We start from the raw sequence: 288,358 nt of genomic DNA on the forward strand, positions 1-288,358 counted from the left end.
GAAGGATGTCTTTTTAGATGCAAATGAACCTCTGTTGAAATATATATTTTGAAGACGAACATCACCGCTATTTAGCTACATAGCATAATCTCACTGCATGTTGAACATTGTTATTATTGTGTCCATGCCCAGTTAGATGACAATTATACTTAACTCACATCAATTAATGTGGTAAACTAAAATTACAGACAACCACAAATTACGACACTGATAAATTGACATCCAGCTTTCTCTTCTGGTCGCCGTTTTTCTGCAGCATTTTAATCCAACTTTGTATCGACCCATGTTGACAAAACAGTCCTGTGTAAAATGCTGTGGACAATAAACACGAAAGTAGGGAGCAGACAGGAAGGAATGAGACGGGGGGCTACAGGCTGCAGCCAAAAGTCTGGTGCAGAGCAGAGAGAAGTGGCCTATCAGAGAGCATGTAATAGAAGGCCCACATAAGTGTGTCTGTCACACTGACAACACAAATTGTCCCCTGTTAAACAAAAAAAAGGGAAAAACAGCATTTAGAGGCATCCAAAACTGCGCATAAGCTCACGCCCAACTGCACAAATCTTATGATTTGATCCTTCGGGATTGTTTCACACAAGTATAATCAACATTAAAAGTGGAAAATACTCAAAGGTCCTCTTAAAAGCTGAGTCATTTTGCTTTTTGTTTCTTTATTGTACGCAAAATGAACGAAAACGTGACTTTAAAACGGAGGAACAAACCGAACTGTCACTATGTTACACGTTGCCCATTAATAAATGATTGGATTTATAAAACGCATTGCCAGACACCCAAATCACTTTTCACTGAAACTATTACTTGTTCAATCTACATTCACACACTGCTGATGATCATTTATATTTGTGGCCACAGCTGTTATGGATTAGACTGGCTGCCAACTTGAACCAATGGCTCCAACCACCATCATACATTAATTCACATTTCTACACCAATTACGTATAATCATATGCCAACTAGAGATGTCCGATAACGGCTTTTTTGCCGATATCCGATATTCCGATATTGTCCAAGTTTTAATTACCAATTCCGATATCAACAGATACCGATACATACAGTCGTGGAATTAACATATTATTGTGCCTAATTTTGTGGTGATGCCCCGCTGGATGCATTAAACAATGTAACAAGGTTTTCCAAAATAAATCAACTCAAGTTATGGAAAAAAATGCCAACATGGCACTGCCATATTTATTATTGAAGTCACAAAGTTGTTGTTTTTTAACATGCCTCAAAACAGTAGCTTGGAATTTAGGACATGCTCTCCCTGAGAGAGCATGAGGAGGTTGAGGTGGGCGGGGTTGAGGTGGGGGGGTAGCGGGGAGTGTAAATTGTAGCGTCCCGGAAGAGTTAGTGCTTCAAGGGGTTCTGGGTATTTGTTCTGTTGTGTTACGGTGCGGATGTTCTCCCGAAATGTGTTTGTCATTCTTGTTTGGTGTGGGTTCACAGTGTGGCGCATATTTGTAACAGTGTTAAAGTTGTTTATACGGCCACCCTCAGTGTGACCTGTATGGCTGTTGACCAAGTATGCCTTGCAGTCACTTGTGTGTGTGAAAAGCCGTAGATATTATGTGACTGGGCCGGCACGCAAAAGCAGTGCCTTTAGGGTTAATTGGTGCTCTGTACTTCTGCCTACGTCCGTGTACACAGCGGCGTTTTAAAAAGTCATACATTTTACTTTTTGAAACCGATACGATAATTTCCGATATTACATTTTAAAGCATTTATCAGACATCTCTAATGCCAACCACTTGTTCACATTCATACGGCAAACACGTATTTAAGACTTAAACACCAGTGCTGGCTTCGCCAATCACCAACTCTCCAGTGACCGGAAGACCTTCCCGAGTCGCTGCCGCCCCAAGATGATAAATGGATGATACCTAGTCTGTTGACAAAGGTGCAACAAAGTCGTGTTTCGTGCTTTTGGCATCTTCATTCCTCCCGATGTGTACTGTAATGGGGCCTTCAGGTAAAGCCTTGATCACGTTCCAAGCCTCAAAGCGAGTCATATCATGAAGACTGGTACCCAGGACTTGCAACACTTCATCTCCACACTGAAGACCACTTTGCTCTGCTGCTCCACCTGACAAACAAACAAAACATGGGTTTGTGTATTCAGTCATACATTTTTAATCAAGAGTGGGTATTGAATTTGGTACTTAAACATATAGGTACCGAGAAAAATCCGTCAGTGTGACTAAGTACCAATTGCACGTGACGTCAGGGCCAGTTCGTGACTTGGGACTGACTCAAGCGCTTGGTGGGGAAACAAGCGCTCAAACAAACTGCATCTTGGTTTTGATTGATTGATTGATTGAAGCTTTTATTAGTAGATTGCACAGTACAGTACATATTCCGTACAATTGACCACTAAATGGTAACACCCGAATAAGTTTTTCAACTTGTTTAAGTCGGGGTCCACGTAAATCAATTCATGGTAATGTGTCAAAGTTCCACGCAAACAAAGCAAGCAATAAAAAACATTTTTAAAAGTGGAGCCTACTATACTGTTAGCTTTGTGCTCATTTACATTGGATATGCCGTATACATGCTACCAATTAGCATTAGTGATGTAACATTGCGATTTCAACACCTCCAAGTTTGGTAATCAGAACCACAATTTAGATGCAGGTTACAATCAAACAGCTGGTGTGTAATAAGTACAATACATACAGTATAAACACTTTGTAGAGCTCAACAAAACACAAGACTGGCAGTCTCGGTGTCATGGGCTCGGCCCGCCCACAGAGTAAGCTGTGCCTGTCTTGCCTGTCTTGTTGATGAGTTGGACAAATTCGAAATGTATCCAATCACAGCTCTTTAATGGCATACATTGAACAAGTGGTGGGAGTTAGTTATGAACGAGAGCCAATCAGATGCTTTTCCTTGCGAGATAAGGAAGTCACCGCCAAAACCAAAGTGTGTGGCTTTAACATGTACTATGTGTACGCCATGGAGATATTGAACAGGACACATGCCATTTTAACTGCTATGGTGCCATCAGCAGGCGAGTCAATGATAGTGACATAGACACTTGTAAGTTAAATCTATTATTTGCTGCTATCTGTGTTGCGCTAAAAACTGATTCTGAGTCAAAAATTGATTCCCGCCGCGAAAGCGGATATACCACGTTCTGGATTTGTCTGTCCACAACTGATTACTATATGTTAGACAAACACTCATATTTGTGGTTATCGTAAGGATACGTGTTTGAAATTGTCGTGTCCGAAAGATGACAAAAGTTGGCAATTTCTATGGTAATAATGAGATTGTAAAGGACTGTTATTGATCCGATGTTGTTGTGCTTAAACCTCTTGTCTGTAATAATAATAACAATATTAGCTGATTTTTTTAATGCACATAAAAAATATTACTCTTTGAATGTATTCATTGAAGAGAGTTACATTTATGATAAAGTACATACTGTACTGTTAACGTGTTGAAGTAGCTTTTTAAAAAGCTGAAATCAACCCCAAACGACATCTCACTGATTCAAAATAATATTTTGATATTGAAACATCTCGTCTGTGCATCTCCTAAGGTTATTCTAGTAATGTATGCACAAATAGACATGTCAATATCAAAATATCACTTTCTGGCAACCAAGAATATGTTGATTTTAATGAATACATCCAAACACTTTATTAATATTTATTATGTCCATGAACAAAAAACAGTTAATATTGTATGTAGCTTTTAAACAAGAAATACTTTTTAGCACATCAACATCGGATCTAAAACAGTTCTTTATGATTAATACCATAGAAATGGCCAACTCTTTGTTTTTTGGGAAAACGATAAAGGCCTAAATTTAATTTCAAACACATAGCCTTATGATAACCACAAATATCAAGTGTTTGTCTTACATGTAGTAATCAGTTTTGGACGGACACAGGCCAACATTAAAGTTTTAACGGGCGGCGTGGCGCAGTGGAAGAGTGGCCGTGCGCGACCCGAGGGTCCCTGGTTCAATCCCCACCTAGTACCAACCTCGTCATGTCCGTTGTGTCCTGAGCAAGACACTTCACCCTTGCTCCTGATGGGTGCTGGTTAGCGCCTTGCATGGCAGCTCCCTCCATCAGTGTGTGAATGTGTGTGTGAATGGGTAAATGTGGAAGTAGTGTCAAAGCGCTTTGAGTACCTTGAAGGTAGAAAAGCGCTATACAAGTACAACCCATTTATCATTTAACAAGTGCCAATTTTTGGCATCCCCTCTCCCCCAAATGCATTCAAAGTCTACTATGTAACACTTGCAAATGAGACTCAGAAGTGGAAGATAACAAGATATAACAACAGGACAGCACCATAATCATTATTAGCTCACTGTTAAATGTTACATTGAAAAAATGAAACATTATTAAACAATTAAAATGTGTTATTACATGAACACACACACACACAAGTATTAAACAATTAGTATGTTGAGTACCGATATCGATTCCCAGTACTGGGAATTGGTACCGTATCCGTTTAAATGTTTTAATTGTTACTACTGTATTAGTATATAACATTGACATCATCTCGGCACATTGTAACACCAATTGTCTCAAAATATATAAATATGATATTCATTATTATACACACTGATAGAAAGGACTGCACTGAAATATGGAGAGAAGGAACTGATCATTGACTAAATGATGTATTGAAGAAAACACAAGCATGAATTATATGGTTGTGACTTGGGTTTACGATAACATAGTAAGAAATATAAACTAATATATTGCTTCAACAGTTGGCCACTTTTCTCTGAGGTAGGTGGATGTCAACAACATGTATTGCACTGCACAACATAAATGACAAAGCCACACCTGTCATCTTCATAAAGTTCACCAATAGGAAGTAGAAATTAGCGCTGCAGAAACAAAAGCATGCTGAAAGGAGAAAATGTCTGCATGAATGAGCATCCGGCAAGCGCCATGAAGGCATAGGCAACACAGCATCAGGGAGATTCAAGGCACTTGGAGCAGTGAGTTAAATAAAAAAAAGTATTTATCATCAATGACATCCCAGAACTGGACACATATTGAAGGTGTCATCATCTTGACTACAAGGAAAATTAAAGATCCATCCATCCATCCATTTTCTACCGCTTGTCCCTTTCGGGTTCGCGGGGGGTGCTGGAGCCTATCTCAGCTGCATTTGGGCGGTAGGCGGGGTACACACTGGACAAGTCGCCACCTCATCACATTATGAGGGGCCGTTAGGGACATTATTCAGAATTACCTCTTACATACACTACTGAAATGCTCTCACATAAACAACTGAAATGTTTTTCTCTCACACACACTACTGAAATGCTCTCACATAAACAACTGAAACACTCTTATACACACTACTGAAACACTCTTATACACACTACTGAAATGCTCTCACATAAACAACTGAAACGTTTTTCTCTCACACACACTACTGAAACATTCTTATACACACTTGCCTGGTAATTCTGAATAATGTCCCTAACGGCCCCCCATATCACAGGGCAAACACAGATAGACAGACAACATTCACACTCACACACAACTCCCAAACAATCATGCAGTCTGACTCAGCACATTTGGTTATGGAGAGGCTCCAGCCACCCCCGCGACCCAGAGAGGGACAAGCGGTAGAAAATGGATGGATGGAAATAAACTTCAACATTGAGCATTACTTGGGCTAATTCAACAAACCAATATATATATGGATTGTCCACAAGCTTTTATGGATCTGGAATCGATTTGACCATCATTTAGCACTTAACATGTTCAAGGTATCGTGTCAATTTATGCTTCCAACGTTAAAGAGCTAAAATGTACAATATTATTTCCAATTATTTCATTACATATTATTTAAATATGCCTTAATCAGAAACGTCTCAAAGGGCTGATCTTTGTTGACAATTGTCTATACGGTGTTCTTTTGATTATTGCAAGGCACATGTGCAAAAAATGCACGCAGTTCCAGCATGCTAAAAAAGTAGGTTCCGGTGTAGATGCACTGCAGGCCTGCCTCTAAAATGCCAATAAAAAGTAGTACATGTCTGTTGCATGTTTCACAACATAGTAAAACTCCACAGTTAGGAGCATGATAACATGAATTATGAATTCCCCAAATCAGTTGATGCAACACAATCCAACATGGCCGTACCTTTAAAGATCCTGTTGATGACTAATGGTCTATCTCCATGGATTGAAGCCTTTCCTCCTTCCAAGGTAAAGCCAACTCCACCTGCTCCTTTCTCCAGCTCCACACTTTGTATTGTGCCTTTGTCCTTCTCTGCAACCAAACACATGATGCTGCTTATCTCCCAACCTTCTGAGGAACCTTGGCCCGCTGGTCCAGTAGTTCTCTCAATGGAGATTCAAGATAAACTGACGCACTTGCAGGGTTGGACTCATCACCGCTTCTGCCTTCCTCTTCTGTTCTCTTGCGAACCACCACCACGGCAAGCTTGAGCGTGCGTGCCTGACGCAGAGCTGCAGTAGCAGCAGCGTGCGTAACGCCACGCAACGCCTGGCCGTTTATGGACAACACCTCGTCTCCTTTGTGGATGGTGCCCTGCTGTGTGGCCAGTCCGCCTGGGAACACTTTGTGCACCTGAACAAAGAAGACACCAATATTTCAGCTTCTGATGACATGTCCACTTTGTTTTGATGACACATGAAATGACTTTGGCTCCCAAATAAACGTCTAAGATTGGAGTTATACTGGAGACTTCTTGCAACTCAACGCCAAGAAAACGGAAATGCTGATTATCAGTCCTGCTAGACACCGACATTTATTTAATAATACCACCTTAACATTTGACAATCAAACAATTACACAAGGTGACTCTGTAAAAAATCTGGGTATTATCTTCGACCCAACTCTCTCGTTTGAGTCACACATTAAGAGTGTTACTAAAACGGCCTTCTTTCATCTCCGTAATATCGCTAAAATTCGTTCCATTTTGTCCACCAGCGACGCTGAGATCATTATTCATGCGTTCGTTACGTCTCGTCTCGATTACTGTAACGTATTATTTTCGGGTCTCCCTATGTCTAGCATTAAAAGATTACAGTTGATACAAAATGCGGCTGCTAGACTTTTGACAAGAACAAGAAAGTTGTTGCCTATACTGGCTCACCTGCACTGGCTTCCTGTGCACTTAAGATGTGACTTTAAGCTTTTACTACTTACGTATAAAATACTACACGGTCTAGCTCCATCCTATCTTGCCGATTGTATTGTGCCATATGTCCCGGCAAGAAATCTGCGTTCAAAGAACTCCGGCTTATTAGTGATTCCCAGAGCCAAAAAAAAGTATGCGGGCTATAGAGCGTTTTCTATTCGGGCTCCAGTACTATGGAATGCCCTCCCGGTAACAGTTAGAGATGCTACCTCAGTAGAAGCATTTAATTCCCATCTTAAAACTCATTTGTATACTCTAGCCTTTAAATAGCCCCCCCTTTTTTTTAGACCAGTTGATCTGCCGTTTCTTTTCCTTTCTCCTCTGCTCCCCCCTCTCCCTTGTGGAGAGGGAGACACACATGGATGAAGTGCTGGCTGTCGCTCGCCTGTGCATCGGTTGGGGACATCTCTGCGCTGCTGACCTGTCTCGCTCGGGATGGTTTCCTGCTGGCCCCACTATGGACTGGACTCTCACAATATTATGTCAGACCCACAGAAGCATTATAGTCTAAAGGTGTTAAAGAATTAAATTCATCTCCGTCCCCACTTCATGTTAAATTTCAACTGTGAGTCCCAAAGGTTAGGCTTGTCTCATGTTTTTTTAATGTTAGGAAATACAAATCTTGAGAACCCACAAGATGAAGTTACATTTCACGCAATGTGTATAATGATGTAGAGTGTGTAAGATTAAAACTTACTCTGAGAGCTTTGCTCTCTAGATCAGAGCCTCCAGCAATGCTAAAGCCCAGCCCGGCTCCTTCTTCTTTATGCAGAATCACAACGTGGATGTCTTGCAGTTGCTGAGAAGAAAAGTCTTAATTTAGTCTTGAAGTCTTGTTTTATCTTGAAGTGTGAGATTTGGTAAATAGCAACATCCTAGCAGGCATAAGACATTAAAACAACGGTGAGAACTTGTTGAATTAGTACTTGACGTTGAGCAATTCAAACCAAACGTTGAAACAACATGCTTTTTGACGAGGTTTAATCAATGCTGGGTTCTTACGTTAATTTGACCATTGAATTTTGGTCATTTTCCAACCAATATTGTACAACACAAATACAACACTGAAACAACATGCTTTTTGACGACGTGTTTATTCAATGTCAAGTGGTGATGTTGATTTGACATTTGAAATGTGGTCATTTCCCAACCAACAACGTGGATCCAACATTAGACATCAACATTGTCTCAATTTACTAATACAACTATTTTGTAACAAATTCAGTCAGTTTTAAAGGACTTGTATGTATAATCAGAATGTTGTCAATGCCATGTGCCTGCTGGGATAATCTTATCAGTATGCAGACATCTGGTTGCTATCTGCTCTTCATCAAATAATAATTTTCCTTTGATAGCATTATTCTATTATTGTTTTTTCGAGTTATTCTTTAATTTTAGAATACATTTCTTTTGTTTCGCGATGATTCTCAAAATCCTCAATTTCAAAACACTGACTGTTTTAGCCAAACCTTCTTAACATTTTGACAATTCCTTTTGATATCCATATTCTTATTCCTACTTTTGTTGATCTATGGTTTTTCACTGTTTCCATTTTTCCATTTTGGTTGATATTTACAGTGCTTTAAAAAATCCATTTGTCGTCATGTCTTTCATAATGATTGTAAACGATAGGCAAAATTCCAAAAAAAAGTGCAGTTCCCCTGTAATTTAACTTTGTTAAAAGCTGTCCTACTTGCCAAGAAGTAATTATTTTCTTCCCTGGAGTTGAGGCCTGGAGTTGTTGCAGGGGGCCCAACCTTTCCGTTCTGTTCCTTATGTCATTGGTAATTATGGGTTAGTACATGGTGGGTCCCTTCCATTGTGCTTGGCCACAAGTCTTTGTCGTCAAGAGAATGACCCTTGATGTGCCACACATCTTTTTGTCCTGCCTTCAAAGCCATTGACTTGAAAAGTTCATCTGTCTTTTCTGCCATTTCAGTCTTTGTGCACTTCAGGTGTGACGTCCTTTGGGACTACTGGTGCCCTCTAACGGCCCATCTGCCGAGATAGTTTACCATAGTGTGCCAGTCGTGTGCACTACCGACTACTTGGAGGCGTACTGTAAGTGAGAGTTGAGCAGGTGTGGAGGACCAGTGCTCCTATCCACATCTATCTTGACGAAGATGTGCGGCATAACAGGTTTACAAAGGTACTACCCCTCACAAGATACACCATACACCAATATCACGTAGCCATGAAGCTACAAAGTATGTCTCCCTATTTGAAACGTCATCCCTGCAATAATATAAAGTAGCATTACACACAGCCTTTTTTTTTTTTTAAATGAACATGTATCATTACAAAGTGTCATTAGTATCACACTCTGCTGTGTTACAGCTTCAGAATATCTTTCTGTTTCTGGTGTTTACAGTTCTATTTAGCATCGTGTGTTTAATCTGGGTTATTTGTATACTTCTGTTTATATTATTAGGGGTGGACTCTTCTTAAACTGGGCAAAGCTACTGGAGGTGCAGCAGGTGATTCTCATCGGCGTCCTTCACCTGGGGCCTCATGTAACAAGCTTGCGTACGCACAAAAACTTGTCGTACGCCACTTTTCACAGCAAAGTTGAGCTGTATCAAGACTGACGTGGAAGTGTGCGCTGCCTCACGACCACCCCACAGCTGCCGTACGCACATTTCAAGATACACTTACAATTAGTGCACCAACCCAAAAAACCTCCCTCCCCCATTTACACTCAGTCCGTAAGCACACATGATTGTATTTTTTTATGACTATACCCATCTGATAGTTTAAACGTAGTTTAAAATATCTAGATAATGGGTTTCACTATGTAAAGCGCTTTGAGTCTCTAGAGAAAAGGTGCTATATAAATATATTTTTTACTTCACTTCCTAACGCATGTACAAGGGGCCGTGGTCTTGGTGGCCCTGGATTGCTGAATTATTGTTGTTTGCTGGTGTTTCATGGCCACATGTACTTCCCTCTGTGTTTCTGCTCCCTGTTTCAGCACCTTCCTGCCATGGCCATAGCATGACAAATCTACTGTTATTAGACTTTATTGCTTCATTGTGTTGCCATAGGATGTGGAAACTGTCTCCGCGATTAACTGTAGTTTTGGGTAAATCCTTCTGCATAATTACTCTTTGATCGAGGCAGGGTTCTTAGATAAGCTACGGATTTCATGTCCGGCGGCGAGTCTTACTGGGCCCTGCGTCCGAGTAGGTACATTGTAACGAAACCCAAAAGTTAGCTAGGCACTTCTTATTCCTCAGATGAGGCTAGGAGTTAGTGTAGTGACCTGTGCTTGTATTTTAGCATATGCCAGCTGGAAGTACAACAGAAATATACAGCGGACTAATACAAAGAATCTAGGAAAACATCGACCACGCATGGATATATCAGTTGAGGTAACAATAGGGCATATGCATATGTCACAACGTGGGGTGAATGTCAAACAGCTCCATGGTTTGAAACAAAATGTCCTTCACCTTTAGGAAACCCAAATACAATAAAGCAGGTACCACAGGCAAAGGGTTTCTTTGTATAATATGACCCTTAATAGTTAGTAAAAACATTATTACACAACACCACTGTTTTTACCTTTAGTGTGTTGTGGTCGAGAGCTCTAACTTCTCTGATCATCATCTGTATTTCCTGTGACGGGATGACCGAGATGACTGACTGAGCACCAGCAGAAGAAGAAAGTGCAACTTCTTGGCACCCTGTTTGTCCAAACTCAATGCTACATTCTCTGATTGTGGCCAAGCTGAAAAACATATGGTATGATAACACTTTGTGCAGAAGTTACACATTAGTATCTCTAGTAAAAACATCACATCAGCTACCACAAAACAGGAACTGGCTTTTTTTTTCACTTTCATTTCAGTCCCCACCTACTATTGAACAGAAACTAAACAGCACTTTGGTAAATATAGTTCATTTCCTGCTTAAACAACAACACAAATGAAAGTCGTACCTAACAGAAAACCCTGGGTCAGTGACATCTGAAACAGCATCACATGGCAGAGAGTCCATAATATCAGCGACAGTGGATCCTGGGAGATCTGGATTGGTGTTTCCATGGTCAGTGGAAATTGGTAGGGTGCGCATCAATGCTTGCGATACCTAGAGATAACAAGGTATTTAAAATGAATACTTTAACCTAAATATGTATGTGTATGTTCTGTTAAACCACTAATGTAACATGAGTTAACAGATGGTGTTCTTGTTATATTTTGTGGTTTAAAAAATTAAACTTTGAGCAATTTGCAAACAACCCCTTTAACTGGCTGTTGTACTGCTTGTATCTTATTTTATATGCTGGCCAATAAAATCTGATACTTGTGTTTTTGCTGAAATCAGAGTTATGGCAGCGGATGCGGACACCCTAATCATTTCCAGACAAATTGGCTTCTCTTGTTCTAATAATAAGTATCTCTAAAACTTGTTTTTGGATTATGGCTGCTAGATGGATTTATGTCTTTTGCACAAGTTCATGTGCAGAGGTTCCAAATGAAAAATCCAGTGTGGAGTGAAAATACTGTACCTGGTTACTAAAGGCAAGGATTTTACTAAAATTCTCTCCCCCTAGGTCTTGATACGAGGTACTGTCTGTTGGTAGATTGGTCAAGTTCAGGTCAAGTTCTCTTTGGTTTTCTGCTGCATTCTGTTCTGTTCTTTCTGGAGAACTTCTCCCTTCATTATGGCTGGATCCCACAGAGGTGAGGCTTGCAGTGGAGAAAGCTTTTTCCTCCGCAAACCCACTGAGTAAATTTGGTTCTACTTCTGCACCTTCTAGTTCTCTGGATGTTTGGATGGTCAAGGTGTGCTGCGCTGAAACTGAATTTGAACATTTCACCCCATGTTCTTGATCTGTACTAGCCTGACAAGACGGGGAGTCTGCAAGAGACTGGCTGGATTGAGGCTCTGTATTAGAAAACAATTTTTTTTCACTACTTTCAAGACTAGCAGAAGGTGGCACAGACGTCTGTGCACCTTCTATTCCCTTTTCAGACACAGATCGCTTAAGCATGTTGTCTGGATTGTAATTTTTGTTTTTTCCATACTTTCTGTCCCACTCTTGATCCATGAGTTGAAGGGAGTTGGACGAAACCACATGCCTCTTTTTTTCCTCTTTGTCTGTACTGTTTGAGAAGCTTTCAAATGAATGTATCTTGTCTTTGATGGACCGGTTGGCCACAAATGAGGCTGATCTGACATTAAAACTTCTATAGAATCCTCCAGCTTGCCTCGTCTTGACAGGTTCATCTTGCTTCTTCCGGTCCTGCTCATGGCGAATCTTTCTCAGGCTTTGCCGAAACCAAGCAGGTTTTGGTGCCACAGGAGGCCCCATCCTTAAAGCGCTGAGGATCTCCATTTTTTTCTCAGCAGTCATGTCTGTGGTGTGTTCTTCAGTACTCATGATGACAGGTGCGATGTGGACACTGACAGACTTTGTGCCGTCTGCAACGTGGTGAAGAAGCTGACGGTTGTGGTTGACTTCTTGCAGATCTTCAGGGGAAGTGTCTGAAAGGCGAACCCAGGGATCCTGAAGCTGTTGTTCAATGCGTTTCTGCCTCCTAAGAGCTTTTCTGTCGGATCCACCTGTACTCAATATAGAAGAATATAAGTGTGGTTATAGTGGTTATAGAATTTATTTTGAACATGCATACATTTACAAGAGCATATATTTCCATTGTATAACTACAGCATGTCCAAAAAGGAGTAGAAAAGTGCAGAGCTTAGGTTTGATTTATCATAAATATTCATTTTTATGTCTATTATTCCATATTATTCTTCAGTATTAGTCTCTGTCATACTAAACTGCTTCAAAAGCTTCCGTGTGTTACCATACAACAAAATCATTTACCAGCATGCCCTGGAAATGAAATCGATCCTACCTGTGCGGAGTTTGTCCTCAAAAGTGACGTTCTCTTTGCTGCTTTCTGATGTTCTTCTCATTTGTTCTCCTTCCTGGTTAACAAACAGGAAGTGTTTTTGTCACAAGAGGTTCAGTAACTTCCGCTGAAACACTCACCCACACAGCAAACACAAACACACAACATGCATGATGGATAGATGCAAACACATGCATAACCAGAAAAGACAAATTGTGTCAAAATTGCAAGTGAATGCTGAAGATCACAGGCTGAATTGAAATGATGTACGGAAAATGGGGATTTACGGAATGTGGTATTTTTTGTTAGGTAGTCTACATCTGTTTGTATTAAACTGATTTGAATGGGTTGAGAAATGTGGAAATTACGGGTGTCCTGATAAAACTTTTTCACTATTGAAACGATACCACAATTGAAGGGGACCTACTATGCAAAATCAATCTTTCTTACTTATTGGTACCTGTTTTTGTGCATTTCAAATCTGCATAGATCCCGAATATTTCAAAATAAACCATGGAGGCATGGCAGAGATATTTATAAAACAATATTGCCTTCCTTCATACTTCCACCAAACGATCCATTTGGAGTTTACCCCAATTTATGACATTTTTCCCAATTGTGACGTCAACGGATATCTCCATACATGGTAGCAATTTACCTGAAGATCTTTGTGTGAGTCCGCTACTGTAGTCAAACGCTGTTGTCAATAAGCTCCTTTTTCTCAATCCTTTTGTTGTGGGGCTGACTGACTCGTACATGCAAATGCATCCTACGGGGGTTGCCATTTCAAATAAAATCAGCGTATGATTCTGACTTACATCTGTCAGTAGACTTGGAAGCACGCAGTCGAAGTGGAGGAACATAAATAAGACCGCCCACAAAACGACGCCTCTTGTAGGGACGGTCAGAAAGCGTCTTGAAGATGGTCTCTAAAACATAATCTATGCAAAGTCTTGACCAAATAACCACCTTTACATGTTATATAGACCACAAGTGTTTTGAACAGAGAAAAAAAAATCATATTCAGAGCCATAACTAGGATTTGACAAATATTGAGGTCAACAATTGGTTGTCCAAGAGAAGCTTTAAAAGGCTGAAATCATTGAAGCACCATATAAATAATTAAAGCTTACATTGAGGTAGAACTATCACGTGTTGTATTATCTAACATCTTTGACAATCAGCATGATTTTGTAACAGTCCACTTTTTTTATTAATATGCTGAAGTGGTAGTGTTTTTATTGATAACTCTTTTAAACTTGACAAACAAATAAGCTCAGTGGTAAAAACTGCCTTATTCCAATTTAGACCTCTCCAGAAGGTCAAATCTTACCTGCCCATAAACCAGTTAGAAATAGTCGTGCATGCACTAATAACATCCCGCTTGGATTACTGAACTCTGGCATTGGCATCAATCAGTCTTCCACTAGCCGCTTACAACTGGTCCAAAACGCAGCTGCACACCTGCTCACAGTAACGAGGAAACATGAGCACATCACTCCCTGTACTGGTTTCTCTCCACTGGCTACCTGTTGTTTTTAGAAGTCATTGAAGATTTTATATTTTGTTTTTGAATTTATCCATGGGCTGGCTCCACCATACATATCTACCTACTTATTCTGCGCACCCCTGTCAGAGCGCTAAGGTCATCTGACCAGTGCTTTTTAGAATGCCCAAGGTTGAGACTGAAGACCAGAGGAGACAGGGCTTTTGCAGTAGCAGGCCCTAAACTTTGGAACGCTCTCCCTCTGAATCTCAAAACGGCAACATCTCTCGATAATTTTAAATCTTCTTTAAAAACTCACATACTTGCGCTGGCGTTTAACACAAGCTGAGCATTTTTATCTTTTTAACTGTGTTTTATAAATGGTAAATGGGTTATACTTGTATAGCGCTTTTCTACCTTCAAGGTACTCAAAGCGCTTTGACACTATTTCCACATTCACCCATTCACACCCACATTCACACACTGATGGCGGGAGCTGCCATGCAAGGCCCTAACCATGACCCATCAGGAGCAAGGGTGAAGTGTCTTGCTCAAGGACACAACTGACGTGACGAGGTTGGTAGAAGGTGGGGATTGAACCAGGAACCCTCAGGCTGCTACACTGCCACTCTCCCAACTGCGCCACGCCGTCCCAATTATAGATTGTTTTGTACTTATTGTGATTTCTATACATTTTTTACCTTTTTTTTTTTTTTTTACACAATTGTAATGTATTTTAACTGTGCTTTATATATATAATGTTTTCTGCTTATTGTGATTTTGATGATTATTTTTTTATATTTTACCTTTCTGTTTTAATCTGTACAGCACTTAGGGGCAGTAGTCTGTTTTAGAAATGTGCTATAAAATTAAATCTACCTTGACTTTGACCAAGTTTAGCGTATTAAACAATGTCTGGGGTGGTATGGCGTAGTGGGTAGAGCGGCCGTGCCAGAAACCGGATGGTTGCAGGTTCGCTCCCCGCCTCTTGACATCCAAATCGCTGCCGTAGTGTCCTTGGGCAGGACACTTCACCCTTGCCCCCAATGTCGCTCACACTGGTGAATGAATGATGAATGAATGATAGGGGGTGGTCGGAGGGGCTGTAGGCGCAAACTGGCAGCCTCGCTTCTGTCAGTCTACCCCAGGGCAGCTGTGGCTACACATGTAGCTTACCGCCACCACCAGGTGTGAATGAATGATGGGTTCCCACTTCTCTGTGAGCGCTTTGAGTATCTAATAATAGAAAAGCGCGATATAAAATCGAATCCATTATTATTATTATTATTAATGTTAACATCATTAAAACCAAACCAAAACTTTTACCGCAACCGGGATTCGTAGCCAAAACCTTCTACTCCGCAAAGCAAGTACTAATGACGCCGGCCACGGAGCCACCGGAAGTGCAGGTGAAACATTTCTGGTCATATTTTAGTCAGTAACAGAGCATGACCTGGCCAGGAATATGTTTGGGGTAAAATATGAAGCGCCTTGTTATTCAATAATTTACATTTGAATGCCCTTCTTCATGCAAAACGGGCCTCCACCCACTGATCGCAAAAGCCCTACGCAGAGCGCGTGTTTTGCATTTAGGGCGGGGCGACACTTGACTTACACGACAATGTTATTATACCGACAGTGTTTCACATCAATTTTATTCATGTGAAACTGGCATTAATTACGTCAGTATGACTTAATGTTAATATTATGTTGATAGCACATTTCTTATCGGATAATATTTAAAGTAAAAGTGGACTTCATTGAATTACGTTGTTTGAGTTTTAGCTGGCTGTGTATGACCAAAGATCATATATTAAGAGAGGGTGATCTACCGCATGTTGTACAGCGCACACGATGAAGATTTGCAGTCAGTTATATCACCTTTTTTTTGTCACTTTAAAAAAATACAGAGGACATGACCTCGGTGTCCTCAATGGTAGTTATGGTCATGATCATAATATGACCCCTTTTGAGCCTTTACTACGGTCTTATACCACTATTGATCCGATACCACGTCAGCAGGAATTACACCCACTTTTACTATTTTGTAGTGTGGAATGTTAGAAAATACTTGCTCAAGTGAAATTACTAAAACAGAGAACAACAGTAGGATTAAAAAACACTAACCTATTTATTAATAACCATCTGACTTATGATGTCTTTAAGTTGAGGTGGAGTGGCAATTGTTTTTTTGGCAACACCTAGTTCATCCATCTTCTTCCGCCTATCGGAGGTCAGGTCGCGGAGGCAGCAGCCTAAGCAGAGAAGCCCAGACTTCCCTCTCCCCAGCCACTTCGTCCAGCTCCTCCCGGGGGATCCCAAAGTGTTCCCAGAACAGCCAGGAGACATAGTCTCCCCAACGTGCCCTGGGTCTTCCTCGTGGCCTCCTACTGGTCGGACGTGCCCTAAACACCTCCCCAGAGAGGCATCTGGGGGGAATCCTGACCAGATGCCGGAAGCACCTCATCTGGCTCCTCTTGATGTGGAGGAGCAGTGGATTTACTTTAAACTCCTCCTGAGAGACAGATCTTCTCACCCTATCTCTAAGGGAGAGCCCCGCCATCAGAAGGAAGAAACTCATTTCGGCCGCTCGTACCCGTTATCTTGTAACCCAAAGTTCATGACCATAGGTAAGGATGGGAACGTAGATCGACCGGTAAATTGAGAGCTTTGCCTTCCGGCTCAGCTCCTTCTTCACCACGACGGATCGATACGGTGTCCGCATCACTGCAGATGCCACACCGATCCACTCTTCCCTCACTCGTGAACAAGAGTCCAAGGTACTTGAGCTCCTCCATTAAGTTAAGCTCATGACACAGTAAGTTGAAGGATGCGGACACATTTGTTGCTTGATACTTTATAATACACTTCTGCCTTGGAGACTTTGTATTTGTATGTAGTATGCAACTGTGATTATTTGATACTCGTTTATATTGACAAATGTGGTGTTTTAGACTGCAATATTGTTCAATTAGGAACACTACGTATGTCTAGCTTGTGAGCTTAGCTGTTGTGTAGCTGATAGCACCTGGTAGGCTATAGTCTAACCTGTTTATCTTTTGTAAATAACATCACTACAATACAAGAAAATACCAACCGTGTCTGCTTATTGTAGGACATTAAAGATGTTCACTGTCTGTCCAGTTTTGCTTTTCTGTGTGGGCACAGCTGTGTTTGACAGCCTTTTTTAAATTCTTATTCAATATAAGTAATAATTTCAAAAAACTATAGAAATGTTTTTAAATATATGTTCTGTTAGACTAGTAATGGTAACATAAGATAAGGCAGTGTTTTTCAACCACTGTGCCGCGGCACACTAGTGTACCGTGATATACTGTCTGGTGTGCCGTGAGAGATTATGTAATTTCACCTAATTGGGTTAAAAAATGTTTTTGCAAACCAGTAATTATAATCTGTAAATAATGTGCCGTTGTTGAGTGTTGGTGCTGTCGAGCTCGGCAGAGTAACTGTGTAATACTCTTCCATATCAGTAGGTGGCAGCAGGTAGCTAATTACTTTGTCGATGTCCGGAACATGGTTTTTCGTGATCACAATATGCAGATTACAGCGGGAGGCAGCGTGAAGGTAAAAAGGTATCTAATGCTTAAACCCAAAATAAACAAAAGGCAAGTGCCGCTAAGAAAAGGCATTGAAGCTTAGGGATGGCTATGCAAAAAGAAGCTAAAACTGAACTGGCTGCAAAGTAAACAAAAACAGAATGCTGGACGACAGCAAAGACTTACAGCATGTGGTGCAGCAGACGGCGTCCACAAAGTACATCTGTACTTGACATGACAATCAACAACACAATAGGAGCGCAAGACAAGAACTAAAACACTACACACAGAAAAACACCCAAAAACTCTGAATAAGTCACGGCGTGATGTGACAGGTCATGACAGTACACCTACTTTGAGACAAGAGCTATAGTGATGCTTGGTTATGGTTTGAATTCATATCCAACAATTGCGAGAACAACTTTTTACTGTCAATGTCGGCTGCTGAGTTTCATTTTTTAATGTTTTCTGCTGGTGGTGTGCCTCGGGATTTTTTCAATGAAAAAAAATTGTGCCTTGGCTCAGAAAAGGTTGAAAAACACTGAGATAAGGTAGTGTTCTTATTGTATTTTTTGGATCGAAAAATTTAACTTTGAGCATGTTGCAAACAGCCCCTTTAATGCTCTTCAACATTCACACAATTAAAATGACGTCATATAACATAAACAAATGAGTGAATAATCAATGAACTAATTAACACACAATGGATATGGAGGCTATTCAGTATATGGCAAAATATATGTACAGCAGAACATAACCATAAACAGCATGTCATGTATGAACGTGTTCATGTCATACTGTGCTAAACACCAACATAAACAAGTTCTGTATACTTTTAATTCCAGGTATGATGGAAACATCATTACTGAGAACCATAAAAGGATCATTAAATCCTTACTCCATTAAATGAGAGATATTAAGTCAAGTCATAACAGAGGCTTTATCATCCAGAACAACATTTGAGCTGCAGTATGGAACAGGAGTTGAGTCATTAAGTTGTTGTTCAATTAAATAAGCTCATTCACGAAGCTCAATTAACCATTCATATTAGAAATATGTTTTCAACTTGGATTAATCCAATTCTCCTCAAACAGTGGGGTAGAGGGGCGCGGTGCGATGCATGGGTGTGTGTGTGACCCCAGGGAACATGCTTTATCAGAATCATGCAGTATCATGCGTCAAACCTCGCTTTGAAAAGCTATGCACTACAAAATGTGCTCATTGTAGCCACTCATCATGCCTTCTCATTTGTTTTTACATTTTTGACATAGCCAGTTCAGAAATACAATTAAACACCTGTCAAAAGTCCCCCTCCCAAAACAAGTAACCTACAAAAATTATATATAAAATAAAAATTAAAAAAAGAAGCATGAATCAATCAAATAAGTACAGGCAAATATTGATATGAAGCCACAGACAACTGCACTCCTGAATGTCCCCAACACAGCTATATGTGCAGCAATACACAAAATCAGACAAGAGGCTCATCAACCATCCACCTTTTAATTACTTTTCAATCGGATTTAAATTTGAAATCAGTCACCGTGAGGAATGAGGAGCTCACAGTGCGGCAGTGCGCAGGGACCCCTACAAGTTGCAAACCCCTTACAACATAAATGTTAAGTTTATTATCATATACTCTATGGCCTCATTATACAATCAGATATAAATAATATCACTTTAAGGAATACAACATTCATTATTTTAGATGGATGATCATTTGTATAATTTTTTAAAATATTTTAAGTTGTTAATATTCAATCACTTTATAATGATACATAATAAAGTCCTAAAAACACATGAAACATAGGTGGTGGCCATTTAGTTCTACTACAACTTTTTTTTTTTTTTTTTTTAATTTTGCTGATTATTTGAGAATAATTTTCTGTATAAAATTTTGATAAATATACATGATATTGTTTCAAAACACAAATGACTAATAGATGGTGTCTAGTTGAGCATGTTATGGATTGTATTTTGGGGAAAAATATTTTACTGATTTTAGCACATTATTTTTCATAGACATGCACCTGGGGATAGGTTGATTGGCAACACTAAATTGGCACTAGTGTGTGAATGTCAGTGTGAATGTTGTCTGTCTATCTGTGTTGGCCCTGCGATGAGGTGGCGACTTGTCCAGGGTGTACCCTGCCTTTCGCCCGAATGCAACTGAGATAGGCTCCAGCACCCCCCGCGACTACAAAAGGGACAAGCAGTAGACAATGGATGGATGGATGGATTTTTCAAAATGTATTTTCAATAGCTTTGTCATCATACAATATACTGTACCAGCTTCAAAATACAGGACTTATAGATAGTGTCTAGTTATTCCTACTACAAATCTTATTTTTGTTTTTTTTCAATAACTTTTACTGATTTTTGAGAATGATTTCAAATATTTGATTTTCAATAGCTTTCAGACTATACAACATATCACAAAAATCTCAAGACTTATAGACATTGTCTACTACAAGTCTTATTTTGCGGAACATTTATTTTGATGATTTTTGGAATGTATTTAAAATTTTCAATTTTCGAAAGCTTTGAGACTGTACAATATATCTTCTCAAAAATCACATGATTTATAGACGGTGTCTTGTTCTTTCTACTGCAAGTATTATTTTGGGGAACAATTATTTTAATTTTCAATAGCTATAAGACTAATATTATAAAACATATCTCAAAAAAACACATAGATAATGTCTAGTTTTAATTTTTTTTTTTATAAATATTTAAAATGTTCAATAGCTTTAAGACTATAGAACACTTCATCTTAAAAATCACCCAACTTATAGATAGTGACTAGTTATTTCTACTACAAGTCTTATTGTGCAGAAAAGTTATATGACTGATTTAAAAAATATATTTTAAATGTTTAATTTTTAGTAGTTTTTAGACTATAGAACATGTCATCTCATAAATCACATGTTTATAGATTGTGTCATTTTTTTCTACTACAAGTTTTATTTTGCAGAAAAGTTATTTCAATGATTTTGAAGAATATTTAACATTATCAATAGCTCTGACACTATAAGACTATAAATCAATCAATCAATCAATCAAGGTTTACTTATATAGCCCTAAATCACGAGTGTCTCAAAAGGCTGCACAAGCCACAACGACATCCAAAGACTATCTCAAAAATCACATGACTTATAGCTAGTGTCTAGTTCGTTCTTATTTTGGGAAAAAATATTTTCGGGTGCTGGTTAGCGCCTTGCATGGCAGCTCCCGCCATCAGTGTGTGAATGTGTGTGTGAATGGGTGAATGTGGAAATACTGTCAAAAGCGTTTTGAGTACCTTGAAGGTAGAAAAGCGCTATACAAGTATAACCCATTTATCATTATCATTTAATGATTTTTGAGGAATATTTAGAATTTTCAATAACTTTAAGACTACAACATCCATCCATCCATCCATTTTCTACCGCTTATTCCCTTCGGGGTCGCAGGGGGCGCTGGAGCCTATCTCAGCTACAATCGGGCGGAAGGCAATGTACGCCATATCAACTCAAAAATCACAAGAAATATAGATAATGTCTAGTTCTTTCTACTACGAGTCTTATTATGTCGAAAAGTTATTTTAATAATTTTTGAGGAATGTTTACATTTTAAAATGTTCAATAGCTTAAAGTCTGTACATTATTTAAAAAATCACATGACTTATAGATAGTGTTTAGTTCTTTCTACCACAAGGCTTATTGTGCGGAAAAAATATTTTAATGATTTAAAAAATATATTAAACATTTTAAATTTTTAGTAGCTTTAAGACTATAGAACATATTATCTAAAAAAAAATTATTATACTTGTATATAAACAGTCTTATTTTGCAGAGAAGTTATTTTAATAATTTTTGAAGAAATTTCAAATTAAAAATGTTCAATGGCTTTAACACTGTACAGTATATATTTTCATAAATCACATAACTTGTTTATAGTGTCTAGTTCTTCATATTACACGTCTTATTTTGGGGGTAAATTATTTTAATGATTTTTGAGAAATATTTAAAATGTAACATTTTCAATAGCTTTAAGACTATACAACACATCATCTTGAAAAACACCTGACTTATAGAAAAGTGGCGAGTTCTTTTTACCGCAAATTCTATTTTATGGAAAAAGTTTTTAAATTATTTTTGAAAAATATATTTAAAAAAAAAATCTTAATAGCTTAAAGACTGTACAATATATCTTCTTAAAATCACATGACTTATAGATAGCACCAAGCTCTTTCTACTACAAGTTATATTTGGGAAACAAGTTATGTCACTGATTTTTGAGTAACATTTAACATTTTTAAATGTCAATACTTTAAGACTATAGAACATATCTCAAAAGTCACATGACTTATAGATAGTGTCAAGTTCTTTCTACTACAAGTCTCATTTTGGGAAAAAATATTTTAATGATTTTTTAAGAATGTTTAAAGATTTCAAATTACAATAGCTTTAAGAAAATAGAACATATCATCTCAAACAATACATGACTTATAGATGGTGCCAGGTTCTTTCTACTACAAGTCATACATTGAAAAAAAGTTATTTTGTTTAAAATGTCCAATATCTTTAAGAATATAGAACATATACTCTCAAAAATCACACGTATATATTTAAATTTTCAATAGCTTTAAGACTGTATAAACAACACATAATCTCAAAAAACATATCACTTATAGATAGTGCCTAGTCTTTCTACTACAAATCCTATTTCGGGAAAACAATTATTTTACTGATTTTTGAGGAATATTTAAAATGTTCAATAGCTTAAAGACTGTACAATAGATCTTCTCAAAAATCACATGACTTATAGATCACGCCTACCACTTTCTACAACAAGTACTATTTGGGACAAAAGTTATTGAACTGATTTTTTTAGGAAAAAATGTCAATTTTCAATAGTTTTAAGATATAGGACATATCATCTCAAAAATCACATGACATATAGATAGTGTCTAGTTCTTTCTACTACAAGTCTTATTTTGGGAAGAAAATATTTTATTGATTTTTGAAGATTATTCAAATATTTCAATGTTCAATAGCTTTAACACTATACAACATATAATCTCAAAAAATACATGACTTATATATAGTGCCAAGTCATTCTTCTACAAGTACAAAAGTTTTTTTTTATGATTTTTTAAAAATATTTAAAATTTTCAATTTCTTAGTAGCTTAAATACTGAAAAATATATCTTCTCAAAAATCACATGACTTAAAGATAGCACCTAACTCTTTCTAATACAAGTTCTATTTGGGAGAAAAGTTATTTTACTGATTTTAGAGGAATATTTAGAATTTTTAATTTTCAATAACCTAAAAACTGTACCTTCTCAAAAAACACATAACTTATATATAGTGCCTAGTTCTTTTTACTAAAAGTCTTATTTTGAGAAACAATTATTTTAATGATTTTTGAGGAATATTTAAAATTTTCAGTTTTCAATAATTTGAGACTACACAACATACCATCTCAAAAAACACACTCTAGTTCTTTCTACTAAAAGTCTTATTGTGCTGAAAAGTTATTTTATTGATTTTTGAGGAATATTGAAAATGTTTAATTTTCAATAACTTTAAGACTGAACAATTTATAGTCTCAAAAATCACATGACCTATAGATGGTGTCTAGTTATTTCGGTTTTATTTTGGGGGGAAATTATTTTAATATTATTTGAGGGCAATACAATATTTTAACATTTCTCAAAAATCCGTAAAATATTTTTTCCATACAATAAGTAGTCGGAAAAAAAAAGATACTATCTATAAGTCATGTGATTTTTGAGATGATATGTTCTATAGTCTTAAAGCTATTGAAAATTGAACATGTTAAATATTTAGAAAATATCAGTATACCTTCTACCCAACATGGACTTGTAGTAGAAAGATCTGTTTATAAGTCGTGTGATTTTTGAATAGATATATTTTAAATATTCCTCAAAAATAAATAAAATGTTTTAATCTAAAAATAAGACATGTAGTAGAAAGCACTAAACACTATCTAATAGTCATGTGATTTTTTTAGATGATACAGTATTTAGTAGAAAGCACTAAACACTATCTAATAGTCAGAGGTGGGACCAAGTCATTGTTTTGCAAGTCACAAGTAAGTCTCAAGTCTTTGCCCTCAAGTCCGAGTCAAGTCCCGAGTCAAGACAGGCAAGCCCCGAGTCAAGTCCAAAGTCAAGACTGGAAAGTCTCAAGTCAAGTCCTAAGTTCTGCATTTTGAGTTTCGAGTCCTTTCAAGTCCTTTTAACCACAGACTAATATATTAACACAGATTGTGTATGCTTTTCAAACGCTGTATTTATTTATTAAAACAAGTGCATTTTAAATTGCAGGAAAGAAAATTGTGCTGACATTGCACTTTATAATAGCACTAATAACCAGTCATTTTAAACATTAACTCATTCCTTTACAGAACAAACACATTAAAAAATAAAGTGCAAATGTACTTATTTGTACAAAAGTGTTAACATTGAAAAAACATGACATATACGTGAACATAACAAAAAAGTTGTACTTTTTATATGTCAGGGCCCTATGCTGCATTGCATTTGCAAAAGACCAAATTAGCCAAGAGTCTGTCAGTCATTTGTGCACGATGGGGGCGTAGTATTTATTTTACCTTTATTTTACTATTTTTGTCTTTTTTTAGGTGGCTAAAATACGCGGTGCTGCTGACCGCCGTCTAACGTTACGTGTGATATATTGACTAACGTAACCCTGCTTAAAAAAAATCACTGAACAAAAAGTATGAATAAGGTAGTGAACTGCAACAGATTCCCGTGTTTGCAATAACGTTATAACATTAGCAGTGAGTTTACAGCCTCACTGATTTAACTACACAGCAAATAAAAGTTACGTTACTTAGCCAATAAACGTTATCTTACATTCAAAACTTACCGTTCTTTGTGCAACTTCAAATGCCGGACGAAGTTGGAAGTTGTTGCCTCTCCATCAGTAATTTTCGAACCGCATGTGTTGCATACTGCAAACCGTTTTGTGTTGACCACCTCGTAATTTTTATACCCAAACGAAATTATTTTAGGTATCATTTTTTGTTCACTGGCGTGTGGTTTGGACATGTCTTCTTCGTTGGTTGTCCTGCAATTTGATTGGATGAATGCTGTGTGATGAAAACAAAGTAGATCTAATTTGATTGGCTGTTGTACTGAGCTCAGTACAACAGCTGGTGTGCTCTAGAGCACACCAGCTGACACACGCAACGCTGATAGACAAGTACACAATGAAAAATACGGAGCGCTCCCGAATAACTTTTTCATCTTTGGGTTTTGGGGAAAGTAGCAAGTCATGTCAAGTCATGTCAATTCAAAAGGCTCAAGTCCAAGTGAAGTCACAAGTCATTGATGTTAAAGTCTAAGTCGAGTTGCAAGTCTTTTTACATTTTGTCAAGTCGAGTCTAAAGTCATCAAATTCATGACTCGAGTCTGACTCGAGTCCAAGTCATGTGACTCGAGTCGACACCTCTGCTAATAGTCATGTGATTTTTGAGATAATACAGTATTTAAACAATCTTCAAAAATCATTGAAATATTCTCTTCGCACAATAAGACTTGTTTTAGAAAGAACTAGACACTATCTATAAGTCATGGATTTTTTGAGATTACATGTTCTATAAAGTTTAAAGCTATTGAAAATGGAAAATGTTAAACTTTTCTCAAAAATCAGTTCAATCATTTCTGCCCCAAATAGGACTTGTTGTAGAAAGAGCTAGGTGCTATCTTTAAGTCATGTGATTTTTGAGAAGATGAATTGTACAGTCTTCAAGCTTTTGAAAATTGAAAACTTTCAATATTTCTCAAAAATCCGTAAAGTAACTTTTCCCCCAAATAGGACTTGAAGTAGAAAGAACTAGGCACTATTTATAAGCCATGTCATGTTTGAGAATATAAAGTGTACAATCTTTAAGCTATAGAAAATTTTAAACATTCCTCAAATATAAATAAAATAAATGTTCCCTAGAATAGGACTGGTAGTAGAAAGAGCTGGATACTATTTATAAGTCATGTGATTTTTGAGATATGTTCTATAGTCCTAAAGCTTTTGAAAATACATTTGTTTTAAATATTTCTCAAAAATCAGTCAAATAAATTTCCCACAAAATAAGACTTGTAGTAGAAAGAACGAGGCACTATTGATACTTCTTGTGATGTTTGAGAATAAATATTGTGTAGTTTTTAAGCTATTTAAAAGTGTTAAATTTTAAATATTTTTCAAAAATAAGTAAAATAACTATTACCCCAAAGAGGACTTGAAATAGAAAGAGCTAGACGTTAGGTTGATTGGCAACACTAAATTGGCCCTGGTGTGTGAATGTGAGTGTGAATGTTGTCTGTCTATCTGTGTTGGCCCTGTGATGAGGTGGCGACTTGTCCAGGGTGTACCCCGCCTTCCGCTCGAGTGCAGACAAGCGGTAGAAAATAGATGGATTGATGAATCCATACAAATTCTAAGAATATCATCTCTTCCTAACACAGTCTTGCATTGTTAACTAACAGGATACATTGTACGTCTGAAATTATTACAGAGACTTGACAATGTATAATAATTTAGATTATAATTTGTTTATTATGTATTTTCTTGTCAGGGGTTGCTCTTTGTAGACGGTCTCTAATCTGAGCCTCAGCTGTTGAAAAATCACATGGACAGGTTTCCTGCCGGATCACAGATTGTATTGCTGAAAATGTTTTTTTGGGTTTTAGAGCTTATGAGCTTTTATCTCCGAATTTGCAGATCCCTTTCTAACTTTACCGCAGTCACCAAGGGTCCAGTGTACAGAGTCCAGCGTGGGCAAGTTTAAGGACTTCCTGCAATAATTGCGCGGTAAACTTAGTCAGACGGTGGCCCACACAGCCCTCAGGAAAGCCCACCACTCGGACATTATTCCACCTGGAGCGGCCCTCCAGATCATCACATTTTTTCGAGAGGAGATCCATGGTGGCAGTCAGCATGTTGACGCCAGCGCAGAGTTCGGTCAGCTCGTTAGCGTTAGCATTAGCAGCAAGCTCCAGGCTAGCAATTGCCTTGCCATAGTAGTGTGAGTGTGAATTATATTTATATAGCGCTTTTCTCTAATGACTCAAAGCGCTTTACATTGTGAAACCCAATATCTAAGTTACATTTTTAAACCAGTGTGGGTGGCACTGGGAGCAGGTGGGTAAAGTGTCTTGCCCTAGGACACAACGGCAGTGACTAGAATGGCAGAAACGGGGATCGAACCTGTACCCCTCAAGTTGCTGGGCACGGCCACTCTACCAACCAACTCTAGCAACCATAGTACGAGAGAATGATCTCGAATGGCTCCACTACAGCCCCTATTTCTCCTCTGACAACGGATTTAAGATTGTCGTTTATCTTCCGACTTATCCTACTCAGTGGCTTAGTGGTTAGAGTGTCCGCCCTGAGATCAGTAGGTTGTGAGTTCAAACCCTGGCCGAGTCATACCAAAGACAATAAAAATGGGACCCATTACCTCCCTGCTTGGCACTCAGCATCAAGGGTTGGAATTGGGGGTTAAATCACCAAAAATTATTGCCCGGGCGCGGCACCGCTGCTGCCCACTGCTCCCCTCACCTCCCAGGGGGTGAACAAGAGGATGGGTCAAATGCAGAGGACAAATTTCACCACACCTAGTGTGTGTGTGACAATCATTGGTACTTTAACTTTAACTTTAACTAATCAACCTACAAAGGGGAATTTGCAGGCACAATCCACAAAAAGCAGCTACACATGAGAGGTCAGTAAAAAGTATGGTACAGTTGACAGCTGGAGTCAGTATAAGTGCCAATAAATTATAAAAAAGGTCACATATCCACAGAGCCCCCGCTAAGCACGCCTTGCACCAACCACAACTCAATTTGATTAAAGAAAATGAACACAAATTGTTTTATTCATTTTTTTTGTAGGTCAGTGTTTTATATATTGTGCTCCTAAAATAATTCTTAATTGAGTTTAAACATTTGTATTCGTTTAGTATCAAATGGTTCAAGTTAGTCAAATAATTTTTTTAGTTTAGGATTTTTCTTTTTCTTTTCTGGCAAATTGATGCACTTGAAATAGTTTATGTTGCAGACTAAAAACACAATGTTAAAGTTATTTTTGTAAGTTGATCTATATTTATTTCTATTTTCCTTGTTTTAATATTTAATGTTAACAAGAAGACAATGTTATGCACAGGTGTACAGTTTTATAGACAAATGTTACTATTCATAGTAGGAGGAAGAGGGGGGGGCCGCACAACATCTTTTCTTCTTCCTCGGGGGGGCGTAACAGAAAATAATTGAGTTGCACTGGATTAATCTAACGGGAAGATTCAACCATTAAAAGGTGAAAGCAGGCAACATGCTTTTTTTTTTTTAAATGATCACCTACATCCCTTAAGGGAAACTTCATGATCTTTCTCACAGCTTGGCATAAGTTGCTGAAGATATGTATACACTGGAAAGAGAGCACTGTTAGATACTATTCTATCTCGAATATATAGAGACAAAGTACAGTATTCAAATTCATTAGGGAGTGTGAAGCATGACTTGTAACAGACAACAATAAATAAAAACAAATTATGTGGTAAACTAAGATACATGAAACATGTGAGCAACATAAGACCTGTTGGCACAACAGTATCACACCTGTCCAAATCTGACATCAAAACAAGTACATGGCTTATTAAAACAATCACATAACAGCAGTCATTTCCATTACATTACTGTTGTAATCCAATTTGATTTGGCCCACTTGCAATTAAAGTAATACAAATCTTGAAATAGCGGAACAGATTGCCAATGCACTAAATAGTAAACAACAGTGTGCAGCTGCAGTGTTTATGGCTCTAACAAAAGCATTTGACACAATTGATCTTAATATCTTAATCAACATATTAGAACGGTATGGCATCAGGGGGTTGGTCTTGAGCTGGGTTCGAAGGAACTTATCTAACAGGGAGCAAAACGTGAAGATAAGCGAACACACGTCTACAGCGCTAAATATATCTTGCAAAGTACCCCAAGGATCAATACTGGTACCAAAATTGTTCACTCTCTATATAAACGACATTTGTAAAGTTAACAAGGAGTTAAAGTTAGTACTATTTGGAGAATACATAAGTGTGTTTTGTTCAGGAGAGAACATACAGAAACTAATACAAATAATAACAGAAGAAATGAACAAATTAGAAAGATGGTTTGACAATAACAGACTGTGAATTTCAGTAAAATTACGTTTACACACCAAAGTGTATGACCGAGTTAAACATGCAAAGATGATTGAACGTTTATCGGACATTGGAACTGACAATAAAGATATTCAATAACAAATTGAAGTGAATTATATGTATATGGTACTTTTTCTCTCTAGAGTAGAATCAACGCACTTTACATTGTGAAACCCATTGTCTACATTTTTAAGATACATTTAAACCAGTAAGGGTGGCACTGGGAGCAAGGTGGGTAAAGTGTTTTGCCCAAGGACACAGCGGCAGCGACTGGTACCCTCAAGTTGCTGGCTTGGCCGCTCTACCATCTGGCCCACGCCACCCAAGATATATTAGGAAGAGACAGCTGCAGTGAGAACCGAGCATGGAATAACAACAGAATTTTAGATTAAAAAAGGAGTACAACAAAGCTGTTTTCTTTCACCTAATATTTTCAACCCATACGAAAAAATAATATTCAGAGAAATAAAAGATATGAAAGGAGTGAATATGGAGGGAACCCTCATTAATAATCTAAAATAAGATGATGATACAATTTTGATCACAGAAAACAATTCAGACCTACAAGACTTAGTAACAGCAATAAATGAGAACGGAAAAGCATACGGAATGCAAATAAACGTAAAAACAAAAGGAATGGTAGAACGCTGGCAAGTTCCAGATATGAATATTGTCAGAAGAATTGTATGTAAATTATCAAAAAAAATTCCGTTCTCTGAGTTCCCAGTGAACAGACGAAAGCTGTCTTTATTCCGCTGTGTACAATGGAAGGAGACGGGAGGGGTTATCTATTGTCATCCAAGACCTGCCCAAGCTCGATCCAGGACCAGTCCAAGGCCGAGGCATCTTTTTCTTTTGTGTTAATGTGACCAAAAACAAGGGCTATTTACATACCCCCATTCCTTAAGAAACAGCTGTTGTTATGTAAACAGGGACTATCCAAATAAAAGAGGAGACGTGAACCTTTTTCCGTTAGAGCGTGGGTGACACTGTAAGAGGTTACAGGTCGACACGTTTCTCCTCAAATTGAGCAAAATTGAATTCTGTCTGTTTATTTCATTGCTTCTTGTCTTGTTTAATAGATGTCATCGATGTTTGAACCTGACAAATATTAATATAGAAGGGAAACCAATACAACAAGTCAACAGCATGTTATATCTGGGCTATATGACAACCGAAGATGGAAAATGAGACAAAGAAATTACAAAAAGAATTGGAATTGCAAGATCAGTATTTGAACACATCAAAACATTTTAACTTCAAAAACATTAACATCCGTTTGAGACGATGCATTATGAACACTACTATGTGGTGCAGAGTCATGTACACTTGCAAAAGCAACAATGAACAGGTTAGAAGCATTTGAAATGTGGATTTACAGAAAAATGTTCCTAATTCCATGGACAGAACTCAAAACAAGTGATAAATTGAACATCAAGAGATTAATACTTGTCAAATATCAAGAGAAGAAAGTCAGCATACTTTGATCATATCGCTTTAGGAAACAACCTTCAGAGATCGCTACTAAAGGGAAAGTTGACCGGTAGAAGTGGGACAGGCAGACCGAGAGCAAAGTGGACTGACATAGACATAACATAACATAGAAAGACTGGACCCAACAGGAATATAATGAATGCATCCGAGTGGCTGAAGATTGCAAAATGTGGAGGCTTATGACTGCCGACCTGCTGATGATGATGATGATGATGAATTGTGATCAAGGAGCTGAATAGAGAATGTCACAGTGAGCCCCAAAAGATACGACCAAAACTTCCATTCTTACTCGCTAGCATTAGCTGATAACTAGATATCAACAAAACTTTGTTCTTCCAATCAAGGACAGTGCTGAGAAGAAGTGAATAATATTCATTGAATTAAAGAAATAAATCATCAAAAACATGACCGACTATTAATTGTTAGAAAAATAGCTAAACTTTGGACATAAAAATATGAAAAAACTTGTGATGGTTTGTCTGACGTAAAAGCAGCTCAAAAGAGAACCGTAGAAGTCCACTCTCCAATGCTGTACTTTATTTTTACATTACTGTATACAACCACTGTAGTTGAAAAATCATATGTTACTTACATTTACATGTTGTAAAGTTGTGCTGTTTTTTAGGGAGCTAAGCGTGTCAAAATTAAAATTCTATTTATTTCAAAGGAGAACATTGATTTGCTTTTAGGAATATTAAGAATTCCGTCACAAAACCAGATCAACTCATCCACCGAGGTACCAGTGTAGTTTACTACAAGGGGTAACAAAACTTTTCCCACAAAGGACGGCTTACAAGAAACACTGAAGGATGCGGTGCAGCCACTTTGATACAGTTTGTAGTTTAACCAAATGTTAGATACCGTTACGCTCCTACTACTGGCAATACAAAGTCTGTGCCCATGGCCATGTAAGTAAAATAATCAAGTGAATTTTCGAATAACATCAAAAATATAAAACAAATTTCAGTCGGCATGTCCTGATTTGCATTTTTTTGCGATCCAATTTTGAGTCCGGATCTGAAACTTTGACTATAAATTATATATAAAACCCAAAACCAGTGAATTTGGCACGTTTTGTAAATCGTAAATAAAAACAGAATACCATGATTTGCAAATCCTTTTTAACTTATATTCAATTGAATAAACTGCAAAGACAAGACATTTAACGTTCAAACTGAGAAACACTTTTTTTTTTTGCAAATAATCATTAACTTTGAATTTAATGGCAGCAACACATTGCAAACAAGTTGGCACAGGGGAATTTTTTACCACTGTGTTATATGGCCTTTCCTTTTAACAACACTCAGTAAACGTTTGGGAACTGAGGAGACCAATTATTGAAGCTTTTCAGGTGGAATTATTTCCCATTCTTGCTTGATGTACAGCTTAAGTTGTTCAACAGTCCGGGGTCTCCGTTGTAGTATTTTAGGCTTTATATTGCGCCACACATTTTCAATGGGAGACAGGTCTGGACTACAGGCAGGCCAGTCTAGTACCCGCACTCTTTCACTATGAAGCCACGCTGTTGTAACACGTGCAGAATGTGGCCAGGCATTGTCTTGCTGAAATAAGCAGGGGCGTCCATGATAACATTGCTTGGATGGCAACATATGTTGCTCCAAAACCTGTATGTACCTTTCAGCAATAATGGTGCCTTCACAGATGTGTAAGTTACCCATGCCTTGGGCACTAACACACCCATATCACCACAGATGCTGGCTTTTGAACAATAACAATCCGAATGGTTCTTTCCTTCTTTGGTCCGGAGGACACGACGTCCACAGTTTCCAAAAACTATTTAAAATGTGGACTCGTCAGACCATAGAACACTTTTCCACTTTGCATCGGTCCATCTTAGATGAGCTTGGACCCAGCGAAGCCGGCAGTGTTTATGGGTGTTGTTGATCAATGGCTTTCGCTTTGCATCGTAGAGTTTTAACTTGCACTTACAGATGTAGCGACAAACTGTAGTTACTGACAGTGGTTTTCTGAAGTGTTCCTGAGCCCATGTAGTGATATCCTTTACACACTGATGTCGATTTTTGATGCAGTACCGCCTGAGGGATCCAAGGTCATGGGCATTTAATGTTACGTGCAGTGATTTCTCCAGATTCTCAGAACCTTTTGATGATGTTACAGACCTTAGGTGGTAAAATCCCTAAATTCCTTGCAATAGCTCCTTGAGAAATGATGTTGTTAAACTGTTGGACAATTTGCACAATTTGTTCACAAAGTGGTGACCCTCGCCCCATCCTTGTTTATGAATGACTGAGCATTTCATGGAAGCTGCTTTTATACCCAATCATGTCACCCACCTGTTTCCAATTAGCCTGTTCACCTGTGGGATTTTCCAAATAAGTGTTTGATGAGCATTCCTCAACTTTCTCAGTCTTTTTTGTCACTTGTGCCAGCTTTTTTGAAACATGTTGCAGGCATCAAATTCCAAATGAGATAATATTTGCAAAAAATAAGAACGTTTTCCAGTTTGAACGTTAAGTATCTTGTCTTTGCAGTCTATTCAATTGAAAATAGGTTGAAAAGGATTTGCAAATAATTGTATTCTGTTTTTATTTACGATTTACACAACGTGACAATTTCACTGGTTTTGGGCTTTGAATCTTAATCATAAATAACACGTGTTTAAAAAGCTTATTTCATTCAATTCAGAATTTGTAACTTGTCACACACTGCCACACACTCTACACAGCTTTCACACACACTTACAAACACTTTAAAACATGTTATACACACTAAAACCGACATTAATTTAACTTGAAATGTCATTTGTTACTCAGATCTATATGTTCTCAACAATTCAACAGTAAAATATGCGATACACAGAGTAAGTGAGTCGCCATGTGGCGAGTAAACATTGTATAGTTGTAACTCAGATTACGTATTAGATTTGTGCTATTGAATGCAACATACAATTGTTGAGCAAAATAAAGTAGATTACAATAACACAATTACTAAACAAAACTCAACTAAACAAAATCCAAAACTACTATTGGATTACATTATATAATTTATCATATACTGTACATCAAACATTACAACAAATAAATAATTTGTGTTCTAGCCTCAAAGTTCTGTTGTATCCAAGGACATATTTCCTGATTTACAAAAAAAAAAAACCTCAGGAAATGCCAATTATCTTTTAATGATAAGAACAACAAATATATGGACCTAATCATTTCAGTATCGTTTGTATACCATACCATACCATACCAACTTTATTTATAAAGCCCTTTAAAAACAACCACAGTTGAAAAACAAAGGGCTGTACACCACAAAGAAATAGAGGCAAAGGACAGACTAAAAAATAAAATTTAAAACAGAAGTAAAATACACATTGAAAAAGCAAATACAAATTACCCTAAGAACAATTTGTTGGATAAAAAGCAGTTAAAAAGTTAAAAACAGTTTAAAAAGTTAAAAGTCAAAAACAGTTTAAAGTCTCATGCTGGGTTAAAAGCCAGTGAATAAAAATGGGTTTTAAGAACGGTCTTAAAAATAGCCAAAGAAGAGGCCTGTCTCACATGGAGAGGGAGATCGTTCCAGAGTTTGGGACCCGCAACAGAGAAGGCATATGTATACTGATATTATATATATATATATATATATATATATATATATACATATATATGTATATATATATATATATATATATATATATATATATATATATATATATATATATATATATATATATATATATATATATTGATAGTATCAATATTTGGATGGATCATCCGTACTTTACATTTAATGCTGTTAACATGACTTCTTGTGTCATCCTTGTCAGTCTAGTCCTGCAGTGAAAATAATACATGTAAAACATGTAGATTATTTTCCGCCATTAAGGCAAAGGATTAACAATAGAAGTTATGGCAAGACATCCTTCCCCCTCATTTCCGCACACCCTGCATGTGTGTAACACGGAAGTCAGAAATGTAATTGTGCCTAACCTGAGCATGCATCTCTTTTGAAGGACTCCTTCATGTGAGTACGACCGTTAGCCACGTATACACCAGCACACCCATGCAGTAAGTGCTAGGCTTGTTAGCTCATCAGTCGATCTCCGATCAGTTAAAAAAGCCAAACAACGGACATCCCTGGTTTTTAGTCTAATGTAAAAGTCATATGCAGTACCTGGCAGTTTATATTTAATGAGGTGTTCAATCCATCATCTTCACATGGGGACGGACTGGAACCACTGGAGTCTCCATTGTAACATTCTTCACCCGTCACATCTTGAGAGCAGAGGTAGCGATGTGGAGCAGCACACAGTCTGGAGATGGACTGTACACACACATTAGCACACTGTCAGAACCTTCAACTTTAAATTGAGAGTGAAGATGAACATACATCAGAATAAGATATTATATTGTCTTATGTTACTGACATGACAGCATGTTATTTCTCTCACTCCACGATCATGTTCAGAAGTTATTATCTGTTCTCTGTATCACGCATAGAGGAGCGATCACATAGATCAAATCCATCTCTTTATTTTGACTTTGTCGATTGGAATAAGCGGTAGAAAATGGATGGATGGATGGATGGATTATTTTGAATTATTTTTACTGCTTTATATCATGACATTTGTGGAACATAACAGTGGAGAGTGATTTCAATAGCTGTCTGTGCTGTGCATGTGCAGCCCAAATTTTACTTTGGGAGGAACAATTGCATACAAGCTGTAAACCAAGGAGAACTACTTTTAGACAGATAGACGGTCCAAGTGCTCTGGAAATTGCAGACATTTCAATTAATGAATGGATTAAAATTCTAATTGCATTCACAACATTTTTAGATAAGTAATGAACTGTGTCAGAATGTTTATTATTGTTGTTTTTTTTAAAGAAGAGCCAGGTTATACATTTGCATCCTATTTTCCCGCTAAATAAGGATTTAAACATTCCATCATGGTAAAATGAGGTACCATATTGTCCCTGAAGGCTTCATCCAGGGTCTGCTGACTCGACAGGCTGACAACAGGACAGTTAAAAGGAACACTGTAGTCCTCATCGGGATACACCGGCACGGACCGTCTGTTGTCAGACCGTGTCTCTGTAATGATGGACTGTAGAGGACAGGAAGTCACACACTTCAGTCAAACTTATCAACACACATGCGTACTCACCACTAGAACAGTGGTACTCACCACTAGAACAGTGGTCCCCAACCACCAGTCCGCGGACCGGTACGAGTCTGTGACACATTTGCTACTGGGCCACACAGAAACATTAAATAATTTATAAATGACCACATTTTTTCCGGCTTAACTTCCGCCTGTCCCACTACACACACCAATAAGCTTGTTCACAGATGTATAATAAAAATCCTAATAGGCAGTCACCGTTTGTTATTTTTGTTATATCATTGTTACATGGGAGAATGCACATTAATGAACATGTAAAATGTAAATGTGGCAGATTGTAGCCAAAGGCTAATTTCCATCTGCAGTCCCTGGCAGGTTGATGGTATATAAAACAAGGTCCATAAAAAGTTAGCTTAGGCAACGTTCCAAAAAAAGTGAAGTTCATTTTAAATCAAAAAAGCCACGCAGCATTCTCGCCCTGGACTTAAGTCTTTTACTAAATGCACACTTCGAGTGGAGCAACTCTTAAATGTGGGTATTCCCTGCAGTCCAATCTGGGTCTGACTGCAAATAAGCCTGCAATAAATGCAGTCCCTCAACAAGGTTAAACATTATATTGTACTTGAAGTTTGACTGCTGTGTACACCACACATAATACAATGATAAAATAGACTTGGAACAAACAACTCATGTAAAAACACACATTTTTACAATGGAGTTCAGGGTGTGCATCGTGCTGTAAACAAATTGCGAGCGCTGCAAGGAATTTGAACTACTTCAAAGAATATGGTCATGTTGACTTAAGTCTTTGCATCTTGCCGTTTCGTCATTTTATCTGTTGAGTGGATCATTTTCAGCCAATCCAGAGGGCACTTAAAGACACTGTCATGTGTGACGTGGGTTACAGTTCAATTGCTATTGCGTCATCCACTAGACACATTTAGAACATCAGTTTCTTTCATAAAAAAATTGCAGCTCATTTTTATACTTAGCAAACTCATTTTGCGGGCCGGATTAAATCTGTTCGTGGGCCATATCAGGCAGTACGTTTGACACCCTTGATCTACACAAACTAAATTGGAATAAGTGAAGTAGTTTCCTCTGACTCTGTGCATACATTGAAGTAGATGATGCCCTGTTGATAAGTTTACCCCATTACCAAGATATGAGCAGTACTTTTTACGGCAGCTGTTTTTTAATTTTGCTGTCATTACATTGTCCTTGTGGTTTGTGTGCTATTAATGTTTTTCTTGCTGACTGTGATCCCAAATCTCTTGACATTATTAAACAGATCCTCTCTACGAATTATGGGCTGCTTCATCACCTTTCTCTTAATTATCTAGGTACATTTTTTTATTGAGCTAAGGAGCTTGGGCGATGGACATGTTACCTTTTGGGTTTTTTTACAGTTATCAATTATTGCACCATAGTGCTTCTTTCTCACCAAACTTCTTGTTGATGCTCTTGTGTCTATTTCAGTCTTGTGCAGGTCCACATTCTTGTCCGGTAAGTCCTTTGACAGCTCTTTGGTCTTGCCCATGGGGGTGTAGTGGTATTTTATACACATAATTAGTTGAGATTAGGAGCACTTTCTAAAAGGAGAATTATACATTGCCTATCATTCACAATCTTTATGTAAACAAAAGACAAAATAAATGCAATCAATGGAGCCTAAGGGTGAACTTCAAAATCAACGGGACAAAATACTTATTTCTAACTAAAAAAAACCCACCTTGTGTAAAATATGTTTAACATTCATAAAGGGTGACCCAAGAAACAGAACACACAAATCTTTGAATCTGTTAATTTTACATATACATTCAGGGTATACAATAGGACTTTATGTATGAAATTAACAATAGTCTTCTCCGACCAAGAAATATACATTTTGCGTTAAGGCCTGTTTTTCCAACAAATCAAACAATGTAGTACAAGCAAATTTTGGGAGAAAGATTCGGTATTGCCATGCTCCATCAAAAATCAAAATTTCTGACTTGGTTAGCAGAACCTTTATTTGAAAATCCCAAAGAGTATTGTGTTTGAATAATTGACGGTTTTTCGTGACGTATGTAAGTTTTACTACCATGCCGCAGAGCCCATTTGGTACATACTTTGGAAAGAACATAACTTTCATGCAAAGCGACCGAGATAACTCGAAATTTTGGGGAATGATCAATTTAAGGTTGGCAAATGTCTTGAAATTTGCAGGATCTTTTAGGATGGGAGAGTGGCCGTCCCAGCTACTTGAGGGTTCCAGGTTAGATTGCAGCTTCCGCCATCCTCGTCACGGCCGTTGTGACCCTGATAGGTCGTGGTTAGCGCCTTGCATGGCAGCTTCCGCCATCAGTGTGTGAATGTGTGTGTGAATGTGATATATAATGTCAAGCGCTTTGGGTATCATTTCAGGAATAGTAAACCGCTATATAAATACAGAGCATTCACCTTTTATTGGGTTCTGTTTTTTTCCATGACCCTGTATTATCACCACCCTTTCCATCATTCTTTGGTGGCGTTACTTACGTTGGGTGTGTCCAGGGTATGGATGCGGGCTGGTGGGTTATGATGTGTGTTATGGGGGTTGCGGGTGGTGAGACAGCGGTTGTGAAAGTTGCTGTTGGTGTTATCACTGCAGGAGCGTGTCATGAACTTTTGAGCCCGACGGACAGTGATCTGACCAAAGCTTCTTTCCAAACAACGCTCGCATCTTGGCTGACTGTGAGAACATGACTCCATCCTTCGCAGACCTGTAATGGTTGGTGATGTTTACTAAGAAATGGCACGCTTCTAACTTTGAAAAAAACGTTTAAAAAATGAAAGCGGTGATTATTTACCATCGATACTCCATTGGCTCTTGTCCTTTTTCAGTTTGCTGTTTTCCACCGCTTGAGCTATAGCATCGTTCAGCTGATGTTCTGATACCTTTAAAATAAAGCATGTGGGGAGAGCAGGACTTAAAGACAACAATGCGTGCCCAGAACTTTGTGAGCAAATGTACAGTTGCAGTCAGAAGTACATTGAATATGGGCTCAAATGTTTTATTGATTTTTCGGACATTCATGATTTTATTGAACCATTATTTTTCCTAAATACATACATCTTAATTAACTTAATGTATGATTCTAAAAATAAGTGGTGCTGAAGATTACAAACTGTATTATAACTTGACACGGCCTAATCATTTTGCATGAGTGAATAATATTGGCAGCATAAATGTATTAGTTTGACGGCACACATTGGATAGATGGATACTAGTGATGGGCGAGTGAGGGGTCAAACGATACTAAAACATCAATACAATACGAAACACTTGGGACCTGATCTACCAAAGGTTTGTATGTTCTAAAAGACAAGTAAACTTGAGAGCACACGCAAAGCTGATCGACTAAATGTGTACACCAAGGATTGCGTCACTTCAGTGAGCAGAATAAGGGGTGCAATATATTTAGCGTTTCTGTCTTCATGAATATGCAGAATATATGCAGAATATATGCAGAATATATGCCGATCATCAGAATGCTCGCAATACTGGCAGAAGAAAATGCAAACATAGTTATTTAGCGCACGCAATGTGGTTCATCACGACTAAAACTCAACTGTGAGTGCTATTTTCCAGCTTTATTTAGCAAGTCTGAAAACACTGTGCAAACTAACACAATTACATGCATGGCTGTGAGAAAAGAGGCGATTGCTCAGCAGCTCCATCCTACGTATGCTTGTCAACGTATATGGACAGTCAAAAATTAAAATGTCAGACATATTGTATAATCACCAATATATATATATATATATATATATATATATATATATATATATATATATATATATATATATATATATATATATATATATATATATATTTTATTTTTGTATTTTTGTATTTTTTTATTTCATAGCTGCTGGCTGACATAAGGGGCTTATTAAAACAAATTGATGCATATTTGTGTATGCTGGTGTTTTTGTTTAATGATGTTCATTTTTATATTTACAATATATTAACACATATCTTATGTGAAAAAAAATCTTGCATAGTCTTTCCCATGAGCTTTGGCGTTAAAAAAAGAAGAAGAAAAAAGTGGTTTTCTAAGGTTTTTTAAGTATTGTACAAAACCTAAAACCAGTGAAGTTGGCACTTTGTGTAAATGGTAAATAAAAACAGAATACAATGTTTTGCAAATCCTTTTCAACCTATATTCAATTGAATAGACTGCAAAGACAAAATACTTAATGTTCAAACTGGTAAACTTTGTTATTTTTTGCAAATATTAGCTCATTTGGAATTTGATGCCTGCAACATGTTTCAAAAAAGCTGGCACAAGTGGCAAAAAAGACTGAGAAAGTTGAGGAATGCTCATCAAACACTTATTTGGAACATCCCACAGGTGAACATGCTAATTGAGAACAGGTGGGTGCCATGACTGGGTATAAAAGCAGCTACCATTAAATGCTCAGTCATTCACAAACAAGGATGGGGCGAGGGTCACAACTTTTTGAACAAATGCGTGAGAAAATTGTCAAACCGTTTAAGAACAACATTTCTTATCAAACTATTGAGACTTAAGCTGTACATCAAGCAAGAATGGGAAAGAATTCCACCTAAAAAGCTTCAAAAATTGGTCTCCTCAGTTTCCAAATGTTTACTGAGTGTTGTTAAAAGAAAAGGCCATGTAACACAGTGTGCCAACTTTTTTGCAATGTGTTGCTGCCATTAAATTTTAAGTTAAAGATTATTTGCAAAAAAAATAAAGTTTCTCAGTTTGAACATTAAATATCTTGTCTTTGCAGTCTATTCAATTGAATATAAGTTGAAAAGGATTTGCAAATCATTGTATTCTGTTTTTATTTACGAATTACACAACGTGCCACCTCACTGGTTTTGGGTTTTGTAGATGCACCACAGGTCTGCTTCTAAAAAAAGAAGTGGAACATGTTGGTTACTTGTTTAAAAACATAGCAAAACATTACAGGATGAGCAAGATAACATAAATATGCAGTAAATGATTGAGTGTCTCCATGGTGAAAGCCCCTTACAGTACATGCAAAAACCTTGAATAAATAAGGCGGTCTACACCACTTTTCAATTGCACACCTGCACTAATAAGAGAATGCAAAAAGCCCTGATCTGCGAGTTTCCTGTTGAGTCGTCACATTAATAAAGATTTATTTTATTGTCTTCTGCTATTTTTAATTTCTAAAACTTACGTAGATCACATGCAACACGCCCAGGAACGGTACACACAATTTTATATTTTGCACATGTTGTTTAGTGGGTGGTACTTGGATCTTAGTAGATCAGGCCCAAAGAGTGATACTGTGTCCCTCGATGCCTCAATGGGTGTGTCACTTTAAGAAAAAAAACATGTGACCGATACAACTGCTGTATCGTTTAACTGTGATGGGTCAAACTGTGTTTATCAGTGTAGGTCAACATTGGCAAATAAATGGAGAGGTTTGTGATGGGAATGAAAAGAAAAAAAGGACAATTTCACACAGATAAATAAAAAAAATATTATTGAGAACTATTATAGTTCTCAATTATAATTCACTTTAGGAGGGACTTGGCAATTTCTGTATATTCTGTATGTTTCCCGGGGAGTCATGACAGAAACAAAATGAGAAGTATGGCCTTAAATCAACAGGTGGCCTTCCCAAATCCTTGACCTCAATACCTGAGAACATTTGCGGACTAAGCTTAAAAGTCAGGTTAGTGCCAAGAAACCAAACAATTTAAGGGGTGGTTGGACTAGACAAAATATCGATAGTATTGATACCATGGTATCAGTATCAGATATATTTTATTATCGTACATTTTTCAGCCCCCCTTTATATTTATTTGACAAAATACCTGTTTATGTTAGTGTGCTGTTCATATTATATTGTTTAGATTGTTTTATTGGTATATCTGTCGACCAATTCTTGTTTTTAAAAAATACTGAAGGTGTAAAGATATACATTGTATAATTATTTCATACTCCAAAAAGGACGGTGTAAATAAATCAATCAGTGCCCAAATTTTGACTATTCCGTTCAAGATGAGTATACTGTACGTAACCTTCTGAGCACAACTGTTCGTTTATTAGCAACTATTAGTGCTGACTGATACAACTTCAGTGAAGATGATACATACTTTGGGGTCTGGGTGTCGACTGATAATAACATGGACTGGACCTGGACTGCATTGACTCAGGACTGTGTAGACATCATTTAGTGCCATGTTGTAAACCGCAGTGTCATTGAGCTCCATGATCTCATCCCCACACCTGGAAGTAAAAGGTCCACCCAAATGAAGAAATAAAATGTGTTAAGCTAAAGCATAAAAGGACATTTCCAGTCGAAAGATACAGTATAGTTGTGTTGGGTGCATGGTGTTATTCAAATATCAATATTATTATTATAGTGTAATCAAAATGATACTATATGTTCTCCGGTATTGACAAAATCACAGAATTATACAATGAATGTTACTACACTTTATACAAAATTTGCAGTGTTAACCATAAGGAATCGGTATTGAATTCAGTACGTTTATACTAAACCGTATTTCATCGGTACCACTCGGAACCGATTAAAAAAAAATCCAAAAGTACCCTATTTCAGTGCCTTTGTTACCTGTGACGTCACATCTGGTTGCAGACTAGGTACCGGCTCAAGCACTTGGCGGGGAAACATGCACTCAGAGCGGACTCAGCCAAACTGTCTCTTGGTAATGTTGCAATTTTCCATCCTAACAAATCAAGCGTGCCTGATAGAAAGACTCCACTTTTAAAAATGTGCTGGCTCAGTGCTAATTTATATTTGGATACATCATATACATGGTACCAATTAGCATTAGCAATTTTTCATGGCGATTTCAGCACTTCTAAATTTGGTAATTAGAACCACAACAAAGAAGCATGTTACAATCAAACAACTTGTGTATAATACGTGCAGTACTTGCAGTATGATAAGACTGGTACATTCAACTTAATGGCAAAGACTACTTCGGACTACGGCAACACAACGAAGCCTATATAATACTGCCATTTAACGTCCTAGAATTGCAACTGCATGCACAGTGTACTGTACAACGCTTGCAAAGGAGACTTATAAGCGTAAGAAAACAAGATCAACTGGACTAGGGATGTCCCGATCCGATATTTGGATCGGATCGGCCGCCGATATTTGCCAAAAAATAAGTATCGGCAAGGCATGGGAAAATGCCGATCCAGATCCAGTTTTAAAAAAAAAAGTCCGGTCCGTGTTTTCCAACGCACCGACTTTTCTGCTGCTCCCTAATTTCCGTTCATCATTTTCCAGCACACCTTCACATCCACAGGTCTGTGGATTCTCACGCAGTTGCTTTTAACTGCTGGCATTACACGACAAGCTCTTCTCATTCTTTCCTGTGTCTCCTTCTCACAGACAGCAAGCGCACCTTCTTACACACACCCTCCCCGAGCAGAGAGGTAGCAGCATGGCTAACGTTAGCTGTGATGCTAGCGCAGCCGCTAAGGTGCGCGCCTTTGCAATTGTGCACTGCTCAAGCGTCCTCTGCACACGGCAAATCTATGCCACGCACAAAATCAAATAAAAAAATAAGCGCATAACAATTTTCGACACACGGACACGACAGAGAAAACAGTTTTCGTCATCATTGTTCAAATATTGTAAGGTCTGTCGAGACGCTTATCTCCATTCGGTGCCACATGCCCACACCATCAAAATGCCAAGGCAAACATTTCCAGATCAACACCGTATGAAACATTTTTTTTTTTTAGTTGTGATTTCCTTCTCTGCATGAAAGTTTAAAAGTAGCATATATTAATGCAGTATGAAGAAGAATGTTTTAATGTAGACACATAGAATCATCATACTGCTGTGATTATATGCATCAAGTGTTCATTCAAGGCTAAGGCAAAATATCGAGATATATATCGTGTATCGTAATATGGCCTTAAAATATCGCAATATTAAAAAAAGGCCATATTGCCCAGCCCTAGTTCAATGATGCCATTTCTGTTTGTCATGTATAATTTTGTCTATTTTGTGTTTATCCTTGTATAAACAGGTCAGTTTCTTGTTACCAACCATTGTGTATTATTCAATCTCCCCTAATTCAGCTGGCTAGTTGTTATCAAGAGTACTAAAACCCTTTTCAACATGATTCTGACAACTAAGTAAGCTAAATAACTTTAAACTTTAATACATGCTCGGATAGGCCAGTATCGGTCAGTATCGGTATCAGATCGGAAGTGCAAAAACAATATCGGTATCGGATCGGAAGTGCAAAAACCTGGATCGGGACATCCCTAAACTGGACAAAACATTTATTGTTATCAGCTCAATGTTAAATGCTAACTTAAAGAAAACAATTTTACCAGTAAACAAATTAACATTTATTACCCCATGGACACTCACAAAAGTTCTAAAAATCGGTACCGTTGAGTACTGGTATTGATTCCCTGGTAATGGGAATTGGTACTGTATGGGTTCAAATGTGAAACCCATCCCTACTGTCTCACTGACTGTAAAGGGAATTTTCCCACATAATTAGTAAAACAACATTTTGTGTAGCTTGGTATTAATGTATTAAAATTCAGTTTGCTGATTATTTTTCAATGGCAAAATAACATTTTCTAACTGCTTAGTTTAGTACAACATGGTCATGTCTACATCCACACACCGTTAATAAGACCTTACCGGAGTCTGCCATCAATGTGTGCCACAGATCCAGGAGAGAGGGTGTGGATGAAAATTCCAGGACAGGCATCAGTGGACGGAACGCAGCACAGTCCAATACCCAGACCAACACCGGCCTCTAGGAAGGAGCAGTTCAAAACAGATGCATTGTTCCATACTGCTTACACCTTTCTCTAAAGGGGAACTGCACTTTCACAATCATTATGAAAGACATGACGACGAATGGATTTTTTTTAACGCAGTCTAAACATTAAATAACTTCGATCACAAGTCACCTTACAATGGAACCTATCGGAGTCGTTTAATTCTGCCTATAGAGCTCCTAAAAACACATCCAAATACATCCATTAGGGTTTTATATGCATGCTGTAAGTATATATGTAATATAGTAATAGCGCTTTTTGTGTCATCCTCGCCAGTTCCAGGTCCGAAACGGCTGTCAAAGTGTCCCAACTTGTCGGATAATATTCTCAGTCATCTATTTTTCAGTTGAGATGCATGATTTATGATCCAGAATAAACTTACCGGGAGCAAGGAAGCAAGGAAGCAGCAGACCACTCGATGACATAAGGATACAGGAAGTGATCACGGCGCCGCAAGAAATAGTTTGTCTGCGTTAGCACTTATAATAACAATATCACTAATACTTGGTTAATATTCAAATCACGACATGTAGATGGAGTATTGTTGGCGCTTTTTGAATGGTTATTTACCGGATTTTAAGCGCAGAATAGTGGAGCTCCCATTGGCCCCACTGTAAACCGACTTTTATTTATGTTTATTTAATATTTTGAATGCATTAAAAAAAATCCATGATTTCATGATTGTCAAAGATCGGCAAAATTGCAAAAAAAAATGCAGTTCCCCTTCTCTAACAACAAGGTATAACGTGCTGCAAATAATTTGACCTGTAACTTCAGATACCAGAATTTATTCTGGGTCCAATGTAATGTGATTCTAAATAATCGCAACAACCTGATGTGACTCAATAATAAAGGGCGGACATGAAGAAATAAGTCCTTGATCTCCTACAAACTAACAAGCACCGTGACCCCACAGGGTGGATATGTGTCCATGAAACACACAAATGATTCCTGATGTCTCCTGATCTCAACTAATTGTGTGTTTAGAATTACACCTGTCACATAAACACTCTCCTCAATCAAACCTCTACAACACCAAGGCAAGACCAAATAACTGTCAAAGATAAAGACCTGTGCAAGACAAAGTAATGGACTACACAATTATCAGCGAGAACTTTGTACATTTTTGGCAAGCACATTATACCTGCACATTGTCATCAAAATTTAGCACCGCATACTCCATCTGAACCCACCTCATTGTGATCAAACATTAAAACAAGGCTGACCTTTGTGCAGGATGATGTCCATCATTATGCGGTCTCTGGGTTTAGCAGGCTGCCCAGCAACACTCATTCTAGAGTTGTCGCAAGTTTTAGTCAAGTAGTCGTAGTCCCTCATGTCGGCACTGATCCCATCCATCCCTGTGGTGGAGCTGAGTGAGCGTGATCTGCACAGCTGAGTTACCTGAGCCTGGCCACACAAAGCTCCCACCCGCAGGGTAGTCCTCACCACCAGACTCAATACACCCTTTTTGATTTGCTGCAAAATGATAGTGTCTTTGTCAACTTGTCACAATCACATCAGTACTAGTGTCATTATGGATGGATGGTTGGAGGTTTACTGTTAGTTATTTCAACTGTCAGTAAACCGCAATGATTAATAAAGGAAAAATATCAAACTGTATGTAGCCTTACTTTGAACTTGTGGAGAGCTTCATTGTGACTCAAATCATGCAGTGACTCCCCATTGAGCTCCAGTATCTCATCCCCTACAGCACATACAATATGAAAAAAATACATGTGGGGATGGTTAGGAAGTCCATATGTTGAGATAGCATGCCTAAAGGTTTTGTAATATTGTCATTCCTCATACATCGCATGCATTTGTATCATCATAACAGTGTATGCTAATACAACATGATTGATTGGCTGGTGATGATGTAAGCTTATTTTGGCCCTCACCCTCTTGTAGCCGTGCATCAGCTGCTGCTGCCCCACCAGGGAAAATGGTCTTTACATAAATCCCCATTGGTCCATACATGCTGTCCCTCCCGCCGACGATGCTGAAACCCAGACCCTTAAAAAGCAGCACAATTGACACAACAGTGGAAGAGAAAGTCAAACACAAATACACGTAGACGCAGTAGATATTTAAAGAGTGAAAGAAAGCACATTTTTGGGTGTAAGAATAGATGAGAAAATTAACTGAAAATCTCATGTAAAAAATATGCAACACAAAGTGGCAAGAAATATTTCAATAATGAATAAAGCAAAATGTCACTCCATATTCTTTACCATATCTGAGTTATAGTGCAGAAATATGGGGAAACAACTACAAAAGTACACTTCATTCATTAACCGTGTTACAAAAAAGATCAATTAGAATAATACATTGGATATAGAGAACATACAAACCCTTTATTTATTGAATCAAATATATTGAAATTCAATGATTTGGTAAATTTGCAAACAGCTAAATTTATGTACAAAGCTAACTATAATCTTCTACCCAAGAATATACAACAGAAGAAAATATAACCTTAGAGAAACAACTAACTTAAAACATTTGTATGCACATACAACACTTAAGACCTTTAGCATATCAGTATTCGGAATTAAGTTATGGAATGGATTAAGCAAAGAAGTTAAACAATGTACAACTAATATGATCCAGTTAAAGAGGCTGTTCAAATTAAAAGTTGTTACAAAGTACAAGGAAGAAAAATCTTGAGAAATATCTTCATCATTATTGAAAACAAGATATTTGCCATCTCAGTATGTTTATCATGACTGACTTAATTATCTATTGCAAGAGCGCCCCCCGCGACCCCGAAGGGAATAAGCGGTAGAAAATGGATGGATGCGAAGAACTGCTGAACTAATCATTCACTGATGTCATTGAGTTACAAAAAATAGACAGTAAATGAACATAGGTATAACATAGGTATAAGTGCTCTGAAGTGGGAAAGGGGTAGGGTTAAATAAGCTTTGCTTCATCCTACTCCTTTTTGGACATGGTGTAAGGAGAAATTATATGAAAATATGTGATGTATCATATTATAAGTGTGTTCATGTTCGAAAAAAAACTAAACTCAATTCAACTACCATTACAACTTTGATAATAACATGAAAAACATGGGAAAGCCTGCACATTTGTTGTTTTTTCTCTCCAAAAATAAGCAAATTTTCCACAGAAAACACGTTTTCCACCTTCAGATGGTAATCATTCGTAAATATGGGATACAATTTGGGGTGAGAAAAAATGATACTATGAAAATATATCTCAATACTTTTCCAACAATATAGTATACATGTTTAAGCCCTAATATTGATTGAAAACAAAATTTGGTTCCGTTTCCTTTATTGCCCTGCCTTACTGAGCATCTAGTATCTGATTTTTGGTCACTTAGTACTTTCATCATTATTATTACACTGAGTCTATTTATTATTAGTTTGTAGATTGTTCTTCACAGCTTGGCCTGTTGCTTTTTGTTTGCACTGATGTCAAATAAATGCCTGTAGTAATGTAAATATTTCAAATAAATGTTTTGTTGTACAACACTTACAAGTCTCATTTCTCAATCAGAATACAAAACCTAACCAGACTATTGCAATTTGAGTCCAAAATATGATTGTTATTGCTATATTGTTGAGTTCAGTCAGTCTTTTGAGACTGAGAGTAACAGACCTGCCTTCCTAATGCTTAAAATCTTTCAGCAGACACCGCCTTGCGTATATTTTACATATGGGAGTGTATCCTACCTTGCCATGGCCCTTCATCAACACAATGTTACAGATCATAAAGGCCTGAGTGTTACTGCATGAATGGACCTGCTGCGCAGAGCTGAGAGAACGTGATGGGCGGCTATGCTGGAGACAAGATGAATGAAACACATTCCTCATCATTTAGTCATAGACTTTTAACAGTGTTTCAAAATAATAAGTAAAATGTTGCTTAAATTTTGGTTGGATTGCAAAATTGTCGCAGAGTAGCAGCAATTACCATTAGAGTTAACTTGTACTTCCTGGCAGCTGGTAAAGTAAGCAGGAACTCACATTGACATTTGTTAGCTTTAGTTTACCTGAAGTGAACTTTGTGCAAAATCAAGTTGTTGGGATTGGGACTTTCTATTCCCATAGAAACGACCACTCCTGTTCGGCTCATTGGCATACATCTCAGGGCTCTTCATGATGATGCTGTTCAGGTCCCCGATCCAGTAAGGACGAACACCTACATCAAAACCAAGCAACACCAGAAACATGCTGTCAAACTGACCCAATCTTAGAATTATTACCAAGAAAATATAACATCCAAAATACATCTTTGTATTTCTTCAATTTTCCATTTAAGTGATAGGAGCGTTATTATCTTCTGTCGTTGAAAGGGATCACAGATGAAACATGTGTAACAGAGGCCAGCCAGTGTGGCTGTGCCATGTTTACCTTAGTAAACCTCACTCCCTGACACCCTGCACACCAGGTTGACAGCTTTAGCAGGCTCGCACTCTCATTCAGGGGGATTCAAATTTGAGTCCTTGGCGGAACAGAAGCATGGGACAGTTTACACATGAGCATACTTTTGTTGATAATGACATAAGGACCTTCATAATTTCTTATACCTGGCATTATTCTTACAAACAATGTTTGTGTCAGTTTTTACTCCTATAGTTATTTATCTATTTATTCATTTATCTATATTATGTTGATTCATTTTATAGTAATTATATGTTTTATAGCATAGGGGTTAGTGCTGGTGCCTCACAATATGAGGGTCCTGGGTTCGATCAGCGGGCTCGAGCTCTTTTTGTGTGGAGTTTGCATGTTCTCCCCGTGACTGCTTGGGTTCCCTCCGGGTACTACGGCTTCCTCCCACCTCCAAAGACATGCACCTGGGGACATACTTGCCAACCCTCCCGATTTTCCCGGGAGACTCCCGAATTTCAGTGCCCCTCTCGAAAATCTCCCGGGGCAACCATTCTCCCGAATTTCTCCCGATTTCCACCCGGACAACAATATTGGGGGCGGGCCTTTACAACCTGTCGTCACGTCCGCTTTTCCTCCATACAAACGGCGTGCCGGCCCAGTCACATACTATATGCAGCTTTTACACACACATACGTGAATGCAATGCATACTTGATCAACAGCCATACAGGTCACACTGAGGGTGGCCGTATAAACAACTTTAACACTGTTAGAAATATGCGCCACACTGTGAACCCACACCAAACAAGAATGACAAACACATTTCGGGAGAACATCCGCACCATAATACAACATAAACACAATAGAACAAATACCCAGAACCCCTTGCAGCACTAACTCTTCCGGGACGCTACAATATACACCCCCCCCGCTACCACCAAACTCCGCCCACCTCAACCCCCCCTCTCCCATCTCCCGAATTCGGAGGTCTCAAGGTTGGCAAGTATGCCTGGGGATAGGTTGATTGGCAACACTAAATTGGCCCTAGTGTGTGAATGTGAGTGTGAATGTTGTCTATCTGCGATGAGGTGGCGACTTGTCCAGGGTGTACCCCGCCTTTCACCCATATGCTGCTGAGATAGGATCAATAAGCCACCGCCGCGAACCCGAGAGAGAAAAGGGGTAGAAAATGGATGGATGGATATGTTTTATATGCATATCTATATATACATATACATATACATATATAAATTCAAGTTCATACAGTACTTACTGTTCGAATTGGAGTGTGTCTTATTGCTGCTCATCTGTCCTGCTGGATACTGCTGGCATGTTTCTGTCTCCCAGCAAGTCTCTTCGTTTACCTCTGGAATTGGCAACTTCATACAGATACACAAACACACAGACTTACACATAGGATGTGAACATGAACAAACCTGGTGAATGGTAAATTAAAGCCCTTTGGTGACAATATGTGTACAGTAGTAAGACCTAGAGGTGGTTGTTAGCACTTGGGTAGCGATACTTGTAAGTAGGGTGCTTTGAGGTGGTCGTTAGTACTTTGGTAAAAATAGATGTAAGTGTAATACCCTTGAGCTGCTTTATTGGCCAAGTATGTTTAAAACACAATAATCAATAAATCATACAATAAATGCAACCGGCATTGTCTGTGTGTTTATTTTCTTTGTATCTCGCTTTCAGGGGGCAAGAGGGTTCACTCTGTACATCGATCTTAGCACCTGTGAGCATGTGTTTAATAGCAGAATTCAATCAACAGAGTGAACCCTCTTAGCAGTCATCCACTCTCTTTGTTTGGCTGGGCCTTTGCTTACAATAGAGTAGGGATGTAACAGAAAACGGTATAATGATAAACCACAGTAAAATTCTAGATGGTTAGTAATACAGTTAGAATTTTTAATTACAGAACAAACTTAATTTTGTCATGCATTTTAGGCAACACTGCTTACTTCCTGGAAACAGAAGCGCCACAGCATCGCACCGTTAGGCCATACTTGCCAACCCTCCCGGATTTTCCGGGAGATTCCCGAAATTCAGCGCCTCTCCCGAAAACCTCCCGGGACAAATTTTCTACCGAAAATCTCCCGAAATTCAGGCGGACCTGGAGGCCACGCCCCCTCCAGCTCCATGCGGACCTGGAGGGTCTGCATGGAGCAATGTTGTTGTAATATATTGAGTTGGAGGCAATAAACAGGCGAGGGGATGAAGTACGTCTCTTTACTGTAGACTTCAGAACAGACTCACACACTTGACGTCAGGTGCGCAACACCACGTAAATCGTTGGCCAACCAAAAAGTAACCCCAGTACGCTATAGCCAACATTCACCAGGAGATGGCAACAGACAAACATAGATCACTCCATTACATTCCTCCCCTTTTAGAATTGTAGAAATTACTCAAAAGAAATAAACAACCCAACCAAAAAATGCAGCAGCTCATTTAAAAAACTGTACTTAAGCCACATTCTTTTTTTTTTTTAGTACTGAACTCTTAACCCTCATTTGTAAAAAAATAACATGCTTATTATACAAACAGTATTTGTACATCTTTAACACAGATTTTTATACTGTCTTCAGAGATTCAGTTTTTTTGGTGGTACTCGAAACCTTTCTGGTACCTGCGGATCACTGGTGGGGTTTTTGTTGTGGGTGATCTGGGTTCTGATGATGGCAACTCAGCAGCCCTTGAATCTGGTTCAATGATGAGACTAGTTTGTGTCTGACTCACTGATGGTCCTGGTGATGGAACTGAAACAGCACTGTCCAGTTGTACTGATGGCACATTTTCTGTAACTGGTGGAGACTAGATAACTGGCAGTCTCTCCATGTTTTCTCGCCATGGTAACATGTGATCCACATGCACTGTGCGCTGTCTCTGTCCCTCTTGATAGATACATAGATTGATAGATACATAGATTGATATATATATATATATGTATATATATATATATATATATATATATATATATATATATATATATATATATATTTTATTTTTTTTTATTTATTTTTTTTATTATATATATATATGAAATACTTGACTTGGTGAATTCTAGCTGTAAATATACTCCTCCCCTCTTAGCCACGCCCCCAACCACGCCCCCGCCCCACCCCGACCACGCCCCCCCACCCCCCACCCCCCGAAATCGGAGGTCTCAAGGTTGGCAAGTATGTCTTATATATATATTTTTGAAATACTTGACTTGGTGAATTCTAGCTATAAATATACTCCTCCCCTCTTAACCACGCCCCAAACCACGCCTCCGCTCCCCCCGACCACGCCCTCCACCCCCCACCTCCCGAAATCGGAGGTCTCAAGATTGGCAAGTATGCGTTAGGCCCGAGAAAAATGGTGGCAACTACGCGGACTTTGCTCGAGAACTTTGCTCTGAAGATGTTCCTGCAGCAAACGATGTGTTGTTCGAGTTTGAGTTCAGTTCGAACATGCATGCATACAACCAGTGTTGGGTTAGTTACTGAAAACCAGTAACTAGTTACAGTTACTAGTTACTTTATTTCAAAAGTAACTCAGTTACTAACTCAGTTACTTACACCAAAAAGTAATGCGTTGCTGTGAAAAGTAACTATTTAGTTACTTCTTTTTTTCTTCTTTTTTTTTTTAAAGCTCCCATTAATGCCCTTTTTGCCTTCATTTCAGTACTGTTATTGCACTGGAGAATAATACAATCTGTTGATCAACTTGACATACATTTTTATTTTCCTTTTAACATAATGAATGAAAAACAGTGCAACATAAAAAGGCATTCCTCCTTTCTTTAAACTTGGACCAATGACCATTAATAAAAAACAAGTTTAAGTGCAACATAAGAAGAAACATCATCTTCCTTGAAACATAGGTAGTGAAATAAAGCCTGACATCTGGAGTGATGCTGCTGTCTTCCACACTTGGAGCCATGGCTTGTAGAATCCTTGTTTTCAGTGGCAGGATCATTGACACAGATGGTGAAGTTTCAGTGCTCAGTAGAGATGGAACACTTTTAAGCACCTGGAGGACCTCATCTGCCACTCTCACATCATCATCAGACAGGGTGACATTTGTCTTCAGGGTGTTGTGGGTCAATGCAGAGTATATAGATGCCTGCTGCTCCAACATATCATAAGTGGAGTTCCACCTCGTTGGGACATCATGTATGAGCAGGCAGCTTTAGCATTTCTTGCTTTGTCTTAAGCACATGAGCAGCTGTTGTGCTTGGGTGGAAGTAAGAAACCTTCCTGATCCTCCCAAAGAGGCGCTCCATCCTATTGACTGAGATTCCCTTCTGTGATGCCAAATTCACTACATGTGCAAAGCACCTATCTGTGGTCCCAGTCCTGCCTCATTCTCTGTAATTATTTGATTTTTGGCATTATCACGTGTGACTGGGATATCTTTATCTTCCAGTCCTCCACTGCTTGTGTCAGTACCTGCGCAAGGTGACTCTCGTAGAGGGGGCGTGTCTTCTCATCTCCCAGTCTGCTGTGATGAAGTGAGCGCTTATAGTTCCGCTGGACGTCCACCCGTCTGTCATGAGCGCAACAGATGATGCTCGGGATAGTTCATCCACAACTTTTTTCTTCTCCTGCTCATAAGGATCTGGCACAATCTTATTGCTGAAGTGGGTGCGTGACGGGATGTCGTAACGTGGTTCAAGCGTTCAGCATGTGTTTAAAACCCTCGTTTTGCACAACCGAGTCTGCACTTATAAACACACCGATTCAATGGCGGGGGCGTTCAAGCTCCTCCGTTACTCCGCTCGCCATGACCACGCTGTGTGTGGACTGAACGTGCCAACAACTTTTTTTTGTTTGTTTCATATATCAAACCGTGGATCACCTCCCCCCACACACACACACATAGACCGCGCCTCTTTTCTTCTCTCCGGCTTGTGACAGAGGAAGATTCAGAAGAACGACACCTCAGCGCTTCTGTTTCTAGCCGATACTACATCAAAAGTAACGTAAAATAACGCAGTAACGCATCATGTAGTAACGGTAACTAAATTACTGAATAAAAAAAAATAACGCGTTAGATTACTAGTTACCGCCGAAACTAACGGCGTTACAGTAACGCATTACTTTGTAACGCGTTAGTCCCAACACTGCATACAACATGGTACATCACAATTTTCAGTTTCTCTATTCAACATGTTCGAAAAGTAGTAGGAAGAAGCAGAGCTTATTTAATCCAACACCTTTTCCTTTACATAGCAGTTGCTAACACTTTTGCTCACTTCCTGCTCTCAATTTATTCACAATATACTCCATAAGTACAAACCCTGTTTCCATATGAGTTGGGAAATTGTGTTAGATGTAATTATAAACGGAATACAATGATTTTCAAATCATTTTCAACCCATATTCAGTTGAATATGCTACAAAGACAACATATTTGATGTACAAACTGATAAACATTTTTTTTTTTGCAAATAATCATTAACTTTAGAATTTGATTAGAGCAAAACGTAACAAAGAAGTTGGGAAAGGTGGCAATAAATACTGATAAAGTTGAGGAATGCTCATCAAACACTTATTTGGAACATCCCACAGGTGTGCAGGCTAATTGGGAACAGGTGGGTGCCATGATTGGGTATAAAAACAGCTTCCCAAAAAATGCTCAGTCTTTCACAAGAAAGGATGGGGCGAGGTACACCCCTTTGTCCACAACTGCGTGAGCAAATAGTCAAACAGTTTAAGAACAACGTTTCTCAAAGTGCAATTGCAAGAAATGTAGGGATTTCAACATCTACGGTCCATAATATCATCAAAAGGTTCAGAGAATCTGGAGAAATCACTCCACGTAAGCGACATGGCCGGAAACCAACATTGAATGATCGTGACTTTCGATCCCTCAGACGGCACTGTATCAAAAACCGACATCAATCTCTAAAGGATATCACCACATGGGCTCAGGAACACTTCAGAAAACCACTGTCACTAAATACAGTTTGTCGCTACATCTGTAAGTGCAAGTTAAAGCTCTACTATGCAAAGCGAAAGCCATTTATCAACAACATCCAGAAATGCCGCCGGCTTCTCTGGGCCCGAGGTCATCTAAGATGGACTGATGCAAAGTGGAAAAGTGTTCTGTGGTCTGACGAGTCCACATTTCAAATTGTTTTTGGAAATATTCGACATCGTGTCATCCGGACCAAAGGGGAAGCGAACCATCCAGACTGTTATCGACGCAAAGTTCAAAAACCAGCATCTGTGATGGTATGGGGGTGCATTAGTGCCCAAGGCATGGGTAACTTACACATCTGTGAAGGCACCATTAATCCTTTCTCATAAACGCCCCTGCTTATTTCAGCAAGACAATGCCAAGCCACATTCAGCACGTGTTACAACAGCGTGGCTTCGTAAAAAAAGAGTGCGGGTACTTTCCTGGCCCGCCTGCAGTCCAGACCTGTCTCCCATCGAAAATGTGTGGCGCATTATGAAGCGTAAAATACGACAGCGGAGACCCCGGACTGTTGAACGACTGACGCTCTACATAAAACAAGAATGGGAAAGAATTCCACTTTCAAAGCTTCAACAATTAGTTTCCTCAGTTCCCAATCGTTTATTGAGTGTTGTTAAAAGAAAAGGTGATGTAACACAGTGGTGAACATGCCCTTTCCCAATTACTTTGGTACGTGTTGCAGCCATGAAATTCTAAGTTAATTATTATTTGCAAAAAACAAATAAAGTTTATGAGTTTGAACATCAAATATCTTGTCTTTGTAGTGCATTCAATTGAATATGGGTTGAAAAGGATTTGCAAATCATTGTATTCCGTTTATATTTACATCTAACACAATTTCCCAACTCATATGGAAACGGGGTTTTAAAAATACATAAATAATTTGTGAAGTAAGTGGTGAGATAAATAAGATTATCTAGAAAATTAATGGATGGATGGAATAAATTCAGAATGTTTGTCATGATTCTTCTTTTTTGGACTTTGTAAACACTTTAAGTTTGAAAAGTTTCTTGAATTGGATCATATTAGTACATTGTTTGATTTCTTTGCTTAATCCATTTCATAATTTATTTCCACATACTGATATACTAAAGGTCTTAAGACCATTTGTATGTGCATACAAATGTTTTAAATAAATGTTTTCTCTAAGGTTATATTTCTCCTCTTTTGTTGAGAAGAATTGTTGTATATTCCTGGGTAGCAGAGTATAGTTTGCTTTGTGCATAATGTTTGCTGATTGCAAATTCACTATGTCGTGGAATTTCAGTATTTTCAATTCAATAAAGGGTTTGAATGTTTTCTATATCTAAAACCAGTGAAGTTGGCACGTTGTGTAAATGGTAAATAAAAACAGAATACAATGATTTGCAAATCCTTTTCAACCTATATTCAATTGAATAGACTGCAAAGACAAGATACTTAACGTTCGAACTGAAAAACGTTGTTATTTTTTGCAAATATTAGCTCCTGCCTGAAACATGTTTCAAAATAGCTGGCCCAAGTGGCAAAAAAGACTGAGGAAGTTGAGGAATGCTCACCAAACACTTATTTGAACAGGTTAATTGGGAGCAGGTGGGTGTCACAATTGGGTATAAAAGCAGCTTCCATGAAATGCTGAGTTATTCACAAACAAGGATGGGGCGAGGGTCACCACTTTGTGAACAATTGCGTGAGCAAATTTTTCAACAGTTTAAGAACAACATTTCTCAATGAGCTATGGCAAGGAATTTAGGGATTTCACCATTTACGGTGCGTAATATTATCAAAAGGTTCAGAGAATCTGGAGAAATCACTGCATGTAACATTGAATGCCCGTGACTTTGGATCCCTCAGGCGGTACTGCATCAAAAAGCGACATCGGTGTGTAAAGGATATCACCACATGGGCTCAGGAAAACTTCAGAAAACCACTGTCAGTAACTACAGTTGGTCGCTACATCTGTAAGTGCAAGCTAAAACTCTACTATGCAAAGCGAAAGCCATTGATCAAAAACACCCAGAAACGCAGCCGGCTTCGCTGGGCCCAATCTCATCTAAGATTGACTGATGCAAAGTGGAAAAGTGTTCTGTGGTCTGACGAGTCCACATTTCAATTTGTTTTTTGGAAACTGTGGACGTCGTGTCCTCCGGAACAAAGAGAAAAAGAACCATCCGGACTGTTCTAGGCGCAAACTTCAGTGCCCAAGGCATGGGTAACTTACACATCTGTGAAGGCACCATAAATGCTGAAAGGTACATACAGGTTTTGGAGCAACATATGTTGCAATCCAAGTTAAAGTTAAAGTACCAATGATTCTGAGATCGGTAGGTCGTGAGTTCAAACCCTGGCCGAGTCATACCAAAGACTATAAAAATGGGATCCATTACCTCCCTGCCTGGCACTCAGCATCAAGGGTTGGAATTGGGGGTTAAATCACCAAAAATGATTTCCGGGCACGGTCACTGCTGCTGCTCACGGCCCCCCTCACCTCCCAGGGGGTGAGGGGACGCCCCTGCTTATTTCAGCAAGACAATGCCAAGCCACGTGTTACAACAGCGTGGCTTCATGGTGAAAGACTGGCCTGCCTGTAGTCCAGACCTGTCTCCCACTGAAAATGTGTGGCGCATTATGAAGCCTAAAATACACCGTTGAACAACTTAAGCTCTCCTGAACAAAACGCTGTTGTATTATCCGCGAATAATACAAATTTTAAATATTTAGTAACTTTACAAATGTCATTTAAATAAAGATTGGACAATTTGTTTGGACGTGTGTTCACCTAGTGTGACGTATTGTTTCCTGTTGGTTAAGTAACTTCTAATCCAGTTTAAGACCAACCCTCTGATGCCATACCACCTTATTTCAGCTTAACAGTGCCTCTCAGTGGTCAAAAGTCTTCACACTTATCAAAAAACCTTTGTGTCCTCTCCCATTGACATGAAGTGACACAATTTGCGTATCAAGTCTATAGTTTGTTTACTGGGATGGTCACTCGTCCTTTATTTTACTGCTAACTTTGTCAGTATTCCAATAACATCAATACTAGCTAAAATGTTTAGTCATCTCATCGAATTGAACACAGGCTGTATTGTCAGTGAGACACACAGATTGTGTATTAGATCAGCGAGGTATCACTCCTGTTTGTTTTTTGTTAGCCAAAGTGTTGCACTGAACCACATGGTGTTGGAGAAAGAAGCTTGTTTATTAGACTTTACCTTCATCAGCCTACTTTGTGTTCATTATTGATATAAACAATTAAACATTGTTTTTTTTGTTTTTTATATTACGTGTGTTTCTTTTATTTCACAAATGTATTACTTTAAAAACCATTGATGTGAAATAGCATTTTGTTCATGTTTTATGATGTATAATTAACTCCTATACAACAAATTTCTGCTCAAGCGTTTAATAAATCTGAAGCGATACAGCATGTACATGCACATGTACGTGTAAATAACTTAAAGAGTTCCTCTCTCTATGAAGATATACAAATAGAGATAAAGGCATCATCCATCCATCCATCTTCTTCCGCTTATCCGAGGTCGGGTCGCGGGGGCAGCAGCCTAAGCAGGGAAGCCCAGACTTCCCTCTCCCCAGCCACTTCGTCCAGCTCTTCCTGTGGGACCCCGAGGCGTTCCCAGGCCAGCCGAGAGACATAGTCTTCCCAACGTGTCCTGGGTCTTCCCCGCGGCCTCCTACCGGTCGGACGTGCCCTAAACACCTCCCTAGGGAGGCGTTCGGGTGGCATCCTGACCAGATGCCCGAACCACCTCATCTGGCTCCTCTCGATGTGGAGGAGCAGCGGCTTTACTTTGAGCTCCTCCCGGATGGCAGAGCTTCTCACCCTATCTCTAAGGGAGAGCCCCGCCACCCGGCGGAGGAAACTCATTTCGGCCGCTTGTACCCGTGATCTTGTCCTTTCGGTCATAACCCAAAGCTCATGACCATAGGTGAGGATGGGAACGTAGATCGACCGGTAAATTTAGAGCTTTGCCTTCCGGCTCAGCTCCTTCTTCACCACAACGGATCGATACAGCGTCCGCATTACTGAAGACGCCGCACCGATCCGCCTGTCGATCTCACGATCCACTCTTCCCTCACTCGTGAACAAGACTCCGAGGTACTTGAACTCCTCCACTTGGGGCAAGATCTCCTCCCCAACCCGGAGATGGCACTCCACCCTTTTCCGGGCGAGAACCATGGACTCGGACTTGGAGGTGCTGATTTTCATCCCAGTCGCTTCACACTCAGCTGCGAACCGATCCAGTGAGAGCTGAAGATCCTGGCCAGATGAAGCCATCAGGACCACATCATCTGCAAAAAGCAGAGACCTAATCCTGCAGCCACCAAACCAGATCCCCTCAACGCCTTGACTGCGCCTAGAAATTCTGTCCATAAAAGTTATGAACAGAATCGGTGACAAAGGGCAGCCTTGGCGGAGTCCAACCCTCACTGGAAACGTGTCCGACTTACTACCGGCAATGCGGACCAAGCTCTGGCACTGATCATACAGGGAGCGGACTGCCACAATCAGACAGTCCGATACCCCGTACTCTCTGAGCACTCCCCACAGGACTTCCCGAGGGACACGGTCGAATGCCTTCTCCAAGTCCACAAAACACATGTAGACTGGTTGAGCAAACTCCCATGCACCCTCAAGGACCCTGCGGAGAGTATAGAGCTGGTCCACAGTTCCACGACCAGGACGAAAACCACACTGTTCCTCCTGAATCCGAGGTTCGACTATCTGGCGTAGCCTCCTCTCCAGTACACCTGAATAGACCTTACCGGGAAGGCTGAGGAGTGTGATCCCACGATAGTTAGAACACACCCTCCGGTTCCCCTTCTTAAAGAGAGGAACCACCACCCCGGTCTGCCAATCCAATGGCACCGCCCCCGATGTCCACGCGATGCTGCAGAGTCTTGTCAACCAAGACAGCCCCACAGCATCCAGAGCCTTAAGGAACTCCGGGCGGATCTCATCTACCCCCGGGGCCTTGCCACCGAGGAGCTTTTTAACTACCTCAGCAACCTCAGCCCCAGAAATAGGAGAACCCACCACAGACTCCCCAGGCACTGCTTCCTCATAGGAAGACGTGTTGGTGGGATTGAGGAGGTCTTCGAAGTATTCCCTCCACCGATCCACAACATCCGCAGTCGAGGTCAGCAGAACACCATCCTCGCCATACACGGTGTTGATAGTGCACTGCTTCCCCTTCCTGAGGCGGCGGATGGTGGTCCAGAATTGCTTCGAAGTCGTCCGGAAGTCGTTTTCCATGGCCTCACCGAACTCCTCCCATGTCCGAGTTTTTGCCTCTGCGACCGCTGAAGCCGCACACCGCTTGGCCTGTCGGTACTTGTCCGCTGCCTCAGGAGTCCTATGTGCCAAAAGAACCCGATAGGACTCCTTCTTCAGCTTGACGGCATCCCTCACCGCCGGTGTCCACCAACGGGTTCTAGGATTACCGCCACGACAAGCACCAACTACCTTGCGGCCACAGCTCCAATCAGCCGCCTCGACAATAGAGGCGCGGAACATGGTCCATTCGGACTCAATGTCCAGCACCTCCCTCGTGACATGTTCAAAGTTCTTCCGGAGGTGGGAATTGAAACTCTCTCTGACAGGAGACTCTGCCAGACGTTCCCAGCAAACCCTCACAATGCGTTTGGGCCTGCAAGGTCTGTCCGGCATCCTCCCCCACCATCGCAGCCAACTCACCACCAGGTGGTGATCGGTAGAAAGCTCCGCCCCTCTCTTCACCCGAGTGTCCAAAACATGAGGCCGCAAATCCGATGACACAACTACAAAGTCGATCATGGAACTGCGGCCTAGGGTGTCCTGGTGCCAAGTGCACATATGGACACCCTTATGTTTGAACATGGTGTTCGTTATGGACAATCTGTGACGGGCACAAAAGTCCAATAACATAACACCGCTCGGGTTCAGATCCGGGCAGCCATTCTTCCCAATCACGCCTCTCCAGGTTTCACTGTCGCTGCCAACATGAGCATTGAAGTCTCCCAGTAGAACGAGGGAATCACCCGGGGGAGCACTCTCAAGTACTCCCTCGAGTGAATCCAAAAAGGGTGGGTACTCTGAGCTGCGGTTTGGCGCGTAAGCGCAAACCACAGTCAGGACCCGTTCCCCCACCCGAAGGCGGAGGGAAGCTACCCTCTCGTCCACCGGGTTGAACTCCAACGTACAGGCTCTGAGCCGGGGGGCAACAAGAATTGCCACCCCAGCCCGTCGCCTCTCACTGCCGGCAACACCAGAGTGGAAGAGAGTCCAGCCCCTCTCGAGAGAACTGGTTCCAGAGCCCTTGCTGTGCGTCGAAGTGAGTCCGACTATATCTAGCCGGAACTTCTCCACCTCGCGCACTAGCTCAGGCTCCTTCCCCCCCAGCGAGGTGACGTTCCACGTCCCAAGAGCTAGCTTCTGTAGCCGAGGATCGGACCGCCAAGTGCCCTGCCCTCGGCTTCTGCCCAGCTCACATCGCACCCGACCTCTATGACCCCTGCTATGGGTGGTGAGCCCATTGGAGGGGGGACCCACGTTGCCTCTTCGGGCTGTGCCCGGCCGGGCCCCATGGGGACAGGCCCGGCCACCAGGCGCTCGCCATCGTGCCCCACCTCCGGGCCTGGCTCCAGAGGGGGGCCCCGGTGACCCGCGTCCGGGCAAGGGAAATCTGGGTTCCTTGCTTGTTTTCTTCATAGAGGTCTATATAAAGGCATCATGTAATGTGAAATAGCTGACACATTGATACTATTAATGAACGAAAATAAAAATATTTGTCTTTAAAAAATACAACGTGTATAGCCTTTTTTATTAGACATTACAAATTATATGATGGCGTCACATTCACACCCCACCCCAACATTGTTTTACATAACATAATAAAAAATTGTGATTAATAATCGTGATTTCAATATTGATAAAACTAATCCTAATTATTATTTTCCTATATGTAAGACTAGATCTCATACAAGAACACTATTTGTATCTATATGGACAAAACGTGCAGGTATGTCTAATGGTCATCAGGTGCCATCATGCACAATTTTCACATTTATTTTTGTTTGTTATTATTTTGTTTCTGCCATATTCCTTTGTTTATAATGCTTGTGTTGCTTTCATGTGCACATTCAATTTTCTACATACATACATTTGAAATGTGTTGTTTAAAAAAAATAAAATTTGGTTAGAAAATGTTAGTATAAATAGTTTTTGAAAATGTTCAGCACATTTACAAACCCCGTTTCCATATGAGTTGGGAAATTGTGTTAGATGTAAATATAAATAGAATACAATGATTTTCAAATCATTTTCAACCCATATTCAGTTGAATATGCCACAAAGACAACATATTTGATGTTCAAACTGATAAACATTTTTTTTTTTGCAAATAATCATTAACTTTAGAATTTGATGCCAGCAACACGTGACAAAGAAGTTGGGAAAGGTGGCAATAAATACCGATAAAGTTGAGGAATGCTCATCAAATACTTATTTGGAACATCCCACAAGTGAACGGGCAAATTGGGAACAGGTGGGTGCCATGATTGGGTATAAAAGTAGATTCCATGAAATGCTCAGTCATTCACAAACAAGGATGGAGCGAGGGTCACCACTTTGTCAACAAATGCGTGAGCAAATTGTTGAACAGTTTAAGAAAAACCTTTCTCAACCAGCTATTGCAAGGAATTTAGGGATTTCACCATCTACGGTCCGTAATATCATCAAAGGGTTCAGAGAATCTGGAGAAATATCTGCACGTAAGCAGCAAAGCCCGTGACCTTCGATCCCTCAGGCATCAACAAGCGACATCAGTGTGTAAAGGATATCACCACATGGGCTCAAGAACACTTCAGAAAACCACTGTCAGTAACTACAGTTGGTCGCTACATCTGTAAGTGCAAGTTAAAACTCTCCTATGCAAGGCGAAAACCGTTTATCAACAACACTCAGAAACGCCGTTGGCTTCGCTGGGCCTGAGCTCATCTAAGATGGACTGATACAAAGTGGAAAAGTGTTCTGTGGTCTGACGAGTCCACATTTCAAATTGTTTTTGGAAACTGTGGATGTCGTGTCCTCCGGACCAAAGAGGAAAAGAACCATCCGGATTGTTATAGGTGCAAAGTTGAAAAGCCAGCATCTGTGATGGTATGGGGGTGTATTAGTGCCCAAGACATGGGTAACTTACACATCTGTGAAGGCGCCATTAATGCTGAAAGGTACATACAGGTTTTGGAGCAACATATGTTGCCATCCAAGCAACGTTACCATGGACGCCCCTGCTTATTTCAGCAAGACAATGCCAAGCCACGTGTTACATCAACGTGGCTTCATAGTAAAAGAGTGCGGGTACTAGACTGGCCTGCCTGTAGTCCAGACCTGTCTCCCATTGAAAATGTGTGGCGCATTATGAATCCTAAAATACCACAAAGGAGACCCCCGGACTGTTGAACAACTTAAGCTGTACATCAAGCAAGAATGGGAAATAATTCCACCTGAGAAGCTTAAAAAATGTGTCTCCTCAGTTCCCAAACGTTTACTGAGTGTTATTAGAAGGAAAGGCCATGTAACACAGTGGTGAACATGCCCTTTTCCAACTACTTTGGCACGTGTTGCAGCCATGAAATTCTAAGTTAATTATTATTTGCAAAAAAAAAAAAAGTTTATGAGTTTGAACATCAAATATCTTGTCTTTGTAGTGCATTCAATTGAATATGGGTTGAAAAGGATTTGCAAATCATTGTATTCCGTTTATATTTACATCTAACACAATTTCCAAACTCATATGGAAACGGGGTTTGTAAAAAAACCGCAATAATGATTAAAGTTAAAGTTAAAGTACCAATGATTGTCACACACACTAGGTGTGGTGAAATTTGTCCTCTGCATTTGACCCATCCCCTTGTTCACCCCATGGGAGTGAGGGGAGCAACGGGCAGCAGCAGTGGGCAGCAGCAGTGGGCAGCAGCGGTGGCCACGCCCGGGAATAATTTTTGGTGATTTAACCATTTAACCATGATAATTTTGGTCACAATAACCGTGATAAGATGTTTTCATATTGTGACATCCTCTAAGATAAGAGCATCGATATTTGGCTTTGCAATCATATTTTTTTCTCTAGTTTGCGGTGTTTCTCACTAGTGACTAGCGATTAGCTAGTGAGAAGCAACACAATGTAGTGTAGAAGAAATTAGGAGGAAAAAAGATTATTGCAAAGCCAAATGTCTTGGTGTGGGAATATTTTGGCTTCAAACCAAATAAACAAGATGAGCCCATCAACACAGAAGAGCGGTACCAAAAAATCACAACAAAACAAAACAAACCCAGTTTTTCCATCTGGGGAAACAAACTGCACTTCAAGTTGTTCAATAATTATTTAAATGCAATTTTGTTTCTTGAGACCTAACAAGCCATTTTATTTAATGTTTTAGCTGTGTATGATTTTATAATAGATTTTGTTTTCTTAACAAAGACAAGGTCTAATTTACTGGTTTAAGTTGTGATTTTTGCAATTTTTGCTAACACAGACCGAGAGTCCATTTTATTTGTATTGTTTTATTTATTAGGTTAATAAGAAATTATTGACATTCCAACTACGACGGTAAAAAATAATGATGAAAATAAAACATTTGGTGTGTTTAAAAGGGTGTACTTGTTACGCTTGGGTGGCATGGTAATGCGCGGATCGTTTCCCCAAAATGCAGACAGAACTCCAGAGGCAGCATGCAAGTAGGAAGATGATTTATTTTCCATAAATCAGTCAAGAACACAAGAATAAACAGCGTGCCGATAGCACGGGAAGGTATGGCGAAGCTTAGCACAGGAACTAGAATCAAGAATCACAGGAATAACCAAACGTAACTTGTTGCATGAAGAAAACAAAAGAGCCAGACCACAAAAAAACACTTGGCCAGTTCCTTCATTAGGTCTTGTAGACATGTTGTCATGGGCCGAATGATAGGTGATATGTAAAATATGTTCAGTGCATGAGTGAGCAAAGTACAAAGTTGGTCCTGGAGGAACAGAGAGAGAAAGAGCCCTGCCTTTTCGAAGCAGAAAGGATGTTTTGATTGTGTAATATACTATTTACACGTTACTAATAATTTCCACATTTTATGAAACTCTACACTTGCTGTGACAACATTCTAATTAAAAAAGAATGGTCAATGTTTCACGCTGTTCATATTCCTCACAAGATTCAAACCACTTTGACATAAAAACATTCAGCTCACATTTGGGCTATCAGTTTTCCACATCCCAAAAATCCCCTCTCTTCTCAAAGTTCTATATTTTTTATTACACATGTTTTCAATCTTCGGATTTTCAACTACTTCCATATTTCTCAATTGTAGAATTTCATTTTTGACCTTCCAACAAATTGTTTTTCTGAAGTTCTACAGAGTCCTATTAAATCAGTTGCGTTTTTCCACAGATATTAACAAATGGTGAATGATGGCTTGCTATTGACACATTCCGAATAATGTCGACATTTTACGTAAATCTGCATTTTCAATGACAACTTTCCTATTGAAATTATTCTAATTTCTCAAACAATTCAGCTTATTTAAGACAATCTGGCCATCTATTTTTGATACCTAGTTTTCCTGGAATTTCACATTTTGTTGCTCAAAAGTTCCCAATGAATTGCATGTCATCAACCAATTTAAACCATTCGAGATAATAATTTTCAACATCGCCGAAATTCCCACTATTTTAATAAATCCGCATTTTCCAAACAGCATTTCACAGCAATGACATTTTCCCTATGCTAGACCCAATTAGTCTGACTTCCTATCATGCTATCTTCTGATAAACCTATTGGCCAAGTTGAAAAGTGGACTCAGGATTTTGTCTGTAATCCTGTCATAGACTATCTTGGTTGCTGAGGGAGAAAGGGAAGGGTAAGTAAACACTGCCACCATGAGGACAAGTCAAAATGTTTTGATGTTCTATTCCAAAATTGACATTCTAGTAAGATAAACCGTTTTTAGGGTAAAGGTGAACACAATTTTTACACATGTTGTGTTTAAAAGGATGTACTTGTTACGCTTGGTTGGCATGGTAACGTGGATCTTTTCCCCTTAATGCAGACGGAACTCCAGAGACAGCATGCAAGTAGGAAGATGATTAATTTTCCATAGATCAGTCAATAATAAAAGAATAAACAGCGTGCCAATAGCATGGGAAGCTATGGCGAAGCTTAGCTCAGGAACTAGAATCAAGAATCACAGGAATAACCAAACGTAACTTGTTGCATGAAGCAAACAAAACAGCCAAACTGAGTGTGGCAAAAGGCAGGAATAAATAGCTCTCTGATTAGTGCCTGAGAGCAGGTGAGCGTCCCGAACACTAATCAGAGGCATGTGAAAATAATCAGCACCCATGGCAACCAAGAAACACGAACCCAGGGGTGCTGAAACAGAACTAAGGGAGTCTTAAACTAAAACAAAAAATGATCCGGGCAACGGCTCACCACAGTCACACCCCCTTCCAGATGTCCCCAGAAAAAAGAAACTGAACAAGTTCAAAAGTCACGGGAGGGCGAACGGAGGACTTGGTGGTGGGTCGCCAGGCCAAGTGTCCCCGAATCCACCGGGGACGAGTCAGGGGGTGGCGGCGAATCAGGGGGCGGCGGCAAGTCAGGGGGCGGCGGCGAGTCAGGGGGCGGCGGCGAGTCGAACGCCGCTGCAGCGGGCGAGGCGGGTGACCACGAAACGGCCACATCTGTGGCCGTCGAGAAGGTAGACGCGAGTGGCGCCAGAACCTCAGCAGCCGACGAGTCCGATACCTAAGTCCTGGACGTCGCTGCTGTTGGCGCAAAGGGCGTCCATTAATTGGCCAGTGAGGGAGCCGTGTGCGGGCATCTGATGGCCGCTTGTGCGGCAGGCCAGCGGGAGGCAACAATGCAGAAGACAATGGCGGCGCTGTGGGACGGCCTGCCGCAGACGAGGATGATGTCGGTGTCGTGGGACGGCCTGCCAGAGACGAGGTCGATGGCGGCGCTGTGGGAGGGCCCGCCGGAGAAGAGGAAGATGGCGGCGCTGTGGGACGGCCCGCCGAAGACGAGGAAGATGGCGGCGCTGTGGGAGGAGCCGCCGAAGACGATGAGGAAGACATCGTTGTGGGAGGAGCCGCCAAAGATGAAGACGTCATCGTGGGGGAAGCCGCTAAAGACGAAGACGTCGTCGTGGGAGGCGCAGGCGGCTGGGCTGTAAGCGTGTCCGAAGCTTGAGGAGCAGGTGGCTGGGCTGGAAGCGTGTCCGGAGCTTGAACAGCAGGCAGAGGAGGCGGCTGGGCTGGAGGCGTGTGTCTGGAGCTTGAACAGCAGGCAAAGGAGGTCGCAGCACCGCAGGCAGAGGAGGTCGAAGAGGTCGCAGCACCGCAGGCAGAGGAGATCAAGGAGGTCGCAGCACCGCAGGCAGAGGAGGTCGTCGAGATGCAGGCAGAGGAGGTTGACAAGGTGCAGGCAGAGGAGGTCGCCAATGTGCAGGCAAAGGAGGTCGCACAGCAGGAAACGGAGAAGATGGCGGCGGCTACACAGCAGGAGACGAAGAGGATGGCAGCGTCTGCAGGCCCACTGCCGAGTGGGATTGTTCCTCCAACTCCAGCTCCCTCAGCACCTTCTGGAACCAATCCTCCATCCAAGCTGCGCTGTACTTCTCTGGAGGGTTCCTAGAAGATTGCTGCACTGAAGCTGCAAGTGAGGCCGGCGCTTGATCCGATGGCGCCCCTGCTGGTGAAAAGGCAGGCGGCACCTGAACACGAGGAAGCCGCACCGGGCGTAGCAAACCAGGCAGAGGAAGCAGGACAGACGGCGGAGGCCGAGCAAGAGGTAGCAGCCTGGCTGGACGCAGCTGTGTCTCCCCCGTTGCACAACTACCAGCCCTAGCCCCCCTCTCAGGAAGCTGATACCAGATGCTACTGGTGATAGCAGTAACTGACAAAAAGGGTGAGAGGCTAGGAGGTGGGTAGAATGTTCCTCCTTTCTAAATTGTCCATATAAAATCCCAACAGGGGATTGTCGCGGAGACAAGGAGGGAAAAGCCAGTGAGGTGAGCGGAGTTTGAGTCATTGGGGCGGAGCTTGAGTCCTGGACAGTGGGGACTAACGTGGTGATCTTGTCTGTAAAAAATGTTCTGGCAGTCCACTATAGTAAAATGAATGTCCTTAGCGGGAGGCTGACATAATGCTGCCTGATGTAATTAGAATGTTGTGGCAGAGTGACGAATCGGGTATCTAGCTGGCGAACAGCCCAAGCGGAGAAATGTTTGCCGAAATGATTAATGGGATTACCCAACATGGAAGGAGAGGAAGACCAAGCTTTTTGTGGCATGCTTCTATCCGGAGGAGGAGCTTGAGGGGTCGGCGCGTCCTGGCAGCGAGTTTGGATGGCCTCCGCATTCGCTGACGTGTCCAAGACGCTGATGCGACGATGTCCCCGGGCCAAACGGAGTCGACGGGGACCAACGAACCCCCAGGGCCCAACATCAGATTGTCATTCTTCTCGGGAGAATAGCGGAGCGTCTCCGCTTCCATCGCCTTAAGCGCCATCCACGTCTCTTTGTCCAACTCAGCCAGGCCGAGTGTGGAGAAAGGCAGGAATAAATAGCTCTCTGATTACTGACCGGGAGCAGGTGAGCGTCCGAACCCTAACCAGAGGCAGGTGAAAATAATCAGCACCCATGGCAACCAAGAAACACAAACCCAGGGGTGCTGAAACAGAACTAAGGGAGTCTTAAACTAAAACAAAACATGATCCGGGCAACAGACCATCACAGTACCAGCATTATTATTAGTATTATTAAATCAACATTACTTAAGAGCTTGAATTGGTTTCAAAGTAATGTTATAGCATAATATTGGTTATCTGTAATTATTTGTGGGACAGTATATCGTGTCAGCCCAGCCCTGGTTGTTAGCACTTTAGTAACATGTAAGTACAATACTTTTGAGGTGGTTAACACTTTGATTAATACCTTCATTTGTTAGCACATTTGATTTATGATACATGTAAGCAAGTTGTACATTGACAAATATATGTAGGTACCTTGAGGTGGTTGTTGTTGGCTGCAAGTTCTTCTTCTATATATGCAGACAAAGACAGTTGATCTGACGGGGAAATAAGGGATGAATGCTGCAGGCTTGTGCTCAGAGCTTGTGAATGAAGAGAGTCTTCACACTGTGAAATTGTCTGCAGTAAACATGGGAAAAATAAAAGACAAACAGTTCACGATGAACAAAGGCAATCAAAGGACCTGTGCCAAAATGAAAACAGCATTAGACAAAAACACTTGGCCAGTTCCTTTATTAGGTTTTGTAGACATGTTGTCATGGGCCGAATGAGATGTGATATGTAGAATATGTTGAGTGCATGAGTGAGTAAAGTACAAAGTTGGTCCTGGACGAACAGAGAGAGAATGTTAGCGAATGGCTCCAAATACAAAGAGCCCTGCCTTTTCAGGGCAGAAAGGATGTTTTGATTGTGTAATATACTATTTACACGTTACTAATAATTTAAACATTTTATGAAATTCTACACTTTCTGTGATGACATTCTCATTAAAAATGTATGGACAATGTTTTACAATGTTCACATTCCTCACAAGATTCAAAGAAAGTTTAACATAAAAACATTCAGCTCACAATCAGTTTTCCACATCCCAAAAATCCCCTCTCTTCTCAAAATTCTAAATTGTTCATGACACATGTTTTCAATTTTAGGATTTTCAACTACTTCCATATTTCTGAATTCTAGAATTTCATTTTTGAACTTCCAACAAATGTAGTTTTAAATGCTTCTTTTGAAGTTCTACAGTTTCCAATTAAATCAGTTGTGTTTTTCCACAGATATTAACAAATGGTGAATGATGGCTTGCTTTTCCAATTAATGTCGACATTTTACGTAAATCTTCATTTTCAATGACAACTTTCCTATTTAGATTATTCTAATTCCTCAAACAATTCAGCTTATTTAAGACAATCTGGCTATGTATTTTTGATATTAGTTTTTCTGGAATTTCACATTTGAATTGAACCCTAATGAATTGCATGTCATCAACCAATTTAAACCATTCGAGATAGTAATTTTCAACATCCCCGAAATTCCCAATGTTCTAGTAAATCCATATTTTCCAAACAACATTTCACAGCAATGACATTTTCCCTATGCTAGACCCATTTAGTCTGACTTCTTATCATGCTATCTTCTGATAAAACTATTGGCCAAGTTGAAAAGTGGACTCAGGATTTTGTCTGTAATCCTGGCAATGACATGTCATAGACTATCTTGGTTAGTGAGGGAGAAAAGTAAGGGTAAGTAAACACTGCCACCATGAGAACAAGTCAACTTTTTTTGATGTTCTATTCCAAAATTGACATTCTTGCAAGATAAACAGTTTTTAGGGCAAAGGTAAACACAAAAGTAGAAAATCCAACCTGGACACCAAAGATTTTTATACATGGCGGTGAAAAGAAACACTGCAAGAGTTATCCCTCCACCCCTTGGCATGACTAGGGTGGCTTGGGGTGCCATCCCACTCAAAGGTGGAATAAAGCATACAAACGTAGTAGGACAGCGCCCTGCGTGCACATATCCTGAAAGTGGTAGCAATGTGCTTAATCTAGTGATGTGCTGAGGCTTTGCGGCGTGTCGAGTAATGGAAGGGCCGTTTCCGGGGTGTTTCCGCGAGGAGCATATCAAGGCTTCATATACTGGAGGAGTCGGAAATGATGACGTGAGAAGCCTCGCTGCCCAGCCGTACTACGTGATATTTTCGGTACGCGGCTCAGATTTTGTCAGGAGATTCGATAACACATCAACTGCCAAAACTCCTTTGAAAATGTGGGCTTTTGAAAGTTGTGGTCTGTTTGGAATCGGGATATAGAATGAAAGTAGTTTTTTTTAAATTGCCAACAGATTAAGAGAATAACAGCTGATGTTACATTTGATTTCAAACTTGACTGAAGCCGTTTACCACTCTGTGACTTCTATGAATAACACAAAATTTAAACAAAACAATATCCATCCATCTTCTTCAGCTTAGCCGAAGTCGGTCCGCGCAGGCAGCAACTTAAGAAGGGAAGCCCAGACTTCCTTCTCCACAGCCACTTCGTCCAGCTCTTCCCGGTGTGATCCTGAGGCGTTCCCAGGCCAGCTCCAATGTGTCCTGAGTCTTCCCTGTGATCTTCTACCAGTTGGTAGGAAGCCCCCAAACACCTCCCTAGGGAGGTGTTTGGGGGAATTCTGACCAAATACCTGAAGCGACTCATCTGGTTCCTCTTAATGTGGAGGAGCAGCAGCTTTGAGCTCCTCCCGAATGACAAAGCTTCTCACCCTATCTCTAAGGGAGAGCCCCGCCACCTGACAGAGGAAACTCATTTTGGGCGCTTGTATCTGTGATCTTATCTTTTCGGTCATAACCCAAAGCTCATTAGGATAAGGATCTCAATTGAGAGCTTTGTCTTTCGGCTTAGCTCCTTTTTGGACCGATACCGTGTCCGCATCACTGCAAACGCTGCAAACATTGCAAACACTGCAAACACTGCCTGTTGATCTCATGAGCCACTGTTCCCTCGCTCATAAACAAGACCCAGAAGTACTTGAACTCCTTCACTTGGGGCACAGTCGCCTCCCCAACACGGGGATGGCACTTTTGCAGGTGAGATCCATTGACTCGGACTTGAAAGTACTGATTTGAATGCCAGTCGCTTCACACTCAGCTGCGAACTGATCCAGTGAGAGCTGAAGATCCTGGCCAGATGAAACCAGTAGGACCACATTATCTGTAGAGAACAGAGACCTAATCCTTCAGCCACCAAACAGGGTCCCCTCAACGCCCTGACTGAGCCTTGAAATTCTGTTTATAAAAGTTGTACACAGAATCGGTGACAAAGGGCATCCCTGGTGGAGTCCAACCCTCACTGAAAACGGGTTCGACTTACGAACGGTCCAATGCGGACCAAGCTCCGACACAGACCGCCACAATCAGGTGACCCAATACCCCATACTCTCTGACCACTCCCCACAGGACTTCCTAAGAGACACAGTCGAATACCTTCTGCAAGTCCACAATACACATGTAGACTGGCTGGGCAAACTCCCATGCACCCTCAAGGATCCTGCAGATAGAGTTGGTCCACAGTTCCACGACCAGGACGAAAACCACACTGCTCCACCTGAATCCGAGGTTCGACGGTCCGGCGTAGCCTCCTCACCAGTACACCTGAATAGATCTTACCGGGAAGGCAAATGAGTGTGAGTCCACGATAGTTGGACCACACCCTGTTTGCCATTCTTAAATAGAGGAACCACTACCCTGGTCTGCCAATCCAGAGGCACCGCCCCCGATGTCCACGCAATGCTGCAGAATTTTCTCAACCACGACAGCCCCACAGCTCATCCATCCCTGGGGCCCTGGTGCTTCTTAACTACCTCGGCAACCTCAGCCCCAGAAATAGGAGAGCCCATCAGAGAGTCCCCAGGCAATGCTTCCTCATCGGAAGACGTGTAGGTGGGATTGAGAAAGTCTTCGAAGTATTCCTTTGAAGGAAAACGTTATATATATGCTAAATTTGGTTGGCATAATCAGAATTCTTTGGAAGCGCAATGTCCACGCACTTGCATTTTATGTGACATGACGTGGGTTCGATTCTCGGCAACGGTATTATTTAAAGGGCTGTTTGCAACATTGCTGGTTGCTTAGAGGGCACCAACTTTCCAATGTATTTTACACAGTATATCCTGCCCTCTTACGGCGTCTCAGACAAAATGACAAAATTACGTATGTGTCAGGCTTGTCCCTGACAGTTTGGTTATGTTTTAGTTTTTCCTCTGTGTTTGTCTTTATTTCCTGTCAGCGCTTTTATTTTGGTTGTTTCCTGCTTGTCTCCCTGAGCGCTGTGTTCCCTCAGCTGTGGCTGATTGGCACCTGGCCACACCTGGTGTCAATCAGCCAGATGCTATTTAAACCTGCCTTGCCAGCCAGTCTGTGCTGGAGTATTGTCGCTGATACTTGTCGATGTCTTTGTTTGCGGTAAGCTGTTCCTGTTTGCTAGTTTCTAATTGCTACAGTTTGCTGTCTCCTAGCTCCTTGTTTCATGTTATCCTGTTAGCCGTTAGCTGTTTCCAGTTTTTCTATTTGCTGGTTCCTGTTTTCAGTTTGGCTATTCCTAGTTCCTGGTTTGTGTTTTACATTTATTTTGGACATTAAATTATGTTTTCTTGCACAATTTTTAAATTGTGTGGAAACATTCACTGTTTCTAGCAATATTAAAAACAATTAAATAAACTTACAGTTGAGTGTCTTTAAAGTGAAAATGTAAATATCCAATGTAACAAGTCTAAAACAATAATGTTCACTTTAGTGTCTTTGAACTTTAATTTTATGAGAAGCAGTGTCCTCTGCAGTGGACATTTTTCAGATCAGTTTGGAAAATGCAGTTTTCTCAGAAAAGTTCATTCACATTTTAACTTTTAATAATGTGAATATCTCACAAATTTTGCTTCGCTGGCTTCAAATATCTTTTCTGCGTGATGGTTTATCAAGTCGCTTTGGTGTGCAGTGTGGGTGCTCCCAGCTGGTGCTTTACCTCGGCGCAGTGGGCCTTGAGCCAGTTAGTTTTGGCTTGAAACGCTCGAGACAAACAAATGTCAGAAAAAATATATATATTCTTTCCTACGAACACACCTCTATCACATGCTTCCTTTTTGCCCCCTTTACGACGTTCCATGTTGCAGGTCCCGCGCTGCACAGAGGATTTTGGGAGATGTCATTTATTATTTTCAGACTCGCAGAAGCAAAAGTGCCAGAAGAAACTACGCTCGCCAAGTTTTCGTTAGATACCGTGTCATTTCATTATTGTGAAGATTTTGAAAACGCGATATTGTAGTATCGACAATACTGTTACATCCCTGATCCTTTGAACTGAGCATGCAACCAATGTTAATTTCTACGCTTTCTCAACATTTTAGCATGTCTAATTAAACTTTCACTTTCCTGTTCTTTCCTTTGTCACACTACCATCAGAAGAGTCAGCCTCACGCTTGGAAGACATCATGAAAGTAAAAAGTTCAATATAAAGAACAAAACTATATGTTCTTCCATCACTTGCATGTAAATTGTTCTGTATTTCTTTGTGTACAGTATTAATATTTTTTGGAATTGTGTAAGTAATCACTGAATGTCATTACAGGAGGACCGCCTGCATATCCAATCTGGTGTCAGCGTAGAGAAATGTCCCAACATCATGTCATCTGTGTACCTCGCTACAAGATGTGTATACGCTCCTCAATCCCTCCACTTCCATCCATGCACTGCTGGTAAGACACTGTCCGTTAAAAGGTGCCAGTTTGTCTGGACTCAGGAAGTTGGAACCTCTGAGTGAAAAAAGGAAAATAATGAAAGTGACTCAATATGGTTCAGCACAAGCATGTTGTATAAAGTACTAACAGAAGCTGTATGTTAAATATTTTCCAGTTATTTTCATGACAATTCTAATATTGTTGTAATTATTTTTTTTTTTTACAGTGGTGTAAGTGGTATGTTGGTTAATTAAAACAAAATATTTAAAGTTATTTATCACCTTTAGGGTGAAATATCTATCAGGTTATACCACTGGAAACCACAACAATAGACATACCACTGTATTCTTCAATACTGAGCATAATTATTTTTTTACACATCAAATATTTGTTGTAGCTCCTGTTTTAAGTCTTTTAGATTAATAATCTACATGATATGTGTATTATTAATGTAACAATATGTATACAGATTGCCCACCACAGTATTTAAGTATACAGGGTAACCCTAAAGCCTGCACAGTGCACACTGTCTAAAATACATTCATAATAAAAAAAAAAGTTTCATTTATTTATTACTAATTGATGCTTAATCAATAATATACAATTAAATGTATTTAATATATATATTTAAAAAATAATTACAATTAGATAACTAATCATTCAAAAACGTTGAAAATGTTATATACTGTGTATATATATATATATATATATATATATATATATATATATATATACATATATATATACACACTATACATAATACTAATACACGTTGAATAATACATTTATTTTTAAAGAGATAAACACTTACTTACATTTCATTACACATTTTTTACTGTATAATATCTGCATTTTTCCTTTGTGTCCAAACCTTAGGTACGCCCTGTGTAGTACTGTACTTACTATAAAAAAATATCCATACATCTCAAGTTGTATTTCTACAACAAAATGAAACAGAGGAATCTATTTTTCCAGCACACTCAATATAATACATATAGAATGAGTTGTATACCTGTAAACATCCGCGCCACTCATCCTTGGCTCCTCATGAGTTTTTTTGTCTTCTGTCTGGACGGCGTTATCCGACATTTGCGGTACACACACCTCCTCAGTCGGCCTTATGGTTACACACATCCTCCAAATACTACTCTCCTACAACAAATACAGAGGGGCAAAATGAACGACACTTTACTGTAAAAAAAATTAATAAATAACTTTGAGTATTAAAGAAGAAATACTAGAAAGGACAAGGAAAATCAACAAAGAGACACTTTTACAGGTGGGCATGGAGTAAAACTGTCAAGGCTGTCCTTCAAGGCAGGGATATGTGCTGAAATAAATGTCATGACCACAGCCTTCATTGTTTCTGAAATAGAGTCCAATGGAACAATCATGCCATTTCAAGTACTTCACCAAAAGCAGTACATCCCTCGCATTTAAACAAACATTTGATTATATATTTTTTATCTTTTCACTAAATGCATGACACTTTAGAACAATTTAGAGTAGTATGTGTACAGCTTGTATAACAGTGTATTTACTGGTCCCTCAAACTATGTCAACACAATAATACCTAAACTGTTGGCAGCAAAAGTGAGTACAACTTTAAGTGAAAATGGTACGCAAAGTGTGAATATTTAGTGTAGCTACCATTATTTTTCAACACTGCCTTAACAGTCTTGAGCATCGAGGTCATGAAAACTTTTCAGGTTGTTACTGAATCCCCCGGAAAATGCATAGCTCTTCAGAACACTGGCATCACCTGTGCAGACCACGTGACTCCCACAACCATGTCTTATTGTCGACAAGACACATTTGTCCTTGGACTTCCCACTTGGTTGCCACCACACATGTTTAAAACTATTGGAAGTGAATATGTTTATCCTGATCAAATCGAACCACATGAGGACATGTTTTCACTAATACATGTTCTTGGTCTGGTTGTCTTCACAAAACTGTTTGCAGTTCTCTGGTGCATCATCTGTAGAAGATAATATCCTTCCAATTTGATGCAGTTTGTAGCAAATGGTCTCATCTCCAACCCCGTCAACCTCTGCAGCAATGCTGTCAGCACATTGACATTGGTTTTGACTTTATTCGGACATAGAACAAAACACATACAGGTAAAAGCCAGTAAATTAGAATATTTTGAAAAACTTGATTTATTTCAGTAATTGCATTCAAAAGGTGTAACTTGTACATTATATTTATTCATTGCACACAGACTGATGCATTCAATTGTTTATTTCATTTAATTTTGATGATTTGAAGTGGCAACAAATGAAAATCCAAAATTCCGTGTGTCACAAAATTAGAATATTACTTAAGGCTAATACAAAAAAGGGATTTTTAGAAATGTTGGCCAACTGAAAAGTATGAAAATGAAAAATATGAGCATGTACAATACTCAATACTTGGTTGGAGCTCCTTTTGCCTCAATTACTGCGTTAATGCGGCGTGGCATGTAGTCGATGAGTTTCTGGCACTGCTCAGGTGTTAAGAGAGCCCAGGTTGCTCTGATAGTGGCCTTCAACTCTTCTGCGTTTTTGGGTCTGGCATTCTGCATCTTCCTTTTCACAATACCCCACAGATTTTCTATGGGGCTAAGGTCAGGGGAGTTGGCGGGCCAATTTAGAACAGAAATACCATGGTCCGTAAACCAGGCACGGGTAGATTTTGCGCTGTGTGCAGGCGCCAAGTCCTGTTGGAACTTGAAATCTCCATCTCCATAGAGCAGGTCAGCAGCAGGAAGCATGAAGTGCTCTAAAACTTGCTGGTAGACGGCTGCGTTGAACCTGGATCTCAGGAAACAGAGTGGACCGACACCAGCAGATGACATGGCACCCCAAACCATCACTGATGGTGGAAACTTTACACTAGACTTCAGGCAACGTGGATCCTGTGCCTCTCCTGTCTTCCTCCAGACTCTGGGACCTCGATTTCCAAAGGAAATGCAAAATTTGCTTTCGTCAGAAAACATGACTTTGGACCACTCAGCAGCAGTCCAGCTGGTGTCGGTCCACTCTGTTTCCTGAGATCCAGGGTCAACGCAGCCGTCTACCAGCAAGTTTTAGAGCACTTCATGCTTCCTGCTGCTGACCTGCTCTATGGAGATGGAGATTTCAAATTCCAACAGGACTTGGCGCCTGCACACAGCGCAAAATCTACCCGTGCCTGGTTTACGGACCATGGTATTTCTGTTCTAAATTGGCCCCCCAACTCCCCTGACTTTAGCCCCATAGAAAATCTGTGGGGTATTGTGAAAAGGAAGATGCAGAATGCCAGACCCAAAAACGCAGAAGAGTTGAAGGCCACTATCAGAGTAACCTGGGCTCTCATAACACCTGAGCAGTGCCAGAAACTCATCGACTCCATGCCAGGCCGCATTAACGCAGTAATTGAGGCAAAAGGAGCTCCAACCAAGTATTGAGTATTGTACATGCTCATATTTTTCATTTTCATACTTTTCAGTTGGCCAACATTTCTAAAAATCCCTTTTTTTGTATTAGCCTTAAGTAATATTCTAATTTTGTGACACACGGAATTTTGGATTTTCATTTGTTGCCACTTCAAATCATCAAAATTAAATGAAATAAACATTTGAATGCATCAGTCTGTGTGCAATGAATAAATATAATGTACAAGTTACACCTTTTGAATGCAATTACTGAAATAAATCAAGTTTTTCAAAATATTCTAATTTACTGGCTTTTACCTGTACACATCATCGCAATTTCAATTGAGTCTTAGAAGGAGTAGGCAGAAGCAGAAGCTTCTTCTCGATAATTACCATAAAGTTCTCACTCATTTACCCCACCCCCCATTTGTTCACTCACCCATCCTCCCGTTCATTCTCTAGTCAATATAAACAATGTTGTCTTAGGCCATGTCTACTCTAAGTCGTTTAACCCGTTAAACGAATAATTATTTAGCCTAGCCCCGTTTCAGCCACACTAAACCATCGTTTCAGGTCCCCCTCCTCGGACAAATTTTTACACGGGTTAATCTCTCAAACAGTTCCAAGATAAGAAAAAAAGAAAAAGATAATTACAATAACACTACTATCATATAACCCTCTGTGTTTCTTTACATCTCAATGATAGCATTTTTATAACATTTCTTACTCATATTGATATACTTTTCTAGGCCGCTCCACAATTTCACTCCACAGACAGAAATGCACATGCTACTTTTAAGAGTAGTATGAGCACTGGATTGTTTTTAAATTACAGTATGTTCCCTTCTTAATTCATACCTTCCATCTCTTTCCAAGAACAATTAATTTAAGTTACCAGGTAGTAATTTATTTTGTGCTTTAGAAACCATTTGTACAGTCTTAAATCTGACAAGATCCAGATATTGTAAAGTTTTAGACTTTAAAAATAGCTTATTGGTTTGGTCATTGTAACCCACTTCATGCACAATCCTTATTGCTCTCTTTTGTAATGTGTATATTGTCTGTAAGGTGCATTTGTAAGTGTCCCCCTGCACCTCAACACAATACATTAAATATGGCAACACCATATTTAACTTTAATTATTACATCATTAATCATCAATTTCACCTGTATGTTTATTTTACGGTTATCAGAATCAGAATCAGAAGTACTTTATTAATCCCCTAAGGGAAATTAAAGGAAATTATTATTATTATTTAAAAAAAATTATAATAATTATATATTTAGTTTTCTCCAAATTCAGTGACAAGTGTGTTTTTGTGAAACCATGATTTCAATTTACTGAGTTCTTTCATGACCACAAATCTTCACATGTCCACAGTGCATTTGTATCGTCTGCAAAAACAACAAGTTTGAATATTTTCACTGCTCTGCATTAGGGTTGCACGGTATATGCATTCTAACAAGGTGCCGCCGTTCTAACAAGGTACCCCGGTACTAATGAATTAAAAACAATACAAAACTGTCTATTTAAAATACCGGTAGTTTTTTTTCATCCACAGGCTGCCGTGCGGCAGTGACGTACAGAGCAGAGGCGCATGATGTAGAGTGTGTCAGCACGCACACACAGGGGCCGAGAGCACATACCAGAAAAAACAACATGGAGAGGAAGATTGGCAAAACACGGCTATCCTACTGGTCAATAAAAACGGTGTGTGGAGCGCAACATGGAGGTATTTGGGCTTCAAAGCTATCGATAAAGATGAGAGATTTAAAACATGCCTCACCAAAGGTGGAATGATTAAAGTGTTACAATATTTGCTTCAAACTTAGCTAAACAAATAAATAACAAGCAGTCAAATCGGTAGATAATATAGTTAACTAGCTCTCTTGTCGTGCACATATAGATACGTAGACTGGCACACAGCTGGTTGGTTTATTGCCAAATATTAGCGCTGCCCAAACCGCCCTCGCAGCGCAAACTAATGCAAGTGAAATGACTATTTTTTAACAAATACAATACAAAATACAAATTCAATTTGTGTTTTGTCTTTAAGAATGTGGTTTACCAGCTACATGTCTTATTTGTGTACTTTTAGCCTTAGTATTGATTTAAGTATTTACTAATGATTTTATTTCTCTTAAAGCCAGACCAAGACTGGCAAACATAAATTGTGAATAATTGAATGCAATGTCAATGACGCTTTTTATTCTATTCTAACCTATTCCCAGATTATGGCAGGATATATGTAATGTATACACTTGTAAATTGTTCTTTACATGCAATGAGAAAGGCCCAGTGTGTTTTATGCCTTTTAATTTAAATGTTAACCCTCTAAAATAGCGTTTTATGTGCAATAGGAAAAATGTTTAATGTCCATCCATCCATCCATTTTCTACCGCTTGTCTCTCTCTGGTCGCTGGGGTGCTGGAGCCTATCCCAGCTGCACTCGGGCAGAAGGCGCGGTGCACCCTGGACAAGTCGCCACCTCATCACCGGGCCAACACAGATAGGCAGACAACATTCACACTCACATTCACACACTATGGACAATTTAGTGATGCCTATCACCAGGTGCATGTCTTCGGACGTGGCAGGAAGCCGGAGTACCCGGAGGGAACCCATGCAGTCACGGGGAGAACATGCAAACTCCACACAGAAAGTGGAGTTTGATCGAACCCAGGACCTTCGTATTGTGAGGCACACTCACTAACCCCTGCTCTACCGTGCTGCCCATGTTTGATCATAAGATTTTGTGTTAAAATCAAGCCAATATGATTATTTTTTTGTGGTCCCCTTTATTTTGAAAAGTATCTATATTTTGGTACCGGTACCAAAATAATTGATTTCGGGACAACCCCACTCTTATTATATTATATAAAATACACAGTTTTGGTCTAACACTGACCGTAACGGGAGTCTTCAGGTAATGTTTAAATGATGTGATTCAGTTGTACAAATTACCGTCGGTCTTTGATGTAACTCTTTAACCACTCCAAAACACGCCCTCTCACACTGTACTCTTACATTTTCTTTTGTGGCATATCATGATCTAGTGCAAATGCAGCCCGCCGGTGTCTTAAGTCTGGCCCGTGAGACGTCACAAGTTAAATAAGTATTGAGGTGTATCTCGAGTTATATTTTAATTACCTGTCAGCTGCATATCTGGCGGCATCTTAAGGACAATATTAGTAAATTTGGTTAAAGACCATGAGTTTTGTTTTGAAGTCTCCTGAACACAGTATTAATTCATATGACCCAATCCAAATAACCTTTCCCATTCATGGTGCATGTAAACCATAACCAACACAGAGATATGGGGTGCCGAATGTAAAAATGCAGTCACATATTCTAGCAAATATATTTTTCATATTTAGCTCACTTTTCTCACATTTAAGTTTAAATTAAATATTGACTCTAAATATTAAATCCAAATACTCAATATATATATCAATCCTAAATCTAAATCTTATATTCAAATGAGAATTAAATCTTAGATCTAAATCTAAATCTAAATGTAAATGTTAAATCTAAACCTAAATGTTAAATCCAAATATTCAAAGAAATTGAATATGCATATGAAAGCAACACAAGCATTACAAACAAAGTATTATGGCAGAAACTAAATAATAACAAATAATAAAAAATACATGTGAAAATTGCGCAAGATAGCACATCCATCCATCCATTTTTTACCGCTTGTCCCTCTCGGGGTCGCAGGGGTAATGGAGCCTATCCCAGTTGCATTCGAGCGGAAGGCGGGGGTACACCCTGGACAACTCGCCACCTCAACACAGGGCCAACACAGATAGACAGACAACATTCACACTCACATTCACACACTAGGGTTAATTTAGTGTTGCCAATCAACCTATCCCCAGGTGCATGTCTTTGGAGGTGGGAGGAAGCCGGAGTACCCGGAGGGAACCCACGCAGTCACGGGGTCACGCAAACTCCATACAGAAAGACCCCGAGCCCGGGGATTGAACCCAGGACCTTCTTATTGTGAGGCACACACACTAACCCCTGTTTCACCGTGCAGGAAATAAGAGATAAACAAATTAAAACGTAAGACTTGCAAGATGGCACCTGATGGCCATAAGACGTAACTGCACAATTATAGCCAAAATAATGAGGATTATTACACAATTATTTTGATCAATGGGCCGCACGGTGGGAACAGTGGTTAGTGTGTGTGCCTCACAAGAAGAAGGTCCTGAGTTCGATCCCCGGGCTCGGGGTCTTTCCAAATGTGCATGTTCTCCCCGTGACTGCGTGGGTTCGCTCCGGGTACTCCGGCTTCCTCCCACCCCCCAAGACGTGCACCTGGGGATAGGTTGATTGGCAACAATAAATTGGCCCTGCGATGAGGTGACGACTTGTCCAGGGTGTACCCTGTCTTCCACCAGAGTGAAGCTAGGATAGGCTCCAGCCACCCCCGTAACCCAGGTAGGTAGAAAATAGAAGATGGATGGATTTTGATCAATACTGAAATCACGATTATCAATCATGATTATTCATTATGTTAGGTAAAACAGTGTTGGGGTGTGAACACGTCACCATCATGTAATTTTTAATGTCGAATAAAAGTCTACGGATAACGTTATAAATTTAAAGTCAAATATTTGTGTTTTTGGTCATTATTAGTATCAACTCATCACCTTTTTCTCATTACATGATGCCTATATCTCTATTTTTACCTTATGATAGAGAAAAGCATTTTTTTTAAAAACGTATTTACATTTTATGTTCTAAATGCATGTACATGCTATATTGGGACAGATCAATTAGGAGTTTGACCAGACACATGAATGGTTTTTAAAGTAATAATTTTGTGAAATGAAAAAGAAAAAAAAAACACAAATGTAAAAAAAAAAAAAACATGATGTTTGTTTTTTAATATCAATATTACACACAAAGCAGTTTGGCTAATGAAGATACAATTTAAAAAACTAGATTATTTCTACTCAGTGCAAACATTTGGCCTTAAAGAATGCACAGGAGTGACATAATACACAATCTTTGTGCCTCACTGACTCAGCCTGTTGACGCTTCACAACCTGATTTCAATTTGATGAGATGAAAAAAACCTTTTAACTGGTTTTATTGGAACACTGACAAAGTTAGCAGTAAAATACAGGACTAGTGACCTCACAGTAAACAACCGGCAAAACTTTATAAACAAGTTGTGACAACGTTCCCTGCACATCGCCTGCTGGTAACTCTCAGTCACAGCAGCTGAGTGAAGGACACTGTGTTGCACTATCAAAATGAGAGCAACACCAAATATTTTTCTGTGGGACAAATGCTTTATTCTCCAATAGTGTCCACACCTGTCACCATCTAATGACAGCAGTGCACGCCGAGACTCCACAGAAGTGAAGCGAGTGAAATGAAGTAAAACGAAGCAATAAGCTCTGTTTACTCAGAAAGAAAATCTCCGGAGATAGGTCAGTGCAGTTGCCGCCATGTTTTCGAAAGCCAAACGACGCCAGTGCACATGCGCCGGCGCTGCTGTGACTCTGTTTCCAGAAAGTGAGCAGTGTTCCCTAAAATGCATTAATAGGACGGTTTTTTTTGTAATTTAAAATTCAAGCGGTTTTACTAACCGTCTGAAATTGAACCGCGGTTTATCATTATATCGTTTACCGTTACCACGCTAGTTTGGTGATAACATTTTTAACGATAAGCGACTTTATTGGCATTAATTTGTCATTAATCATACATCATGATTTCTTCTTCTGCAGTAATAAAGATGTAGGAGCACTATGCACTGAGAGGCAGAGATGTGGGCTTGGCTTTGCGGCTATGAGGCCTCGGATTTAGATTTAACATTTATCGCTCACATTTAGATTGAGATTTACATTTAAGATTCAGATTTAAATTTAAGATTTACATTCCATCCATCCATCCATTTTCTACCGCTTGTCCCTTATGGGATGGCGGGGGGTGCTGGAGCCTGCATTCGGGCGGTAGGCGGGGTACACCCTGGACAAGTCGCCACCTCACCGCAGGGCCAACACAGATAGACAGACAACATTCACACTCACATTCACACACTAGGGCCAATTTAGTGTTGCCAATCAACCTATACCCAGGTGCGTGTCTTTGGAGGTGGGAGGAAGCCGGAGTACCCGGAGGGAACACACACAGTCACAGGGAGAACATGCAAATTCCACACAGAAAGATCCCGAGTAGAGATGTTCGATAATGGCTTTTTTGCCGATATCCGATATTGTCCAACTCTTAATTACCGTTTCCGATATCAACCGATACCGATATATACAGTCGTGGAATTAACACATTATTATGCTTAATTTTGTTGTGATGCCCCGCTGGATGCATTAAACAATGTAACAAGGTTTTCCAAAATAAATCAACTCAAGTTATGGAAAAAAATGCCAACATGGCACTGCCATATTTATTATTGAAGTCACAAAGTGCATTATTTTTTTTAACATGCCTCAAAACAGCAGCTTGGAATTTGGGACATGCTCTCCCTGAGAGAGCATGAGGAGGTTGAGGTGGGCGGGGTTGGGGGGGACGGGGTGCCGGGGGTGTATATTGTAGCGTCCCGGAAGAGTTAGTGCTGCAAGGGGTTCTGGGTATTTGTTCTGTTACAGTGCGGATGTTCTCCCGAAATGTGTTTGTCATTCTTGTTTGGTGTGGGTTCACAGTGTGGCGCATATTTGTAACAGTGTTGAAGTTGTTTATACGGCCACCCTCAGTGTGACCTGTATGGTTGTTGCATTCACTTGTGTGTGTGTAAAGCCGTAAATATTATGTGACTGGGCCGGCACGCAAAGGCAGTGCCTTTAATGTTTATTGGCTTTCTGTGCTTCTCCCTACGTGTGTACATAGCGGTGTTTTAAAAAGTCATAAATGTTACTTTTTGAAACCGATACCAATAATTTTGAAACCGACACCGATAATTTCCGATATTACATTTTAAAGCATTTATCGGCCGATAATATCGGACTGCCGATATTATCGGACATCCCTAATCCCGAGCCATTTAGATTTAACATTTAGATTCATATCTAACATACATGTATACATATTCAGACATAACATTTGGAGTCAACATTTATTTTAAACTTAAGTGTGATGAAAATGAGCGAAATGTGAGAAAAGGCTGTTAAATATGAGAATATATATCTGCATAACACACAACCTGTTCATAAACTTTGTGAACATTATAAAACATGTCCAAGCATATGTAATTTAAAACTACACCCATATAAATCCACTAAAATGTGTGATGGGTAATATGCAAAAGATGCTCTACACACTTTGCCATATTTGGCAGATTTTAACTGCTTGATATTTCTGATCGATTACAAAACTTTAGGGCAGGGCCGGATTTGCCTACAGGCGAACCAGGCGGCCGGCCGCCTATGGCGCCAAAATTTGGAGAGGGCACCAAAAATTACAGAATGTAAAAAAAACCTAATAATAATAATAATACGTAAATAAAAATGTTTGTATAATGCGCACTCTGTACACTTAATTAGAACATTTTCTTTAAAAAAGTAAATAATATAACCTGTGACGTGACATGCTGCTGAATTTTCAGAGTTTGTCACTGATCTAGTGACGCACGTAGATAATATAATTATAATGTGGGATTTTAACATTGAATACACCATCAGACCCTCTGTGCGTGGCACTCCAGACTATAATTGATAGCTGTGGTCTTACACAAATAATAAATGAACCCACGCATCGCAACAGGTTCACCACCTCCAAAGATATATATTACTCCCGTACACTAGAGTAATGTCCGATCATTACCTTAAAAAAATTTGAATTCTGACTCATTGTCAACAAGCTACTAATAACCACTGCTTTAGCAGCCGCAACATTAATGCTGTCACAACTATAATTCTTGCTGGCCTACTCCCTTCGGTAATGGCGCCCTTCCCAAATTATGTGGGCTCTATCTATAACATCACCACCTCTGTTGTGTTTTATCATTCTCCTGCCTTCTCCTTTATTGTGATGTCTGCATTTGTTCCTATGGTCTTTCTCTTCAGTTCATTCGTCCTCGGCGAGGAGCGGACCTTGAGGCACACCTGCAACTAATAACCTGTTAGTATTTAAGCTCGTCACTGACAGCTTGGCCTTGCCGGTTATTGTCTCCTGAACTCCTCACGTCTCATGCGCCCGCTTCGCCTCGCCAGTCCTGGTACGTTGGTCGCTCCTTAGTTCTGATATCCCTAACCTCTTTGTGTTTTCTTCCTAGCCTCCCTGAGGTAGAGAGGATATATTTTATTGGACTTTTTTTGCAGTGCTCAATGTGCCCTGGCCTATCCCCCTGGCGACCTCTGAGGAACCTGTTTTGGTCTGTGATACATGGTGTGTGCTTATGCCCCATCGCCGTTTGTTACCCCTTTTTTTACTAATTAAAATATTTCCTTTTTATAATTCAACCTTGCCTCCCATCTCCGCATCCTGGGGTCAACACCTTGACCGATACCCTAACAGCCTCAATAAAAACGATCCTAAATATTTGTTCAGTACAGTAGCATCGCTAATCCAACAAGGGACTTTATGAATTTCTTTAATAAAAAAATGTAACTCATTAGAAAGGAGATTAAAGACAATGCGTCCCAGCTACAACTGGATTCTATTAACACAGATATGAATGTATATACGATTGATATTGCCCTCCAAAATAGTTTCTCTCTTTTTGATGGAATTACATTAGAAGAACACCTGTGACTTGTAAATGGGACAAAACAAACAACATGTTTACTTGACCCACTTCCTGGAAAACTTATGAAGGAGCTGTTTGAAATATTAGGACCATCAGTGCTAAATATTATAAACATATCACTTTCTTCTGGCACTGTTTCCGTAGCATTCAAAAAAGCGGCTATTCATCCTCAGCTCAAAAGACCTAACCTCGATCCTGATTTCATAGTAAACTACCGGCCCTTAAACTACCGGTCCCACCTTCCCTTTATCTCGAAAATCCTCGAAAAAAATGTTGCACAGCAGTTAAATGAACACTTAGCGTCTAACAATCTCGGTGAACCCTTTCAGTCCGGTTTCAGGGCAAATCACTCTACTGAGAATGCCCTCGCAAAAATGACTAATAATCTATTGCTAACTATAGATGCTGATGCGTCATCCATGTTGCTGCTACTTGATCTTAGCACTGCTTTCGATACCGTCGATCATAACATTTTATTAGAGCGTATCAAAACACGTATTGGTATGTCAGACTTAGCCTTGTCTTGGTTTAACTCTTATCTTACTGACAGGATGCAGTGCGTCTGAGTATGTTAAGGTAACGTGTGGAGTTCCCCAGGGTTCAGTTCTTGGCCCTGCACTTTTCAGCATCTACATGCTACCGCTAGGTGATGTCATACGCAAATACGATGTTACCTTTCATTGTTATGCTGATGACACCCAACTTTACATGCCCCTAAAGCTGACCAACACGCCGGATTGTAGTCAGCTGGAGGCGTGTCTTAATAAAATTAAACAATGGATGTCCAGCAACTTTTTGCAACTCAACGCTAAGAAAACAGAAATGCTAATCATCGGTCCTGCTAGACACTGACACTCATAATAATAAAACCACCTTAACATTTGACAACCAAACAATTACACAAAGCAACTCGGTAAAGAATTTGGGTATTATCTTCGACCCAACTCTCTCGTTTGAGTCACACATCAAGAGTGTTACTAAAACAGCCTCTTTCATCTCCGTAATATCGCTAAAATGTGTTCCGCTTTGTCCACCAGCGATGCTGAGATCATTATTCATGCGTTCGTTATGTCTCGTCTCGATTACTGTAACGTATTATTTTCGGGCCTTCCTATGTCTAGCATTAAAGGATTACAGTTGGTACAAAATGCGGCTGCTAGACTTTTGACAAGGACAACAAAGTTTGATCATATTATGCCTATACTGGTGGTAAGTAGGGTTGTACGGTATACCGGTATTAGTATAGTACCGCGATACTAATGAGTCATATTCGGTACTATACCGCCTTTAAAAAGTACCGGTCTCCCACAACCGCCTCCCATTCGGGAAAATGGTTGCCCCGGGAGATTTTCGGTAGGGGCACTGAAATTCGGGAATCTCCCGGAAAAATCGGGAGGGTTGTCAAGTATGCAAGCATGGAGTACTTACAAGCAGACACAGTTTGTAGACAGAAAAGGGAGAACGGACACATTCTGGCTTAAAAACTAACAATAAAGGTGAAGCTATAACACTGAAACGCCCTCAGGAAGAGGTGCTTTAAGACATGGCTAGCTAGCTAGCGGCTAAAGTCCATTAGCAGTCGGCAGTGTTTTAGCTACATCTAAATCACTAATCCTCGCCTCCATGGCGACAAATAAAGTACGTTTCTTACAAGTATCATCCCTGCATGACGAGGAATAGCTAAACATGCTTCACTACACACCGTAGTTCACCGGCATCACAATGTAAACAAATGCCATTGGGGGATCTACACCTAACATCCACTGTAATGATACCAAGTACAGGAGCGTATCTAGTCGATATTACTATGATTACATCGATATTTTTTAGCATCACAAAATCTTCTTTTGTTTTAAAAAAATGTATATTATGTTTATAAACTCAGGAAATACGTGCCTGGAGAAAACTTTTCTCAAGGGGCGATGAGGGGTGATTCTTTATTTTTGAACTGATTGCTGTTACATCACAATCAACGCTTCGCTTTGTAGATGTGTGTGTTCGCGTGCCCATCCACATGACAGCGTATTAGTGATTACCCTCAAAAATACCCTCTTTACTTAGGTAGGAATTTAATATGCAGATTTAAATCACTGCGATCGCCGATTAGGTGTAAAACAGCTGTGTAATCGTGATTGCACAGGCACTTTCAATGAGACAGCACACAGTGTTGGAATAAAAAAATGACTTGAGATCTTTATTGTTCATGGAAAAGTACCAGTCTTGAAAGACACATCGAAAAATTACACTAATAGATCAATGATGCAAACCATTACAGTTTTCCCCAAGTTATTTTAGTTGATCCATTTTTAGTGATACTTTTTAATATTTTCCATGTTTTCTTTAGTATTTTTTTGAGTACTTTGTCATAATATTACTTCTTAAATGCTCTCATAATATTAGTTCATCTGCACTCATACATCTATTTTACTAACACGTTCTTTGCAGCAACGCTGTCAGCCCTCATACGCAGTGTTAGTATAACATTGTTACCAACGGCGTTATTTTTTCTAGTAACGAGTAATGCAATTAATTACTGTTCCCATCGTTGCAACGCCGTTGCCGTTACTGAGAATGTGAAATGGCGTGTCACTACAGTTTGGTTGAATGAAGTGCAAAGTGTCAGGTTTTGGCTCCAGTAGCGCCAAAACAAAAATGTTGTTCTATGTCGTAATATGTGAACAGTGAAGTGGGCACATTTTATTTTGATGCTACATGATGCGACCAGCAGTCGAGCCATCGAACGTGACATCAAAACAACTATAAGTTGACTATGTGTATTTGCTGCTTCTACCGCACTCATAAACAAATTATGACAAAGGCATGCATCGTAACTCCGTTTCACAACACACCTGCTTAGCCAGAGGCGTAGCATAAACATACTTTTTACGTTTCTCTGTGTAAATAAGTGAAGAATACAGAAACTTTGAGGCATGATGCAACTAACCTGATGATAAACTAGTGTAAGAAGAATGTTTTTGTATTATTTATAAGATTGCTGTAGTTTTCAGTTGTGTAAATATTAACTATTGTGCGTGAAGTCACAGTTAAATTATTGGCATAATTTAAGAATTATGCCAATAAGTTAGATAAACGTCGTGATGGTTGTTTAAAGGTTGAATGATAGCTGACAAAGTGCAGTTCACTTCTCCAGCTTGGAATTGGACACATACTGTTGCTAACGACCAAATTCAATGAAGAAGGCAGCAGTGTTACCTCTGTATTTGCATAGAAAAAAGTGCTGCAGCATGATGGAACAGGTGTTGCCCCCTTCACTTTTCTGAAAGCCCCCTCATATATGCCTGCCTAGAACAGGCCCTGTTGCTTAATCAAAATTAGCTTTAAAAAAGTCCCCAATATTTGTACTCAAATGCTATTTAATGTCAGAATGTCATCTAGGAGCGTTTTTAAAAGGTTTACTTACATACTTACTTACTTACTTACTTTTAATGTATGTCATTTATTAGACCAAAACTTGGTTACAGTTTTATCTAAAGTTCTTTCAGGCCGTATTTTGGCATACAAGTGCAGAGAGTTGCACAATAAAAGCCAAGGGCTCTTTGTGTCTTTTTACCTAAGTTTACATTTTTGGTACCGTAATGAGCTTTGTACATTCAATATTTAATGTTGTTACTTTAAGGAACATTTTTTTTATACATTTTTATTTTTAATGCATATCCTATGGCACAGTGTAATCTATTAAGTTCAGATAAATGTCAAATGTATGTATGTCGATTTCGAGCAGTTAATATAAACAGCTTTAACATTAAAGATGTTATCAAACGTAAAAGCGTATTAAATAACAATCTCAGTTACTTTGCTCAGTAATAAGTTACTCTTACAATGAAGTAACTGAGTTACCAACTCAATTGCTTTTTGGAAGAAGTAATTTGTAGCTTTAAATAATTACTTTTTTAAGGTAAGATGACCAACATGGCTCATATTACTTTTTTACTAACAAAACTTCTGCAGCGATGTTGACAGCACTCATACGTCCAGTTTACAACACAGTTTCATCTGCAGCAATGTTGGATGCACTCATACGTTTAGTTTACAAACACAACCTTTGAATCAATGCTGGCAACACTTATACATCAAATTTACGGATACAACCTCTGCAGCAATGCTGGCAGCATTCATAAGACTACAATACTAACCCAACCTCTTCAGCAATGCTGGCAGTACTCATACGTCTAGTATAAAAACACGATCTATGCAGTAATGCTGTCATCATTCATACGTCTAGTTTACAAGAACAATCTCTGTCGCAATGCTGGCAGCACTCATACGTAAAGTTTACAAACATAACCTCTCCATTAATGCTGGCAGCATTCAAACGTGTAGTTTACGAGCACAACCTCAACAGCAATGCTGGCAGCACTCATATGTTTAATTTACAAACAACTTCTGCAGCAATGCTGACAGCACTCATACGTCTAGTTTACAAACAAAACCTCTGGATATCACGCCAAAAACTACACAGTGTAATGGCAATTGCAATCACTGCAGTTTAACATGCTGTTCATCAGCTGATCTAGGCCACATGTGACCCACAGCTTGTTTTTTTATTGGTCTGTAGCTTTTTCCTAAAATACAATAAAATATTGCCTGTATCACAACTTTGCGAGAAATTAACAATTCAGGCCATGGTGAAAACAGAAAAACAAAAAAGATCTTATGAGAAAAAAAGTTAAATGTTGAATGTTATCTGACCAGATCAATCACACTTTAACAAAGAAACACAAAACTGAGATATAGTCTGTTAATGTATGCTATTAAACTTCAACTGTATTTGTTTCATTTTGTATCCCTTTAATTTAGGTAGCCAGGGACTGCAGATGCAAATTAGCTATTTAGCTATAATCTGGTACAGAACATATCTGTCTTTGATCTTAATGTTTCTGTGCATTGTCCCTTCAAATAAAGACTAAACTAATTCCCTATCGGTTTTGATTTCATTGCTCCTGTTCTTGTTTTTACATGTTGATGCTCTGCTTACATCCTGAATACAATCCACACTTGTAATTCTCCTCTTTCTATGCTCTGTCCCTCTCTAGCTTATCTTAAGCAATGGAGACAAAGGGACCACAACGTCTGTGTTCTGTTTGAGGTTTCTTTCCTATAGGAAGCTTCTCCTTGCTTATGAGTGGGTCAGTTAGTTTTCTTAATGTTTTAGTAGTAATTATGATTTGTCAGTGGCGTATTAGTTATTCATACCAAACTTAACATTATGTGTTGCAGTCAGTACTTGCTCCAGAATCTTGATTGTATATAAAGCAAGTGGGGACACAAACATGTTTTACAGAAGATTATAGGATTTGTGCTTATATTTTGCTCCTTGTATCAAATAAAAACACTTGCATCTGTACCTTGATGCTGAAAGTTCTCCGCAGTCTTGTTTTATTTTCACTGAAGGTTGTGGTCTGATGCAGCTGTTTGGTTGCCTCTGTCCCTCTAGTCTGCGGGGTTGATTGCCAAGTCCTCCAGTGTCCAATTTCTGCATTTCTGTGTCCGGTTTGATCCTCAGGGGACATGTCTGTCCTCCAGCCTAAATTCCATTTTCTCCTCTCCTCTGACACATCCCCAGCCTCCCTCGCTTCTGACCCAGGGCAGTCATCGTTTGTCTTAGAGTGACATAGAATTAAGGACCTTTGAAAAAGACAGAAAAGGCTGAGCGAGCAAAGTACAACAACAGAGAATAACTCAACTGGTTTTGATTTATTAGAGAATATAACACGATAGACCATTAACCTAAAAACTGACATATGGATGGTGAACAACCAGTTTTGTGCAGCTCTTCCTGTAAAACTCAAGTCTTCGTTGTTGCTGTTAGCCTACCTGGAGAGCATGGTGAGCTTCTTGGAGCACTGGTTAGGGCTGTCGTTTGGGTTATTGTTGGTCTTCTGCTGGTCCCTGCGCCTTCTCTCCATCCTTCGAGCAGCAGCTGTGCTGGCTTTCCTCCTCTGATGGGAGTATCTCTGAGGCATAGTTGTTTGTGTGTGCGCCAAGAGCTGGGGTACCAGTACACCCCTCCCTCCTGCTCCACAGCTTAATAGAGAGGGTCGCTCTTGAGGGCAATTAGAACATTCAGTTAGGACAGTCTGACAGCATCAGAGTCTTCTGACAATCTCTTGAGCCAATTGAAGAGACTGTATGATAAAAGCATTTTTTTTCTTCTGCTTTGGAAAAAAATGTTATCCTTGTGACTTACCACTTAATCACATATACACGTGCGAGCACACACGTACGCGCACACACACACACACACACACACACACACACAGACAACACCACGCACACACACACACACACACGCACAGACCTTGATTTACATTACTCTCACAAAGTAAAGCCAGCATATCGATGTATTTTTCTAGTATTTTCCCTAGTCAGTTTTACTTTGCACACAATCTTGACTGTGCAGATAATGGTTTTGACCATGGACACTTTTCCCCAATAATGGGCTGCTGTGACTAATGGCCTGCACTCTTCAACATCGCATTATGGGATGTTCATCAAATGCATTACACATGCTATTGTGGAGGCCTTTCACGTTCACCGTGAACACTTTGTAAACAACACGCACAAACCATTACGCTGAAACTCATGGGACATTGGCTCTGATACTCTTATATCACTGCTTCCTCCCTTTCAACAACCCCACAGTCAGGGACTGACTTGCTCACAAGGTTTGAGCAACAATAACAACACGTGACACATCCATGTGCCATCCAATCATCATCTATTTTCAGGGTCAGAGGGAGTTGCAGTCTATCCAAACTGACTGTGGGCAAAAGGCACAACTCCACTCTGAACTTGTCACCTTTCAATCAGAGAACCCCATCCCAGAGCGGGGACTGAACCCACACTGCCTGCAGACCATCAGTCACCACAGACAACCACTATTGTTCTATTTAAGATAATGTTCCTCTCAAATAATAGCCTCTGAAGTTCCTTGAATCACAAACTGGAGATCTGATGGGAGGGGTTTCAAGGATCCAAGAAGTTCTTTGGGGTTATTTTCTCCTGGTCGTGAGGGCAAACTGGTTTCATTTTATTGTATTAATTCTATTTTACCATGAAGAAACATTTTTTCATTGTTAGTCACTCCAGCTTCATCCAAGCCTCTTGTCAACCGAGCAGTCCCTTAACGCTCTGTTCTTGGCTCCACGTTTCTTTGTTTGGCTGTCAATAGTTGTAACCACCGCCGCCGTATAGGGGCAAATGGTGATGACAATTCTGAGGGCCCAAAATCAGCTGGGGTCCACATTGCCATGCACATAGGTAATGAATGGGGTAGAAGGGCCCACACTGATCTTCTTTTCAGGGAGCCGAGAATTCCTAGCAACTGCCGGGATTGGTGGTAACGTCTCGTCCACGCGTGTCTGACCACAAATCACCCCAAACACCGCTCTTGAGAACTGGTGTCATCCTTTTTCTTTGTGAGTGAGCACGTAACAACGAGTTGGCTCCCTGAACAAGAGCGCCTTGTCTATCTAACCGTGCAGTAGCTTTAACAGAGTGACCTAAAAGATACTAAACATGTATTTTCAGCTATTCTTCCATCTTACATGACCTTTTGACACCTAAGTTTTTAGTCATAGGCTCGTGTTGGGAAATGCTTGTAAATTCTAGGGTGATATTTTAGTAGCACACAAAGTAGTATCCACTATCTGGTATATAAAAAAAACGAGTTGGTGGGTTACATGTTTTCTTTTCTCCTTTTAAACTAGTGTAAAAACGCCTCGGGATGCTGGACGAAGCGGCTGGGGAAAGGGAAGTCTGGGCTTTCCTGCTTAGGCTGCTGCCCCCGTGACACGACCTCGAATAAGCAAAAGAAGATAGATGGATGAATGAACTAGTATAGACAAGTTTGTGTTGCCTGTGTATCAAAAGTACCCTACGACAATAATAATAATATTGCAAAATAAAGTGTTGGTTGATTGATTGACTGTGTGAAACATGCCGACAAATGTAGCATTTTAGGCATGTTGCTGTTCTCCATGTGTCAAAATGGACATCATACTTGGCTTCTGAAGTGCTAGCAACACATACAAACAAAACCAGACACCACAAAAATGCTCAGAAAGACAAGAAACACTGACCAACACTTGCTCCAAGCCCAGTAAAAGCCGTTCAAACTAGGGATGTCCCGATCCGATATTTGGATCGGATCGGCTGCCGATATTTGCCAAAAATTGCGTGTCGGCAAGGCATGGGAAAATGTCGATCCAGATCCAGTTTAAAAAAAAACTCCGGTCCGTGTTTTCCAACGCACCTATTTAAACAATACATTCCACTTTTCTGCTGCTCCGTAATTTCCGTTCCGCATTTTCCAGCACACCTTCAACACATCCACAATTCTCACGCAGTTGCTTTTAGCTGCTGGCATTACACGACAGGCTCTTCTCACTCTTTCCTGTGTCTCCCTCTCACAGACAGCGAGTGCACCTTCTTACACACGTCACATACTGTCACGTCATACGTCACATACGTATACGTCCTCTCCCAGCAGAGAGCGAGGTAGCGGCATGGCTAACGTTAGTTGTGATGCTAGCGCAGCCGCTAAGGTGCGCGCCTGCTCAAGCGTCCTCTGCGCACGGCAAATCTATGCCACGCACAAAATCAAATAAAAAAATAAGCGCATAACAATTTTCGACACACGGACACGACAGAGACAACAGTTTTCGTCATCATTGTTCAAATATTGTGACGTCTGTCGAGACGCTTATCTCCATTCGGTGCCACACGTCCACACCATCAAAATGCAGAGGCAAAAATTTCCACATCAACACCGTATGAAAAAATTTGTGATTTTTTTTGTTGTGATTTCCTTCTCTGCATGAAAGTTTAAAAGTAGCATATATTAATGCAGTATGAAGAAGAATGTTTTAATGTAGACATGCAAGCCTTGAAAGAACATTTTGAAAATCAAGACTACATTTCCTGCAAATGGGTGCATTTCTACCCTATATTTTAACTTTAGATTTATTCTCATATCAAACTCTTTTGGCTGTCTTTTTGACACTTACATCCGGCGCCCCCCTCCACACCCTGGATTATAAATAATGTAAATAATTCAATGTGATTATCTTGTGTGATGACTGTATTATGATGATAGTATATATCTGATAGTATATATCTGTATCATGAATCAATTTAAGTGGACCCCGACTTAAACAAGTTGAAAAACTTATTCGGGTGTTACCATTTAGTGGTCAATTGTACGGAATATGTACTTCACTGTGCAACCTACTAATAAAAGTCTCAATCAATCAATCAAAACACATAGAATCATCATACTGCTGTGATTATATGCATCAAGTGTTCATTCAAGGCTAAGGCAAAATATCGAGATATATATTGTGTATCGCAATATGGCCTTAAAATATCGCAATATTAAAAAAAGGCCATATCGCCCAGCCCTAGTTCAATGATGCCATTTCTGTTTGTCATGTATAATTTTGTCTATTTTGTGTTTATCCTTGAATAAACAGGTCAGTTTCTTGTTACCAACCATTGTGTATTATTCAAACTCCCCTAATTCAGCTGGCTAGTTGTTATCAAGAGTACTAAAACCCTTTTCAACATGATTCTGACAACTAAGTAGGCTAAATAACTTTAAACTTTAATACATGCTCGGATAGGCCAGTATCGGTCAGTATCGGTATCGGTCAGTATCGGTATCGGATCGGAAATGCAAAAACAATATCGGGATCGGATCGGAAGTGCAAAAACCTGGATCGGGACATCCCTAGTTCAAACACAATGAAAATAATAAAGATGGTATCCTATAAATTGCGAAACTCTAAATTGACTTACAAAGTGCCATAAAAACATAACCCATTCAGTAAATTGAGGACCTTCTGGAAGCTTTGAGCTAGATTCCATGATACACTGCCATTTTGGGGAAACCATATCCTGGGCTAATCACATGACTGTCACATCACAACAATTCTTAAATGTTTCCTGTTACTGTAACTTAAGCAGAAAGTTCTATAAAATACATTTTAACACTTTTAAAGTGCCCGCCTTCTGCCCGAATGCAGCTGAGATAGGCTCCAGCACCCCCTGCGTCCCCGAAAGGGACAAGCGGTAGAAAATGGATGGATGGATGGCACTTTTAAAGTGTAGCTTACACAAGTGTCACCATGGCTTCTAATGGGTTAGGTGTTGGCTTGTTTAGTTCCCCAACATGAGTGTCTGCTGTACTCCTATGACTAACAGAGCTTACATTTTAACTCCATAATGCAATCCTTTCTAGAATTTCTTTTTTCACCGGCCTTAACTCCCTAGATTTGTTCTGGGTGTGCATAAATATGCCTCTGAAATCAGTGATGTGCTCCAGGAAATACAATAAAAACCTTAACACATGAATTATTGGTAATTAAGAATAAATTAATAATACATTTATTTATTTTTAGTGCAAAATTTCAAAGACGATAATAAAGGAAACGATTACCCTCTACTTAAATGTTTTTTCTAACAGGGATCTCTGGACAGGGATCAACCTCCCTTTTTTCTGCTATCCACATCATCATCACGTAATGTTTTCAAACCGCTCGACCACCAGTCTGATGTGACACTTATTGCCATACTAATATATCCGTAGAAGGTGTGTCAAGGTTTGTTGTTAAGTGTTGTATAAAGCACCCTGTCATGTGTTCATTTACAGTGCATCTGGAAAGTATTCACAGCGCTTCACTTTTTTCCACATTTTGTTATTTCAAAATGTAATAAATTCAGTTTAGTCCTCAACATTTTACACAATAAACCCCATAATGACATTGTGAAAAGTTTAAAGGGGAACATTATCACAATTTCAGAATGGTTAAAACCATTAAAATTCAGTTCCCAGTGGCTTATTATAGTTTTCGAAGTTTTTTTCAAAATTTTACCCATCACGCAATATCCCTAAAAAAAGTTTCAAAGTGCCTGATTTTAACCATCGTTATAAACACCCGTCCATTTTCCTGTGACGTCACATAGTGAAGCCAACACAAACAAACATGGCGGAAAGAACAGCAAGCTATAGCGACATTAGCTCGGATTCAGACTCGGATTTCAGCGGCTTAAGCGATTCAACAGATTACGAATGTATTGAAACGGATGGTTGTAGTGTGGAGGCAGGTAGCGAAAACGAAATTGAAGAAGAAACTGAAGCTATTGAGCCATATCGGTTTGAACCATATGCAAGCGAAACCGACGAAAACGACACGACAGCCAGCGACACGGGAGAAAGCGAGGACGAATTCGGCGATCGCCTTCTAACCAAAGATTGGTATGTGTTTGTTTGGCATTAAAAGAAACTAACAACTATGAACTAGGTTTACAGCATATGAAATACATTTGGCAACAACATGCACTTTGAGAGTGCAGACAGCCCAATTTTCATCAATTAATATATTCTGTAGACATACCCTCATCCGCGCTCTTTCCTGAAAGCTGATCTGTCCAGTTTTGGAGTTGATGTCAGCAGGCCAGGGAAGCTAGGGTCGATAGGGGGTTTAGCTCGCTCGTCTGCGGGAACAAACTGCCGCCATTGCTTGCCGTGCTACCGAGGTCCTTTGTCCCTGAATTGCTCACACACTCCGGCAGATTCAATGGGGGTCTGGCGGCAGATTTCTTTGACTTTATCGTTGGAAATGCATCTGCTTTGAGTGTCGCAGGATATCCACACATTCTTGCCATCTCTGTCGTAGCATAGCTTTCGTCGGTAAAGTGTGCGGAACAAACGTCCAATTTCTTGCCACTTTCGCATCTTTGGGCCACTGGTGCAACTTGAATCCGTCCCTGTTCGTGTTGTTACACCCTCCGACAACACACCGACGAGGCATGATGTCTCCAAGGTACGGAAAACAGTCGAAAAAAACGGAAAATAACAGAGCTGATTTGACTCGGTGTTTGAGAAAATGGCGGATTGCTTCCCGATGTGACGCCACATTGTGACGTCATCGCTCCGAGAGCGAATATTAGAAAGGCGTTTAATTCGCCAAAATTCACCCATTTAGAGTTCGGAAATCGGTTAAAAAAATATATGGTCTTTTTTCTGCAACATCAAGGTATATATTGACGCTTACATAGGTCTGGTGATAATGTTCCCCTTTAAGAAAAAAGGCAAATTTATAAAAAATGTAAATACAAAAAAATGACATGTACATAAATATTCACAGCATTTGCTCAATACTTTGTTGATGCATCTTTGGCACCAATTACACCCCAAGTTTTTTTTTAATACGATGCCACAAGCTTGGCACACCTATCTTTGGGCAGTTTCACCCATTCCTCTTTACAGCACCTCTCACGATCCATCAGGTTGGATAGGAAGTGTTGGTTTTTATCCAGGATGTCTCTGTACATTGCTGCATTCATCTTTCCCTCTATCCTGACTAATTTCCCAGTTCCTGCTGCTGAAAAACATCCCCACAGCATGATGCCGCCACCACCATGCTTCACTGTAGGGATGGTATTGGCCTGGTGATGCCTGGTTTCCTCCAAATATGATGCCTGGCATTCACGCCAAAGAGTTCAGTCTGTCTCATCAGACCAGACAGTTTTGTTTCTCATGATCTGAGAGTCTTTCAGGTGCATTTTGGCAAAACATTTTTTTTAAACTAAGAAATGGCTTCTGTCTGGCCACTACACCGTACAGGCCTTATTGGTGGATTGCTGCAGACGTGGTTGTCCTTCTGGAAGGTTCTTCTCTTTTCGCAGAAGAATACTATACCTCTGATAGAGTGACCATCGGACTCTTGTTCACCTCCCTGACTAGACGAAGATGAATGCAGCAAGGTACAGACGCATCCTGGATGAAAACCAACGCTTCCTATCCAACCCAATGGAACCTGAGAGGTGCTGCAAAGAGGAATGGGCAAAACTGCCCAAAAATAGGTATGCCAAGCTTGTGGCATCGTATTCATCGTATTTGGTCTGATACGAAGGTATCTTGCCCGAAAAGTCACCTTCCGGGCAAGATGCTTAAGGGATGTGCAGACCAGCTGGCTGGGGTTCTCACAGACATCTTCAACATCTCGCTGATCCAGGCTGTGGTACCATCATGTTTTAAGACGGCCACAATCATCCCAGTGCCAAAAAAAACCCCACAATCTCCTCCCTCAATGATTACCGCCCCGTTGCACTCACCCCCATCATAACGAAGTGCTTCGAGAGGCTGGTAAAGGAATATATTGTCTCCAGACTTCCCCCCACATTCGACCCATACCAGTTTGCTTATCGCCCTAACCGCTCCACAGAGGACACCATCTCCTCTGCACTCCACCTGAGCTTAGAACATCTGGAAGGAAAGGACACACACGTGCGGATGTTGTTCCTTGACTTCAGCTCAGCATTCAACACCATCATCCCGCAGCACTTGGTGAGCAAACTGGCCCCCCTTGGATTCAGTACCCCCCTATGCAACTGGCTGCTTGACTTCCTCACAGACAGACCCCAGTCTGTGAGAGTGGGCAACAACACCTCCAGTGCCAGCTCCCTGAGCACCGGCTCCCCCCAGGGCTGCGTCCTGAGTCCGCTGCTGTTCACGTTGATGACTTGACTGCTGCGCCAGGTCCACTACTAACCACATTGTGAAGTATGCGGACGACACGACAGTAGTGGGCCTCATCCGTGACAACAACGACATGGACTACAGGGAGGAGGTGAAACATCTGGTTGACTGGTGCAGAACTAACAACCTGGTCCTGAATGTCAACAAGACCAAGGAGATCATCGTTGACTTCAGGAAGCACCAGTGCAGCCACGCTCCACTCTTCATCAACGGCACAGCGGTGGAGATAGTAAGCAGCACCAAGTTCCTGGGGGTGCAGATAACTGACAATATAACCTGGTCCCTACACACCGGAGCTCTTGTAAAAAGAGCTCAGCAGCGCATGCACTTTTTGCGTCGGATGAAAAGAGCACAGCTCCCTCCCCCCATTCTCACCACATTCTACAGAGGCACTATAGAGAGCCTGCTGACCAACAGCATCTCTATCTGGACTAGAGCCTGCAGTGCCTCAGACTGGAAGTCTCTCCAGAGAGTGGTGAGGACGGCGGAAAAGATCATCAGGACTCCTCTTCCTCCTATCCAGGAGATCGCAAAAAGCCGCTGCCTGACCAGGGCTCAGAAAATCTGCAAAGACTCCTCCCACCCCCACCAAGGACTGTTTTCACTGCTGGACTCTAGAAAGAGGTTCCGCAGCCTCCGAAGCAGAACCTCCAGGTTCTGTAACAGCTTCTTCCCTCAGGCCGTAAGGCTCTTGAACGCATCATAATTAAATTATCCCCTCAACTCCCCCCAAAATGGATTAACTCGCTGGAATAAAAAAGACAATATAACATACATCCATAAACGTGGACGCATGTGAAAAAGTGCAATAAATGTATCTGTACAGTAATCTATTTATTAATTTATGTATATTGATATATATTTATTTTATATATATATTTATATATTATTTATATATATTTATTTATTCATATATGCACCTTATTGCTTTTTTATCCTTCACTACCATGAGCTTATGTAACGAAATTTTGTTCTTATCTGTGCTGTAAAGTTCAAATTTGAATGACAATAAAAAAAATTAAAAAAGGAAGTCTATATACTGTACTGTCCACTACACCTGTAATTTTACAAAAACACAGTTTGAAAAGGTTTATGATCTCACTCACCAGTTTTAAACGGGTCATATTATGTAAAACCAACTTTTACCTGCTGGAACCTGTTTTTGTGTATTTGGGGTCTGCATAAGTCCCAAAAATGGGAACTCATACCATGGAGGCATGGCGGAGATATTTATCAAACAATCTTGCCTTCTTCCAAACCTGCTCCAAACATGGCACTTGGTATTTCCTACTTTAGTAACGTATTTTGCCTTAGTTACGTCAGCGGATAACTCCATATATGGTAGAGGTTTATGGGCGAAATACCCCAAAAAAATTAAATTCTCCTTTAAAGACAGACTGTAAACATTCATACCAAAGAAAATATGCACATCCATGTTTCCTCGGTTAATATTATGTCACACCTATATGGAGTGAAAAAATAGGTGTTGCCGACCGTGAGTAATGTCATAAAACCTGTTTATGATAGTGTTTATGATGGTTGAATAAGCGTGTGTTCACATATCAGTCTTTCCTCAGTGAAAGCATAGAGTGTGTGCAGACATCTTGGCCAGGCAGCCAAACAGACCCTGATTGAGAGAAAACTCAGAGGGGTGGAGTTTCTCTGCAGATGAACAACGTGTGTCTTGTTTGGCGTCCGCAACAGGACTTTTCCACTTGGTAAGCCAAAGTCGACTACATTAAAGAGCAACAAAGACCAGGAAACCTTTTTCTCATGCTTTGAAAAATGACTTTGTCTTTTGCACAGTTGGGGAAGAGTATTACTTGTGTCTAAAGTGTGTTATGTACAGTTGTGGTCAAAAGTTTACATACACTTGTAAAGAACATAATGTCATGGCTGTCTTGAGTTTCCAATAATTTCTACAACTCTTATTTTTTTGTGATAGAGGGATTGGAGCACGTACTTGTTGGTCACAAAAAACACTCATGAAGTTTGGTTCTTTTATTAATTTATTATGGGTCTACTGAAAATGTGACCAAATCTGCTTGGTCAAAAGTATACATACAGCAATGTTAATATTTGGTTGCATGTCCCTTGGCAAGTTTCACTGCAATAAGGCACTTTTGGTAGCCATCCACAAGCTTCTGGCAAGCTTCTGGTTGAATTTTTGACCACTCCTTTTCATAAAATTGGTGCAGTTCAGCTAAATGTGTTGGTTTTCTGACATGGACTTGTTTCTTCAGCATTGTCCACACATTTAAGTCAGGACTTTGGGAAGGCCATTCTAAAACCTTAATGCTAGCCTGATTTAGCCATTCCTTTACCACTTTTGACGTGTGTTTGGGGTCATTGTCCTGTTGGAACACTCAACTGCGCCCAAGACCCAACCTCTGGGCTGATGATTTTAGGTTGTCATAAAGAATTTGGAGGTAATCCTCCTTTTTCATTGTCCCATTTACACTCTGTAAAGCACCAGTTCCATTGGCAGCAAACAGGCCCAGAGCATAATACTACCACAACCATGCTTCACGGTAGGAATGTTGTTCCTGGGATTAAAGGCCTCACGTTTTCTCCTACAAACATATTGCTGGGTATTGTGGCCAAACAGCTACATTTTTGTTTCATTTGACATCACATGGACAAATATTAGACCTTCTGGAGGAAAGTTCTGTGGTCAGATGAAACAAAAATGACCCCAAACACATGTCAAAAGTGGTAAAGGAATGGCTAAATCAGGCTAGCAATAAGGTTTTAGAATGGCCTTCACAAAGTCCTGACTTAAACGTGTGGACAATGCTGAAGAAACAAGTCCATGTCAGAAAACCAACAAATTAAGCTGAACTCCACCAATTTTGTCAAGAGGAGTGGTCAACAATTCAACCAGAAGCTTGCCGGAAGCTTGTGGATGGCTACCAAAAGCGCCTTATTGCAGTGAAACTTGCCAAGGGACATGTAACCAAATATTAACATTGCTGTATGTATACTTTTGACCAAGCAGATTTGGTCACATTTTCAGTAGACCCATAATAAATTCATAAAAGAACCAAACTTCATGAATGTTTTATGTGACCAACAAGTATGTGCTCCAATCACTCTATCACACAAAAATAAGAGTTGTAGAATTGATTGGAAACTCAAGACAGCCATGACATTATGTTCTTTACAAGTGTATGTAAACTTTTGACCACGATTGTACATAGTGACACAGGCGATAGGGAAGTACAGCTAATCTGGATTTGGTTCTGTGGTTTTAAAGCAGTTTTGAAATCTTCTCCCTGGCCACATGGTCGTACACTACTGGTCTTATTTGTGGCAGAAGATGTCAAACCCATCCATTACAGCCTTTACTTGGTAGTTTACAGCAGTAGTTTAAGTATTGTGGGCATCCCAGTAAGAGCAGACATTGAACAGTAAGTGACTGGTCTTATTATGTTTGTGGTTTGTATTTTTTTGTTTAGCACTTAACAATACTGCCATTTGCTGGATCTGCTTATCACTCAGCTTCTAAAACGTGAAGCACATCCTCCTTACAGTATATGCAGCCTCAAAAAGATAAGGTTCTGGATCATAATTTGTCCCAAAGTAGTCTTTGTCAGCTCTCATTGTGTCTGCCGTGATTAGTGGTATGGGGTACCAAATGTAAACGTTCAGCCACTTTTTTCAAGCAGATATATTTCCCAGAATTAAGTCACTTTTCTCAGATTAAGCTAATTTTCATCACATTTAGGTTTAAATTAAATGTTGACTCTAAATATTATTTTTAAATGTTAAATCTAAACCTAAATCTTAGATCTAAACCTAAATGTTAAATCTAAACCTAAATGTAAAATCCAAATCTAAATCTAAGCGCTAAATGTTAAATCTAAACCTAAATGTTATATATGAAGCTTAAATCTAGATGTGAGTGATAAATGTTCAATCTAAACCTAAATGATCAATTTAAACCTAAATCTTAAATCTAAATCTAAATATGTGTGCTAAATCTCTTGCCAAGTGTAAAGATTAATATTTATAGGATGTCAATATTCCATCACTCCGACGCCTCACAGCCAAAAAGTCTACACCTTTCTTACTGCGGAAGAAGGAAACACGAGAGATGCTTAATGAAAAACAATGCCAATAAAGTTGCATATTTTAGAAAAATGTTTGCTTCAAAACGTGTGAGTGTGAAAGGTGTGTTGCATAAAGACAATTAGACACTCAAACACATTGAAACTGCACTTCCACGTTTGACATTGAATGGAATTCATTCTTACACCGAGGCATGAGTGTGCATTAATACACATATTTCTATTTGCATGTGTCTCTCATCGTTTTGCTGTGCTGTTATTTCATGACTTTGTCACATATTAACTGTACTATCGATGTAAACAACGCCGTCACTGTCATATAAGTTTGCTGCAGACCAGCTGACACGCTCGCTTTGGATCGGTTCTAAAGAATATATCTTGATTGTGAGCTAAATGGCAAAAACATTATAATAGTGAGTGCAAACTGCGATACTAATGAATCATATTCGGTATACCGCCTCTAAAAAAGTACCGGCCATCACAACATCTTCTTTCGCTATTTTTTAAATTTAGATCAGTGGTTCTTAACCTTGTTGGAGGTACCGAACCCCACCAGTTTCATATGTGCAACCACCGAACCCTTCTTTAGTGAAAAATAAAATGTTATTTTTTTTTTCAAATTCTAGACTAAGTTATATGTTTTTTTACTGGTGCACAAAATGAACCCTGCATGAACATCACCTTGTTCAAAGAACAAAACCAACACAGTGCATGAACTCACAACAAATTACACACCTGCAAATCAGATGGAAAATTAGAGGGAACAGTCTTTGGGGGTATCCATAATATCATCCGCGGTCACTCGAATGAGTATGACGATCCTCCTGGTAGGGGTGTATCCCTTTATGGAGGATGCCTGTGCGTGACTTTGTTTTACGTGGGGAGACTGGTGCACAGACAGTCACCACACGATCCTTGACAGAATCGGGTCAGGGTACAGTGGCATGGAGTCCAAGACGACTGGGGACCCTTTTTAGCTGCAGCCTTCTTCCGCCATCGCAGCCGTTGTGGTAGTTCTTAAATCTACCGTCTTCCGCCTGCTCCGCCGTTGGTGTCTTCACCGTATCCCTGGCTAGAGGGCAGTCAGGTACTAGGCCTTTGCCAAGGGCCACTTGGGGTAACAGTAGTAAAGGGATTAACCTTCTAGTGCCCCAAGACCCCATAGAGGAGCCTCCACTGCCGGATGCACTTTAATGTCATGCCCAGGACTCAAATATCCACAATACGCCGATAGGGAGAAGTTTTTATTTACACGATGAGTCGGTGTGTGTCTTGACCTCCGCGGCGAAGGCTCCTCCGAACCCCTGAGGCCCACTCACTGAACCCCTAGGGTTCGATTGAACCCAGGTTAAGAACCACTGATTTAGATTATGTTTATAAACTCAGTAAATATGTCCCTGGACACATGAGGACTTTGAATATGACCAATGTATGATTCTGTATCTACTTGGTATCTGATTGATACCCAAATTTGTGGTATCATCCAAAACTAATGTAAAGTATCAAACAACAGAAGAATAAGTGATTATTACATTTTAACAGAAGTGTGAAACGACGTGGTCGCATAGTGATGCGGGTGTGGTTCTCCCAAGGATGCAGACGGCTTCGGACACAGCTTGCAGGTAGGAAAATTATTTATTTAATATATAAATCATTCGATGAACAAACAAAAGACGTGCAAATAGCAAAAGGCAAAAACAAAAGGACTAGCGTGGGAGCTAGCAGGCAAAATGGCATAGCGTGAAAAGCTAGCGGGAATCAAAGTTGTCGTCATCAGTTGTGTAAGAACAAACTAGGAAGCCAGACCGAGTGAGGCCAGGGCAAAGACTAAATAGCCCTCTCATTAGTGCCCGGGCAACAGGTGCGCGTCCCGAACACTAACCAGAGGCAGGTGAATGTAATCAGTTGACATGGCAACTGAACACAAACAAAATCAAGGTGCTGAAAACATGTGACTCAAACATAAACAAACTATGATCCGGGCAGCGGATCGTAACAGTACCCCCCCCTTAAAGGACAGATTCCAGATGTCCCTTGACACGAAATAAAACTAGAACCCAAAAAACAAGAAACAGTTCAAGAGTCCAGGGAGGGTGGAGGGAGGATTTGGTGGTGGGTCGCCAGGCCACGTGTCCCCGAATCCACCGGGGAAGAGTCAGGTGGCGGCGGCGAGTGGAACGCCGCTGCCGCAGGCGAGGCGGGCGACCACGGAAAGGCCACATTCGTGGCTGCCGAGAAGGTGGGCGTGAGTGGCGCCAGAAGTTCAGCAGCCGCAGAGTTCTAAGTCTATGTCTCGGTTGTCGCTGCTGTTTGCGCCACAGGCGTCCATACAGAAACCTCAGAGAGCGCCGCTTGCGCAGCCAGACCACTCGAGGTCGCTGAGACGACGATGAGGGCGAGGAAGGTGGCGGCGTCCTGGAAAAGCCCACCGGAGACGAGGAGAGAGCAGACGTCGCCGTGGAAGCAGGAGGAGTCGTCGTCGCCGTGGAGGCAGGAGGAGACGTCGTCGCCGTGGAGGCAGGAGGAGACGTCGTCGCCGTGGAGGCAGGAGGAGACGTCGTCGCCGTGGAGGCAGGAGGAGACGTTGTCGCCGTGGAGGCAGGTGCAGGTTCTGGTACCAGCCGTGGAACAGGTGCAGGTTCTGGTACCAGCCGTGGAGCCGGCGCTGGTGTGGGTACCAGCCGTGGAGCCGGCGCTGGTGTGGGTACCAGCCGTGGAGCCGGCGCTGGTGTGGGTACCAGCCGTGGAGCCGGCGCTGGTGTGGGTACCAGCCGTGGAGCCGGCGCTGGTGTGGGTACCAGCCGTGGAGCCGGCGCTGGTGTGGGAACCAGCCGTGGAGCCGGCGCTGGTGTGGGTACCAGCCGTGGAGCCGGCGCTGGTGTGGGTACCAGCCGTGGAGTCGGCGTTGGTGTGGGTACCAGCCGTGGAGCCGGCGCTGGTGTGGGAACCAGCCTTGGAGCCGGCGCTGGTGTGGGAACCAGCCTTGGAGCCGGCACTGGTGTGGGAACCAGCCTTGGAGCCGGCGCTGGTGTGGGAACCAGCCTTGGAGCCGGCGCTGGTGTGGGAACCAGCCTTGGAGCCGGCGCTGGTGTGGGAACCAGCCTTGGAGCCGGCGCTGGTGTGGGAACCAGCCTTGGAGCCGGCGCTGGTGTGGGAACCAGCCGAGGAACTTGGCATGGTGGAGTTTGGCGTGGTGGAGGTACAGGAGACGAAGCTTGGTGTGTCAGCCGAGGTGCAGGAACAGGTGCTAGCCGAGGTGCAGCTGGAGGTGGCCTAGCTGGCGGTTCTGGCTTAGCAGGCCAAAGGACTGGTGGCGGTGGCCGGGCAGGAGGTTGCGGCTTAGCACGCGGAAAGACTGGTGGCGGTGGCCGTGCAGGAGGTTGCGGCTTAGCACGCGGAAAGACTGGTGGCGGTGGCCGTGCAGGGGGTTGCGGCTTAGCACGCCGAAAGACTGGTGGCGGTGGCCGTGCAGGGGGTTGCGGCTTAGCACGCCGAAAAACTGGTGGCGGTGGCCGTGCAGGAGGTTGCGGCTTAGCACGCCGAAGTTGTGCCACCGCACTAGCACAGTTCCCAGTACTAGCCCCCCCCTCAAGACGCGGATACCAGACGTGCTCTTTGCGGTTTGGAACCGTCTTCAAGGGTGGGTGGGGGGAGGTAAGGAGGGGGGTATACTCCTCCTTTTTAAAATGTTCAAATTGTCTATTCTCACCCCCCACTTGAGATTGGGTGAGAGAACAGGGGGAGAAAATATGTGCAGTGGGCGGAGCAATAGTCACTGGAGGTGGAGTTTGAAAATCAGAATGTGACTGACTAGACTTACACTTAGCAAAAATGTCCTGATAATGTTTTATCTTGGAATAAAAGTTATTTGGCATTGGCTGACAGAAAGAAGCAGATGGAAAAAAAAAATCTTGCTCAATGACGTCATCGGGAGTGGGCGGAGTTACCTCTTCGGGGGGCGCCAATGAAATGACGTCATTGTTGGAAATGTCCATGTGACTGACAGCCCAATCGGAGAAATGTTTGGCGAAGTGGTCGATTGGGTTGCCAAACATCTGAGGAGGGGAAGTTTGAGCTGCATGTAGCTTGCTTCGGTCCGGGGGAGGAGTTTGCAGGAGCGGCGCGTCTTGGCGGCGAGGGAAAGACCTCCTGGCCGGCTTCCGTCTTTGACGGCGCGCACGGTACTGCGGTGTAGCGGCGATGTCTTCCGACCAGAGGGAGTCGATGGGGATAAGAGAGCCTCCAGCTCCCCACATGAGTTTCGACCTCTCCTCCATCGAATAGCGAAGCGTCTCGGCTTCCATCGCTCGCAACACCATGAGCGTACCTTCGTCCCACTCCTCGTTAGCCAGTGCGGGAGAATTGTCTTCTGCTGGCTTCCTACTGTAACGACGTGGTCGCATAGTGATGCGGGTGTGGTTCTCCCAAGGATGCAGACGGCTTCGGACACAGCTTGCAGGTAGGAAAATGATTTATTTAATATATAAATCATTCGATGAACAAACAAAAGACGTGCAAATAGCAAAAGGCAAAAACAAAAGGACTAGCGTGGGAGCTAGCAGGCAAAATGGCATAGCGTGAAAAGCTAGCGGGAATCAAAGTTGTCGTCATCAGTTGTGTAAGAACAAACTAGGAAGCCAGACCGAGTGAGGCCAGGGCAAAGACTAAATAGCCCTCTCATTAGTGCCCGGGCAACAGGTGCGCGTCCCGAACACTAACCAGAGGCAGGTGAATGTAATCAGTTGACATGGCAACTGAACACAAACAAAATCAAGGTGCTGAAAACATGTGACTCAAACATAAACAAACTATGATCCGGGCAGCGGATCGTAACAAAGTGTAGATAAAACATGTTAAAAGAGAAAGTAAGCAGATATTAACATTAAATGAACAAGTATATTAAACATTCAATGTCAATCAATCAATCAATGTTTATTTATATAGCCCTAAATCACACGTGTCTCAAAGGGCTGCACAAGCCACAACGACATCCGCGGTACAGAGCCCACATAAGGGCAAGGAAAAACTCACCCCAGTGGGACGTCGATGTGAATGACTATGAGAAACCTTGGAGAGGACCGCATATGTGGGTAACCCCCCCTCTAGGGGAGACCGAAAGCAATGGATGTCGAGTGGGTCTGACATAATATTGTGAAAGTCCAGTCCATAGTGGATCCAACATATCAGCGAAAGTTCATTGTCTACCACTTGTCCTTAATAATTTTGACAAAATATTAGAATGATAAATGACACAATATGTTACTGCATACGTCAGTAGCTAAATTAGGAGCCTTTGTTTGCTTACTTAATAAATGACAAGTTGTCTTGTATGCTCACTATTTTATTTAAGGACAAACTTGCAATAAGAAACATATTTAATGTCCATAAGATTTTTTGTTATAATAAAGCCAATAATGTAATTTTTTGTGGTCCCCTTTATTTAAAAAAGTACCAAAAATATTTGAAATGATGTTTGTACCGGTACCAAAATATTGGTGTCGGGACAACACTAGTGTAAAGTCATCATTTGGTCAGAGGTTCGGATCCAGCGCATGCCGATATGTGCCTTTTAGTATGCTTATTTTCCATCTTCCTGCTCCCCGCAGCACGACATAGCACCGCCGTCTGATTGATGGGTACGTCTCAGGTCGCCGAGAAGCGTGATTTAAAAAAAAAGTAAGATGAAGGAGAGATGATTTCAATTCACACTCACTTTAATCATGTTTTAACATTTAGCTCACAATTAGGACACATTCTTGAGAACCGATCCAAAGCGATTCTGTCAGCTGGCTGCTGCTTGCAGCAAACTTATATGAGAGTGACCGCTTTGTTTACAGCAATGTAATGTTCATATGTGACACAATATTGAAGTAACAGCCCAGCAAAATGATGAAAGACACATACAAAAAAAATATGTGTAATTATGAAGACTCAAGCCACGGTGTAATTAGAAACAATTCCATTCATTGTCAAACGATCAATGTTTAAGTGTCTAATTGTCTTTATGCAACACATCTTGCACACTCACATGTTTGGAGCAAGCGTTTTTTTAAAATATTAAACTTTATTGACATTATTTATCATTGAGCATCGGTCATGTTTACTTCTTCTTTAGATTTAAATTTAGATTTTCGATCTAGGTTTAGATTCAACATTTAAGTTTAGATTTAAAATATAGATTTATATTTAAGATTTAGGTTTACATTCAACATTTAAGATATAATATTTAGAGTCAACATTCAATTTAAACTTAAATGTGATGGAAATTAACTAAATCTGTGAAAAGTGAGTTATATTACTGCCAAAACTCCACAAACTCAAAAATGTTTCACAAACTCAAAAAAATGTTTCATAAACACACCAAAGGATTCGCAAATAGATCATTTGCTTCAAGTTAATACTTTTGGCACATTTTTTCCACATTTTCTTCAACGCTCAGAATGTTTTGTTTCTCATGCACAGAAACCGTAGTTCGCTCTCACCAACGACAGGTGGTGCAATTTAGGGCCGACGAAGCTAGTGATTTGCGACACTGCCGTCAATAAGAAATATCAGAAGAAGAAGACACGTATTTCTCTAATGGAACGCCCACAGTGGTGGCGACAACGGAAGTAAATAGATTTTCAGCGTAAATAATGTGATTGAATCAATTAATGCAAACAAATGGTGGAGTAAAAAAAATAACATGTATGTAGAACGTAGATAAATTATTATTTTAGTAATCACTAAGCAGAAATAATTAGAATAAACTATAGATTGGCCTAATTGTTAAAATTATGTATTTAAATAGTAGACAGTATAATAAGAACATTGAAGTATAATTTGTTTCAAAATGAGAATAATTTATATTTTGGATTATTAAAGGCTTTTAATGCAGTGTTGCACCTGATAACGTTTTAGTCTCTGGCCCAAATCTCACATATGTTATTGATGGTGTCATTACACCTAAACCATGACTATACAAATGGGACCCATTACCTCCCTGCTTGGCACTCAGCATCAAGGGTTGGAATTGGGGGTTAAATCACCAAAAATGATTCCCGGGCGCGGCCACTGCTGCTGCTCACTGGTCCCCTCACCTCCCAGGGGGTGATCAAGGGTGATGGGTCAAATACAGAGAATAATTTCGCCACATCTAGTGTGACAATCATTGGTACTTAATTATAATGATATATTTTTTGCACCACACTGACCCCACTAGTGAGCTAAATCATTAATTTGATTTGTTACTTTCAGGGTGCAATACTAACCTTTACTTTTTACTTCATGCCCTCTGAAAGTTTTTACATTTCACATTCTGGCTCAAATCATTCAAACTTATTTGCTTATTCAACCTTTGCACCTGTGCACAAAACATTTCAAAGTTACAACTACCTGCCATTGTCAATTTTTCCCTGCTCTATGAAACATGAAGCCCCTTGGCTGTCAATTGCAGGTCCAGAAGTATTTATTTTTCATGTGAATTATTGACCAAATATTATCATAACAATGTTTTCATGAGTATGAATGTAATGTTATTCGGCACAAATTTCCTTCAAGATGTCATGATCCGTGGCCAAATCATGTTTTGTTTAGTTATGTTCTGTTAGTTTTAGTTTGTTTTGTGCACTTCTGGCTTTGTTTTGGTTACCATGGGTACTAATTGGTTTCACCTGCCTCTGATTATTGTTCGGCACGTTCACCTGCTGCCGAGCACTAATCAGAGAGGTATTTATTCACCTCTCTCGCCACACTCGTCCTGGCTTCTTTGTTTGCGCTATGCAACAAGTTACGTTGGTTATTCCTGGGATTCTTGTTCCTGCGCTAAGCTTCGCCATAGCTTCCCATGCTATCGGCCCGCTTTTCTGTTTATTCTTGTTTTTGTCTGCTTGTATCTACGGTGTATGATTTATGAGAAATAAATCATCTCCTACCTTCACGCTTTTGTCCGGAGTTGTCCGTTCTGCATCTGGGAGGAACGACCCCGCATAAAGATGCGACCCCAACGTGACACAAGATATGTGGTGAAATGTGTTCATTACAATCTCCCATTACTACTTTATTTGTAAACATTGTTTTGAGTCATGAAGAGGAGGATTGAGTATCATAGTTTCTAACCTCAGTTTGAATGTTTGTAAATAACTGTTGTGTTGGGGCCCTCTCTAGTTTGGAGGCCACTCTTGAATGAAGTTGGTAAGATACTAGAATCATGCGTCAACATTTCATAAACCTGTAAACCTAATCTTGAAGTTATTAACAGTCATTAAAAATAGAAAACGCTTATAAAGACCCCGCCAGTGTGTGCGTGCGTGTGCGAAAAATATGCTGTCGTAAAACAACCAGCAATTCAAGCTCAAAATGTATTTGCATTAAAAATCAAATTATTACGTCTTGGCCACATAGTTGCGGTGGTCGTGTCCCCAAGATGCAGAAAGGACAACAGAAAGCAGCGTGTAGGTAAGATGTTTATTATCAATAAGCGAGGGAACAAATACAAAAAAAAGGGTGACGTGAAACTTCGACAAAGCTTAACCCAAGAACAATTAAAGGCTAGTGACAAGTAGGAGAAATCAAAATGCAAGCTGTCGCATGAAGGGAGTGAGACTACCAGACAGAGTGTGGTGCAAGGCAGGAATAAATAGCTCTCTGATTAGTGACCGAGAGCAGATGATCATCCCATCCACTAATCAGAGGCAGGTGACGAAAATCAGCACCTAGGGCAATTAAAAAAACTAACAAGGGTGCTGAAACAGAAATATACAACAACTAAGGCTATACCAAAATCAAACCGGGCAACTGATCATGACAGTACCCCCCCTTAAGGGATAGATTCCAGACGTCCCACTGAAATAAGTCTATAGTCACGGGAGGGTGGAGGGAGGACATGGTGGCAGATTGCCAAGCTAAGTGTCCCTGAAGCCACCGATGATGAGTCAAGTGACGGTGGCGCAGCTGACGAGGTGGGCGACCACGGAACGGCCATATTTGTGGCCGAAGAGGAGGCAAATGTGAGCGGCGCCAGAGCCTCAGAAGCAGATGAGTCTTACGCCCAAGTCCTGGGCATCGCTGCTGATGGTGAGGGCGTCCATGAATTGGCCACATACATAGCCAACGAGGGGGCTGACGTGGCGAGAATATCCTCTCAGCAGCCATTATGGTCCACGCCCAAGTCCTGGGAATGGCTGCTGACGGCGCTGAGAGCGTTCATGGGCTGGCCGCATTCGTGGCCATCGAAGAGGCAGGCCGTGAGCACCTGACGGATGCTCTTGCGCCAGGCAAGCAGACCGCCGGGCTGAAGATGTAGCTGACTGCAGAGCCAGAGACAAGGCAGGAAGCGGTGTTGTGGGAAGACCCGTTGCTGAGCTGAAGACGATGATGGTGGCGTTGTGGAAAGACCCGCTGGTGACGCTTTTGGCGTGTCTAGAGAGCTGGAGCAGCAGGCGGCTAGGCTGTCAAGGGTGTCTAGAGCTGGAGGCGAGGCTGGAGCTGACGGCAGAGCTGGAACGAGTGCCGAAGCTGGCGCAAGCTTGGCTGGAGCGGGCATCGTCACACGAAGCTGATCCTCCATTTACAGCTCAATCAACACCTTCCGGTACCACTCATCCAACCACGCCGCACTGTACTTCTCTAGAGAGTCGCCGGTAGATTGCGGTGCTGGAGCAGTACGCGGCCGGGCAGGCGTCGAGGCTGCTTGGGCAAGCTCACCGTGAGCAGGCGTCAGAGCTTGCCTATGGGGAGGCATTGACTGGCTAGCTGCATTAGCCTCATGAAAAATGTCCCAATTGTCAGCAGCTTTTGACTTAATGTCCTCAAGTGAAGGCTGCCTGGCAGAAAAGTTTGAGGAAAAGTGACTGAATGACTCGTGAGGTCATTAAAGCGCACCTGTGGCGTGACGTCATGGCGCTGTGACGGTTTAGGGTCCTGGCTAACAGCCCACAACATGGAAAGCTTGGGAACATGATGAATGGGGTTACCAAACTGCGGCGGCAAGGGGGCAGAGGCTGTCTGTACTATACTTCGATCCGTGGAAGGAATTGGTGGAGTCTACGCGTCTGGCTGGCGAGTCGAAGCCGCTGAGGAGGGCTTATGCCTCCGTTGACTCGCAAGTGATTGCGATGTGTTGTGGTCCCCGGGACAAACGGTGTTAATCGGGATCAGTGTACCAACGGGACCCCACATCAGCGTCTCGCTCTCCTCTGGAGAATGACAAAGGCTCTCTGCCTCCATCGCTTTCAACACCCGCCAAGTCCATACCTCATTTCCTCCAAGAAGTGAAGTGAAGTGAAGTCCTGGGCGTTGCTTTTTGCAAAGAAACTTTGTGCTGGCAGTCTCCTGTTACGTTTTGGCCGCATGGTTGCGGTGGTCATGTCTCCAAAATGCAGAAAGGACGGCAGGAAAGGTATTTATCAATTTATTATCAATAAGCTAGGGAAAACATACAAAAAAAAGGGCAAGTGCCGATGCCACGGGAAACTTCGGCAAAGCTTAACCCAGAAACAATTAAAGGCTAGTAACAAGTAGGAGCAACCAAAACGCAAGCTGTCGCATTAAGGGAGTGAAACTGCCAGACAGAGTGTGGCGCAAGGCAGGAATAAATACTGTAGCTCTCTGATTAGTGGCCGGGAGCAGGTGAGCACCCCGACAACTAATCAGATGCAGGTGGCGAAAATCAGCAGCCATGGCAACTAAGAAAACAAACGAGGGTAGTGAAACAGAAGTAAACAACAACTAAGGATATACCAAATTCAACATAACATGACCCGGGCAATGGATCATGACACAAATCCTATTTAAAAACTCCTCAGACTGCAGAGCTGTTTGAAAAATGTGCTCAAACTGTTTTAGTCTTCCGTGGTCTTCTTTACTTAGGTTCTTGGTGAGATAGTGAGCAAGCGGTTGTTTCTCACTGTTTCAACAAGGAAATAAAACACGTGTTTATTACATAATCATTTATATTTTCTGAGGTTATAAAGCAACTTACCTCCAGTCATACATACTGTTATCCTGGTTAGTGTAATTCCTTGTCCTTTTCAATGGGAACACAGTGTACAGCTGCCAGGGCTTGGACTGTTGCCTGTGTCATTAAAAGATAAAAACACACTTTTACTATTATATAAAAAATAAAAAGTACATACAAGTTAACGTATGTCATGTGTGTAATGTTACAGTGGCCAAAATATTACATATGCTTGTTAAATAAAACCTCTGCCTTGTTTTGAATAAATATTTAGGCCTACCACACTACTGTATTTCAATGTTGGTCATTACGATGGTTCTTGGAGAGCCAAGTGTTTTCTGAGGTGGTACTTGGTGAAAATGTTGAGAACCACTGGACTACAACATCAGACTACAATCGACTCACAACCACTCCAAGATCAACAGGTAGCTCGCGATCGAGATAATGGGCACCCTTGATTTGAAGTGTGGGTAAAAAAGGTTTATATAGTAGTTAAGAAATGACAGTGTAAGTGTTATTTGCTACAAAAAGCATTATTGATATTTTTTATTGTGATGTGTGGTATAATATGAAGAAATGTGATTTAACTTCATTCCAAGGAATATACAGTACAGGCCAAAAGTTTGAACACACCTTCTCATTCGATGCGTTTTCTTTATTTACATGACTATTTACATTGTAGATTGTCACTGAAGGCATCAAAACTATGAATGAACACATGTGGAGTTATGTACTTAATAAGAAAAGGTGAAATAACTGAAAACATGTTTTATATTGTAGATTCTTCAAAATAGCCACCCTTTGCTCTGATTACTTGTTTTGCACAAGCCTGACATTCTCTCGATGAGCTTCAAGAGGTAGTCAACTGACATGGTTTTCACTTCACAGGTGTCATAGTTTTGATGCCTTCAGAGACAATCTACAATGTAAATAGTCATGAAAATAAAGAAAACGCATTGAAATGAAAAGGTGTGTCCCAACTTTTAGCCTGTACTGTATATGTGCAGTATAAGTGAAACGTTATGGCGTAATTGTAACTGTACTTTAGTTTGAAGGTTTGCAACTTCCGCTTATATGTTAGCTGAACAGTAAGTGATGTGTTTTAGGTAAATCAATAAAGATGTTGATAATGACAGGAGAGCTGCCTGTTGTTCTATCGTGTGAGTTGACACCCAGCCGACTCAACGAATAACACCCATCCCTGCGCCATCACTTCTGAAGTGGTTAATTACAACTATGCTTCACAGACGTAAGTAAGTGATATCCAAAACATCCTCAAGTAGAGAAATAAGTAATTTCATAACATGGGAGGTATTACTACTTAAAAAAAAAAACAATAAAAATGTAACTATTGATTAGAAAACATGATAATGTAGATGTACTCACCTCCATATTTCACAAGGGACCTCTGAGCTTTGAGCCCAACAAACCTGTGGACACTGGAAGGAGACCACATCTATTTCCGTCACTTGTGGGGTTTGTCCATCACAAAACCTCGTCTTGTTCTATAAGAGGAAAAATTTGCAAATTTGGCATTTTGAAAATATTGAACTCCTCAAACAAGCAACAATGAACTGAGTTGTCAACCTACACAATCAAGATGTGACATATTAAAAATAGTATTTAAACAAACCATTTGTTGATCAAAATATTTAAAAGTGCAGGTTTCCACAACTAGGGAGGATAACAACACGGACATCCTTTCTAAGACACAACACAAACCACATTAAAACAAAGACTCCTTGTCATTTTGGATTTACCTTGGTTACATATTTTTCTTAATGTTATGAATGCAAATGCATTTATACATGTCTAATACAAAAATAAATGCCAAACATTAAGCCTCCACAGCCTACTTATATGCAGTTTAAACATATACGTTTAATCGTAACACTTTAGAAAAAACAATTTTAAAGTTTGTCTTAAGCCAAACACGATAGACAACAAAACGTAATTCTGGCAGAAATAAGCATTTCCACATTATTTCATGTCAGATAAAGACACAGCCAAATTAAAACCACATCATAAAATCATCTGAGCCTTGAGTCCTTTCTTGCAGTATAATTACATTGTTAAATCACAATTAAAGTTTAATAGTAAATAAACAACTTGTTTATTAATCACACGTTATTAAATGTCTTAAATTTAGTTGCTATATAAATAAGCAATGACCTGTACAAATTTGTAATTCTCACTTAATGAAAATGCACAAACACATTTTAGTGTATTGCTTTAAACAACCGAACAACACAATACATTCAAAAACCGAAATAATAACAACCATAAGCTGTTTATAAACAATATTTTGTCAAAGTTTGGATTAGCAAAATTTAACATACAGTACTTACGTACACTGCATCAGCCATTTTGGATCATGTGTCCACTCTCACGTTGTCAGCGCAACTGTGGGTGTTCCCTAGATGGGGGGTTCCATTAAGTGTCTCTTGTTCTTCTTTTTCTTCTTCTCCTTCTGTTATTTCTTATTGACGACAGTGTCGCAAATCACTAGCTCCGTCGGCCTTAAATTGACTCAGCACCACCACTTTTCTGTCGTTGAATAGTGCGAACTACGTTTTCTGCGTGTGAGAAACAAATTTCTGCACGTCGAACAAAAAGTGGAAAAAAATGTGCCAAAGTATTAACTTGATAACAATTGTTTTTTTCTACTTGTGAATCCTTTAGAGTCTTTGTGAAACATTATTTTTGAGCTTGTGAAATATTTTTGAGTTTGTGAAACAATTTTTTGAGTTGGGGAAACCCTTTTTTGAGTTTGTGAAAACATTTTGTTTTTGAGTTTGTGAAACATTTTTGAGTCTGTGAAAAAAACATTTGAGTTTGTGGAGTTTTGGCGGTAATTTTACTTCATAGAATTAAATCTGAGAAATATATCTGCTAGAAAATTCTGACTGAACTTTTATATTCGGCACTCCATATAGTAGCAGTTGTTGTTGTTGTTGAAGGAAGTAGAGAAAGTTGTGATGCGTCTGTGAAATTAATATGGAGAAGTATGCATAAAATGACCAAAATACGTAAACATTACATGTCATTATGAATGTGCCTGTTACTACATTACATATACACTTACAGCATGTATATAAAACCTTAATGAAGGTTTTGGGATATTTTTAGAGCGCTTTATGGGCGCAAATGACGTTATGACTCCCATTACCTCCATTGTTAGCGGACATTTGCTAGCTTTTTTTTACTAGTAGAAATGCATTAAAAAGACAAACAACAACAAAAACATATGTGTCACAGGTGGAAAAAATCCTCAGTGCTGAACTCCGTAGTATTTGCACCTGGCTCGCTGACAATAAACTATCCATACACTTAGGTAAAACGGAATCCATTCTATTTGGGTCCCAAATCAACCTTAAGAAAGTCAGTGACTTCACTATAAAGTGGGTGACATTGTTATCACCAGGAAAGATGAGGTCACCTACCTAGGTTCCATTCTGGAGGCTAATCTTTCCTGTGATAAAATGGCAACCAAGGTAATCAAAAAGGTCAACCAACGAACGAGATTTCTCTACAGAATCTCCTCTCTGGTCAACAAAAGCACCATGAAGATTCTATCGGGAACTCTCGTTCAACCATTTTTCGATTACGCTTGCACCTCCTGGTACCCTAGCATCTCCAGAACCCTCAAATCTAGACTCTAAACATCCCAGAACAAGCTAGTTAGGTTACTTTTAAACCTCCACCCCAGATCACACTTCACTCCTACCCACTTCTCCAAAGTGGGCTGGCTCAGGGTGGAGGACAGAGTAAAACAACTTGCACTGAACCTAGTCTATAAAATCCGCTACACCTCCCTGATACCGAAGTACATGTCAAACTACTTTCATAACGTAAATGACCGCCATAACCACAACACCAGGGGGAGCTCCACTAACCACGTTAAACCCAGATTCCGATCTAACAAAGGTCTTAACTCATTCTCCTTCTATGCCACATCAATATGGAATGCACTCCCAACAGGTGTAAAAGAAAGTGCATCTCTATCCTCCTTCAAAACCGCACTAAAAGGACACCTCCAGGCAACATCAACCCTTGACTAACACCCTCCCCCCTCCACATCCCACCTCCCCGGATTGTAAATAATCAAATGTATATACTTGTTCTTATGCTTTCTGAACTCACTATGTTCACTGCTCGCTGTACATATCCTACCAAGTCAGACCTACACTGTTTCAATGTCCATTTCTCTGATGATGCAATTGTTGATGACTGAAGTGCTGATATCAACCAAACCTACCCCCCCCCCCCCCCCGGATTTTAAATAATGTAAATAATTCAATGTATATACTCTGATGATTAACTTGTGTGATGACTGATATGTATATATTTGTACCATGAATTGATTTACGTGGACCCCGACTTAAACAAGTTGAAAAACGTATTCAGTGTTACCATTTAGTGGTCAATTGTACGGAATATGTACTGTACTGTGCAATCTACAAATAAAAGTTTCAATCAATCAATCAATCAAACTGTGCTGTTCTCACATAAGGATTGTGAACAATAGACACACTTCCAAAAAAGTGCAGTTCCTCTTAAGAGTTTGTGGCAGATTTTGCGTTGACGGTTTCAAGTTCTAGCTCGATGCCTTTAGCATTCTTGCACCCTCATTCGGTCAACCCAGGTGCGACCAAGAAGGTAACACATGTGAACTTCTCCTTCTACTATTTCCAACTCCAAATCAACAAACCATTAGCGTTTCAAACATGAGCGTTCAATGTGTTATAGTTTACCTCCAATGGTTTACATTTGTTTTCATACCACACAACATACATGCATGCCACATTTACTCCACCATAAAAATCCCATGCAGTATATTTTCTGTGAGAAAATCAGGTCAGCTTGAAGGAACAAAATTAAACTTACCGTAGTCGATCATTTTCTCTCAGTCAGCTGCCACTGCTTCGACCAAAGGTAGAAAGACCAAAAGACCATGCAAAGGATGAATTTACTCCAAGAATGTGTAAGAACGGATCAAAGACAGGCCAATGGTACCAAGACAGGCTTATTCAGTGTTATTCATCTGAAGAAGACCTCCTCCCCCTCAGCCTTTAGAGTCTGGAGAGTAGAGCAGTTTGTCTGAGAAAGGCTCAGCCCCTAAAATCACTGCGCTTTTCCTGTCAGCCAACTCCAAAGGAAAGCATGGCACACTTAGCTGGGCCTGGCCTCACACCTACTTTGCATCACACACTGAATCAAGTCTTTTACAAGGTTTCCTGCATGTGTGTGTAGGCAGGAGAGTATGAATGAATTCTCTGTGGCCGACTGCAGTTTATACTCAAACACAGCCCCCTCATATGAGTTCATGACTGAGTGAGAGTACATTTGTATAGCATGTGTTATGAAGTTTGTCCTGCAACAAAAACAGTGGGAAAGACCTTACTTGATTTTGGTCGTTGTCCAAAAATGAAAAAAAAAAACACTCAGGCGACTTACATTTTGTTTTGGATTAACACCTAAACAAGGCTTTTGGACTACTGTCATACTTGCCAACCTTGAGACCTCCGATTTCGGGAGGTGGGGGTGGGGGGTGGGGGGCGTGGTCGGGGGGGGAGCGTGGTTGGGGGCGTGGTTAAGAGGGGAGGAGTATATTTACAGCTAGAATTCACCAAGTCAAGTATTTCATATATGTATATATATATATATATATATATATATAAGAAATACTTGACTTTCAGTGAATTCTAGCTATATATATATATATATATTTTATTTTTTATTTTTTTATTTTTTTTATTATATATATATATATATATATATATATATATATATATATATATATATATATATATATATATATATATATATATAAATAAGAGAAATACTTGAATTTCAGTGTTCATTTATTTACACATATACACACACACACTCCGGGTTGGGGAGGAGATCTTGCCCCAAGTGGAGGAGTTCAAGTACCTCGGAGTCTTGTTCACGAGTGAGGGAAGAGTGGATCGTGAGATCGACAGGCGGATCGGTGCGGCGTCTTCAGTAATGCGGACGCTGTATCGATCCGTTGTGGTGAAGAAGGAGCTGAGCCGGAAGGCAAAGCTCTCAATTTACCGGTCGATCTACGTTCCCATCCTCACCTATGGTCATGAGCTTTGGGTTATGACCGAAAGGACAAGATCACGGGTACAAGCGGCCGAAATGAGTTTCCTCCGCCGGGTGGCGGGGCTCTCCCTTAGAGATAGGGTGAGAAGCTCTGCCATCCGGGGGGAGCTCAAAGTAAAGCCGCTGCTCCTCCACATCGAGAGGAGCCAGATGAGGTGGTTCGGGCATCTGGTCAGGATGCCACCCGAACGCCTCCCTAGGGAGGTGTTTAGGGCACGTCCGACCGGTAGGAGGCCGGACACATTGGGAAGACTATGTCTACCGGCTGGCCTGGGAACGCCTCGGGGTCCCACAGGAAGAGCTGGACGAAGTGGCTGGGGAGAGGGAAGTCTGGGCTTCCCTGCTTAGGCTGCTGCCCCCGCGACCCGACCTCGGATAAGTAGAAGAAGATGGATGGATGGATGGACACACACATAACACTCATCTACTTATTGTTGAGTTAAGGGTTGAATTGTCCATCCTTGTTCTATTCTCTGTCACTATTTTTCTAACCATGCTGAACACCCTCTCTGATGATGCATTCTGCTTCGTCTCCTTGTTGTGTGCGCAGTTGGGCACTGCACTCTCTAAAAGCCCTAGATGTTATTGTCACATATGCATGTACAGTAGATGGAAGTATTGTCCTGTTTAAGAGTGTCACAACATTGCTGTTAACTGCTTTACGGTAGACGAAAACGTGACTGCTGTTTTTGTGTGTTGTTGCCGCGCTGTGAGGACGTTAATGAAACTGCCTAACAATAAACCCACATAAGAAACCAAGAACTCGCCCTCGATCATTCTACAGTTATAACGTCATTGGGCAGACACGCTGTTCATATTGTGGGAAAGCGGACGTGAAAACAGGCTGTCGACACGTCACTCAGGTCCGCATGGAGCTGGAGGGGGCGTGGCCTCCAGCTCCGCCTCAATTTCGGGAGATTTTCGGGAGAAAATTTGTCCCGGGAGGTTTTCGGGAGAGGCGCTGAATTTCGGGAGTCTCCCGGAAAATCCGGGAGGGTTGGCAAGTTTGACTACTGTCGAGACGCGCTTGAGCAGGGCAGAAATACAGGAGAGTTTAATGTATGAACATTAGTGCTCTCCAACTATTACATTTTTAATCAGATTAATCACACTTTTACATTTTTTAATAATTAAGATTAATGACAGTAAATTACTTGCGTTCATGATTTAAATCAACTTTTAAAAATACCTTGATATTTTGACTTAAATACAATTTCAATGTCAGAATGTCATGCAAAAACATGTTTTCAATGTTTCACTGGAATGCACATAGTTTATTTGTTCAAAACTTGCTAACAGTTTTATCTAAAGTACCGTTGGGATGTATTTTGAAGTGAATCTACCAGCATGTACACCAGTCAGAATCTTTGCACTATGTATTGAATGTGGTGCCTCGTGTAAGAACAGTTGTGTGGCATTCGTACTAAAAAGTAGACATACATTCAAATCCAAAAAACTACATACGCTAGTAAAAATTCAGATGTATTAAATTGTGCGTATGCTTAAATCCAAGCGCATTTCTTTTTTACATTGCAATCACCTGATAACCTGAGAGCAGAAAAGAGAGGAGGCAGATAAACTGGTCCAAAAAAGGGGTTTATTTAAAGACGAGGGTGCATAAATGAGTTTTAAGTCGGGACTTAAATGCGGTAGTATCTCTAACTGTTACCGGTAGGGCATTCCAGAATACTGGAACCCGAATAAAAAACACTCTATAACCCGCAGACTTTTTTGGGGCTTTGGAAATTACTGAGAAGCTGGGCTTCTTAGAAATCTAGTAAAATACAATCAGCAAGATAGGATGGCGCTACACTGTTTAGTATTTTATACATAAGTAGTAAGACCTTAAAGTCACATCTTAAGTGCACAGGAAACCAGTGGAGGTGAGCCAGTATAGGCATAATATGATCAAACTTTCTTGTTCTGGTCAAAAGTCTAGTAGCCACATTTTGTACCAACTGTAATCTTTTAATGCTAGACTTAGGGAGGCCCGAAAATATTATGTTACAGTAAACGAGACGAAACGTAACGAACGCATGAATAATGATCTCAGTATCCCTGGTGGACAAAGTGGGACGGATTTTAGCGATATTACGGAGATGAAAGACGGCTGTTTTAGTCACACTCTTAATGTGTGACTCAAACGAGAGAGTTGGGTCGAAAATAATACCCAGATTCTTTACCGAGTCGCTTTGTGTAATTGTTTGGTTGTCAAATGTTATGGTGGTATTATTAAATAAGTGCCCTTGTCTAGCAGGATGCAAAACGTTTCTGGACATCCATTGTTTGATTTCATTTAGACACCCCTCCAGATGACTACAATCTGGCATGTTAGTCAGCGTTAGGAGCATGTAGAGTTGGGTGTCATCAGCATAACAGTGAAAGGTAACACCGTATTTGCGTATGATGTCACCTAGCGGCAGCATACTATTACTGACGAGTGCAGGGCCAAGGTTGTTATGAGAAACATACTGCATCCTGTCAGTAAGATAGGAGTTAAACCAAGAAAAGGCTAAGTCTGACGTGTTTTGATACGTTCAAATAGAATATTATGATCAACGGTATCGAAAGCAGCGCTGAGATCAAGAAGCAGCAACAGCAATAGATTATTAGTCACTTTTGCGAGGACTGTCTCGCAGAGAGATTTGCTCTGAAACCGGACTGAAACTGTTCACAGAGATTGTTAGACGCTAAGTGTTCATTTAATAACTACAGTGCAACAATTTTTTCGAGGATTTTAGAGATAAAGGGGAGCTGCGACACCGGCCGGTAGTTTAGCAGGATTTCAGAATCGGGGTTAGCTCTTTTAAGCAGAGGATGAATAACTACCGTTTTCAATGCTAGGGAAACAGTGCCAAAGGAAAATGATAAGTTAATAATATTTAGCAATGATGGTCAAGTACCTCGGAGTCTTGTTCACGAGTGAGGGAAGAGTGGATCGTGAGATCGACAGGCGGATCGGTGCGGCGTCTTCAGTAATGCGGATGCTGTATCGATCCGTTGTGGTGAAGAAGGAGCTGAGCCGGAAGGCAAAACTCTCGATTTACCGGTCGATCTACGTTCCCATCCTCACCTATGGTCATGAGCTTTGGGTCATGACCGAAAGGACAAGATCACGTGTACGAAATGAGTTTCCTCCGCCAAGTGGCGGGACTCTCCCTTAGAGATAGGGTGAGAAGCTCTGTCATCCGGGAGGAGCTCAAAGTAAAACCGCTGCTCCTCCACATCGAGAGGAGCCAGATGAGGTGGTTCGGGCATCTGGTCAGGATGCCACCCGAACCCCTCCTAGGGAGGTGTTTAGGGCATGTCCGACCGGTAGGAGGCCACGGGGAAGACCCAGGACACGTTGGGAAGATTATCTCTCCCGGCTGGCCTGGGAACGCCTCGGGATCCCCCGGGAGGAGCTGGACGAAGTGGCTGGGGAGAGGGAAGTCTGGGCTTCCCTGCTTAGGCTGCTGCCCCCGCAACCCGACCTCGGATAAGCGGAAAAAGATGGATGGATAGATGGATGGTCCTAATGTTACAAACAGCTGCCTGATAAGTTTCCCAGGAATAAACATGATGTTTATTGTGTCCCATATGCAAGTCACAGGAGTTCTTCTAATATTCCATCCATCCATCCATCCATCCATCCATTTTCTACCGCTTGTCCCCGCAGGGTCGCGCGGGGAGCTTCTAATATTGTTTCTTCAAAAAGAGAGAGATTATTTTGGAGAGCATTTCCCGTCGTACATACATTTAAATCTGCGTTAATAGAACCGAGTTGGAGATGGGACGTGTTATCTTTAATATCCTTTCTATTGTGCTCACTTTTCTTAGTGAAGAATTGCATAAAGTCATCAGCAGAGTGGGTGGAGCTACTGGCAGAAGTCCCTCGTTGGGTTAATGATGCTAATGTATTATACAAATATTTAGGATCGTTTTTATTGGGGCAGAATAAAGTGAGTAATAATTAGTGCATGTTTATAAGTTATTAAACTATCACTCCATGCTTGATGGAAAATCTCAAGTTTAGTCACACGCCATTTGCGTTCCAGCTTGATAGTTTAAGAGCTCTGGTTTCCTCTGTAAACCAGGGGGTACGCCTTTTAGAGGCCTTCTTAGCTTTAGCGGTGCTTTACTATCAATGGCGTTGCGCAGGGCATTGTTAAAGTTGTTAGTGAGGTTATCGATAGAGCCGACATAATTTGGGAATGGTGCCATCACCGAGGGCGGTAGGCCAGCAAGAGTCATAGTTGTGACAGCATTGTAAAGCATTGTTGACAATGGGTCAGAATATTCTTGTGCAAATCGGCGGACCGTGAAAAACAGGGCAGAGAGAATTACTTTTCACAAGTAAGAGTGAACATTACTATTGGTGGTATTTTGTGAATGGAATATGATTGTACTGTATTCATGCCCACCAGTGAAATTGTTGTTAGCCATAAGCTACTGTACGTTTACTGCCAGTATTCTGGATATCAACTGAGACTTTTAAAGTCATATTCCATTACACTGACACTAAATTGTTATTGTAGATATAAAACTAAAAATATCGGTATAACATTGACCAACTAATTTTCCAAAGAAGGTAGAATTTATTCACTTGTAATAAGATAGCTGTCATGTCTTAATATACATTTACTTAAAAACATAAACAACTGAACATCTGACTGTACAACAGTTTGTCATCAAGCTAATTTGGCTGTTGGTGTGTTCACAATTTTTGAAGCTTTGTATCATTATCAACAGATATGCATCAAAATATGAGTTTTGTTGAAGAAATGTTTAACAGGCATACTCTGAGGTTGTTATGAGAGATGTACTGCATCATTTCAGTGAGATAGAAGTTAAACCAAGAAAAGGCTAAGTCTGACATGCCAATACGTGTTTTGATACGTTCTAATAGAATGTCTAGATCGACAGTATCGAAAGCAGCGCTGAGATCAAGAAGCAGCAACAGCAATAGATCCAGTGGTGTGCCGTAAGGGCCAGCAAGGCCTTCTCTGCTGGCCTAACATAACCAGAAATCATGATCATAATAAAAGATTAAATTATTTTTATTTTTATTTTCCCTAAATATCTAAAATTATTCATATTCTCTTTATGTCATATTATGCTCGTTCCAGTGCTGTTGATTTTAGTTTTAGTTTGTATCCAATCAGAATTCAGCTAGCTTATGTTGCAATGCTGTACGAAATCTGCCAGACGCCTTCAGAAACAACAATGCAGCCGTCTATGCACTGTAAGCGAACGGGAACATACTGTACAGTTGATAGGCAGTTGCGATAGCCAATCAGATCACGAGTTGTTGTCAGTAAGGCCTTCAAGATGGCCTCACATTGAACATGACATTTACGCATCCTGTGATTGGATACTCATCTGGACCGATAGCGGATGAATTTGAGAACACATCGAGTTGAGAGACAGTTGCGATAGCCATTCAGATCACAAGTTGTTGACAGTAGCTGTTCTGTTACAACTAAAAGTTGTAAACGCTTGTTTTTAAAGTGTGTCATGCTTGTCATTTATTTAACATTGTTACATGTGTATTTGTCGCCATCATGTGGTCAGGGAAGTTAATATATCCTTGAGAAGTGTGTACTTTGAATCAAACTTTATTGACCGGAAGTTGCATCAGCCAAGCAGACAAATTTACGGTATATGTTTTAATTGCTGATGCGTTTTAATTGATTTTTAAATGCGCCAGAAAATAAATACTGTTGATGTGATTCAATGGCCAGTAGGGCGTAAATGTGTTCCTGTATAGTATTTCTCTAGCAATGATCATGCGGTGACATCAATTATGGTATTTTGAGAGGTAATCAAGTCGGACATCACTGAAGGCCTAGGTGGGAAACGCACGGCCCGCCACTGAATAGATCATTAGTCACTTTTGCGAGGGCTGTCTCGTAGAGTGACAGGTGTAACAACAACATTATTACCTGTCACTCTTTATAACTAACTCCTTGTGCAGATTTGAATGCTTATTAATTAAATGTTTACCTAAGTTTGGAGCAAAGGTGGTAATACTAATCGTCACATTTGGCGAGGCGTGTTTTAAAGCAGAAATTGCAGCGCGGTGCCTCCGTTTAAAGCGTCACATTTACCGTTAGTTGTGAAGCCCAAATACCTCCATATTGCGCTTCACGCACCCTCTTTATTAAGCAGTAGAATTATTGTTTTTTGCCATTCTTCTTCTCCACGATTTTATTGCTTGTATCCATTTGTGCGTGCGTTTTGACACACTCACTATCATGCGCCTCGGCTGTCACTGCTGCACAGCGGCATTCGGATGAAAGAACGGTACCGGTATTTTTCAAAGGGAGAATAGTACCGATTTCAGTTACTTTATTAGTACCAGTAGACCATGCAACACTTCGCTTTCTCTCTTGTTCTCGCTTGAGTGCTCTCATTTGTGCATCGACATTGTTCTGTAGTCCTAAAAGTACAATGTATAAGCTTCCTAAAACCATGGAGGCAAACTAATTCTATATCTGCCCTGGTCGCTGTTTACAATTTTCATTCTCTGTGAGTTTGCATCCCTGCTATAGGCACTCTCAATTGTTGATTACATATTACCGATCGCTGTGATAGAAATTCATCGAACTGCTTTGAATGAACAACATTAAATGGCGCTTTCTTGGAGGTTCTTGTTTCACTATAATCAAAGTAATGCAAATATTTTATTTTGTGTGTGACCACAGTTTTTCTTTGCATTCGGTTTGCAAGGTCTGGTGGACAATGCTCTGGTCTACATAGCAGGATTTGTATCCCGGCAGATAATACAGAAGATGTCCTGTGATGTGTACCGTGCAAGTTTTTGTCAGAGATGGTGTCGAGAGCTACCACCTTCTAGCCCTGACAACAACGGCAGCCTAGTGATTCCATCACAAGACACAGTGAAGGTTTGATTCTATAATCATGTTTGTTTTTTAATCTTTGTACATTAAAGTAGATTTTCCTTATTTTCTCTGTCTAACTGGCCAAACCTCAACAAAGCAAGCTCCCACTTTGTCCGTGATATCGGAACAGAGGATGTTTTTCTGCTTGGAGAACACATTGAGGTGAAACAGTTTGCTATCGACAACCATCATTGGTTGTGTCTGTGTTTCTCAAGATAAGTCTGCACATTTCCAAATTCACCTCTATGTACCTGCAGAAATACTCCAAAACAGTCCTCTTTTAGCTTTTTAGCTGTAAAACTTTCATGAGCAAGTTTGTACACGTATAAACATGCTTTGGTATGGAGATGTCACGTTCTTGCATTGACTTAAGAATTTACATTGATTTATATATGGCTGTGCATACAGAATGTATGTGTGTGTGTGTGTGTGTGTGTGTGTGTGTGTGTGTGTGTGTGTGTGTGTGTGTGTGTGTGTGTGTGTGTGTGTGTGTGTGTGTGTGTACGTGTGTGTGTATGTGTGTGTATGTGTGTGTGTGTGTCAATGAATGATACTCTTGATTTATATATATTTTCATTTTATTTAATGTATAACTTCTGTCTCATAACAATGAAAAAAAAAAAAAAAGGGTTGTACTTGTATAGCGCTTTTCTACCTTCAAGGTACTCAAAGCGCTTTGACACTACTTCCACATTTACCCATTCACACACACATTCACACACTGATGGAGGGAGCTGCCATGCAAGGCGCTAACCAGCACCCATCAGGAGCAAGGGTGAAGTATCTTGCTCAGGACACAACGGACATGACGAGGTTGGTACTAGGTGGGGATTGAACCAGGGACCCTTGGGTTGCGCACGGCCATTGTCCCACTGCGCCACGCCGTCCCTAACAATGATAATAATAATGGACTACATGTATATAGCGGTTTTGTATTTGTTATGTTTATATGGAAATATATATATACGTAAATATGTGTATGTAGTCTAATCATATATTGTCTTCTTTATCGTATATATTGATGTATGTAGTTATGTATATTCAAGGACCTTTGTTATACCAGCACACATGAAATGGCACAAAATTAGTACCCAATTACTCAATATACCAGATTTATTAGCCCAATGAGTACCACAACAACATACTTACTAATGAAATATATAAATAGATTAGGTTATAAAAAGCATAGGTTAATAGCTGTTTCACAAAGAATAATATATAGATATGTGCCTGATTGTAGCTGAGATAGGCTCCAGCGCCCCCCGCGACCCCGAAGGGAATAAGCGGTAGAAATGGATGGATGGATGGATGTTGAAAAATACCTATCTACAGTCTGGTCTGAATATTGTATTATTGTTAATCCCACTGTTGATATTAAAATATGACAATTTACTTGCTTTGTATCATTGCCAAATGTTTGAAATTTGCATTTTAAAAAAACGTGTAAAAATCAGTTTAGTATTCATAAAGTTTTGAAGGATTAAGCGCTGACACTTCATCGCGCCTGTCACTAGATGGAGATGTCGACCGGTTCAAGATGGCGGCCCCACGGCTCGTCAGCGCCAACAGGCAGTAGCGGTCGATACTGTGTCTATATATAACATCTCTATGTGCTGGAAACGCCCTCCCTTCGTAAATTAGGCAAGGCGGGGTCATTACTAATGAGGCGGACTTTGCATAGGTCATTACCACCAGGTGTGTGGGACCTCATCATCAACAGTTGATATATATATATATATAATTGTTAGGGTAATTAGTCCCTTATTGCTCTCTGGCATTGTGTCGCCTCACATCCTTTTGCTTGCTATATATATATATATATATATATATATATATATATATATATATATATATATATATATATATATATATATATATATATATATATATATATATTTATATATATATATATATATATATATATACATCAAATAAAACAAATTACTTATCGATAAGCTACTTTTTATTTATTACAACGCCAAAATGGGCCTAACAACGCCAATGGTTGAATTCTGTAGCACTTAGAGATTTGGAATCAAATGTAAAGTAGATTACAAATACAATCTATTATATAAATAAATAATATATATATATATATATATATATATATATATATATATATATATATATATATATATATATATATATATATCCTTACGTAACATCACCAGAATGATTGACAATTAGGAGGACCAATAGTCAACATGATCCACCCAGAAATAAATCAAACAAATGGCTTATCGATAAGCCATTTAAAAAAAAAAAAGTTTTAATATTTATTTATATGTATCAGAAAATGGATGGATGGATGGATCATTCTCCTACTCACCTTTCCAGTAGAGGCCTCTCTCCTCTCACTTTCTGTGCTCCTCTGCCCTGACTCCTACAGGTCAATAGGGGTTGTGGAGTGATTATTATTATTATCTACTGATGATAGTCATACGTGAATGAGCTCAACTCCTGTTCTCTTCTTAAAGTGAGAAACACAGCTGATGCTCCAGAAGAAAGTAACCCCAAAGATAGCAAATGGTACAAAAGAGTGCACATTTAACTTTATAAATAACCAGGACCTTCATGATGCATTTCTGGCTAACTAGCTAACTAAGTAGCAGCATTGTTTTAGAGCGGGAATGTAACTTTTTGTCAAACACAGACCTGGTGTAAAGTGGAGCTAACACATTTTACTACAAGCAGTGATGAATACTTACTTTCTTGAAAACGTTTCTTGTGTCTATTTTGCATCCGTTCACGTTCTTGTTCTGCAGTGATGTGTGCTAATGTGCTTTGTACACCTGCAGGACCGCAAGCAAGGTCGCAGAGAAATTGCGGACTGGATTTTGAGTGATGTGGACATTTTCTATATGAACAAGTCCAAGGACCGCAAGCAAGGTCGCAGGAAAAATGCGGAATAGATTTTGAGTGATGTGGGCACTTTCTATATGAACAAGTGGAATGGATTGGATACCGACGCATTAAAGGGACTCTCTACCTTACGCTATGAAGTGAGGGGGAAACTAAGTGAATAATGACAAGTTGTATGATTATTTATTTAAACTCATATTCGGGCCACTTTATAATGAATATGTCGTCATGTATTTGTAAAAAATAAATAAATAAATAAATAAATATAACACCAAATTATTTAGGGGGGCTTAAGAATATTTTAGGGGGGCTTGAGCCCCCCTAAAATAGGTCTAACAACGGCAATGAGCCTATCCCAGCTGCATTCGGGCGGAAGGCGGGGTACACCCTGGACAAGTCGCCACCTCATCGCAGGGCCAACACAGATATACAGTACCAAGGATCTAACAAATTTAACAGGCACAATTTGGTTTGGATTAAGTTTGCCGTATTTTTTTGATTCTAGTGGAATTTGAAGAACTTTTTTTATTCTTTATCTAGATCAGTGGTTCTTAACCTGGGTTCGATCGAACCCTAGGGGTTCGGTGAGTCGGCCTCAGAGGTTCGGCGGAGCCTCCGCCGCGGAGGTCAAGACACACCTGACTCATCGTGTAAATAAAAACTTCTCCCTATCGGCGTATTATGGATACCCCCAAACAATGTTCCCTCTAATTTTCCATATGCGTGCGCAAAGGCAAAAACTCCTTGAGCATTCAGTGGAGCAGTCCCAAACCTGACTAAATAACAATAAATGTTTTATTATTCTGCGATGAGGTGGCGACTTGTCCAGGGTGTACCCCGCCTTCCGCCCGATTGTAGCTGAGATAGGCTCCAGCGCCCCCCGCGACCCCAAAGGGAATAAGCGGTAGAAAATGGATGGATGGATGGATGTTTTATTATTATAATCCAATGGCAGCAGTCATTTCCATGAGATTATTTTCTAATATAAGTGTTTTGGCCCACTTACAATGACAATAACAACAAATAATGTTTTAAGATCAAAGATGTGTCTGGAATCAGAGACATTTCTGTACCCATGGAACTGAAGCAAACAATTGCCACGCACTTAGATGAGCTTGCAAAGTCTCTCGACGGATATTTCCCTACAAAATAGTAATATCCAGCATGGGTGAGACAGCCGTTCACGTTTGCTGTTGAGACAGCAAATGTCTATGATGAATACCTCGACGAAATCACTGAAATTCAGCAGAGCCAAGGTTCAACAGCAACTCTTCAGAACAACAACGCTCTCAACGTTTTGGTGTCGACAAATGGAAAAGTATCCAGTTATTGCTAAGAAAGCCCTGGAATTTTTTTTTATACCATTTGTTACAACATATCTTTGGGAGCAATCCTTTTTGAGGATGCTGGACATAAAAACGAAGAAAAGGAAGAGACTTTGACATGACAATGAGAGTGGCACTTGCCAAGGTGAAGCCACGCATATCTGAACTGGTCTCTCATAAGGCAACAGCAGAAGTCACACTGATTTGCAGGTGTGTAATTTGTTGTGAGTTTATGCACTGTGTTGGTTTTGTTCTTTGAACAAGGTGATGTTTATGCACGGTTCATTTTGTGCACATACAACTTTGTCTTGAATTTGAAAAAAAATAAACATTTTATTTTTCAGTAAAGAAGGGTTCGGTGAATGCGCATATGAAACTGCTGGGGTTCGGTACCTCCAACAAGGTTAAGAATCACTGATCTAGATTCTGAATTGATCGCAACTCTCAAAAGCTCACATTTTCATTGGAACTTGGGCGGTTTGAGTTGTTGTTATTCTCCCGGCAACATCTGAGCCCCGCCCCGAAGTGGTAACGTGGTACAGCCTGGCGGCGAGGCTTCACGTGTCATTTCTGGCTCGATACGCGCTTGGTGGAAACGCCGCCTCTATTACTCCACACACGCCTCGAAGCAGACGCACATTTGGTTCTATCACTAGTAACACGTGGCTGTGCTAACACAGCTGATAAAATTATGGACATATTTTTTTTTAGAGTTATTCCTCTTAAACATAAGCTGTCCAACTCTGGGGCGTTGGTGTCGAGGTCCAAGTTATATCTGGTTTGTTTCGTGCTCTCATGTTGCCGTCTGCAGGTGCGCAACCCATCCATCCATTTTCTACCGCTTGTCCCTTTTGGGGTCATGGGGGGGGGTGCTGGAGCCTATCCCAGCTGCACATGGGTGGAAGGCGGGGTACACCCTGGACAAGTCGCCACATCATCGCAGGGCCAACACAGATAGACAACATTCACACTCACATTCACACACTAGGGCCCATTTAGTGTTGCCAATCAACCTATCCCCAGGTGCATGTCTTTGGAGGTGGGAGGAAGCCCACACAGTCACGGGGAGAACATGCAAACTCCACACAGAAAGATCCCAAGCCCAGGATCGAACCCAGGACCTTCGTATTGTGAGGCACACGTACTAACTCCTGTTCCACCCCACCGTGCTTCCCCAGGTACGCAACCAATGTGTATTAACATACCTTTTTTATATAACTATTTTGTTGCTAGGCGGCGCCTGTCTCCCCCTTCAAAGTTTGGATGGTTAGGGGCCACTGCTACATACCCTTTACCTATCAAATTGTTGCTCTGCCTCACTTCTAATCTGCTCTCATTATAACGCCAAGCTTCAGCTGCTGGCTGCCCATGTTGTACACAGCTGCCCATGTTGCACATACAAACATCCAAGTGGCACCGTGTATGTTTTTAACTTGTCTTTACCTACATGCCATGCTTATTTTTTAGCAATACCATTGCTTGTATTTTTTTTGTTACAAATAACTGTTTGCATATAATTTGTTTTCCTTTTGTATTCTTTATTTAATTTTCTTTTCTTGTATTTTAGTTGCTGAGGACAGGAGGTGGTGGTTCCACCCCCCTTAGGTGTGGTTGGGGTGACCTTATTTTGTTACTTTGGGATCCCACTCATCCGGTCTCCCCCTGTCGGTACGCCTCAGCACGGCATTATTGTTACAGTAACCCGCCTGCGTGGTATGTCTTTTTAATCAAATTTAACAATTTGTAATAAGATGTTATTGGCACTCACAATTCCTGCCTCATTTGTATCGAACCTGTGTGACCTTGTTGGTATTATAATTTCCTTGGGTGAACTTTGCAAGGTGGCGTTTATCAATTTTTAATGTTTAGACTCAAGGTTAAAGTCAATCTTGTCTGTTATCTATATATAGCAGCAATTTGGCTCGAACATAGTTCACTTCTTCACACGTAGATGAAACATCCATCCATCCATCCATTTTCTACCGCTTGTCCCTTTCAACCATTCACTTTTTATTATAACCATTCTGATGTTTGTGGTAATAGGAGTTCTGTTTGGTAAATAGTTGACACTGATGCATCAAAAGGGCTTAAACAGCTGTTTGTTCGCTTCCGAGGGGGAGTAACTGTCAAAATATAAATCTGATGGATGCTAAATGATTTGTATGTTCTATTGAATAGTCACACGGTCAAACCAAAATAGAAAAAATGTAACGGCCCATGTGTCCAAACACGGCCGATCATGTGTTGAATGTGGTGGTCGCACCCTTTTTCAGCTGTTTCATTTACACATGTAGAGACATGGCAGGTAAACAATGTGAAATAGATTTTTTTTATATAAGTAAATAGAGTGGCATCAGTGCCGGCCCAAGCCTCCATGGGGCCCTAAGCAAAATTTGATTTTGGGGCCCTCTATTTCTGCCAATAATATATAAATAATATATAAACTCATTGCGGCTCTGGCAGTGTTGTTTACATTATCCTATTGTCAGCCTGGCATGTCTTTACAAATGACATGTCATTTATAAAGATATGGGGGTGGCCCAGTTAAGAACATAAATAATACCAATGAATGAACGAATGATGTCCAGAGTGCCACATATGGTTCCTAATCTTAAAATGTAGAAAACATTCAGCTACAAGAGTGGCCTGGGGTTGAACAGTCCAAGTGATAAAGCTTTGTATTTACAGTAAAAGTGTCATCTTGTCTCATCAGTCTTGTACATATTAGAATTTAATTACTAGTTTATATTTTTAGTTAATTGTTCATATTTAATGTTTACTTTGTACAAAGAGAGCGCAGTCTACTGAAGTTAAATTCCATGTGTGTTAAACATAACTGGACAATAAAGCTGATTCTGATTCACTTTATTATTTTTGGTAACAAAAACCTGAAACAGCAATGTGCAAAAATGTTGACCTAAAATTGTGTTTTTGTACAATAATATATCTTTGATCATTTAGAAATCATCAGTCAGACTCGTACATGCAAAAAATAAAAAATAAAATTTTTTTGTTAATTGCTTTTGGGGGCCCCCTGGTGGCCGCGGGGCCCTAAGCAAGCGCTTAGTACGCTTATGCCTTGGGCCGGCTCTGAGTGGCATGATTCATTTATCCTCATCCCAATTAAGTTTTTAGGTGTGAATTGATTTGATAGTGTTCTGGAAATGATTGTATGTGTGGTGTATATTGCAAGTGCAATATGTTTCACTTTCTTAGGGTGCTGCTGGACTTATCCTTCTCAGACACGCGTAAGAACGAAAGTATTTAAATCCATGGGAGAATACGCGGAAGGCCAACTATGACAAGGAACACCCACATTTAAGGTGTGCTCCACACAAAGTGCACATCTTTGATAATGGCGTGCAAGGACGGACCTTAGATGAGGCCAAGAATGCCACTCACTTTTTTCCACTTAAGTAAATGAGAGAGTAGGGCCCTCTGAGCGAAGAGGTAGCTTTTATGAGTAATTTCTTAAATTCAATAGTGTTTCTCACCTTTTATCAAAGTGCTGGTAATCACAACTTTCGTTTGCCCGATGGCGGATTATTTTTGCAGTCATAATCAACAAAAGTACAAAGACTGAATCCCTAGTGCATTAATTCTTTGGACACTCCATTCCGAGGAATTATATACAGGCAAACATACTAGTTTGTTCTGCGCAATATCTAGCTATTCGATTTCTGAAAACTGGGGATACATTTGAGCAAATTTTTTTGGTGAAAACTAAAACAGAAATACCACTGTATTTCACTATCAAATGCAGATTTTTAGTTGTTGTTTTTTTGTTGAATTTTTGTGGGAAAATTCTGTACTAATACTAGTAGTACGCCTATCCAAGGAAGTTATTTCACCGAAGAGAACATCGTAGCACAACAAGGTGGGAAGAACGGTGCCACAACAAAATCCAGGAAGGGAAAACGACACAAACAGTGATGGCTAAACAATTAAATGCTTGAAGCCCAACCTTGTTCAAAACGTGTGACTTTTTTCCACTTCCATGGTGTACTTTGTAACTTTTGACACACGGAACTCAGCCTCCAGAAGACATCAGCTAAAATAGGATCTTGACTTTGTTTGGGCTGGAGTGTGTTAAAATGATTGATTGTGATGATACAACTTTCACCTTTGTATTGAATCTATGTGCTGATGCAAGCAACGTTATCCCTAAATGCTTTTAGTGTGCGTATGTTACGAACATGTAAACACATTGAGACACTTATTTGCTTCTTGATTTGTCTTTCCGAACAAAGCTATTTGGTTCTAACACTGGCATTTGATATGGCTGAAGACTACAATTTACTGACAGAAATGTACCAGAGGTTTTTAACAAAGGCCTCTTTTGCCATCTACTGGAAGTAATGGAGAAAAACAAGGGGAAACAAACTCAACCTTTTAAAGATGTCATATTAAAGTATGATGACATCTTTACATTGTTGTATGAATGATGAAAAAGGCTGACAGTTCCGTGCATATCTCACATCTCACCCAAAAACAGCTGGCATAGACTCAGCACACCCGCAACCCTAATAATGTAAATAAGTACTGACAAAGGCAGCGCAGTGGGCAAGTGGTTTGCCCTCGAGCCTTACAGCGTGAAGGTGCTGGGTTAGATTTGATTTCTGTATGAAGTAATTTAAGAATCTCTTGACTGCGTAGGCTCTTTCCGAGTACTTTGGCCTCCAAAGACCTGCACCTGGGGATAGGCAACACTAAACTGGTGCGAGTGTGTGAGTGTTAATGGTTGTCTATCTGAAAGGATGATGATGGATGCACGTGTGGATGGGTGATAGAAACCGGATGGATTAATTATGGACGGATAAAAGGATGAATGATGGGGGGAAAAAATGATGGATGGAGGCATGAATGATATTTGGATGGATAGACCATTTATGGATGGACAAATGATGAAAATGTTGGATGAAGATGGAAAGATGGATGGATAATTGCAAACAAGGGATTAAAAATGAATAGAAGAATAAACGATACACATGTATGATGTATGTAATGATGAATAATAGACAAAAGGAGGTATGATGGATGTATGTACGAATGATGGACTGAACAAAATGGATATCGAGATGGATTAATGAGTGAAGGATGATGCATTAACAGATAGATGATGGATCGATAAGTGATGGACAGATCAATGGATGAATAATAGTTGAATGATTGATAATTAGATTAATAGATGAGGGATGGACAGAAGGATAAGTGATGGGAGGAGGATGAATTAAATGACGGGTGAAAGGATGAATGATGGATGTATGGATGTGTGCGATATAACAATGTGTTTAGTAGTGCACGATAAAAAATGCCACGTACCAAATAGTTCCCTATTGTTTATATTGTAATTTTAAAGTCGGGGCTGCAATAATGGAACTGCTACAACAATTCTACTGGGCAGTAACATTTTTACTCCCTTGAAAGAACTTTACGGCAACTGGCGGCAGAAGTATGGATGTTAACAACGTAGTAGTTAGCTGCAAGTAGAGACGGAAAGTACAATGGAAGCTAAACTAACAAAACCAGAAGAGGAATTGGCACTATCTATGACAAAGGTTTCAAACTCAAGACTTTTATTTCCATGAAAGGCTGGAAATAATGTGAGTCACTAAAGCACCCACTGGTTAAATGGTATTTGTTCCTTCATTTTATCCAATTTGACACAAAAACATGTATTTATGCAATTGCATAGTTTCTGAATTTAGATATAATCTGATCATGCAACAAGATATTCCAAGCATTGTTTTGGTTATCAAAAATAAATACCTGCTTATGATTTCAAAGCAAGTTATTCATCAGTATGTTAGTAAAATATCATAATGAAACACAATTTCTCATTCAAATTGTGTAATAAGGCTATAATACTTTTATATTCATACATATTTACAGTTACAGGTGGCTCTTGGTCTATGACAAGCAGTCCTGCAGACACCAACTAATTCCATCTCTAAATGCATATGTGTAAATATGACCCTCATATTCATTAATTATTTTTTTTTAAATACCTTCCGCCCGTGTGCAGCTGAGATAGGCTTTAGCACCCCCTGCAACTTGAAAGGGACAAGCTGTAGAAAATGGATGGATGGATGAAATAATGTAATAATAATGTACAGCATTTACTGTACCCCTTCCAGCAGACTGAATGGGACTTTGGAATAATTTGTGGTCTGTTCTGATTGGTGTTTTCTCGTCTCATCAGATCCAACATGGGCAATGAGCTGAGTTACCAAAGATGGCGGCGAAAAAGCAGATTTTCGTAGTTAAGCTACCTCCCACAATTGGAGTAGTGGGGGACGTTTTTCAGGCAATGTGCTGTGATGGTTACTGTCACACTAGGCTGTGCAGCAGCAGGACCAAAGGCCAGTTCAGAGCATGGCAGACAAACAGACCGCCGAGACACTTTGCGCTTCAGGCGTGCGCAAAAATCTGACCCACGGATGGAGGAGCTCGCCTCAGCAACGCCAACGAAGGCGTCACCGACTTCCGTGAGAAGGCTGTGGACCGCTGCCAATTAATGGTGGGAAGGCTCATAACTCAAATTTACACTCGCAACTTAAAAAAAAAAAGCTGAGAGACAGCTAATATCTTAAAACAATGGTACTTGTAATTGTCAATGTCAGAATTATTCAATTGGAATTCTCTTTAGTTGATTATATATTGAATCATTTCGTATTATTTCAATTCTATAATCTATGTACAGCGCATCCCTAAATATGCAAATTTTCATTTCTATTATTTTTTGTGTTTTACTTTCCCTTCTACCGTAACCGTATAGCGTTATTATAGTTTTACTGAGATTCAAACATAGCCTGTTTATGTCAAACTTTTGATTTATTAATTTCTTCTGTTATTTGTATTAGCTTCTGTTGGTTCTCTCCCAAACAAAATGTGGTCGCATCTTATGCAAATACTACTAACATTAGTCCTCTGTGACTATGGATGATGTTCGAAAACCGGTTCTCCCGATGCTTCGATAAGAAAAGAACCGATTCCATGGATTAAAATCCCTTTTTGAGAACCGGTTCCCATTATCGAAGCCACTATACCGTATTTTCCCGACCACAGGGTGCACCGTATTAAAAGGCGCCATGTCAGTTACGGGTGCTATTTCTGTGTTTAACGCATAAATAAGGCGCAGCGTATTTTTGGGCGCAGGCATGGTTAAACATACGCTATCTTAAAACATACGCTAACATGCATGGACGCTGTTTTAAAAAGGCAGCAGGAGCAAAGCTGAGTTCAGTTGCACATTATTGAAGTATTTATAAATGTACTCACATTATTTTTTGATCAATACTCATCCACAAATCCATTCAAAGCCGACTTCTCTTGCCCCGTTGTGCGTATGGATTGGCTACCATGCTGGTCCCCTTCTTCTCCACAGTGTGCTTCACCGGGATGTCGAAAATGAGCGGCACCTTGTCCATGTTGGTGATGTGTTTGTCTGCAATTTTTTTTATTTACAAAGCACATAGCAGCACTATATGCTCACTGGGGGCGTGCCTTTAGTGTCCTATCTCACCTGAAACCTTCACCCTTTAACGTCCGCATGCTGTCCTCAGTCACGTCCACTTTTCCTCCATATAAACAGCGTGCCGGCCCAGTCACATAACATCTACGGCTTTTGGGACTCAGTGCACACACAACAACCTATCTGGATTCGATAAGAGATTCGATAAGGAATCGGTTCGATAAGAGGATTCGATAATGGCATCGACATTAACAATTTCTTAACGAACATCATCCCTATCTGTGACTTTATAGATGTCGTTCAAATAGAGATTGAACAATGTTGGTCCTCGTATTGATCCCTGGGGTACGCCATAAGACACATTTAGTATTGTAGATGTGTGTTCACATAGTTTCACGCAATGCTTACTGTTATTGAAGTAGCTTCTTACCCAGTTCAAGACAAACCTGATGCGTATCACGAGGCAAAATTTGATACTTTGCATCATTAATTTAATTACTGTCTTTGTGTCCACACTTGAAAGAAATTTCTAACCTTTAATTCAAATTTGACGCTATTGTGTCTTCTAAAAACATATAAACAAACATGAGTGCGGTACTGTGTCTGCTGTTTACATTGTTGATTGTGGGGTTGAACCACAAAGACCGTGAGTCCTGCTTGTGTACTTTTATGTTCCGTGTAAAGAAAATGTACCTCACCTACTGTACAAAGAGCAACAGACTAAGACCAAACACTATTAAAAGTATGGATGGTATTAAGCTTTTGGCAGAGGCTTTACTTCAGTCCCATTGAAAGGTGACTGGATTTGGAGCTGGATGAATATAGACAGAAATGTATTGACATGAGGCTGTGTGTGCCTCACAATAAGAAGGTCCTGGGTTATTCCTTTGACTGTGTGGAGTCCTTCTGGGTACTCCGACTTCCTACCACCTCTGAAGACATGCACCTGGGGATTGGCAACACTATATTGTCTTAAGTGTGTAAATGTTGTCTGTTTATCTGTGTTGGCCCTTGCGATGAGGTGGTAACTTGTCCAGGGTGTACCCTGCTTTCTGGCCAAATGCAGTCATGATGGGCTGCAGCCACCCGCACGACCCAGAGACGGTCAAGCGGTAAAAAATGGATGGATGTGATGACAGGAGCAGTATTAGTAGAAGTTGTCTGCTACAATATACTAGTAGTGCTAGTAGTACAAGTTTGTGGGTGTTATACATAAACACGTTAATATAGCTAGAATAGCTTAGTCAAAGAAAAAAACTGACTATCAGGGCAGTTCCTGGTCAAGGACAGGATGCCAGACACATCATCTGCAGAACAAATAAGAGTCCTGTAACAGGAAGAGATTCACAAAATGATTGGCAGTACATAGGTCAGTGTGCTGGTATCAGGGGTGGAACGGTTCACAAAGTTCATGGTTCAAATCTTATCACGGTTTGTGGTCAAGGTTTTCAATTCAGTGTCCATTGTTGTTCTTCTTAACACCCCAGCAGCCCCTAAACTATCTGTCCCACCAGCGTCCACAATCTGTCCCGCGTGATGTCTTAAATAAATTTTTGATAACATTATAATTGAAACATTGCAAATGTGCTGCCACCTAATAGATGTTTTCAATATTTTTAGTCATTGACCATAAGCATTACGTCATTATCAATGTGTATAGAATCAATATGCACCAATGCAGACAACCCTTACCACTCATGGTCCAAATAATCCAAAACCAACACAGAAAATGAATACTTGTGATACAAAACACACAACCTGCCCACATTACAAAAATGTCTAGGCTTAATATCCAATGTTTTATCTTTTTTTTTTTTTGTAGTGATGGGGAGTGTTGGTGTGTTGTTGTTCTGTCTGTTAGCTAAAGCTTGTTCTAATTATTGTTTTAACAAACGGTAATTTCCTGATAATATAGTAAATCCGACATATTTTATTTTTGTACAAAATGATTATGTTATAATCAACGCTGTACCGAAAAAAAGGGTCGTTGTGTGAATATTTGCGTGTGCGTGTCCGAATGCATGTGTATGTGTGGGTGTGCTGCACACGTGCATGTCCATAGGACAGCATATTGGCGAGTTCCATTAGATATCCTTCCATGCACAAATACTACAAATCACATCTAAAAATTCATTATATTGGTAATTAGAGGTGTTACGTGCCAGTCATCTGTGATCGAATAGACATATTTTATTAACTTCACTTAAAGGAGATCTTCACTTTTTTTTCGGAATTTTGCCGATCATTCATAATCATGAGAGACATGGAAATCAAAAATGATAAAAAAAAAACGCTTGAAAGATGCGGCTAATAGGTGTCACCATTGTAGCCTTCAAACCCCTCTAAAACCACTTCAAAACCCTCCATCCACCTTTTATATACACATTGCAAGTCTATATGTAATGTAGTAACAGACACCTTCATTACAATATTGTGGAGCGGGGTGTGTCACCTGTCGAAGGTGAGTGGAATGCCCAGTTGGGGCTGGTTATCTAATCACCTGTCGCCTTTATTAGCAGCAGCCGGACTGAGACACGTTGTTGGAGTTCGAGACAGAAAGAGAGAGCACGAACAGAGACACGCTGGACTGAAAAGTATTAAATATACATTGCTGGAAAGCACACCATACTTGTGTATGAGAAATAAAAGACTTGCTCCAACCTGTCTACCGGGCTCACGAAAGATCTGTCGGCACCAGGAGAACCCTCCCACACTCAGAGACTTCCACAAATATGTAATATGTTCAATATTTACAGTGTTTTGATCATTTCCGGGACTGATTTCTTCCGCACATTGATTTCTGTTTCTAGTGCACGTCTGACTTCTGCCAACAACTTGTGTTCCTACTTCCGGAAGAAGCATTGAGTGTTTTTTCTAATCATGGCAGACTTAGTGACAGACAACGAAGACAACTATTTCTGGACAAATGAGGGTTTACAACCTTATACTTTTGAAGCTAAATATAAACCTGTTTATAGAAGCCAGCATGGAAGAAGAGTGAGGCTTTGGAGCAAACGGAAGCCAAGAGAGGGAGATGAAAGCGATTTTGATGCTATAAATATGGAACTTGGAGCCGAGCTATTTCGATATAAATGGATTACTTACCCAAGATCAACAGGAATCGTCCCCGGCCAGCTGGACCAGACGAACAAGTGTCCATCGAGTGAGTCACTCTAATATCGATCATGATACACGCATCACGCCATACGTGTTAGTACAACTACAGTACATACCAGTGACGTGCGGTGAGGTTGATGGCTGGTGAGGCACAGACTTCTTCACAGTCAGATTTACAAACATAAGAACCCTAAAGAGTTCTGCAGGTGTACCTAAGGTTGTGTCCCTGCAGTCGTTCACGGCTCCTCCGGCGTGAGCATTGTTGTTTTTGCACTTTTTGGCTTCTTGTTAAGTGACTTTTTTTGGGTGGATTCGGTCTTGCACGTGGAGGGTTTGGGTGTGGGCTTTGGTTGGTGTGGCGCTCCCGTTGGGGGGTGCATTCTGCGGCGGGGGTGCATTAACCGGCACCAGGAGGGGGGATTACGCGAGCCTCAGCCAGTGCGTCTTCGCAGCAGTTTTATGATTGCCCAGCACAAGAAATACACACATACAGTTGTTGACAAAATACACTGTACATTATATACCTCAGCTAACTAAACTATGGAAATGTATAATATAGTTCATATAGCAATACGGTCTCACTGCACAGCAGGCCAGCAGTTAGCCGAGTCCGCAATCCATGTTGAGGCACAACTGAGTGACGTGCCTCAACTGGCTGCTGATCACCGCACAGTCTCTTCTCAGTATTTGAAGGGCAAATGTGAAAATTCAGTGATTTTGAATAAAAATCATCTAAAACTGGTGAAGTTAAATGGAAAATAACTTTATAGTATAATCACTGAATAAATATAACAATTTAATTTTTTTTTTTTCTTTTTACATTTTTTTCTTTCCATGATGGCAGGTGAGGCCCCGCCTCACCTGCCTCCAGTGACCGCACGTCACTGGTACATACTCTGTCTCGCTAGCTTTGTACAAACAAAACATGAAATGTGGGCTCATACTTTACAGATACTGTGATATGATTGTTCATGTTTATCAGTCAGTACAAATTAGTGTTGTATTGCAGTGTTGTGCATTACAAACTCAAAAGCGTTTCGTGCTGAAGAAGAAGCTAGCTTATTTCTTGCCGTAGTTAGCCTTAACACTAATACCGTAGCATGTCAATGTGTTACTACAATAGAAAAAAAGTTCCTCAGTGTTCGCTCTTACAGTAACAATTTTTCTATAGCTTGGTTATTTTAAAAGTTACGGAAAGTCTATGTAATATTGTTAACGGTTTTTGAATGCATTTTTAAAATGATTTAGAGGAGCCAATGTTTATATGTTAGAAAGCGAAAAACTCCAATTTTTGTCTTCTTGTCTCTCATAATAGTTGTGAATGATAGGCAAAATTCCAAGAAAAGTGCAGTTCCCCTTTAAGTCGATGGACTTTTTTTTTAACACAGGTGTGCACTTATGTACAGGTTTGTTTGGTTGTGTTATCCGACAGTGATTGGCAGTGTTGGGTTGGTTACTAAAAACCAGTAACTAGTTACAGTTACTAGTTACTTTATTTCAAAAATAACTCAGTTACTAGCTCGGTTACTTACACCAAAAAGTAATGCGTTACTGTGAAAAGTAACTATTTAGTTACTTCTTTTTTTCTTCTTCTTTTTTTTTAAAGCTCCCATTAATGCCCTTTTAGCCTTCATTTCAGTACTGTTATTGCACTGGAGAATAATACAATCTGTTGATCAACTTGACATGCATTTGCATCACTGAACTCTGCTAAGCAATGTGGTCTACATACAACACACAAAGACAAAGATATGTTTCAAAGGGCCAATTTATTTCAGGCCAGAACAAATTGACAAAACTATTTTAAATAGCTGCAACATAACATACATAAGTAACAAACAGCATAATAATAACATGTCACAACATACTGTAGCTGTAAACCTGGCTTCACCCATGACATACATAAAGCCAAACTAGGCGTTTTTTTCTCTCAAGAAATTCTGAAATAAAATCATGTCTGAAGCCCAGAACACTCTACACATTTCCCCAGTTTTCGTATAGAGAAAAGGAAAGATTGGCCTGGCCCACTGGGATCCCTCATTATGTTTGTTTCCATGTTTATGTACTCACTGTCCACTGTGTCCAGGTACGTGGAAAATGTTTTCCATGCCATTTGCTGTTTGACGCCGGTATCATGCTAATTAGCTGCCTGAAAGCGGGCGACTCCACTGTAGAAATAGCCTGCATGTCTTCTAGCACATACGCTGCAATGGCTCTATCAATGTTGTCCTGGCTAGCAGTCCCTCCGTTAAAAGCCTTAAATGGTGGTGGTGGAGGTGAAGTGGCATCGGAGTCTGTGTCTCTCTTTACTAGCTTCGTCGAAGTAAAAAACAAATAATATCCATACGACACACGCGCTCCGAACAGTTTTAGGACAATTGAAAGGTTGAGACTTTTTTCATTAACCGTTTTATTCCTAGCAAGGATGGATCTTTGTAGGCATGTCCAAAGACCATGAGGGCCTGACATAGCTGAGGTCAAAGGTCAGACTTGTTCTGCAATGTAAGCCTCGGAAAGGCTTAAGATTTAACATTTTCCATGTAATGTTTTGTGTTTTGCTTCAAACACGGTTCACGACATACCTCGGTTTTAAGGTCACTGTTCATTTTGGTTACAGGGTAGAGTGAGGGATCAACACACAAAAACTGCATAACTTTGGTTTAAAGGCCTTATAGCCCAGCATGGAACACTGCTTTCATGTCCACTTGACTTTTCGTCACTTCTATTTCTCCTGTAAGATCCAGTATTCCTAAACAGGAGACTTTAATGACGAAAGAGTTTTTAAGATCTGGATTCTCATTTAACCTGACACTCGCCAGATCTTTGTAGTTCGCTGAGCTCCACACAAGGATCTGGGCTCGAGGACAATGCAAACTCCTTCAAAGATAGCAAAAAATAATGAACCAATCAGGATCGCCGGGCGGGATTTCATAGATGTGATGTAGCGCCGAAGCGACTGTTTGATTCAAACAACAATGACGGCACGCAGCGAGGAGTCGTGTGCTGACATTGATTCTGCTATTGCAACTGTTTTGTCGAATCTATTGCTGCGTTGTTTCAGTAAAAGTTCTATAACTTTTCGCTCTGTCGTTATCCAATATGTCGGCTGTTCTGTTTTGGATTTCCCAGCGTCGCTCTCATCAGCGTCACGGGTTGATGTCGATGTGAGTGGTTGAAGTAGCACGTCATTCAAGATAACGGACAAGTGGTTTATCCAATCACATACAATGATTTTTTTACAAGGCCCCGCCTTCTGAAATACATCTCCTATTGAGAAGTCCCAGATCCTTGTGTGGAGCTCAGCGAACTACAAGGATCTGGCGAGAGTCAGGTTAATTCTCCTTGGCACTATCTTGAGCACGACTCCTGCGCACCAAAGGCTGGACTGTATTTGTTTGGCAAGTAGACACAATTAACACTTCATGTTACGCCTCTATACCGCTCCCTATGTTTGGTATCAGATCATCAGATGTTACCATGAAACCGCAGTCTACATCCGGGCTATTGGCCTGCGAGGGCCAAATTCGGCTCGAGAATGCCCCTGAGTTCAGTTCAAAACTTGTGGGACAAACATTTAGCAAACTCTTAAAAAGACTAGAGTGCTCCTAGCTGTTTGTATGGAGGAACTAGGAGTACTGTAAACACTTTGGCAGGTCCTTGTATCGACATTTCAACCTTGCTAGCAAACATAAAACAATGGGGTCCAACTTTGTGATTTACACAACTGAGGTATTCCTTAAGGCACCCCTTTAACTTTCCTTTTTGGAAGTTACTTTTTTTTTTGTAATGTGATTTATGTTACTAAGATGTTGCTGTAGCTGGTTTACTTCATATGGAATCAGTCAGTCGTCAAATGTTTACCTTCTTTATTTATACTAGTAATATTCTTCAAGGTTCCTTTTTAGGTCCTCTCATTTTCATCATTTGGGTTATTCAAGTAGTAGCCTATGAATTTAGTTCAAAACATTTTTGAAGCACTTAAAAACACTAAGGTGCTGTCATAGCGATGATCATTGACTAGAATGTTTGCAGAAGGCCCTTAAAAACTGCAGAGCACGCCTGTAACTCTGACAAAATAAAAAGACCAAAATCTAATGTCAAATTCAAATCAGACTAATCTAACAGTGAAGTCTGCCCCCCCCCGGGTCCTTAGCTTTCTGGAAATGTGACCCCTGAAACACTGTAGTTGAATATCCCTGCTCTTCATGTTTGATGGTCTCTCCATTGAATATATGGTGAACACCAGAATATCATTCTTTATTCATTTATATTTTTATTAATTATTTTCCAAAAATAACACCAGCCAAAACATATAACAGAGGAAAAACAAAACACACAAGACAAAAAAAGATCCAGTGTGCTTCCAGTTCAAAGATGGCTCACCAGGTCACCTGACCTACTCTCGCTCGGCACACAGATATCAAAACTAATTATGTGAACATGGCCACGAATCCCTCGAATTCTTCTACTTCTGTGTCCAAATTAAACAGTTGGGTGAATACGGCATCCAACATGCCGTATTCTCGTATGACTCCGTCTCGTCGAAGTCATCATTAATGGAGTCAGTGTCGCTGCTGCTCTATTCTCGTGTTCTACTGCGTGACTGATCGTCTTAAGTTTAAACTCTGCGTCGTAAGCGTGTCTCTTAATAGGAGCCATTTGGGGGTCTTTACACAAACAAACAAATGGAAATTAAACGGCACGCCTCGCACAGTCATATATCCCAGCATGCACCGCGCGCTTCTTCTTCTTCTACGGGGGAAAATGAAGTCAGGGGAAAATGAAGTCGGCGGCTGCTTACCGTAGTTGCGATTGATTGATTGATTGAAACTTTTACCTGTTGGAGGCTCAATATTGGCCCAAATATAAGGCGCACCGGATTATAAGGCGCACTGTCAGCTTTTGACAAAATTGGAGGTTTTTAGGTGCGCCTTATAGTGCGGAAAATGCGGTACTTTACATGTGTCACAGGTTGGAGACACATCAGGATAGAATTGATGTAACATAACCTTAGAATAATGAAACCTATGTATAACTTTGAACTGAATTAACCCGTGTCTGATATTTATTGAACATTTATGAATGTATGAATGTGCAGTCCATACCTCATTAGGGAGACCACCACCCATTTTTCCCCCATGCTCTCTTAATAGATAGTGCCAACTTGAGCTCTTTACTAAAGAAGATTGTTAAATTAGAGATGAGTGTTTTTCTGTTCGGAGAAATCGAAAATAATTCCAAGACAGAGCATGTCTTTTCTCTTTGGTTTCAAAATGAGGGATTTTCTCCCTTACAAAATGTCTAAGTTGCATATATCTAAAAAAAAAAGGAGAGTTAGATAGAATATCATTCTTAATAGTAAAAAGTCCTAAATCCAAATCCATAAATATTTGTCTCAAAACTTGTTCCTTATGCCACTTGTAACATTTCCTAAAAGATTCATGAAAATGCAGTTAATTTCTTTAGTTATTTTGCTGAAAGACAAACTAACAATCCTCCTGGCAGAGGTAATTAGTGAAAAAGTTAGTGAAACATAAAACATGGTGACAGCTAACACCACTCACATGACTGCAGAGTCTTGTTCTTGATGGCGCCATTGTAGAAGTAACACGAGAACGGCGGCCAGACATCCATTATTGAAACAGGATCACTTTGCGCTTATCGGGTTATTACAACAACCATCTTGGAAACATGCCGTGTTGCTATGGAAACAGGGAGGCCCTCCATTTTGTCATGTGATGTAATGCTTCTGGTTCTACTTGCAGCAAGTGCCAAGGAGAAGCCAAAACTTGAAACTCTCTGCCTCGTTAAAGTTGGCGAAATATGTAAACAATGAATGGGATGAAACCCTGCAAAGAAACAAATCATCACCCTGGATGAGCAGCAAAAATCAAATGAGCTAAATGACTTTTATTTGAGATTCGACCGTCAAAACTTCTCTCAGGAGTGTGACAGTGTTTTGCAGTCCCTGCCAGACACTGATGACACCTGCTGCCTGGAAGTCGACGCGACCAGCATCCGCCGTCTCTTTAGTAGAGTACGTACGGGCAAGGCCGCAGGCCCTGACGGCCTCCCAGCCTTTTTGCTCAAAAGCTGTGCAGAGGAACTAACTACAGCATGGTGTCCAATATTCCAACAGTCACTTAACACTCACACTGTTCCAGCTCTGTGGAAGAAGTCAATTATAACTCCAGTGCCTCAAAAGCCCGGTGTCACAGTAAACACCGACTTTCGTCCCGTAGCTCTCACATCGATTGTTATGAAATGTTTTGAAAAATTTGTTGTGTCACTGCTCATGAAGGATGTCAAGCCAAATTTAGATGTGTACCAGTTTGCGTACAAGCAGGAATGCAGTACTGATGATGCAATCCTTTGCACCTTGCATTTTATCTCCAAGCACCTTGAAAACACAAAAGCTTATGCTAGAATTTTATTTGTTGATTTCAGCTCAGCTTTTAATACAGTGCAAATTCACATACTCTTAGAGAAGCTCAAAGACATGGGTGTAAACTCCACCTTGATCAAATGGTTCCACTCTTTTTTAACAAACAGAACACAGCAAGTGAAGGTCAACAGAACACTGTCAGACACCAAACACTGCAACACAGGCGTCCCACAGGGTTGCGTTGTATCACCAACACTATTTACATTGTACACCAATGATTGTAGGACTGTGCACCCTAACAATTATATGGTGAAATTTGCGGACTATACCGTGCTCCTAAGCTTTCTACACAAGGATACGGACCCCTCTGTGTACCAAGACGAGATAGACCTATTTATTAGGTGGTGGGACACTAACCATCTTATTTTAAATGTGACCAAGACACAGGAAATGGTTTTGGATCCGAGGAAAGTGACTGACCATGAGCCAGTGGTCATCAAAAATCAGGAAATCACCCAGGTATCCTCATATAAATATTTAGGGGTCCATATTGATAATCTTCTCTGCTGGAAGACACATATTGACAAACTGTGCAATAGACTGCAACAGAGGCTTTATTTTTTGCGAAGATTAAGATTGTACGGCGTAAGCAGCCATATGATGATGATTTTCTACCGTGCCATTGTAGAGAGCATCATTAGATACGGGATCACCTCATGGTTTGGCAACCTAACCGTTAAGCTAAAAAGCAAACTGGCCGGCATGCATAAAACGGCAATGAAAATCGTAGGGAGGAAAGAATATGAGCCTATACAGAGCATCTATGAGCAGGCAGTTAGGAAAAAAGCTAAGAAAATGATTTCCAACTCACAACACCCACTCTTTCCTGAATATGGAACCCTGCCATCAGGGAGAAGACTCCGGGTCCCACTATGCAAATCTAACCGCCTTAAATTATCATTTGTTCCAGCCTCCATTAAGCTGACCAACAATGTGCAATAGAATTTTAATACATAGGTTAGCACTTTTTTAGCACATAGCACTTTAGCACATAGCACTTTAGAACTAAGCACTTTAGCACACAGCACTTTATCCATGAGCTCTAGTGCAATGCACATTGGTACTTTATCTTTATCTCCATACTGTAGATTTTATGCCTACATCAAAGTGCCACCTATGTCTATCAAGCTCCATGTTCTGATGTTTAAATGTTAGTTGTATGGTTGTGGTTGTGTCTGTGCTTGTGTTTTTGTTCTGTTGTTTTTGGGTATGTTAAGAAAGCAATGATGCACTGTGCCCAAGACAAATTTCCCCGCGGGGACAATAAAGTTGAACCTTGACCTTGACCTTGACCTTGAAAGCAGCGTGCCGCCATTGTTCAGTAGAGATGGACAACAAAATGGAATTGTTCATGCTGCACTTCAGCCAATAATTTTACAAGTACAATAATCACTCTTTTTAAAAAAGTTAAGTATTTTTTGCATTTTGTTCCCTCCCAAAGCTGACGATGTTTCAGCCCGTTTGGTGTCATCAGTGTCAGGGATGGGAGCTTCTCAGGGGAAAATGATAGACGTGTTTCCTCCTGCAGCAGGAAACGGGCAAAGCCTTGCCTAAAATTATGACTGCAGGCTTTTGTCATGTGAAGGAAGTTGATGCTGATAGCGCAGCCTGTCGTTTCCTGCTGAAGGTCAATGCTTTTGCTCCGTTCAGTGGAAGCAGGAAGGCTGAAGAATGCAGACAATCACGTCTGATAATTGACACAACTTTTTACACTCTGTTGTTCTTCCTCGCTTTTTAAAATGTAATTTAAAAAACACGCTAAAACGATGGCGAAATTGATTGCTCTGCTTCTCACGACTCCTTTTCACACAAGTTGCAAAGTGTGTTAAAGTAAAAGTGTGATGTTTTTGGATTGTATTCAAAGTCTGACTTCTACTGGACTTGGTAATTATTTAAAATGTCTGAAATGAACTTAAGATAGTTGACTACATAAACAAATAGTGGCCAGTGCAGTTTTTGGTCTTATGGTTTACAATTAGGATTCATTTTGGTAATAAATATTTAACAAGCTTATTGATAACTAAAAAAAATATTGTGATGGAAGTTTTGTTATCGCCACCTAAATGATCGAATAAATGATTCTTTAATGATTCAATACTATATGAATAGAATTCTATAAATACTAGTTAAATAATACCACAAAACCCAAAACCAGTGAAGTTGGCATGTTGTAAATCGTAAATAAAAACAGAATAAAATTATATGCAAATCCTTTTCAACTTATAAAAACAGAATACAATTATTTGCAAATCCTTTTCAACTTATATTCAATTGAATAGACTGCAAAGACAAGATATTTAACGTTCGACATGAAAAATGTTGTTATTTTTTGCAAATATTAGCTCATTTGGAATTTGATGTCTGCAACATGTTTCAAAAAAGCAAGCACAAGTGGCAAAAAAGACTGAGAAAGTTGAGGAATGCTCATCAAACACTTATTAGGAACATCCCACAGGTGAACAGGTTAATTGGGAACAGGTGGGTGCCATGATTGGGTACCAAAGCAGCTTCCATGAAATGCTCAGTCATTCACAAACAAGGATGGGGCGAGGGTCACCACTTTGTGAACAAATGCGTGAGAAATTTGTCAAACAGTTTAAGAACAACATTTCTCAATGAGCTATTGCAAGGAATTTAGGGATTTCACCATCTACGGTCCCAAATATCATCAAAAGGTTCAGAGAATCCGGAGAAATAACTGCACGTAAGCAATGATATTACGGAACTTTGATCCCTCAGGCGGTACTGCATCAAAAAGCGACATCAGTGTGTAAAGGATATCATTACATGGGCTCAGGAACACTTCAGAAAACCACTGTCAGTAACTACAGTTGGTCGATACATCTGTAAGTTCAAGTTAAAACTCTACTATGCAAAGCCAAAGCCATTTATCAACAACACCCAGAAACGTCACCGGCTTTGCTGGGCCCGAGCTCATCTAATATGGACTAATGCAAAGTGTAAAAGTGTTCTGTGGTCTGACGAGTCCACATTTCAAATTGTTTTTGGAAACTGTGGACGTTGTGTCCACCGGACCAAAGAAAAGAACCATCCGGACAAAGTTTAAAAGCCAGCCTCTGTGATGGTATGGGGGTGTATTAGTGCCCAAGGCATGTGTAACTTACACATCTGTGAAGGCACCATTAATGCTGAAAGGTACATACAGGTTTTGGAGCAACATATGCTGCCATTCAAGCAAAGTTATCATGGACACCCCTGCTTATTTCAGCAAGACAATACCAAGCCACGTGTTACAACAGCGTGGCTTCATAGTAAAAGAGTGCAGGTACTAGACTGGCATGCCTATAGTCCAGACCTGTCTCCCATTGAAAATGTGTGCCACAATATGTAGCTTAAAATACCACAACAGAGACCCCGGACTGTTGAACAACTTAAGCTGTACATCAAGCAAGAATGGTAAAGAATTCCACCTGAAAAGCTTCAAAAATTGGTCTCCTCAGTTCCCAAACGTTTGCTGAGTGTTGTTAAAAGGAAAGGCCATGTAACACAGTGGTAAAAATGCCCCTGTGCACACATTTTTTGCAATGTGTTGCTGCCATTGAATTCTAAGTTAATGATTATTTGCAAAAAAATATATGTTTCTCAGTTTGAACATTAAGTATCTTGCTTTGCAGCCAATTCAATTGAATATAAGTTGAAAATGATTTGCAAATCATTGTATTCTGTTTTTATTTACGAATTACATAACATGCCAACTTCACTGGTTTTGTGTTTTGTACATAAATAGTATTCATAATGCTATATAATTGGTATTATATAAATACTATGCAGGCCTACACAGAGCTAAATATATATTTTGGCGTACCCCAGGGATCAATACTGGGACCAAAATGATTTAATCTTTAAATGAACGACATTTGTAAAGTTACAAAAGACTTAAAGTTAGTACTATTTGCAGATGATACAACTGTGTTTTGTTTACATTGTTTTGAATCTCAGTAAAACAAAAATTACGTAATTCAGTAACAGTAGAAGACAAAGTCAAATACAAATACAAAAAAACCTAATATCAGTATGTAGAATTAAATTATGGAATAGATTCAGCAAGAAAGTTTAAAAAAAAAGTACTAATAGGATCCAGTTCAAGAAACTTTACAAACTCAAAGTGTTCACAAAGTATAAAGAAAAATCTTATTCAAACAAATTATCTTATTCATCTCATAGGTGAACCATAAATGACTTAACTATTTATTTATGAGAACTTTAATTAGTTTATTTATATATTTAATACTAATTTATTTATTCACTGTTTTGTCACAAATAGAAAACAAACAAATGGGTTAAAACTGCTATGATATGAAAAGGGGTAGGATTAAATAAGATGTGCTTCTTCGCACTCCTTTTCAGACATTATGTAATGAAAAACTCTAAATATGTTACATTGTAATAAACTGACATCAACCAACACATTTTATTTTACTTTTAGAATGAATTTTGATCTAAACAAGATACTTCCTTTTTAAAAAGTTGTGCCATTATTAATTAATTAGTCTTAACTTTAATTAATTGTCATCTTTTTTTGTATTTCTTTTTAAAGTTGTGTCATCTTCACTTTAAATTAATACACTATTCCTGATATTTAAATACTGGATAATTACTTTGCAGGTCAATACATTTTTCTTCTTTTTAAAAAAAAAAATTTTTGGCAGTCAAATTTGACTCATAATGGTTTATGATTCCTAATTTCTGTATTATGCAATCATGTCATGCCAGTTTTTAACTGTTTTTAAATAATCTTTATATACATTGGATTTACTTTTTAAAGCTGTGACGTCTACATTTAATAATAAATATCAGGTAACGTTAATTTAGGAATTATTAACAAGTGACACGTTACTCAAGTCATTTTTTGTCATGCTTAAAAAATATCTGAAAACATTTGTTTTCTTATTTTAATTTTGCATCAGCTTGAATTGAAATTAAATTAATTAATAAGTAATATAGAAATTCAATTGGTGCTTTGCCCCCCAAAACTGCAAAGCTCAACAAGTTAACTAGCATTTTAAAAAGACAAACTTTTGGAAAACAAATATTGTATCAAAACAATACGATAGAATGTAATACAAACAACTACAGTAGTTTTATGACTTTATGTAATAATAGTGAACAACATTTATCTTGAAGAGAAAACTTCTACAATATATCTTTCAAGCTTTTCCGTCAAACACACCATCAGCAGCTTCTCTATATTTTAATAAATAAATGACTACCTTAACACTGCTATTTTGAATGTCTTTGGCTGGCGTTATCGACTCATTCCGCTTCAGTATGATGCACTCACAGTGCTGCGCTCCAATTGTGTCATACATTTGACTATACGGTCGATCATTTCACTCAAAATACATCTTCCCCAGAGATGTTAAAAATGAGGATCTGCTATTCAACAACACTTGAGCTTGTGTTTGCTGACACCCTGGCATGAACTTCCATTCCTCCATGAGGAATAATCTCTGAAAGTATCCCACACCCAAATGAAATATTTACCTAACTATATTATTTCACTATTATTAACCCATAAGAATCCAAATAAGTACAATTAAATAATTAAAAACAATAAATTATATATCATACACTATACAAAATAAATGCAAATGCATCATTATTAAATTAAAAAGCATATTGATTTATGTTATACTATTTTAATTACTTTTTTAAAATATAAATAGTATAATTTATGCATTTTTGCATTGTGTAAAACAAAATTGAAACCTCAAATATTGTTGCAAATAACTTCCTCTATTGCATTTCAAGGCCTTTAAATAAATAGGTTGTAGCACAACATCTTATCAGAAACAGCATTTATTAATGGTTAAAATAAATACTCCATTACATGTCAAAACACATGAAAGTACTAAGTGAAGGTGAATAATGTGTAAAACAAACAAAACGAAAACAAAACTATGGCACATACGCACAGCAGCTTTTTTAAAGTAGAGATTCACACACGTTAGAAAAAAAAAAGCTAACTTAAAAGACACTCGTCACGGGAGAAGGTCAGTCTCTGGTAGGTTCACACATTCATCCTACAACACATTTTTACCAGCGCTGAAAACTGAGGTAAACTTTTCAGGTTTTGTCAGTTTGTGCAGAGCTCTCATGGGGTCGATGGAAGTGGTCTGATTATTGGGATTATCGTCACATCCAGCGTGACGTACAACCCTGCAGATGTGCTCATCGACTTGTCGGTACACTTTTGGAACAGCTAACAGGCCTACGTCATTTGTACTGACGAGACCTGACTAGCGGTGATGTCCCGAGTCTCTTTGGTTTGTTGGACAGGACAGAGTGCGACTACATTTTCTCCTCTTGGAACTAATTCACAGAATGAGAGTTGACTGGCGGCAGAGTCCTCGGCGAGGAGCGCTCTCTGAGAGCCTGAGTGAGCAGCGTGCAGCCGTCTGATATAGCGCATGCAGAGCTCCGCAGGCGCTCCCGGTAGTCAGCCATTTTGGAGCTGCTCTCAGGGTGCTGGGCGACGTCCCTGAGTCCCTGGGTGAGGAGGACGCATGCCGAAACAACGCTCATGGCGCCCCCCAACACCGCAGTCTGTACGGCCTTTCCTTCAGTGGAGATACTCGCAGCTCTTCCCAGGAACTGAGGCTCTGTGGCGAACCCGACCAGAGCGTTGACAGCGTGGACAAGAGCGCCGCTGAAGAGGACACAGCGGTTCCTTGTGAGCTCGCCGGGCTGGGTCTTAATCTCCCTCACACACGCCAAGAAGGCAGTGCCGCTGGTGCTCATGCTCTTGACGCTTAACTTGAACTGCTCTTTGGCAAAGCGGTCCCTGGACCTCTCGCTGGCCAGTGAAGAGATGTCCGTCAAAGTCTTAAGGTTGGTGGAGATGTTCTGGGAGATCTCCAGGAGGAGCTGAGGGGTGAGATCCGGCAAGGCAGTTCCTCGGAGGACGCCGCAGCTTTGTTCCACCTCGTGACGACAGCGGGTCACTTTGTAGCGGTCCACGAGACCAGGCGAGCAAGGCTGCGAGCCCGTGGTCTCCACCGCCGCCATATACGCAGCATGAGCGGAGCACTCTGTCAAAGAAACGACCAAATCGGCCATCTCTGACAGGCGTTCCCCCACCTCGGTGAATCTGCCCATGTTGAGCTGGCTCTGGATGTCATGCGTGAGAATTGAGAGCTCTTTGGTCCGTGCGATGACTGTGTCACGGCACTGGTCGAACGTGTCGGCCAACGCCATGCCCTCGGATGCCATAATCGGCCTGGTCTCGCTGGACAAGAGGAGGAGGTCGGCCACGAGCTGCATCTTGGCTTTACACGCATCACAGACAGACGAGAGACGCTTCCTCTGCTGCAGACTTCCACCGGGGGCGACAGCGGCTCCTTCGCCAGACGACTTGCCGGAGCCGCCACTCGCCATGATAGCGGAGTGGAAATGGTCGCTAGTCTTCTGCTCAGGTTACTTTTTTTTACTGCTGCCGCAAACTGCATTGTTCCATTTAGAACATTTCTATATCGGCCTCTGCTCCAATCTTTAAACGTTAAATCTGGCCAGAAAACAAAAAGTATTCCTTAGCTTCCTTCAAAGAACATTATATGCTGACTGAAGACTTACAAATGAAAAAAATGACTGCATTATTTGAATGGCATTGTTAGGTAAACTGTATTCAAACCTAAATTACTATTTGCCATACTCCCACAATGGCTTATATAAGTCATAATTAATAAAGCTACAAGCTTTAAATGCCCTGAATTTAAAAAAAAAACAAGTCTAACAAGTTAAATTATACACACAATCCCACATACTGCAATTCGTGCGGTCTAAAAAGCATCCATATGGCAGATTTGATATGTTTTATGCACTTGGAATTAGATCGGTTTCTGTGCTAATTAGTCAAATGTTAAAAACGTTAATAGATAGCAAACTGAAGTGTCTTTCAACAGGATATCATTTTAAGTCCACCCTGAGGAGAGCTGATGGTGTGCAGCGGCAGCTTGACCAACCGCTGGCCCGGTCTGGCGCACTGGGGAAACACCGGGCACCACCCGGCCAGCACGTCTGGACAGCGGGAAGAGGTGGCTCTCCCTCGGACACCATCCTTCTATCAATCCCGCTCACGTCGGATCAATCCAGTCGGTTAAAGTCCATCCAGTTTCAAGCTGGTGTTGACGTACACTCCCCGGTTACAAGCTAGCTGCGGTCTGCCGGACTCCATTCGCACCGTCCGGATGTCCACCTCCTCCTAGCAGTCTTTACACGGGACGACGGCGCCTGGAAGCCCGCGTTGCCTGGATGTCCACTCGCTTCTCTGATCCATGGCGCTCGATGTAGTCCACTAGCGAGGATTTAAAGTGTGTTTGTAAGAAGTGTCCGTTATTCCCGCAGCTACAAAGTGCTGCTCCCGCTGAACAGCGACGAGGAAGCGGGGAGGGTGTGGTCGCGCTGGACGCAGCCAACTTGGAAGGAACACATTGGTAAAAAGTAGAACTCCACTACGAACAACCGCCCTCTACGTTGACCAGTCCGGTAAAGTGAGTCCAGGACGGGAATATCCGCGGAAGACGTTCAATGATGAAGACTTTGCTTTAAAAAACGACGCTGCCATGAGACATCCCCTCCGCGTCAAGTGAGTCGCTGTCACACATCCCGGATGTGAGGCTTTTCAAAATAAAGACACCATTTTCAATCGTACTTCCTCCACAACTAAACATTATTTTTCAAATACTAATCATATGCTTATTTAAAACATACTTTAAAATAACTTATTTGGTTTTACTATTTTCAGGATTGCTCTAAACCGTATGTACTGTACTTTAAAATGACTTATTTGATTATAGTATACTTTTAGGCGTGTTCTGGACCACATGTACTGTATAGTTAAGATTGTGTGTGTTGATGTCCAGAGTACAGCAGGTCATTTTCAGCCTGTAACTTATTTGCATAATTGTAAAAATAATTCCATTAATTTTCTACAGCTTGTCTCTTTCTGTGTCACGGGGGTGCTGGCACCTATCCCAGCTGCACTCAGGTAGGTGGAAGGCAGCGTACACCCTGGACAAGTCGCCACCTCATCACAGGGCCAACACAGATAGACAACCATTCACACTCACGTTCACATACTGGGGCCAATTTAGTGTTGTCCATCAGCCTATCACCAGGCACATGTCTGTTATTTAGATAACCTAATTATTAAACAATCCAAAAATGTTGTGTTGGAGGTGGAAGGAAGCCGGGCACCCAGAAAAAAACACGCAGTCACAAGGAAAACATGCAAACTTCACACAGAAAGGCCGTGCAAATAAATCAAATTATTAATTGAATATACAATTAGATTTTAAAAAAGGCTTTTCTTTAAACCAATAACAGAACGCTAAATTGTTTCATTCAGATGGCTTTGCATGTATTGACCTACATTGGATTGTTTTTTAGCATCTTTATTGTGCAGAATGTTTCAAAGTGTCACATGGTCCCTTTACTGTTTATGTGTGCAACCCTCCCCGGAAAATGTTTGGACACTCCTGTCCTACACTAATGCATAATGGATTATATTTTGTATATAGCGCTTTCCTATACTCAAAGCACTTTACACTTAGAACCCACCATTCATTCACATAAACCATTGTACTTCAAATTCTGGTCATATTTCACATATAATTGTGGAAAAATAAATGAGCCTTTAGATGGTCATTTGGTTTCAGAAACTAATGTTGTGGGGTCTCGTGTATGTATGAATAAACAAATCATACCCCAGTTTTAGTTTGTGAAGTTCCGTTACCTTTACGTTTAACCAATAACACTTTAAAAGTGTTAAACGGGTCCTATACACCTTAATGCTTTTACTAATGAACTCCCTAAGTGACATACAGTAAAATATACATTAAGTATTTAATCTCTTCTGACAGTAATGTGACTATCCCAGGATATGGCATCACCCAAAACGGCAATCTAGCTCATTTCCAAAAGCGTATTTTTCATAAAATACTCATTCTCAGTCAATTTACCAACTGTAATGTTTTAATAGGGTGTGAAATATTACAATTCAACTCTTCTTATTAAATATTTTTAATGAATTCATAGACAAGTCAAGAAGATATCTATATAGCATAAGGTGATGGATTTGTCACAATAGATAAATTGCTAATAAAAAACCTCAATAAATGTCAGTTTCTGTAATCTAAGATCAGCAATACACCAGTTTATTGCGTAGAATTAATGGAATATGTTCAAATACACAGAGATTTGTCAATGGCACTGTAGTGTTGAAAAAACATTTATTCTTATGTTGCGTGAAAATAAAAAATAAAAATGTGTGAGCTGATTTGAACATTTTGAAGTGTTGCTGGACATTAACAGTCCCAGACAAACCAGAACCTAAAGTCCAGTTGAATGCCTCCAACATGTTTATCTGTACCAGGGAAATGAACACACCACATAATTAACTGATTTCATGACTACCTTCAAAAAGTGAGATTATAGGATCATGTTAAGTACTGAAATATATCCCAGGTGCTATGTTTCCATTGATGAGACATCACTGTCGTGATGACAGCTTTTGTCAAGGGTCTGATTTCAAGAGTGTATTTGTAATGCAACGTGTTGCTCAGAAAACACCAATGGGAGTGCTCAGCAGTGAAGGGAATCGACCCAGAAAGATTGATTAGTTCATTGATTAATGACTTTGAAGTGGACAAAACTTGATAGTCCATCATAGTTCCTCTTGTCTATTGTTGGCTCTGTTGCCCTCCAAATCTACCTTCTTACTCTCCGTCTTCTTTTTCTTACTCTTTTTGGCGTTCACTTCGTTCTGCTGCTTGTGTTTGCCGTCGTCCTTGCTGGCAGCCTTCCCTGGGAATACCTGTCCTTCTACCGTGACATCCATGCATCGCTCCTGGGTCAGTAGGAAGTCTTTCACTTCCCAGGCTAAGCTGCCATCTCGCAACATAAAGATCACCCTGTTGGAGCCCACCACAAACCTGCAGTGCGACAGAGAAATGCAGTTGTCGTGATTTTTTTTTTTTTAAGTGTAATCATAACATAATAATCTTTAGGGGGCGGGTGTGGGATAAGTATTTGATCAACCATCACACATTCTGACTCCCACAGAGCGTTTTTGATTGTAGCCCTGTCCTTTTAGGAAAGCACTCTTAGTCATAACTCTTTATGTGGACAAATGACTCCTGTCACACAAACAGCCACTTCACCACAATGGCTGAAGAGCTGTCAAAGGATAAGATTGTATACCCGGACAAGTCTGGAATGGACTACAAAACCATAAAAAAAAAAAGAAGCTAAAGTACCAATGATTGTCACACACACACACTAGGTGTGACAAAATTATTCTCTGCATTAGACCCATCACCCTTGATTACCCCTTTGGGAGGTGAGGGGAGCAGTGAGCAGCAGCGGTGGCCACGCCCGGGAATCATTTTTTGTGATTTAACCCCCAATTCCAACCCTTGATGCTGAGTGCCAATCAGGGAGGTAATGGGTCCCATTTTTATAGTCTTTGGGATGACTCGGCCGGGGTTTAAACTCACAACCTACCGATCTCAGGGCGGACACTCTAACCACTATGCCACTGAGTAGGTTCAGCAAGACAGGGCTTGGTAAGCTCCCTTATGGAAAGTATGATAGGGTTTCTCATACAAACCCTGTTTCCATATGAGTTGGGAAATTGTGTTAGATGTAAATATAAACGGAATACAATGATTTGCAAATCCTTTTCAAGCTGTTTTTATACCCAATCATGGCACCTGTTCCCAATTAGCCTGCACACCTGTGGGATGTTCCAAATAAGTGTTTGATGAGCATTCCTCAACTTTATCAGTATTTATTGCCACCTTTCCCAACTTCTTTGTCACGTGTTGCTGGCATCAAATTCTAAAGTTAATGATTTGCAAAAAAAAAAAAAAAAAATGTTTATCAGTTTGAACATCAAATATGTTGTCTTTGTAGCATATTCAACTGAATATGGGTTGAAAATGATTTGCAAATCATTGTATTCCGTTTATATTTACATCTAATACAATTTCCCAACTCATGGAAACGGGGTTTGTACATGAATCTCTTTGTGGCGGACATTTGGGCAAAACAAGACAAAAAGGGTCTAGCAACATATCAAGAGAGAAAAGACTTTTGGAGACTAAAACGGAAAGGCTCTTATAAAGGTGAGATGTCTTCTGGTTTACAGTGGCAAAAGTATACATGTCTGTGCTCAAGTTCAAGAACATGGCAGTTCATCTTCTATTTGCTGGATTTATTAAGTTGATGAACAATGTTATCAATGAAACAAAGACATTAACCTGTAAAAATAACTACATTTAATGAAATCTGTCTGTTGTCACTCTATATTCTGATCATCTTCAGAAGTCAGTCATACAAAATAGAGTCCACTCAGTAATACAGTGAGTCTCAACTATTTTCTGTCACGGCCCTCGCAGTAGAAATATTTTTTTCACGCCCCCTGAATTGAAATACTATTGAAACCTGATATCTATTGACTTTTCTGAATTTGTTAAGATAATTGTTGACTACCACTTGCTCCAAACAAAAGCTTTAGTCTACTTAAGGATATTTTAGTATACTAGGGGTGCAACATCTTAACTGTGAGTTCTTTTAATGTTTCCCTCTTGTTTTCAAGTGTGTTTACCATATCTTTTGTGGACTTTTTGAATCTGCACTGAAACCACTTCATTTCTCCATTGTGAGATGAATGAAAATCGATCTTATCCTATCAGGGTCATGTACCTTGTTATTAGGGTAATTATGACATCCTCACAATTCAGTATGTACCTTGGTATTAGGGTCATAGTTAGTATGTCAATACAGACATATGAATAATAAAGGATTAGATTTTCTAAACTCTCTAAGCGCTTCACAGAGAACTGAGAACCCATCATTCATTCACTCCACATTCACATTTGATGGTGGTAAGCTATGTATTGCCACAGCTGCCCTTGGGTAGACCAACAAAAGCATGGTTGTTAATTTGCGCCTAAGGTCCCTCCGACCACCACCTAACATTCATTCACATTCATACACCAGTGTGAGCGGCACTGGGAGCAAGGCAAGAGAAGAGTCTTGCCCAAGAACACAACGGCCATGACTCTGGACTCAAACAAGGCACCCTCAAATGGCTAGACAGCTGCTCGATCTTCTGAGTCACACTACCCCTAAAAAAGAGAACAAAATGCCAAGCCATAAAACTGCTTACACTTTGAACTTGAATGAGTTCCCAAATAAATCATAAAAAACTACAAACCACTGGCAGCTAATTCTCCAATATATACAATTGTGAAATAAAAGATGAGCATACAGAAACAAATGACAGATTTTGATACATTTTGTCTGTATCAGATATACTAAACCACTCATCCATACGTCATCAGCATTGTTAAAGTATAAATATCAATCAATCAATCAATCAATCAATCAATGTTTATTTATATAGCCCTAAATCACAAGTGTCTCAAAGGGCTGCACAAGCCACAACGACATCCTCGGTATAGCCCACATATGTATAAACAAATTAGTCATCTCGGTTGTTAGTAAGCACATGCCTACAATAGTACAATATAGCTCAATAACAATGATCTTTGTTTTTAGATAATGTTGGCGGGGGAAATTAAAAATGCTGTACACACATTGGACACTCATGGTTTACATGTTTATTTTTAGTTAAAGGGGAACTGCACTTTTTTGGGAATTTTGCCTATCATTATGAAAGACAAGGATGGATATTTTTTTACGCATTCGAAATCGGAAATAAATGTCAATAAAATGAGAGGTCCTCTATTTCGTCCATAAAATCCAATAAATAACCATCCAAAAAGCACCAACAATACTCCATCGACATTTTGTGATTTGAATATTAACCAAGTATTAGTGATATCGTTAATATAAGCGCTAACACAGACAAACTATTTAGAGCGGCACTGTGACCACAAGCTTGTGTACAATTTCAACATGATCGACTGGAAAGGTGTTTTCTTGCTTTTTTGCTCTCTGGAAGTTTATTCTAGATCATAAATCATGCCTTACACCTGGACAGAAGAAGTCTAAGGATGTATTCCAACAAGGTGGTACACTTTGACAGCTATTTTAAGACCCGAAAATGGCGAGAACGAAACCAAAATACGATGCCCCCCAGCTCCTGCCCCGTTTCTTTGTGAGGATTATGAGTCATTTTTCATCTAAAACGGGAATATAACAAGCTTCTATCAGTCGGCATCACAATGACAGCAGACATTGAACAGTAAGTGATGTGTTTGATGTGTTTTATGTTTGTTTGCTCTCATGAAGTCTGCGGTGAGCATTCATTAGTGATAAAGGAAAAAAAAGCAAACGTGACGCGTTTTTGAAATTGATGCGTCACGTATGCTTAAAATGATCAAAATACATAAATATTGTATGTTATTATAAATGTACCTGTTACTACATTACATATATACTTACATCATGTATATACAACCCTAATGGAGATGTTTGGATGTTTTTTAAGGGCTTTATAGGCAGAATACAGCGGCTCCCATTGGCTCCATTGTAAGGTGACTTTTGATTACATTTATTTAATATTCATAATGCATCCATCGTCATGTCACTCGTAATGATTGTGAACGATAGGCAAAATTCCAAAAAAGTGCAGTTCCCCTTTAAGTACAACAATGCAGAAAAATGCAACAGTAAGAATTTGATCAGTGCACATTTTTTTCCTCAATGTTGCACCCCTAAAGTATTATAGTATTTACCTACAGTATTTACGGTAAATCCAAGGGCTATGTATGCTTCCTCATATTTCTTGGTCAGACTGTTGATTAATTAAAGCACTGCTGCACTAAAGCTGTAAGCGTGTGTATCGTTCAAGCATTTAAAAAACGCTTATACAGTACTTGAAGTCAGTCCCCCGTCTATCACGACCCCCGACACCTCACCACACCCCCTTGGAGACCCCGCCCCATTGCAGTAATAGTACTGAATTCAGACTTGTAAATAAAATTTAAATTCCTCACGAGAATTCCTGGTGTCAAATAAAGAAATGGTCTATATTTAGTGTATAATACCTTTGAATGTCATAGTTGGCATTAAAAAGGCTGCCCTGCCACAAGCCTGTTATCTCCTCCGTCTCCTTTTCTGTGGGGTCTCCCGACACTGTGGCAAAAACCATGAGGGTCCTGCCCTTCTTGGACATCTTCAGCAGCTCTTCAGGTTTGGACGAATCAACTTTGGAGATGTCAATGGGAGGAGGAGACCTGCGGTGCTCTGGAAGGTCTCCCTCCTCAATGTCATCATCTTTCTGTGGAGACAGGACAGGACAATGAGTAACGAAACTTCCATGTCAGTGGGGTTGCAAGCTAAGCGTCATGCATCCCATTAAAATGTATAAAAGGACACAGTAAACTGACATCCTGCAGTGACACACCTAATTCTTCCCATGAAAAACCATTCATTATGAACAACTCCTGTTCAAAATCAAAGTAACTTGCAAAATAAACCTCATTGTAAGCAGGCTAAACAAATTCTGTCTCAACCTTCTGTGCTTCTGCTCAATGTAGAATGATGTAACCTACAGTAAGTCACTCTCGAGATGTCACATGACATTTTATGTTGCTCCTCCGCGGCAAGGTGAGCCAGGGGCAGACGGATTTTCAAGCAGCAAACAAAACGTCATCCACTGCTATAAACTTATCAAATTTTGAATTGTGCATGTTTAATTTCAGATACATTTTTTAACATAAATGAATAGATTGGCAACACTAAATTGGCCCTAGTGTGTGAATGTGAGTGTGAATGTTGTCTATCTGTGTTGGCCTTGAGATGAGGTGACGACTTGTCCAGGGTGTACACCACCTTCCGCCCGAATGCAGCTGAGGAAGGCTCCAGCACCCCCCGCGACCCCGAAAGGGACAAGCGGTAGAAAATGAATGGATGGATGGAATATACCTGTATATGTTAGTTATAATCATACCACACCACCATCAAATGAGTTAACCACTACAATGTTTAAGAAAAAGAATATTAGGAATAGAAATAAATATACAATTTAAATTGGGACCAATTTAACTATCCAGTGACCTAGACAAATAACTACATGTGTCTATCTGTGTTGGCCCTGTGATGAGGTGGCGACTTGTCCAGGGTGTACCCCGCCTTCCGCCCGATTGTAGCTGAGATAGACTCCAGCACCCCCCGCGACCCCAAAGGGAATAAGCGGTAGAAAATGGATGGATGTGTGGATAGGGCCACAATTTGTTGCCAAATATCGACAATAAAACTTATTGCTGACAAACTATTAACTATAGCATAAAAAAACGAGTAACGTTTAATAAGACAATTAGAGCTCTGTCAATAAGAAATACAACCCATATAGCCACACTTACAATCGTTTTACCTAATATAGTACAGTAGAACGCCTTGAGTGTGTTCTACAGTAGATTACAGTACTCACTGGAGGACCCTCCAAGCATCATTGCTGTGGGCATTGCTCGGTCACGCCGTAGAAAAACTTCACATCCTGGGTAATTCCTCAAGGGGCGTTCCAATTGAAATTTCGACTTTCCAGCACACATTGAATGATTGATTGAAACTTTTATTAGTAGATTGCACAGTGAAGTACATATTCCGTACAATTGACCACTAAATGGTAACACCCAAATAAGTTTTTCAACTTGTTTAAGTCGTGGTCCACTTAAATTGATTCATGATACAGATATATACTATAAAACATATGCTAACATCATAATACAGTCATCATACAAGATAATCATCAGAGTATATACATTGAATTATTTACATTATTTACAATCCGGGGTGTGGGATATGGAGGGGAGGGGAGGGGTTAGGTTTGGTTGGTATCAACACTTCAGTAATCAACAATCAGCATCAACAATTGCATCATCAGAGAAATTGACATTGAAACAGTGTAGGACTGACTTGGTAGGATATGTACAGCAAGTAGTGGGCATAGAGAGAGAGATCAGAAAGTAAAAGAAAAAGTGTCTACATTTGATTATTTACAATCCGAAGAGGTATTATGTGGAAGGGAGGGTGTTAGTTTAGGGTTGTAGTTGCCTGGAGGTGTTCTTTTAGTGCGGTTTTGAAGGAGGATAGAGATGCCCTTTCTTTTACACCTGTTGGGAACGCATTCCACATTGATGTGGCATAGAAGGAGAATGAGTTAAGACCTTTGTTAGTTTGGAATCTGGGTTTAACGTTGTTAGTGGAGCTCCCCCTGGTGTTGTGGTTATGGCGGTCATTTACGTTAAGGAAGTAGTTTGACATGTACTTTGCGACTTTGGGTATTTAGAAAAGCGCTATATAAATCCCAGGTATTATTATTACTTCGGTATCAGGGAGGTGTAGCGGATTTTATAGACTAGGCTCAGTGCAAGTTGTTTTACTTAATGCCCATGTGTAGTGTACACAACATCCATCCATCCATTTTTCTACCGCTTGTCCCTTTTGGGGTCGCTGGAGCCTATCTCAGCTGCATTCGGGCGGAAGGCGGGGTACACCCTGGACAAGTCGCTACCTCATCGCAGGGCCAACACAGATAGACAGCATACTTACTACAATTATTGGCAAATGTATTCTCTCTGCGACAAAGACACCGCCTTAAATGGTGGATGCAAATTAAGATAGTGGCAGTAGTTTGTATGAAGGTATAAACATAAAACAATTGTTCCTCGTGTTTATGCAAGTGACATCTTGTATGTTGCTCGTACAGTTGCAGTGTGGTCATGCGCTGCTACATGTAGGCTAGCTAACCTAAGCTAACGGGGACACACCGAATAAAAACGTCAGCATGCGAGTACCTCCCATTCCTCAAGGAGCCGCGCCATGTCTGCGTCATTGTAGTCTCTGATGTCTTTCTTCTTCTTCTTTGGCTTATCCTTGCTTTCGGTCGCTACACAGTAAAGCAGAAAAGTACAAAAGAGAAGCACGACATACTTTCGCCGACCATGAGGAGCCATGTTTACAGATGGTGCGATCTGATTGGCTCAGCTCCTTTTCCGGTCACGAGACGACTCAGCTGTAAAAACACAGCGGATACAACAAATTGTGGGAATGATTTTTCAAAATAAAATACGTTTTCTTTGAGATGCGCAGTGTTGTGGGGTCGGGATGGTTGACTGTTGTTGTTTGGTAGAGCATCAAATACTAATTTTCCCTACGTTACCGTATTTTAATAATAGAATGGAGTTGGTACTGTAATATCCAGAAACAGTAATTAATGAAAGTACTGCTGTAACGGGTGTCAGTAGTCGTTTGTGTTCGACGTTGTGTTATCTGGAGAGCACGCCGACATTGTTCCATAGAAGAATGTGTTGGCCAACAAAAAAGGCTCACAGGGGCCAGAGTTCAGCTGTGCTCACGTAAACTGCCGAGCTGTTTCCTGTTTTCTGTGCGACTCCACCCGGCGGCTCTGAACCATTCATTCCCAGCTGCAAGTAGCAGAGCACTCATCACATCACCATGGTGCGCCGGGACTTGTTTTTAAGGTACATTCTTGAGATTTGCTTCATCATTACTATGTACAAAACACAACTTCAGTAGTACTGGCCAAATAATTGAGGTTATTTTCATTCATTTCTGGCACTGTTGTCCAAAGAGTGGACTGGGGGCCATTTGCAGTCCGCAGCCTCAGTGTTGTTGGCCTGCAGCATATTGTTAGAATAATAACACAAAATACAACAACAAGAAAAATGTAAGAAAAAAAGAGAGTGTAGTAATGTAATGAGAAAACGCTGACATTTTGATACTACTCAATAATGATAATTCCTCGTTTTCACCTATAACACAAAGTTGGCACAAAGTTGTCTATTTCAAAAGTTAGAGAGGTTAGAGTGCATTTTTGTGCCGAATATCCCGACTAAAGCTGAAACGATTACTCGATTAACTTGAGTAATTCGATTACAAAATATATTAGAGGAATTATCGCTGCCTCAAGGCTTCAAGATTTTTTTTACGGCATTTTGCCTTGTTAAGGCCATGTCCACACGAACACAGATACTTAATAAACTCATACTTATCTCTGCGTTTAGGCCTCTTGTCCACACGCATACTTTTGCCTTGAAAAACACAGACTTTTACAAACTTTTACAAAACTCTCCGCTTGGTGTATGCGTGTACACGGCACAAACGGAGACTTGTGATGACGTCACGGTTGTACGCTGTCGCTTCCAAGCTCAACAACACTGCCTTGCTGCCTTTAAACACACTATAAGATGACTAACTGTATGTTTGAACGTAAACATGCTGCTATTTTCACTCAATATTAATACAAAAAGACACATCAAAATGGGCTTTGCGACACTCCCGCCATCGCTAATGACAGTCAGCTGTTTTGGATACGATCGCTGTGGAACCTCCACCTGATGGAACAACTTTGACAAGCAAGACTTTTTGCTCTGTCATAAGAAAGGTGCAACATTATTTTATGTTTTTAGTCCTTGTTTAACGACAAATCTTGAAGTTAACTTACGTGTCCTGCGTCCATTTTTGTAGATTGAGTGCTCGCCATACTTGCCAACCCTCCCAAATTTTCCGGGAGACTCCCGAATTTCAGTGCTTCTCCCGAAAATCTCCCGGGACAACCATTCTCCCGAATTTCTCCCGATTTCCAGCCGGACAACAATATTGGGGGCGTGCTTTAAAGGCACTGCCTTTAGCGTCCTCTCTCACCTGAAAAGGAGACTATTATATATGTCTCCGTTATCCATAGGTTTATCTATAACCCATAAAGTAGGCAGGCATGGAGCTATTTCTCAGCGTGTGTTTATTCCAGCCGGCACGTTAATACACTGACACACAACATCCGGATTCCCATCATGCATTGATTCAAAACTACGTCAAGTAGTAATGTCCAAAAACATAACAGAGACGAAGCAGAAGAACGAAGAAGAGACAGTCATGGCGACGACGAGTAAGAAGAAGAAGTACGCTTGCAAGTTCCAAAATGATTGGAAACAAGAATTTCAGTTCATCCAGGACAGCTCGAATGGGAACACGGTGGCCGAATGGATATAGTCACTCATGAACGGTCAGAGAAGCACAAGGCGGCGGCAACGCAGCACCGGTCACAGCCCAGTATTATGGGCCACCTTGCTAAATGGAGACCAGAGGGTGTAACATATGCCGAGACAAAGATGGCTATGCTGTTAGCTGCAAGCAACATCCCGTTCTCATTTGCGGATGTTTTCAACAAATCCGTGAAGGATATGTTCCCGGATTCAGAGATTGCTCGCCAGTACGCAAATGGCAGAACAAAGGCTACTCAAATAGTGAAAGGTAAGTGTTATTTTTTTTTTAAGTAAGCAGCAAGTACAGTACAGTTAGTAGAACAACTGTCTTTTCATTACTGTGTACTGTACTATATATATATATATATATATATATATATATATATATATATATATATATATATATATATATATATATATATATATATATATATATATAAGTACCTCGGAGTCTTGTTCACGAGTGAGGGAAGAGTGGATCGTGAGATCGACAGGCGGATCGGTGCGGCATCTTCAGTAATGCGGACGCTGTATCGATCCGTTGTGGTGAAGAAGGAGCTGAGCCAGAAGGCAAAGCTCTCGATTTACCGGTCGATCTACGTTCCCATCCTCACCTATGGTCATGAGCTTTGGGTCATGACCGAAAGGACAAGATCACGGGTACAAGCGGCCGAAATGAGTTTCCTCCGCCGGGTGGCGGGGCTCTCCCTTAGAGATAGGGTGAGAAGCTCTGCCATCCGGGGGGAGCTCAAAGTAAAGCCGCTGCTCCTCCATATCGAGAGGAGCCAGATGAGGTGGTTCGGGCATCTGGTCAGGATGCCACCCGAACGCCTCCCTCGGGAGGTGTTTCGGGCACGTCCGACCGGTAGGAGGCCACGGGGAAGACCCAGGACACGTTGGGAAGACTATGTCTCCCGGCTGGCCTGGGAACGCCTCGGGATCCACCGGGAGGAGCTGGACGAAGTGGCTGGGGAGAGGGAAGTCTGGGCTTCCCTGCTTAGGCTGCTGCCCCCGCGACCCGACCTCGGATAAGCGGAAGAAGATGGATGGATGGATGGATGGATATATATATATATATATATATATATATATATATATATATATATATATATATATGTATGTGTGGGAAAAAAATCACAAGACTATTTCATCTCTACAGGCCTGTTTCATGAGGGGGGGTACCCTCAATCGTCAAGAGATTTTAATGGGAGCATTCGCATACCATGGTTTATATAGGGCACAGAGTGGGTGGGTACAGGCTGGCCTAGGGGCGTGGTGATTGGCTCATGTGTTACCTAGGAGGTGTTTCCGTCTATGGCGGCATGTTGTTACAATTTCGCTGCGCTTGTTGAGGGATGACAGGTCTGGACGGTAAATAATAAACAGTTTCTCTTTCAAGCATAGGTTGCATCTTTTATTACCACTATTGTAAGGTGTGCTGGATGCAAGAATTTGCCATGTTATTGAATATTCAACATTATTGTCTTTGAGGTCCCAAATGTGTTTGCTGAGTTCTGTGGTATTTCGCAGGTTTTTGTTCCTGAAAGAAGCCTTGTGATTGTTCCATCTGGTTTTGAATTCTCCCTCGGTTAATCCTACATATGTGTCGGATGTGTTAATGTCCTTGCGTATTACCTTAGATTGGTATACAACTGATGTTTGTAAGCATCCCCCGTTGAGAGGGCAATCAGGTTTCTTTCGACAATTACATCCTTTGTTGGTTTTGGAGTCGCTCTGTCTGAGGGCCGACGGCTCATTTGCAATTGTTTTGTTGTGGTTTGAGATGATTTGTCGTATATATATATATATATATATATATATATATATATATATATATATTTATATACATACAGTATATATATATATATATATATATATATATAGTACAGTAATATATATATATATATATATACATGTATATATATAAATATACTCCTCCCCCCTTAACCCCGGCCCCGCCCACCTCACCCCCCAATCTCCCGAATTCGGAGGTCTCAAGGTTGGCAAGTATGGTGCTCGCGCGTAAAAAGCGACCAAGCAACTAAAAAAGAAATAGCGTCTTCCTCGTAGTGTGTACTGATGTTAAAGACAATATACACTTCATTACACATATCACTATATCAGTGGTTTTTAACCTGGGTTCAATCGAACCCTAGGGGTTCGCTGGGTTGGCCTCGGGGGTTCGGCGGAGGTCAAGACACATCCGACTCATCGTGTAAATAAAAACTTCTCCCTATCGGCGTATTATGTATATGGCAACCGCAGAAGTCACACTGATTTGCAGGCGTGTAATTTGTTGTGAGTTCATGCACTGTGTTGGTTTTGTTCTTTGAACAAGGTGATGTTCATGCACGGTTCATTTTGTGCACCAGTAAAAAAACATATAACTTTGTCTTGAATTTGAAAAAAAAAAAGTTTATTTTTCACTAAAGAAGGGTCCGGTGAATGCGCATATGAAACTGGTGGGTTTTGGTACCTCCAACAAGGTTAAGAACCACTGCTCTATATCCATGATTAAATGCTTTATAATTACTCGAGAGTTTTTCAGCGGTACACGCACGTCGGTGCACTTTATATAGGCACTTAAACATGCAAAAGGGTTTCGTTAGTGTGTGCTGATTGTAAAAATACACAGCACATGGAATACATCACCATGTTGCTGAACATGTTATAATTCTATGAGTGTTGGGTTTCAGCAGCACAGGCGTTTAGGAAATGAAAGACAATTAGGCCAAACGCAACAATTGAGGGCACTTGTTAACATGTATAATTAAACCTTATTAAGCAAAACTATTGCTCCGGCCGGCTGCACCAAACAATAATATAAATCCATTTAATAAAGTCAAAATACAAATAAGGCAACAAGAGAAGTATCCCACACTTCTCTTTTGTAACGTACATTTGTACAGCTGATATGGGCATCTACATCAACAATATGATTTGCCTGAGATAGGACAAAAAAATAATAAAAAATTAAGCAAAAATATGATTTATTCGATTACTTGACTAATCGATTGGGATATTCGATAGAATACTTGATGACTTATGTTGGGTTTCCTCTTTCTTCATTCATCTTCAATGAATACTCCAGTTGTATATATATGAAAGATGATGGTTTATTTTAAGGATGGTTCAGTACAATGCCTCACAGCACCGGGAAACAAAACATCGGTAACTGTGGAAAATAGAACACAACTCCATCCAACTTTTCTGTGTATGTCTCACATTCTCTCGCGCGAAGTGAACCGGAAGAGATCACGTGACAATAGCGCGGATGAACCTGCACTACCGTATATAACCTATTGGAGGCGCATAACAACAACAGCAAGCCTTTCTTCTCATGATACACAGCAACAGCATTAATAACAATGAGATCACATTTACTCAACACCCCCTTTGATCTCATAACCATGAAACAGTGAAACACATTAGTTTCCAAAAAAAAATAATTTGAATTTGTCAATCTTGGCTCTTGTTGTAGGTTTTGTTAAGATGTCTGCAACCATGTCTTCTGTAGGACAGTAGACTAATGAAATGTTCCCTTCAGTGAGTGCCTCACGAATGAAATGATATTTAACATCAATATGTTTGGACCTCTGTCTATTAACTGGATTTTTGCTCAACAAAAGAGCCCCTTGATTGTCTCCATGAATTGTTGTACAATTGTACAAACATTTGTCCATGCCACTCAACAGTTGGGTGATATAAATACTTTCTCGTGTAGTGTTGGATAAGGCAATATATTCAGCTTCACAAGTTGACAATGCAACTGTTGGTTGTTTCTTTGATTTGCAGGATATAGCTGGACCTTGTTTTGTTAGACCGAAACAATATCCACTAGTGCTGCGTCGGTCTTCCATTGATGATGCCCAGTCTGAATCGCTAAATGCAATCAGGTTGAGGCCTTCCTCACTTTTCTTGAAACTTAGTTCAAAGTCATGTGTACCCTTGAGATACCTTAGCACATGTTTGGCAGAAACTAGATCCTGTGCTGTTGGCTTTGCCAATGTTTGTGATAACCTACCAACAATCCAGCTGATATCTGGTCTGGTGCAGGTCATGGCATAGATCAAACTACCAATGATTTCACGGTATTCTCTGGGGTTTACCACCTCGGTAGTATCACACTCATTTTCATTTGTAGTGCTCAGTTCTACTTTCTGTTCAGAAGGAGTGCTTCTAGGTTTGCATTCTGACATGCCAAATCTTTCAAGCATCTTTTGTATGTACATTTTTTGATCCATTTTGATTTCATTCTGTTTCTGTTCAAAATGAATACCCAGGAAATAAGATATCTTACCCAGGTCTTTCATGTTGAATTTGGCTTTCATTGTTTCTTTGAATTGCTCAAGTGCTTCTTTGCTACTTGCAGCAATGATCAGGTCGTCCACCCAGATGATAACAATGACTGTTTCATTTTCTGTTTGTTTTCGGTAGACACAATGATCAGATAGGTTTCTTTTGAAATTGTTTTGCTCTAAATGGTCATTTAGAAGTTTGTACCAATTTCTTCCTGATTGTTTTAGGCCATAGATTGATTTCTTCAACCTAAATACTAGTTTTTCACCTGTGTCCGATGTTTTCTGAAAACCTTCTGGTTGTTCTAGGTATATCTCTTCATCAATGGGGGCATGTAAATATGCCGTTTTCACATCCATCTGGTGGACGGTGAGGTCATTTTGGACAGCTATTTGCATCAATGCACGCACAGAAGTAATGTCTGCGGTTGGTGCAAATGTTTCTTGATAATCTATACCTTCAGTTTGACTGTATCCTTTGGCAACATATCTAGCTTTGAAAAGCTGTCCTTTCTCTGTGTTTTCTTTGAGGGCATAAACCCACTTTCCACCTACTGTATTTTTCCCTTTTGGTAATGTTAGTTCAAATGTGTCATTTTCTTTGAGAGATGCCAACTCGTCTTTCATGGCTTTTTCCCAGCTGGCTGCCTCTGATGACATCAGGGTGTCTTTATACGTCTGTGGGACTCCACACATTGCCCTGCAACAGTGATCAATAACGTCATGGCTTTCATTGATATCATCAATGTTTGTTACATATTCCTCTAAGTATTTTGGAGGAACAATTCTCTCTCTCTTTGGGTAACGACCTCTTTGTTCTGTTCTAGTCTCTGTGTTAGTTGTGGCATCATCTAACACCACATCCTCTTCTACTTCTAGAGTTTGTGTTTGGTTATCAACATCATTTTGAGCTACAGTTTGATTTTCGATGCTCACTAATTTTTCTGATACAGTGTCAGGTAGTTTGGTTTCATTGCTTTCGCAATCTGGGATTTCCAAGTCATACGCATTTGTTTGTGTCTCTTTTTCTGCAGTGTTCTTTTTGGTGAATTTTACCAGTCTGTGTTTTGACACCTTTCTTGACTGTGGATCATAGACCAAGTATGCTGGACTATTTTTACTATAGCCCTCAAATACTCCTTTCTCACACCTTGGTTCAAGTTTCTTGTGACTGTGAGTGTATGCGTAACACTCCGAGCCAAACACCCACATTTTTGAAATGTTGGGCTTCTTTCCAGTTAGCATGAAATAAGGTGTGTTCTTTGTTCTGTCATTGTAACATCTGTTCCGAATGTGGGCGGCACTTTGAACAGCATAAGGCCATAATGTTTTTGGTAACTCTTTTTCTAGTAGCATACACCTTGCCATTTCAAACAGTGTTCGCCACTGTCTTTCAGCTGTACCGTTTTGATGAGGAGAATAAGGTGACGAGGTTTCATGTCTGATACCTTTCTCTCTCAAAAGTGTTTGAAAATCGTTTCCAGTGAACTCAGTTCCATTATCTGAGCGCATACATTTTACGTTGCCATATGGGGAAACGTCTGCAATGAACTTCTCTGTCGCAAGGGTAGTTTCACTCTTATTTTTCAAGAAGTAAACAAATACTGCCCCTGAATAATCATCAGTAAATGAGACTGAATATTTATGCCCATGTAATCCAATGGGGTCAATGGGACCGGCCAGGTCAGTGTGCACCAGCTCTAGGGGTGCACTAGCTTTGACATCAGGTAATTTGTTCCTAGTGTTAGTGAATTTTCCTTGTGTACAAATGTCACATTCTATCTTTGTATCACCTGTAACTGTCATGCCTGTCACAACATTTTGAAGCTTCAACACATCATTCACATTGCAGTGCCCCAATATCTCGTGCCATGTTTTCACATCACAACATAGATTCACTTTGTCTTTTGACATAATGTCATGCACAGAGTCATCATACAGTTTTTGATGGTTTACCGTTTTGAGGTAGTACAGTCTCTCGTGTACTTCTATCTTGAAGGTGTTTCCTTCTTTCGTGATGAGCCGGTTTTGTCCTTCTCCGAAGATCACTTGAGCTCCATTAGTCGTGGCTGCTTTCACCGACATGAAGTCTTGTGGGTAGGTTGGGATGAACAAGGCGTTCTTCAGTGTGACAGGGACGCTTCTCCCATCTGTGTTGCGTAGAAGAACCACTGCATCGCCTCTCTTCAGCGCCACGTTGTTCTTCCTTGTTCCATCGGCCAACTCCATGTAGTGTTTGTTTGGGTTAAAAGTCTCATCAAATCGTGTGAATTTGCTCTTCTCAGTGATTATGTGTGACGTCGCCCCACAGTCCACCATCAGTCCATTTTGTTTGATGCCGTCTGGACGCACCAAATGACTGGCTTAGAACACAAAGGAGGTGCCAATTTCCTTTTAATCTTCTTCTTTCTCCATAGTTTGTTTAGCAGAGTCAGGCTTGGTTTTTCTTCTGCACGTCGCGTCTGTATGTGTTGTGCTTCGGTGGTAGTTGCACCACTTTGGTGTTGTTTTGTGGGGACAATTTTTCGCGAAATGTCCACGATTCCCACATCCATAACAGGTCGCTGACGCTATGTCCACTTTCATTACGTTGTCTGATTTTGGTTTGTGTTCAAATTTCTCTGTCTCTTCGTAGCTTCGTAGTTTGCTCTTGAACTCCACAAAAGTCACTTCATCGTTGCTCTGTCATGTGAATGACGAATGGTTTGTATGGTTCCGGTAGGCCCCGCAGAACCATAGCAATGCTCAACTCATCGCTTATTACTTGCTTTGTATTTCTTAAAGAAGTCACTATCTTTTCGGCTCTAATGATGTAGTCTGTAATAGTTTCTTCTGAGTCTTTCTTCAGGGAACACAATTCGTTGTACAGGGAAATAATTTTTGGCTTACCATCACTGGCATAATGGCGCCGTAAAATTTGTAGTGCTTTGCGACCATCGTCAGCAGCGTCTCTCATTACCAACGACAGACTTGTGTCGTCTAGGAACTGGATTAGCTCTGCAAAGCATTCTGCATTCTTCTCTGGGTCAACCTCACCAGAGGAAAGTATTGTGTCCTTTAAACGTTCAAGTCTCATGTGACCAAGAAATTTTACTTCCCAAAGTTCGTAGTTGTCCTCGTCTCCATCGAAGATCAAGCGCTGCCATCTTCCTCCCCTTGCACGTCTGGGCCCATAACCTGTTGGGTTTCCTCTTTCTTCATTCATCTTCAATGAATACTCCAGTTGTATATATATGAAAGATGATGGTTTATTTTAAGGATGGTTCAGTACAAGGCCTCACAGCACCGGGAAACAAAACATCGGTAACTGTGGAAAATAGAACACAACTCCATCGAACTTTTCTGTGTATGTCTCACATTCTCTCGCGCGAAGTGAACCGGAAGAGATCACGTGACGATAGCGCGGATGAACCTGCACTACCGTATATAACCTATTGGAGGCGCATAACAACAACAGCAAGCCTTTCTTCTCATGATACACAGCAACAGCATTAATAACAATGAGATCACATTTACTCAACAACTTAAATATTAGATAGCTGCAGCTCTAATCCCTACCTTCCCATGCACTAAATTAGTCTAATTTCTCAAATAGTTTGGTTTTTGTATGTTCCCACCTCCATGTGAAGTCTTAGTGTCCATGCACATGCTCCAATGCAACTATTGGTCATACGTTGTGTGCCTCCCTGGGGGACGCTTATTTCCTTTTAGCGCGGCTTAAAGGCTGGTATTCACTCTCGCGTCACGTTGCTTGTGCCAACTCTGACTGAGTCTTGTTTGATTTATAGTTCTTCCGTGGGGTGTAATTCTTTTTCCAAACACAATAGGGCAGTGTCTCCAGAAGGAGCAACTGCAGCTGTCATTGACTAGACACTGTATTTTCTTTTTGTGAATAGTGACGATAAGCAACAACAACGACATCGACATCTTAGTCTACACTGGAACTAATCATTCAGAATCATCAGTACTTTTAATCAACTTAACCAGAGGAATATACCTTAGTGAAGATGGACTGTGCAACTTCTGAACGAGTCACGGCAGATGACGCTATTATTATATACAATGATTTTCGGACGTTTTGGACATGGCACACGAGAGAGCTACCATGTAATTGTAAATAAACAAAACTGTTCAATAACCATTGTAAGTTAACGGCAGGGGTACCCAAACTACGGCCCGCGGGCCGGATCCGGCCCCCCAGAATCCAAAATCCGGCCCACAGGAAGTCCCAAGTTAAACATTTTTTTAATTAATTAATTAATTTATTTATTTTTTAAATCTTTCCTTTCTAATCCATTTTCTACCGCTTGTTACTCTTGGTGTCTCCTACCCGCTCAGGCAAATCATATTGTCTAAAAATGAATTTTCCCATCGATAACGTGACAATGTTAAATGTTGATGAACATCAATGTTAATTGATGTTAAATAACAAAACTGATTATAAAGACAATGTATATATATATATATATATATATATATATATATATATATATATATATATATATATATATATATACACACACAGCCTGGCCCCCGGCCAAATTTTTTTAACCCAATGCGGCCCCCGAGTCAAAAAGTTTGGGGACCCCTGGTTAACGCCATGCAGGTGTTAATCTTTATGGTCATGTTCAAAGTTCACAAATGTTCATAAATTAACCGTGCCAGAAAGGTTATTGACAGTGAATGAGAAGTGATGTGTGTGAGTGATAAAAACGTGTGTGCAGGACAAAGAATATGTATCGGAATTCAACCTATTGTTAGCACAAGATTGGCTATAAAAGTTAAAGAAAGTGTTGCACTTTGTGACTTCTTCTGGACACAACACAATATGCTAAAAAAAACGACACATTCAGTAATTATTTTTAGAGCACACCAAGATATTAAGTACACAATATCAGTTTTCACGGAAATGTTAGTCATTGTTGTTTTATTGCATACAATCATTTATGCATTTCAAGCACAGAGTCTGCTCGCCTGTGTTCAGAACTGACCAATCACAGCTCTGCGTTCTGCATCGCCGGCGACACAAACCTAGGATTTTTGGGAGGTGCACTTGAGCTCTGCGGGAAGCAACGCAGGGGGAGAGGACAAGACGGCGTCGCCTACGTTACGTGACGCCAGAGTATACACCAGGCCTAATATATTGCTTTTCCAGTTGACTGTGACATTACAACATAACATCGGCGGCTCCTCACAAGTCAACAGCCTAAGTCTGTTGTACCTGATGTCTGCTGTATTGGCACATATTAAAACTATTATGTCTCTAATGGAGGCAGCACGGTGGAACAGGGGTTAGTGCGTGTGGGTTCTGGGTTCAATCCTGGGCTCGGGATCTTTCTGGGTGGAGTTTGCATGTTCTCCCCGTGACTGCGTGGGTTCCCTCCAGGTACTGTGGCTTCCTCCCGCCACCAAAGACATGCACCTGGGGATAGGTTGATTGGCAACACTAAATTGGCCCTAGTGTGTGAATGTGAGTGTGAATGTTGTCTGTCTATCTGTGTTGGCCCTGTGATGAAGTGGCGACTTGTCCAGGGTGTACCCCGCCTTCCGCCCGCCCGCGACCCCGAAAGGGACAAGAGGTAGAAAATGGATGGATGGATGTCTCTAATGGCTAGGCTGATGCTCAGACAACATTAAGAACTGAGTGTCAGCAATCAGAGTGTTGCTGTTTACTTGGGTTCCATCCCCACCTTCTACCATCCTAGTCACGTCCGTTGTGTCCTTGGGCAAGACACTTCACCCCTTGCTCCTGATGGCTGCTGGTTAGCGCCTTGCATGGCAGCTCCCGCCATCAGTGTGTGAATGGGTGAATGTGGTAATACTGTCAATGCGCTTTGAGTACCTTGAAGATAGAAAAGCGATATACAAGTATAACCCATTTATCATTTATTTATTATCTTAGATTTCACTACAACATGACACTACGACCAAGAATGTTTTGGAGCGGATGCAGGTTCGAAGTAATGAGAGACCGCCGGTAGAAAGTTGTTTTGAAATCATTTTCTGATCGAGAATCATGGAACCAAAACTTTCGAATGTCTCAGAATTTTGTGGATTGATAGAAGGAGTTCTAAGTTTGAAGGAAAAGACCATTCGAGCCCTGGCATATACTGTTTCAGGGTTGCTATTGTGTACAAACTTGCTAGTTGTGTGGAATACAGAATTATCGCTAATCAGTTTGGAGCGCACACCAGCAGCGTGAAGAAGTTTGTGTACGCTTTATTATTCGCCTTTATTATACAGTATCTGCTATATTCTCTTTCATCTCATCTGTATTTCATTCAGGAGTCGGAATGAATCCAGCATTCTCCATTTCCTCAGCTACCTTCTTAAATAAATCTCACTTTCTTTTTTTCCTCCCTTCGATTCACTTCAAAATGTTAGGGTCTTGTAATTTGTGAATCAAATAAACAGTCTCCTCTTCAATTTAACTGTTGCCTACGTATTTATTGAATGGTATCTGCTTTCAGGTTGGAAAAGACTTGCGCATGTGCAATACAAAGGGTACCCTCCGGCAGCTCACACCCATCCAAGAGAACTACTTTCCAATCGTATAATCTAGGTATGTTAGTCCGGTTTCTCAAAAACCAAACACGATCAGATTAAGGTGTTTCCATGGGTTGTAGAATGCTTCTTTAGAGCCAAACTATTTGAGAAATCAGACTAATTTAGTGCATAGAACATAGTGAGTACCAGGTAGCGTTTACCTTCATTCTGAGCCAATAAGGAAAAAGGAAAAGTAGTTTTTGTATTCATGCATGACAAAACACCACGTGAAGGCCAGGACATTAACAAGCAACAAGCTTGTCGTTGATACTATGGACAGGCCAAGTGATTTTGTTGAACTGTTTAGTCATTTACAATCCTGCAGCAACAATTCTAAACTCATCTGCTATCAATAAAGACCAGTGTTAGGAATAGTGCAGTTATAATATAATAATAATAGTACCGGTATATACAATATAATAATGTAATAAGGGCCAAGAGCTCAGTGCAAGACATGTATGACATTTTTATGACACCTCTTTGAGTGGATGTGTGGAGGCAGACCTGCCCCATTAGCTAATGCAAGGAATTGAAACTGCCTTAGTCTGTTCGTACATTCAATTGTTCAATTAAACATAGGAATGGAAGGAAATTGACTGAACCATATAGCAATTACAGTGTTTACAAAGTGTTTTAAAGGATAATGATTTTTTTCCTACATTTTAAACACTTCCTTGTGGTCTACATCAGGGTTTCTTAACTTTTTTGACTTCGGGGCCCAACTTTTTCACTACAGAGGGGCCCGGAGCCCACTCAAATATTACCACTTACTCTTGATTTTATTCAAATTAAATGATTATACTCAACCGCGTGATGGAGCAGCATGCACACATGATGCCCCCTTCATATTTCTGACTGCCCCCTCATATATGCCTGCCTAAAACCGGCCCTGTTTTTTGGTCAAAATGTTGCAGACATATGTAGATTGTTTTACAGACCATCTTCAAACCACTTTATGACCGTCTCTTAAGAATGCGCCATCTTGTGGGCGGTCCAACTGCGTCTTTTCCCCCATCAGCCATGTTGTAGTTTTTAGCTCTTCCATTTGGAGTCTACTGACAAGATACAAGTTAGGACTATACGCCACTTTTGACAAAAGCGTCAAACTCCAATGGCAGACTCGCACGAACCTCTTCGGATAATCTTTACCATATATGGAGACATCTGCTAATGTCACCAATGTAAAAAACGTCACGAATTGGGATAATTCCAAACAGCCTGATTGGAGGAAGTATGAATGAAGGGAAGATTGTTCTAATAAATATCCCTGCTTTGCCTCAATGGTTTGTTTTCAATGTTTTCGGCACTTATGCAGATCCCAAATACACAAAAACAGGTACCAATAGGTAAGAAAAGTTGGTTTTGCATAATAGGTACTCTTTAATTGAATTCCCTTTTGCACACACGCGCACACACACACACACACACACTTGGGGAACAAACACAAATTATCATTAAAATTATGTTCAAGGTGGCTTCTTTCTTTACATATCTATAGCTTAGTCTCTCTTTAAAACCAGGAAGTGAGTTTGGCACTCCAAGATTAACAACCCCCCCGCCCCCCCCCCACACACACACACACATAACAACCAGTAAAACCACCAGTCATCTGAAAGTGAAACAATAAAAAAATCTGAGTCTGAAAAATGTTAAGTTGAAAATGAAAACACGTGACGTTTTAAATAACTGTAAAAGTAAAAGCTAAAATAGGGTTTTTAAAGGCTACAAAATAATATTTCCATCACTTACAGACACTAATTCTCACGCTCTTTCTTTGTCGTCACATAAGGGATCACAAGCTAACCAGGAAACACATTGTGGCGAGCATTTACCACACGTTTGTGTTTGTTTATAGTGAGGAGCTGGGAGACAATCGGGGAACAATCTCATGAAACATTATGCACTCCTATGAAAAAGAACATTTCAATACATCTTTAAATGTTCAAAGACAGGGAAAGTCATTAGCTACTCCAACGCTTCATAATCTTTTTTGGTGAAGAGTGAAAGAAAATTCAAATGAAATAAACTAAGAATCTCAAAAGTGTCAACTCAGCTGACCAAAGATTTAATGTGTTCTTTGTCCAGACATTGTCAACAAGCAGACACAAACGCAAAGTAAACAAATTGTTCAGTATTTTTTATTTCTGTACAAAAGTCATAAAAGAAAAACATTTAATTTTTTTCAGTTTACAAACTCAAGTCATATACACAACACATCCATTTTGTTTACTGTTAACAAGTCTTTCAGGGAATTAACCTGACATACATTCTGGGCCATTAATGGTTGATTTGAACCGCAATGATTACAAGCAACGACAACATCTTCAATGACGATCTCTTATTATTATCGCTTATTATTTACACAGAAACAAAATATATACTTGTATTAAAATACGGTACAAGTAGTACACACGTACTGTGGATTCGCCCACAGTTGAACTCGAAATGTTTCAAACTACCATCTTTTTTATTCCATCAGGACAATGATCCAAATACATCACAATGGGCTAAGACACAATTAAGCTTGTGGAATGGCCTTAGAATCTGTGTGCACAGTGCCAGAAAACTAACTTAAATGAACTCTGCAGATTCTGCCAAGAAAAGAGGTCCAATAACCAGACTTGTCAAAAGAAAACTTTTCTGGTTTAGGGTCAGACTTGCTAAGGGACTTTTAACCATTGTGTCAATAAATGATATGTATCATTTTTACCAAAATAAATATCAACTTGTGCACACAATTGTTGTTTTTGAAGATGGACATCCTATTATTTATTCCACTCACAATTTTAAATCCAGCATTAAGGGCCCCTAAGTCATGTAACATTCATGACCAAGAATAGTGTACATAAACTTCTGACCACAGCTGTTGAATGAATGATATCTTTCATGAAGTGTACACACAGGACAGTCACAACCGTGCAACTCAGATGATGCCCCTTACAAATTTAGACGGCTGGTGTTCTGTACAATAAATAAGTATAAAATATATCTCTTATCTGCTAATTTTTGAAAAAACACATCCAACACACATAACACAGAAATACTGCTACACCCTCCGAAAAAAGACCAGCTATTTCGGCAAAGGGAGGATCCTTTGTCAAATCAGATTGAGATTGATATTTCTGCATTGGATTTGACTCTTTAACAATAAAACCTTTTTTTTTGTTGTTTAGGGCTTCTTGCTTAGATACACAGAGATGGACCACAAGCACACACAAACATGAACATCATCACAATGTCAATTGGGGAAACTTTCCAAAAGTTACCAATCACTGGGTGAGATGCAAACAAGGAATGCAATTTTAAGCATGTAGTCAGGTAGAACTGTGCATGTGTTACAAGCAAGCACATTCATTTACTTGCGGCGCCACCTATTCGCCTCTGCAGATCAATATTTGAAACATTTATGTAACTTGTCGTTAAAACGCCACAGTATGCATGGTAACTCAGCTACTTAACACACCTCATATGCACCCGGTCTGCCAGAGAATAATAAGACCCAGCATGAGGGATCGGTGTTGCAAACTTAGCAACTTTGCTATATTTGGCGAGTATTCAGACCCCTGTCGATTCTCCTTTTCAAAAAAGAGACTAGCGACAAATCTAGTAAGGAGACTTGGGGAATGACATTTGCAGTTCCTAACATTTGTTTTATTGTTCATGTTTTTACTCGCTATTTGTCATGTCATCTGGGAAACACTGTAAAATTATCCCCCATTCAAATATACCGTAATCATTTTTGAACTTTAAAATCAATTCACTGTAAACATGATGTACTCTACTGTACTTTGTAAGGGGACACAATTACAAAATCAGCAGGGAATCATGCTCAAGTACGATTTTCCCCACTGTATAAAATAATTGTCTTAAAAAAAAAAAATTGGGTCAGAGATTGTGTCTGACATCAAAAGTTCCACGATAGAGTATGTGATAAAAATAACAGCAAACAAGCCCTGCATAAATGCTTTTAAATTATAAAGCATGCAGGCATAACCTAATTTTAGGGATTCTTAGGGTATTGAATCAATCAATCAGTCTTTATCGGTTAATGCTCAAAGACTAGAAAGGACAGATCTGAGAAGATGGTATTGGATCAAAGTATTTATCTTCGAAGGTAAAGTCACCCCCAACCAAGGCTGGTTTCACTCTTTTGTGATGCAGAACAACAGTTGTTAAGATACAGTGGAGTGAGACGTTGGTGGGCCAGTGACGAACTTTTGGGTATTACAAATATTTTGTCTATTTTGTGTGAGCCACTACTAAATAGGCAGTACAATTGTTGGATCTTCTATGGTGAGGTTACCCCTAAGCAAGAATTGTTTCACTCTTCTGTGATGCGGAAATATCGTCATTAAAATAGAGTGGGGTGAGACCTCTAACAGTCAACAACTTCTTTCACAATCTAGTTTCTAATTCTACTTTCACATGACTCAAGGCCTTGAACAGAAAACATAATTTTCACGAAAAAATTTACCTGCCTAACATGTTCCGTTTGCCATACAAAGCTAACATATATAACAACTACTGTGCTAGCGATAAAACATAAGCGTCGAACCAGCCTTGATTCTTTTGCAGATACGAAAAGGTACATTGTCCCTTTCATGCTGTCTACCGATGAGGGTCTAGGTACCATTATGTGAAAACATAACTCATAACTATTCCTCTCATGAACCCATGCACACAAAAGAGTGAAAATGAGTCAAAACATCCCCCTCTAATATGTTGCCTATGCTATTATTTGTTGGACAAATACACCCATTGACAAATTTGACCACTTGACCTGACATATGTGCTCGACTGTAACTTGAGGGCACCTTGCCAAATCATCAGGAAACTTTGTACACAGTTTTAAGGGACTGACTAGCATGTGTGCAATGTAAGCAAGATTGATTAAAAAACATAGCCGCCATCAAGCAAAACACATTTTGGCACAACCCAAGAGTCTGAGTCTTGTGACAACATTTGAACGCAATGGCGTGTCCTCATTTTTACACAAGTGTGGAATCATGGTGGACATTGTTCTTCATTCCCAACACATCCAAACTCAAAACACACCAGGTGGTGAAGCAGCTCAGTCTGCAGTGCTGACTACATGAGTGTATTATATGCGTGTATTTTTTATGGGTATATAGGGCCAACATAGTCTCTTTGTAGTTCTTTTTGCCACTCATAGCTTCATCTTGTGGACCACAGGGATGGGAAGGACCTGGTGGATCTTGGCGCTGTTGGGGTCCACTTCCATTCGAACCCAGTCAGGGCGAAAGGAGCCCTTGAACCCAACAAAAGTCAACTTATCTGTGGGGAGGAAACGTTACGTTATTTCAAAATAAAAGAATGACAAGGATTTATATAGCGGCTTTAAAGGAACACAAAGACATTTAATTTAAGCTCATTAACACAAACTAAAAACCTAATAAACTTAGCGACTGTGCTCATTTTCATGTTTATAATTTAGAAACAATTCTGTTCCTTTTTGTTAGTTAAACGAGTTCTGCTCAAAACTTGCCTGTTTTAACAAGGAAATACAAGTAATTCACTACTCCTATAGAATTACAACTGTGCGTGTTGTGATTGTGTGGTAAACAAAAAGTAAAGATTCCTTCTAAAGTATGGATATGCATTACACTCACATAATACACATTAGTTACAGTTGAATAACAACAAATATTACATTTCATAATGTGAAACATTTATTGTATAAAATAACAGAAATAAAAGTATAACATTTACATTAAAAAGCATAAACTATTTATTAATTTACATATATACATAGTATAGTAAGAATGTTGTGTTCAAGTGACTACCAAGTAAAATAATAGTGGGAGTGTTGCGTTCAAATTTCTACTAAGTACATGAATAGTAAGGATGGTGTGTTCAAGTGTTTACCAAGTAAAATAATAGTGTTGCATTCAAATGTCTACTCAGTACATTAAAAGTAAGAATGTTGTGTTCAAATGTTTACCAAGTAAAACATAAACGAGAGTGTTGCGTTTAAATGTCTACTAAGTAGATCAATAGTAAGAATGTTGCGTTCAAGTGTTTACAAAGTAAAACATTAACAAGATTGTTGCGTTCAAATGTCTATTAAGTACAGCAATAGTAAGAATGTTGTGTTCAAGTGTTTACCAAGTAAAACAAACAGGAGTGTTGCGTTCAAATGTCTATTAAGTACATCAATAGTAAGAATGTTGTGTTCAAGTGTTTACCATGTAAAATAATAGTGGGAGTGTTGCGTTCAAATGTCTATTATGTACATCAATAGTAAGGATGGTGTGTTCAAGTGTTTATCAAGTAAAATAATAGTGTTACATTCAAATGTCTACTAAGTACATTACAAGTAAGAATGTTGTGTTCAAGTGTTTACCAAGTAAAACATTAACGAGATTGTTGCGTTCAAATGTCTATTAAGTACATCAATAGTAAACATGTTGCGTTCAAGTGTTTACCAAGTAAAACATAAACGAGAGATGTGATGTTCATGCACAGTTCATTTTGTGCACCAGTATAAAAACATGGTAACACTTTAGTATGGGGAACATATTCACCATTAATTAGTTGCTTATAAACATGCAAATTAGTAACATATTGGCTCTTAAGTACCGGTAGTCATTATTAAGTACTTATTAATGCCTTATTCTGCATGGCCTTATTATAACCCTAACCCTCTAACCCTGACCCTAAAAAATAACTCTAAATTAAGTCTTTGTTAATTAGAATATGTTCCCCACAGTCACGGGGTCATGCAAACTCCACACAGAAAGACCATGAACCCAGCACTCGAACCCAGGACCGTTGTATTGTGAGGCACATGCACTAACCCCTGTGTCACCGTGCTGCCTGCAATCATACATACTTTGATTATTTTGGAATGTGAAATGTTAAAAAAGAAATTACAATGGTAGGTATAAAAACACTAACATATTTATCATCTAATGTCTGAAATGGACTGATGCTGTCTTAAAGATGAAGTGAAGTGTTCATTGTTTTGTTTTTTTGGTAACACCTACTGACCACGCACAAAGTTAAATGATGCGGATACGTTTGTTACTGGATATTTAATAGTACGCTTTTGCCTTGGAGACTTAGTATCTGTAATTAATATGCAACTATAATTATTTGATACTTGTTTATATTGACAAGCGTTTAGACTTCATTTTTTTTAAATTAATGTCACCTATTACATATATCTAGATTGTGTGCTTAACTGTTGTGTGGCTGCTAGCTCTTAGTAGCATATAGCCTACCATGTTTACTTTCTGTAAATTACTTTATTAAAATACAAAAAAATTCCAACCTTGTGTGCTGATTGGTAGACATTTCGATGTTAACTGACTGTCCTGCTTTGCACAGGTAAACACAGTGCAGAGCTGCTTCATGAGAGCACTTATTTTAAACATTTTAGATAAAAGAGAATGTAATCCCAAACAAGCTTTTGTGCTGATATCGGACCAATGTATGATTTCAATATCACATCGAGACACTCCTAATTAAAACAGCAAACCTTTCAGTTTGATGTTTGCGGAGGCTCCAAGTCGCTCCAGCACTTTGGTCCACGGTCCTTTTGTCACTAGACGGCCTTTCGACGTCATGAGAACAATTGAACTGCAGAAATAAGCACAAATGTTGTCAATAACAGTAAAAATAGTTGTATTTCTTTTTTCAAAGCTGCAATATGAGTCCTTTTCAACTCTACAGTAAACAGAGCACACAGTGCAGATCCAAATGTATAAACAGATCATGTAATTATGATTTTAAATATAATACTGTAAACACACTGTCCTATGCTTAAACACATACACACACGCACACACACACACATATCCATCCATTTTCTACCGCTTATTCCCTTCTGGGTCGCGGGGGGCGCTGGAGCCTGTCTCAGCTACAATCAGGCAGAAGGCGGTGTACACCCTGGACAAGTCGCCACCTCATCGCAGGGCCAACACAGATAGACAGACAACATTCACACTCACATTCACACACTTGGGCCAATTTGGTGTTGCCAATCAAATATATACATATATATATATATATATATATATATATATATATATATATATATATATATATATATATATATATATATATATATATATTAGGGCTGCAACAACTAATCGATTAAATAGATTAAAAAAATAGTTGGCGATTAATTTAGTCATCGATTCGTTGGATCCATGCTATGCGCATGCGCAGAGGCTACTTTTTTTTTTTTTTTTTAATAAACCTTTATTTATAAACTGCAACATTTACAAACAGCTGAGAAACAATAGTCAAAACAAGTACGGAGCCAGTATGCTGTTTTTCCCCCCAATAAAATACTGGAAAGGATAGAAATGTAGTTTGTCTCTTTTATCCGATTATTAATCGATTAATCAAAGTAATAATCGACAGATTAATCGATTATCAAATTAGTTGTTGGTTGCAGCCCTAATATATATATATATATATATATATATATATATATATATATATATATATATATATATATACACACATATACATATACATATATATATATACATATACATATATATATATATATACATATACATATATATACATATATATATACATACATACATATATATATATACATATACTATATTTCCAAAAGTATTTGGCCACCTGCCTTGACTCACATATGAACTTGAAGTGCCATCCAATTCCTAACCCATAGGGTTCAATATGATGTCGGTCCACCTTTTGCAGCGATTACAGCTTCAACTTTTTTGGGAAGGCTGTCCACAAGGTTGCGGAGTGTGTTTATAGGAATTTTCGACCATTCTTTCAAAAGCGTGTTGATGAGGTCACACACTCATATTGGTTGAGAAGGCCTGGCCTTCAGTCTCCTTTCTAATTCACCCCAAAGGTGTTTATTGGGTTCAGGTCAGGACTCTGTGCAGGCCAGTCAAGTTCATCCACACCAGACTCTGTCATCCATGTCTCTATGGACCTTGCTTTGTGCACTGGTGCACAGTCATGTTGGAAGAGGAAGGGGCCCGCTCCAAACTGTTCCCACAAGGTTGGGAGCATGGAAATGTCATAAATGTTTTGGTATCCTGGAGCATTCAAAGTTCTTTTCACTGGAACTAAGGGGCCAAGCCCAACTCCTGAAAAACAACCCACACCATAATTCGTCCTCCACCAAATTTCACACTCGGCACAATTCAGTCCGAAATGTACCGTTCTCCTGGCAACCTCCAAACCCAGACTCATCCATCAGATTTCCAGATGGAAAAGCGTGATTCATCACTCCAGAGAACGCGTCTCCACTGCTCTATAGTCCAGTGGCGACGTGCTTTACACCACTACATCCGACGCTTTGCATTGGACTTGGTAATGTATGATTTAGATGCAGCTGCTCGGCCATGGAAACCCATTCCATAAAGCTCTCTGCGTACTGTATTGGGCTAATTGGAAGGTCACATGAAGTTTGGAGCTCTGTAGCAACTGACTGTGCAGAAAGTCGGCGACCTCTTTGGCATCCTATGACAGTTCCACGCTGGAAATCACTGAGCTCCTGAGAGCGGCCCATTCTTTCACAAATGTTTGTAGAAACAGTCTCCATGCCTAAGTGCTTGATTTTATACACCTGTGGTCGGGCCAAGTGATTAGGACACCTGATTCTGATCATTTGGATGGGTGGCCAAATACTTTTGGCAATATAGTGTATGTATAAATATACATATGTGTTTATATATTTATATATATATACATACATACATATGTCTATATGTATATATACACATATACATAAATGTATATATACATGCATATACATAGATACAGTACATGTATATACAGATATACACACTTACACATTTACATATATACACATATATGTACACATATACATATATATATATACACACACACATATATATATATATAAATATATATATATATATACATACATACAATATGAGTCTAATAATGACAGTAACAAAAAAATGTATTTAAACAAAAGCATATGTCGCTGATTACACACACATATATATATATATATATATATATATATATATATATATATATATATACATATATATATATATATATATATATATATATATATATATACATACACAGACACACTCACTCATACACATGTATATATATATATACACACTCACAAACATATACACATTACACACACACACACACACACACACACACACACACACACACACACACACACACATATATATACAGGTAAAAGCCAGTAAATTAGAATATTTGGAAAAACTTGATTTATTTCAGTAATTGCATTCAAAAGGTGTAACTTGTACATTATATTTATTCATTGCACACAGACTGATGCATTCAAATGTTTATTTCATTTAATTTTGATGATTTGAAGTGGCAACAAATGAAAAGCCAAAATTCCGTGTGTCACAAAATTAGAATATTACTTAAGGCTAATACAAAAAAGGGATTTTTAGAAATGTTGGCCAACTGAAAAGTATGAAAATGAAAAATATGAGCATGTACAATACTCAATACTTGGTTGGAGCTCCTTTTGCCTCAATTACTGCGTTAATGCGGCGTGGCATGGAGTCGATGAGTTTCTGGCACTGCTCAGGTGTTATGAGAGCCCAGGTTGCTCTGATAGTGGCCTTCAACTCTTCTGCGTTTTTGGGTCTGGCATTCTGCATCTTCCTTTTCACAATACCCCACAGATTTTCTATGGAGCTAAGGTCAGGGGAGTTGGCGGGCCAATTTAGAACAAAAATACCATGGTCCGTAAACCAGGCAGGGGTAGATTTTGCGCTGTGTGCAGGCGCCAAGTCCTGTTGGAACTTGAAATCTCCATCTCCATAGAGCAGGTCAGCAGCAGGAAGCATGAAGTGCTCTAAAACTTGCTGGTAGACGGCTGCGTTGACCCTGGATCTCAGGAAACAGAGTGGACCGACACCAGCAGATGACATGGCACCCCAAACCATCACCCAACCATGCAAATTTTGCATTTCCTTTGGAAATCGAGGTCCCAGAGTCTGGAGGAAGACAGGAGAGGCACAGGATCCACATTGCCTGAAGTCTAGTGTAAAGTTTCCACCATCAGTGATGGTTTGGGGTGCCATGTCATCTGCTAGTGTCGGTCCACTCTGTTTCCTGAGATCCAGGGTAAGAGTTATGGTATCTTGCTCAAAGGTACGTTGATAGGACTACTGGGGATCAAACCCTCAACCTTGAGGTTAAGAGACAATGTAGTGATTGAAAGTTGCCCTGTGGCGGCCTCTTCTGGTCGAAAGACAAAAGCGTTTGCAAACTGTGTTTTTGAGTGATTCACTGCGGCTGATTACTGAATTATTGAATCTTACCCATCTTTCAGTCCACTGATGTAGTTGTCTAGTTGGGCAGGGACACCCTGGAGGATCGTGTTCCTGAAGGCCTTGCTCTCTACCACCTTCCCATGAATCCCATCAATGACCGTCAGCTGCACACCATCTTCTGCTTGGTACAACTTCCTCCCATTGACCTGGAAACCAGCCAAATACAAAGATCCTGAGCTACACGACACACCATTCAACTTTTATTGTTGTAGTAGCTGCCTGCGTTTCCTGTTTGTGCTTCATTTTAGCAGCTTTAAAGGGGAACTGCACTTTTTGGGGAATTTTGCCTATTGTTCACAATCATTCTGAAAGATATGACGACGGACAGATTTTTTTTTTAATGCATTCTAACTTGTAAATAAAAGTCTGCTTACAGCGGAGCCAATGGGAGCGCCTCTATTTGCCCATAAAATCCAATAAATAACCATTTCAAAAAGTGCCAACAATACTCCATTTACATTTCGTGATTTGAATATTAACTAAGTATTAGTGATATTGTTATTATAAGCACTATCGCAGACGAAAAAATTATAGCAGCGCCGTGATCATTTTTGTGTGTCCCTGTTTACATCATCGCGTGGTCTGCTGCTTCCTTGCTCCCTGTAAGTTAATTGTAGATCATAAATCATGCATCTCACCTGGACATGATAAGTCTGAGTAGATATTCCGACAAGTTGGTACACTTTGACAGCCATTTAGGACCCGAAACTGGCGACGACGACACGAAAAAAACGCTTGTTCCCAACCGCCCCATCACCCTGTTTCTTCGTGACTATTATGAGACATTCTTCACTTAAATAGGAATAAATGAACATCCCAGCAGTTGGCATCCTAATGACAGCAGACCTTACACAGAAAGTGATGTTTTATTATGTCTGTTGGCTCTCATAAAGTCTGCAGTGAGCAGAAATCGGTGATGTAGAAAAAAAAGAAGCAAATAGGTAAATATTAAATGTCATTATAAATGTTCTTTTCTCGAGGCAGCGCATAGCCGCTTTGACGACTCCAATAATAAAACACAGATTGTGAAGGTCATTAAAGAAGTGCAACTCTCCCGCCATACTACTACAAGGCGATGCAAGGGAATGGCTGTGGCTGTGGAGGAGCAACTGAGGAAGGATACTGATGCATGTGAGTGCTTTTCCCTTCTCTTTGACTGATAAGGTGGATGTGGCAGAATTGTGTGTTTTCATCAGGATAGTTTTTGAAGACATGGGCACCATTTTGCCAATAAAAGGACACACCAGAGGCGAGGATACTTTTAAAGCTTTCAGGGGATTTGTTAGTGAGATAAAACTGCTGCTCTTCAAGCTGATCTCCATCACAACTGATGGGCCACACCAGTGGGTTAACTGCACTGTGCAAAAAAAGTGAATCTTTCCCTGATATCCTAAGTTCATCCATCCATCTTCTTCCGCTTATCCGAGGTCGGGTCGCGGGGGCAGCAGCCTAAGCAGGGAAGCCCAGACTTCCCTCTCTCCAGCCACTTGGTCCAGCTCCTCCCGGGGGATCCCGAGGCGTTCCCAGGCCAGCCGGGAGACATAGTCTTCCCAACGTGTCCTGGGTCTTCCCCGTGGCCTCCTACCGGTCGGACGTGCCCTAAACACCTCCCTAGGGAGGCGTTCGGGTGGCATCCTGACCAGATGCCCGAACCACCTCATCTGGCTCCTCTCGATGTGGAGGAGCAGCGGCTTTACTCTGAGCTTCTCCCGGATGACAGAGCTTCTCACCCTATCTCTAAGGGAGAGACCCGCCACCCGACGGAGGAAACTCATTTCGGCCGCTTGTACCCGTGATCTTGTCCTTTCAGTCATAACCCAAAGCTCATGACCATAGGTGAGGATGGGAACGTAGATCGACCGGTAAATTGAGAGCTTTGCCTTCCGGCTCAGCTCCTTCTTAACCACAACGGATCGATACAGCACAGTGTCCGCATTACTGAAGACGCCGCACCGATCCGCCTGTCGATCCACTCTTCCCTCACTCGTGAACAAGACTACGAGGTACTTGAACTCCTCCACTTGGGGCAGGGTCTCCTCCCCAACCCGGAGATGGCACTCCACCCTTTATTTACTAGTAAGCATTGCATGGAAATATTTTCCACTTGGGGATAGGTTGATTGGCAACACTAAATTGGTCCCAGTGTGTGAATGTGAGTGTGAATGTTGTCCGTCTGTCTGTGTTGGCCCTGCGATGAGGTGGCGACTTGTCCAGGGTGTACCCCGCCTTCCGCCCGAATGCAGCTGAGATAGGCTCCAGCACCTCCCGCGACCCCAAAAGGGACAAGCGGTAGAAAATGAATGGATGGATGAAAGAAGCGATGGATGTTACGATGAAGATTGTGTTTACAGTTCGGACCAGGAATCGTCAGAGAAGGCTTTTCCATGCTCACTTGGAGGAGAATGATGTTGAGCACAAAGATCTGCAGATCACGTGGATGTTAGGTGGTTAAGCAGAGGTAAATTTTCGGTCAAAATTACGGAGCTGTTGCCTGAAATCCAAAACATCCTGAAGCTTTCAAGTCATGTGGATTACCATACAAAGCTAGAGGACAACCAGTGGCTTTTAGATGTAACTTTCCTCACTGATCTCACTGGCGAGCTCAATGTATAGAATGAAGAGCTGCAAGGTGAGGGTAAAGATGTGTGTGGCTTTGCGACGTTGACGCTGGGCTGGTTGAACTCGGGAGGTTGGTTACTTGAAAAGTAGATCTTTGGTCAAAAAAGATTGGGCCCACCTGTCTTAACGGGTGTGAGGGGAAGAAACTGGTTGAGAAAAGGTTACCTCAGTAAAAGCAAAGTCCTCCTTGATGTGAAAGAAGCGAGTATTATAGGACTCCATTTTAACCTCCAGTAAGTGCTCTGCTGAGTGCTGCAACAAACAAACCAACAATTAGCGCTCAACACAACAAACAAGACTGTTGACATCTGAGAGAAGATTCACACATGACAACTTAATAGAGCTGAGGTAGTTAAAAAATGTTTCTTTGAAATCAACTGTTTACAGTCAGGCAGGATTGTCCAAAGGGTGTCCCAAAACTTGATGAATTCCACATTAGAATATTACACAGGACAAAAACAAAACTGCAGATGGCCCAAATCCCCCCAACCCTAAAATGGCACCTGCAAACCACAATGGATGATTTACGTTATAATGTACAATTTTGGCAAGACACCTATTTGTTAGTTTATAGTATGTTAAAAGCCCTCAAAAAGTGATGTATTTGCTAAAATAATGATAGTAATAGTATTAAAGAATATTAATAGTAAGACATCTTTTCTTTTCAGAGGTTCCCTTGTCAAAACATTCCAAAACAACACAAAAAATGACATGTTCCTTGTGACCAAAAACGTGCCGTTAAAAATACCATTTTTGATCCCACATTTATCTTAAATCATGTTAATACAATCCTTTCGGTCATTTTGGACTGCTGGCCTTCAATTTATTATCCTGTATTTGCTAAAATGTCATTATTTGCCAGGATATACAAGCTCATAAGATTTGGACGATTTAGTTATCCGATTTCCCCTCCTCTTACCAAATAGGCAAACGACTGATTATCTTATGTCTTATACAATTGTTTCATAAGATTTCCTTGTAGTACTAATACTTGTCTGTGAATGAAATGGATTCCTTTGTGATCTCTCACCAGTTTGTCATTGGGGATCTTCCTGGGCATCGGAACATCCACAACAGGCAGCTCGGCGTGTCTTGGATAGGCCCGAGCCATGCAGTTGCTGGGTGGACTTCCTTTGGGGATGACGGCCGTGATCTTCACCCTCTCACATCCCTTGAGGGAGCAGAAGGCAAACTGATCCCTGTCATTATGAGCCTGCACTTTCAGGAAGAGCAGCCTGCAAGCACCACATGATCACATGATCAATCAGCGTTTCGTTAGTTTGCAACACACAAGATGTAACATGAGATCAATGCATTTTGGAGAAACATTTTGTTTTGATTTGAAAGTTCGAATTTGGACACCCCTAATGGTTTATTTTGTCATAACTCAATACATCTGTCGAGTATACCAATTAGAACAGTTCTTAACTTAATAAAGTGTCTTGTTATATATTGTACTTAGGTGTTTTAGCCTAGAATACTGTAATGTTTTGTGTATGAAGCCAATGTTATTGTCTGCGTCCCAACTAACTCTTAATTTGGTCAGTTTCTGATTACTGGCGTTTTCTGGCCACTGCTCTGTTTGCATGCAGCTTTGTCTGGAGACTGGGGTGGAGCAACAAAGCAGGTGGATGAAATCAGCAATTAACATTATATATTAGCCTTGCATTCATACCAGAAAGATGCATTCATGGATTCCCGTGTTTATATGAGTTTTCTATTTTGTTTCACTACTTCCTTGTTTGCTTGGTACTTCCTGGCTGCATCTTGTTTTTGTATGTTCAGTCATTGTCCACCCTTCATAACTAGTAGATTTTGGTTGTTACCTTTTCCTCTTGTCTCTCCAGCGTCTTTCTGGGCTGCCTTGTTACTCCATTCTTTGTAAGTGTTGTTTTCCCAGCCTTATGCTGTGCTATCTATCAGCTTTTTTAGACATTCCGAGACTGATTTTTACAACCTTGTTTACCTAGAGATGTGCCTATCAGTATCGAGCAATTTTCGTGAAAAGATCCATAATTGGCCATTGTCTATTAATGCTTTTCAATGCTAACCACAAAAGCCAATCCCCACTGGCTGATACGTCATTTATTGTCAGTCACTCGGCTGGCTGATAGAGGCGCCCAAACAGCTAACTGTGTATGTTCATACACAGTGTGGTGCGTGTCCCCACGGTAATAATCATCACCTGTATTATGGCAAATAAACAAAATATCTTGGCTTAAGGACTGGAGGACGAGGCTAAACATAACATACTAAGTCAGCAAGCAGGAGCGGACAAGACGGCATTCTAATCGCAGTGCTAGCTGCTAAGATATTTTGAAACAACTCAAGAAATAAGTGCTTTGTACAGTTTAAGAAGTTAAGCTGGAACTGCATTGCAGCAGAAAGTAAGCAGTTATTAACAGGAAATTAACAAGTAGATTCATAAGACTCTTGAGCAGGGCTGTCCAACTCGTTTTTAAATAAGGGCCACATCGTATTTATGGCTGCCCTCAAAGGAGCGCTTGTAATAACAAATAATATATTAATATATATGTTTAAGGCTAACACTAAGCCTCGTGATATGGTTACACAATTGTCTATGCAAGTGATCTGTTGATTTTGTGGTAAAAAAACTGGTAGCTCAGTCGCCAGAATTTTATTGTAAAATGTACAATGTTTTTTTACAGCAAATGGAAAAAATGTACCACTGCTTTACGCTACATTTCTGGGGAGTGAGCGGCAGTGTTTTTTACTGTAAAAATGTCGGTTGTTGCTTTTACATTGTATTGCTAGATGGAAAAACGGTATGACAGTTTTTTTACAGTAAAATTCTGGCAACTGAGGTCCCAGTTTTTTACTGTAAAATCTATCGTCATTTTTTACAGTATACAATTCGATTTATAATAAGTCAAGCCATTATATAAGTATTCTTGAACAAAAACTATTTTAGGAATATATGATAATGTAATATTTGTTACAATTTTAGGTAACATTAAGGGGACAAGCGGTAGAAAATGGATGGATGGATGGATGGATTGAAGGTTAAAAGATAGGATGGATGGATCTGTTTGTCTCGAGAGACAATAGAGTTTTGCGCTCAAATGTCAATTCATGTGCAACGCCTGTTGTGACTATATAAGCCAATTCTTGACAGGCATGCTTTGTTGCAGTTCTTGCATACATATTGTATTGTTGGTTGATTCAGTGGGGGTGTGACTGTTCGCTTTCTACGTTCATGCTTCTCCTCCCACTGTCTTACTCTTCTTAAATCACTCTGATGTACGCCCTCCTTCACTAGCTTCCTCCATTTCCCACGTTCAGCTGAAGAAGCTTCCCAGTTTAATGGGTTGATGTCACTGGCCTTCATATCACGCTTACACACATCTTTAAAACGAAGGACAAGTCTTCCCACAGCCCTTGTTCCAGAGGCCAGTTCACCGTACAGGATGTCTTTTGGAATGCGAGTGTCATCCATTCGACTTACATGGCCAAGCCATCTCAGACGTCGTTGTGTAAGGAGAGCGAAGATTGTCTTCATTCCTGTTTTCTCGAGGATATCCTTATTCGGGATGCGATCCTGCCATTTGATTCCCAGAATCCGCCTTAGGCACCGAAGATGGAAGGAGTTCAAACGGCGCTCTTGGCGTGCATACGAGGTCCATGACTCGCTGCCATAAAGTAGAGTGCTGAGAACACAGGCTTGATAGATCTTCATTTTCGTGTTGATGGTTAGCAGTGTGTTCTCCCAAGCACGCTTGGAGAGTCTAGCCATCGTTGTAGATGCTTTGCCGATGCGGATGTTGAGCTCGGCATCGAGAGAGAGATTGCTGGATATGGTTGAGCCAAGATAGGTGAAGTTCTCAACAACTTGCAGGGTGTGGTTTCCAATGGAGATCCTTGGAATGTTGCGCATATCTTGTCCCATAATGTTGGTCTTCTTGAGGCTTACAGTTAAGCCAAAGTCTTTGCATGCATCAGAAAAGCTGTTGATCAGCCTCTGTAGTGCTTCCTCTGATGGTGAGGCCAGAGCAGCATCATCTGAGAAGAGCATCTCTCTGACGAGGACTTTACGCACTCTAGTCTTTGCCCGGAGACGTACGAGGTTGAACAGTTTCCCGTCGCTCCTTGTGTGCAGGTAAACACCATCGTCAGATGATTTGAATGCTTCTGACAATAGCAACGAGAAGAAGATTCCGAAGAGCGTAGGAGCAAGCACGCATCCTTGCTTCACTCCATTCTCAATTGGGAATGGGGCTGATGCAGAGCCGTCACACTGGATAGTTCCTTGCATATCTTCATGGAATGATGTTATCAGCTTCAGCAGCTTTGGTGGGCAGCCTATCTTGTGCAAAAGCTTGAAGAGAGCCTTCCTGCTAACTAAATCGAAGGCCTTTGTAAGGTCGATGAAGGCGATATACAATGGTTGTCTCTGCTCACGGCATTTCTCTTGTAATTGTCTGATAGAAAATATCATGTCAATGGTCGATCTCCCCGACCTGAATCCACATTGCGATTCTGGATATACACGGGCAGCAAGCAATTGCAGTCTGTTGAGTAACACTCTAGCGAAGGTCTTCCCGACAGTGCTTAGGAGGGATATTCCACGGTAATTGTTGCAGTCGCTGCGATCACCTTTATTTTTGTACAGTGTGATGATGTTTGAGTCACGCATATCCTGAGGAATTGTTCCTTCATCCCAGCATTGACATAGAAGCTCATGAAGATGGTCTAGAACAGGGGTCGGCAACCCGCGGCTCCGGAGCCGCATGCGGCTCTTTGATCACTGATGCGGCTCAGCAGCTTACTTGCTGTACCCCCCCATGTACCCGTGTAATTTCCGGATTTCATTGCCTCTCGCAGAAAACTTCCGGGATTATTATTCACCGATTTTCACCCTTACAGCTATAACAAGGGCGTGCCATGATTGTACAACATTTGGCGCCCTCTACATTCTGTATTAACAGCGTACCAGCCCAACACTTGTCATGCGCCATACGTCTTCTGCTTGCACACGTATGTGACAGCAAGGCATACTTGCTCAATAGCCACACAGGTTACACTGACGGTGACCATATAACACAACTTTAACACTCTTACTAATAATGCGCCACACTTTGAACCAAAACCAAACAAGAATGACAAACACATTTCGGGAGAACATCTGCACCTTAACACAACATAAACACAACAGAACAAACACCCAGAATCCCATGCAGCCCTGACTCTTCCGGGCTACATTATACACCCCTTCTACCACCAAATCCCGCCCCCACCCCAACCCTGCTCCCTCACACATCAACCCCCCCGCCCCCCCTCTCTCTGTGTGTCGGTTGAGGTGGGCGGGGTTTGGTAGCGGTGGTGTATAATGTATCCCGGAAGAGTTAGAGCTGCATAGGATTCTGGGTATTTGTCCTGTTGTGTTTATGTTGTGTTACGGTGTTTGTCATTCTTGTTTGGTGTGGGTTCACAGTGTGGCGCATTATTAGTAAGAGTGTTAAAGTTTTTTTTATACCGCCACCGTCAGTGTAGCCTGTGTGGTTGTTGACCAAGTATGCCTTGCTGTCACCTACATGAGCAAGCGGAAGCCTCAAACGTGTGGCTGATCAGGCACGCTGATTGTAGTGGGTGTTATATGCTGTACCATCATGGCACACATGACGCTGACAAGCGCCATTCATTTTGAACCCGTGTGACGCACCAGCTTTCAAATTCCATATAAAGGTGTGGGCAGCGTGTCTGAGATCCCTGGTTTATACATAGCACAAAGCAAAAAAAAATTCATTGTATGCAGTGTTATTTCATTTAAAAATTTCAAAAAAATTTTGCGGCTCCCATTGTTTTCTATAATTTGTGAAACTGGTCAAAATGGCTCTTTGACTGGTAAAGGTTGCCGACCCCTGGTCTAGAAGAACAGTGTCCTTACTGTTCTTGATGATCTCAGTGAGAATGCCATCGTTCCCTGGAGCTTTGCCACAGGTAAGGGAGTTGACTGCCTTCTTGAGCTCCGCTAAGGTTGGGAGCTTGTCGAGATCATCCATGACAGGTAGGTTCTTGATGTTCTCAATTGTAGTGTCATTGACTGCAATATCCCGGGAGTAGAGTTCCTGGTAGTGCTCGACCCATCTTTCCATCTGGAGCCCACGGTCTGTGATGACTTCTCCAGTGGAGGATTTCAGTAGCACTACCTTCTTGGTAGTTGGTCCGAAAGCTTTCTTCATACCTGTATACATGCCACGAGAATTACCGTTATCTGCAGCCAGTTGGATACTCTTGCAGAGGTCGAGCCAGTAGCTGTTAGCACATTGCCTTGCAATGCGTTTGGCGTTATTTCTTGTCTTCCTGAGAGCCTCAAGTGTCTTTGCAGATGAAATAATGTAATATTTGTTACAATTTTAGGTAACATTAAGGGGACAAGCGGTAGAAAATGGATGGATGGATGGATGGATTGAAGGTTAAAAGATAGGACAGATTGCTTTATTGTCATAATTTTTTGGTCAATATGGAAAGAGATAGAGAATGATAAAGTACTTTATTGACACATATTATTTCCAGACTTTTGTGACCATATAAAATGATGTGGCTGGCCAGATCTAGCCATGAGTTTGACACCTGTGCTCTGTTGCTGTGTAGTGACCAGGCATACATGTAAGGGGAGGGCGGATTGTATGAGGGGCCGTTAGGGACATTATTCAGAATTACCTCTTACATACACTACTGAAATGCTCTCACACAAACAACTGAAATCTTTTTCTTTTATACACACTACTGAAACACTCTTATAAACACTACTGAAATGCTCTTACATACACAACTGAAATGCTCTCACATAAACAACTGAAATCTTTTTCTTTTATACACACTACTGAAACACTCTTATAAACACTACTGAAATGCTCTTACATACACTACTGAAACACTCTTATAAACACTACAGAAACACTCTTACATACACTACTGAAACACTCTTATAAACACTACTGAAACACTCTTATAAACACTACTGAAACACTCTTATAAACACTACTGAAACATTCTTACATATACACTACTGAAACACTTTTATAAACACTACTGAAATGCTCTTACATACACTACTGAAACACTCTTATAAACACTACTGAAACACTCTTATAAACACTACTGAAACACTCTTATAAACACTACTGACACACTCTTATAAACACTACTGAAACACTCTTACAAAAACTACTGAAACACTCTTATAAACACTACTGAAACACTCTTACATACACTACTGAAACACTCTTATAAACACTACTGAAATGCTCTTACATACACTACTGAAACACTCTTATAAACACTACAGAAACACTCTTACATACACTACTGAAACACTCTTATAAACACTACTGAAACACTCTTATAAACACTACTGAAACACTCTTATAAACACTACTGAAACACTCTTATAAACACTACTGAAACATTCTTACATATATACTACTGAAACACTCTTATAAACACTACTGAAATGCTCTTACATACACTACTGAAACACTCTTATAAACACTACTGAAACACTCTTATAAACACTACTGAAACACTCTTATAAACACTACTGACATGCTCTTATAAACACTACTGAAACACTCTTACAAAAACTACTGAAACACTCTTATAAACACTACTGAAACACTCTTACATACACTACTGAAATGCTCTTACATACACTACTGAAACACTCTTATAAACACTACAGAAACACTCTTACATACACTACTGAAACACTCTTATAAACACTACTGAAACACTCTTATAAACACTACTGAAACACTCTTATAAACACTACTGAAACATTCTTACATATACACTACTGAAACACTCTTATAAACACTACTGAAATGCTCTTACATACACTACTGAAACACTCTTATAAACACTACTGAAACACTCTTATAAACACTACTGAAACACTCTTATAAACACTACTGAAATGTTTTTGTCACACGCACACACCTGGAATTATTTTTCACTAGTATGTATAAACGGATTTCACCTGTGTGTGTGCTTTTTACACGTGCGTGTGAGAGACAACAATTTCAGTAGTATGTGTGCAAAGATTTCAGTTATATGTATGAGCGCATCTTACCAGTGTGTATGCAAGCATCTTACTAGTGTGTGTGAGCGATGTTGCATTCCGGTTCCGGTCACCAATAATCCCCGCCCCTTTTCAGGCAGGTTTTTTTTTTATTTTTTTAAAGCCAAGTTGTGGACAAAATGTCTGCGGACAAGTAGCTTAACCGAGGTGGGAGCTCCACTTCATAATTTGAGGGCTTCAGCTGAGAATATAAGAACACTTTCAATGCAACAAGGGTCGGGCTGCCGCCGTGCAGGACGCGGCACCTGAGCGGCCACACAGGTGCCTTTCTCCTCCCGACAGCCAAGCAGCCTGGAGCAAATGTTACCTTGCGAGTTTACGCTGCAGCATCATCAAGTGCAACGTTTCAGTTCATGGACATCGAAGCAAGAGGAGGAAAAGGTAATTAGACATTATTTATTTCTAAATGATTGTAGAATCACACGAAATGTAAGGCGACGTGGCATTGTAGTGCGCTACAATGATAACATGTCGAAATGTGAGTCACGTCGTGGTACGTCAGTAGCTGATCAAATACTAATGATAATGGATTACATTTATTTAGCGCTTTTCTATCGACTTGATAAGGGGTCCCCAAACTACGGCCCGCGGGCCGGTTACTGCTTGCCAAAGTCCAACATCCGGTTCGCTGGAGGAAAAAAATGTTGTATTATTATTTTCAATCTGTCTTTTCTAATCCATATTTTGGTGTCCCCTAGCCGCTCAGGCTAATCATATTGTCTAAAAATGCATTTCCCTGTATGACTTATATCGTCTTAGCTGTTTTCATGTGATCTGATTGTTACATTCTTATTTCAGAGTCACCACGCAGCTGCATGACCATTTCAACAAAGACGGAATAAACAACCTCTGGATTCATGGAACTTCTCTGCACACAAATATATTAATTGGAATATTCAATAAATTTCACATAGAAACATTGTGATTATTATTTTCAACAGTGTGTTGAAAACAACCTTTTTTGGCTCAGAAAGGTTCCTTATGTCTTATTATTCATATGCTTTCAATACTTGTCGGTGTGTAATTCCAGACATAGATGTAAACAATGAGACAACAATGAACATTTTTCAACAAGTGAACCCACTTGAAAATGATGGCAACTATGGAATAGACATTTTCACTTCAATTCTGCACTTTATTCAGTGAACATGGGAATTATAAGGTTTGTTAAAATGTTTTCTTCACTTGTGCAGTGTATTCTGCAAATTAACATTTTGTTTAAACATTTTGTAAAAAAATAAATAAATAAGGAACCTGTTATACAGACCTGTATGAAGTTGCCCACTTTATTATTGCAAATATCAAAATAACACTGCAATATGTTTGTGCTGTGAACATTTATGTTTCTACCGTTGAGGTTTTTAAGTTACGGTATTTTAAAATACATGTTCTGACTAGTAATGTCATCCAGCCCCCATTATCACACACACTTTGTCAAAATCTCCCCAAACGTTTGTGATACACAATGTTTTTGTTTGTGATTATTGTATTTAGGTTTGGGGCTAGGTGTAAATATTAACACATTAACTTAAACTATAATTTTGGACCCAAAAAATATTCAGCACAAACAATTGGGACAAGTGTGGGAAGATTTTGAAGAGGTGGGGGGGCTGGATGACATCACCAGTCAGAAAATCTATTTTGGAATAACAACAAACTTAACAGCACAAACACTTTTTTTTTTACAGCACAAACCAATGGCAGTGTTGTTTTAATATTTGCAATGGTAAGGGGTTTGTGCAATAAACTTAAGCCAGGTGTCATACAAGGCATATGTTCAGCTTATTTGTTTACATTTTAGCTGTCCAAACAAGTATATGTTAAAAGACAGTTTGGCAAGAATATAAAATGTGCCGTCAAAATAAATGTAAACATCCATGCCCATCCATCCATCCATTTTCTACCGCTTATTCCCTTCGGGGTCGCGGGGGGCGCTGGAACCTATCTCAGCTACAATTGGGCGGAAGGCGGGGTACACCCTGGACAAGTCTCCACCTCATCGCAGTAAACATCCATGCATTCATCCATTTTCTATCGCTTGTCCCTTTTTTGGGGTCGCGGGAGGTGCTGGAGCGTATCTCAGCTGCATTGGGGCGGAAGGAACTACACCCTGGACAAGTCACCACCTCATCACAGGGCCAAAACAGATAGACAGACAACATTCACACTCACATTCACACACTAGGGCCAATTTAGTGTTGCCAATCAACCTATCCCCAGGTGCATGTCTTTGGAGGTGGGAGGAAGCCAGAATACCCGGAGGGAACCCACGCAGTCACGGGGAGAACATGCAAACTCCACACAGAAAAGATCCCGAGCCCGGGACTGAACCCAGGACTACCGTATTTTTCGGAGTATAAGTCGCACTGGCGTGGCGCAGTTGGGAGAGTGGCCGTGCCAGCAACCTGAGGGTTCCTGGTTCAATCCCCACCTTCTACCAACCTTGTCACGTCCGTTGTGTCCTTGAGGAAGACACTTCACACTTGCTCCTGATGGGTCGTGGTTAGGGCCTTGCATGGCAGCTCCCACTATCAGTGTGTGAATGTGTGTGTGAATGGGTTAATGTGGAAATAGTGTCAAAGCGCTTTGAGTACCTTGAAGGTAGAAAAGCGCTATACAAGTATAACCCATTTACCATTTACCGGCCAAAAATGCATAATAAAGAAGGAAAAAAACATATATAAGTCGCACTGGAGTATAAGTCGCATTTTTTGGGGACATTTATTTGATAAAAGCCAACAGCAAGAATAGACATTTGAAAGGCAATTTAAAATAAATAAAGAATAGTGAACAACAGGCTGAATAAGTGTACGTTATATGAGGCATAAATAACCAACTGGTATGTTAACGTAACATATTATGGTAAGAGTCATTCAAATAACTATAACATATAGAACATGCTATACGTTTACCAAACAATCTGTCACTCCTAATCGCTAAATCCCATGAAATTTTAGAGGTCTAGTCTCTTACGTGAATGAGATAAATAATATTATTTGATATTTTATGCTAATGTGTTAATAATTTCACACATAAGTCGCTTCTGAGTATAAGTCGCACCCCCGGCCAAACTATGAAAAAAACTGCGATTTATAATCCGAAAAATACAGTACAACATGTGTCTGGGCCGGTACGCTGTTTGTATGGTGAAAAAGCGGACGCGTCGACAGGTTGTAGAGGACGCTAAAAGCAGTGCCATGACGGCACGCCCTTAATATTGTTGTCCGGGTGAAAATCGGGAGAAATTCGGTAGTATGGTTGCCCCGGGAGATTTTCGGTAGGGGCACTGAAGTGTTATTTTGATTATTTGCAATAATAAAGTGGGCAACTTCATACAGGTCCGTATAACAGGTTCCTTATTTATTTATTTTTTACAAAATGTTTAAACAAAATGTTAATTTGCAGAATACACTGCACAAGTGAAGAAAACATTTTAACAAACCTTATAATTCCCATGTTCACTGAATAAAGTGCAGAATTGAAGTGAAAATGTCTATTCCATAGTTGCCATCATTTTCAAGTGGGTTCACTTGTTGAAAAATGTTCATTGTTGTCTCATTAATGTTTACATCTATGTCTGGAATTACACACCGACAAGTATTGAAAGCATATGAATAATAAGACATAAGGAACCTTTCTGAGCCAAAAAAGGTTGTTTTCAACACACTGTTGTAAATAATAATCACAATGTTTCTATGTGAAATTTATTGAATATTCCAATTAATATATTTGTGTGCAGAGAAGTTCCATGAATCCAGAGGTTGTTTATTCCGTCTTTGTTGAAATGGTCATGCAGCTGCGTGGTGACTCTGAAATAAGAATGTAACAATCAGATCACATGAAAACAGCTAAGACGATATAAGTCATACAGGGAAATGCATTTTTAGACAATATGATTAGCCTGAGCGGCTAGGGGACACCAAAATATGGATTAGAATTGACAGATTGAAAATAATAATACAACATTTTTTTTCTCCAGCGAACCAGATGTTGGACTTTGGCAAGCAGTAACCGGCCCGCGGGCCGTAGTTTGGGGACCCCTTATCAAGTCGATAGAAAAGCGCTAAATAAATGTAATCCATTATCATTAGTATTTGATCAGCTACTGACGTACCACGACGTGACTCACATTTCGACATGTTACCATTGTAGCTCACTACAATGCCACGTCGCCTTACATTTCGTGTGATTCTACAATCATTTAGAAATAAATAATGTCTAATTACCTTTTCCTCCTCTTGCTTCGATGTCCATGAACTGAAACGTTGCACTTGATGATGCTGCAGTGTAAACTCGCAAGGTAACATTTGCTCCAGGCTGCTTGGCTGTCGGGAGGAGAAAGGCACCTGTGTGGCCGCTCAGGTGCCGCGTCCTGCACGGCGGCAGCCCGACCCTTGTTGCATTGAAAGTGTTCTTATATTCTCAGCTGAAGCCCTCAAATTATGAAGTGGAGCTCCCACCTCGGTTAAGCTACTTGTCCGCAGACATTTTGTCCACAACTTGGCTTTAAAAAAAAAAAAAAAAAACTTGCCTGAAAAGGGGCGGGGATTATTGGTGACCGGAACCGGAATGCAACATCGCTCACACACAATAGTAAGATGCTTGCATACACACTGGTAAGATGCGCTCATACATATAACTGAAATCTTTGCACACATACTACTGAAATTGTTGTCTCTCACACGCACGTGTAAAAAGCACACACACACACACACACAGGTGAAATCCGTTTATACATACTAGTGAAAAATAATTCCAGGTGTGTGCGTGTGTGTGCGTGAGACAAAAACATTTCAGTAGTGTTTATAAGAGTGTTTCAGTAGTGTTTATAAGAGTGTTTCAGTAGTGTTTATAAGAGTGTTTCAGTAGTGTATGTAAGAGTGTTTCAGTAGTGTTTATAAGAGTGTTTCAGTAGTGTATGTAAGAGTGTTTCAGTAGTGTTTATAAGAGTGTTTCAGTAGTGTTTATAAGAGTGTTTGAGTAGTGTATGTAAGAGTGTTTCAGTAGTGTTTATAAGAGTGTTTCAGTAGTGTATGTAAGAGTGTTTCAGTAGTGTTATAAGAGTGTTTCAGTAGTTTATGTAAGAGTGTTTCAGTAGTTTATGTAAGAGTGTTTCAGTAGTGTTTATAAGAGCGTTTCAGTAGTGTTTATAAGAGTGTTTCAGTAGTGTTTATAATAGTGTTTCAGTAGTGTATGTAAGAGCATTTCAGTAGTGTATGTAAGAGCATTTCAGTAGTGTTTATAAGAGTGTTTCAGTAGTGTATGTAAGAGTGTTTCAGTAGTGTTTATAAGAGTGTTTCAGTAGTGTATGTAAGAGCATTTCAGTAGTGTTTATAAGAGCGTTTCAGTAGTGTTTATAGGAGTGTTTCAGTAGTGTTTATAAGAGGGTTTCAGTAGTGTGTATAAAAGAAAAAGATTTCAGTTGTTTATGTAAGAGCATTTCAGTAGTGTTTATAAGAGTGTTTCAGTAGTGTGTATAAAAGAAAAATATTTCAGTTGTTTGTGTGAGAGCATTTCAGTAGTGTATGTAATTCTGAATAATGTCCCTAACGGCCCCTCATAGGTGGTGTTGATACCAAGGATAGTATCAGATTATGATCGATATTAGGGTAATTACATCAATATTCTTATTGTCAAAGAATCTTATTTTTGTTTTGTTTACACATTCAGGAAATAATTCCATGGAAACAATGACGACTTTGAGGAAAAACCCCAAAAAGATTTAAAAGAGTAGTTTTGCTTTCGTTTAGGTTTTATGCGTTTTGCTCATTTGCTATGTGATAAAAGAGAATAAGGAACTACTTTAAATATTGTGATGATATTGTTAGTGTCAATAAAACTCACCATAAATACCTTCAAAACCATTACAGTTAATATGTGTGTTTGGTATGGGAATGATAGCAAAAAACCCTGATCTGAAGGAACATCCCTATCTTTTTTATAGCTTGACCTTTGTCCCCGCTGCAACTGCCGGAATAAAATGTTTAGCATTCATAGATGAGTTTTTAATTGAACTTTTGTAACCTTTGTTGTTTTTCTACTTTAGTGAAAAGCAGGACATGTTCCAAACAAGTATGACACTTAAAAATATACAAAAATACATTTGTGAATTGAGTGTGAGTGTGTGTGTGTGTGTGTGTGTGTGTGTGTGTGTGTGTGTGTGTGTGTGTGTGTGTGTGCGTGTGTGTCTGACCCGGATTCTTCCTCCCAGTAGTAATAGCCTCGGGTCAGGTGTGACTGGTTGATCTTCTCCCTCTGCATGGTCCTCATGAAGACTCCGGTCTTGCGCGTCTGTTTAGTTAGGCGATTGTGGATGTCAGAGATGATGACAAAGGTGGTCCCTTGGGGGTAGCAGATGCCTACATCGATCCAGTCTTTTCTAAAAATAAAAAAAAAATGAACAAAATAAGAATAGATCCAGAGCAATTCAAATGTTTTTTACAACCATTTAAAATGATAAAGTGTTGAGAAATTGTTACTTTGTGGTTGTGAATGCTTTTGTTCTAAAAGTCAACACAAAATCAAAAATTTTAAATCCTAACCTGATCCCTGAGGTTCAAAAGGTTATTTATAAATGTCATAGTTTACACTGAATATTGCAGGTTAAAATGCAAAGTATACGCATGTCTAACCGTATTCTTTCCTTAATACAAATGACAGCATGATTCCTGCTATAACTCATTGTGAACAGCAGATGGTGCTAGAGTTATTTGCATTGCTCTCCATTGTGCGAGGTCATGAGCTGCTAAAAAAACAAACACTTTGAGAGGCTTGCCATATTTTAAGAGTAAATCCAATAACAGTTGAAGCCTGTGGACTTATTAGAACTCTGTTTTCAAAACCAATGATGTTTAACAGCAAAAAGCTCTTAATGCAACACTTGAAACGAGCTGAAGCAATTTCCATAGAAATTGCGTGTGATTGCCCCAATGCTGAAGCTGAACTGAAATTAGGAATGAATTAATGTATAACGAATGAGGAACATATTTCAAATTTAGGAATGGTTTGAGTATTGAAAAGTTAACGCTCAACTGAAACGCTATTAGAATGTAGAACGAATGGTAGAAATTGTTTGACTTTGAAATGGTTTGAATGTCAATGACCGGAAACTGTACTGAAACGCAGTATGAATATTGAAATATTCAAAGTGTGTTGTAATGGTTGGAATAAATTAAACTATACGACTCATTGGGTTACGGCTGCAAACTTAGCTTAAAAAGTAAGCTTGCTCAATTTGACATACTTATTTAAACTGTCTGGTTCATTCCAGTGACGGGCAGTCACAAGCTACCTGTAGCTAAGCTACGTAGCTTAACCACGTTTTCCAGTAGCTTGGCAGTAGCTTAGCTACTTTTTTTTTTAACAAGTAGCGTTTCCTGTAGCTTAGCTACTTTTAGACCCATGTTGCGAGGTAGCTTAAATCAAACTTACAAGCTACAAATAGAGAAAATGGACTTCGAATCCAGGACAAAAAATATACGGAGAAAATACAATGACCTGGATGAATGAGAACATCCATACATACGGAAACAATCCATGATGATTGGTTGGTGTTCGTATGATGAGTCACAATTGGCTAAGGTTAGGGCGATACATTATGGACTGGCCAATAAGAGGCAAGATAAGGTGGGTCATCGGAACCAAGAAGCAATATCATAACAATCACGCACTCATGTCACATGACGACGAGGGAGTCAGAGACAGAGACACGCTTCAAAAAAAAAGAAACATACTTGAAAATGATCAGAGGAATTCTCTCCCACAGTTTAGATTTTTCATTTAGTGAGGAAGATGACGTGCAGGAAACCCACAATAATGTGTGTCCTTGGCCATATTGAGTCTATAAATAGTATAAGTTGTCTACAACATTGTTATAACTATATCTCTGCATAACATTGCAAGCTTATTAGAATTAAAGGAAACAACACACCGGTCTTTCCTTGTCTCTCACTGTGGTTACAGTAAAGCCAAGTGCTACATACGCTTCATCATATTCTGGTATGGCAAAAAAAGCATGTTCCCTGAGATCACACGCCACCCCCGGCATTCAATAGGTGTGGGCCAAAGAAAAGGCAAACTAAAATAAATACGTACAATGAGGTGCGGGGACCCCTATAAGTAGTTGTAGGGTGTCCCCAGCTAAATGACAGATAATTAATAGCAGTGGACCCTTATTAGGTCCATTTGTACACCCTCAGTTACATTAACATTGATATTATACACGTGGGCCCATACATATAAATGCCATTAAATGTAAATTTGATGTATCAAGCTACTTTTGCCATGTAGCTTGTAGTGTAGCTTGCTACAATTCTCCAGGGATAGCTTCCCCTGTAGCTTAGCTACTTTTAATTGAAAGTAACTCGTAGCTTAGCTTACTACATTTTTCCAAGTAGCTTGCACATCACTGATTCATTAATTAATTTCTTGTTGTCGGTCCGCCTGTGCTTTGAACCTGAGACTTTTGGCATGAGAGACAGGCATGTTGGCCACTGAGCTAATCCTCAAACTGCCACTGTTCAGCTTTGGCTCTTAAAGTATTTGAGAGTGCATTCTAGATATATAATGTTTGGACTGATTGTGTCTTCTGGTACCGATCGGATAGTGGCAACACCTACTCCTCAATTTGACAACTCTTCCGAATTTTGCGGAAGACTCCTGTAAATTAACCTTGTCCATGGACATCCCGAATTAAGTTACAAATGTCCCGGATTTTGATGTTTTTGTGTGGGAATAAAATATTGTTGATCTTTATTAAAACACACCACACTGAAACAACATTTTAGGGCCTTATTCTCTATACTTAAGTGAAAAAATATACACAATTTCACTATAACTGGTTCATTTGTCCCAAAGTAGTCGTCGTTGGCTCTCGCAAGGTTTCCCATGATTAGTGGTAGCATCCTCTCCATATTGTTGACGGAAGTAGCTAGGTTGCCAACCGTCCCTTGAAAAACGCAAATGTCCTGTATTTAGAGACAAAAGTACGTGTTCCGTATTAAGCTGTCGAGGGACACACGTTGTCCCGTATTTTTATTACTGTGAGAATAAAAAATGTCCTCGAAATATCAAAAGATTCCATCGAATGGCACACACTCACAACAATCTTCCACAGACTAAGCTATTCGATGCCAGAATGCCTGATCGCTCACTTGTCAAACTCAATTGCCATCCGGGAATTCGCTTTGCCTTGACTGTCAGTTACTCAGCCTCAGCTCAGCGGCAACTAGCTGGCCAGAGTTAACTGTTAACTGTGGATTCCAAATGTGAGGATTCCAAACTGTGGATTCCAAATGTGAGAAATTTAAAAAGTTCGGACTTCGAAGTGTCATGTTTTATATTTCCCCTGTTTGCATTGTTATGTCTGCCTTTTCGTCTTGACGGTTTCTCACTCTCTCTCTCTTCTGTTGATTACAGACTTGGTTGCACCTGATTCATGTTGTCTTGTTGCTATTTAAGCTTGGGCAATGGGCAACTTGTTGGTGGTTCTTTCACGTCGTCACGCCTTCCTGCGAAACCTGCCAGCAGTCCACTGTTTCCAGTGTTCAGCTTTGTTACTTTTGGCAACAACCAGTTGTCTCCAGCTGACTATTTTTGTTGTAGATTTAGTCAAATAAATATATTTTTGTTTCACCTGCTGTTCCGCCTCTGCATCTGGAGTCCAGACCTAACTGAGACATTAGGCGAATATCGCTTTTGTCCGACGTGGAAGCCACATTTGGGTATCACGTCTGAGAGGTACGTGCTAGCTTAGTTATTCTACGACTTAGCAACTTTACTCTCTTGTTGTCTTGTCCTAAAAACACTTGTTTGTTCAAGTTGTTAAACTGAACATAGTGTCCAGTTTTACCAAAGTGACACTACACTTAACGATAGTGACACTACACAGCTCTCCAACAGGTAGTTGGTGATACAGTAACTTAACAAAGTGTCAATATTTGCTTCAACTCTTAGTATTTTTCATAATTGTTCAATTCAGACGTTATGCTTCTATATAATATTTCATATGAATTTATTTATTATCAATCAATCAATCAATGTTTATTTATATAGCCCTAAATCACAAGTGTCTCAAAGGGCTGCACAAGCCACAACGACATCCTCGGTACAGAGCATAAAACAATGACCACACTGCTGACGTCAACGTGTGTTTTTTTTAAAACAAAAATTAAATGTAGTCAGTCATATAAATAGAAGAAAAATATCTCAGCTCTCTTTTATTTTGGTCAAAGTAGTTTTCATACTGATGAAAGTTGGAGACCTGCTCTATCATAAACACTGCTAAACAGTGAATGTATACTTTTTGAAGTGAAGCACTATGGATGTCTCCATAGGAAGGTGATTATTAAAAATATCTTTAAGAAAAATGTTCCTTTTGATTTAATTAATTTTTTTATTTTGCACAAAAACCTGATTATTGAACAAATGGTTTAATGTTTGTATTATTCCAAAATCTGGACATCTGTTAAAATTCTGGTTGGAGTCAAATAGTATAACAATATGAGTGTGTGAAGATTGTCCGTCGTCAGGTCATATAATCCACAAAGGACTAAGCAATACAACTGAACTCTTCTGAAAAATCTTCAACAAACAAGAATCCAGTTGCCTTTAGTAGTATTTTGTAGCGTCCCGGAAGAGTTAGTGCTGAAAAGGATTCTGGGTATTTGTTCTGTTGTGTTTATGTTGTGTTACGGTGCGGATGTTCTCCCGAAATGTGTTTGTCATTCTTGTTTGGTGTGGATTCACAGTGTGGCGTATATTTCTAACAGTGTTAACGTTTTTTTATACGGGCACCCTCAGTGTAACCTGTATCGCTGTTGATGAAGTATGAGTTGCATTCACGTGTGTGTGCGTACAGAAGCTGCACATATCTTATGACTAAGTCTGCACGATGTTAGAATGGATGAAAAGCGGACGTGACGATAGCTCGTAGAGTACGTTATAGGCAGTGCCTTTAAGGCACGCCCCCAAGACTGTGGACCGGGTGGAATACGAGATTTAATGACTGATGAACACCTTGGTTCGATAATGAAGGTTGCCTCAGCTCAAAGCCTGAGCCCCGACAATAATGAACTAGCATCCAAGAAAAGATGCCAGGGATCTGGCATGGGCACATCAGATTAGATCAGTGTGTTGCCAACTGAGCAGTTTAAAGTCCTGAATGGTTGGTTTATTCATTGTTATTTTATTTTCAAATGTATTAGCCTGTGGAAAAAGTTAATGTTGATATTTACCTCAGAAGGCTGCAAATAGAAAAGAGGCATTACATTTTTATTTAAATTATATTTGATATGCCATTGATATTTTTTAATTATTATTATTATTATTATTTGAAACTCGATTTTGCATGTCACTATAAAGTTATATAAGCCGTGCTTGTTCAATATTCAATGCAAAACTTGTTTGGGTCCCTATTAAAAGGTTAATTTGTTCAACCTTGGCCCGCGGCTTTGTTCAGTTTTAAATTTTGGCCCACTCTGCATTTGAGTTTGACACCCCTGCTTTAACGTGACAGGTTCATGATGGGCGTAAAAGTCTGGCTGTAACGCACTTGGACTCTGTGTATTACAGAAAATTCCAAATAATTTGAAACTGAATTTTTTTAAAACTCATTGAAGAAGATTTCACCCGACAAAAAGAACGGTTCAAACGATTTAAATCCCGAAAACAATATGACATTCTTCTGACCACACTTCTGCGTACACATTGTGTGCATTTGGCTGGTGATTATTTCTCAGCATAAAATTACGTGATCGTTCATGTGTGTTACCACTGACTTGTTGAAGTTGATGATCCAGATGGTGACCTCAGCAGGTGCAGCTTGGTCCCAGTGGATGGTGTAGCCTTTTGCCAAGGTGATCACTGGCTGAAACTGCTGGTAGTGTTTTCGCTTTCCCAGAGCGCCCTCTAAGGTCAGGGGACGATCGGGGTACTCGTCTCTCACTATGTGCATGTTCAGGTTGGCAGGGTTACGTGTCTGGACGTAGATCTGTAGGAGCAACAGCCAAGGAGTTGCTGGGCTGACATGTAATCCCATTCAGACCATTTCTTTAGTGGAATGTAAAATGTCACAATTTAAAAGTACACTTTAAATTGGGTTTTTCTGACTAATTTGTCCCAAAGGGTCAGTTTAAAAGCAAAGCATATGAAAACCAACAATTTCCCCCATAAATTTAACATCACTACCTTTTATTGAAGACGCTTATCAGTAAGGGAGGACGAGGAGAGTTATTTCTTGAATTCAATAGTGTTTCTCACCATCTTTAAAGTGCTGGTACTCACGTTCTATCCAAAAAAGCACAAACGACGACTGCACATTCACACAACATTGTTTGCAACTGATGCAATCCCACACATACACAATACAGCTTTACGGTACAACACGTTACATTTGTCAGGCCCTACTTTAGCAGTGTGGTGCATTCACTAACACTCTGGAAACATGGACTCTAAGGCTCTCGTTGACTTTGATTGGACTATTACTGTATGCTACAACTAAGACACTGTATGAAAACCGATACATATTTGTGGTGCACATTTATGCTTAAAACCGGGCGTATGAAAACTGAGTCATCACTGTACATTTACTGTATGTTTAAGCTTTCTAACTAACCCAAAATGGGACTGTTTTAAAGAGGTCATATTATGATTTGATTTCTACATTCAAAACACTGCCTTGTAGTCTACATTACATGTAATGGTGGTCCCGTGGTCAACATTTTGCATAGATTTAGTTTTACAGACAGTCTACAAGCTTCTTTCTGACTGTCTTTTCAGGATGTGCCGTTTTGTGGGCGGTCTTTCGTATATGCCAAAGCCTACACCAGGCACAGCCCCCTTTGACTGCGTCCATATCGAGTCTATTGACAGATATAAGTTAGAACTATATGCTACATTTATTTAGAACAACCAGGGATTTTGGCATGCATATGCAGTACATGTACATGTCCCACAACAAGAGGATAGAGAAAAAGAAGGAAATTATTGACTACAACTTTGGCCTACAGCTAAATAAAAATGGCGGGTAAACCTCCACCATAAATGGAGATATTCGCTGATGTAACAAAGGTCAAATACATCACTAAAGTCTCAAATTCCAAACGGCTTGTTTGGAGCAATTTTGGAAGAAGGCAAGATTATTCTATAAAAATCTCCATCATGGTGTGATTTCAAATTCTCTGGACTTATGGGTATCCCAAATACACAACAAGGAACAAGCAGGTGAGAAAAGTTGGTTTTGCATTATACTACCCCTTGAAAGTCATACTTTTTAATAACACATGCACACTATGCATTAGCACAACAAATAAAACAGCATCTGTGTTAGTAAATGAACAACAATCCATTAATTTACCTGCGCATAGTGGCCACTGCAGATGGCAGCCCTCCAATCAGGCACATCAATGCAGTCGGGATGGCGGACCAGCCAGTTGTCTTGCTTCACCAGGTAAGCACCAGGATACTCACTAACTGAGCCGTCAATATCGTGGAAAATGGTGGTCTTGTCTCCGTCCATCTGCATCCTATTAAACCACGGACCAGGCTCCCCAAAAAACACACGGGAGGTCATCTGTGGGAGGCACAGAGAGCTTGCACTGCTTGGTGTCGCCATTGATTCAGATTTAGTTTCACTGGTTTTTAGCCACCAAGTCCATGCATACAACATCTCTAAAAAACATAACAATAATGCTGCGCCACTTTAAACCTGACCCATGACTTTTTATGACAGCAATTCTAAGTAAATGAATTGAAATGTACAAACAAATAATTACATTCTGTTGCTAAAATATATCATAAATAGGGATGGGCACCTTTCACATTTGAACCAATTCTGTACAAACGCCTGGTAATCGAAACAGGTATTCAACGGTGTGTGTGTGTTCATGTGGTAATAGATGTTATTTTTGTTTAATAACCCAATCTAATTTTTCTACATTTAAAACACTTCCTATTGTTTTACAGACCATCTTCAAGCCGCTTTCTAGCCGTCTCCGTTCTGTCTGCGGTCTTTTTTACGTGGCTCCATTTCAACAGCGTCTTCTCTCCGTCATCTTTGTTATAGTTTTTTGTGCTCCCAAAAGGAACAATGCGCTACTTTTTTATTAGAAATGGCAACAGCGGAGGATGCATGTGCATGTACCACCCAGTCTGCCACACAGCAGGAGTTTAACAAAAAAAAAGGAACTTATTGAACACAACTTTAAACTACAATGGTAGACTCGCACAAAGCTCTTCGGGTAAAACTTTACCAAACAGTATATGGAGATATCCACTGACGTCACCAATTGGGAAAGCGTCACAAATTGGGAAAATTCCAAACAGCTCGTTCGGCGAAATATGAAGGAAGGCAAAATTGTTTTATAAATATCTCCACCATGCCTGTATACTTTGGTTTCAAGTTTTCAGAACTTTTGCACAAAAACAGGTACCAATAACTAAGAGAAGTTGGTTTTGCAAAATAGGTCCCCTTTAAGATATCACAGCAAGTAAGCAAGTATGCATTCATTCCAGTTTGTCCACGGTGTGTTTCTGCATTCAGCAAGTAGTCTTAGTTAAGTAAATTGAATGTGCCAGTCTTTTGTTGAGTCTTAAAAGTGTTAATAGTGTAAGTATTGTACTTATTACACACCAGCTGTTTGATTATAACGTGCATCTTAGCAGTAGTTGTCATTACCAAATTTGGAGGTGTTAAAATTGCCATGTAAAATCTCTAATGCTAATCAGTAGCAAGTATATGGCACATCTAAAGTAAAAGAGCATCGAGCTAGCACAAAAGTGTAGCATTCTTTTTGAGTGCTTTCTATCAGGCAGGCTTGCTTTATTGGCATAGGAAATTTAACATTTCTTAGAGGCAGTCTAGCTGAGTCCGCTCGGAGTACTTTTCTACCTGCCAAGTGTTCGAGCTGGTGCAGAGTCTGCAAAATAGACCTGACATCACTTGCAACAAAGGTATCGAAATATGGTATTTAGAGATGTCCGATAATATCGGCCGGCCGATATTATCGGCCAATAAATGCTTTAAAATGTAATATCGGAAATGATCGGTATCTGTTTCAAAAAGTAAAATTAATGACTTTTTAAAACGCCGCTGTACGGAGCGGTACATATCCGGTAAAACACGGACGTAGGGAGCAGTACAGAGCAGTTGCGTCTTCCGGTCAGCAGCCCCTCCCCTCTCCCCTCTCCCACACACAACACAGGAGTTGATGACTGCAGCATGAGAGGTTTACTGGCGACGCTTGATGACCTCATCAAACCGCTGCGAGCGTAGCATAACAACAACAAGAGTGTGATGTTGCCGGTGCTGTAGCCGTGGCTAACAAGCGAGTTCGCTCGGTGACTGACTAACGACTCCATGTCTATAGTTTGGGATTATTTTAAAGTGTCTCTGACGGATAAAAAACTGGCAATTTGCAATGACTGCAAAAAGTTGGTTATGCGAGGATGAACTGAAATGAAAAAAAAAGAGAAAAGGATGGGGATGCCATAAAGTAAAAAGTATCAACAAGGCGAGGAAAGCAAATGCCTCCTTCCTTTAATACGAGCAATTTAATCTCCCACCTCTTCAAGAATCATAAGGAGATACACGATGAATACAAGCGGAAGATGGATGAAAAGCAAACACCAAAAGCAACTTCGCAGTGAAGGGAGGTGCCCTGTCTCAACGCAGCATTTCAGAAGCTCTGACTGACTGCTAGGTCACTTCAAGCACTCACCACTAGCTTACAGCACATTTGTGTTACTCATACAAATACGTTAGAGCAGGGCAGATTGAGCCCAGTTTATAATTTCCTGTTATACAGTATGCCAGGCAGTCTTGCACTAAAGGAGGACTATGTTATTGTTTACTTTATTACTCTAGTATACTCTGGACTGAAGCTGTGTGCCTTCATTGTTTTTGTAGCTGTTGTTTTGAGGCATGTTTAAAAAAAATAAAAAATAATGCACTTTGTGAAAGTCAAAGTATAGTATTTCCCATAGTTGTAGTGGGTATTAGGATTATCTCAGGGAGAGCATGTCCCAAATTCCAAGCTTCTGTTTTGAGGCATGTTAAAAAAAATAATGCACTTTGTGACTTCAATAATAAATATGGCAGTCCCATGTTGACACTTTTTTCCAAAACTTGAGTTGGTTTATTTTGGAAAACCTTGTTACTTTGTTTAATGCATCCAGCGGGCATCACAACAAAATTAGGCATAATAATGTGTTAATTCCACGACTGAATATATCGGTATCGGTTGACATCGGAATCGGTAATTAAGAGTCGGACAATATCGGAATATCGGCAAAAAAGCCATTATCGGACATCTCTAATGGTATTGTTTGATTTTATGTGAATCGGTTCCCGTTAGTACAGACAGAATTTGGTCGGTACCAAATTCACTACCCATTCCTAATTATGAATTACTTAGTAGTAACTTTAATTCCAAATTTGGTGTCAAATAGTAATTAAGCTTCTTTTCTGATGCTAATATAGCATACAACTTGATTGTGGAACTGGATGGTTTATTTTTTTTATTATATAACATGAAATTTGGTGCCCTCAATCTACTTGCAAAATAATGACGCATGCACACACACACACACACGCTCACTCACAGGTACGTGGTCGAAGGTGATGTCTGTCACATTATTGTTGGGGCAACTCTGCCACGAGTTGTTGAGTCGAAAACCAAAAGCACTACTGTGCCGTCCCTCCAGAGCGGTGTATTTACGAAACGTACAGTTTTGCACATTGATGGGTCCATCGTAGATCTGCATGCCCCGGATTGGGAAATCACTGCAGATAAATAAGCAAACACAGCATCTTAGACATTAATGTTGCAACTTTTTTTTGGTTAACAATTTAAAACATTGTTAAACATTGTTACAGTTTGTTGACAAGCTATCCCCTTTTTCCATATTTCGTGTACTGATGTTTTGTAGTTACAACACCTTTCTATTAATTGTTGATACTGTATACAATCCCTGAAAACAAGTTACAAAAGTGCTGCAGAAGAATACGCAGTTGCGACACTATAGTAAGAAAGGTCACTCTTGTTTTTGTTGTGAACTTTTTTCTAATTATGATGTCCTCGAAGCTTGAGGCAGACTCTTCTAATAGCAGTGTGTCAAAGAAAAGGAAGCTGAAAGTAGAAATAGTGGAAGTCACAAAAAATGACCAGTTTTGCTGGATAGAAGTTTTTTACTAATGTTTTTGGTTAGGTTATGGTCGACAATTAACAGTTTTTCTCAATGAAGTGATCGATGGACCTTCTGTCTTCTTTAATGTTATGCAGAGGTATAGTTATAACAATTTTATAGACAGATTATCCTATTTATAGTCATGGTGGAGAGTGGTGGGGCGTGAAAGATTTTATTTTTCCAAAAGGGGGGAGTACCAGAAAATATTTGAGAAGCACCGCATTGATTGAAGAGTGTTGACGAACATTGTTTTATCTGTTCTGGCCTCTTGTTGTCACTTGTCACTCACAGAGTTGCATTGCAAAATCCTACAGAACTAATTATGTGTTTATTTTGCTTACAGTTGAGATGGGATTTGATTTTGTGTGTAGCATAGATTAGCTGTGCGTAAAGGATGCGTGAGCAGTGCGCAATTGTGCAGGCGTACACCTTAGAGGGAACATTGGTTTCCACCTTGATCTATGATCATATAGTGAATAATGACAGGTTGGATTATTATTTATTGAAACTCCTATTCCTGCATATTTATATTGAATTTGTCTGCACTTTTATTATAAAAAAATAAAATAAAATAAATGACACCAAATTATTTAGGGGGGCTTCAAAATAGGCCTAACGACGCCCATGTGTGAAAGGATCTGCTCCTATGAAATAAACAATGATTACTAAGCAGTGTAGTGGTCTTATTATTAACACTTCCTGTCTCTTCCTCCCTTGCAATGCCCTTTTCCTATTTTTTTGAAACAGCAGTAGCAACATGTAACAATATATCAACTCTTTATAGCTCAAACAGGTAATGTAGTATATACACCTTTAGCAACACACAGGCGTCATCACTTTGTAGTTTACATGCATTTGTATATTCATTCATCCTTTAATTATGCAGGGTTTAGCAATTAAGAACAGATTTTTATTTGCAATGCCAACCTAGCAAAGAGGCGACATTTACATGAAAGAGATGTGAAGTGTGATAATGTTCCCTCATCATCTCTCATTTACCAAACAAAATACCGCTGTAGATCACTCTCAACAGTTCAAAAATCCTCTTAAAGGTGAAATAAATGTGTAGAACATAAATTAATGTTTAAGACGGACAAAGGCTAAGCATAAAACATACACGAAGAATGTCTGCAACTTGTGAATGACTGATCAGACAGCTGACAATAGAAGCCTTTGGTGGTGTTTCTTTCTCATGACAACCACTTCTAACTGTACAAGTCACTCAGGGACTTGAGTTGAAATGACACATTTTAGCTTACTCACATGCCCCGCGGGAGAGTCCTGCCAGTGAGGTCAGCGCCGCCTGGGCCCCACACGCTGTTGTCAGAGAGCTGCATCCCGTGATTGTCACTTTCACCAACAAACACAGAATTTCTCACTTGCTGACGAGAGCCGTCATCATCCGGAAATGTCCCTCCACTGCACACATAGAGAGAAAAAAGAAATAGAAGTATATCTAATAGAACCACGAGTGACGGTACAAGTGTAAAAATGTGACAAGCAATGATGGAAATCACAGCGGTATCTTTCTCAGTTTTCAAACTAATCCCAGTTACCCCTGTCACAACGTTCTTACCGTGACTGACAATTACTTTTACCTTCTTTTACCAAACGACGGAAGAGGGTCTGCAGGTTCTGTCTTCTCTGCACTAAGACTAGTCATGACTCCCGCTAGCCAAAGTAGGGGAGGTAGGCCCAGGCAGAGGTAGGGATGATGTTCGAAAGCCGGTTCTCCCGATTGTTCAATAAGAAAAGAACCGATTCCATGGATTCGACGGTTCCCGTTATCGAAGCCACTATAGTAAAGAAGAAGATTTGGTTCTCTATTCGAATCCCTGGGAACGAATCCCGTGCCACAGGAAATGTCCTGTGGCACGTCACAGGAAATGACGTAGCTCAGTCATTCGGCGGCAGATACAGAAGCAGCAACAACAATGGACCGGAAAAAACGCTCTAAGGCATGGCTTCACTTTACTAAGAAATACGACGAGGAAATGGCTATCTGCAATTATTGCCAGGCTTCGCTTTACTTTAAGGGGAGCAGTACAACAAACATGTTGAAACATGTTCAGGCCGTACATAACCTGAAGGTTAGAGAAAGGTGTCGTGGAGAAGAAGCGACAGAGATGACGAAGCACGCCCCTCTTCCTCTGCTTCAACCTGCAGTCCCAGTGATAGTGCCGGTGAGTAACTAACGTTAACTGTTGCCAATTCATTTCTATATCTGCTCACTTGTAGCCTTTAGGCTAAAATAACGTTGCCTCTTTTGTCAACCAGGACTGCAGTAATGTTAGCTAGACTAACGTTACCAAAGCATAGTCAGTGGCTAACGTTAACGTTAACATTAGCCTTTTTGCATGTGTCTGATAACATTAACGGTATCTTGCAGCCTACACCACTCCAGAGTTTGCAGGTCTGTCTAATAAATAATACAAATGAATGCAGGTTTTTCCCTGCATGTATTTTTCTTAGGTGGTCCAATTAAAGGGGCACTAACAGTCAATATTTATTTATTTAATTTTTTTTTTTTTCTTAAAAAATATAAGTGAAGGCTGCCAAAAGTGAGTTTTTGTTAAACCAAATATTGTGTGGTTTTTTCCATATACAACAACCTATCTGGATTTGATAAGAGAATCGATAAGGAATCGGTTCGATAAGAGGATTCGATAATGGCATCGAAATCGATAATTTCTTAACAAACATCATCCCTAGGCAGAGGTCTGTGCTCTCTTGAGTACTTTCCCAGTTTCAAATGTTTTACTGCCATTTATTTCCTCAAAATTTGGGAACAGTTCTATCTAAAGTCCTGTCAGGGTGTATTTTGAAGTAACATTTTCCAGAAAGCACAACAGTCAGAGTTTCCTCACTCATCCTTGCACTGACGTATACATTGACCCGATCACTAACCTGTGACCACATAAAAACCCGCGCTGCCTTTTTAGGTAACTATCCGCGGTTAACGTAAAAGAGCATGTACGCTCAAAATAAAATTTTTGATTTACCTATGTTTATACATAGAGGTCATTATTGTGATCATTATTTGTGATTAATTAGTTAATGGTAGGCAGCACGGTGGGACAGGGATTAGTGCATGTGCCTCACAATACGAAGGTCCTGAGTAGTCCTGAGTTCAATCCCGGGCTCGGGATCTTTCTGTGTGGAGTTTGCATGTTCTCCCCGTGACTGCGTGGGTTCCCTCCGGGTACTCCGGCTTCCTCCCACCTCCAAAGACATGCACTTGGGGATAGGTTGATTGGCAACACTAAATCGTCCCGAGTGTGTGAATGTGAGTGTGAATGTTGTCTGTCTATCTGTGTTGGCCCTGTGATGAGGTGGCGACTTGTCCAGGGTGTACCCCGCCTTCCGCCCGAATGCAGCTGAGATAGGCTCCAGCACCCCCCGTAAAAAATGGATGGATGGATGGATAGTTAATGGTAAATGGGTTATACTTTTCAACCTTCAAGGTACTCAAAGTGCTTTGACACTATTTCCACATTCACACACACATTCACACACTGATGGCAGGAGCTGCCATGCAAGGCCCTAACCACGACCCATCAGGAGCAAGGGTGAAGCGTGTTGCTCAAGGACACAACGGACGTGACTGGGGATTGAACCAGGAACCCTCAGGCTGCTCTACCAACTGAGCCACATGCGTTAAATTTGACAGGCCAAGCTGTAAATGTGAGTTTGAAGTCAATAATCATTACCAGGCAAAGGAAATCCTGAAATTATTATTTTCTTAAATAATCAAGTTGACCTATTAAAAAATCTGAATAGTTCTGCCTTTTGTGTACAGTTCACTGTTATATTTACTGTAGATATGTACAATGTTATGGAAATGTATTCCTGGAGATATACCACCAGACCAAGGAAGTCCATCAGCTCTGTCTCACCTAAGCATGCTCTTAATATCTTGCGTGATGAAGTGATGTGGGTGTGTGATCCGTTGGATCATCAGTATGCATCAAGCCTATAGACTTCTGAATAATTCCCACCTCGGGGACAGCTCTTAAATTACTTTTCACATTGCTTCAAAAAGCTGTTTACCATTGCACCCTGAGCTCCTTACAAGGTATTTTCCAATTACCCACACAGGCTGCGAATACAATAAAGAGGGGTGTTCTACATTACATACAGTAGATAGATAATGTCAGGGTGTCAAATTATTGTGTTAATTGCAATTAATTACAACCATATGTAGCGCATTATCAGCCTGATTTAATACAAAATTACATTTTAGTACTGATTTAGTACTAAAACATGTGCATGTAGCACACGCAAAGGTGATCTACTAAATGAGTGCAAAGGTGAATGCCTCTGTTAAGTGAGCAGAATAAGGCATGCAATCCATTTTGCGTCTCTGTCTTCATTAATATGCTAAATATAGATAGGGACAAGCGGTAGACAATGGATGGATGGATGCTCATCATTAAAACAGCCACAATACCGGGAGGATAAAATGCAAATATAATTATTTAGCAAGCGCAATGTGAATTATCAACACTCGTCACCGTTTTGTGAGCACTATTTTGTGTTTTATTTAGCACCTGTGAGAAGGACGTGCAAACTGACAGTTCCACACATGGCTGCAGGATCAGTGCTTGAGAATCCTACGTGTGTGTGTGTGTCAACATTTTGGACGGTCAGAAATAAAAAGATTAGACTTATCATCTTTTCAGCAACATCAGCTGCTAGAGGACTCAATGGGTTGATACAAACAAATTGACTTGATGTGTTTTGGTATCCTATAGTATTTTTTTAATGACGTTCAATTGTTTCACATAGAATAAATATTAATAAAATATTTCTTACATGAAAAAATAATCTTTGAGTGTGCATTTTTTCACGTCTTGAGTCGAGTAACTGCAGCCTCTTCAATGAGAGCACCTTTGGTGGTAAAAAAAAATAAAAGTGGTTTTATTGTAGATGCCTTTGTAGATCACATGCAACACGCCCAATAACAATACACACTGTTTTATAGATTGCACATGCTGTTTAGCACTTGGTATCTGAAATATTAGTAAATCAAGCCCTATGAAGCCCTATGCTTTTTACTTGTGTGTATCTAATTTTTAATCTCTGTCTTTGTATGATGCAAGTTTCCTCCCCCTCTACTTGTTCTTAACTTGTTCAATCAATGTAAAACAATGATCAGTCACACCCTGAAGTAGACGTTCACTGACTGCCATTTTGTTTGGGTTTGATTTGCAGAAGGTAGTTGTAGTCGGGCGTGCGTCCATAGCGTTTCTACTGGTATGGATTCTTCATTCATCACTCCAAGCAACATTTGTAAGTTTTACAATATAAATAAAACGATTCTTAGTTACTAAACCATCCCATGTGTGATGTCTGTAGGAGTGCATGCATATTTGTACGTGCTATTGTAATGTAATGAAGCTAGCGTTGTTAGCATTAGCTAACATGCTAACACGTTTACGAGTGTCTGTGTTAGTATGGAATTCTTTTTGTATTGTATCAGATTCACAAATTCCTCAGATTGGAGAGTTTAGTTAGAGCTAGTGGGTCCATGATAATGACTTCTGTTGTGTTTGATCAGCTATTTTAATGCCGCGTAACAGACACCATTTGGAAACAATTAAGGTATATAAATAAACATTTACAAAATCTCTCAGTGTAAATAACTCATTTCACAACATATATATCTGGGGCTTATAGTCCGGTGCGACTAAAACATAGAAAAAAAATGTTCTTCTAAAATTCAGTGGGTGCAGCTTATGTAACGCTCTATACCAACATCCTAACAGTCAGCCTCCCAGTGAGAGCAGACAATGTACAGTAAGTGATGTTTTAGTATGTTATTTGTCTCTTATAAAGTCAATCAATCTCAATCAATCTTTATTTATATAGCCCTAAATCACAAGTGTCTCAAAGGGCTGCACAAGCCACAACGACATCCTCGGTACAAAGCCCACATACGGGCAAGGAAAAACTCACCCCAGTGAACCACGACTGACATGAGTTGTAGTCAGTGTTGTAGTAGAGTGACTCCCATACGCTCAATTGTAAGCGGACTTTTGCTTGCATTTATCTATTAGCTAGAAAGCATAAAAAAAGAAAAACTTGTGTTCTTGTCTTACAATAGGATTGTAAATGATGGGCAAAATTCCAAAAAAGTGCAGTTCCCTTTAAGTCAGTGCTTCTCAATTACTTTTTGTCATGCCCCTTCTAGGAGACAAAAATGTTCACCCCTGAATTGAAATCTTATATCAATTATATATCAATATCTATTTATTTATTTATATCCTCATTACCGATAAACTATATAATTTGTTCACGCCCCCGGCCCCTTTTGGGAATTTCTGTGTATTTATAAAGACTACAATGTAATATACCCTTCCTAACTCAAGTACAGGAATCGAAGTCTGTGAATGTGTATATGTGTGTATTTACAGTATGTGTATGTCCTCCACGTAGATCAGTAGTTCTCAATTATTTTCTGTCACGCCCCCTCTAGGCGACAACATTTTTTTTACACAACCCCTGAATTGAAATCCCAATGAGAACTTGATAATATGTATGTATTTAGTTTTATATATACATTATTACCAGTAAACTGAAGGGTTTTGTATATATACATATATATATATATATATATATATATATATATATATATATATATATATATATATATATATATATATGTGTACATACATATATATATATATATATATATATATATATATATATATATATATATATATATATATATATATATACATACTTGGTCATAGTTCTTTGTTGAGTCTGTTGATTAATTTGAGCAGTGACCTAGCTGAAGGCTTGTGATTTGTTAAAGAATGAAGGAAGACGTGAATACTGGAAGTCCCTTGCCTCACCACCCCACCCCCTCCAGGAGGGCCTGCCCCACTATTTGAAAAACACTGTCTTTAAGGGAAACTGCACTTTTTTGGGAATTTTGCCTATCGTTTAGAGTCATTATGGGAGACATGACGATGGATGTTATATATATTTTTTGCATTCTAAATATTAAATAAATGTGCTCAAAAGTCTGCTTACAATGAAGCCTATGGGAGTCGCTCTATTCTGCCTATAAAGTCCATAAAAAACTTCCAAACACCTCCATTGAGGTTTTATATACATGATGTAAGTCAATGCTGTATGTATTGTATTAACGGGCCTCACAACCTTTCTTTTTTTTTTCTTTATCACTGATTACTGCTCTCTGCAGACTTCACGAGAGCCAACACTGTGCAATGTCTGCTGTCATTAGGATGCTAACTGCTGGGGATGGGGGGAACCAAGCATCTTTGCGTGTCGTTCTCGCCATTTCTGGGTCCTAAATGGCTGTCAAAGTGTACCACCTTGTCGGAATACGTCCTCAGACTTCTTCTATCCAGGTGAGATGCATGATTTATGATGTACAACAGAGGTGCCAACACTTTTTCTGCAGGCGAGTTACTTTTCAATTGAACAAGTCAAAGCGATCTACCTCATTCATAATATATAATTTATATTTATTTATTTATGAAAGTGACTTTTTTGTTAACAAGTTAAAGGTGTTTAATAATAATACAAGCATATTAACACATATTGATTCCTTTCTTTCATGACGTGCATTGATTGGAATCAGACAGTAGTGCTGATAACGTCCATATTTTCAAATGGAGGGGAACAAAAGTCCTCCTTTCTGTCCAATACCACATGAAAGTGGTTGGTTTTTGGCATCATATTTGTCCAGCTTCAATACTCGTTTTTATACATTTTACAAGAAATACATTGGGGGCAAACTCCGTAGCTCGCTAGCTTGTGCACGCCAGCTTTCTGAGACTCTTATTTTGTTAGCGCAGGCAGGATGAAGCAGGGCTTTTATTGTGAAGACAGGAACTGTGCAGTCGGTCTTTAGAGTTTTGACAGCAGGTACGGCGCGAGAGTCTGTTGAAATTAAAAGTGTTTCTCACCCTCGTCTCGGTCAATTTTTCTTAATAATGAACCTGCAGCAGCCAGCGTCATCTCACAAGACCATCGGGTGCCAGGAATGTCAATCAAGTAACGAAAATTATGTCATAGTGAAGATTGATGAATGCTAATTTTAAGGTCTATTTTTTTAATGCCTGGCTCTTGATCTACTGACACACCCTCCACCATCGACTGGTAGCTTTACATCAGGGGACCATCCATCCATCCATCCATCTTCTTCCGCTTATCCGAGGTCGGGTCACGGGGTAAGCAGCCTAATCAGGGAAGCCCAGACTTCCCTCTCCCCAGTCACTTCTTCCAGCTCTTCCCGGGGGATCCCGAGGCATTCCCAGGCCAGCCAGGAGACATAGTCTTCCCAACATGTCCTGGGTCTTCCCCGTGGCCTCCTACCAGTCGGACGTGCCCTAAACACCTCCCTAGGGAGGCGTTCGGGTGGCATCTTGACCAGATGCCCGAACCACCTCATCTGGCTCCTCTCGATGTGGAGGAGCAGCGGCTTTACTTTGAGCTCCCCCTGGATGACAGAGCATCTCACCCTATCTCTGAGGGAGAGCCCCGCCACCCAGCGGAGGAAACTCATTTCGGCCGCTTGTACCCGTGATCTTGTCCTTTCGGTCATGACCCAAAGCTCATGACCATAAGTGAGGATGGGAACGTAGATCGACTGGTAAATTGAGAGCTTTGCCTTCCAGCTCAGCTCCTTCTTCACCACAACGGATCAATACAGCGTCCGCATTACTGAAGGACGGCGTGGCGAATTTGGTAGAGTGGCTGGCCAGCAATCGGAGGGTTGCTGATTACTGGGGTTCAATCCCCACCTTCTACCATCCTAGTCACGTCCGTTGTGTCCTTGGGCAAGACACTTCACCCCTTGCTCCTGATGGCTGCTGGTTAGCGCCTTGCATGGCAGCTCCCGCCATCAGTGTGTGAATGTGTGTGTGAATGGGTGAATGTGGAAATACTGTCAAAGCGCTTTGAGTACCTTGAAGGTAGAAAAGCGCTATACAAGAGTAACCCATTTATCATTTATCATTATAAGACGCCGCACCGATCCGCCTGTCGATCTCACGATCCACTCTTCCCTTACTCGTGAACAAGACTCCGAGGTACTTGAACTCCTCCACTTGGGGCAGGGTCTCCTCCGCAACCCGGAGATGGCACTCCACCTTTTTCCGGGCGAGAACCATGGACTCGGACTTGGAGGTGCTGATTCTCATCCCAGTCGCTTCACACTCAGCTGCGAACCGATCCAGTGAGTAAGGACCCCTGACGTAAAATAAACTTCTAGGTAGGGATGTGAATCGAAAACCGGTTCTTCTTCAGAACCGGTGCTCAGTCCTAGCCATTTATTCAAAGGATTTTCTTATCGATCCTTCCGAGTGAGGAGGGCGTCATTACGCAACATGCCGTGTGTGTAGTGACGTCAGCGCTCAAAATGCCAGAGCAAATTAAATTAAATGTCTTATATTTATATACAAAAAGGTTGTTTTTTTTTCATCTATGCCTCTTGAGACCTCACTGTAGACTTTGTAAGGTCATGATACCCCTAAACTAAACAGAATTGATGCTGATCCAACCTTTTTTCTCTTTTTTCCCCCAAATAAGAATCGATAAGAGAAAAGTTAATGAACCGAATCATTAGGCAGAATGGAAAGTGGAATCGTAACCAGAAAAATCGTATTAATTGCCATCCTTACTTTTAGGGAGCAAGGAAGCAAGAAAACACCTCACCAGTCGATCATGTCGTAATTGTACCCAGGCTTGTTGTGATCACAGCGCCGCTATAAATAGTTTGTCTGCATTAGCGCTTATAATAACAATATCACTAATACTTGGTTAATATTGAAATCACGAAATGTAAATGGAGTATTGTTGGTGCTTTTTGGATGGTTATTTATTGGGTTTTATGAATAAATAAATAAATAAAATTGTGGACTTCCCATTGTGTCCGTTGTAAGCAAACTTTTATTCATGTTTATTTACAAGTTAGAATGCATAAAAAATCCATCCGTCGTCATGTCTTTCATATTGATTGTGAACGATAGGCAAAATTACAAAAAAAGAGTGTAGTTTCCCTGAGAAAAGTAACAGGTTCAATGTTTAATTCTTGCTTTTGTATTTGTCAGAAGTGTTACTGGTTTTTGATGTTTTATTGTCAGTATTTTAGATGGATCTGATAAAAGTCTGAGATTGTGTATGTTTAAGTCTGTTAAAAACAATAAATTAATTTATAAATCCACTTCTTTTGCTAATATAGCCTTCTTTATAATGTACTTAAATGAAAATGTCTCTCGATGAAATCTATTCTCAGCATTTGTAGGTTGGATTAAAATAAGATTTATTAGATTAATTACATGTCATAATCAAATAATCCCTTGCTTTAAAAAAAAAAAATTGCCATTGGTTTACAATGTTCTCAGTTAGAAAGATACGTTCTTACCTTGCCAGGGTGAGACCAATGCCATTATCTGCAAATCTAAAAAAAAAATAAAAAAATTAATACACTCACAAACATTTTCAGTTACTTAAAAAAACAAAAAAAAAACACCACAAGAATGCACTCACTGGCAGTCGTCAAGCCAGACATCCCCTCCTCTAAGCCATGCACCATGATCCTGGTTCTTGTAGGCTACGAAATGGTTAATGAGAGCAGGAACTCTGGGTTTGAAAGGGTCAGCATCCTGGTGGGGGCCATACCTAAAAGTACACAAGGTAGTATCAGCGTGTGGTCACAAAACAGACGTTTGTTGTGTTTACAAGGTGTTTCCCAGACCGACAGAACTCTGTTTGTGCATTCAGATAAACCTTTTTAACACTAGAGGTTTCTAACTAGAGAAGCAAAATTCGGCCCTGATTTTTGCCCTTTTTAACTGTTCGGAGATTGAGCCCAGCGGCCTTCTGCTTGCAGCAGCAGCAACCTCATCACACTGTGCTAATGTTAGCTTCCAACAACCATACATAACAATAGTTTGGTAGCGGTACCGGCATTATGGCAAAATGGCATTATTGGCTTTATTTCAACAAAATATCTTACGGTACATTAAACATATGTGTCTTATTGACAAGAACAATCTTGTCCTTAAGTAAAATAGTGAACATACGAGACAACTTTTATTTTATTAGTACGTAAGCAAACAAAGGCTCCTAATTTGACTGCTGACGTATGCAGTAACATATTGTCATTTTCCATTGTATTTTTTTGTCAAATTTATGAAGGACAAGCGGTAGAAAATGAATTTTGTATCTACTTGTTCATTTACTGTTAAGATCGGCTTACATTCTCTTTTAACATGTTCTATCTACACTTCTGTTAAAATGTAATAATCACTTATTCTTCTGTTGTTTGATACTTTACATTAGTTTTGGATGATACCACAAATTTGGGTATCGATTCGATACCAAGTAGTTACAGGATCATACATTGGTCATAATTTAAGTCCTCATTTGTCCAGGGACATATTTCCTGAGTTTATAAACATAATAGAAATAAATAAAAAACAAAAAAAGATTTTGTGATGCTAAAAAATATCGATGTAATCAGTAGTATCGACGCTCTTGTACTTGGTATCATTACAGTGGATGTCGGGTGTAGATCCACCCATGGCGTTTGTTTACATTGTGATGCCGGTGAGCTATTGTATCCTCCTACGGTGTGTAGTGAAGCATGTTTAGATATTCCTCGTCCTGCAGGGATGATACTTGTAAGAAACTTACTTTATGTGTCGCCATGAAGACAAGGATTAGTGATTTAGAACTAGCTAAAAGACTGCACACTGGGGATGGATGTTCGCTGCTAGCGAGCTAGCCATGTTTTAAAGTACCTCTTCCTGAGGGTGTTTCAGTGTTATAACTTCACCTTTATCGTAACTTTTTAAGTCAAAATGCGTCCGTTCTCCCTTTTCTGTCTACACACTGTGTCTGCTTGTATGTACTCAGTGAATGTGCGTTGCCGAACATGCTCCTCTGCTTGTAAAACCAGGAATGTCACGGCGTAACGACGGCGCGGCATCATGCCCGTAAAAAAAATAAAAGGGGGCCGGGGGAGAAACCGGTACTTTTTAGAGGTGGTATAGTACCGTATGAATCATTAGTATTGCGGTACTTTACTAGTACTGATATACCGTACAACCCTAGTTTGGGGCAAAACAAAAGAAACAGAGATAATTAGGCCTACTGGCATTACCACCCGATTCTCTGCAGTCCATGAAGAATACAGTAATTGAGGCCATCACAACTTTTGTTGGTAAAGATTTATGCTTGCACTTGCCGGCTTTAAGAGGCTCGTTTATTTGCTCGGCTAGGGTATGATCATGTAACAACTGGAACTGTTTTTATTTATTATATTTGTACGAGAGAGTCTTGCCAGATGACTGCTCAGCACTTCAGTCATCAACAATTGCATCATCTGAGAAATGGACATTGAAACAGTGTAGGTCAGACTTGGTAGGATATGTACAGCGAGCAGTGAACATAGTGAGCTCAGAAAGCATAAGAACAAGTATATACATTTGATTATTTACATTTGATTATTTACAATCCGGGGAGGTGGGATGTGGAGGGGGGAGGGTGTTAGTCTAGGGTTGAAGTTGCCTGGATGTGTTCTTTTAGTGCGGTTTTGAAGGAGGATAGAGATGCACTTTCTTTTACACCTGTTGGGAGTGCATTCCAGATTGATGTGGCATAGAAGGAGAATGAGTTAATGAGCCAAAATTGCTAATCAAGACATCTCTGTTTTTAGCAATACAGTATGCATTAAGATATATTTCTGCAGCAATACAACAGTTACAGTTTTCAAGATATTTGCTATTAGTCGACTTTACCCATTTAAACAAAATTGACATGTCATATGCTTAATTGAAATGCTTGTTTCTTTTCTCCAATGGTACTTTCCAATGTTCGATACTTTGTTGCGTTGCCTCGTCCTGGCAATGTGTGAGCTTTATTTACACATTCAAATTGGTAAAAAGAACCTAACTTTTTTGTGCTTTTCTTCTGCCTGCAGCATACCACCTGAAAAATCCTCTCTGATTTGACGTTTAAGAATCACCCACTAAAAGACAGAAATGTTCCTTTATTCAATTACCATGAATTGATTAACGTGGACCCCGATTTAAACAAGTTGAAAAACTTATTGGGGTGTTACCATTTAGTGGTCAATTGTACGGAATATGTACTGTACTGTGCAATCTACTAATAAAAGTTTCAATCAATCAATCCTGCCAATAGTTCCAGATTAAAAAAATGAATTGAAAGTCTGGAACAGCTGAACGAAAACGTGTAACGGATGCTGACCTGGATCCAATCAGCGAAAGGAAGGGTCTCTTGTCCTTGTCATTCGCCTGAGTTGTCTTGACTCCATTATCCAGAATAAATCCAGCCTGAGACGATGACAGAAATATTCATATCAAACACTAATCAACAGCCTGAGCTTGATAACACTTTTGATAACATTCAGAGTCACAAGATTGAAACGATACGTCAAGATCGTATTATAAATCACCAAAGCTAATCATTTAATCCAAACCGGGATGTTTTCCTAGATAATTTTTAGAGAAAATGTAGACAAGCAGTTGCGGTTTTAGCCATGGGCCACATGGGCAATTGTCCAGTGTGGCATTCTGTAGGGTGCACCGCAAGAGAGGGGGAAAAATATTCATATTTTGGTAATCAAATAAAATCAATGAACGTTTATTTATATAACCCTTAATCACAAATGCCTCAAAGAGCTGCACAAACCACAATGACATCCTCGGCTCTGATCCCACATCCTGGCAAGAAAAAACTCAAACCAAAGGGAAAAATTAGAAACCTTGGCATTGCCGCCCGTCGATGCCCACTGGCAGGGTCTGACCCGTGGAAAATATGACAGTTTTGCCTTGCAGAACCACTTTTTAATTTTTGGATTTGAAGCAATCAACAAACCATCTAGAGAGCTATCCACACACACATCTCTTTCAACTCCCGCTACATCACTCCCCTGCTTCTCCCGCCCCGTGTCAGGTCAGTGTTCACACAGGCCCCCAAAAAAGACTATCCCGGGTTGTGCCTGTAACATGCAACAGGAGAGTGCACAGCTCAATTTAAGCGTGTAGAACGTTACGCCGCATGAGTTCCCTTTTAGGCACTCAGATGTAAAATGATTAAATTAAAATTTATGGGCGTGGAAAAGGACATGACTACGCAGGCCTCTATGTAGGACCAACACTGCAGGCACCACACACCTTACTGTGGGTGCTTTTTAACTCTTCCATCAATCCATTTTCCACCGCTTGTCCCTTTTGGGGTTTCAGGGTTGCTGGAGCCTATCCCAGCTGCACTCACGCAGAAGGAAGGGTACACCCTGGACAAGTTGCCACCTCATCGCAGAGTTAACAACTTTGGAGGTGGGAGGAAGCCAGAGTACCAGGAAAGAACCCACTCAGTCACGGGGAAAACATGCAAACTCCACACAGGAAGACCCCGAGCCTGGGAATCGAACCTTACAATTGCAAACATTTCTTGTAAATCTCAACTTAAACATGAATGTTATCAAATCAGACATAAAAGCATTTGATATGCATGTTTAAGTTCCACTCACAGTCCAGAGCCAGCATCATAACTAACCCTTTGATTTCTTGTGATGGTACATCTTGGAGGATCACTGTCCATCCTGAGTTTGTTTCCCACACTGACACTGCTCAGTGGCCTTGTGGTTAGAGTGCCCGCCCTGAGACTGGAAGGTCATGAGTTCAAACCTCGGGTCATACCAAAGACTATAAAAATGGGACCCATTGCCACCCTACTTGGCACTCAGCATCAAGGGTTGGTGGCGCACACTCCCCCTCCTCCCAGGGGGTGAACAAGGGGATGGGTCAAATGCAGAGGACAAATTTCACCACACCTAGTGTGTGTGACGATCGTTGGGATTTTAACTTTTTCTCTTGCTTTTCCTTCATCCATTGTAAATTTCTCCTCCTCACTCTGTATCTGATGTATGATTATCTGACATCTAAGCTGTATATATACTGCAATTTTTTCAGACTTCAAGTACTCCTGTAATATGAAATTAGGGTTTTTTAGATCGATCCAGGCAGCACTTTGCAACAGAGGGTTAGTGCATGTGCCTCACAATGCGACGGTCCTGAGTAGTCCTGAGTTCAATTCCAGGCTCGGGATCTTTCTGTGTGGAGTTTGCATGTTCTCCCCGTGACTGCGTGGGTTCCCTCCGGATACTCCGGCTTCCTCCCACCTCCAAAAACATGCACCTGGGGATAGGTTGATTGGCAACACTAAATTGGCCCTAGTGTGTAAATGTGAGTGTGATTGTTGTCTGTCTATCTGTGTTGGCCCTGCGATGAGGTGGCGACTTGTCCAGGGTGTACCCCGCCTTCCGCCCGAATGCAGCACCCCCCGCAACCCCGAAAGGGACATGCGGTAGAAAATGGATGGATGGATGGATAGATCGATCCGAATATCTATACAGGTAATATAGCTTTAATTAACCTAGGTTATATCAACATGTCTCCATCTTTTCTTTTCCTGTCAGTTTAAAATGATGTTCCGTCATAATAACAAAGTCACTTGTTGACCGTAATTATTTAATGTTATTTTTAGTTTTCTGTTGCTATTGAGTGGGATGGGTCCAGACTCACCCTGTAGTTGGAATGGGCTCTGTTATTGGTGAACTGGCCCATAGGTGTATGTTCTGTTTTCCCTGGCGAGTATAGCCCTTCCGAGGGTCCTGTGGGTACGTGGTGGAAGATAAACCAGAAACCGGTTTCCTAAGAGACAAACAGGAAATCTGTAGAATTTGTGGCACACATATCAACTAGAAAAGCACTCGAAGAGCACAGACCTCTGTCTATCTCTAATAGTATACAATGCTTTAAAAAAATCCTGAATCCAGATGGTCCACCCATAACCTTTTGAGCTATGTTATAAACTAACAAAAAGACAAACAAACATACCACCGCAAATCGAAGGATACATTAAATTGGCCGTGCATGTTTGTTTTGCTGGTCTGTCAGCTTCAAGAGTCTCAGCATTAGCATCGGTCTCAGCGTTTGTTCTATAGCGGAATGAAATTAAGAGAGTGAACCTTGTTGTCAGTCATCCACTTTAGTTGTCTCTGCAGGTGGAGGAGAGGCCAAAAACATACACACACAAGTTTGGCCTTGTAATAAAGTAACGTAATAGAAATGATCCGGATCACCCTCAAAATCTAATCAGTTGTGCTTTACTCCATTTCTGACAATTCCTGTTTAACCTTTTTAAGCTACAGTATGTTGCTAACTAACTAAATAACTAACTAAATAATTAATGACGGCAGAAGTGTGCAAATGCATAAATCTTTCTTTAACATAAACATACTTTATACAGTTGATATTTTTTTTCAGTTTATTTTAGAATTTCTACCAATGTACCCTGCGTTTCAGACACCCTCTCCTGCCGCAGGAACTTCAGAACCATTACCCTTTGCTGGGTCGTTTCTGGTTCCATGTCGCCAGGTATGTCCTTTTAAATGTCCGGAACTTTGTTGAGTTCGCAGTGCTGAACATTTTATATCTGGTTCGATGACTACTCTGAGCTTTTCATTTCACCGGCCCCGTGTAAAAAGTTTACAGCTGTTGTGAAATCCCAAAGGGCACACTCTCACGTTCAAAGTGCAGCGCTATTTCCGTCTGTTGTCTGCTGGGTTTGTAAGTTTGTCATTAATCTGACCTGGCAACACGCTAACGAGACAGAGATGCCCTATAGATGGAGGCTGAGACGTATGAACGAGACGAATACTCACCTCGGAGCCTGCAGCGGCACAGTTGATGAGGTTGTTATTGGGGTTGGCAATCCAGAAAGTTGAAGTTGCGCTAAAAACAACAACACAGAGACAGTAACTCAGCGTGCAAGAAAAATTGTAGAAATGGACTATTAGATTTTGACTCTAATTTGTGCTGTCAAAAATAGATTAAATAATAGTGATCTGTAATTAATTAATTCATTAGGAAAATCTCTTTACAAGAGGTATTTTCATTTCCATTTATTGCATTACTGTGGCAGATCAAAACAATTGAAGTACACAAAATATGAAAAATTGGACACCACCGCTTGACCTTGTTCTCCGGGCCGGCTGGAAGTGTTACAACATAACATTAAGAGTGTCTCCAGACTCTAGTTAGCACTATGGCTACCATTAGTCCTGCTAGTCAAAGGAAACAAACAGAGCAGTGTATTTGTGTAAGCGTCCCGACCTGTTCCTGAGTAAAAACAGTGGTTCAAAATTGCTCTTTGACGCAAGTCAAGCAAGGTTCCATGGAAACTAGGCAGTGAAATGAGGCGACTGACTCCAGCAACTCGGGAAAAGTTTGTAATTTCAATCGAACACAGAGCTATGGGCCATAAGCAACGGTCTCTGGCGTGGGAGGCTACCTGACGGACTGCTGTTGCTCTTGATGCCGCCGCGGGCTCTGCTGTGCTCCGCTCTGTCGCAATGTGACTAGTTAGATCACACCTTTAAATGAGCGATTAACAATAAGATTAACGCGATTAAAAACATCACCCCTAAAGTCCCTGGACAATTTCTCATAGAAAATTGATAACTAAAACATTTCTGAAAGGATTCTAAAATCAATAGTTTTGTTCCCCTCTTTTTTTTCTGTATTTTACATACATATTTGATCTCCTGCTGATGTACTACTTTACAAAGATATTAACAGAACAGTACATAATTTGTATTGTTGGTTTATTTTAGCAGAGATAAAGTATACAACACATTCCAGAAAGAAATAGACAACAAAGCGTATACATTTTAGTAAAAAAAAAAAATATATATATAGAAAGTGAAATTAATATTTACCTTTTGCATTTGTGCATTCTGATCTCCATAGATTAGTTATGTGTTTATGAAAAACACAAATGAAAGGAAAACTGCTCTTAAAAAAAACACCCATCATCTACAACCCTTCTTAAATACAAAACTAGTCTTTCCTTCTTTTATGTATAAATAGTAAAAAAGCTGTTAGTACACGGCAGCTAACAATGTAGGTCATTGAGGACTTACTATTCAGCAGAACAGCACCCAACAAACCATCCAGAAACTGCCAACAACACTCTTATTACATGCATATTTACCACTAAAACATGCAACTTTTCTGGCTATGTGACACAGCACCTCACTTATATATCATGCCTCACACATTTATAGTAGGTTGATTGGCAAGGCTGTGGCAATAAGTCAACTTTGAATTTATATACACTTCCAGCTAAAGATTCAGACCGACTGAAGCCGATTCCAACTTAAGCCATACGACGTCACTTGGAAGACTCAGCAAGATGTGCAATTGCTCTCAGCATCTTTACCTGAGTAGTGAAGATTTAGCTAAAATTGCCAGGTCAACGGAGAGCACAAGTCATGTGCTGAAAGATACAACCATCCCATGCATCAGTCAGCATCACAGTGAGAGCGGATATTTTAAATGATTGTTTGACAGTTTTGTTTTATTATTTTGTTTATGACATTTTTAACACTATATGAGGCTTAATGTTTCACTATTGCTGGATCTTCCTAGCACGCAGCTTCTAAAACATAGCTCGTCCTTCTTATTTTCAGACTCAAAAAGATAAGGTTCTGATCATCATTTGTCCCAAAGTAGTCGTCGGCGTCGGCTCTCATGAAGTTTGCCATTATTAGTGGAAACAAACATGGAACTCTCTATGTTGCTGTTGTTTTTTTTGTTGTTTTTTTAAAATTAATTTATTAATCAATTCAACAAAACAATACACAACAATACCATAACAATGCAATCCAATTCCAAAACCAAACCCGACCCAGCAACATTCAGAATAGCAATAAACAGTATCAATATTAGTAACAATTTCAAAATAGCAGTGATTAAAAATCCCTTATTGATATTATCACTAAAAATATTAATACAAAAAAAGAAAAGAACAATAGTGTCACAGTGGCTTACACTTGCATCACATCTCATAAGCTTGACAACACACTGTGTTCAATATTTTCACAAAGATATAATAAGTCATATTTTGGTTCATTTAATAGTTAAATCAAATTTATATAATGGATCCCATATTCCAATATATGACTCATTATTATCTAAACTAAATGCAGTTTTTTCTACTGATATCATCTCCATAGCTTGTGTGTACCAGTCAGTATGAGTTGTTGCTGTTGTTGACGCAAGTTATCTGCACTCTGTTCAAATGAAAAGCGCCCGGAAAAGAATTTATGATAATGCTAAAAACCACCAAACTACTGTAAGTATTGTATGTTATCATGAATGTGCCTGATATTCAGTGTTGGGTTAGTTACTGAAAACCAGTAACTAGTTACAGTTACTAGTTACTTTATTTCAAAAGTAACTCAGTTACTAACTCAGTTACTTACACCAAAAAGTAATGCATTACTGTGAAAAGTAACTATTTAGTTACTTCTTTTTTTCTTCTTTTTTTTTAAGGCTCCCATTAATGCCCTTTAAAGGGGAACAGTATCACAATTTCAGAAAGGTTAAAACCATTAAAAATCAGTTCCCAGTGGCTTATTTTATTTTTCGAAGTTTTTTTCAAAATTTTACCCATCACGCAATATCCCTAAAAAAAGCTTCAAAGTGCCTGATTTTAACCATCGTTATATACACCCGTCCATTTTCCTGTGACGTCACATAGTGATGCCAACACAAACAAACATGGCGCATAGAACAGCAAGCTATAGCGACATTAGCTCGGATTCAGACTCGGATTTCAGCGGCTTAAGCGATTCAACAGATTACGCATGTATTGAAACGGATGGTTGTAGTGTGGAGGCAGGTAGCGAAAACGAAATTGAAGAAGAAACTGAAGCTATTGAGCCATATCGGTTTGAACCGTATGCAAGCGAAACCTAAGAAAACGACACGACAGCCAGCGACACGGGAGAAAGCGAGGAATAATTTGGCGATCGCCTTCTAACCAACAATTGGTATGTGTTTGTCTGGCATTAAAGGAAACTAACAACTATGAACTAGGTTTACAGCATATGAAATACATTTGGCAACAACATGCACTTTGAGAGTGCAGACAGCCCAATTTTCATCAATTAATATATTCTATAGACATACCCTCATCCGTGCTCTTTTCCTGAAAGCTGATCTGTCCAGTTTTGGAGTTGATGTCAGCAGGCCAGGGAAGCTAGGGTCGATATTCTTCTCTTGATCATCTTCGGTGGCATAAGGGACGGTGTGAGCCAAGACATCCAGGGGGTTTAGCTCGCTCGTCTGCGGGAACAAACTGCCGCCATTGCTTGCCGTGCTACCGAGGTCCTTTGTCCCTGAATTGCTCACACACTCCGGCAGATTCAATGGGGGTCTGGCGGCAGATTTCTTTGACTTTATCGTTGGAAATGCATCTGCTTTGAGTGTCGCAGGATATCCACACATTCTTGCCATCTCTGTCGTAGCATAGCTTTCGTCGGTAAAGTGTGCGGAACAAACGTCCAATTTCTTGCCACTTTCGCATCTTTGGGCCACTGGTGCAACTTGAATCCGTCCCTGTTCGTGTTGTTACACCCTCCGACAACACACCGACGAGGCATGATGTCTCCAAGGTACGGAAAACAGTCGAAAAAACGGAAAATAACAGAGCTGATTTGACTCGGTGTTTGAGAAAATGGCGGATTGCTTCCCGATGTGACGTCACATTGTAACGTCATCGCTCCGAGAGCGAATAATAAAAAGGCGTTTAATTCGCCAAAATTCACCCATTTAGAGTTCGGAAATCGGTTAAAAAAATATATGGTCTTTTTTCTGCAACATCAAGGTATATATTGACGCTTACATAGGTCTGGTGATAATGTTCCCCTTTAACTTTTAAAAGTATTTCAAAGTGTAAAATGGGCTTTGATGAACAATTAAGTCATTCACAAAGTCCAGGTATGAGGCATCAAGTAATATGTCGTGTTTGGTCTCTGCTCCACTCAGACTTGTTGATCTTGTGCGGATCCTTGCATCCAATTACAGCTGTTTGCTCCTTATAACGACAAAGGGACTTCTTATCTAATGACTCACAGTATTTCTCCAACATATCACAGTCGGTGCAATGTTTATTTTCCACTGAATAGTTCTTAAATATTACGTGTCCTGGGCATGACGTTAAAGTGCATCCGGCAGTGGAGGTCATTCTATGGGGTTTTGGGGCACGAGGAGGTTAACCCCTTTACTACTGTTACCCCAGGTGGCCCTTGGCAAAGGCCTAGTACCCGACTGCCCCCTAGCCTGGGATACGGTGTAGACCTCAACGGCGGAGCAGGCGGAAGAAGGTAGATGTAAGAACTACCACAACGGCTGCGATGGCGGAAGAAGGCACCCCCACATCCATGCGGGCCCAGTTATGGGGAAATAACAACTCAAGACCTCAATAGTGGAACAGGCGGGGGATGATTGCTAACCCTATGGAGCGTCACAACGGCTAGGATGGCGGATGAAGGCTGCAGCAGAAAATGGTCCCCAGTCGTCTTGGACTCCATGCCACTGGACCCTGACCCGGATCTGTCAAGGATCGCGTGGTGACTGTCTGTGCACCAGTCTCCCCACGTTAAACAAAGTCACGCACAGGCATCCTCCATGAAGGGATACCCCCCTACCAGGAGGATCGTCATACTCGCTTCGAGTGACCGCCGATGATGATGATGATGCCACGTAATATTTAAGAACTATTAACGATGGATTGTGCACTTCCGGGAAAAATCCGAACCCCTCCATTCTGGAAATATTGCTTAAATAATTACCACTCCATTTAAACCTAAAGACAGCATATGCCTATTCCTGATGGTTAATAATAAATAGTTTAGTGTTTTTCTGTTTGAGTCATTTCACTTCAGGCTTTGATAGCCAGTGCGACAGATAGTGGCGCACTGCCATGGCAAGATCATAGCCGCCACACCTTTTACGTAAAAACAAATTATAGTAATACTACATATAAAAAGTCAAAAATCTTAAGCTAGTTTTAACTTTTTTTTTTGCCAACAGACCCTCACGTTCAAACACTTTTATCTCTGTGCTTCCCCAGATACACAACAACACTTCTATTTTCTCCGCCAATCCACTTTCAGGCACAGACGGTGGTGTGTTTGTGATCATAGGAACAATGAACATCAAACCAAAACCACACAAACATAAAACATTACCACCAGCAGGTCGTTACTGTATGAATGGATATATCTAGCTGAAAAAAGACTTTGATCACCAAAAAGATTGCTGCCGAAACCGGATGTTGTGATGATATAAACAAGACACACGCGATTGTCTGACGCATAGTCAGCACGTCTGCAATGTGGTCATCATTTTAATATTTTCCAGACATACGCGCTGCCATCTACAAAATGTGCAAATATTAAGAGGACAGTGGTGGCTTTTAGGGAGAGGAAGTCCAACTGGAGAAGCAACAGAAAGGAAGTGAACGTCATGCTTGCTGTAGCTTGCTTTTCTTTGGGGACATCGAGGGACAGAAGTAGAGTCTGTAAACACTAGTACAGTCTATAGTAACATCAGGAAAAGATGCTAGATCTGTTGCTATTCGTTAATAAAGAAAGAAAAAGGCCAAAAAGTTTCTAGACTCTTAAAACATTCTCAACAAAGTTAATTGTACAGTAAGCAGCAACAGTTACAAATACAGCAACATGATATAAAGATACCCATCCATCCATTTACTACCGCTTATTCCCTTCGGGGTCACGGGGGGCGCTGGAGCCTATCTCAGCTACAATCTGGCGGAAGGCAGGGTACACCCTGGACAAGTCGCCACCTCATCGCAGGGCGATATAAAGATATGTTAATACTAATTAGTAATAACACATATGTTTTTAAATGTTTGTATACATTTTTTGAGCCTTTTTAAAGATATTTATTTATATATTATTTATATTTATTATGATAGCAAATTATACGATGATGTAATGGTGACCACGCCCCACAGGTATCTTGGCAATCTAGGGGAAACCCTGCGCTTGATCAAGCTTTTTCTAACATTTTACACAACAAAGTAAAACAACTATGTATGATTTATGCCGATGTATCGGATCAATATCGGTATCGACCAATACTCAAGGCACCAATATTGGTATCATATCGGAAGTGAAAGCGACACTCTTGAATAAAACTACAATCATTTAAATGTACAAAAGTGGAAAACAAGCTAGCAGTTCAAAAGAAGGATATATAATGATTAATTTTGCAGCATTTGAAAGCTAACGCTTTGCCCTTCCAATGCTACAAGTATTCTTTCTCACTGGCACACATTGAGGGCAGACACTACCCTTTCCTCTCCCGCTTGCTTCTTTGTCTTGTCTTGTCTTAACTTTCTTGTTGTCTCTTTTTGCACTGCTCTCCAAATCTAAATATTGGAACAAATTAACTGGCCTCAATAAAATTGACAAGATCTTGGGTTTGGGGGAACCTGCTTGTCGTGACGGAGCGGTTGTTGCTGGACACACGACGGACTCTTGGAAGAAGGAGTGTCGCGTGCCTGGCGACCATTTCAGTCGAGGACGTTAAGATATCCACTTATTCGAAATTATGACAACAGGACATCTACTGATTGGAGTAAGCGTTGCTCTGGTTTGTCCACAAATTGGAAGTTGCTGGCAGTCTTCAAAGTACTCCAAAGCTGTCATAAATGATTGGAGGATGCGGGAAGAACTGTGGACACTCTTGTGATTTGGATAGCATCAGACTGTCTGCCCCGCAGGATGAATTTGAGGACCAGTCATAGACAAAGACTCTCCCGAAGGACAGTGCGGCGAAGACACAACAAACTCCCTTCTTGTCTCTCATGGACACACACCTGTTGTTGTTGACTTTGGACTGACTGGCAAGAACACCAAGGAACAGAGACACGCGGCAGGCTTACACACACACATGCATCCACAAAAAATATACGCCACACACACATACACTATCCTCCATCCAACGCCCTTGACGCAAATCCCTTAGGGGTGATGGACGGCTGGGCAGCGCCTGAAGAGCTGCAGCCTACCACCATAGCCCCCCACTCCCTCCCCTCTGTTGCAAGTCTCGAGTTGTATGTTGTAATATGTATATGTGCTTTGCTATGGAGGTTTTTTTCCTACTCCAGGCTGGGCCCCCTCAGGAGCCCAGTCTAGATTGTATTATTTTACTCATCCTCCCCAGCGTTTACCTTTTTCACATCTTTTACGGGGCGCATTGTGGCGACCCATCAGCATCTTGTTCTGTAACCCTGTAAACTGTTTGTTTTTCTAATGTTGAACGGGTTTGTGCTGAAAATTTCCCCTCGAGGATTAATAAAGTACTATCTAATCTAATCTACCGGTAATCATTCCTCTACCACTAAAACTCTTTCAACAAACTTCATTTATCCACTAGTAAAATGATATGTAAGTTTTCATCTACAATGACCATTCAAGTTTTTACTTAAAACCAAAATCATGAACACTATTTATTTTCTCATCTTCTAGCAAACCTCTGAAGCCCTGACTTTAATAAATTAAATATTCTTGACCTATATTAATTAACAAACTGGGCCAGGAAGTCATTACTGAGTACAACGATCTAAAGACATACAATGCAAAACCCAATGAATGAATGAATGATTTGTTGTGGAAGAGGAGAAGAAATGCAGAAGTGAGAAGGAAGTGTGGAAAAAAATGAAAATAATTCCTGTATGTAAATGCTGGAGAAGGTGGATGAGTTTGTGTACATGTGTGTCATTATGAATCCAAAACCTTTGCTTGTGCTCGGCAGCTTAAAGCAGAAGCGTGTTAAGAAGATAAAAGTCACGTGACCTGGATTATGCTACTTTATATTCTGTGCTGCTGCTTAACACTCTGAATCAAATGTCTTCCTAACAAAGTGTGCAGAGGAAAATAGTGGAAATACACTCACCAAAAATATCAATGCAACACTTTCGCCCACATTTTTTCATGAGCTGAATTCAAAGATGTCAAACTTTTTCGGTGTACACATAAGTAGTATTTATAAATAAATAAATAATGATAAATGGGTTGTACTTGTATAGCGCTTTTCTACCTTCAAGGTACTCAAAGCGCTTTGACACTACTTCCACATTTACCCATTCACACACACATTCACACACTGATGGAGGGAGCTGCCATGCAAGGCGCTAACCAGCACCCATCAGGAGCAAGGGTGAAGTGTCTTGCTCAGGACACAACGGACATGACGAGGTTGGTACTAGGTGGGGATTGAACCAGGGACCCTCGGGTCGCGCACGGCCACTCTTCCACTGCGCCACGCCGTCTCAATTATTGTTGACAAATGTGTCTAAATGTGTGTCAGCGAGCACCTTTCCTTTGCTGAGATAATACATACCAAGATACCAAATAGGTAGCATGATCATTACTCAGTGGCCTAGTGGTTAGAGTGTCCGCCCTGAGATCGGTAGGTTGTGAGTTCAAACCGCGGCTGAGTCATACCAAAGACTATAAAAATGGGACCCATTACCTCCCTGCTTGGCACTCAGCATCAAGGGTTGAAATTGGGGGTTAAATCGCCAAAAATGATTCTCGGGCGCGGCACCGCTGCTGCTCACTGCTCCCCTCACCTCCCAGGGGGTGAACAAGGGGATGGGTCAAATGCAGAGGACAAATTTCACCACACCTAGTGTGTGTGTGACAATCATTGGTACTTTAACTTTTAACTTAACTTTAACAGGTGTCCCTGAGACAGATCACTATAGTATTAAATCCAACCAGCCTTACAACCGCAGACCATGTGTGACCACACCAGCCCAGGACCTCCACATCCAGCATATTTTACCTCCAAGATGGTCTGAGACCAGCCACCTGGACAGCTGCTGCAACAATCACTCTGAACAACCGCCTCACAACCCATGCATCATAGAGAAGCAAATTTGTATGCTCGTCGTCCTCATCGGGGTCTTGACCAGACTTGTCGTTGTATTCGACTTAAGTGGACAAATGCTCACATTCGATAGCGTTTGCCACTTTTGAGAGGTGTTTTCTTCACAGAGGAAATCCGTTTTTTTCACTATTTAGTGGTATTGATTCTTAAGGGAGATATACTTTTTTCAAGGTGTATTGGATCAATTTTAATAGAACTCTTAACAAATAATCATCAGGTTGTTTAAAATGTCCTTATTTTGATGAATGAAGGAATTTTGCACTGGTACGTTTAAATCTTATATGATATGATATGCCATGACATTAACTTTAATGAATTTAGTCATTTAATCATAAATCATGGAGACGACGTGGCTCGGTTGGTAAAGCGGCCGTGCCAGCAACTTGAGGTTCCTGGTTCGATCCCCAACTTCCGCCATCCGAGTCACGTCCGTTGTGTCTTTCAGCAAAACACTTCACCCTTGCTCCTGATGGGTCATGGTTAGGGCCTTGCATGGCAGCTCCTGCCACCAACGTGTGAATGTGAATGTGGAAAAAGTGTCAAAATGCTTTGAGTACCTTGAAGGTCGAAAAGCGCTACACAAGTAATAATAATAATAGGAAATAATGGATTAGATTTTATATCGCGCGTTTCTATTATTAGATACTCAAAGCGCTCACAGAGAAGTGGGAACCCATCATTCATTCACACCTGGTGGTGGTAAGCTACGTTTGTAGCCACAGCTGCCCTGGGGTAGACTGACGGAAGCGAGGCTGCCAGTTTTCGCCTACGGCCCCTCCGACCACCACCTATCATTCATTCACCAGTGTGAGCGGCACCGGAGGCAAGGGTGAAGTGTCCTACTCAAGGACACAACGGCAGCGATTTGGATGTCAAGAGGCGGGGAGCGAACCTGCAACCCTCAGGTTTCTGGCACGGCCGATCTACCCACTACGCCATACCCCCCCCCCCCCCCCCCCCCCCAAGTATAACCCATTTACCATTTAATCACACAGCAGGCCTCAAATATCTTTTCTCAGTGCTATCATTTCTCACATATTTCCAGAAAGGCAGCGATATATGATGGTTCTGTGAGCCTAGAAGACTATGCATTTCCTGTCATCAGCTCCATCTGCAAAATGTGCTGATGATATCACCACCACCAGGATTATTACCAGCTTCCTGAAACAGAAGCCCAAGCTGAATGGAGAGGTTTGTTCTCTCCGTAAAGCACAGCACTCACATTTAGGTCTAAGGGTTGCATCTGCTCTGAGTGCAGCAAGGAGGGACCTGGATGCAGGGGTTAGAAGAGCTAAAGCCATCTGAAAAAAACTTGGACGGTCATCAAGACCACCCGATGACCTGAATACTCATTATGCTCGGTTTGAGGCTTGTAACACGTCATCCTGCACCATGCTCACAATACCATTAGGTGAACTTGCCATGAGGAAAACATTAAAAAACACATTAGCATCCTCATCATTAGAATTATAAGAAGAATCAGAATATATCTGACGCAGTACACCAACCAATCGGAGAACAGGGGTACATATTGTCCGTGTACTGCAGCTTTCAATGCAATCATACCATAGACTGTATTGAATACAGTGGGAGGATTTGGACTGAGACCATCACTCCTCATTGATCGTCCTTAACATTCTCATTTGAAATGTGACGGTTTAGTCAAATATTCAAGCTGTCACATTGTTACACAATGATGAGTATAAGGACAGACAGGAGGAACAACATTTACAGCTTTGGTAAATAACTAGGGATGTCCGATAATGGCTTTTTGCCGATATCCGATATTCCGATATTGTCCAACTCTTTAATTACCGATACCGATATCAACCGATACCGATATCAACCGACATATGCGGTCGTGTAATTAACACATTATTATGCCTAATTTGGACAACCAGTTATGGTGAAGATAAGGTACTTTTTTTAAAAATTAATAAAATAAGATAAATAAATTAAAAACATTTTCGTGAATAAAAAGGAAAGTAAAACAATATAAAAACAGTTACATAGAAACTAGTAATTAATGAAAATGAGTAAAATTAACTGTTAAAGGTTAGTACTATTAGTGGACCAGCAGCACGCACAATCATGTGTGCTTACGGACTGTATCGCTGCAGACTGTATTGATATATATTGATATATAATGTAGGAACCAGAATATTAATAACAGAAAGGAACAACCCTTTTGTGTGAATGACTGTGAATGGGGGAGGGAGTTTTTTTGGGTTGGTGCACTAATTGTAAGTGTATCTTGTGTTTTTTATGTTGATTTATTTAAAAAAATCTCTATAAATAACCTCTAAAACCAAAGATAAAGATGCATTATAGGAGGAGTTGCCACTCCCGTTCCCCTTTACATTGAGGGAGCAGCAGGAGTCGGTATAGGAGCAGAGCCTCACGCATCATGAGGGAGCCGACACACCTGACATATGAACTGTTAGCCCACAACCTTTAGGAAGACAGTTGCAAAGCTGCGACCATCCGGATTCCTTCCTCAACGTGTCTGACCTCACTCACACTTGTGACTGCATGAAATGCAATGAACTGCTCTTTTCATTTGTTGTTGTGTAAAATGTTGCGGTTTAAGATTCATTTCTGTTTATTCTAAAAATGCAGCCCACCATCACACCTTGATGTTTGAAATGACAATGAGTTACGTCAGTACAGCAGGTAGGCTAACAAAATAACTGTCAAAAATGAAGTGTGGGAATGACAACTGCTGTGGTCAATAATTTAGAACACCACTACCCCATTATCGCCGTGTGAAATTCCAATCTACTCAGGTCGGTCTGTTGCGTTGTAGACATATCTTGTACAGGCGGAAGCAAGGCACAAATGGCCATACAATCGTGGTAACGTCATATCGTGTGAGTTGGAGTTCAAAAACATTGTACAGTGTAATATGGAGTTCAAAAGCATGGTACAGTGTAAGTTGGGATTTAAAATAAGTCATAAAGTGAGAGCTGGAGTTAAAAAAAAATGGTAGAGAGCGAAATAAAGCAGTTTAAGTTGGAGCTTGAATACCATATTTTTCAGACTATAAGTCGATGTTTTTTTCATAGTTTGGCCGTGGGTGCGACATATACTCCGGAGCGACTTTTGTGTGAAATTATTAACACATTACCGTAAAATATCAAATAATATTATTTATCTCATTCGCGTGAGCGACGAAGAAAATGTCCGCAATCGTCACACACAAGTCAGCAATCGTCACTCACACGCTAACCAATAAGAATTCGGCGGGGGCGGGTCATGGCAGAAGTGCATTGTGGGTCCTGGGATGCTAACTGCTATATGCTATACGCTACTGCCAGAGCTATTAAAATGGATCGCATCAACATTGGCGGTCCATCCATCCATTTTCTACCGCTTATTCCCTTAACTTATAAAAACTGAGAAGGACTGAACTAAAATGGCACCGAAAAGGAAATCATATACTGCAGATTACAAGCTGGTTGTAGTGAAATATGCTGCAGAGAACAGCAATCGAGCAGCAGAAAGAAAGGATGCTAGCGGGGCGCATACCAGAGGCGACACCGAGGAGGAAGATTGAATGGGATTTAGCGATTAGGTGTGACAGATTGTTTGGTAAACGTGTAGCATGTTCTATATGTTACAGTTATTTGAATGACTCTTGCCATGATGTGTTGCGTTAATATACCAGGCAAGCTCTCAGTTGGTTATTTGTGTGTCATATAACGTACACTTATTCAGCCTGTTGTTCACTATTCTATATTTATTTTAAATTGCCTTTAAAATGTCTATTCTTGGTGTTGGATTTTATCAAATACATTTCCCCCAAAAATGCGACTTATACTCCAGTGCGACGTATATATGTTTTTTTCCTTCTTTATTGTAGGGTGACCATTTCCATGATACCAAAAAGGAGGACATTATGCGGCATATCAATAAATTACTATGGTGTACATAGGACTCTGGTATACTCTTATTTATAGTACAATTTTGAGTGGTTTAAAGATGATGTTTGTGTGGCTGAATAGGAAAAAATATTAAAGTCAAGTGTTTGTTAACAGTATTTGTATTTATTCAATACATTGTGGTGTTCAAAAAGTGACCACTGAGATGAATCTTTTCAAGTGCAGAGTGCCACAAAGCATAACATGTGTGGACTTAAATGTAGTTAACATATATAATTAAAAAAAAATGCCACAAAAATTTTTCCACATCAACATCAAGGCTGCTTGCTGCATATCTGGTTGCGTTATGCAGAATATGGGCCAAACAGTTTGCAGGGAGCACATCTTTTTGGCTCAGTTTCAGCTTCTGATACACTGTTATGTTTGCCACAATTGACACTGGCATTGTCTGCTGCATATGCAGACATGTTTTTCACCTCTAAGCCAGACATCTCAAGTTTTGCCAGCAGCTGGTTTGTTATGGCTTCTGACGTTTCGTTGCTGTGACTATAAAAATCCAACAGGACATGTTGGATGCCTTCATCAAAGTGAAAATACCTTACCACAATGGGAAAACACTTGTTTGTTCCTTTATTTGAGGCGTCGGTTGCTACGGAAAAGGGTAGGTTGTTTTCTTTTATGTAGTCGGTATGTTCCTGTACCGAATAGTGAGCGATGACGTTCTCGCACAATGCCTTGGCTTTTGTTCGGCCACAGGCCATCCCTTTAGCTGTGGGATAGTCACTGAAAATCTCCCGGTCCACTTTCATGCCACAGTCTAAACTTCTGTAGGACTGGTGATGCTTTACAGCAGTGGTTCTCAACCTTTTTTCAGTGATGTACCCCCTGTGAACATTTTTTTAATTCAAGTGCCCCCTAATCAGAGCAAAGCATTTTTGGTTGAAAAAAAGAGATAAAGAAGTAAAATACAGCACTATGTCATCAGTTTCTGATTTATTAAATTGTATAACAGTGCAAAATATTGCTCATTTGTAGTGGTCTTTCTTAAACTATTTGGAAAAAAATATGTAAAATAACTAAAAACTTGTTGAAAAATAAACAAGTGATTCAATTATAAATAAAGATTTCTACACATAGAAGTAATCATCAACTTAAAGTGCCCTCTTTGGGGATTGTAATAGAGATCCACCTGGATTCAGGAACTTAATTCTAAACATTTCTTCACAAAAAAAGAAATCTTTAACATCAATATTTATGGAACATGTCTACAAAAAATCTAGCTGTCAACACTGAATATTGCATTGTTGCATTTCTTTTCACAGTTCTCTTTGACAGACATTTTAGTGAGGGTCAAACCATCATGGCATGGGGGAAACTCTGGGTTTATGGTAATGAATGGAATAGCCTACTTAATTTGATGTTCAGTTTATGAACTTACATTACATTACATACCCCCAGGGTACCATTTGAGAACCACTGCTTTACAGCATGGTACACCTTGCACAGCTCCGCAGCAGTTATCTTGTCATCCAGGGGCGACGAAACTTCATGAAAAAATGTCCTCATTGAAGAGGTACCTGCCGCATGTTTATTACCTTTAAGTTTATCCGTACCCGCATGCCGTTCAATTGCAGCTTTCCCCTGACTACTTACGTTGACATCACATCGACAAAGTGTGCAGAAGCCATGGAATGAGTCTCGGCTGCTTTTCGTTATAAATTCGTGCTCTTTTATCCATTCAGAGTTAAACGAGGTCTTGCGTTTTGGCATGATGCTAACTTTCTGTCAATGTTATGCCGCAGCAGCACATGGACCCTTGTTTACTTTTTTAACCAATGATAAGCAGATTTGTATCCGACACAGCTCTTAGCCAATCATTTGATACGTTACTGCGTTGGGGGCATTTTTTACGGTCTTTGATTGGCTATCGCGCTGTAGCCCAGCAAAGATGAAAAAACTCCGCTCTTTAAGCCTAGTGCCTCAAAAAGGAGGACAAATACGTGTCCGGCTTGAAGCTGCGCTGGACGCCGGACAGGGCATTAAAAATCCGGACTGTCCGGCCTAAATCCGGACACCTGGTCACCCTACTTTATTGTGCATTTTTGGCCGGTGCGACGTATACTCCGGAGCGACTTATACACCGAAAAATACAGTACACTGTACAGTGCAAGATGGAGTTTGAAACATCGCACCGTGTGAGCTGGAGTTTTAGAACATGGTACAGTTCCAGTTGGAGATGAAAAAAATATTGTACATTGCAAGTTGAAGTTTAAAAATATTGTATGAATTAAGTTAAAGTTTAAAATCTTGGTATGGTGCAAGTTGGAGTTTAAAAATTGCAAATTAAAGTTGAAGAACTTGTAGTTTGAAAACTTGGCAGAGTGCAAATTGGAGTTTAAGAAGATTGTACAATGCAAGTTGGAGTTTAAAAACATTGTGCAGTTTAATTTAAAGTTTGAAAATATTGTACAGTGTGAGTTGGAGCTAAAACATTCTACAATTTAAGTATGAGTTTAAAAACCTAGTATGGTTCAATTTGAAGTTTGAAAAGATCGTAGAGTGAGACTTTGAAAAATATTGTACAGTGTGAGTTGAAGTTTAAAAACCTTACCTGCAGTCCTGCCGAGGGTTGGCTACGTATCCTGGGTAGGCTCCGTCAGTGATGCCGCGGCACATTTTACTGTCTCTGTCGGAAGGCAGTAGAGTTCCTGCTCGTACCATGAGGCCCAGACAGTGATAGAACGTGTTTCTCTCCTCTGGACCGTCCTCGGTAAAGAAACAATGGCCGAGCGCGTCATAGCCCACCACGTCTTTGACCTGTAATGGTTGAAAAAATATTTGGATGTGTCGTATTTGACATTTAATACAAAGCAGTGATTCAATTGCGAAAGTAAAGAGGATGTCCGAAGTCTGCCAGGTTTATGACTTGTTTGTATATTGACTTGTAGCAAAAAAACTAATCTTCTATAAAGATTGGAGTGCATGACAAAGTGGAAAGAAAAATGTAACACTCTTTGACCATATGGTCCTTTAAAGTTGGAAAGTACAGAACCAATGTTGTAATAGCGGCACGGAGCATTAATGGCGCCGATGAGTTGAAATGGTAACTGTTAGAAGACGTCCAATTCTGGTAAGCATCTTAATATTGATTTTGACAACTACATCAGAAAGCTGATATAGGGACCTTTCTTTCTTTAAAGACACTATACTGCTTAACGAATCTTGACCTGCATTGGATTGGTTTTGGTCTTGACTGGTAAATGCAGTTAACTCAACTTTTACGTAGCACCCTGACACTAAAAGCTTTATTAACGTTGCTCTGGTCCGTGTTATTAGCAACAGACTTTGCACAGCTGATGCTTTCTCTCATTTATTGACAGCATCCATCCAGCCATCCATTTTCTACCGCTTGTCCCTTTTGGGGTCGCATATCAAACAAATATGGATAAACTAAAAAACTGTTTTAAAATACATCCATCTTCATTTACTGTTAAATCGAAGTAAAACAAAAATAATGCTAATTGGTAACGGTCACAAAACAAAAATACAAATACACAGACTATTTGACAGGGTAAAATAAATCTAATTTGTAGGTGTAGTAAAGGATGATGAAATGACGTAGAAATCTCCTAACAAAATATATAATATAAGGTGTCAGAAACTTGAATAATGAAGTAAAAAACATGTTATTTTTTGAAAATTGAATATTTAGAGTGCATGAGTAAGAACTAAGTAAAATGTAGCTTTCTGTGATGACATTGTCATTTATCAGTATGTATGTTTCACAACGCAGCAGCAACACAACCAATGTTGTAATGTTGGTAAAGAGCCAAACTGCTGAGTAAGCATTAATAGCGCTGATGAGTTGATTACAAACAACAGTACGGCAATTGTCACACGGATAAGTGTCACACAGACACATGAGGAGCATTACAGACATTTTAAAGCGTTTGCAGAGCTACATAAAGCTGCTGAGCACCAGTGTTGGGTTAGTTACTGAAAACCAGTAACTAGTTACAGTTTCTTGTTACTTTATTTCAAAAGTAACTCAGTTACTAACTCAGTTACTTACACCAAAATGTACTGTGTTACTGTGAAAAGTAACTATTTAGTTACTTCTTTTTTTCTTCTTTTTTTTAAGGCTCCCATTAATGCCCTTTTCGCCTTCATTTCAGTACTGTTATTGCACTGGAGAATAATACAATCTGTTGATCAACTTGACATGCATTTGCATCACTGAACTCTGCTAAGTAATGTGATCTACATACAACACACAAAGACAAATATATGTTTCAAAGGGCCAATTTATGTCAGGCCAGAACAAATTGACAAAACTATTTTAAATAGCTGCAACATAACATACATAAGTAACAAACAGCATAATAACAACATAGCTGTAAACCTGGCTTCACCTAAGGAAGGCACACATGACATACACAAAGTCTAACCAGGCATTTTTTTCTCTCAAGGAATTCTGAAATAAAATCATGTCTTCAGGAGATCAACACTGTACTGAAGCCCAGAACACTCTATGCATTTCCCAAGTTTTAGTTTAGAGATAAGGAAAGATTGGCCTGGCCCACTAGGATCCCTCTTTATGTTTGTGAACTTTATAGTCGATACATTTAGAGTGATGTGATAATCAAACACTCTAGAAGTCTAGAATGAAAGAGTATATAAGAGAATTGACAGAGTGTGTACCTTCAGTGATGAATGATGAGCAGAGGCAGAGTTTGGAGAGTTTTCTTTAGCTCGCTTTCCATTTTTATGTACTCACTGTCCAGGTACGTGGAAAATGTTTTCCGTGCCATTTGCTGTTTGACGCCGGTATCATGCTAATTAGCTGCCTGAAATCGGGTGACTCCACTGTAGAAATAGCCTGCATGTCTTCTAGCACATACGCTGCAATGGCTCTATCAATGTTGTCCTGGCTGGCAGTGCCTCCGTTAAAATCCTTAGGTGGAGGTGGAGGTGGAGGTGAAGTGTGTCTCTCTTTACTAGCTTCGTCAAAGCATGTTGCTTTTGTAGCCGTTTCAGCAGATTTGAATTGCTGTTTTGGGCGGTAGATAGGATATTTGATCCAAGACACAACTTACATTTAACTAAAATGTTATTTTCTTTGTGCTCAACAAAAGAAAAGTAGTGAGAATATCTCCATGTTAAGAACACCCCCACACCCCCCACACACAGCGCGCGCCTCTTCTCTCCCTTGTGACACAGGAAGATTCAGAAAGACGACACTGCAATTCTCCAATAAAACACACTCAGATCTTTTGTTTCTAGCCAATACGACATTAAAATTAACGCAGTAACGCATCATTTAGTAACCGTAACTGAGTTACTGAATATAAAAATTAACGTGTTAGACTACTAGTTTCCGCCGAAAATAACGGCGTTACAGTAACCAGTCCCAACACTGCTGAGCACACATCAAACTCAATTTGTGGCTGCTGCTATCTTGTAGCGTTATTGAAGACAACATCAGAAAGTTGCCGACAGTCACAGCAGTTGATGCAAATCTTTTTATAGACTTTGGTGGTTATTTGCTTTCGTAGACAATGCACTGGTAACTATAGAAGACTTGATAGCAAGCTGAATAGAGGCATTAATTGGAACACTTACAGTATGCTGCATGAAATAAATTGACATTTTGGAGATTTTGGATAGCGTTTCAGTGTGAATGCAATGGTTGAACAATGAAAAAAAATACTAGTCCTTTCCTAGTCTAATTAGGGGTGTCCAAACTTCTTCCATAGTGGGAAAACTGTAGCATGTTGGTTAGTTGGTGTCAGTTTATTTCAAACATGCATAAAATTACATCACATTTTTTCAGTTTTCTCATTAGAATATGTCCGAAAAGGACTAGGAAGAAGCAGAGTTTATGTAATCCTACACTTTTTCATATCATAGCAGGTTTTTTTTTAACACATTTGTTTGTTCTCAATTTGTAACACAACAGCGAATACATAAATAAATGACTAAATAAATATGTGAATATACAATGAGTAAGAAAATAATGATTACATACATAAACAATAATGGAAGTTGTCATAAATAAATAGTTAAGTGATTTATGGTTCACATTATGATATGAATAAGATTATCTCATCTTTTGATAAGGTTCAACATTTTTGTCAAGATTCTTCTTCTTTGTACTTTGGGAACACTTTGGGTCTGATTTACTAAAGATTTGCGTGTAATAAAACACACAAAACTGATCTACTAAACGTGTGCAAAATAGAATGCGTCTGTTAAGTGAGCAGAATAAGGCAGGCAATCCATTTTGCATCTCTGTCATCATAAATATGCAAAACATATGCTTGTCATCAAAACGGCAACAATACTTCCATCCATCTATCCATCTTCTTCCGCTTATCCGAGGTCGGGTCGCGGGGGCAGCAGCCTAAGCAGGGAAGCCCAGACTTCCCTCTCCCCAGCCACTTCGTCCAGCTCTTCCTGTGGGACCCCGAGGCGTTCCCAGGCCAGCCGGGAGACATAGTCTTCCCAACGTGTCCTGGGTCTTCCTCGCGGCCTCCTACCGGTCGGACGTGCCCTAAACACCTCCCTAGGGAGGCGTTTGGGTGGCATCCTGACCAGATGCCCGAACCACCTCATCTGGCTCCTCTCGATGTGGAGGAGCAGCGGCTTTACTTTGAGCTCCTCCCGGATGGCAGAGCTTCTCACCCTATCTCTAAGGGAGAGCCCCGCCACCCGGCGGAGGAAACTCATTTCGGCCGCTTGTACCCGTGATCTTGTCCTTTCGGTCATAACCCAAAGCTCATGACCATAGGTGAGGATGGGAACGTAGATCGACCGGTAAATTGAGAGCTTTGCCTTCCGGCTCAGCTCCTTCTTCACCACAACGGACCGATACAGCGTCCGCATTACTGAAGACGCCGCACCGATCCGCCTGTCGATCTCACGATTCACTCTTCCCTCACTCGTGAACAAGACTCCGAGGTACTTGAACTCCTCCACTTGGGGCAAGATCTCCTCCCCAACCCGGAGATGGCACTCCACCCTTTTCCGGGCGAGAACCATGGACTCGGACTTGGAGGTGCTGATTCTCATCCCAGTCGCTTCACACTCAGCTGCGACCCGATCCAGTGAGAGCTGAAGATCCTGGCCAGATGAAGCCATCAGGACCACATCATCTGCAAAAAGCAGAGACCTAATCCTGCAGCCACCAAACCAGATCCCCTCAACGCCTTGACTGCGCCTAGAAATTCTGTCCATAAAGGTTATGAACAGAATCGGTGACAAAGGGCAGCCTTGGCGCAGTCCAACCCTCACTGGAAACGTGTCCGACTTACTACCGGCAATGCGGACCAAGCTCTGGCACTGATCATACAGGGAGCAGACTGCCACAATCAGACAGTCCGATACCCCATACTCTCTGAGCACTCCCCACAGGACTTCCCGAGGGACACGGTCGAATGCTTTCTCCAAGTCCACAAAACACATGTAGACTGGTTGGGCAAACTCCCATGCACCCTCAAGGACCCTGCCGAGAGTATAGAGCTGGTCCACAGTTCCACGACCAGGACGAAAACCACACTGTTCCTCCTGAATCCGAGGTTCGACTATCCGGCGTAGCCTCCTCTCCAGTACACCTGAATAGACCTTACCGGGAAGGCTGAGGAGTGTGATCCCACGATAGTTAGAACACACCCTCCGGTTCCCCTTCTTAAAGAGAGGAACCACCACCCCGGTCTGCCAATCCAGTGGTACCGCCCCCGATGTCCACGCGATGCTGCAGAGTCTTGTCAACCAAGACAGCCCCACAGCATCCAGAGCCTTAAGGAACTCCGGGCGGATCTCATCTACCCCCGGGGCCTTGCCACCGAGGAGCTTTTTAACTACCTCAGCAACCTCAGCCCCAGAAATAGGAGAGCCCACCACAGACTCCCCAGGCACTGCTTCCTCATAGGAAGACGTGTTGGTGGGATTGAGGAGGTCTTCGAAGTATTCCCTCCACCGATCCACAACATACGCAGTCGAGGTCAGCAGAACACCATCCTCACCATACACGGTGTTGATAGTGCACTGCTTCCCCTTCCTGAGGCGGCGGATGGTGGTCCAGAATTGCTTCGAAGCCGTCCGGAAGTCGTTTTCCATGGCCTCACCGAACTCCTGCCTCTGCGACCGTTGAAGCCGCACACCGCTTGGCCTGTCGATACCTGTCCGCTGCCTCAGGAGTCCTATGAGCCAAAAGAACCCGATAGGACTCCTTCTTCAGCTTGACGGCATCCCTCACCGCCGGTGTCCACCAACGGGTTCTAGGATTACCGCCACGACAAGCACCAACTACCTTGCGGCCACAGCTCCAATCAGCCGCCTCGACAATAGAGGCGCGGAACATGGTCCATTCGGACTCAATGTCCAGCACCTCCCTCGTGACATGTTCAAAGTTCTTCCGGAGGTGGGAATTGAAACTCTCTCTGACAGGAGACTCTGCCAGACGTTCCCAGCAAACCCTCACAATGCGTTTGGGCCTGCCAGGTCTGTCCGGCATCCTCCCCCACCATCGCAGCCAACTCACCACCAGGTGGTGATCGGTAGAAAGCTCCGCCCCTCTCTTCACCCGAGTGTCCAAAACATGAGGCCGCAAATCCGATGACACAACTACAAAGTCGATCATGGAACTGCGGCCTAGGGTGTCCTGGTGCCAAGTGCACATATGGACACCCTTATGTTTGAACATGGTGTTCGTTATGGACAATCTGTGACGGGCACAAAAGTCCAATAACAAAACACCGCTCGGGTTCAGATCCGGGCAGCCATTCTTCCCAATCACGCCTCTCCAGGTTTCACTGCGCTGCCAACATGAGCATTGAAGTCCCCCAGTAGAACGAGGGAATCACCCGGGGGAGCACTCTCAAGTACTCCCTCGAGTGAATCCAAAAAGGGTGGGTACTCTGAGCTGCGGTTTGGCGCGTAAGCGCAAACCACAGTCAGGACCCGTTACCCAACCCGAAGGCGGACGGAAGCTACCCTCTCGTCCACCGGGTTGAACTCCAACGTACAGGTTCTGAGCCTGGGGGAAACAAGAATTGCCACCCCAGCCCGTCGCCTCTCACTGCCGGCAACGCCAGAGTGGAAGAGAGTCCAGCCCCTCTCGAGAGAACTGGTTCCAGAGCCCTTGCTGTGCGTCGAAGTGAGTCCGACTATATCTAGTCGGAACTTCTCCACCTCGCGCACTAGCTCAGGCTCCTTCCCCCCCAGCGAGGTGACGTTCCACGTCCTAAGAGCTAGCTTCTGTAGCCGAGGATCGGACCGCCAAGTGCCCTGCCCTCGGCTGCCGCCCAGCTCACATCGCACCCGACCTCTATGGCCCCTGCTATGGGTGGTGAGCCCATTGGAGGGGGGACCCACGTTGCCTCTTCGGGCTGTGCCCGGCCGGGCCCCATGGGGACAGGCCCGGCCACCAGGCGCTCGCCATCGTGCCCCACCTCCGGGCCTGGCTCCAGAGGGGGGCCCCGGTGACCCGCGTCCAGGCAAGGGAAATCTGGGTTCCTTAATCGTTTTCATCATAGAGGTCTTCGAGCTGCTCTTTGTCTGATCCCTCACCTAGGACCAGTTTGTCTTGGGAGACCCTACCAGGGGGCATCAAGCCCCCGGACAACATAGCTCCTAGGATCATTGGGACACGCAAACTCCTCTACCACGTTAAGGTGGCAGCTCAGAGAGGAGCAATACTGGGAGGAGAAAATGCGAATCTAATTTTTAGCACACAAAATGTGATGGATCAAGATTCATCACAGTTTTGCGAGAAATATTTTGCGTTTTATTTAGCACGTGTGAGAAGGATGTGCAAACTGAGAGTTCCACACACAGCTGCAAAATTGGTGCTCGCGCTGTAAAGACAGACGATGGACAGACAAGAATCGTCGGTCCTACGTGTGTGTCAATATTTTGGACGGTCAGAAATAAAACATATTAGACGTACATACAACATCATTTTATAAGTTTATAGCTGCAAGAGGACTTAAAGGGCTGATTAAAATGAATTAAATTGATGAGTTTTGATGTTCTTAAGGATTTTTCAATAGTGTTCGTTTAGGGACAAGCAGTAGAAAATGGATGGATGGATGAAAAAACTTCTTTAAGTCTACATTTTTTGGAGTAAATGCTGCCTCCCTTCGGCAGTAAAAAAAAAAAAAAAAAAAAAAAGTGGGGGGTTTCAATTTGCAGTAGAGGTAGGACTGCTTCTAAAATGCCCATAAAAGTAGTACATGTGTCCTGCTTATTTGAAATCCTAGCAAAATGCTGGTAGGAGCATGATGACATGCAGTAAAGGAGTGTCTCCGTGGTGATGCCCCGCATAGTGCACGCAAAATCATTTAAATAAGGCGAACTGCATCACTTTTCAATTGCACACGCAGTGTTAGTAGATTGCACGCAAAACGCCCACTGATAGTACACACTATTTTATAGATTGCACATGCTGCACTTCTGATCTAAGTAAATCAGGTCCTTAATGTTTGAACAGTTTCTTTAACTGGATCATATTAGTACTTTGTTTGACTTATTTGCCTAATCCATTCCATAATTTAATTACACATACTGATATGCTAAAGGTTTTAAGTGTTGTACGTGCAAACAAATGTTTTGAATTACATTTTCCTCTAAGGTTATATTTCTCCTCTTTTGTTGAGACAAATTGTTGAACGTTCTTGGATAGCAGGATATAGTTTGCTTTGTGCATAATTTTAGCTGTTTGCAAATGCACCAAGTCATTACATTTCAATATTTTTGATTCAATAAATAAAGGATTTTAGTGTTCTCTATATCCAACATTATGTTTTATTCTACCTGATCTTTTTTGTAACACCTTTAGTGAATGAATTGTACATTTGTAATTGTTTCCCCATATTTGTACACATTAGCTCCGATATGGTAATAGCGAGCAGTAGAAAATATGGAGTGATTTAGCAGAACATATTTAGCTTTATTCATTATTGACGTGTTCCTTGCTGCCTGTGTATTTTTACATGAGATTTCCAATTTATTATTTATTATTACACCCAAACATTTGATTTCTTTTACCCTTTCAATATATTCAATGTCAAGAAATGTCTTGAAAATTGTCAAATGTTTTGATGAAGGCAGCTAAAAAAATATAATAGAATATACATTAGATAGTTCTTCACGGGATGGGTACTCACCATAAGTCCATTGGAGGCATGAATGGTGACACAACGAGAAAAAGAGTGGTGGATTGACAGGTCACTGACATAGGTGGGGGGGTCGTAGCCTCCCTTCTGGTCCACGTCACCGTCCATATGAAAGTGGACGGGATAATGTCCCATCGTTTGTTGACCCATGTGCTGCATCTCCAAGCCAGATATATGAGTAGCCTTGAACCCTCGCTCTACCTAATGACCAGCGGAGAGGATCAGTCAGTTCATTACTACATAATAACACTGATAATATTACCAACAACAATGTTAAAAACTGTTCAGGGTTTGGAACAGTGGGCCATTTGTAGCCGAAACCAGCAAGGGTGGCAACGTGTGGTCATAACCACACGTTGCCATAGGACACGAGTATTCTCACCGCTTGTACAAAGCAGAGTGGGGGTTTTGTTGGCAAATGAGCCTGTGTGACGTAGCGAAACGGAGATGCAAACTTTATAGGACAAAAATGTGCAGAAAACTCATATTTTTTTACCCTCTGAGTGCAATACATCCGACATACATCCGAGGCACTGATTGTTATCACTCCGGTGTCAGGCTTGTCCCTGACAGTTTGACTATGTCTTAGTTTTTCCTCTGCGTTTTTCTTTGTTTCCTGTCTTTGTTTCCTGTCAGCACTCTTATTTTGGTTATTTCCTGATTGTCTCCCTGAGTGCTTTTTCCCCTCAGCTGTGGCTGATTGGCACCGGGCCACACCTGGTGTCAATCAGCCAGCTGCTATTTAGACCTGCGTTGTCCTCCACTCTGCGCTGGATTATTGTCATTTCTACTTGTCGATGTCAGTGTAGCTGTATGCGGTAGAGGTAAGCTACATTCTGTAGCTGTTTGTAGCTTGCTGTCTTTTTGTTCCTCGTCTTCCAGTGCCTGTTTTCCTGGCATCCTGTTTCCTGTTCCTAGTTCCTGGTTTGTGTTTTTTTTCTTTATTGTGGACATTAAATTATATTTTCCCGCTCAATGCCTGCCGTCATCTCTGCATCTTGGGGTTCGTCACCTACACACTCTGACATCCGGTACTTTTGTCTTGTTCTGTATATTGTACAGTATTTTGTATATTGTTTTGTATATTGCACAGGATTGCATATTATTTTTATTGGATAGTAGTCTATTTATTTAAATTCTTAGTTTTACCTTTGTTACTTCTTATGTAATTTATTTTTATCCCATATTTGTTCCCACTACCGCAAATTAAGTTGGAGTCCTTAATCTCGTTATATGCAAATATAACGACAATAAAGTCCATTCTATTCTATTCTAGATTTTATGGTGTTTTCACCATTGGTTTTGTGTTTTGCCTTATTGTTTGTCTGGAAAAACTAAATATCCTTGTCCCCTCCCAATATGGTTTTCGTAAAAAAAGCACCACCTGTATGGCTATACTCGACCTTTTGGAAAAGGTCAATGACTGTATTGAAGAAGGAAAATGCGGTATTGGCATTTTTTTGGATCTATCTAAGGCCTTTGACACAATAGACTTTGAGATCTTATTGTATAAGCTATATCACTATGGTGTCAGAGGGATACCTCTCGATTGGTTCCGCTCTTACCTATACGGAAGGCAGCAATGTGTATGCGTCAATGATCACAATTCACCCTGTATGACCATAAATTATGGGGTTCCCCAGGGATCCATCTTGGGGCCTCTCCTTTTCATCCTATACATAAATGATTTTGTAAACTCCTCCGAAACTTTTCATAAAATAATTTTTGCTGACGATACAAATTTGTTTACCTCACACAGGAGCCTACACGATCTACAAGTAACTGTCAATTCAGAGCTTGTGAAAGTAGATTCCTGGTTCAAATGCAATAAGCTCTCACTTAATGTAAATAAAACAAATTGTATTCTATTTCGTTCTAATAAAAACCAGACAAATACTGAGCACTGCCATATCAACATCAATGGGCAGGAAATACAGAGAGTGTACTCCACAAAATTCCTGGGGGTCATCATTGACGAATACCTCAATTTCAAATGTCACATTAGCCATCTGTTAAACAAATTATCCAAATATGTTGGCCTGTTCTTTCACCTTTGTCATTATCTTCCTCTTTATGCTCTACTCACACTATATAAAACTCTCTTTGAACCACATCTAAACTACTGTAATGTCATCTGGTGTAACACCTTCCCTACCTACCTCCACAAATTAGAATCCATGCAAAAGAAAATTATATGGGCCCTGTCATGGTCCAAGTTTAATGCCCCCACTCGACATCTATTCCCTAATTATCATCTCTTAAGACTGACAGAGTTCAATATTTATCAAAATGCTTGTTTAACCTATCAAGTCATTTACAGGCTGAATTTAAGGCTCTGTAGCTTGGTTCCTATCTACCATCCCCAGCATGCCCACAACACTCGTAACTTAGATTTGATATCAGGGAAACATCGTTTACTGGATTGTACCGCTCGAAGTGTTGTATGCAGGGGACCAAAGATTTGGAACCGGCTTAATGAGAGCCTCAAGATGCTGTATCCATTCTCCAACTTCAAAAATAAACTAAAAACTTATCTATTAACCACCTATATTTAATTTTTAATTTTAATATTTAACTCATGTGGGGTAGACTACTGTTGGGTTTTGCATGGTTGAATGAATGTATGTATGTATGTGTATGCTTGCTTTAGTACTATTATCTTGTGTTAATCATATAGCGTTGTTTTTTGTTTTGTTTTTTGTTGTTGTACTTGCTACCATGTTCCATCATTTCATGTATATACTATCCTCTGGACCCCCTGTCAAAAGCTTCTTCTAGCTTATTTGGGGGACCCTTTCACGTACCAACATCTTTAAATGATGATATTTCACTACTATTGTATTTGTTATATGGTATTGTGAATAAAACTTGAATAAAAATAATAATTTGTGGCATTTTTTGCCGTGTTTTTGTTTCAAACATGTCAATGATGTCAACACACAGTTGATTCAATAAGGGAGGAAAAGATCAATAAGTAGTAAAGACCCCTCCAAACAAGAAATCCTTCCCCAAAGTTCATATACTCTTTAATCTATAATGTTTTATACTTCAAATATTTACTGTATTTGAGCACATTCTGGGTGTCCTCAAATCTTGTGAAATTAGATTATGATCCTATATTTCAGTTGATACAAACACTTCATCCGTCAGCCCGCGAGTCACATGGCCTGATTTCAAAGTTTGCTCTTGAGGAAAAAAAACGGGAAGTTGAAAAAGGCAGATGGAGCTTTTGTTAGTGAACAAAGGACGGCCGATAAAACACAATTTGACAAATAAACTGCAGATGGCTGAAGACGACATCTTTGTTTACTATAACGCCACTTGACAGATCACTTTAAGAAAATGGAACAACTCTGCTGATACTTGTAGCATGGATATTGTAAATGCAAAACTGTCGAGAATGAAGTTTTGTTCCAATGTTTGTCTTGTATGGTTTTTGTATTTCTGTTAGTGCTATTGTACGCTGACAAAAGTGCTGCGTATAACAGCAGATGAGCAATAAGTACAAGTACGTATGAGTATATAGTTATAGTTTTAATTTATTTCAAACATGCATACAGTTACACAGCATACCATGAAGAACAGCATACAATTCTTCACCGTTGGGATAGAGACTTGTGTCATCATGTCCTTTACAGGCTCTCATCAATATACTGCATTTCTAGCTTAGGCTAATATAGTACAGTGGTAACATGAGATACTAGTAAAATGGGGCCATCCTACAAATTTTTTGGGATAAAAAACTCTCTCGATTAGTTGCTATGCTTTAGGTTGCGAGCAAAAATTTGGGTTACAAGCCTACCCACAGCTAGTTGGCGTAGCAAATGTCACCGACTGACTTTCGTCGGTTCTACCGAGTACATGTTCACGTAAAATCAAACAGTACCATATGTTGATACCTTTGTTGCACGCAACGTCACCTCAGGTTGCAGAATTGACACTTGGCAGGCAAACAGGCACATTATTAGCAGACTGTCTCAAGGTCAAGGAGCAGCGGCTTTACTTTGAGCTCCCCCCGGATGACAGAGCTTCTCACCCTATCTCTAAGGGAGAGCCCCGCCACCCGGCGGAGGAAACTCATTTCGGCCGCTTGTACCCGTGATCTTGTCCTTTCGGTCATAACCCAAAGCTCATGACCATAGGTGAGGATGGGAACGTAGATCGACCGGTAAATTGAGAGCTTTGCCTTCCGGCTCAGCTCCTTCTTCACCACAACGGAACGATACAGCGTCCGCATTACTGAAGATGCCGCACCGATCCGCCTGTCGATCTCACGATCCACTCTTCCCCCACTCGTGAACAAGACTCCGAGGTACTTGAACTCCTCCACTTGGGGCAGGGTCTCCTCCCCAACCCGGAGATGGCACTCCACCCTTTTCTGGGCGAGAACCATGGACTCGGACTTGGAGGTGCTGATTCTCATCCCAGTCGCTTCACACTCGGCTGCGAACCGATCCAGCGAGAGCTGAAGATCCTGGCCAGATGAATGCAAAAATACCTTCTGATTGAAATATGAAATCCGTGCTGCAGTCTGCAGGTGTACCTAATGTTGTGGCCCAGTAGCGACTGCAGCACAGTTTCATATTTCATTCATTCACAACTCCTCCAACACGAACATTATTGTTTTATTAAATAACTTTTTTAAATAGATTCAATCTTGCACGTGGAAACTTTAAGTGTGGGCTTTAGTTTATATAACACTCCCGTCAGGGGGTGCATTCTACGCCGGGGGTGCATTATCCGGCACAACACAGGGACGCTACAAGGTGTGTGTATGTGTGTGTGTGTGTGTGTGGGGAGGGGGGAGGGGGGGTTGGAGGTAGCGGGGGTGTATATTGTAGCGTCCCGGAAGAGTTAGTGCTGCAAAGAATTCTGGGTATTTGTTCTGTTGTGTTTATGTTGTGTTACTGGGCGGATGTTCTCCCAAAATGTGTTTGTCATTCTTGTTTAGTGTGGATTCACAGTGTGGCGTATATTTCTAACAATGTTAAAGTTGCTTATACGGCCACTCTCAGTGTAAACTGTATCGCTGTTGTTGAAGTATGCTTTGCATTTACGTGTGTGTGCGTATAGAAGCCGCTCATATCTTGTGACTGGGCGGGCACGTTGTTAGAAGGGATGAAAAGCGGACGTGACGTCAGCTCGTAGAGGACGTTAAAAGCAGTGCCTGTAAAGGCACGCCCCCAAGACTGTGGAATACGAGAAATAATGACTGATGAACACCTTCGTTCGATAACAAAGGTTGCTTCAGCTCAAAGCCTGAGCCCCGACATTAATGAACTAGCATCCAAGAAAAGATGGCATGTATCTGGCTTGGGCACATCAGATTAGATCAGTGTGTTGCAAACTGAGCAGTTTAATTGTTGGTTTATTCATTATTTTATTTTCAAATTTATTAACCTGTGGAAAAAGTTAATGTTGATATTTCCCTCAGAAGGCTGCAAATAGAAAAGAGGCATTCAATTTGTATTTAAATTGTATTTGATATGCCATTGATATTTTTTAATAATTATTATTATTATTTGAAACTCGATTTTGCATGTCACTATACAGTTATATAAACCTTGCTTGTTCAATATTTAATGCAAAACTTGTTTGGGTCCCTATCAAAAAGGTTAATTTGTTCAACCTTGGCCCTCGGCTTTGTTCAGTTTTAAATGTTGGCCCACTCTGTATTTGAGTTTGACACCCCTGCTCTAAACAGTGTCTATACATGGAATTGACTAATTCTATGGAATTGAACGTCACCTACATTATATAATACTTGCAAATTACATTTATTTATTAAAACATTAACACACATAAAAATACCAGAAATTGGTACCGTTGAGTACTGTTTGCAATTCCCAGTGACCGAGAACTGGTACCATATCGGTTCAACTGTGAAAGGTGTGGATTTTCATTCCCTTGCGACACATTCCCGCTCTGGCAGTTGCTACAAATCCACAAACGTTTTTATCCCATTGCTTCCAGTAGCAGACATATTTATGAACATAAATATATATATATATATATATATATATATATATATATATATATATATATATATATATATATATATATATATATGTACATATATACTGTTTTTAATTTTCTTTATTTTCATCCATCCATCCATCCATCTTCTTCCGCTTATCCGAGGTCGGGTCGCGGGGGCAGCAGCTTAAGCAGGGAAGCCCAGACTTCCCTCTCCCCAGCCACTTCGTCCAGCTCTTCCTGTGGGACCCCGAGGCGTTCCCTGGCCAGCCGAGAGACATAGTCTTCCCAACGTGTCCTGGGTCTTCCCCGCGGCCTCCTACCGGTGGGACGTGCCCTAAACACCTCCCTAGGGAGGCGTTCGGGTGGCATCCTGACCAGATGCCCGAACCACCTCATCTGGCTCCTCTCGATGTGGAGGAGCAGCAGCTTTACTTTGAGCTCCTCCCGGATGGCAGAGCTTCTCACCCTATCTCTAAGGGAGAGCCCCGCCACCCGGCGGAGGAAACTCATTTCGGCCGCTTGTACCCGTGATCTTGTCCTTTCGGTCATAACCCAAAGCTCATGACCATAGGATCGATACAGCGTCCGCATTACTGAAGACGCCGCACCGATCCGCCTGTCGATCTCACGATCCACTCTTCCCCCACTCGGGAACAAGACTCCGAGGTACTTGAACTCCTCCACTTGGGGCAAGATCTCCTCCCCAACCCGGAGATGGCACTCCACCCTTTTCCGGGCGAGAACCATGGACTCGGACTTGGAGGTGCTGATTCTCATCCCAGTCGCTTCACACTCAGCTGCGAACCGATCCAGTGAGAGCTGAAGATCCTGGCCAGATGAAGCCATCAGGACCACATCATCTGCAAAAAGCAGAGACCTAATCCTGCAGCCACCAAACCAGATCCCCTCAACGCCTTGACTGCGCCTAGAAATTCTGTCCATAAAAGTTATGAACAGAATAGGTGACAAAGGGCAGCCTTGGCGGAGTCCAACCCTCACTGGAAACGTGTCCGACTTACTACCGGCAATGCGGACCAAGCTCTGGCACTGATCATACAGGGAGCGGACTGCCACAATCAGACAGTCCGATACCCCGTACTCTCTGAGCACTCCCCACAGGACTTCCCGAGGGACACGGTCGAATGCCTTCTCCAAGTCCACAAAACACATGTAGACTGGTTGGGCAAACTCCCATGCACCCTCAAGGACCCTGCCGAGAGTATAGAGCTGGTCCACAGTTCCACGACCAGGACGAAAACCACACTGTTCCTCCTGAATCCGAGGTTCGACTATCCGGCGTAGCCTCCTCTCCAGTACACCTGAATAGACCTTACCGGGAAGGCTGAGGAGTGTGATCCCACGATAGTTAGAACACACCCTCCGGTTCCCCTTCTTAAAGAGAGGAACCACCACCCCAGTCTGCCAATCCAGAGGTACCGCCCCCGATGTCCACGCGATGCTGCAGAGTCTTGTCAACCAAGACGGCCCCACAGCATCCAGAGCCTTAAGGAACTCCGGGCGGATCTCATCTACCCCCGGGGCCTTGCCACCGAGGAGCTTTTTAACTACCTCAGCAACCTCAGCCCCAGAAATAGGAGAGCCCACCACAGACTCCCCAGGCACTGCTTCCTCATAGGAAGACGTGTTGGTGGGATTGAGGAGGTCTTCGAAGTATTCCCTCCACCGATCCACAACATCCGCAGTCGAGGTCAGCAGAACACCATCCTCACCATACACGGTGTTGATAGTGCACTGCTTCCCCTTCCTGAGGCGGCGGATGGTGGACCAGAATTGCTTCGAAGCCGTCCGGAAGTCGTTTTCCATGGCCTCACCGAACTCCTCCCATGTCCGAGTTTTTGCCTCTGCGACCGCTGAAGCCGCACACCGCTTGGCCTGTCGGTACTTGTCCGCTGCCTCAGGAGTCCTATGAGCCAAAAGAACCCGATAGGACTCCTTCTTCAGCTTGACAGCATCCCTCACCGCCGGTGTCCACCAACGGGTTCTAGGATTACCGCCACGACAAGCACCAACTACCTTGCGGCCACAGCTCCAATCAGCCGCCTCGACAATAGAGGCGCGGAACATGGTCCATTCGGACTCAATGTCCAGCACCTCCCTCGTGACATGTTCAAAGTTCTTCCGGAGGTGGGAATTGAAACTCTCTCTGACAGGAGACTCTGCCAGACGTTCCCAGCAAACCCTCACAATGCGTTTGGGCCTGCCAGGTCTGTCCGGCATCCTCCCCCACCATCGCAGCCAACTCACTATCAGGTGGTGATCGGTAGAAAGCTCCGCCCCTCTCTTCACCCGAGTGTCCAAAACATGAGGCCGCAAATCCGATGACACAACTACAAAGTCGATCATGGAACTGCGGCCTAGGGTGTCCTGGTGCCAAGTGCACATATGGACACCCTTATGTTTGAACATGGTGTTTGTTATTGACAATCTGTGACGAGCACAAAAGTCCAATAACAAAACACCACTCGGATTCAGATCCGGGCGGCCATTCTTCCCAATCACGCCTCTCCAGGTTTCACTGTCGCTGCCAACATGAGCATTGAAGTCTCCCAGTAGAACGAGGGAATCACCCGGGGGCGCACCCTCAAGTACTCCCTCGAGTGAATCCAAAAAGGGTGGGTACTCTGAGCTGCGGTTTGGCGCATAAGCGCAAACCAGAGTCAGGACCCGTTCCCCCACCCGAAGGCGGAGGGAAGCTACCCTCTCGTCCACCGGGTTGAACTCCAATGTGCAGGCTCTGAGCCGGGGGGAAACAAGAATTGCCACCCCAGCCCGTCGCCTCTCACTGCTGGCAACGCCAGAGTGGAAGAGACTCCAGCCCCTCTCGAGAGAACTGGTTCCAGAGCCCTTGCTGTGCGTCGAAGTGAGTCTGACTATATCTAGCCGGAACTTCTCCACCTCGCGCACTAGCTCAGGCTCCTTCCCCCCCAGCGAGGTGACGTTCCACGTCCCAAGAGCTAGCTTCTGTAGCCGAGGATCGGACCGCCAAGTGCCCTGCCTTCGGCTGCCGCCCAGCTCACATCGCACCCGACCTCTATGACCCCTGCTATGGGTGGTGAGCCCATTGGAGGGGGGACCCACGTTGCCTCTTCGGGCTGTGCCCGGCCGGGCCCCATGGGGGCAGGCCCGGCCACCAGGCGCTCGCCATCGTGCCCCACCTCCGGGCCTGGCTCCAGAGGGCGGCCCCGGTGACCCGCGTCCGGGCGAAGGAAATCTGGGTTCCTTGTCAGTGTTCCTCATAGAGATCTTCGAGCTGCTCTTTGTCTGATCCCTCACCTAGGACCAGTTTGCCTTGGGAGACCCTTATGCCCCCGGACAACATAGCTCCTAGGATCATTGGGACACGCAAACTCCTCTACCACGTTAAGGTGGCAGCTCAGAGAGTAGTTTCTTTATTTCTTTATTTTATTTTATGTAATTTTATTTTATTTTATTTTTTCTTTTTTTTTTTTTTTTTCGCTGAGCTAGATCAGGCTACACAGATTCAATCCCATAGAAAAGTGTCAGGACAGTGAGGCCAAATGTTTTGCTGTAAAACATGGGTGTACAAACTGCCTATTGTAAACTGGTATATTGTAAACATTAAATAGAATATTATTCAGATATTTCATGCTAATTTGCTTTATCAGCTATAACACAAAGCTAAGTTTATTGGTTTTAGCATCTTTAATGCACACAATGTATCAAAGTGTCCGTACCCACATTTTAATTTTTATGTATGCGCCATATATATTATGTACAAATACCTGTTAACAGTGACTTATGTTTAATTTTAAAAAGTTGTTTAAACAAAAGCTAAGCAGTTTTATGTTTTTAGTACTTTGTTCCCTGTAGCCAGGTTGAACTAAATTATTGCCTCCAAACACACAGGAAACAACTAAACTGCAATGATGACATACAGGGACACCCCACCCTAAATTCAGAAGACGCGCTGTGTGCAGGGCCCCACGATATGTGGGGGGCCCCATTTTTCATGAAGAAGCACATGTAATATGAATGTGAAAATGAATGAATGACAGTGTGCTTCATATGTAATTTAACATGTTTTGCAAAACAGAAGGTCCCCAATTGAAATCCCGGTGGGAGTGCAAGTAGCAAGATCCAAAAATATATATTTTTTAATAATGTTAAAATTATTATTTTACAGCAAAATAATATAAACTGAAAAATGTATTCTCCATGAATTTGATTTAAAGGTAACTTCAATATTTTTGGAATTTTGCCCAACATTCACAATCCTTTTATTATTATTATACAAGAACACATGTAGAAAATACATGGATTAAAACATTTTCTTTTGCACTTTAAATTGCAATAATCGGCTCGTTCTTGGTGGATAGCAATGGTGCTAACGGGAGTAATCCATTTTGCCTCAAAATCACTCTAAAAAGGCATCCAAAAACTGCCAACAATCTTGTGACCTGAATATTAACATAGTATTAACAATAATGGTATTATAAGCTTTCACGCAGACAAACTATTTTTAGCCCCGCCTGATCACAAGGAGCTAAAGCAGCTGCAGTGTTGACATACTAAGGTGCTGCAGCATGATCGCCTCTGAGTTTGTTTTTTTAACCCTTCGTGTGGATTATGCTTAATTCTTCATCTAAGTGGGAATATTTGAAAATCCCATCAGTCGGCATCACAGTGAGAGCAGACAGTGTACAGTAAGTGATTGTTTTGATTATGTTTGTTGTTTTTTTATGAAGTCTGCATGGGTAGTAGTGTTGTTGTTGTTGAAGGAAATAGCGAACGTTTAGATATATCTGTAAAATTAATGCACTGCAGTCTGCTTAAAAGGAACAAAATACGTAAAAATTACACATTCTTACTAGAGATGTCCGATAATATCGGGCTGCCGATATTATCGGCCGATAAATGCTTTAAAATGTAATATCAAAAATTCGAAAATTATCGGTATTGGTTCGGAAATTATCGGTATCGGTTTCAAAAAGTAAAATGTATGACTTTTTAAAACGCCGCTGTGTACACGGACGTAGGGCGAAGTACAGAGCGCCAATAAACCTTAAAGGCACTGCCTTTGCGTGCCGGCCCAATCACATAATATTAATATCTACGGCTTTCCACACACACAAGTGAATGCAACCCATACTTGGTCAACAGCCATACAGGTCACACTGAGGGTGGCTGTATAAACAACTTTAACACTGTTACAAATATGCGCCACACCGTGAACCCACACCAAACAAGAATGACAAACACATTTCGGGAGAACATCCGCACCGTAACACAACGTAAACACAACAGAACAAATACCCAGAACCCCTTGCAGCACTAACTCTTCCAGGACAGCATCCCTCACCGCCGGTGTCCACCAACGGGTTCTAGGATTACCGCCACGACAAGCACCAACTACCTTGCGGCCACAGCTCCAATCAGCCGCCTCGACAATAGAGGCGCGGAACATGGTCCATTCGGACTCAATGTCCAGCACCTCCCTCGTGACATGTTCAAAGTTCTTCCGGAGGTGGGAATTGAAACTCTCTCTGACAGGAGACTCTGCCAGACGTTCCCAGCAAACCCTCACAATGCGTTTGGGCCTGCCAGGTCTGTCCGGCATCCTCCCCCACCATCGCAGCCAACTCACTATCAGGTGGTGATCGGTAGAAAGCTCCGCCCCTCTCTTCACCCGAGTGTCCAAAACATGAGGCCGCAAATCCGATGACACAACTACAAAGTCGATCATGGAACTGCGGCCTAGGGTGTCCTGGTGCCAAGTGCACATATGGACACCCTTATGTTTGAACATGGTGTTTGTTATTGACAATCTGTGACGAGCACAAAAGTCCAATAACAAAACACCACTCGGATTCAGATCCGGGCGGCCATTCTTCCCAATCACGCCTCTCCAGGTTTCACTGTCGCTGCCAACATGAGCATTGAAGTCTCCCAGTAGAACGAGGGAATCACCCGGGGGCGCACTCTCAAGTACTCCCTCGAGTGAATCCAAAAAGGGTGGGTACTCTGAGCTGCGGTTTGGCGCATAAGCGCAAACCAGAGTCAGGACCCGTTCCCCCACCCGAAGGCGGAGGGAAGCTACCCTCTCGTCCACCGGGTTGAACTCCAATGTGCAGGCTCTGAGCCGGGGGGAAACAAGAATTGCCACCCCAGCCCGTCGCCTCTCACTGCTGGCAACGCCAGAGTGGAAGAGACTCCAGCCCCTCTCGAGAGAACTGGTTCCAGAGCCCTTGCTGTGCGTCGAAGTGAGTCTGACTATATCTAGCCGGAACTTCTCCACCTCGCGCACTAGCTCAGGCTCCTTCCCCCCCAGCGAGGTGACGTTCCACGTCCCAAGAGCTAGCTTCTGTAGCCGAGGATCGGACCGCCAAGTGCCCTGCCTTCGGCTGCCGCCCAGCTCACATCGCACCCGACCTCTATGACCCCTGCTATGGGTGGTGAGCCCATTGGAGGGGGGACCCACGTTGCCTCTTCGGGCTGTGCCCGGCCGGGCCCCATGGGGGCAGGCCCGGCCACCAGGCGCTCGCTATCGTGCCCCACCTCCGGGCCTGGCTCCAGAGGGGGGCCCCGGTGACCCGCGTCCGGGCGAAGGAAATCTGGGTTCCTTGTCAGTGTTCCTCATAGAGATCTTCGAGCTGCTCTTTGTCTGATCCCTCACCTAGGACCAGTTTGCCTTGGGAGACCCTTATGCCCCCGGACAACATAGCTCCTAGGATCATTGGGACACGCAAACTCCTCTACCACGTTAAGGTGGCAGCTCAGAGAGTAGTTTCTTTATTTCTTTATTTTATTTTATGTAATTTTATTTTATTTTATTTTTTCATTTTTTATTTTTTTTTTCGCTGAGCTAGATCAGGCTACACAGATTCAATCCCATAGAAAAGTGTCAGGACAGTGAGGCCAAATGTTTTGCTGTAAAACATGGGTGTACAAACTGCCTATTGTAAACTGGTATATTGTAAACATTAAATAGAATATTATTCAGATATTTCATGCTAATTTGCTTTATCAGCTATAACACAAAGCTAAGTTTATTGGTTTTAGCATCTTTAATGCACACAATGTATCAAAGTGTCCGTACCCACATTTTAATTTTTATGTATGCTCCATATATATTATGTACAAATACCTGTTAACAGTGATTTATGTTTAATTTTAAAAAGTTGTTTAAACAAAAGCTAAGCAGTTTTATGTTTTTAGTACTTTGTTCCCTGTAGCCAGGTTGAACTAAATTATTGCCTCCAAACACACAGGAAACAACTAAACTGCAATGATGACATACAGGGACACCCCACCCTAAATTCAGAAGACGCGCTGTGTGCAGGGCCCCACGATATGTGGGGGGCCCCATTTTTCATGAAGAAGCACATGTAATATGAATGTGAAAATGAATGAATGACAGTGTGCTTCATATGTAATTTAACATGTTTTGCAAAACAGAAGGTCCCCAATTGAAATCCCGGTGGGAGTGCAAGTAGCAAGATCCAAAAATATATATTTTTCAATAATGTTAAAATTATTATTTTACAGCAAAATAATATAAACTGAAAAATGTATTCTCCATGAATTTGATTTAAAGGTAACTTCAATATGTTTGGAATTTTGCCCAACATTCACAATCCTTTTATTATTATTATACAAGAACACATGTAGAAAATACATGGATTAAAACATTTTCTTTTGCACTTTAAATTGCAATAATCGGCTCGTTCTTGGTGGATAGCAATGGTGCTAACGGGAGTAATCCATTTTGCCTCAAAATCACTCTAAAAAGGCATCCAAAAACTGCCAACAATCTTGTGACCTGAATATTAACATAGTATTAACAATAATGGTATTATAAGCTTTCACGCAGACAAACTATTTTTAGCCCCGCCTGATCACAAGGAGCTAAAGCAGCTGCAGTGTTGACATACTAAGGTGCTGCAGCATGATCGCCTCTGAGTTTGTTTTTTTAACCCTTCGTGTGGATTATGCTTAATTCTTCATCTAAGTGGGAATATTTGAAAATCCCATCAGTCGGCATCACAGTGAGAGCAGACAGTGTACAGTAAGTGATTGTTTTGATTATGTTTGTTGTTTTTTTATGAAGTCTGCATGGGTAGTAGTGTTGTTGTTGTTGAAGGAAATAGCGAACGTTTAGATATATCTGTAAAATTAATGCACTGCAGTCTGCTTAAAAGGAACAAAATACGTAAAAATTACACATTCTTACTAGAGATGTCCGATAATATCGGGCTGCCGATATTATCGGCCGATAAATGCTTTAAAATGTAATATCAAAAATTCGAAAATTATCGGTATTGGTTCGGAAATTATCGGTATCGGTTTCAAAAAGTAAAATGTATGACTTTTTAAAACGCCGCTGTGTACACGGACGTAGGGCGAAGTACAGAGCGCCAATAAACCTTAAAGGCACTGCCTTTGCGTGCCGGCCCAATCACATAATATTAATATCTACGGCATTCCACACACACAAGTGAATGCAACCCATACTTGGTCAACAGCCATACAGGTCACACTGAGGGTGGCTGTATAAACAACTTTAACACTGTTACAAATATGCGCCACACCGTGAACCCACACCAAACAAGAATGACAAACACATTTCGGGAGAACATCCGCACCGTAACACAACGTAAACACAACAGAACAAATACCCAGAACCCCTTGCAGCACTAACTCTTCCAGGACGCTAGCCCACACCCACCACCCCCCACCCCCCACCTCAACCCCGCCCCCCCCTAACCCCGCCCACCTCAACCTCATGAGAGAGCATGATGTCCCAAATTCCAAGCTGCTGTTTTGAGGCATGTTAAAAAAAATAATGCACTTTGTGACTTCAATAATAAATATGGCAGTGTCATGTTGGCACTTTTTTTCCCATAACTTGGGTTGATTTATTTTGGAAAACCTTGTTACATTGTTTAAGGCATCCAGCGGGGCATCACAACAAAATTAGGCATAATAGTGTTAATTCCACGACTGTATATATCGGTATCGGTTGATATCGGAATCGGTAATTAAGAGTTGGACAATATCGGAATATCGGATATCGGCAAAAAAGCCATTGTCGGATATCTCTAGTTCTTACAAATGTGCTTGTTACTACATTTGATATACACGTACAGCATGTACTGTGTATAAAACGTTGATGGAGGTTTTTAAATGCTTTTTAGAGCGCTTTATAGGCTGAATAAAGCAACACCGATTGGCACCATGTTAGCTGTTTGTGTTCTTGTCTCACACTAGGATTGTGAATGATAGGCAAAATTCCCCCCAAAAAGTGCAGTTCCCATTTAGTATAGAACATGCATCAAATTAAATTCAAGTTTGAATAAAAAAAATAATACAAAATAAAACTCCAAATAAAATTGTGATGAGGCGGGCCACAATTTAGCCTGGGGCAGTCCTATTACTACCCTAATATTGCCTACAGTATATGCGGTGGTACCTTGGTTTTAATACGCGCCACTTTTTGTATGATTTGGTTTTCTCTGAAATGTTTTATGTAGTGTCTCTGATATCGTACGGCCAATTGTGCGACTGCAAAATAATTCACCATAATCCACTATGGGGCCCAAAAAAGTTGTGAATGACAGAACTTTGATAAAGAAGGCAAGAAACACTGTAAAGGTCAAGAAATAATTTGTAGTAAAGTACAAAGTTGACATCTGCATGGCTCTCCCATCACTCTCTTCCGCTCATTAACATCTTCGCTACCAACCGTCTTTGATAAAGATGGTTGTTAAATAGAGCTAAAAGTGATGTTAATGTTTAGTTCCACATTGCACACATTATTTACTGTGGAAAAAATAGCCTCGGTTTTTAAATGATTAGATTTTTTTTATCAAACTTGTAGGAACGGAGCTTCAAGCACACCTGTGAAGTGAAAACCATTTCAGGTAACTACCTCTTGAAGCTAATCGAGAGAATGCCAAGAGTGTGCGAAAAAGTAATCAGAGCAAAAGGTGACTATTTTGAAGAAACTAGAATATAAAACATGTTTTCAGTTATTTCAGCTTTTTTTGTTAAGTACATAACTCCACATGTGTTCATTCATAGTTTTGATACCTTCAGTGACAATCTACAATGTACATAGTCATGAAAATAAAGAAAACGCATTGAATGAGAAGGTGTGTCCAAACTTTTGGCTTGTACTGTATATACATACATACACACACATATGTATATATATATATATATATATATATACATACACACATTATATATATATATATATATATATATATATATATATATATATATATATATATATATCCATCCATCCATTTTCTACCGCTTGTCCCTTTTTGGGGTCGCGGGGGGTGCTGGAGCCTATCTCAGCTGCATTCGGGCGGAAGGCGGGGTACACCCTGGACAAGTCGCCACCTCATCACAGGGCCAACACAAATAGACAGACAACATTCTCACACCATCCATCCATTTTCTACCGCTTATTCCCTTCGGGGTCGCGGGGGGCGCTGGAGCCTATCTCTGCTACAATCGGGCGGAAGGCGGGGTACACCCTGGACAAGTCGCCACCTCATCGCAGGGCCAACACAGATAGACAGACAACATTCACACTCACATTCACACACTAGGGCCAATTTAGTGTTGCCAATCAACCTATCCCCAGGTGCATGTCTTTGGAGGTGGGAGGAAGCCGTAGTACCCGGAGGGAACCCACGCAGTCACGGGGAGAACATGCAAACTCCACACAGAAAGATCCCGAGCCCGGATTTGAACTCAGGACTTCTCAGAACCTTCGTATTGTGAGACACATGCACCCCTGTACCACTGTGCTGCCCCACTAACATATATATATATATATATATATATATATATATATATATATATATATATATATATATATATATGTATATATATATTTACATATATATTTACATATATATATATATATATATATATATATATATATGTATATATATATATATGTATATATATATTTACATATATATTTACACACATATATATATATATATGTATATATATATATATATATATATATATTTACATATATATTTACATATATATATATATATATATATATATATACATGTATATATGTTTATATATATATATATATATATATATATATATATATATATATATATATATATACTTCATCAAATGGTAAATGGTCTGTATTTATATAATACTTTACTATACCTGAAAAGATACTCAAAGCGCTTTACATTATACATCACATTCACCCATTCACACACACATTCACACACTAATCAAGACAAAAAGCTGTTAATCTCTTTTTATGAACACTGTCATTTTGAACGTTGGCACTGATAAAAAAAAGTCAGTCATTAATATTTTTAAGGCAGTGACGTACCTTAATGTGTCCTCCAAAGGTGTCAAAATCAAAGAACTTGCAGGCTTCGTTGCCATAACAACTGGGCTCCATCTCACCACGGAGTAGGATGTTACGACTTAACAGGCCAACCTCCGCTCTCATGTCGACACCGTCCACATCTTCACCCATGTGAATAAACGCAGCTTTACCTGTTAAACACACACACACACACACACACACAAACACACACACACACACGCACACGCGCACACACACGCATGCACGCGCACACACACACACACACACACACACACACACACACACACACACACACACACACACACACACACACACACACACACACACACACGCACAGTTGGGTGGTTAAGTGCAAAGTTAAAGCTAAACATTGTAAAGCAGCAATGGACTGTGATGATGCATATTGGTGGATTTAAATGTCACACTTCACACATGAATACTTTCAAATCATTTTATAAACCATTTATTGTTACCTTAGCATAAGACTTTTGCACCCGCTCTAATGAATTATTAATGCAGTTTATTATTGCATGAAATGTAAGAACAGCAGAGCGGAAAGAGAATTTCACATTAGGAAGTTATAATATTTATTCTTTCTTTCCCCTCATAGCGCTTATCCAGTTTATGGTCATGGATGAGCTAGAACCTATCCCAGCTGACTTTGGGTCAGAGGTGGTTGGAACACCCAATCAATCAGAGAGCACAATGTGGGGAAAAAAAGTTTTTGATCCCATGCTGATTTTTTTTTAATTGACCTGCCCTGCAATAATATATACACAGTACATCATTTTTACGGTGTTTATTGTTACAGGTACATGATGTTGTTATCTCCAAAATACACTTACTCGACTGTATGCTTTACACAGTCGAGTTTCAGTTGACTGACACTTCCAACAAGTGTCGGTCAAACTCCTTTGCGGCAAACACACTTCACTTTCGTAACACACTAACATCAGCACATAGCGTAGACTGTATGCTACATTTACTCCCGCCTTTAAAGGATGTCAACAGCAACAACAATAATGGCAAGGGATTACACAAAAACAGCAAACTAAACACATAAACAACCTAACTGGGTAGCCGGGTAGACTGCCAGCCCACCCGCCTAACCTTGTGTATTATTCTGCCACGTGACAGGCAGATTATTGCTTACTGAAACCTTTTTTTTTTTTAAGTCTAACGTCTTCCAAGCGCAGAGAGAGGCCTATGGCAGGCCCGGACAAGACGGGGCACAGGGTCATCCTGCATACCTGGATCAGGTGGGCCAGTTGGCTCAGGCAACTGTGCATCAGGGCAACCCGTCGCCATCAGTGTGGTGCACGTTCACTGCCTGATCTGAGGCTCCAGATCTCTGTCGATGCCCGACCACCAGACCAGACGCCTACAGCATTGCTTGACCCTGACGATGCCCGGATGGCCCTCGTGCAACATGGCCAGGACTTGTGCCCTCAAGGCGTAGGGCACCACGGTGCATAGCCCCTGTGCCACATAGACATTGTTGCAACAGGAGATGTCGCCCTTGTTGCGATGGAAAGGTGCTAGGTCCTCTAGCACTTTTGCTGGTCAGTCCTCAGTCCTCTTGGATGAACAAACGTAGCTGTGTGAACACAGCTGCTTGAAGAGGTGCGTGCAGCATGAGCACCAACTCCGGCTCCAAGGGGCCCTGAGTGGTGTTTGACTGGGTGTGGCTCTGGAGAGCAAGTCCACCATGACATTGTCCCTGCCTATTGTAAACTGCGTGGTAAACTTATACGTCGGCAGTCTCTCGAACCACCTGTAGAGGCGGAACAGCTTGTGACCTGAGCCAGTCGTTGTCAGGAGGGCTGTGAGGGCCTGATTGTCAATTCAAAGCATGAAGTGTCACCCGTAGAGGTACATGTGCCACCTCTCACAGGCCCGGACACATGCCAGTCTCTCCCCCACTGAATACTTTTGTTTTGTTGTAGTGAGTGCCCTTGACACAATTGCCAATGGGCGCTGAGTCCCTCGCTGCAGTGGAGACAGGACAGCACCGACTGCAGTGTTGGAGGCGTCACAGGTCACAAACGTGGGGCACTGTAAATCAAAGTGGGCAAGCACGGGGTAAGAGGTGAGCTGTGACTTAATCATGCTGGTGTCCAGTCCCAAGGCACCAGGGGCGCCGAAAAGGGGGGGTAAAGGAGACGGATTCTAGGGGCCCATGATGGAGGGGGGCCCAGAGAGGCCCCTAATGATGATGAAATTATAATACAGAAAAAATAATGACTGTAAAGATTCTTTTCATGGGGCCCAAAATCCCTAGCGGCGCCCCTGCAAGGCACATCCTGTTTGAGGGGGACATGGAGTGGTGTAGTGGTGTCAGAATAGCGGGGAAGAAAGCACAGGTAAAAGGCGGACATGCCCATGAATGCTGAGAGTTGTGCGGGGAAAGAGGCCTCAGGGAGGCGCAGGACAGCGGCAACATTTGAGTGAAGAGGGCTCAGACCGACAGCGGTCAGGGGAAATCCACAAACTCAATGGCGGGTGCAGCAAAGACACACTTTTAACTATTGAAGGTAAATTGTTGTTGTTGAGTACCTGGAGTACCTTGGAGAGGCGGTCATCGTGCACAGCAGGCGACGCACCGTGCACCACAATGTCGTCCAAGTACACCACCACACCTGGGATGCCAGCAAAAATGGTGGACATGATCTCAAAGCATGATCTCCTGCTTCAATTGATTGTCGTGTAAAGAGCGGTCTGATAGTTGATTTATCAAGCAGCAACTTGGAAGCAGCAGGATACAGCATCAGTGGCAGGTACACACCGTCCAGCTCAACAGTACACCAATTGAACGGCTTAGTGTGGGAGCCCACCGAGTTGATGGTGGTGGAGCTTGGCACTTGGGACGAGTGGGGACGAAAAATAGTAGAGGGGGCAGAACGGCACACTTTAGAGAAGTGGTTCATCTTACGCTGGCCATTCACCTCGAAGTCCACGAGGGGAGGGTTTTTCAGGGAGCAATGCGTGTGGGGTCACTGTCTGAGCCAGCGGCGCAAAGTGTGTCAGCCGCGATGCTAATTGTGCAGGAGACTCAAACTGGGAAGCCATTTGTACTGCCTTCGACAACGGCAGGTCGTCTGGCGACATAAACAGTTTCTCCCGGAGCTTTGGGAGTGTCGTGTGTTCAGCCAGCTCATTTCTTCTTCCAAACAGCTGAACTTACAGAGGCTCGCCATGCAGCGGAGATCAGTGACAAAGCTGTGTACCGACTCGTCGGTGTGCCGTCGGCGCTGGTGAAAGATACTTTGCTGGATGATAACGCTCTGTGGGGCAGCAAAATGTCCAGCCAGCAAAGTGACGCAGTCTGCGTATGTCTGCCAAGGCCCAAGAGTAATAAAAATCATTTTTTCCTTAATACACAGGGTGTGGATGAGCATGGCCCGTAGCCTAGCATTGCTAGCGTCAGTTAGCCCGATGGGGGCAATTAAAGTCTTAAAAGACGAATGCCAGCAGCACCATGGGATCGGCGGCTCACTGGGCAGAGCAAGAAAGGGAGACAAGGGTGAAAAAGGAAGCTCCATTCTCGTCTCCAATGTTATATCCAAGGATACACGTACTAGACTGTGTGCTTACAGGACTGTATCGTTATTTACGACACTTCCAAAAGGCACCCCGGAGGCAGCTGACAGGTACCGACGGGCTAAGTGCCGCGCGATTTGGCGGTCGCAGAGGCAAAAACTCGGACATGGGAGGAGTTCGGGGAAGCCATGGAAAACGACTTCCGGACGTCTTTGTAGCGATTTTGGATCGCTATCCGCCGCCTCAGGAGGGGGAAGCAGTGCATTGCCATCATTGTGTGGGTCGGGTATGGTGTGCTGCTGACCTCAACTTAGGATGTTGTGGATCAGTGGAAGGAATATTTCAAAGACTTCCTCAATTCCACCTACACGTTTTCCTATGAGGAAGCAGTGCCTGGGGTATCTGTGGTGGGCTCTCCCATTTCTGAGGCTGAGGTTGCCGTGGTAGTCAAAAATCTCCTCGGTGGCAGCGCCCCGGGGGTTGATGAGATCCGCCAGAAGTTCCTTAAGGCTCTGGATTCTTGTGGGTCTGTCTTGGTTGACAAGAATCTGCAACATTGCGCTGAATCGGCGATCGCAAGGTTTTAAGTCTGCATATCAATTTCATACCAAATTGAAGAGGTAAGTGTGCCAAACATGTAAAAATTCAGTACAAACTGCTGTAAAGCCATATTTTTTAGGGTAATTGCAAATACGCTGTTATGTGGATGCGCGCGCATTGATCAAAGCAAGTCATAAGAGACTGAACAACAACACATAACTTCAACTACTTGTTTGGATTGGCTTATATAAATTGATGCTGTGCTCATGTCACTTTCAAATTAAATTTGTAGATATTGATCATTGATTCTATCTACAAGAGGGCAGCAACATCACTCTATCTCAATCCACAGGAGACTAAAATTAGGCAAAACACACCACGGGCCAAAGATCTTGTAAGACGTGGTGTCTCGCGGGCCGCACTGAAGACTCTGATGCACAGCACTTGGCCCACCAGCTGAAGTTTGGGCACCCCTGATCTAACAGTATGCCAAATAAATAATCCTGTCCTCACACCTCCCCTGAACATCAATCTACAAACTCCTTCACTGTTGCCTGCCACCGCTGTTTCTTATCTCTCCACTGAGAAAGCCAGCCCGGTGTGTCTGACACCTGGACATGTGAGACGACAGCTGGAGAGAGTGAACCCAGCCAAGTCAGCAGGCCCTGACCGAGTCAAGCCCTGGGTCCTGAAGACTTGTGTTGCTCAGCTAACTGAGATCCTGCACTTCATATTCAACCTGAGTCTGAAGTTAGAACGGATACCAGCGCTATGGAAAACATCCTGCATAGTGCCGGTGCCCAAGAAGCCCATCCCATCGGGCTTGAATGACTTCAGAACAGTTGCCCTGACGTCTCATGTCATGAAGATCTTCGAGAGACTTGTGCTGGATCAGCTGAGACCCCTGTTGGCTCCTTTCCTGGATCCCCTACAGTTTGCGTATCAGCCCCGTGTAGGAGTGGATGATGCTATTATCTACCTGCTGCATCGTGCTCACTCTCACCTGGGTGGTGGGAAGGGCACTGTGAGGATCATGTTCTTTGATTTCTCCAGTGTCTTTAACACCATTCAGCCGATTCTGATGAGTGACAAGTTGCTCACGATGAGTGTCAGTTCATCCATTGTCTCCTGGATTACTGATTACTTGTCTGACAGGCCCCAGTTTGTGCGACTGGGGAGCTTCCTGTCAGATACTGTGGTCAGTAATGTGTAACTGCTCCACAAGGGACCATCCTGTCTCCTTTCCTGTTCACCCTGTACACCTCAGACTTCCAGTATAGTTCCAGGTCCTGCCACCTGCAGAAATACTCGGATGACTCTGCTGTGGTCGGGTGTATCAGAGAGGGACAGGAATTGGAGTATAGGACACTGATCGCTGACTTTGTAGAGTGGTCTCAGGTGAACCATCTGCTCCTTAATGTGGACAAGACCAAGGAGCTGGTCATCGACTTCACGAAGAGAATGACCCTGGTGGAGCCCATCAAGATCCAGGGCCGGGAGGTGGCAGTAGTGGGGAAGTACAAGTACCTGGGAGTCCACTTGAACAGCAGGCTGGACTGGAAGGACAACTGCAAAGCTGTTTACAAGAAGGGCATGAGCAGACTCTTTTTCCTGAGGAAGCTTAGGTCCTTTAATGTGTGCAGCAAGCTGTTAGAGATCTTTTATCAGTCTGTTGTGGCCAGTGCACTGTACTTTGCAGTGGTTTGTTGGGGGAGCAGCACCAGCAAAATGGACTTAAACCGGATTGACAAACTGATCCAGAAAGCCGACCAAAGTATTTGTACCGTATTTTCCGCACTATAAGCCGCCCCGGGTTATTAGCCGCATCTTCAATGAATGGCATATTTCAAAACTTTGTTCACCTATAAGCCGCCCCGGGTTATAAGCCGCGCCTACGCTGCGCTAAAGGGAATGTCAAAAAAACAGTCAGATAGGTCAGTCAAACTTTAATAATATATTACAAACCAGCGTTCTAACAATTCTTCTTCAGTGTCTGAATTAAAAAGTTGGGCGAATACGGCATCCAAAATGGCCGGCTCCGTCTCGTCGAAGTCATTAGAGTCAATGTTGCTGTTGTTGTCCAGCAGTTCCGTGAATCCTGCCTTCTGGAAAGCTCGGACCACAGTTGAGACCGATATATTCGCCCAGGTATTTACAATCCACTGGAAGATGTTGGCGTATGTCGTCCGGCGCTGTCTCCCTGTCTTAGTGGCGCAGGTCATCTTTTGCTTCCTCTACCTACGCACCATTTATGTTCACTTCTCTTGCTGCTGCTCTATTTCCGTGTTCTACTGCGTGACTTATTGCCTTGAGTTTGAATTATGCGTTGTACACGTGTCTCTTAATAGGAGCCATTTTGTGGTCTTTACAGATGTAAACACACAAATGAAATGAAACGTAATATCCGCGCGCTTCTTCTTCTATGGGGGCGGGTGGTTGCTTACAGTAGAAGAAGAAGCGCTTCCTCTTCTATGGGGGCGGGTGCTTACCTTGGCGGTTGCTTACCGTAGAAGAAGAAGCGCTTCCTCTTCTACGGGGAAAAAAGATGGCGGCTGTTTACCGTAGTTGCGAGACCTAAACTTTATGAAAATGAATCTTAATATTAATCCATATATAAAGCGCACCGGGTTATAAGCCGCACTGTCAGCTTTTGAGAAAATTTGTGGTTTTTAGGTGCGGCTAATAGTGCGGAAAATACGGTACGCAGTTGGAGGCGTTTGTGTCAGTGAGGGACAGGAGGACACTGGACAAACTGCTGGCCATCATGGACAGTCCTGCCCACCCACTCCACCAGACAATTGAGGGACAGCGGAGTTCATACTCTAACAGGCTCCTTCATCTTCGTTCCCACAGTGTTCGATTCAAGAATTCCTTCATTCCGCACTCCATCCAGCTGTATAATCACTCGCCATACAGCAATAGATGATATCTATTACCTGACACCTTCTATGTTAGCTACTTCTCTTTGTTTATAATGTCTATTTTCTGCTGGATTTACTCTCTATTTTATGCTGCAGCTGTTACATATACTGTAATATTGTACATGGTAATTGTTATATATTGTATATATGATATAAACATATAATATATCAGTATATATCCTATACTGTACATATATTATGTAAATATTATGTATATAAGTTAGATTTTATATTGCTTTTAGTCTATTTTATACCTGCATTGTCCTTTCCATCTTTTCCATCATTTGTAACTGAGCTACTGTGTGGAACAATTTCCCTTGTGGATCATTAAAGTTTGTCTAAGTGTAAGTCTAAGTCTAATCACTTATCTTAATATTCAAACACACTGTTACTGTGTAATGTTGTGTAATGTTACAAACATATCAAATATAGTTGTTAAATAAAACCTCTGCTTTGTATTGTAAAGAATACTTGGGCCTACTAGGCCTACTAAGTTGGTCATTATGGTGGTACTTGGAGAGCCAAGTGTTTTCTGAGGTGGTACACGGTGAAAAAAGTTTGAGAACCACTGCTTTAGAGTTATCATTCCTGAGTACCAATATTTTACATGTTAACATAAGACTGTAGATGCATTTATGAGTGTGTGATGGGTTTATAGAGGCCTAAAATGAATAATTAGTCATATAAATCATGAAATAAATAGCTTTCCTCTTTTGCGCAATTTTCTCAACTCATGTGTATAAAATACACCAATCACACAAACAATTCCTTCATTAAGTCCTCTACAACACCATGGGCAAGACCACAGAGCTGCCAAAGGACCAGCACAAGACTGGAATAGGCTGAAGGTTTGACAATCAACACCTAAATTATTCACACAAGACCACAAGGAGAATGTGATGTGGTCACATTAGAGCAAAATTAAGGTGTTTGTCATCAACAGGACTGAACATGTTTGTTTGCAGAGAAAAAACAACAACACTTTTTTAAATTAAAATCAAATACCTATATCTACTTCCATCCAGTGTCTTACATGGGTACAGTTCATAGGATTACCAGTCCTATTCGAGACTTTTGTGGTCTTCCAGTTCCACTAAAGTGACAGAGAGGCTGCAATTCCTGCAGCGTCTTCCCCGGGTCCTTCTCCCAGCTGTGCAGTCCCAAAACACCAAAAGGCATCTGGACTTGATGCCTAAGCCACCACAATTGGCTCCTCTCGATGTGAATGAGCTGCTGCTCTACTTTAAGCTCCTCCCAAGTGACTGACCTACTCACCCTATCTCTTTGAGCAGGGTTCGCGACCACCCATTAACTTTATCGATAGTTCCCAAAAATGTTAAGAAAAATAAATGCATTTTCACATCAGTATGCACAGTCCCGGAGGGTGACCAACAGTCCTGCCAACATTTCAACCCCTGAACACACCCATACACCTCGCTGCACGCAGCCTGAGCTCAGTCCCTGAAACCAAGACAATGTTCCAAACCAGTTTGCCCCACAAATCTGCGTTGCATGTAGGGGTGATTAGTCGACGATGTCGACAACAATTTATATTACAATTTGTCGCTGACACATTCATTTGTCAATAATATTTTCATGAACGACATTGCTCATTTTTTCCAGATGGAAATAAACATGTGTGAGCCAGTGCGACCGGTGACCGGCAAGCGACAGGAGGAGAAAAATAGCTGCAGCCACTGCAACCACACTACCAGTGAAACCTATATATAAACCATACCTATAAGCTTGCTTTTCATGGCGGTACGTCTGTCATGCGGGAGCATTTATTTACTGTAAGTGGAGGCATGTCGGGCAACCGGAAGATGTGGTCCTAGAATCTCTTCGTTAAGATATAGCCTATTGTTAGCGAGATAGGTAAAAAAAAATGTTTTATTATTATTTTAGCCAAAGTCTACCAGAGAAACTTGGGTTATATACATGTGTGCAGGTTTCTCAACACATCATCAGCATCACAAAATAAAATGTTCTTTCTAAAGGAAGCAATAGATTTTTCTTTGTTTGCATTACCAATACCATTTGTTTTTATCAGACCTTTGCCTATCCTTGCCTTGAAGTATGTTTAATACAATTTTTACTATTATTGTAGCAATCTAATGCACAGCACAGTTGCAGTTTAAATACTTGTAAATAGCGCCTGGCAAAAAATATCTCAAGCTAAATTTAAAATCCCATTGCTAAATTAGAGGCCACGGAAAAGGTATTTAAATTCCAATAGCTGAATAGTCAACTAACCATTACGATAGTTGGAGATTAGTCGACTAGCAATTTTTTGTTTTTAGGTCAGGTCATATTGCATAATGAGCACATCCAAAAAAGATCTGCCGGCTGAAAACAGGGATGTTGGGCTCAAAAGGTGGGTGCCCAATGTCTTAGGGTGAGTCCAACACATCACTCGACCTTGCTCTTTCTGTGACTACTTAAAAATTGTGACCAAAGATGAAGCTAGGAACGTAGCTTGATAGGCAAATTGCTTTAAATACCACTGTACTGTACGTCCAAATATAACAGACTGCTGTTAACTACTAATCAAACCAGGTCGAAACAAACTGAGCTACTTTGTACATTACCTACTCTACCACACTGACTAATACAGTTGTATCAAACCTGACATTTTAAACATGTCCAACCTTGGCACACACAACTGATGAATAGATCACTGCAAGCTATCTTTAATTCCCTCTGATCCATGCCCATATTTTGCAACTGTCGAACACAAACAACCTCCTGCTTTTGCATAACCTGAGGGTCTTGGAACTCAGTTATTTTCACAGTGTGTTCAAAAATCTGGGGCTGCCAAGTAGCACAAATGCAGCAATCCATTAAATGAATTAATAAATCAGTTGACTGTCACCGGAGAGATCAGGGTGAGTGTCGTACTTCTGGACAGGTACTTCAAAATACAAGAAATAAATGATTCATAAATAAATATGTTAGGTTAGTAAGGAAGTACAGTACCAAATAAAATGTTCAGTATACACTTTATCTCTTGTTATTTCTGACTTGTGTTAGTATTTCAATCAGCTGACAAGGCAGACCTGAAATTCTCATACAAGAGTGTAAATGTACACAGGATGATGAAGCAAACTAATAAGTACTTGTAGCAAATGTCCTGTGCATGTTGACGTTCATATACAGTATTTAATGTTTCAATCAGCATGAATAGACCTATTTAGTAACACAGAGGCATCCAGGATACATGTTAAGACTTTTCCTTGGACTTGAGTCAGTCCAAACACCTTTCTCTGACTCTAGCACAGTACTCTAAGTTGTTTACATCTGGCCTGCGTCAAACTAAAAACATCCAAGTTTGCACACTCACTCCACTTCCGCAGCCATGCCTGGTAAAGTGTACATAATGTGGCATTGCATGGACTTGTATGAAAATATATGCATGCCTTGAAAAAAATTTATATTTCGATTACATTTGATGCTCTAAACTCTGTACCATCACATAGGACAGTTTTTTTTTTTTTAATGGTAAGCAGTTCATGTGACATTTTATCTGGAAAAAGTTTAGACCTATACACAGAAGATGGAAAATGCACACAGAAAAGCTGAAATGATTTCCCTCACAAACCTTCTTGTGTGCAGTACTCTTGTGCCACTAGAATGAGCACATTGCACCGCATGACTTTCCAAAACAGGATCCCCCACCTTTTCCATAACACTAGTTACGTCCGCCAGGAGGTGATGTCTTCACCGGGGCTTGTCTGTCTATTTCTTATTTAGTAACATAA

The 288,358-nt window shown here is 40.8% G+C and overlaps 4 protein-coding genes and 4 long non-coding RNA genes across 9 annotated transcripts in view; 3 read left to right on the forward strand and 5 right to left on the reverse strand.

The window, feature by feature from the left end:
• Nucleotides 1-239: 239 nt before the first annotated feature.
• Nucleotides 240-120,055, reverse strand: il16 (interleukin 16). Its single transcript, XM_061963865.2, has 26 exons — nt 119,927-120,055; nt 92,305-92,533; nt 91,836-92,115; nt 75,365-75,504; nt 74,313-74,427; nt 69,100-69,243; nt 50,358-50,463; nt 48,743-48,891; nt 48,423-48,530; nt 46,623-46,737; nt 46,356-46,429; nt 45,948-46,200; nt 44,579-44,696; nt 42,027-42,159; nt 38,734-38,821; nt 38,423-38,646; nt 35,744-35,884; nt 34,951-35,100; nt 13,036-13,108; nt 11,682-12,739; nt 11,112-11,260; nt 10,736-10,901; nt 7,869-7,970; nt 6,381-6,597; nt 6,148-6,276; nt 240-2,101 (listed from the first exon to the last, which is right to left on the reverse strand). The coding sequence occupies exons 1-26, from the start codon at nt 119,937-119,939 to the stop codon at nt 1,899-1,901; spliced, it is 4,677 nt and encodes a 1,558-aa protein (XP_061819849.2). The 5' UTR covers nt 119,940-120,055; the 3' UTR covers nt 240-1,898.
• On the forward strand, nt 72,944-85,832 carry LOC133608554 (uncharacterized). The gene is made up of 4 exons (XR_009815611.2): nt 72,944-73,084; nt 74,078-74,164; nt 74,244-74,370; nt 85,787-85,832. It is a non-coding gene; the product is annotated as an uncharacterized lncRNA (long non-coding RNA).
• A 35,027-nt stretch (nt 120,056-155,082) lies between the features above and the next one.
• Nucleotides 155,083-158,080, reverse strand: tlnrd1 (talin rod domain containing 1). Its single transcript, XM_061963868.2, has one exon. It carries the CDS (start codon nt 156,674-156,676, stop codon nt 155,612-155,614), a length of 1,065 nt encoding a protein of 354 aa, XP_061819852.1. The 5' UTR covers nt 156,677-158,080; the 3' UTR covers nt 155,083-155,611.
• A 1,341-nt stretch (nt 158,081-159,421) lies between these two features.
• Nucleotides 159,422-167,266, reverse strand: mesd (mesoderm development LRP chaperone). Its single transcript, XM_061963869.2, has 3 exons — nt 167,068-167,266; nt 164,317-164,549; nt 159,422-160,230 (listed from the first exon to the last, which is right to left on the reverse strand). Exons 1-3 carry the CDS (start codon nt 167,224-167,226, stop codon nt 159,963-159,965), a joined length of 660 nt encoding a protein of 219 aa, XP_061819853.2. The 5' UTR covers nt 167,227-167,266; the 3' UTR covers nt 159,422-159,962.
• Nucleotides 167,267-167,343: 77 nt separating this feature from the next.
• On the forward strand, nt 167,344-193,890 carry LOC133608560 (uncharacterized). Its single transcript, XR_009815613.2, has 5 exons — nt 167,344-167,754; nt 180,044-180,135; nt 183,293-183,395; nt 191,449-192,580; nt 193,801-193,890. It is a non-coding gene; the product is annotated as an uncharacterized lncRNA (long non-coding RNA).
• cemip (cell migration inducing hyaluronidase 1) overlaps nt 183,841-288,358 on the reverse strand; it is a 344,459-nt gene continuing 239,941 nt past the window's right edge. For both annotated transcript variants that reach the window (XM_061963866.2, XM_061963867.2), the window contains 18 exons: nt 277,600-277,769; nt 260,247-260,456; nt 251,690-251,895; nt 236,089-236,158; nt 234,947-235,075; nt 232,608-232,693; nt 229,881-230,012; nt 229,756-229,791; nt 220,617-220,772; nt 218,769-218,949; nt 215,524-215,739; nt 213,947-214,158; nt 208,363-208,548; nt 195,099-195,303; nt 194,234-194,320; nt 191,438-191,595; nt 187,621-187,721; nt 183,841-185,414 (listed from right to left, as the gene is read on the reverse strand). In XM_061963866.2, the coding sequence (XP_061819850.2) occupies nt 185,287-185,414; nt 187,621-187,721; nt 191,438-191,595; nt 194,234-194,320; nt 195,099-195,303; nt 208,363-208,548; nt 213,947-214,158; nt 215,524-215,739; nt 218,769-218,949; nt 220,617-220,772; nt 229,756-229,791; nt 229,881-230,012; nt 232,608-232,693; nt 234,947-235,075; nt 236,089-236,158; nt 251,690-251,895; nt 260,247-260,456; nt 277,600-277,769 (2,669 nt within the window). In that variant the 3' untranslated portion in view covers nt 183,841-185,286. The remainder of the gene's footprint in view (nt 185,415-187,620; nt 187,722-191,437; nt 191,596-194,233; nt 194,321-195,098; nt 195,304-208,362; nt 208,549-213,946; nt 214,159-215,523; nt 215,740-218,768; nt 218,950-220,616; nt 220,773-229,755; nt 229,792-229,880; nt 230,013-232,607; nt 232,694-234,946; nt 235,076-236,088; nt 236,159-251,689; nt 251,896-260,246; nt 260,457-277,599; nt 277,770-288,358) is intronic.
• LOC133608559 (uncharacterized) lies at nt 202,104-203,086 on the forward strand. The gene is made up of 2 exons (XR_009815612.2): nt 202,104-202,550; nt 202,968-203,086. It is a non-coding gene; the product is annotated as an uncharacterized lncRNA (long non-coding RNA).
• LOC133608561 (uncharacterized) lies at nt 205,860-206,668 on the reverse strand. Its single transcript, XR_009815614.2, has 2 exons — nt 206,396-206,668; nt 205,860-205,978 (listed from the first exon to the last, which is right to left on the reverse strand). It is a non-coding gene; the product is annotated as an uncharacterized lncRNA (long non-coding RNA).

Source organism: Nerophis lumbriciformis, linkage group LG06 (assembly GCF_033978685.3).
Source record: "Nerophis lumbriciformis linkage group LG06, RoL_Nlum_v2.1, whole genome shotgun sequence".
In the NCBI taxonomy this organism is placed as follows: domain Eukaryota; kingdom Metazoa; phylum Chordata; class Actinopteri; order Syngnathiformes; family Syngnathidae; genus Nerophis; species Nerophis lumbriciformis.

What these genes read in the sequence shown, in the direction of transcription:
- il16 (XM_061963865.2), bottom strand. An exon ending in CCAACAACAACCACCTCAAG is followed by an intron (nt 50,464 to 69,099) that starts GTACCTACATAT and finishes ATCTGTATGAAG; the next exon opens with TTGCCAATTCCAGAGGTAAA. An exon ending in CACATTGATGGCAGACTCCG is followed by an intron (nt 42,160 to 44,578) that starts GTAAGGTCTTAT and finishes TTTTACTTCCAG; the next exon opens with GTGTGGGGATGAGATCATGG.
- tlnrd1 (XM_061963868.2), bottom strand. Translation starts at nt 156,676, where the DNA reads ATGGCGAGTGGCGGCTCCGGCAAGTCGTCTGGCGAAGGAGCCGCTGTC.
- mesd (XM_061963869.2), bottom strand. Translation starts at nt 167,226, where the DNA reads ATGGCTCCTCATGGTCGGCGAAAGTATGTCGTGCTTCTCTTTTGTACT. An exon ending in GGCTCCTTGAGGAATGGGAG is followed by an intron (nt 164,550 to 167,067) that starts GTACTCGCATGC and finishes CTGTCTCCACAG; the next exon opens with AAAGATGATGACATTGAGGA. An exon ending in GCCAACTATGACATTCAAAG is followed by an intron (nt 160,231 to 164,316) that starts GTATTATACACT and finishes GTCGCACTGCAG; the next exon opens with GTTTGTGGTGGGCTCCAACA.